The following is a 288,358-nucleotide window of genomic DNA, read 5'->3' as shown; positions in this document are numbered from 1 at the left end:
GAGTCAGTGGCATCATTGTTTTCCTTACCACTCAGCGACAGCAGCTATTTGGTCCAATTCTTGATTTCTGCCTTGGCCAAACTGGTTCTGTTCTTAGTACAGCTGGTTGAATAACTTAAAAAAAAAAAGAAATGAATCCATGAATTATTATTCACTGAAACAATGCCAATATTCAGTACACATTTTCAAATTATTGAATAGTTCTAGCACACATTGGGTCAAGACCAAGCCTATCTCTGACAATGAGCTGCTGTGTGACCTTGGGCAAGTCATTTCATCTCTCTGTGTCTCAGCTCCTCATCAGTAAAATGGGGATAATAAGACATCCTTTCTCCCACCCTTTGTCTTGTCTATATGCGTTGTAAGAGCAGGGATTATATCAATGTGTATATGTGCAGCTCCTAGAATGCAATGAGGTCGCTATCTCGGTCGGGGCCTCTAGGCTCTATTGTAATAGAAACGTGTCTTTGGCACACATGCAATGCCAGGCAGAATGTGTGTTTACCACAGAGCCCTTAGGCGTGGCTCCCCTCACACCAGCATGAAGCAGGAGCAATTCCCCTGAAGTCAATAGGGTTACACCAGTGTAGAATCATAGAATATCAGGGTTGGAAGGGACCTCAGCAGGTCATCTAGTCCAACCCTCTGCTCAAAGCAGGACCAATCCCCAATTTTTGCCCCAGATTCCTAAATGGCCCCCTCAAGGATTGAACTCACAACCCTGGGTTTAGCAGGCCAATGCTCCAACCACCGAGCCATCCCTCCCCCCAACATAGGCGAGAGGAGATCCAGGCACACGCTCCTATGACAGGTTTCAGAGTAGCAGCCGTGTTAGTCTGTATTCGCAAAAAGAACAGGAGGACTTGTGACACCTGAGAGACTAACCAATTTATTTGAGCATGAGCTTTCGTGAGCTACAGCTCACTGCATCGGATGCATCAAAGCTCATGCTCAAATAAACTGGTTAGTCTCTAAGGTGCCACAAGTCCTCCTGTTCTTTTTACTCCTGTGACAACAGCTTTCGTAGGGAGCAGCCACAGGAAGGACTGCACTCCCTTGGAGAGTTGGTGGAACTCCGCCGCCAGGAATCAGGCATCCACAGAAGAAACACGGTTTTCATTCCTAAAGCACGACTCACCTGCCATGGACACTGACTTGAAAGAGACCCTGCTGAGCAGTATCGCACACTCATTGGGATCACTATGTCCAGGGCACCTTTTTACAATACCTCGGCATAAAGAGAATCCAGTTGCCATAATAGATTTCAAGTAGTACTGAGAGGGTGGGGGTGGGGAAATCTATAAAACATGTGTTTTTCAGTAGGACATCTTACCTCAGACTAATTCATCATTTTCCATCTACCCTGCTGGGCCTGGGCAGTGGGTCATCAGCAGAGGCCTCCCTTCTACCATATTTTCACAAGTGATCAAAGGACTGGGGTCTGGAGCTTTATAAGCTTTCCCGGCTGGAATTATCAGCCAGCCAGAACATATGACACTGTCTGTTTGAAAACTCTTGTTTTCCATCCCTTTGCAGCATGTTCATATAACTCCCAGTGCAGAACAACACAAAACAGGAAGATTACAAGTGAGGTGAGCAGTTTTTAAAGTGAAAGGAGGACATCAATCTTCTTGGAAAACAGGCAGGAAACATTAGGAAAGGGATACATAAAAAGACAGAAAATATCATAATGTCACTATATAAATCCATGGTACGCCCACTCCTTGAATACTGCCTGCTGTTCTGGTTGCCTCTTCTCAAAAAAGATATATTAGAATTGGCATAAGTACTGAGAAGGGCACCAAAAACGATTAGGGGTATTGAACAGCTTCCATATGAGGAGAGATTAAAAAGACTGGGACTGTTCAGCTTAGAAAAGAGATGACAAAGGGGGGATACAGTAGAGGTCTATAAAATCATGAAAGGTGTGGAGAAAGTGAATCAGGAAGTGTTATTTACCACTTCACAAACCACTAGAAACAGGGGACACCCAATGAAATTAATAGCCAGCCGGTTTAAAACAAACATAAGGAAGTACTTCTTCACACAACGGACAGTCAACCTGTGGAATTCCTTGCCAGAGGATGTTGTAAAGGCCAATAGTATAACTGGGTTCAAAAACGAATTTGGTAAGTTCGTGGAGGGTAGGTCCATCAACGGCTATTAGTCAAGATTCTGAGGGATACAACTCCATGCCCTGAGTGTCCCTAAGTCTTGGACTGCTAGAAGCTGGGACTGGATGACAGGGGATGGATCGCTCAATAATTGCCTTGTTCTGCCATTCTCTCTGAAGCATCTGACACCAGCCACTGTTGGAAGACGAGTCTGGGCTACATGAGCCATTGGTCTGACCAGTATGGCTGTTCTTATGTTCACAGTCCTTATTTAAAGAGATATTTACAATCATGGCCCAAAAAAGCGTGTAGTAACATGGTTGGATTATGAGTGTAGAAATTGATTTATATGACCCCTAGCCTGCAACAGAGTCAGTGTGGATTGAACCTTAACTTGCATGGATTTTTGTGTGGGCACAAGGGTCTGCCCATGAAGATCTGATTGCAGGATTGTGGCCTAAAGGATCTTGGTATCTAGTGCAGCTATGTTGCATTTTACTAACGGATCTTGCTTTGACTAGCCACTCCTCTGCAGATGTGCAACTGCCCTCGGTCATTTTTAGTCACTACTCCTACTTGTCAAATGTCAACTGTGAGAAAAAAACAGTTTCCTGCCTTTTTGTTCCTGTTGTTCTTCGAGATGTGTTGTATGTGTCCATTCCATTCTCAGCGTGTGCTTGCCTCGTGCACGGTTACGAGAGATCTTTTCTCCACTCAGCGGTACCTGTCGGGGCAGCTCGAGTCACCTCTGCTGTGTGACGCCACTGCATGCTGGTATGAGAGTGTGGAGCTGCCCTGACCCTCCTCAGTTCCTTCATATTGGATGGGTTGATAAAGAGGAGAAGGAGAGTGGGTCATGGAATGGACATGTGCAACACATCTCCAAGAACAACAGTGTAGTGAGGCGCTGTGGCTCCCCCCCACCCCGGAGAGATTCGAGCCCCTACAGACACCAGAGTGGGCGGAGCCAGGAAGCTCTGAGCCCGCCCCTCAGAGGGACAGGCGGCGACCCGGAAGTAGAAAGGCGCGACCTGGAAGTATAAAGGGGGGCCCTCAGAGCTCACTAGAGGACCAGCCGCTGGGGAGGCCAGACATAGCCGACCTAGCCCGCGACCGGGAAAACCCCACGGCCCCAGGTCCATGCCAAGACTGGCTGGCCCTGGCCCGCGCCCGCTCTCCGGGGGGAGCGGCCGGCCCTGCCCCGCGCCCGCTCTCTGGGGCGAGTGGCCGGCCCCTGGTGCTGGACCCCCCAGAGAACACCGCCGGGACCCAGGTACCAGAAGGAGGGGAGTCAGGAAGTAGCCCGGGGGCAGCCGACCCTAGCCGGGCTGTAACTCTGCCAGAGCCCATGTCAGTGTCTGGCGGCCAGGATCCCCACTGACCCAGCAGCGGGTCGTTGGCCGTTGCTAGGGCCCCGGGCCGGGACACACTGGAGTGGGTGGGCCTGCGTCCCCCCTGCCACCCAACTAATGGGTGACCATCTCCCCCTTTTCCAGGTCCTTCGAGGCCTGGGCTAATTCACACATGCTGTGCTGCTCTGCCCCTGCCTGTGGGCCTGAGCTATTGACTGTTTGTTCCCCCTGCCCTGACCCAGGGCCTGGCCTGCTAACATTGGGCTATATGCTCAGCCCTGCCTGAGGGCCTGAGCTACTGACTATTTTGTGCCCTGCCCTGACTCAGGGTTCAAGCCTACGGTGCTCCGTCCAGTTACCGCAAGGGCTGCCAAGGGAGATTCCGGTGGCTGGACAAATTCCCCAAAGTTAACTGTGTGTAGCGAGCCGGTGTGGCTCCCCACTGCCCCGGAGAGGGTCGAGCCCCAGCATAGCCCCTTTACAAACAGTTACAGAAAGGAAGGTAACTGTTTTTTTCTCTTCGAGTGCTTGCTCATGTCCATTCCACTGCAGGTGACTCACCCGTGGACAAACATGAATGTGAGCTTGGAGTCTACCTGAATAGTGATTGAAGGACAACCTGTCTGAAACTGGCACCATCCCTGAACTGATGGGAAATGGCATAATGCAGACTGATGACCACATCACTGCTCTGCAGTGATCTAAGACTGACACTGAGGTTGCCTGTGCTCTGGTAGAAAGCGCCAATACTCTAGCTGGTGGCTAACTGGAAGCACAAGTAAATGCACAGTTAGATCCAGGATGAGATCCTCTAAGTGGAGACCCTGTCAGCAACCTTAGTGGACAACTGTGTGAAGGATCTAAAAGACTTAGTATGGTCCAAGTAGAAAGCTAAAGCCTTTCTCACCATCCAGCGAGTGAAGCCTCTCCTCATCCCCATGCTCATGTACTTAAGGGTTCTCAACTTGCCCACACTTCCGGCTGAGGCAATTGCCACTAAGAATGCTACCTGCATAGAGAGAGAGAGCAAGTTACAAGGGATTCAAACAGCAGTCCCATTAGCTTTGCTGGGACCAAACTCAGATCCCAAGGGGGAGAGGATCTTGCACCTGTGGATACAGTCTGATGAAGCCCTTCATGAACCTGGTAATGACTGGGTTGGAGAAAAGGGACCTACTATCCACTGGGGTGTGAAAAAGCCGAGATGGCAGCCAGGTGCACCTTTCCAGAGCTAATCGGTAAACTGATGTTTCAGGTGAAGAAGATAGTCCAGTGCAAGGCTCAGGGATGCGTTGTCTGGGGATACATCTTTCTCCTGGGACCAAATGGAGAAATGCTTCCACTTAGCCAGGTAAGTGCCTCTAGTTGAGGGTTTTCTACTATTGGGGAGTATTTCCAGGAAATCCTTACAACAAGATCTTTTGTCTAGCATCAACCATGAAGCATCCAATTTGTCAGGTGATGGTCTTGTAGGCTGGGGTGGTCCAGACAACAGTGGACTTGAGAAATTAGGTCTGGATCCAGCAGGAGAGACAGCAGAGGTTTGATTGACAAGGATAGTAGAGTTGAGTACCAGTGTTGTTGAGGCCATGCCAGTGTTATAATGATGAAATGAGCCTTGTCTTGCTTGCCTGTGCACAAGATCGTGGGCAGCAAGAGAATCAGAGGGAAGGCATACAGGAGGGGGCCTTTCCAGGGCAGCAGGAATAGATCTGTCAAGGAGATTGGGCTGAGACCTCTCTGGGATCAAAACCGACAGCATTTTCTCTTGGACTTTGATGTAAACGGATCCAACTGGGGACCTCCCCAGTGCAGGAAGATGGATCTGGCGATGTCCAGCTGTAGTGGAAAAGGTCCCGCTCCGTCGATCTGCCAGCGTGTTCTGCTTCCCTGGGAGGAAAGCTGCTTGATAGGAATTAATTTGGCTATGCAAAAGTTCCAGACGCAGATTGTCTCCCAGCATAGCTGGGACAACTATAGCCCTCCCTGCCTCTTTATGTAAAACACAGTTGCAGAATTGCCTGTTAGCATTAATAAGCTCTTCCATACTATACGTTGGAGGAAGGCTGAACAGGCTAGTCACACAGTTCTTAACTCTGCCATTTATATGAGTCATTATCTCCTGAGATGTCAAGAGACCTTCAGTCTGCACGGAACCCATGTGACCTCCTCACTCCAGATCTGAAGTGTCCATGACTAAAGTCAGGGTTGGTGGGAGAGGGGGGAAGTAGAGGGACCCTCCCAAAGTTTCAGAGGGTCTATGCACCAATCCAGGGATGACTAAACTAATATAGGCACCCAAGCAATCTTGTACAGATGGTGTCATCTTCGGGATACTCAGACGCTAGCCAAGGGAAACTTAGTCCAAAGACCTAAGGCTAAACTACCAGTATAACTAGCTAGTTAACTAACTAACTAAAAATGAAGAGGCTATATATACAAAGGACTGAGGGAAGAATGTATTATAAGCATTTTAAGATCGTTCTGACAACCATCACTGGTGGTTTGAAGGAACTGACAGGGGTCAGGGTGGCTCTGCCCTCTCATACCAGCATGCAGTGGCATCAGACAGCAGAGGGGGAGCCAGCTGCCCCAACGGTTACCACTGAGGGAAAGAAAGTTCTCCGATAATTGTGCACGAGGCAAGCACACACCGACAGTGGAATGGACAAGTGCGAGCACTTGAAGTGTTTGCATTTTTGCCTCTGCAATGAGGCTCCTTCACTGGTTAAAAATGACCATCATTCAACAGCCCCTCTGCCTCTTGCTTTACAGAGAAGGCCTGGGACTTGTATCCTTCCAAATGCATTAAATTTTCCATTTCTGGCCTCAGCGAGGGAGCTGGGAAAAGCAACCTGACATGTCAGACATCCATAGCAATTGTCAATTGTTGTATCCCTCTGTAAGTTACATAGTTACTTCCACAAAGTCTTTGCTTTTAATACCCATGCGGGTGCTTTGCAATGCAGCCTTGTTGTTTCCAATTACCCTGACATGCTACTGATGCACAGAGAAAGACCCATTTCTCATCTCAGGAGGCTCACCGGAAACCACCCTCACCCCTTAGTCTTTCCCAGCCTCTTTGCTGAGTTACAGTAAAAAAAAAAAAAAAAATCTTGAGTCTCCCTCAGCCATCTGTCTCGATGAGCAACAGGAACCTCACGCGTAAGGAAGCCATATGTGCACATTAAGACAGAACATGTCGGATTGTTTAGATGTGAGAGGCAAGCAACAATGTGGGACGTGGCATGAATCACCACTGTGGCTGGGTTACTTCTTGTGGGCGCCCCATAATGCTCAGCTATTGCTGATTATCTGGTGGAAGATTTTCACTTTTCCCATTCTCCCCTTTTTATAGAATCCGGTATTGCATCTTCAGCACAGTGTGTCTGTTCCCCACAGAATACCCCCAGTGTTACGATAGTGCACCAGCAACCGCATTGAAGAAGATAGTGAGTCATTTTCTGTCTCAGGTCACATGTGACCTTACTGAAATCAGTGTAGCTTCACAGGCATAAATGGATGAAGAATGTGGCCCAGTATGTTTAAGAGCTCTCCAAGTGATGTGTTCCTCAGAATTACTGTTTCTAGATAGGAAATATTTAAAGATGGACAGATTGACAAGTAGACAGACAGGGTGGGTGGAAGACCCATGATCCTACTGCCGTAGAAGGAAACATCTCATAAGATGGCAACCAGTACAATATTATAAATCACATTAAAGAAGATTACCCATCTGGCACTAAACTGCAACAGGCCTTTCCTCAGCGGTGAATAACAGAGTACCTTACATATATATATCATCGTTCCTTCTGAAGGTTATTAATGAGCTTTATTAAAGGATGTACAGACAGACACCCACCACTGAAATGCCTCCACCTCTGGAATGAAACACAGCATCTGTTTAACACCACCCAGCCTGGCTACCTAGCTGTTTAAGACAGGAACTGAAACACATTGTATACAAATTGCAATTGCAAGGGGGATGTAGGTGAGCAGCATCATGCTGAGTGGTTGTATTTTACTAAATAAAGTGGATGGTACCCTGGCTTTCAAAGCACTCCCTAACACAACTTATTTTGAGGTTACAAACTTTGGCCAAGAGTTTTGAAAGTCACTGGTGATTTTGGAGGCCCAACTTGAGATACCGTAAAGGGGCCTCGTTTTCAGAAAGTGCTGTGCACTCCCTCCTCTTCCGAAAATTAGGTCTCTTTAAAGTGTCTCAAGATGGGAACCAAAAATGGCTGGTCACTTTTGAAAATCTTGGCCTTCATTCTCTACTTCCATAAGGGAAATTGAAACAGAAGCATGGAACCTACACAGGTTTATAGATTCATAGATATTTAGGTCAGAAGGGACCATTATGATCATCTAGTCTGACCTCCTGCACAATGCAGGCCACAGAATTTCACCCACCCCTCCTGCAAAAAACCTCTCACCTATGTCTGTGCTATTGAAGTCCTCAAATCGTGGTTTAAAGACTTCAAGGAGCAGAGAATCCTCCAGCAAGTGACCTGTGCCCCATGCTACAGAGGAAGGCGAAAAACCTCCAAGGCCTCTTCCAATCTGCCATGGAGGAAAATTCCTTCCCGACCCCACATATGGCGATCAGCTAAACCCTGAGCATATGGGTAAGATTCATCAGCCAGATACTACAGAAAACTCTCTCCTGGGTAACTCAGATCCCACCCCATCTAATATCCAGAGTAGCCTATCTTCAGTCATGATATTTCCTCTAGTTACAATACTTAACTCTGGGATAAAATCAGACAAACACACAAGAGGAAAAGGAAAGAAAACAGGCTCAATCAGAGAAACTTTGCCTCTGGCTGTTGATCACATTCCTTTGTTTTCCACCATCCTCCGCCTTCTCTTCTTGGTCATTCATCTAGGCAGCAGCTCTCACAGGTGTTGACAAAGCTGCCAAATGCAGCTACAGTAGCTTTTAAGGTTCACCAAAGTCCACTAATTCTTCGGCAACCATGCCATGCTGTTAGAAACGACTGCAGAGTTCTGTAGTTCATAAAAATTCCAGGAATATTAGTTTAATAATAAGTCTGTCAGTGTCAGTCCATTCCAGACCCCCAGCCAGGCATTCTAAATCCAGGACAATGAGAGAATATTGTAAAGTCTCCAGGCCGCAAGCCTGGTTTTCTTTGAGAAAGAGGAAAATTAATAAGACAGGCCAGAGAATGGGAAGAAGTCCAGGAGACAAAGGAAAAGTATGAGAAAAGATGGAAGGAAGCCAGGCAGGGAAGGAGAGAGATTGATAAACTGCTCTGTAGAAAGGCACATTGCTAACTTTGTTTACCATCTCATGGTACGAAAGCATGCAGCATTCATAGCCTTCGACACCTTGTAAACTCAGCAAAACTAATTTTGCAGCGGAGAAGTGCTTTCCCAGAAGTCTCCTCTTTCTTGCTTAACATGCATTTTCTATGGCTGACACATCCCCTTTCATCACAACAGCAGAATGTGAGCTGGAATTTTTTTTTGGCCAGGCCAGGACGCCTGGGCTAATGCCTTTAACTCTTGCAAAGAAAATCTTTGTGAGTTCGTTAATGACCCCAAGTGCCCTGTAACAGCGTGCCCTGTTTTACAGCTAGAGACACTGAGATGGAGAGGAGTTAAGTGAGTCACACAGCAACCCAGTGGCAAAGCTGGGGATAGAATAAAGGAGTCTTGGTAAGCAGATCCCTGGTCTAACCCCTAGACAACCCTCCCTCCTTTTACCCTCCCTTCACTTCATGGTAAGCTAAGGTGGTGCCATCCAAATGTTACAGCATATATCCCATAGGAATGGAACCCATTCCATCCATTCCTACCGATGTACAATGTCAGTAAGTGACCCCATCATAAGGAGCACAGGGACAGCCCATGAAGGGCCTAATTCAAAGCCAGTAACACCAACAAGAGTCTTTTCATTGACTTCAGCAGGTGCTGGACTGGGCACTAAATGCTGCCACAAATAAATACCTGGCTTGCATAGGGAACTGATGGCTTTCCATGAATGAAATATTCCCCCACCCACCCACCCACATATATGTTATCATCATTACTTGCAATAATTCCTTCTTGTCTTAGACACCAGAGAGCCCTGAGGAATACATGACTAATGCAGATATTAAAAACAAATCCTCGTCTCCCCACCTTGTCAGTGTAATAGTATCATGATTATTGATTAGCAGTAGCCAGGAGTAGACCAGGCTTGTAACAATGATTATTTATTGATATTACAGTAGCACCCGGAAGCCCCAACACAGACCAGGGCCCCACTGTGCTAGGGATTGTGCAAACACACAGTAATTGATCATCTCTGCTCCACAGAGCTTAGTGTTTAAATAGACAAGACAGACGGGGAAACAGAGGCCCAGCAAGGGGAAAGTGACTTGCCCAAGCTCTCACAGTAGGTCAGTGGCAGAGCCGGGAATAGAAGCCAGATCTCCTGAAGCCCAGCCTGGTGCCCTGGTGCCTCTCAGACAGTGCAGATCAAAAGACACAGTCCCTGCCCCTAAGATTCTTTTAACAGTTGAATTTTGGACAATGGCCAAACCACAGACCCGACCTGGCTGGAGTCTCTTCTCCCCTGGAATCTCAAGGCCTTCCTGCAGGAGCTTCTCCAGTCCTCTGCTGAAGTCTCTCCTCACTCATTGACCAGGCCCTTATCTATGCCAGAGGCCTGACTGAGTCACACGACCCATTTCCCTCACTTGGGGAGACAAGATGGCTGGTGTTACCGGTCGGCCTGAGACCCATCTCCCTTTAAAGGTCCAGCCATTGTGTGATAACCCCCCACATTTTCTTATAAAAAAATGTGTTTTCAGGCAACAAAAAAATTTAAAAACAACTTTGGTTTAAAAAACATTGTGGAAAAGTGTGAGGAAAACAGAAACGGGTCCATTTCGAACTCTGCAGAACAGAAACACCTTCACAAATGTTTTTGTGAAATCATTTTCCTCTTCTTCAACCAGTGCTAGGACTTGGAAATCTAACAGCTGTCAGTGCTGAGCCCCCTCAAGTCCCTCGGGAGGTGCTCATTACCTAGCAGATTGAGGCCATGGGGGGGGAGGGGGAAGAATCGTGAAGGCCACTGCTTTAGTGAAAGAATTGCTGTAAGCTGTCATGCTGGCCAGTTTAAGGGGCCACTGTCAGCCTCCAGTTTTAGTTTATCCTCATCTCCTGCTGCTAAGTGAGTAACATGGTCCAGTGCTCTTCAAAGAAGAAAGATTAGCAGACACCATAAATGTCAGTTTCAGAGCATAACCTGGTCATGCGACCTCTGCCATGTACGCCTTCCCCACAGGCTCTGTCACCCGGCTCTCCTTGGTGAATCTCACATGGCTGATATATGTTTCAGAAGTAGCCAGTTTTCTGCTCTCCAGCTAGGTTCAGCTGCTGACTTCCTGACCCTTTTTTGTGGCAAGGTGAGAATCAAGACCGAGATCAACCCCCAGCCTCTCCAATGAAAACAAGACAAAGCAAGCCCTTGATTCCTGAGTCCCGGTCAATGAGGTCCATATGCAGTCTCGCAATGCTTAGCCATCCCCCTTCCACCATCAAGAGATCAGCAGCTGTGTGACAGAGGTACCAATTCAACGTCTGAAGGATTCTTACACAAATAGAATCAAGTCAGACCTGAAGTGCTTTTCTCACTGGAAAGATGATTACAAGGGCTGGGTGACTATTCAGGTATTAAAACAAAAACAAAAAACCAACCCATGAACCTTGACCTCAGCTGGTGTAATCAGCAAAGATCCCCTGACTTCAGTGCCATTGATGGCAATGGAGCTACGCCAATCTGTGGATGATTTGACCCATAGTTTACAGCAATCAGTGCAGGCTTTTGATATTGTCACCATTCTTGTTACATACAGACGTGCATTGAAAAGATCCAGCTATCACATAAAGGATACTGCCCAGCAAGCAAACTAAGGTCTCTTGCCAGTTCTTGGAACCTAGGGAGATTAGGACAAGTTACAGACTCATTCAACAATGGCTCCAAATGGCACATCGGCCCTACAGTAGCAGCGAAAGCTCCCAGCAATATAGAGGACCGATAAAAGTGCCGCAAGGGGCCAAAAGAGATAATTCTCCCAGTACAGGTGCAGCATAGAGCCAGTACAATTGGCCCTTACAAGCCCTAAGAGAGGCAGGACAGAGCATGGAAGAGGGTATATCCAAGGCTTCCCCTTAGCACAGCTCACTATGGGGATTCTGGACTCTGGTATAGCCCATAGGCAGCTGGAAATTAGAACCCTTGGCGTGACTCTATTTTACACTAGGCAGCACAAAGATGGTTTAAAGCCATTTTAGCCTCCTGTTCCTTTAGGCTGGAGGCACAGCACAGAATCTGACCCCCTGCATTTAAAAATGGTGCAACTTGCAACAGAAAGCATAAAAGTCTATAAAGAAGCAAGGTAATCTAAGACGTTCCCAGTAACCATGTAAACATGTGCCTATAAATATATATTAACAGTCCACATGTTTCTGATGTGCAGCATTGAGGCTGGCATACTTTTTTTTTTAAAGACTATAAGTCAAAATACAAATTTCCAGCCTTCCCAGAACTGACCTGATGAATCTGGGAAAGCATCCAAAAGCATCTGCCGCGTCAACAGAGGGCGAGGAAGGCAGCTTATGGGGAGCCTTTGGCATTTGGAACTGATTGGGCAGGATTTCTGCAACACTGCTGGAATAGCTGGGGGCAGGGCCACGTGATCAAGGCTTATCCTGCTGGGGTGAGAACCTGGAATCAAGAGTGGCATGGTGGGGTTGGGGGAAAACGATCTCATGAAGGGCTCTAAAATAATACACGCCGGGGTTGCGATTTAATGAGACAGTTGTTAAATGTTACTGGAATATGAATTGATTAGAAACACATTGGTGTCTAACCCTGTAACAGAGACAGATCTGTTGCCATTGTTAAGTTCAATAACAAAGGGTTTAAATAAATAATCAGCACATGGCCCCAAACTCCCATCCAGAAAACAGCACAAGCAGTCACCCCGTACACTGGGGATATCCTGATGGCCAGAAGGAAAGCAAGTCTTCCACCTAGGCCATGGAGGGGCAAAGGGCAGTCATAGGGCCTGGGCCATCTGCACTCATCCTCAGCATGGGGAGAAAATGGCTGACTGCTGATGGCTCTACCACCCTCGCCCCTCCCATGCCTGCTCCAATGACCCTGCTGAAAGTTGGGGTGCTTGCACAGGCTTCTCAAATGCCAAATTCTGCTGCTATTAGGCTTTCTGTGGCCATGGGGTAGGGACAGCATTTGCCACCTTAGCACATATTTGGGAAACCATGATTCTGGTCTCCCACCCAATGCTGCAATAAAAGGAATGACTCCAGTGAATGTCCTAACTGATAGACACCAACTAATACCCCATCTTATGCTTTGCTACAGACCACCAAATCACACTAGGGAACAGGGTGATTGGCTCCTTACTGCACCTATCTATAATATGTAGGGAAAAAAAGCTGTGTACTTCATTTGAGTGACACATGCTGGACGTCTCACGCTGCAGTGCTAAAACATCCTTGGGATTTCTAAACCTTACAGATGAGAATTTCCTAACTCAAAAAGTGTTGCAGCCAACACAAAGGAGTTCTTTATTAGACCTTGTCCTAAGAGATACAGAAGAACTGCTCACAGAACAAAAAATTAATGGTAGCTTAGGTACAAGTGATCATGACTTGACCAGATGTATAACGTGCAAGCAGAATAAAGTGCAGACCAGTAATATATATACTTGGTGCTTTAATGGGTCCATTTTCACAAAGTTGAAAACAATTATGAGCCAAATCAGCTGTTAGGAAGAATTTCATCCAAAAAAAAATATGAATGATAATTGGGAACCATTTAAGAACATCTTATTAGCTTCCCAAAAAAGGCACAAGCGAGAAAGAAGGCCGTGCTGGATAAAAAACTGACATGATTTAGAGCAGAAGTGAAGGCAGCTATAAAATATTTAACAAATGGAAGAAAGGGGAAGTTGATAGTAATGAATATAAATCAGAAGTTAGGAATTGTAGAAAATTGGATAGGGATGAAAAGGGACACAAGGAGAAATCTGTGGCCAGCAGCGTAAAAAACTATAAGAAGGAGTTTTTAAAATATATTCAAAACATAAAGAATCCTGATAATGATTAAGAACTGATAGGTCTCAAAATGTATTGTATATGGGGAATCATCATTGGCGGGTCTGTTTCCAGTGAGGTCCTGCAGGGATCGGTTAGTGGCCCTACACTATTTAACATTTTTATCAATGACCTGAAAGAAAACATAAAATTATCATTTGAGAAAGTCTGAAGATGACACAAAAATTGGGGTGGGGTGGGGAGGAGAGTGGTAAATTAAGAAGAGAAAAGGTCACAGATTCAGAGTGATCTGGATCGCTCGGTAAACCAGCACAAGCAAACTATATGCATTTTAATATGTCTAAATGTAAACGTGTACTCTTAGTAACATAGAATATAGGCCATACTTACTGGATGTGGGACTCTATCCTGGGAAGCAATGACTCTGAAAAGGATTTGAGGGTCATGGTGGATAATCAGCAGAACTTGAGCTCCCAGTGTGACTCTTGGGGCCAAAAGGGCTAATACGATCCTCGGATGCATAAACGGAGGAATCTCAAATAGGAGCAGAGTGGTCATTTTACATCTGGGTTTGGCACTGGTGCAACCACTGATGGAATCCTGTGTCCAGTTCTGGTGCTCACAATTCAAGAAGGATGTTGATAAATTGGAGAGGGTTTCAAGAAGGGATGAGAGAATGATTAAAGGATTAGAAAACCTGCCTTAGAGTGACAGACTCAAGGAGTTCAATCTATTTAGTGTAACAAAAAGAAGGTTAAGGGGTGACTTGATTACAGTCTATAAGTACCTACTAGTGGAACAACTATTGAATAATGGGCTCTTCAGTCTAGCAGAGAAAGGTCTAACACAATCCAATGGCTGGAAGCTGAAGCTAGACAAATTCAGATTGGAAATAAGATGCAAATTTTTGAAACTGAAAGTAACTAGCCATTGGGACAACTTACCCAGGGTGGTGGTGGATTCTCCATCACTGACCATTTTTAAATCAAGATTGGATGTTGTTCTAAAAGGAATTGTTTTGGGGAAGTTCTATGGGCAAAGAAGGTCAGACTGGATGATCACAATGGTCTCTTTTGGTCTTGGAATCTATGAAGCCAATAGAGTTACAGCAGGGTAGAGCCAGCATAATGGACCAATCCGATAGCCACTGAAAACAATATAAGTCCTTCTACTGAGGGAGGCCTTATGTGAGGGGAGAAACAGGCCCTTAAAGTTTTACTCTCTGTAGTTACTGTAAAAATTAAAATCTATATGAAGTCAGGCCTGGTTCTTTTCCCCCTTCCTCACTTTGGGCCTGACCCATAGCCTGTTTAATCAATGGACTTCCAGTCCATTAGTCTATGCAACGTAGTTGTAGCCATGTCAGTCCCGGGATATTAGAGAGACAAGATGGGTGAGGTAATATCTTTTATTAGACCAACTTCTGCTGACGAGAGAGACAAGTTTACAAGCCACATAGAGCTCTTTTTAATCTCCTCTTTTTTGTCCCATGACTGCAGAAGTGTTAACGGGCCACTCTCCCTTGAATAGTCCCTGAGAATATGTGCTGACTACATATATTAAACAATTTGTTCCACCCGGCATTTAGCTGGGACACTAGGAGTACTTTTTCCATACCAGAAGATGAGCTCTGTGTGGCTTGAAAGCGCAGCTCTCTCACCAACAGAAGCAGGTCCAACAAAAGATATTAGCTCACCCACCTTGCCTTTCCAGTCTATTAGACAGTCCACAGCCTTAACCACAGGACCAGGTTCTCCTGACCTCATCTTGTTTTCAACTTAAACTTAACAAGCCAAAACTGAATTCATGATATTTCTTCTGCAAACTTCTCCAGTGGTCCCATTTGTGTCAGAGTCTGTCAATCAGGCCTTTCACTTGCAGGTCATATTTGATTCCTCTCTGTCTCGCTTCCTCTTCCCACGTATCCTGGCAATGTCCAAATTTTGATCTTTCTTCCTACCCATCATGTTAAGGTCTGTCCTTGTCTCTCTATCCATACAATTAAAACTCTCCTACAAGGTCTCATCACATGCCACATTGATTTAACCACTTCCTCAATGGTTTCCCTGGCACTCACATCACCTGCTTCTGCTTTAAATCAATCCCACTACTAAGGTCATCTTCTTTGCCTATCTCACTGACCCCATGACCCCCACTGAGTCCCTCCTACTGACCAACCCCCTTCTCCACCGCATTTTCAAGATTCTTATGGTTGTCTTCAACCCCTACATCACTAGGCCCCTCTTCCCTTAATTGCCTTTGTCTCTTATCAACCTTCCTACGTGACTTCTCCCAGTTATGCCAGCCTCAACACACCACTAACCTCCTTCTCCCAGTGTCTCCCGACGTTCTTCCACACTAGCCTCTAAATATAGAATAAATTAATAAAAATCCCTTTACCACAACCACCTGCCCCTCAGCCTGTTGTTTATATAGTGCCTCCAGCATGCTGGGTGCAGTAAACAAGCTATCAGTCCATAGAGCAGTCACCCGTTTATTATATGTTTTTACAGTGCTCAGCACAAAGGGGCCCAACCTGCTTGTGGCCTTTAGGTGCTACCAAAATACAGACAATGAATAGTGGCTAATGATATGGCTACACTATTGCCTTAGGAGACCGACAAACAAATGTCATTTCCAAACCTTACACTAAATCTTGACCAATCTTGCCAAGGGTCAAATGGGGGACATACCATTGGGCCAAACCCTACAATGACAAAAAGTGTTAGAGACAACTTAAAATGATATAGTATTATTTACTGATATTACAGTAGCGCCTAGCTGAGACCAGGGCCCCCTTGCGCTATGCATTGTACAGACATGTAATAACAGACATTCCCTGCTCCAGAGCAAGTGTCAAGGTTCTTTCCCCACTCTGAACTCTAGGGTACAGATGTGGGGACCTGCATGAAAGACCCCCTAAGCTTATTCTTACCAGCTTAGGTTAAAAACTTCCTCAAGGTGCAAACTTTGCCTTGTCATTGAACCCTATGCTGCCACCACCAAGCGTGTTAAACAAAGAACAGGGAAAGAGCCCACTTGGAGACATCTTCTCCCCAAAATATCCCCCCAAGTACTACACCCCCTTTCCTGGGGAAGGCTTGATAAAAATCCTCACCAATTTGCATAGGTGAACACAGACCCAAACCCTTGGATCTTAAGAACAATAAAAAAGCAGTCAGTATCTTAAAAGAAGAATTTTAATTAAAGAAAAAGTAAAAGAATCACCTCTGTAAAATCAGGATGGTAAATACCTTACAGGGTAATCAGATTCAAAACATAGATTTCAGAGTAACAGCCGTGTTAGTCTGTATTCGCAAAAAGAAAAGGAGTACTTGTGGCACCTTAGAGACTAACCAATTTATTTGAGCATGAGCTTTCGTGAGCTACAGCTCACTTCATCAGATGTATGCCGTGGAAACTGCAGCAGACTTTATATATACACAGAGAATATGAAAAAATACCTCCTCCCACCCCATTGTCCAGCTGGTAATAGCTTATCTAAAGTGATCATCAGGTGGGCCATTTCCAGCACAAATCCAGGTTTTCTCACCCTCCACCCCCACACACAAATTCACTCTCCTGCTGGTGATAGCCCATTCAAAGTGAATTTTGAATTCACTTTGAATGGGCTATCACCAGCAGGAGAGTGAATTGAATTCACTTTGAATGGGCTATCACCAGCAGGAGAGTGAATTTGTGTGGGGGGGTGGAGGGTGAGAAAACCTGGATTTGTGCTGGAAATGGCCCACCTGATGGTCCCTTTAGATAAGCTATTACCAGCTGGACAATGGGGTGGGAGGAGGTATTTTTTCATATTCTCTGTGTATATATAAAGTCTGCTGCAGTTTCCACGGCATACATCTGATGAAGTGAGCTGTAGCTCACGAAAGCTCATGCTCAGATAAATTGGTTAGTCTCTAAGGTGGCACAAGTACTCCTTTTCTTTTTTCAAAACATAGAGAATCCCTTCGGCAAAACCTTAAGTTACAAAAAGACACAAAAACAGGAATATACATTCCATTCAGCACAGCTTATTTACCAGCAATTTAAACAAAAGGAAATCTAACGTATTTCCAGCTAGATTATTTACTAACTTAACAAAAGTTCTGAAGAGCATTCCTGACCTGGTCCGAGCAAAAGCATCACACAGACAGACAGACCCTTTGTCGCCCCGCCCTCCAGCTTTGAAAGTATCTTGTCTCCTCATTGGTCATTTTGGTCAGGTGCCAGCGAGATTATCTTAGCTTCTTAACCTTTTACAGGTGAAGGAGGTTTGCCTCTGGCCAGGAGGGATTTTATAGTTCTGTATACAGAAAGGTGGTTACCCTTCCCTTTATGACAGCAAGTATAGTCTAAAGACAAGAAAGAGCAGGAGATGAGGAGCTGAGACATGGAGAGATTGAGTCAGGAATTAACCCCAGATCTCCTTGAGTCCCAGTATGGTGCCTTAGCCACCAGGCCATCCTTCCTCTCAGGGTATTGACTTATATACCATGACTGATATTTAATATGACTTCAATTTCAGTGTTCAGCATTTCCAATAGATTTAATTTTTTAGATTAAAAAAAAAGCAGATTTGAGCTATGCAGAGAATAGTCATTCTATTTTATGGGTGGGGGAAAACAAAATTTCAAAATTCTCTGTGAAAGGAAAAGCCCTGGTATCCCTGACTTGGGGACAGTGCACCTGGCTGGCTGCCTGCCTGCCTCAGAGTTATGGACCTCGAAAACCCCGGCTGCCTGGGAGCCATAGGCGCAGGACGTAGAGGTGCGGGGGTTTTGTGCCAAGCATCCCAGCTGCCGGCCCCGCACCCTTGCTGCCCGGGGTCCTGACCGCAGGCCCCGCTGCTGCCTGGGGTCTCCGCTGCCGACCCTGGGTCCCACTTGGCCATGGGTTCCGCTCAGCCACCGGACCCATGCCCAGGGGCTCTGCTGATGGCCCAGGGTCCCACTCGACAACCGGCCTCAGGAGCTCCGCTGCCAAATTCGGGTCCCGCTCAGCCGCCGGCCCTCACCCGCACCCGGGAGCTCTGCTGCTGGCCCCAGGGTCCCGGCCCTGCATGCGCGATCCCAGCCACAGCCCCAAACCTGGGGCTCTGCACCCGCCCCTAGCTGTGGCCCCAGCCTCTGCTACCTTACCCCTTCCACATCCCACCCCCTCCCGGAGCCATGGCCCTGCTCCCAGCCCCAGCTCTAGGGGGCAGTGAGGGGCGCAGACAGGTGTAAGAGGGGTACAGCTCAGTCAGCACCTCCCACTCCAAAAACTGTTCGAGTGCTGCTGCTTGGAGCTGGGAGCCTGGAATCTGGTGCTCCCCGACTTGTGTGTCCTTATCAGCTCTCCAGGAGAGCTGCAGATGAGCCAGGAGCCTGGGACCCTGCCAAGGAGCTGGGACGGCAAGCTGGCAGGAAGCCAGACAGGTTCTGACTGGGTTTTATTGGAACACTGTCTACATTCCATCAGACCTTCGCTGAAATCAAACTGTCTGCCAAACGTTTCTATTTTGATGTATCAGCATCCTTCAATGGAAAACATTCGATCAGATTTCCACTCAGCTCTAAAACAGGTATTGCCAAGTTTAGTAGGACCGATGAGTATGAGCCTAGAAGAAAGATCCTTTCCAAACATAGAATAGTCGGACTGAGGATTTAAAGATATAGAATTAGAGCTGGGCCCACATTAGAACATGTATCCTGGCTCTCACAAACCTTGGAGACTGAGATCAAATGGGGCTTAGCATGAAACAAACCATAGCTTTGGTTTCACAAAACTAAAGCCTCACAAAGATTCACAATACTAAACAGTCTGGCTGATGTTGTCTGGACCGGTTTTTGGACCTGCGTCTCTAACGTTAATCAACCAATAGAAAAAAATAACAACATTCAAAGCTCCCCGAACTCAACTCACAGTGCTGTTGTTTCTTTTAAGTTACTAGTTTTGTTTCTGTAAGGCCACAACCCAGCAAAGAAATTAATGTGTAACTTTAAGCACATGACTAGTTTCCTTGACTACTCATGTGGTTAATGTTATACACGTACTTTGCTTAGCTGATTCGGGGTCTAGTGTATTAACTTACTGCTAACACATTCGAAGTGCTGCCACTCTACAGTTTCAGGGAAAATAGCATAGTTACAAAAAAGTTTATTAGGCTAATTGAAACCGGATCTCATCTAGGCTATCACACAACCATTGAATCTATTGCTTGCCACCTCCATAACTGGTGGGAACATATCATGTGGCATGGATTTTTGCAAACCCCCTTCCATCTGGAGGTCATTATCCCTAAATTGAGTTTATCTGAAGGAATTGTATTAAATTATTGCATGTTATTTTTACCTCGTTACTCAATAAGCAGGGGAGAAACAATAACAGAAACTGTGGAAATGGCAGAAGTGCTACATGACTTTTTTGTTTCGGTTTTCACCAAAAAGATTAGTAGCGATTGGACATCTAACATAGGGAATGCCAGTGACAATGAGGTAGGATCAAAGGCTAAAATAGGGAAAAAACAAGTTAAAAATTATTTAGACAAGTTAGATGTCTTCAAGTCACCAAGACCTGATCAAATGCATCCTAGAATAGTCAAGGAGCTGACTGAGGAGATATCTGAGCCATTAGTGATTAACTTTGAAAAGTCCTGGAAGACAGGAGATATTCCAGAGGACTGGAAAATCTAAAATATAGTGCCCATCTATAAAAAGAGAAATAAGAACAACCCGGGGAATTACAGACCAGTCAGCTTAATATAGGTACCCGGAAAGATAATGGAGCAAATAATTAAGCAATCAATTTGCAAATGCCTAGAAGATAATAAGGTGATAAGTAACAGTCAGCATGGATTTGTCAAGAACAAATCATGTCAAACCAACCTAATAGCTTTCTCTGGTAGGGTAACAAGCTTTGTTGATAGGGGGAAGTGGTAGATGTGGAATATCTTGACTTTAGTAAGGGTTTTGAAACTGTCTTGCATGACCTTCTCATAAACAAACTAGGGAAATACAACCTAGATGGAGCTATTATAAGGTGGGTGCATAACTGGTTGGAAAACTGTTCCCAGAGAGTAATGATCAGTGGTTCACAGTCAAGCTGAAAGGGCATATCGAGTGGGGTCCTGCTGGGATCGGTTCTGGGTCCGGTTCTGTTCAACATCTTCATCAATTATTTAGATCAGTGGGTCTCAACCTTTCCAGACTACTGTACCCCTTTCAGGAGTCCGATTTGTCTTGAATAGCCCCAAGTTTCACCTCACTTAAAAACTACTTACAAAATCAGACATAAAATACAAAAGTGTCACAGCACACTATTACTGAAAAATTGCTTACATTCTCATTTTTACCACACAATTATAAAATAAATCAATTGGAATATAAATATTGTACTTACATTTCAGTGTATAGTATATAGAGCAGTATAAACAGGTCATTGTCTGTATGAAATTTTAGTTTGTACTGACTTTGCTAGTGCTTTTTATGTAGCTTGTTGAAAAGTAGGCAAATATGTAGATGATTTGATGTACCCCCTGGAAGACCTCTAGTTGAGAACCACTGACTTAGATAATGACCTAGAGAGTACACTTATAAAGTCTGCAGATGATACCAAGCTGGGAAGGGTAGCAAATGCTTTGGAGGATAGGATTAAAATTAAAAATGATCTCGACAAACTGGAGAAATGGTCTAAAGTAAAAAGAAAAGGAGTACTTGTGGCACCTTAGAGACTAACCAATTTATTTGAGTATAAGCTTTCGTGAGCTACAGCTCACTTCAGGGAAAGATTAAGAATGAGCTCTCAAAAATGGATACTCTCATAAAAAACCAACCTTCCACACAAACTTCCTTGTGGCTGGACTTTACTAAAATTAGACAAGCCATTTACAACACACACTTTGCTTCTCTACAAAAGAAAAAGGACACTAAACTTTCTAAACTACTACATGCCACAAGGGGCCACAGCAATGGTTCCCTCAACCCACCCAGCAATATTGTTAACCTATCCAACTATACTCTCAGCCCAGCAGAAGCAGCTGTCCTATCTCGAGGCCTCTCCTTCTGCCCCTCCACCCCCACGAACATGATACAGTTCTGTGGTGACCTAGAATCCTATTTTTGACATCTCCGACTCAAGGAATATTTCCAACATACCTCTGAACAACATACTAATCCACAGAGACCTCCCTACCAACACTACAAAAAGAAGGATTCTAGGTGGACTCCTCCTGAAGGTCAAAACAGCAGACTGGACCTCTACATAGAGTGCTTCCGCCGACGTGCACGGGCTGAAATTGTGGAAAAGCAGCATCACTTGCCCCACAACCTCAGCCGTGCAGAACACAATGCCATCCACAGCCTCAGAAACAACTCTGACATCATAATCAAAAAGGCTGACAAAGGAGGTGCTGTTGTCCCGTCCACCCCTCCCCCAGTTCTTCTTACGTTACACCCAGGCTTGGCCAGCCTTGGGTAATGCAGATGTGAGTATGAAAGTGGGTTAGGGCTTGGGGCAGTAACGCTTTCTTCCTTCCTTTGAGTGAAGTGGGGAACCCCCCCGCCCCCGCAGCACTCTCCGCTGTTATTTTATTATTTTATCAATAAAGCTTTAAAAACTCAGTTACTTGGTGTGCTCCGTCATCTCCTCCCCAAATAATCCTGTGGCCTCAGCCTGATCACCTGATGCCTCAGGCAGATTGGTAACAGAAATCTGTCACACTCTCTGTGTAGTCACTAGAGCTGATGATCAAGTTGCCTCATAACCTTCTCTTCAATAAACTAAATTGATTGAGCTCCTCAAGTCTCTCACGAAAGGCATGCTCTCCAGGCTTTAAATCATGAATAGGTCATCATGAAAAGGTCGGAATATGAACAAGAGGCTGCTCGGCAGCTCTCCAACACCACTTTCTACAAACCATTACCCTCTGATCCCACTGAGAGTTACCAAAAGAAACTACAGGATTTGCTCAAGAAACTCCCTGAAAAAGCACAAGATCAAATCTGCACAGACACACCCCTGGAACCCTGACCTGGGATATTCTATCTACTACCCAAGATCCATAAACCTGGAAATCCTGGGCGCCCCATCATCTCAGGCATTGGCACCCTGACAGCAGGATTGTCTGGCTATGTAGACTCCCTCCTCAGGCCCTACGCTACCAGCACTCCCAGCTACTTTCGAGACACCACTGACTTCCTGAGGAAACTACAATCCATCGGTGATCTTCCTGATAACACCATCCTGGCCACTATGGATGTAGAAGCCCTCTACACCGACACTCTTGTTAAACCCTGGATTTGTGCTGGAAATGGCCCACCTTGATTATCATGCACATTGTAAGGAGAGTGATCACTTTAGATAAGCTATTACCAGCAGGAGAGTGGGGTGGGGGGAGGTATTTTTTCATGTTTTGTGTGTATAAAAAGATCTTCTACACTTTCCACAGTATGCATCCGATGAAGTGAGCTGTAGCTCACGAAAGCTTATGCTCAAATAAATTGGTTAGTCTCTAAGGTGCCACAAGTCCTCCTTTTCTTTTTGCGAATACAGACTAACACGGCTGTTACTCTGAAACCGGTCTAAAGTAAATAGGATGAAATTCAATAAGGACAAATGGAAAGTACTTCACTTAGGAAGGAATAATCAGTTGCACATGTACAAAATGGAAAATGACTGCCTAGGAAGGAGTACTGCAGAACGGGATCTGGGGATCATAGTGGATCACAAGCTAAATATAAATCAACAGTGTAACTGTTGCAAAAAAAGCAAACATCATTCTGGGATGTATTAGCAGGAGTGCTGTAAGCAAGACACGAGAAGTAATTTTTCCGCTCTGCTCTGCACTGATTAGTCCTCAACTGGAGTATTGTGTCCAGTTCTGGGCACCACATTTCAGGAGAGACGTGCATGAATTATAGAAAGTCCAGCAAAAAAAATGATGACAAGTCTAGAAAACATGATCTATGAGGGAAGATTGAAAACATTAGGTTTGTTTAGTCTGAGAAGAGAAGACTGAGAGGGGACATGATAACAGTTTTAAAGTACATAAAAATGTTGTTACAAGGAGGAGGGAGAAAAAATATTCTCCTTAACCTCTGAGGATAGAACAAGAAGCAATGGGCTTAAATTGCAGCAAGGGAAATTTAGGTTGGACAATAGGAAAAACTTCATACCTGTCAGAGTGGTTAAGCACTGGAATAAATTGCCTAGGGAGGTAGCAGAATCTCTATCACTGGAGATTTTTAAGAACAGGTTAGACAAAAACCAGTCAGGGAGGGTCTAAATAATACTTAGTCCTGCCATGAGTGCAGGGGACTGGACGAGATGACTACTCGAGGTCCCTTCCAGTCTTACGAGTCTATGATTCTATGAAAGGATAATGTTATACCATTGCTGAGAACCTCTCTCTGGGTAAAATATTAAAACAAATCCCAACCAGACATGGCAGCTAATTTTGTCTGCCTTGCTACGATGTGTGGAGTTTGGACGTAATTTATTAAGCGTTTGACTCTCTATTTAGAGTCATTTGTTACTGGTTCTCTTTTCTATCCTCAGTTAGTTCTGTACATCACCCCTCCAAATTGTCTCTAACTGCAGGGCAGATGTGAGCCACATATGAAAGCTCAAACCAAGAGATCAAGATTGCTTTAATAAAAACAAAGCAAAAGCAAAAAAACAGCAAGGTTGCCAAATATTGCCCCATGTATTGTACACTGGTAAAAAGCTGGACTAGACTATTGATGGAAAAAGTCCATGGACGCAGAAGCAGTCCTTTCGATTGTAATAGACTCATAGATTTTTAAGTCCAGAAGTCATCATTATGATAATTTAGTCTGACCACTTGCATCACCAGGCCCTAGAATTTCACCCAGTAATTCCTGTATCTAGCCCAATAACTCATGGTTGAACTAGAGCATATCTTTTAGAAAGACATCCAGTCCTTATCTAAACATTTCACTGATGGAGGTTCCACCACATCGGTCAATTACATTCACTTAAAAATCTGTCTTGTTTCCCGTTACAATTTATCCAACTTTAGTTTCCAGGCATTGGATCTTGTTATGCCTTTGTCCGGTAGATTAAAGAGCTCTCTACTATCAGATATCCTCTTGTCACACCCCCATGCCCCTCCCCCTCAGGGGGTTCCCAGATCAGCACTGCATGTTGCTAATGCTGTTGCAAGCATTGCAAAGCATTTTGGGGAGGGTCAAAGGTGTGAGTGTGGAGCAGAAGATTCCTTTGCAGGCTGCGAGAGGCCAAAGGGGTAGGGAGGAAGAGAGCAGAGAACAGGTTAACTCAATACTTCAGCTGGCTCTGTCAGAAGATAAGACACTGGCCCCAGTCCAAGGTCACGGAGCCCGATGAGAAGTCTGCAGCTGTATTCATATCTTAGCCAACCCCAGCCAGCCATAAGAAAAGGAGAACTAAGCTGAGCAGGACTGCAGAGATTGCAAAAACGAACTAGATGGCGAAGGCCAGCAGAAGGGGGGGAACAAAGTTTTGCGTTCCTGGAGCCGGTGTCTTTTGGGAAAGCTGAGGAGGCCACAGAGACCTGGTTTGGACTGGTACAAAGAGCACGGGGAACAGAAGTCGCTGAACGAAACGCCCCTAAAAGAACCCAGGACTTAAAAACCCTTCTGAGAGCCAAAGCAAGTTGGAGATCAACAGCGGATCCTGGACGACCCGTGCACGGGACAAGAACTCCCGTCCATCCCTCCCCCTCTTCTTCTTATGTTACACCCAGGCTTGGCCAGCCTTGGGTAGTGCAGATGTGAGTATGAAAGTGGGTTAGGGCTTGGGGCACTAACGCTTTCTTCCTTCCTTTGAGTGAAGTGGGGAACCCCCCCGCCCCCGCAGCACTCTCCGCTGTTATTTTATTATTTTATCAATAAAGCTTTAAAAACTCAGTTACTTGGTGTGCTCCGTCATCTCCTCCCCAAATAATCCTGTGGCCTCAGCCTGATCACCTGATGCCTCAGGCAGATTGGTAACAGAAATCTGTCACACTCTCTGTGTAGTCACTAGAGCTGATGATCAAGTTGCCTCATAACCTTCTCTTCAATAAGCTAAATAGATTGAGCTCCTCAAGTCTCTCACGAAAGGCATGCTCTCCAGTCTTTAAATCATCCTTATAATTCTTCCCAGTGTGCATTGTTAAGCAAAAACTCTACAGCTTAGTTAATCTGAGTTCACCCCAGCAGTCACATACACTACATTTTACAGCAGTGTTTCAACAGCAGTGATGATCACACCCTGTAGGTAGGATTCCTCCGTTAAAGCACTGGAAACCAGGACATCCTAATGTGCTGCATTGGCCAGGCCTTCACAGCTACGAGAATTGAAAGTTGTTGATCAATTGGTGAGGATTCGGAGAAGAGCCATGAGAACAATTAAAGGATTAGAAAACCTGCCTCATAGTGATAGACTCAAAGAGCTCAATCTATTTAGTATAACAAAGGGAAGGTTAAGGGGTGACTTGATTACAGTATATAAATACCTATTTGGTGAACAAATATTTTATAATGGGCTCTTCAATCTAGCAGAGAAAGGTGTAAGATGATCCAATGGCAGGAAGATGAAGCTAGACAAATTCAGATGGGAAAATAAGAGGTAAATATTTATCAGTGAGAGTAATTAACCACTGGGACAATTTACCACAGGTGGTGGTGGCTTCTCCATTACTGACAATTTTGAAATCAAGATTGGATGATGTTCTAAAAGATCTGCTCTAGGAGTTATTTTGGGGAAGTTCTATGACCTGTGTTACACAAGAGGTCAGCCTATATTATCATAATGCTCCCTTCTGGCCTTGGCATCTATGTTGTGCTAATGTCAACTCCTCAGTCCTCAGAAACTCCAGGATGCTATAAGAAGCAATTTCACTTGCACTTTTTATACTGTTCATGAGGGCCTCGATTCAACAAAGCACATAAGCGTGTGCTTAAATCCCAACAAACTCAAATGCTTAAGTTATTAGCTGAGGCGACTAAAATATTACATCTCAAAGCAATAGGATCAGCCAGGGCTTAAAGTACACTGGGTCTCAAGGGGGTCAAAAAACAAATAAACAAAGGTCTGTGGGGCTGTCGGGTTGCTAGTAAAGGGGCATCATAAATGAATGTGAACAGGGTGTCCCAGCCCTAAAATTCTGTAACAAAATAATGAAATTCCCTTATTGACTGACCTAACAATGAACAGAGACTGCTTCGAGCTCTGAGTGATCTCACTTATCTCCTTTCCCATGCAGCATGGCTCCCTACAGACCATTTCCCCACTGCTTTGTCCACACTAGTTCTTTTCTTGACTACATTGTTTTTCCAAAGCTGGAAGATTAGGTTTTTCCAATCTAAACTTTCCCATTTCACTCCTGTTGCAAGGACCACTCTTCTTTCTTTTTGAATGATCAACACCACATTCAGGTTGCACTGTTTAGGGCAAGGACAGTTTTTTTGTGCCCCCCTAGCACAATGGGGTTCTGGTTCATGACTGAGGCTCCTAGATGCCACTGTAATACAGATCATAAGTAATAATAATTTGCTTTTATGTAGCCTGCTAATACATCCAACACTTGCAAAAAAATAGTTCTTTGTGATTCAGTGAGTTCATTCGTTAATGCCCTTAATATGCTAAGAGAAATGTCAGCCAGACCCACTGAAATGGTCAAAGCCCAGTGCAATTTGAGAAATAGAAAATACGGTCTAGACAATGTTTTTGTTCTGTGTTTGTGCGGCACATAGGACCAGGACAAGAGCTCCTAGGCACTACTGCAATACAAATACATAATACAATTATAATAATAAATACTAATAATAAATAGAGCTGGTTTTAAAATGGGAAAACAATTTCACAAAAAGAGTCTACGTTGTTTCCATTTTTCAGGGTCCAAAATGGGCCCCTTTCTGTGATATTTACCGATTTTTCTTTTTAACTGAAAACCTGGTTGTCAGTAAGAAAATGTGGGTTTGGGTAAAAAAATAAAAAAGCTACTGATATCAGAAATGATTTCAAGAAAATGTTGGCTATAAATAGCCCAGAAAGTTTTGGGAAAAACAATTGAAAGTTTAGATAATGTCAGCCCTACCTCCGATCAGCCTACATCAGGGAACCTTTTAAAACCATATGATTGCCAGCAGGATAGCAGCTCTACCTCCCTTTTTCATAACACCAAGAAGAAATTCCGCTCCTGGATGAAGCAGATCACCATCTATCTGATGTATCCAACCCAATCTACCTCCCCAAGCCAGCAAAGCACTTAAGCATGTGCTCACCATTAAGCTCAAGCCTAGGCTTAAATACTTTGGTGGATCAAGGGCAATGTGTTTATGCTACATCTGTCTCTATGTGCTATCTAAGCACCTTACAAAATGATGTAAATCCAAATGGGCCCCTATATAAGATGAGGGACAGTTCATCAGTGCGATATGAATTAATTGTCCTTCTCTGTAAACTAGCAAAGTGCCCAAACCAAACCTCCAGGTCCAAGCCCTCCTGAACTCTGGGAGCAGAGCTTTGAAATCCAGATCCAGATCTTGTGTCTTAGATTCCATGGCAGAAGGAACCATTGTGATTATCTAGTCTGACCTCCTGTATAGCACAGGCCATAGAACTTCCCCAAAATAATTCCTAGCACATACCTTGGGTCCGTCTCCCCTGAAAATAGTTTTATTTCCTTTAAACAGGAACAAAACAAATGTAATTATGGAGGAGGGGCAATATCTCAGCTATTCGAGCCTGCACAAGGCTTTGGATTTCCCTCCCTTCTCTTTGGGAAGAGGGAAACCTGGTGTTCCTTAGGGTGTCATTCTCCTGTTGGGTTTCAGAGTAGCAGCCGTGTTAGTCTGTATCCGCAAAAAGAAAAGGAGTACTAGTGGCACCTTAAAGACTAACCAATTTATTTGAGCATAAGCTTTTGTGAGCTACAGCTCACTTCATTGGATGCATCCGATGAAGTGAGCTGTAGCTCACGAAAGCTTGTGCTCAAATAAATTAGTTAGTCTCTAAGGTGCCACTAGTACGCCCATTCTCCTGTTGCTGACTTCAAACTTGGAGGAGGAAAATAGTCCCACCAAACCTGTCCTAGCTTTCTCTGTGTATTACCCACCTCCACACACACACCAAAAAAAAAAAAAACCCCATGCCTTGGCTTATAGCGTCTTCCTTAGACTCTTGCCTTGATTTATGGTATTTTGGCACTTCTGAGCACCTGGAAAGTGTTTTTATCCCATTAATTTCAACTTGGAAGTTTCAATGTGCCCCAGAAGAAAAATAAATCACTCAGGCCGGGAAGACGTGACCTGCACAACTGCCTCCCTTGTCTGAGATTCCCCTGACCTGCACACTAGCATTCCCTTCCCTCTCCTCCAGGAGGGACGGGGAGGGGGGTGGAGTGATAAACGCGCCACACAAGGAATGAACTTTTCCTACTAAGATTAACATTGCAGGTCTTTCTGTCTAGACTCCACTTGTCTGAGCACCTAAATAAAACTCCCTGCCACCAATGCACTTGCTGCTGCTGTGATTCAACTAGGCTGCCCTAGTTCAGTGCAACACAGCTTTACTGGATATGGCCTCTTTCACATGAACTGCACAGAGAGAGCTGCTAAAATCCCAGCTCCAGGCAGTTCCTTTTGCCACCCTCCTCCAAACCAAGACTTCTTGTCTCCTAGAAGTTTGATAACATTATGCCCAAAAGCTGCTTGTGCTCAGTATTTCCTGAAAATCAAGCCCCTGTAAGAAGCCCCAAATTGGACTCCAAAAACGGAGGCACCCAAATCAATCTTGGCCAATGTTCTGTTGTCCTCATGGATTGGTTTTGGGGTGTGATATCCTTCTTCCTCCTTGATCTGACAAATACAGACCTGGACAAATCCCTCAGAACATTAAGGTTCCAGTCCTCAGGGAAAATTGGATCCTCACCCAAATACTACAGCATGACCGGATCTCTGTCACTGTCATTTATCAAAACATCTTCCTGCTCTGTATTGGGGCCTTTCTGCTTAAGGTGCTCACTGATGATTTGATGGTTAGGAGTTTGTGAAAAATGAGATCCTCATGTTTCCCACAACCACAATGACTTGCTCAAACTTATACAAGTGGTGAGCACAGAATGGCTAAATTAGATTAACTTTTCATTAAATTAATATTTTTGAAAGTTCTGAAAAGGTTAGCTAATCTATTTTTTAAAGTAATCTTCATCTTAGCAATAGCCTCAAGTCACAAAATGCAGATCTGGATTTTCAACAATACCCTTCTCCTTCCTTCCCTCTGGAAATTTAATTGTGGGTCCGTCTCTGGTTTACTGCATGATTTCATCTTTGCCATTCTCTGTGCCTCTTGGTTCTGTCTGGGGCTGGAAATGCTGAAATAGTTCAACGAAGGCTGTACCTTCTGATATTTCCAACCTAACTATGAGCAGCAGGCACTGGAAAACTTGCAAGAAGCATGTTCTCATGTGATTTCCAGCCAAATTGTGCAATGTCTGGGTTCAGATTGTTTGAACAAACTGAATAATCATCTTGTTTATCTGCAGTATATTAGCCACTAGATACCTTGGCAAGCTGTGGCGTTCCCGACTGGATGTGGTCTCTGGTTAAACAAGGGAGACAAAAATGGAACTCAAGCTCTGTGGATGCTGCTTGATTGTCTGAGGGTGTAGCTGTTTTCCTTAAGCAGGGAAGAGGTCTCGGGGCTTCAGCCCTGTGGGAGGTGGTGGGGCTAGGGGCTTCTGCCCTGTGGGAAGCAGTGTCTTGGGGCTTCAACCCCATGGGAAGTACTTGCTGGGGCTTGTGGCTTCAGCAGGAGCGGGGCTGAAGCCCTGAGCCTGGCAGGTGCACCCCGCTGGCCTGAAGCCATGAGACACCCCCCGCCCACTGGGCAGAAGCCAGAGATGATGCATGGGGGGGCACCTGGGGGTCACATTTGCCCCTAGATTTTTCCAGGGTTTGCTGGCCCCATTTGGTCACATGGTACCGCTGGGCCCCCTCCCTGGAGGGCAGCTGCAGGAGCCAGCAAGCTGGGAGCTGCAGCTGTGGGGAGAGGCTGCAGCACACAGCTGGGAGCTGCAGGGAGAGTCGCAGCTGCCTCTTCCCATGGAACTAAAACTGCAGCCCCTCCCTGCAGCTTGCCACTGCCTCTCCCAGTGGGAGCTGCAGGGATGGGCTGCTGAAGATAACGAGGGGGGCGTGCCTGGGGGGGGCGTGACTCAAGCTGTTGTGGGGGCAGGACCTTTAAATTATGCCCCCCCACCCCTAACAGGCACCAGTCATCTCTGGCAGAAGCCTCTAGCCCTACCATCCTGCCGCAGGGCAGAAGCTCTGAGCTTCCCCCTCCCGAGTCTGGAAGGTAGAGTATGAGGGGGGCGGTGCCATGAGCCACAATTTAACTGTAAAAGAGCCGTATGTGGCTCACAAGCCGTGGTTTGGCCACCCCTGGTCTAGAGGTTCAGATTGTTTGAACAACCTGAATAATCACCTTGTTTATCTGCAGTATATTATTCAGACACCAGACACCTGGACGAGTTGTGGAGTTCCAGACTGGATGTGGTCTCTGGTTAAACAAGGGAGACAAAAATGGAACTCAAGCTGTGTGGAAGCTGCTTGATTGTCTGAGGGTGTAGCTATTTTCCTTAAATAACGTCTCCTGTTTAAGATAGACTGTGATTCCATATATGATAATATTTGGAAAGAAAAGCTCCCTGCTGTTGTAATAATTGGGCCTACAAATTTACCCTAATTGTGAGTACAACTGTAAGGCATGTGTGTAAGTTCATAAGATGTTGCAGTGAACTATAATAACAAATCTTGATGGGAAAAAGGTACAACAGAGAGAGAGAAAGATTGTGTCAGTCCAGACAAAAAGGCCTCCTGATGTAACTCAAGGACTGTGTTAAGACCGTGCCTGATAAACAAGAGCAGTGTGGAACCAGAAATCAGTAAACCAGAACTGGTGTGTTGTAAACCAGGCCTAATTGGTGCACAAAATAGTGAGGGGACAGGCCACTCTGCCCATCACTCCCTTAAAGAGAGAGACTTTGGGGATAAAAATTGGCTATGGGAGCAAGCTCTACCATCATGGCTGCCACGCCCACCATCTCCTGGGAGCCCAAACCTTTGTGAGTCTGTTCCTGAGAGATGTCCTGGCCCGACCAAACCTGAGAGAGGTACCAGATGGCATCGCCACCACTTCCAGCTGAATCCCAGCTACCAGCAGGGATGAAATAGCATTGGACTTCAGCAAGAACAGCTCCAGCCCATCTCAACTAACTTCTTCTCCTGTTCTCCAAAAGGACAATTCTTGCCATATTTGGTACCGTCTAAGAGACTGCCAGACAAGGGCTTTTTCCATTCTAAAAACTCCCTCCTGCCAAAGGGAAAGGAAACAAGGGCTGGTGTTAAAATGGAAGCCTTAGTCCATACTTTATATTTCAAATGCTTTACCTGTTTTTTCTTCTTTCCTTTATCTTTAATAAAGGGTTTACATGATTTTTAATGGTGCATTTCCCAAGGTACTAAGCAGGCTGAGCTCTCTGTCTACTAAACCCTGAACTTTGTTTAACACCATTTAATGTTGGACAGCAACAGGGTTACGTTAACACCTTTAGTCCATATATTCCACCTAATACAACTCTGCCTGAATTTGACAACAAGGTGCCTAAATGAACCTGACCTTTAATGGATAGTGCTTCACTCAGCCCTGTTGATGGTGCAGCACCTTGAACTCAGAAGTCTCATCTATCTTGGAATTTGGCAGAGTAAGAGGGGTCAACCAGCAGAAAGGTACAGCCCTGAGTATCTGGCACAGTAAACAGACAGATTTAAGGCACAAGCCTGGGAATCAGGGGTTCCGCATCTCACTTGGTCTCAATCTGACTTTGAATGAGTCGCCTAACTGCCTTGTGCCTCATTTTACCCATCTATAAAATGGAGATAATACTTGCCATTTAAGGTGTCATGAAGGTAAATTCATTGCTCTGCGATTGTTGGTTGGAAGAGGCTATTCATGTATAAATATTAGCATTTCATGGCAATGAGCTGCACATCACGGTGATGAGGATTTCAGGGCAATTTCAAAGACAACTGTTGCAAAGCCCAAGTGTTAGCTGCATATGCTTCTCTCACGTGTGAAGAATCGGCGATGATCATCTGCAGAAATTCTAATACAGCTCAGAAAACCATTTATCTTAATAAAGAATCTGCACTATCCCAACTCTAAACGAATAATATATAGGGGAGAACACAAGAGGAAGTGCCTGGCTGGCTTAGAGGCTCAGTAGTAGGCTCTACAGCCTCTCATCCTAAGGTTGCTGGTTTGACTCTAGCCCTTGCACTTGGTCCTAAAAGTTGCTGGTGGCTGTTTGGTGGTCTGTATGAAATGAACTGGTTGAGTCACACAGTGACTAGGTATCCACACCACTGATGAATTTTTCAGCAATCTCAGCCCAGAAACCAAAGACTGAATTAGCCGAGGAGATTAAACTACTGTCTCTCCCCAGAGCTGGTCCCTTTGGAAAAGGGATGATGCGTATTGGTGAATGCGGCCTGCTCTACCACTTTGTACTGTCCCTGTTCTGCAAACACAGGACTTTGGTCTCCAGCGCTGTCAACCTCTTTGTGGCGTCCAGTGACTCCTTCCTGTATATAGACTACCTACAGACTCAATCAGAGGCTGTAACGCACCTCTCCCCAAAGGGTGACAGGGTGTATCAGCCCCGCAACAATGTTTTACTTCGAAGTTCCAGAAACTGTCCATTATTAATGCTATGCCAACAAAGAGGGAAAAGAAAAACTTCTACGAACAGCTACAGAGCATAGAAGACAAGGTCCTGAAAAGAGATGTGCTCTGAGTAATTGGAGACATGAATGCTAAACTGGGGAGCAACAATACTGGCAGGGAAGCAATTATGGGGAAACAAGGCCTCAGTGAAATGAACACAAATGATGAAATGTTTGCTAATTTTGGTGGAGTAAATTACCCCCTCATTTTCCTTCACCATACTATTAACAAGACAACTTGGAGGTCACCAGGCCACGGAACAGGGAATTAAACTGATTGCATTACAATTTGGTCCAAATGGAGAAGAACTTCACATGATGTACAAAGCAGGAATGGGGCAGATGTGGGAACAGACCATGCATTAGTGGTAGCTAAACTTAGAATAAAAATTAGAACCGTACAACAGAGATGCCCACATTAGAACATCTTGTAGTTAAAACAGACACCACCACAAGAGTTTTAGAACTGCACCAGCAAACAGGTGACTTCTGGGTATTCTTCTGGCTCTGTCAATCTGTTTTTTTCACTTCAGCAGGTGGGTATTGTAGTTACCTACTACAGGACAGGCCCAACAAAGAAAATAACAGAACGCGACTAGCTGTCACCATCAGCCCCCAACTAAAACCTCTCCAGTGCATCATCAAAGATTTACAACCTATCCTGAAAAATGATCCCTTGCTCTCACAGATCTTGGGAGACAGACCAGTCCTCGCTTACAGACAGCCCCCCAACCTGAAGCAAATACTCTCCAGCAACCACACACCACACAACAAAAACACTAACCCAGGAACCTATCCTTGCAACAAAGCCAGATGCCAACTCTGGCCACATATTTATTCAAGTGACACCATCATAGGACCTAATCTCATTAGCCACGCCATCAGGGGCTCATTCACCTGCACATCTATCAATGTGCCAGCAATGTCCCTCTGCCATGTACATTGGCCAAACCGGACAGTCTCTACGCAAAAGAATAAATGGACACAAATCTGACATCAGGAATCCTAACATTCAAAAACTGGTAGGAGAACACTTCAACCTCTCTGGCCGCTCAGTAAAAGATTTAAAGGTGGCAATTTTGCAACAGAAAAGCTTCAAAAACAGACTCCAAGGAGAAACTGCTGAGCTTGAATTAATATGCAAAGTAGATACCATTAACTTGTGTTTGAATAGGGACTGTGAGTGACTGGGTCATTACACATATTGAATCTATTTCCCTATGTTAAGTATCCTCACACCTTCTTGTCAACTGTCTAAATGGGCCATCTTGATTATGACTACAAAAAAATTTTTCTCCTGCTGATAATTGCTCATCTTAACTAATTAGCCTCTCACAGTTTGTATGGCAACTTCCAACTTATCTGTATGTATATATATTTTTCCTGGACACTACAGTGCTAATAAACAATGGTCACATAAACACCACCCTATACCAGAAACCTACTGACCGCTATTCCTACCTACATGCCTCCGGCTTTCACCCTGACCACACCACACGATCCATCGTCTACAGCCAAGCTCTGCGATACAACCGCATTTGCTCCAACCCCTCAGACAGAGACAAACACCTACAAGATCTCTATCAAGCATTCTTACAACTACAATACCCACCTGCGGAAGTGAAGAAACAGATTGATAGAGCCAGAAGAGTTCCCAGAAGTCACCTACTACAGGACAGGCCTAACAAAGAAAATAACAGAACGCCACTAGCCGTCACCTTCAGCCCCCAACTAAAACCCCTCCAACGAATTATTAAGGATCTACAACCTATCCTGAAGGATGACCCAACACTCTCACAAATCTTGGGAGACAGGCCAGTCCTTGCCTACAGACAGCCCCCCAACCTGAAGCAAATACTCACCAACAACCACATACCACACAACAGAACCACTAACCCAGGAACCTATCCTTGCAACAAAGCCCGTTGCCAACTGTGCCCATATATCTATTCAGGGGACACCATCAAAGGGCCTAATAACATCAGCCACACTATCAGAGGCTCATTCACCTGCACATCCACCAATGTGATATATGCCATCATGTGCCAGCAATGCCCCTCTGCCATGTACATTGGTCAAACTGGACAGTCTCTACGTAAAAGAATAAATGGACACAAATCAGATGTCAAGAATTATAACATTCAGAAACCAGTCGGAGAACACTTCAATCTCTCTGGTCACACAATCACAGACATGAAGGTCGCTATCCTATAACAAAAAAACTTCAAATCCAGACTCCAGGGAGAAACTGTTGAATTGGAATTCATTTGCAAATTGGATACTATTAATTTAGGCTTAAATAGAGACTGGGAGTGGCTAAGTCATTATGCAAGGTAGCCTATTTCCCCTTGCTTTTTTCTACCCCCTCCCCCCGACATTCTGGTTAAACTTGGATTTATGCTGGAAATGGCCCACCTTGATTATCATGCACATTGTAAGGAGAGTGGTCAGTTTGGATGAGCTATTGCCAGCAGGAGAGTGAGTTTGGGGGGGGGGGGGGCGGAGGGTGAGAAAACCTGGATTTGTGCTGGAAATGGCCCAACTTGATGATCACTTTAGATAAGCTATTACCAGCAGGAGAGTGGGGCGGGAGGAGGTATTGTTTCATGGTCTCTGTGTATATATAATGTCTTCTGCAGTTTCCACAGTATGCATCCGATGAAGTGAGCTGTAGCTCACGAAAGCTCATGCTCAAATAAATTGGTTAGTCTCTAAGGTGCCACAAGTACTCCTTTTCTTTTTGCGAATACAGACTAACATGGCTGTTACTCTGAAACCTATTTTTTCTTACTATATGTTCCATTCTATGCATCCAATGAAATGGGCTGTAGCCCACGAAAGCTTATGCTCTAATAAATTTGTTAGTCTCTAAGGTGCCACAAGTACTCCTGTTCTTTTTATGAATTTAGTAGATTACCAAAAAGCCTTTGACAAAGTGGACAATCTTATAGAAGTTGCTACGGCACTATAGAATTCCCTAGAAATGCCTGAATATTATTCAGAGCTTCTATGAAAATATGACATGTCAAGTAATGCATAACAACGAACTGACAAAGTCATTCAAGGTAACTACTGGCATCAGACAAGAATGTCTTATGTTGCCTATGACCTTCCTACTCATAACTGATTAGGCAAAGAGAAAGATGCCAGAACAACCAAGGAGCATACAATGGACTTTCACAAAGAAGCTAGAAGACTTTCCCTTTGCAGAAGACATATACCAAAGAGATATAGGTGCTGAAACAAACTATCTCCAAACCAATGCATAGTTAATAGGGCTGAAAATCAACACAGAGAAAACTAAAACCATGAAAATCAACACATAAAAAACACCAATAATGCTTTCTGGGAGTGACACAGAAGAGGTCTAATACTTCACATATTGTGATAGCATTGTAAGCAAAACAGGTGGAACAGACAGAGACATTAAAGCCAGATTAGCAAAAGCCAGACATGTCTTTACAATCCCAAAACCGATTTGGAGAAACAGTAACCTTGCCCTCTGAACTAACCTTAGACTATTTAACACCATTGTAAAGTCTGTCTTACTATACAGCACTGAAACTTGGAGACTTCTCAAGAGCTTACGCTTAACACTCCAAGTTTTTATAAACAGCTGCCTGAGACAAATCCTCAATATCAGATGGCCAGAAAAAAATCCCAAACAAAGAGCTTTCAAGGACAACGAAACAAACTGATGGGACAGGAAATTATGGAACAAAAATGGGGATGGCTAGGACACACATGACAGAAAGAACCAAACAAGACAGGACAGATGTTGTACTAGAATCCCCAGGGCAAGAGGTAGCAGAGTATATCAAGGACAACTTGGAAACAAATGACAGAAGCAGAACTGAAAGCCATCAAAGCTATCAAAGTGACCTGGGAAGAAGCAAGAGACTGCCAAAGATGGAAGGGAGTGGTGAAGGCCCTATGTTATGCATGTAATAAAGAGGCATAGTCAAGTCAAGTGTGAACAATTCCCCTTCCCTAGAATGTCATTGACAATAATATATATTATTATATCTTTAATATGAACAGTAGGCACATTACATGGGTTAGGATATTGTGACCCGGTGTCACAGATACACACTGTGGAGGGGCTAATAATAATAATAAAAGTTCTGTAATCCCTTCTATCCAAATATCTCAAAACATCTCACAAACAGTAATTAGAACCCTCACTAAACTTTATGCCAAGTGGCTAAGCCTTATCTGTCTGACAGATAAGGGAATTGAGAATTAAGTGATTTGTTGGGAGGAGTCAGTGACAGACCTTGGTGTAGAAGCCAGGAGTAGAAGCCTTGGTGTAGAAGCCCCCCCCCCGTCTCACAAGGAGGAAGAAGATTAAAATGAAAGGTGTCAATCAGTTAAAAGACAGAGCACAGGAAAAATGGAAGAAGGAAAGAGATAAAGTGACAAAATGATACCAAGGAAGTGTAATAGGCTCAACTGAGCCGCAGTGGAACCAGGGACCATTTTGGCATTACTGAAGGATTAGCTGGTGCACCCTGTGTAAAATAAATTGTTAAATAAAATGAGTAATGATAATATGTCATACTTACACGGCATCCTTCATCAGAGGATCACAAAGCATTTATCAACACAGGGCCAAATTCAATCCTAGGTTACACCTGAAAGGCTTCTGGTAGCTGTGCTATCCGGCTCCATTCGCTAATCTATTCTCCCACCACAAGGCGAATGAGGGAGAGAGAAGCAATATTGTCCCCATTTTACAAATGGAGAAACTGAATCCATACAGCATGTCAGTGACAGAGCCAGGTTGGAATTCAGGAATGCCTGCCCCCCAGCTCCATCTTTGCTCCACTCAACAACCCTTCATACGTGCGCTGGGCAATTAACCCAGCAGTGTAGGACAGGAGGTGGAAAGCAATAGCATGTGCAGTTGAAACTGCAGGAGATATTGAGGGAGGCAGATTGCTAGAATGTGGCCAACAGTAAAATGGTGGGGTTAACCTGTCTAATTAGATGTCGGAGAGCTCACATCATCACCGTGTGAAGTGCCATTGTTAGCCACACGGTATAGTAACACCCTTACTCTTCTGAGAAACCCCAGGAGATTCTTGCTGACCACAAGTAGGAAGTACTTTGGTTTTATGTCTCATCCAAAGATGCAAAAAGGATAGCCAAGAATGCACATCTTTACAGTTATGGGGTCTCATCCAAAGCCTATTCACCTGAATGGAGAGCCATAAGAACATCAGAACGGTCATACTGGATCAGACCAACGGTCCATCTAGCTCAGTATCCTGTCTTCCAACAGTGGCCAGAGCCAGTCCCATTGGCTTTGATGGGCTGTGAATCAAGCCTTTAGTTGCTAAATAATTCTAAAGGGACTGATGCTGGAAACCCAATGGTAATTCCAATATACACTAGACATGGCAGTCCTGAGGGTAACCGACAGCAGGTAGGGCCGGGGAATATTTTTTAAGGGTGGAATTTTCAAAAGATCTCACGGTTAACCTACCTCTGCGCCTACAGATGTCAATAGAAAAACTCCCATCAGCCTCAATGAGTGGAGAATCAGGGCCTAAGTGAACAGACCAGAGTGCATTATTTAAGCAGTTAGAAAACGAGGAGCATCTGTTTTCCAAACTAGATGACGGTCTCTTGAAAATATGACTGATGGATTCTTCACTATCATTCCCAGAACTATTTAAGCCGTACCCTTTGGCATTCTTTTAAGGTAGGGAGTTGGAAGCTACTTCTACATGCAATCGAGTTAGGCTCAGCCTGTGTAGGACCCACGCTCTTTATTCAGGATGTGTGGAAAATGGATTTCTTCACATAAAAGCAGGGGTTCTCATATTGCCATAGTTCAGATCACAGTTTAATTGGAGAGTTTGTCTCTTGGACACCTCCACATCCCAATTCCCCTCCCCTCCCACTGCTGATTGAATAATAATAGCCCAGCAGAAACCATAGCAATTGCTCACACAGAAAAGCAACATTAGGAATGCATTGAGTATACTTGTGAGCTATGTCTTATAATGTGACCTACCAGCTGGAAACAAAGGGGGGGACTAGAACCACGTGACTCACTAGCTTTCCCATCGACTACCAGCAAGTGCTCTGTGGCTCAACAGTGCTCCCTGGGCCACAATTTGAGACCCACTGATATATAGTATTACAGGTCAGCTACTGCTCCTCAGTGTGATGCAGTCATCTAACAGTTCAATTATGTGACGTTACCTGAAGGATTCGCTCCACAAATGGTATTTACTAGGGCTGTCAAGCGATTAAAAACATTAAGAGCGATTAATCGCACAATTAAAAAAATTTATCGCGATTAATCTCACTGTTAAACAATAATAGAATATCATTTATTTAAATATTTTTGAATGTTTTCTACATTTTCAAATATATTGATTTCAATTACAACACAGAACACAAAGTGTACAGTGCTCACTTTATAATTATTTTTGATTACAAGTATTTGCACAAAAAACAAAAGAAATAGTATTCAATTCACCTAATACAAGTACTGTAATGTAATCTCTTTATCATGAAAGTTGAACTTACAACTGCAGAATTATGTACAAAAATAACTGCATTCAAAAATAAAACAATGTAAAACTTTAGAGCCTACAAGTCCACTCAGTCCCTTTTCTTGTTCAGCCAATCATTCAAACAAACAAGTTTGTTTACATTTGCAGGAGATAATGCTGCCTACTTCTTGTTTACAATGTCACCTGAAAGTGAGAGCAGGTGTTCTCATGGCATGGTTGCAGCTGGTGTCGCAAGATATTTACATGCCAGATGTGCTAAAGACTCATATGTCCCTTCATGCTTCATCCACTATTCCAGCGGACATACATCCATGCTGATGACAGGTTCTGCTCAATAACAATCCAAAACAGTGAGGACCGACACATGTTCATTTTCATCAGCTGAGTCAGATGCCACCAGCAGAAGGTTGATTTTCTTTTTTAGTAGTTTGGGTTCTGTAGTTTCTGCATTGGAGTGTTGCTCTTTTAAGACTTCTGAAAGCATGCTCCACACCTCATCCCTCTCAGATTATGGAAGGCACTTCAGATTCTTAAACCTTGGGTTGAGAGCAGTAGCTATCTTCAGAAATCTCACCTTGGTACCTTCTTTGCATTTTGTCAAATCTGTGGCGAAAGTGTTCTTAAAATGAACAACATGTGCTGAGTCATCATCCCAGCTTGCTATAACATGAAATATATGGCAGAATGCAGGTAAAACAGAGCCAAAGACATACAATTCTCCCCCAAGTAGTTCAGTCACAAATTTAATTAGTGCATTATTTTTTTAATGAGCATCATCAGCATGGAAGCATGTCCTCTGGAATGGTGGCCAAAGCATGAAGGGGCATACGAATGTTTAGCATATCTGTCACGTAAATACCTTGCAATGTTGGCTACAAAAGTCCCATGCGAATGCCTGTTCTCACTTTCTGGTGACATTGTAAAGAAGAAGTGGGCATTATCTCCCGTAAATGTAAACAATTTTGTTTATCTTAGCAATTGGCTGAACAAGAAGTACGACTGAGTGGACTTGTGGGCTCTAAAGTTTTGGATTGTTTTGTTTTTGAGTGCAGTTATGTAACAAACAAAAAAATCTACATTTGTAAGTTGCATTTTCACCATAAAGAGATTGTAAAAAGATACTATTTTTTTGTTTATCATTTTACAGTGCAAGTATTTGTAATAAAAATAATAATATAAAGTGAGCAGTGTACACTTTGTATTCTGTGTTGTAATTGAAATCAATGTATTTGAAAATGTAGTAAAACATTGTCGATTAATTTGTTTGAGTTGATCACGTGAGTGAACTGTGATTAATCAACAGCCCTAGTATTTACCTGTACACATAAGTAGGTAGGGAGGATGGTACATTGGCCTGGGATCCAGGAAACTTGGGATCAATTACTGGCTTCGCCATAGATGCCCTGTTTCACTTGGGCAAGTCCCTTGATCTCCCCTCAGTGCCTCAGTTCCCATGGAATAATACCCTTACTACCTGGGGCATTGTGAGGGTAAGATCCATAAAGGATTGTGAGCCACTCAGATATTATGGTGAGGAGAACCACATAAGTAGGCATGGAAGGATTTGATTTATTATTGCTAAATGTCAATTTCACCATACACACGCAAACCGACGGAATATTCCCATCAGTAATAATCACAATTTATAGTGAGGCAAAGTATGAAAAAATGCTGCTTGAGAACGTATTAGAGTTTGATTTAAGGCTATTTACTTTGCATATCTGGACATGTGATATGGACAATTTGTGCTTTAACAGTTACCAAGCTTTCGCTGTTTGAATCTCAACCTTTATTGTCATTGAATAATTATTGACTGAGCTCACCCCCCTGCACAATATCCCACCACTGTGAAAATTAAAATCAATAAAAAATACTTAAACCCCATAATTTTGCACATCTGCAAACACTGAAATTGATAAAAATAAAAAAGGCTTAAAAACAAACACCAATATTGTCCACCAAAATTGTAAAAATAAAAAATAAAAAAAAAATACAAATCAAATTCTGTCCAGCCAATATATAAGTACCTAGACACAGTGATAACAACTACCTTTGTAGGCAGGACCTAAGGGCTCAGTTCTGAAAGGTGCTGAGCAACCTTAGCTTCCACTGAAATCAACAGGAGTCGACGGGGGGGCTCTCCCAACCTCTTACGGGATGAGGTCCATTAGCCAGGAATGGCCTTCTAAGACTAATAAGCCTTAGCCATTGTGTAATAACATCAAGACCTCAGTGAGCAGACTCCAGGCAGCGCCAGTCCATCTGTTTCAAGGCAGTAGTATTTCTCCCCTCCAAAGCCCTCACTGTAATGAAACAGTCTGTTCACCATACGTTGTTATGTTTTAATGAAAAAAAGGAATTCAGATTGTTATGTTTTGTGACCTATAGCTAGCAACACATAACCCCAGCACTCCCATTGCAACTGTAAAGCGTTGATGTTAGTGTAACATAAGATGCCGAGGAAGCGATTCCTCACAAATATTATGATGGGGTTGTCATGTTGCAGTCCATGTGGAGTGATATACTGACTGATCAACAAACTGCCCTGCCGGGCCCCAGCACTGTAAGACGACTCTCCCTCTCTCTGTGCAGTCTGAGCCAAGCCATTCTGCACATGCCAGCGGGCTTCTTCAAAGGTCTTCGAGGGGGTGTCGGGATGGATGTGTGAGAACAACAGACGGTTCTGTTCCAAGGATGTAATGATCCGTTGCCTCCCGCTCTAAATCAGGCACTGAAAGAAAGTTATTTGGATCTGCCCTGGCCTGATGTGAAGCTGATATACTTCTGCCTAAGGAGAAGAATAAGGAAATGGGGTGAGGGGCTGCAAAAGAGGGGGCAGCGGTCAAATGGCAGAGAGACATCCCAGCCAACAATTCTGAGCTGATATCGGGTACAAAGGAAACTTCACTGCTCTTGCCCCTCCAGAGCTGAGACACCTGCTCTGAAGATATTCCTAGTCCAGTCCTGCAAGAGCTTCGTGTACAGATCTCCCATTGAGGGACTAACACTAACAATAAATAAACAACTCTTCCAGGATTGGGCCATAAATTTGCAGGAGCCGTCAGATGTTTTTTACTGCTACAGAATTTAGTGAAGGAAAAGACCTCTGAGGTCCTCTAGTCCTCTCCACCCCACATCCTCCCAGTTCAAGATTTTCCTTTATGGTGTATGATCTACTTCTGTTATTTATGATCATTATGATTTGTGTTTCAGCAGCGCCAAGAAGCCCCAGTCAGGATCAGGTGCCTCCAAATCAGAGACTCCAGTTACCAAGCAAATCTTTCTACCTTTTCCTTCAGCTTGTAGTTCAGCCCTATGTACCCAGCATGGCATGCCTCTGCTGGCTTGGGCATGTGTGCCGAATGAATGATGCGCACATCCCAAAGGAGATTCTCTACAGCGAACTGGCGTCTGGAAAAAGACCCAAAGAACACTCAAAATTGTGTTTCAAGGATGTGTGCAAGCGAGACCTCAAAGAAATGGACCTGGACGTGGATAACTGGGATGATCACGCTCAGGACCGCAGCCTTTGGAAACAAGAGCTTAACAAAAGGTCTCCGGAGTTCCGAGAGGAAGCCGTCCAGCCTAGCAGAGGAGAAAAGAGCTCGCAGAAGGCAGAGCCCGAAGGGTTGAGGCACCACCTTTGAGTGTGACAGATGCGGCAGAATCAGAGATTCTCTCTTGAATGGGTCTCTTTAACCATAGCTCGGCTGCCATAAAACCAATAGAGTAAATTCTTTACCTCTCAGGGGCGCATATCCATGGTCTCTTGAGACTGAAGGATGCCTACTCTACCTAGCATGCTCTTCATTCATAAACAGGAACATTACACATACTCCATGTTGAGATACCTCGGGTTCCTCAGTAGCCATATTTAAAGGTGGCTGTTGCTTCTAACTTCAAGGTGCATTGCTGCTCACTGGAACTGCTAGATACTACATCAAGGCATGCAAAGACACAGCCCTCATCCCCTAGAGCTAACCATCTAACATATTCTCATTGTTCGTGCTGCCTGGATCTGTGCCTTCACCATCGTACTGTGCTGTTTTGTCAAGGCAGTGTTGTTAAACCGGACCAAGCATACATCAGCTGTCAAGGCACCTAGCTTCTCTTTGTGAACACCCACCTTTCTAGGTTCCACCACTGCGGGGAAGAACAAGGGAAAATGTACCTGAGCCTTCAGACTCGCTGTAGCCAATGGGCCCTCAAGAGGAGTTTTCTCTGTGTGAGTACAGAGTGCTATGGAACAAAAAAAGGGAAGAGCCCCCTCCAGTTGTAAACAGCAGACCAATGCCAAACCTATGACAATCCTAGCCGAGAATCTGGTTCACAAGTCACCTCCAGTGTAACAGAACAACTCTAGCTACGCTATCAGGAATCTGCACCATATGCACAAAATATCTGCCAGGAAACTAATTACGCACTGACATGAAGGCAGCCCTGTGGGGAGCATTCACATTCTTAGCAGAGAAAGTATATGTGTGAACATCCAAGAGTAGAAGAGGAGATTGGCCCTTGTTCCCCAGCTGGGAAAAAGCTGCCATTTTTAATGCACTCCTAGCCCTTAACAAGAAGCCTCCGGAAATCTGCTGTTCCAAGACATGGACACTCCAGCTGTCACGTTACATTAGTATTGTTTTATGGTAAGGTCTAGAGACCACAACTGAGATCAGGGCCCCATTGGGCTAGGCAATGTACAAGTACATAGTAAGAGACAATTCCTGCTCTGAAGAGCTTACAGTCTAAGTAGACAGGACAATAGGGCGGTAAGAAAAAAAATAAGAGATGGTGAGAGATTAAGTGACTTCATGCAGAGCTTGGGGATGGGACCCACGTCTTTATTTCTCAGTGTCTAATGCACTGACTATACTGATTTCACTTCTATTACACTGACAACTCTGTCCTCTCCCTGCCCCAGCCTTATTCAAGGCCTGATCCAGCTCCCACTGAAGATAACAAGAAGACTGTTACTGACTTCTGTGAGAACTGAAATGGAGACAAAGTCTTTGTTTCCTTGAGTTGGAGTCTAAAATGCCAATAAATGCCTTCCTGTTCATTAAAGACTAGAAATAAAAGAAAAACCATTTCTGTGAAATAAAAACAGAAAGGAAAATCAGATGAATGAAATATTTTATTCTTAAATTTGAGATCAGTCGATTGATCTAAGATGAAATCCCAGGGCAGAACTTTGAGGAATGTAGATTCACATCTGAGTTTTGCAGCTAGTTCCTATTTGGATCTCTCTCCATTTTCACTGGAAGTGAAGGGAATATATTCACACTGCATAGTACAGAAAATCAGCATTATTTCTCCAGGAAAAGTTCAGGCTGGTGTCTTCCTCTTTGATTCCTGCCCATCAGCTCAAAATAAGGTGTAAATTTTTAACGGTGAGAGCAATTAATCACTGGAACAATTTACCAAGGATTATGATAGATTCTCCATCACTGGCAATTTTTAAATCAAGATTGCCTGCTTTTCAAAAAAATCTGCTCTAGGAATTATTTGGGGGAAGTTCTCCAGCCTGTGTTATAGAATCATAGACTCATAGGATTGGAAGGGACCTCAAGAGGTCATCTAGTCCAATCCCCTGCACTCGTGTTATCATATTATCTAGACAGGCTGGGTCCAATAGAAATTCGATGCTAGCCACACTGCTAGTCACACTTGTGGTTTTGAATTTTTTTTATTAGCCACATTATAAAAAAGCCACATGCATTAGCCACAATTCAATAGCCTATTAGCCTTTGGACACCGCTGATCTAGACCATCCCTGACAGGTGTTTGTCTAACCTGGTCTTAAAAATCTCCAGTGACAGATTCCACAACCTCCCTGGGCAATTATACAGGAGGCCAGACTAGATGACCACAGTGATCCCTTCTGGCCTTAGAATCTATGAACCTATAAGCTCAGCAGCAACAATGGGGCTGAATGAAGTCTTTCCACCACTTTCTGTCCTGTATCAGCTTCATGGCTTCACTCATCTTCAGATCTTTTTGTCTATGCCATTTTTCACTGTATCTACCCATAAGTCTTCCTCTGTTTCTGGTTCTTTGCACTCTGTATGTATTGCCATGTATGGGATCCTTTCTGGGTCCATTCTTGACATATGTCCCAGCCATTGCAGTCATTTGTCATGAATCTTCAGTGACAGCGATTTCTTGCCTTAGCCATTTTTTATCACTTCATTTCTTATGTTCTGTAGTCTTCAAATTCTCAGTATTCTCCTCAGCCAGCTCATTTCTGCAGTCGATACCTTTTGGTCACCAACTTTCCTAATATACCCACATAGCAGTACCGGCATGACAGTTGTCTTACCCATGCTGATTTACAATTTTATCAAAATCTCATTTGCCTTCCAAATTTTTCTGAACACAGTAACAGCTCGTCTGATTCTTCTTTTTATGTCATCTTCACATTTCCCATTCTTCAACACTTGTCCTCCAGAATACACAAATTGTTTAAGTTATTTGTCTCCAGCTTTGATCTTTACCTCTTCCTCTTGTCTTCCAATTACCAGAATTTTTGCCTTCTCCATGCTGATCTTCAGTCTGAATTTTCTGCTTTCCCAGTCTACCTTGTCAGTTATTCTCTGTAGATCCTCCTTGGTCAGTGTCATCAGGTCAATATTCTCTGGGAATTTAAGGTTCTTTACTGTCCTTCCACATATCAGGACTCCTCCCATTTCATCTCTCAGTGCTACAGCCTTAAATGCTTCCAGTACCAAGATGAACAAAGCTGGTGATAGCATGCATCCTTGTCTCCCTTCTACAGTCATCCTGAACCATTCCATCAGCTTTCTGTCTACCCTCACCACACTCATTGATTCGCTATAGATCTTTTCTAGCAGTTTGAGCAATTTCTCAGGGATACCATACATTCTCCAAACTTGCTACAGCCCTTTCTGCCAGATGCTATCCAAAGCCTGTAAAATTGTTGTAGTAGGTTCAATTGTATTCTATGTACTTCTCCAATTACTAGAAAAGTGATAGATAGAATAAGTGGAAAAGAGAAGACTGAGAGGGGACATGATAACAGTTTTCAAGTACATAAAAGGTTGTTACAAGGAGGAGGGAGAAGATTTCTTCTTAATCTCTGAGGCTAGGACAAGAAGCAATGGGCTTAAATTGCAGCAAGGGAGGTTTAGGTTGGACAATAAGAAAGACTTCCTAACTGTCAGGGTGGTTAAGCACTGGAATAAATTGCCTAGGGAGGCTGTGGAATCTCCCTCATTGGAGATTTTTAAGAGCAGGTTAGACAAACAGGGATGGTCTAGATAATACTTAGTCCTGCCATGAGTGCAAGGGACTGGACTAGATGACCTCTCGAGGTCCCTTCCAGTCCTATGATTCTATAATAGCTGTCTTATCACAAATAGCTGATCTATTGTACTTTGTCCTGGTCTAAATCCAGCCTGTTCCTCTGCACGTACTGCTTCCATATACCTCTTCATTCTCCTCTGCATATCTTGGCGAATGCTTTTCCCAGCACGCTCAATAAGCTGATACCTCTGTGGTTCTTGCACTCACTCATTTCTCCTTTTTTATCGATGGGTACTCATCATTTCCCCCAATTTGCTCGGCACTTGTGCATGTTTGTTAATCTTCTTGAAGAGCTTGTGTATCACCATTACCACGTGTTCCTCACCTGCTTGCAGCAGCTCTGTGGTTTGGTTGTCACTTCCTGGCACCTTTTTCTTTTTCCAACTTTCTATCGAGATCTTGACTTCTACTAAGAACCCTGCCATCTGCTCACCCTCATTTCTACTAGAAAGCTTCTCCAGGACCATTTCAACCCAGCCTAGTGTAAGTGGGTGCAACTCCCCCAGAACTCTCTAGACCAAATCCAGTGATGTCATCAATGGTGAGGTAAGCTGCTCATGACATGGGGAACAAATGGTATTTTAGTAGGGTAATAGTAGTGTAAGCTACATCTATTTGGTGAGTGTGAATAACAATGGCCTCAAAAACCCGGTGACAGAAGGTGAGTGTGCAACAGAAAAATAATATAACAGACCATGTAAGATATAGTAGGCTCCCTGGCCCAGATCCACACAGGTATTTAGGCTCCTAACTTCCACTGATTTCAGTGGAAGTTTGGAGCCTACATACCTTTACAGCTCTAGGCCCTTTACTGTAACCTGTGGGCTGCTCTTTAAACAAACTGGAGTGGAGATAACTAAAAAGGGTGTAATTTGCTCCTTTAATTATTTTAGTGCAGGTCTGTGCATGCACATTCCTATTTTGGAATCCGCGTGCCCAATACTGATATTACTTAAGATGATTTTTTATCAACGTGTGATCAATCAAAACAGGACACTTTTATTCTGAAATAGGAGTGTCCCCACAAAGACATTCACAGCAATAACAAAAGATGTCAATTAAAACTGATTGTTGTTGGTTCCAGTTTGTGTGTAGACAAACCCTAGGTTTGCACCATCCCAAACAGGTCGAAGGCTCAGCTCATCCCTGTTGTAAGCAGGGGCAACTCCCATTGACTTAAAGAGCAAATTTGGTCTCTACAGAATTCAGCTCAGTGTAAAGTACACTCATTTTGATTGCACAGATCAATGCCAGTAACAGTGCATTGTCATTTACATCAGTTCACTGACCAAATCACACTCTATTCTCTTTCTTACACCAGTGTAAATCAGGACCATCTCACCTGAAGTCAGTACTATCGTGTAGAATCATTGTAAGTGAGAGACGATTCAGGCCCAGGTGTAATTTACACCAGCCCTTGTGTCATTGTTGCATTTAACCCTTTAAATCTACACTGTTTTTCCTGACTAGTAACATTCAACCATAACTTTAATTTGACCCTCTAGGGCCCCTGAGACTTCTCTACCACTTCTGGCCCAGTGAACACAAGGTGGGACGTCCAAAAGTGCTTAAGGCCCATTTCCTCAATGGAAATTAGCCACCGAACCTTGGATTGAAATCAGGAACCTGGAAATACCTTTGAGTACATGGGTTTGAGGGAACATCTACATGGCAAAACAACCCCACAGCCCCATTAATCGTCTTGGTGGACGTTGCCAGTCAGGCTGGAACCTGGGCTCTGACACCTGGCACGGGACAGGGGAGGGAGGCAGGGTGTCTCAGAACCCAGGGTCCAGCCCAAGTGGGAATATCTGCACTGCTATTTTTATCCTTGCAGCACAAGTCAAAGTCAGTTGACCAGGGCTCTGAGACTGGCTGCTGCAGGTTTTTTGTTTTGCAGGGCAGACGTACCCTAAGTGACTTGGGGAACTGTGAAAAGCCCCCTAGATGCAAGGCTTTGCTTGCAAGAGATGTGAGACAATGAGTCTTTGACAATGTGGTTCTCCCATCTGCCTGGAGTTCCTTCCTGTGGACATTGCAAATAAACCTGGTTTCATAGTTGCTTTGACACTGCAAGGTCAGGTGATAATATCACCTGATACAAAATACCACCTTGGACACTGCTGCTCCTTTTCCTCTGCAGGGAGATGGGGATCAAACAAAGATTTACCGTCTGGGGTTAATCCTTTTTAAGGCTGGGGAGGGGGTTAATCTGGACTCTCCCCTATTACCTACCCAAGAAGAAAGACTGCTGAAAGTACCTGAAGGGACAAAGGAACTAACCTGAGGGGAAAGGCAGGGGTGAGTCCAGACTGAGGCAGAAGTCCAGTCTGTAAGAAGAAATAACTGGAACTCTGAGCTACAGAAACTCTGCAACTTGCCTAAAATAACATTTAAGGTGAGAAATTACTACTTGAAACCAGTCTCTTTAAGATCTTAAGATTAGTATGTGTGTTTTCTTTTCTTTGCTCAGTAATCTGCTTTGTTCTGTTTGCTATCCCTCATAATCATTTAAAATCTGCCTTTTATATTTAATAAATTTGTTTTGTTTATTATTAAACCCAGTTTGTGCAATTTCTAACTGGGGGGCAAGAAGTTATGCATCTCTCTCTTCACATTGAGGGAGAGGGTGAATTTCGATTCACTTGCCCTGTGCAGATCTTTCTATACAGCACAAGAAGTATTATTTTGGGTTTATTCCCCAAAGGGGGTGTGCACATGAGTACTGGGTGAATTCTCTCACACAGAGCTGACTTCACCTGTGTATGTGTGCTACAAGAGTCCAGAGAGCCTAATTCAGCAAGACAGGGAGAGGGAATCCAGGCTGGTGGAGCAGGAGGGACTCAGTGAAACCCCCGTACAACAAGTGGCATCCCAAAAGGGGGTCCAACCTGTCACAGGTGCAATGGATTATTATTTATCTTTTGTACCACAGTAGTGGATAGGAAGACTGGACCAGTGGTTAAGGTACTGACCTGAGACCTGGGTTCAAGTCTCCACTTTGTCACAGACTACCTGTGTGACCTTGGGCAAGTTGCTTAGACTCTCTGTCCCTCAGTTCTCATCTGTAAAATGGGCCTACACTTGAGGTGGCTAGCAGTATAGGTACCAAAGCCTAGAAGTCACCCCTACCCAGGAAACAGGAAATGCTGATGATTACGCTAGAGGTTTAACTGTGATCAGGGTACCATTGTGTTGGACACTGTGTATTCACCGAGACAGCCCCAGCGTCAAAGAGTTGACAATTTAAACAGAGAAAACAAATTATCCCAAGGACCTCTTGCCCTTGTATTATGGGAAAGGGTACACGACGCATCCATCTGTCAGGCATGGTTTCATACAGCTTTATCATAACCTGTCTTACTCGTCTCTTTCCAAAGAGACACAGACATTTTAATCTTTCCTTGTCCAACCTCCCTCCCCATAACCCCACTGCCTCTAATCATTTTCATTACCCTTCTCTGGACGTTTGCTTTATCACTGAAGTCTGGCAGGATGAAGCTGTAGTGAACTCATCCTTGTATCTCTTGCTGTTTGTTATGGTGACCTGGCATACTCTGTCTGCTGTACATTTATTTTAAATTCTTACTGCTCCAGCCAAGGCTTTGTAAATGAGCAAATCTATGCATTTCGCTCTTTCCCCGTGTTGGCTCTACAAGCTGTTCCTTTGTTCTTCATTTCCCTCACTCCCACAATATCCCATTTGTTCCCAGATGGTGGAGGAGGCAGGTGAGATTTGTGCTGTGTGTCTGCAAGATCCAATTCTCAAACCAGACCCAGTGGCCTGAGTGGTTAGCCAATATTCAGGGCCTGGCAGGGTTGTTTCCATTAGGAGGAGAAATCAGTGACGTGAGTCAGGTATTTCTTTGTGGGTAATCTTGTTTATTTACAAAGAACATACACTAAATCTTAGAGGGGTAGCCGTGTTAGTCTGGATCTGTAAAAGCGGCAAAGAGTCCTGTGGCATCTTATATCCAATACGTCTGTTAGTCTATAAGGAGCCACAGGACTCTTTGCCACTTTTACACACCAAATCTTGCTTCCCTGAACAGTGTAAAAACAACACCAGGCAGTTTCCTTGCTCAGAAATCCCCAAGTTTGCCCCTCTAGTAACCTCTGTGCCCAAGAACCTCCGTCTCTCTGCTTCCTCTCAGGGTCCCACTCACTAGAGCCCTGCGCGGGACTATTTTTTTAATCCAGCTCCCATCCTGCTCTGCAATACCCACTCCCACCCGCTCCCACATTGTTTCTAGCATTTTGACCCCGCTCCCACCCACAAAAACCTTAGATCCCGCAAGAGAGACAGATTCCCCCATGTTATTACAAAAATAAATAAATAAGACCCACAATGGTCAGTTAATATTTTATATATATATAAACAGAATTTAGACACAATTTTGACCACTAAAAGAAAAAAACAACTCTTGCTTAAAGCATGTAAAAAATACTTTTACTCTTGTTATAATAGACATCAAAGTTCTTTCCATTGGTCGCTTAAAGTTAAGTATTACAAAAAAGAAAAACTTGCTTTACACATTGCTGAAATTCTATTTATGACAAACTGATGAGAGATTTTGTATTTTCCTGCAAATTACCGCAGTCTGCTTTTTTTGACCACCCAATCCTGCCCTCAGAAAAGGACATTTTATCTGCTTCCACTATTCTGGCAGTGGGTCCTGCAGGATCCCAGTCCTGCAGCAGGGCTCTACCACTCACATCTGCTTCTCTGGGCTTTCTGCCTCTAACGACACATAGGTTGCAAACCCAAACTCCTGCTCCCTGACTTGCCAAGTGGTGGTGCTAGGCACATGCAACCCGTGCAACTTCAGGGGCCCCAAGGCAGTGAGGGGAGCCCCTGACATGGGTACTTGACCCTAGTGACAAACACAGCTGTAATGGAGCCGGAACGCATCGTACCTGTATGGATCCCCGAGCAAAATGGCTTCCTCCATGCGGTACATGTGAGGTCATGGTGTGCAGAGGACGCCATTTTGTAGAGCAAAATGGCATCATGCATACAGGTAGGAGCCCCCACAGGATAAATGCTGTCACTGCAATGGCAAACCCCTGTTAATCTACCTGGCATATCTTCGCTCAGGCCTTGTCATGCAGCCTAGTGACTTGGGCAGTAGTCTCCGTTGTTTCCAGCTGTCTCTACCACAACTGAGGGGCTTGTTTGCTCCTTCACTGAGCCTGTAAGAAGGGTGCGTGGTACTCGCATGGGCTTTGACCAGCTCCGTGATCAAAGACTCACTTGATGGCAGCCATTCGCACCTTTCAGGATAACAAGGCTAACTGACAGGTTTCAGAGTAGCAGCCATGTTAGTCTGTATCCTCAAAAAGAACAGGAGTACCAGTGGCACCTTAGAGACTAACAAATTTATTTGAGCATAAGCTTTCGTGAGCTACAGATGAAGTGAGCTGTAGCTCACAAAAGCTTATGCTCAAATAAATTTGTTAGTCTCTAAGGTGCCACAGGTACTCCTGTTCTTTTTAAGGCTAACCTACTACAAACTACAGGCCCATTTCTTACTCACAAAGGGTGAAATTCACCCTCTGTGCAAAGGCCCAGCCAGGCCTATTCACAATTAATACACAAAAGCCTGTGCCCCAGTCAGCATGTGACATGCAAGTGAGGCCTAGCCTGTGCTCTTGGCACAGGGGTTAAATGAATCCAGATTCAGCTTCTCACACAGCTCCATTGGATTCAGTGGGACTAGCCACAAGAGGGGAGATTATATATGATCAATCCTTTTATTGATCCAATCAAAGATATTACCTGACCCACCTTGTCTCTCTATGAAAATTAAAGAAATGCAGAATGCACATGGAAAATATGGAAAGCTTCCTCTGTATTGACACCAGGCCCTCGCTAAGCCCAATTGTATGATAGGATTCTCTGTCCTGGGGAAGCTGCCATTAATCAGTCTAATTAAACTACAGCCCTTGGGAAATTCCTTTGTGGTAGAATCCATTAGGCCCTGAAACACTCATGCTGCAACCCAAGGAATGAGCAACATATCTTTTATGTCTGGAATGGCAGCCAGCCTTTCTAATAATAATAAAAAATCTGCTCAGTGACTTCACACCAGCCCTCCCAGAGATAAGGTATATACAGAAAATTCTATTCACATTCGGACTGTTTACCCTTTAAATGCCCATATCCTACCTCAGTTTACTTAAACATCATTTGGTCCTCTCTCTAAGATGCTGTGATATATTTACACAATGAGTCACATAAACTCTGCCATGTAAATAATAGCAAATTGTTTAATTCTTCCATGTACAATCTGCTCTGCAAACTATAGGGGAGATCTCTGTAGGGGGGGAATTGAAGGGGCCCAGGAAAAATTGGGATGGGAGGGGAGTTTTAACCAAAGCTTCTGAGCCAAATTTGACCATGTGTAAGTTCGGTTAACGTAAGCGGCTGTAAGGGTGGCAGAATGTCAGACAAAGGGATTTGCATGTTAGCATCGAGAGTAGACTTTTTTCCCCATAGGAATAAAATTGCTATCTGTATTTCAGGGGAAATAATTTGGGTAAATTTGCTCTGCAGCTTTGGAAACCCAAATCGTAATAAATTAATACCAGACTTGGAAAAATGAAACTGACTATAACCAGGATTCGAAACTGACCAGCCTGGCTTCACAAAGTGAAATGCACACAGCAAACAAACAGTATAAATGGTGAAAACTAGATTGGATTGTTAAAGTCATTTCAGGTTCAAATATCAAAGGTCTGATTAGTATGAGAGGTAAGGGAGTCATGGTGCTACTTTCATGGAGAGATTGTCCCTTTGAAAATTCACAAACGTGGAACCAGTATTAAATATTTCATAGTGGATACTAAATACTCAATAAATGGCTCTTTAGTATCAATAAAAATAATTTTATGGAACGATAAATGTACATAGTGCTGTACATACATAGCCCCAAAGAGCTTACATTTTAACACGGACAAGATAAACACGGGGTAAGGCATGAGACAAGACATGGGACAGCAGCACATGGAAAAGAGTGAGGTGTGAGTGGTCCCCAAACTTTTTATGTCGCCCCACACCTCCTTACCCGTAATGGAATCTGTCTGTGCCCCCTCAGGAGCCGTGGTTAGGAGCCGGGGCTGGGAGCGGGGCCGGAGCTGCAGCAGGGGCCGGGAGCGGAGCTCAGCCATGGTCGGGGCAGGGGGGCTGAGGCCAGGAGAAGAAGTGCAGCTGGGGGCAGAGTGGGGCTGGGTGGCGCTCCTTCCCTGCCCCCATGAGGGCTGACCCAGGCCCCACTGTGCCCCCCAAAACGTTCCTCCACAACCCCAAGTGGGGCATGTCCCTACAGTTTGGGGAACCACTGCTGTAGAGTGCAAAGAAGTTATTCAGACAGGGCCTTACCCAAAGCCCATCGAAGTCAGTGGGAGTCTCACCCTTGATTTCAGTGGGCTTCGGATCAGGCATATTTCTGGCTGCCCTAGAATTAAGTCACGATGACAAACAAAACCAGCTTTGTTTACATTGGGAGGGATTTTTGAAAACGCCACTCGTTAATCGTTTGGCTTGGTTTCAGGCATGGCTCCACAGTGATTGCCATGCACTCTGATGGAGAAATACACCTCTGTGCAGAGAGCCACAAAAAGACACCATTTAAGTCCCACTTAAGCCCTATAGTGAATGCTTAACATGGATTTAAGAGGCACATGGACTTTTTGCTGCACAGGGGTGAATTTCACCCTTCATCTAGAAAGAGAAGGACGGCGATGAGCGCTATTTATGTGAGCAAAGAAATGCTGCAGGAATGGACAGCACCCTGAGGGGAAACTTTGAACTAAGGGGGATGGGGGAAGCATTAACAATATTTCAGCTTGACAAGGGCTCAGCTGGAAGCCCTTGACATATTGAAAAGGGATTTGTAGCTGAAGGTGGAGCCAAGGGTAGATCTTCCCTTGGAGAGCAGTTGGGGAATGGACGTAATTGCCGCAAACGTTTAAAAAATATAGATCTATCTTTTCATTCACAAGCAAAAGGGACCAGCTAGGGGAGGGGCAAGTGTTAGGAAGCAGAAGAATAAACACTGGGGTGTTGCAAAGCAGAGATAAATCCACCTCCAATGAGAAAGGGAAACAAGACTGGAAACTTTCTAAATCCCGAATGCGTTGATGGAATGCTTCTTATTACAAGGGGAGGTGCTGGCGAGTGGATCAATGGGAAAACACTGGAAACCGTAGTATTAATCTCTCCTAATTATGCCTGTTCGGAATTTCCTGTAACCTGATTTTGCATGGCGCGGGGGAGAAAAATGCATTGAAATTGTAATTATAATCTCTTCAGTGGAGTTTTCCTGGTAAATTAGACTCCAGGCACTTTGTTATGATTGATCATTTGTAGAACAGTAGCAGCTAGAGGCCCCAACTGAGATGAGAGCCTCCCTTGTCCTGGGTAGTGTACAAAGACACTCCCTGCCCCGAAGAGCTTACAGCCGAAATAGACAAAGAGCAGAAGGGGAAATAGAGGCACAGAGAGGCCTGTGACTTGTACAAGGTCACGTGGCCAGTCAGTGGCGTTGCCAACCTCAAAGATTCAGAAATCAGGAGTCAGCCACGAACAAATTGTGAGATTAAAAAAAAACAACCCTAATGATTTTCAGGACAAAGATTATATTACGGTTTTTGGTCTGTACTGATATATTTTTTTAACTCCCCTGCCCATCCCCAGTGTGTGCGTGTGAGAGTCTGTCCCCTGAGTTACCCAGTGTCCATGGACACAAACACAATGAGCTCCCAGCTGCCCACACTGGGATTTCCACTAGATATGAGGATAGGTAGGGGATGAACTGATGAGGTGCGATTCCCTATGCGTTTCTCTTGGGCATGCCTCAGGAAAATCCAGCTTTGCCTTAGTAAGCGGGTTAGTTCATGGTAATCTCTCAGTTCAAACCATTTGGACCTGTTCTTCTTCCTCTCCTAGGGATTTTAACAGGGGATTCTCAAAGGCACAAATGGTACACGCACACACCCACACCCCTATCTCCCTTTGATTTTTCAGTGGGAAGCATCTAGAAGCCCCAGTACAGACAAGGACCCCACTGCACTAGGGATTGTGCAAACACACAGTAATTGACCATCTCTGCTCCGCAGAACTCACCGTTTAAACAGACAAGACAGAAGGGGAAACAGAGGCCCAGCGAGGGGAAGTGACTTGCCCCAGGTCTCACAGCAGGTCAGTGGCAGAGCCGGGAATAGAAGCCAGGTCTCCTGAAGCCCAGCCTGGTGCCCTATTGGCTGGCTCAGCCTGCCTCTTAGACAGTGCAGATCAAAAGACTCAGTCCCTGCCCTGTAGCGAGGCGGTGCAGCTCCCCGCCGCCCCGGAGAGGGTCGAGCCCCTCCGGACACCAGAGTGGGCGGAGCCAGGAAGCTCTGAGCCCGCCCCTCAGAGGGACAGGCGGCGACTCGGAAGTAGAAAGGCGCGACCTGGAAGTATAAAGGGGAGGGGGCTTCAGAGCTCACTAGAGGACCAGTCGCCGGGGAGGCCAGATGTAGCCAGCCTAGCCCACGACCGGGAAAACCCCACGGCCCCAGGTCCACGCCAGGACTGGCCGGCCCCGGCCCGCGCCCGCTCTCCGGGGGGAGCGGCCGGCCCTGCCGCTTGTCCACTGCCCCGAGGAACCCCTGGTGCTGGACCCCCCGGAGAGCACCGCCGGGACCCAGGTACCAGAAGGAGGGGAGTCAGGAAGTAGCCCGGGGGCAGCCGACCCTAGCCCGGCTGTAACTCTGCCAGAGCCCATGTCAGTGTCTGGCGGCCAGGATCCCCACTGACCCAGCAGCGGGTCGTTGGCCGCTGCTAGGGCCCCGGGCCGGGACGCAGTGGAGTGGGTGGGCCTGCGTCCCCCCTGCCACCCAACTCGTGAGTGGCCGTCTCCCCCTTTTCCAGGTCCTTCGAGGCCTGGGCTAACTCACACATGCGGTGCTGCTCAGCCCCTGCCTGAGGGCCTGAGCTATTGACTGTTTGTTCCCCCTGCCCTGACCCAGGGCCTGGCCTGCTAACATTGGGCTATTTGCTCAGTCCCTGCCCGAGGGCCTGAGCTACTGACTATTTGGTGCCCCACCCCGACTCAGGGTTCGGGCCTACGGTGCTCCGTCCAGTTACTGCAAGGGCTGCCGAGGGAGACTCCAGTGGCCAGACAAATTCCCCAAAGTTAACTGTGTGTAGCGAGCCAGTGTGGTTCCCCGCCGCCCAGGAGAGGGTCGAGCCCCAGCATAGCCCCTTTACATGCCCCTAAGATTCTTTTAACAGTTGAATTTTGGACAATGGCCAAATCACAGGGTGGGGACTGGGGAGGCAAGGCAGGGGTTCGAACAATAAGATGCTGCTGCTACTCAGCTAAGGTAGTGCACAGCAAGGTGTAGCAGGGTTATTTTTATTTAATGACATGAAAAGACATCAATGACTGGGCCTGAATCCCTGCTCACTTTCACCAGGGTGAATCAGAAGTAGTTCCACTGGAATCAGGTGTACACAAGTGGAGAACCATGAGCCAGCCCCTCAGCTGGTGTGTGAATCAACATAACGCCACTGATGTCAACAGAGCCTGGCTAATTTTCACCAGCTGATGTCTTCATCGACTCGTTCCCTGTGGTATGCCTTTGAAAATCCACCTCATAGCACCTAGGTCCATATCTCCCTCGTTATAAAGGGCGCCATTGTTCTCCTCTAACAATAGGCATTTATTAGGGAGAACAACAACAAGCAACAACTAAAACAAAATGGTCAGATGATGCATTTAGACTAGGACTCAGGAGACCTGGGTTCTAGCCCCAGCTCTGCTGAGTGCCTCTGGGCAAATCACTTCGCTTCTCTGTGCCTCTATTTCCCCTCTCACCCTTTGTCTTGTCTGTTTAGATCAGTGATCTTGGAAATATAAAATTTGTTTTTATGACACACTTATTACACACTATTTATTATTATCATTACAGTCTTTTTATTACATTATGAAAATGGCAACACTCTTCCACAATCTGACTTTCGTAGCTTGTATCACTTTGAATACGCCTGTTATATGACAAGGCTCCTATGTTTCATCAAGGAGTATCAGATGTGAAACCGCATGAAGGTATTTAAGAAGCCAACTCCAAGAGTTCCTCCTAAACAAGCATTCAGGTCTTGAATAGTCCAGGCAAACAGTGCATGTTACAACAAAGCTTAAACTTGTTCTTCGTAATAATTTTAAGAACAAAACTAGCTGTCTATATAATTTTAAAAACAGAAAAAAATATCCACCTTCCTTTTTCCATTTCTTATGAGTCTTGAAGTTTAAAGCTCCTCAGTGTGATAGATACGCTTGCTTTGATCTGCTTAGCTCTTGGAGGTCCAGGGGCTCCGGGCTGGTGGCCCCGTGCTGCCCAGGGACCCTAGGGACAGTTCTGTCCACCATTAGGGAATTTTTTCCCGAGAAGCCCCTGTAACATTTCACAAACCCCAGTTTGGGAACCATTGATTTAGATTATAAGCTCTTCAGAGCAGGGACAGGTCACAATATAAATACTAGACTCTACGCACAGTTCTAGTGCTAGCACGGACAGGAATCTATCTTCTTTGGGACAGAGAAGGCTTGGGGGAGGGAGGAAATTGTTGGTGCTTAATAATAAATAATAAGTAGGTGTAAAAATTCACAAAAAAACCCCCAACCCCCTGCTTCAAAATAAAGAAATACAATAAAAAACCTCCATAAAATTCCCCCTTCCCCAGCAGGGCACATGGGAGTCGCACATGACAGAGACACAGCACTGTTCAGACTGCTGATTAATGAGGTACTTACTGGGTGACTGCTTCGTACAATGTGCAGGAACAGCTAATAGAGTGAGCAGCCCCGACCCACAGGCCTGAGACCAGGCAGAACAAAAAACACACAGGTTGCTTTATTAAATTATCGTGATTGAAACTCCTCTGCCGCATCGGGTTCTTGTTTTAAACAGACCCCCGGCTTTAAGGATTAAGGGGGAAGTGGTCTCTCTTTCCCAGGCCTGGTTTCTGCTTTTCAGCTGCAACCAGTTTGTTCCCCATCCATTCCCAGGAACTCAACCTACAGCAGAGGGAACTACAGCCATTGAGAGATATGTTTCAGAGTAACAGCCGTGTTAGTCTGTATTCGCAAAAAGAAAAGGAGTACTTGTGGCACCTTAGAGACTAACCAATTTATTTGAGAATAAGCTTTCGTGAGCTACAGCTCACTGCATCCGATGAAGTGAGCTGTAGCTCATGAAAGCTTATGCTCAAATAAATTGGTTAGTCTCTAAGGTGCCACAAGTACTCCTTTTCTTTTTATTGAGGGATATGCGTTGTTTAGGTTGCAGTCAAGGACCGTAACTTTGAATTGTCAGCCCTCTGGTGCAGGGACTCTTTTCATTCTGTGTTTGTACAGTGCCTGGCACAATGGGGTCCTGGCCCAGGACTGGGGCTCCCCAGTGCTACGGCAATACCAATAATATGAACAACAGAGTGGAACTGAGCAAAAGGGAAATTAAGATTGAATATTAGGAAGAACGAAAGGCTGTGTGAGCATGTGGCCAGAACTATTAAGCTTATGAACAATGTTACCTATCCTTATGCGCCAATAGATGGCGCTCTTTGTAATAACGAACTCCCCCACGGACACAGTTACATAAGTCCAACACCGTGGTTCTAAACCCGGGGTACAGAAAGGTCTTCCAGTGGGTACATCAACTCATCTACATATTTGCCTAATTTTACAACAGGCTACACAAAAAGCACTAGCAAAGTCAGTAGAAACTAAAAGTTCATACAATGACTTGTTTATCCTGCTCTACATAATATATCAGTGTTTCTCAACCTGGCGCTGGCGACCCCCAGGGGTGGGTTGCGGGTTGGGTTTACGGGGGTTACAAATGCAGGGCCGGCATTAGGGGATGGCAAGTAGGGGCCCTGCAAAGCTAGATACATGCTGAAGCCAAAACCCAAGCCCAGCCACCCAGAGCTCAAACAAACCGAAGCCCGAGCCCCACCGCCCGGGTCTGAAATCAGACTCCTGAAAGGGGGACACTATGTTGGAAAGGTTGAGAGCCACTGTTATAACACCTTTCTTATCTAGAGTGGGTTTCCACAGAACAGGGTTAAATCACACAGGGCCTGATCCAAAGCCCACTGAAGTCAGTGGGAGTCTTTACACAGCAGGGATAGTACACTCAGCTCAGAAATTTATTCTTACATTATGGGAGAGCTGGCAACATTGTGATTAACATGGACTTCAGTGGTGCTAGGATCATGAGTTCACTAGTCTTATGACAGGGAAAAGTTATAGCAAAGAGTTCATTGCAGGGGTGACCCATGCAAATAGTGTTTACACAGAGGAAGTGGTGTTATAAGGAGGATCACGCAAAATGTCATATTTCTTTGAAATAGGTTTAAGCTGTCTGGGGCCCAATTCAGGCAAAGAAACATCTGCATCTCGACCCAGTGGAAGGTCCCTATAAATCAATGTGCGTGGAGGTGAAACCGGGCAGCACTTAATGTTTGTTTGCAGACACGAGTCCTTCATTTGCAAACACCTCATCAGCTGGAATCCGCCGGATAAAATATAGGCCTCTGGCTTGGAGCTGATTGGAAACATTCTCTCCCCACGCCAGCCCCCCGTAGAAGACATGGAAAAAGGCAAACCTAAGAGCATGCATAGCTACAAAATTACCGCCATCCATCATGTCCAATCGGCTCCGGGAGAAATCCCAACTGGATGAGGAATTCTGCAGCATAACAATGGGCGATTAGATCTTTCTCAAAGCCATGCTGTCATGAGGGCCCTCCTGTCCCTTCAGGGCTGCCATGTGATACTTTCATTCCGCTTTGCAGAAAGCTAGAGGGGCCAAAAGGATCCAAGTGACACGACAGAGCATAACACGCAAGTCATAAAGGGACCTCTTGTATGTATAAATGTGTGATGCAGCCCTTGTGCAGCTGGCAACAGCCACAGCCACCGAGCTGTATCTACAGGCACAAACAAGCCAACCAGGCCTTCCTATTTAACTTCAATTACTTTAATTGGGATCAGAACAACTTGAAGGAAAGTAACGGCAAATATGAATCAAGTTAGCATGGTGTGAGGGTCCCTTATTTGCAAACTACAGTGAGTCCTAGTTCATCTTTGGGTTCCCGCTTCCAGCCCATCTGCAACAGACAAGAATTGTAAACTCCACCCTATGGAATTTTCCAAAGCTTAAAGGTCCAGTATGCACACTCAGTCCCTACAGCTCTTAAAGGGCTAAGTACTACATTATATACCTCTCACGCACCATCCTAGGGAGCCAGGCAGGGCCAGATTTAGAGGCAGGCAACCCAGGCGACCGCATCTCAGTTATTCTTAAAATTAAGAAGTTTCTATAAGCTTAGAGGAAATGATTTTTTTAAAATTTGATTTGCTTATATATGGCATGAATAAATAAAGATTTGCAGATCCTAGCGTGCACATTTATCATCTTATATGACAGGCATAAATCATGCATGCAAATAATGCATCAAAGTTGTGAAATGGGCTACAAATGCAATAAAAAATAAGGTATTCAAAAGTTTAATAAATGGAGGGTGGGGTACCGAAGATGTTCCTCACCTTGGGCACCATTTGGTCTAGGGCCAGCCCTGGAGCCAGATCCAGACTAACTGAGCTAAAGAAGCTGCTAGCAGCTGTTTAACAGTCTTTTAACAGGGAAATCTTTTTTAAAATTGTGCTCCGAACCTGGAAAAAAACCCCAGAATCCATTAAATCTTCCACAGATGGCCTCTACTGAGCCTGGCTGCAGCAAAAAAGAAACACAACCCCTGTAAAACACACTTCCAGGCAGCATCCACCACATTCTTCCCCACCCATGAAGTCTCTGCACTCAACATCCCCCCACACCATATTATTTCAAATATTTACATTAGGGGACACACCATACTGGCAGAGCATTAAGGGAATACTATATAGTTCACTAACCTACAGCCCCCGCACGAGAGATCATAGACTCATAGGGTTAAGCAGGGACCACAAGGTTCATCTAGTCCAGTGGTTCTCAACTTTTCCAGACTACTGCACCTCTTTCAGGAGTCTGATTTGTCTCGCATACCCCCAAGTTTCACCTCACTTAAAAACTACTTGCTTACAAAATCAGACATAAAAATACAACAGTGTCACAGACACGCGGTTACTAAAAAATTGCCGACTTTCTCATTTGTACCATTTCTTTATAAAAGAAATCAATTGGAATATAAATATTGTACTTACATTGCCGTGTATAGTATATAAAACAGTATAGACAAGTCATTATCTGTATGAAATTTCAGTGTGTGCTGAATTCACTAGTGCTTTTTACGGAGCCTGTTGTAAAACTAGGCAAATATCTAGAGGAGTTGCTGTACCCCTGGAAGACCTCTGTGTACCCCCAGGGGTTTGCGTATCTTTGGTTGAGAACCACTGATCTAGTCTAACTCACTGCCAAGATGCAGGATTTGTTGTGTCTAAACCATCCAGGACAGATGGCTCTCCAGCCTCCTTTTAGAAACCTTCAGTGAAGGAGCTTCCACGACCTCCTTAGGCGTCTGTTCCATTGTCCTCCTGTTCTTACAGTTAGGAAGTTTTTCCTGAGTTTTAATCTAAATCTGCTGTGCTCTAGTTAGAACCCAGTGCCTCTTGTCCTGCCCTCTGTGGCAAGAGAGAACAACTTTACTCCATCTTTTTTATGGCAGCCTTTCAAGTATTTGAACACCGCTATCATGTCCCCCGTTAATCTCTTCTTTTCCAAACTAAACACACCCAGTTCCTTCAGCCTTTGCTCATATAGCTTGCATTCCATCCCTTTGATCTTCTTTGTCGCTTGCCTCTGGATCCCTTCCAGTTTCCCGCACCCTTCCTGTACATTGGGGACAAAATTGGACACAGTGCCCCAGCTGAGGCCTAACCAGCACTGAAAAGAGCAGTATTGCCATCTCCAGTGATTGAGGACGGGGAAGATTAAACAGCTGATAGCAGAGCAAAATGCAGCCCAAGATCCATTCTGAGATTCTTTGTCAGGATATAGCCTGACCCCTGACCCTTGCCGCTAGAGCGACAAACAGTCTAGGAGACTTCCTGATAGGTTTTGTTGCCTGCAGATAAAAGGATAAGACTCGCTGAGTATCAACGGAATAGAGCCTCCTTTCTTCCAAGGAGGCGTGTGGTTTTGGGAAGAACAAAGATTAATGAATTGACTGGTTCAGGTGAAACTCAGAGGCTACTTTGGGGGTGACTTTAAGGTCCAAATATAATGAAATCTTGTCCTTATAGAATATACTGTAAGGAGGATCCACCATTAACGCCCCAAGCTCACCAACCTTCCTGGCTGAGGTGATGGCAACCAAGAATGCAATCTTCATGGATAAGAGAGACATGGAGCAAGAAGCTAATAGTTCAAAAGGAGCCTTAGTGAGTACTGAGAGAATAAGGTTCAAGTCCCATTGAGGAGTTGGCTTTTTTATAGGCAGAAAAGGTTCTGATTAGGCCTTTCCAGAATCTGGTATTCAGTGGGTCTGTGAAGATCAGGTACCCTGTGAAGGTGGATTGTATGCACTGATTGCTGCCCAGCGGATCCATACGGAGATGATGGACAAACCTGCTGTCTATAAGGAAAGAATATAGCCAAGAATGAAAGGAATGTCTGCAGCTTCGGTGGATATACATCTTTGATGCAACCAGATAAAAAAATGCTTCCACTTGACTAGGTAACATTTTCAAGTGGCGCCCTTCCTACTATTAGAAAGGATGCTCTGTACAGCTTCAGAACATGATCACTCAAAGGATGATCCAAAAACCTGGCCCTGAGATTAAGCAACCATTGGTTGGGATGCCTGACTTTGCAATTCCCCTGGGACAGGAGATCAGGAACTGTTGGAATAATGATCTGTGCCTGAGACAACATAAGTAGGAGATACGGGAACCAAAATTGTTTGGGCCAATGAGAATGACTCGAGCCCTGTCCTGCCAAATCTTGCACAAACCTCAAGGCAGGAGCGGCACTGGAGGGAAGGCATAGCTCAGATGGTCTGACCGTGGAAGGAGTAGAGTGTTGCCCTGTAAGTGGTGATCTAGGGCTCCTCAGGAACAGGATACTTTGCATTGTGTGGCAGGCAAACAGGTCCTTCGTTGCAGTTCCCCATCAAGCGAAAATATTGTTCACTACTGAGTCGCTCCCACTGACGATGGACAGCAAAGTGTCTCCTGAGAGAGTGTGCTAGCACATTCTGGTTTCCTGGCAAGTGGACTGCCGATCTGATTACCAATACACCAGTTCCACAGACTAACCGCTTCTGCACGCAGGGGGGCGGATCTTGTTCCTCCCTGTTTGTTGATGTAAAAGACGGTTGTGATGTTGTCTGACGTTAAGAGGGCATGGTGCCCTTGAACGAGTGGGGGAAAGGCTTCACAAGCCCTTTGCGCCACTTGCAGCTCTACAACTCTGATGTGCATCCTGGACTCTCGAGATGTCCAGGTGCCTTGTGCTATACGGTTGTCCAAGTGAGCTTCCCAACCCAACAAGGATGTGTGGGTGATGATGGTTCTGTCCGGTGCAGAAGCTCGGAAGGGAACGCCAACACATACCTGGAGGGGGGTTTTCCATCATAACAGGGACAACATCATTTTGGCGGGAACAGTCCCTATGGTGCTCATGGACTGTTGCTTTGGCAAGTACACAGTTTGGAGCCACGCTTGTAGGCAATGAAGATGGAGTCTTGCCAATGGCATTACATAAGTGCATGAGGCCATATGGCTTAGGAGAAGGAGACAGCTCTTGACAGGCACTCAGGGGTTGCTTATGACCTGATCTATAATAGCCTGAAACCTGTCCTTCAGCAGGTAAGTTCTTACCATGACTGAATTTAAGGGCACTCTGAAGAAGTCCAACATCTGTGTAGGGATGAGGATGGATTTTTCAGTGTTTACACACAAACAGGAGAGGAGATGCAGCATTGTCAAAGTTGATGGGCCTCTTGGCATGACTTGGTGACAAGGAGCCAATCATCAAGGTAGGGGAAGATGGTGAAATCACAGCCTCCAATGCAAGCTGCTACCACAAAGAACACGCTGGTGAAGGCCCTGGGCATGGCAGCAATTCTGAAAGGGAGTACTCTGTATTGAAAGTGCTCAGAACCCACCATGAATCTGAGAAAACGTCTGAAAGCAGGGTGGATGTCCAAGTAAAAGCAGGCACCCTTTATGTCAAGAGCTGTACACCACATGTCTTTTTCCAGGAATGGAATTAGGGATGCCAACATGACCACATGAAACTTGAGTTTGCAAATAAAGCAGTTGAGGTGGCGGAGGTGGTAAATGTGTCTCCAACCACCCTTCTTTTTGAGTACGAAGTATGTTGAATAAAAACTCCTCCCTTGTTACTCCAGAGGAACATACTCTATCAAGTGGGGTTCCACAGGGATCTGTTCTGGGTCCAGTGTTGTTTAACATCTTTATTAATGACCTTTATTAATGAATGTAGGACTAAACAGCAAATGGATCCAACTTGCAAATGACACAAAGCTGGGGAGTGGGAATTGACAACACTTTGGAGGATAGAGCTAAAATTCAGAGATAAACTGGAGAACTCGATAAATCTCGATAAACTGGAGAACTGGGCTAGAGACAACAAAATGAAATACAACAAAGACAAATGGAAGGTGTTACACTTAGAGAAGAAAAAACAAATGCACAAATATAGAATGGGGGGTAACTGGCTTGGCAGTACCACTGCTGAGAAGGCTCTCCATCTGTTTTGATGGTTTTAGACACAGCAAATCCTGCATCTTGGCAGGGGGTTAGACCCTTGCAGTCCTGTCTAACCCTATGATTCTATCACTCCTCGTTATACTCCACTTCTTACCCAAAAACATTCTCACAAGAGCGCTCTCTGCGCCCCCCAAGAGAGGGTGTAGAAAGGGATTTTGGAGGAGGTAGGGACTTAACTCTATCATATAGCCAGAATGGTTGATGGTTAGCACCCATTTGTCTGTTATTACATTCAAAGTGTTGAAAAAGAGTTCTGTACGACCCCCAAAGGGTGCATGGGAGTCGGGAGGTGTTGGACTTAGGTTTTTTTGCAGCTCTCAAGCTCCTGTCCAAAATAACATTTAGCCAAGGGCTGGGATTAGGATGAGGAACCTGCTGTGGAAGGTGTTAACAGGGAGCGCTATTCGACTGGAACCAGAGGAGTGGAGGATGTCCTGGAGCTTGTGTTAAGGATCCTGAACCTCCTCAAGAGAAATCTGCAGTTCTCCTGCAATTCTGTGAAGGAGTTTCCTGGAATTGCTTTAGTCATGAACGGGGAAGGACACATTGGAGTCACCACCTCATCTGGAGACAATCTTGTCGGTTCTGGTGGAACCGCCAGATCCGATGCTTACTCCTCCTCTCCAGTAGGATCCAAGGCAGCTCTGGTTGTTCTCTCAGAGAGGAGGGAAGGGGAGACTCCCAAACAGACCAAAACTGATTCTGGGGGATGGAACTTGTCCCACAGCCCCCCAGTACAGCCAATAAGATGGGTTGAATGGGGGTTGTGAAGGTCCCCATGACCTGGTGTACCAATGACTCTGAGGCAAACAAAGAGGTGGAGGTTGGTCCTAAGCTGATCCAGGTCTTCTGACCAAGAAGGTGGGTCTTGAGGAGGGAATAATGGTTCATTGGTCTGTTTAGAATATCTCCCAATGAAGAGAAAGCCAATTCCAGTTCCAACGGTGGTACCAAAGTTGCCACTGGAGGGAAATCATAGCCCACAGATGGAATAGGAGACAGCCTCCTTCCAAAGGCCAGCTTCCCTGGTGGAGTTATAACCTCTCTCGTGAGGGAGAGACTCAGTGGAGTGGGAGACTTGGCATCTGGGAAAGCGAAGATGTGCTCATGAGGAGCATAGGTCTCAGCTCTTCCCAAGATGAGAGGGGTCCTGTCCACTTGTATCACTGGCATTGCAGTAGAGACACAGCTGTTGAAGGCAAAGATGGTACCACAGGTAACTGATGCTCTTGGCGATTGGTCTTTGTCAGTGCTAATTGTTCCTGGGTTCTGTGTTGGGAAGGTACCGGAGGCATCAGTGCCACTGGATCGCAAACCAGTGCCTATGGAGCCCTAGACTCATGAGCTTTCTTGTCATGCCTTTGAGATTTAGGATGTCCTAAGTTCTCTTGGGCTGAGAATGCTCAGTTTAAGCAGGGCTGAATCCACAGCTTCCAAGTGGATTTGGAGGAAGCCTTAGCGTCATGATTCAAAGAATGCTTCCTGCTCTCCCGACAAGACCCTGCCAAGGGATCTATGGGGGTAGATGCCTTCACTCCTGATTTGGACCTCAGGGAAGGAGGCAAAGTCCCTTGCTGAGTCAGGCTGATGTACAGGGGTGGGGGAGGTCCCCTAGCCTGTGTCCAACCATGGCCTCATTCCCACTCTTCCTGGCTACAGATGACAAACAAATGGCGCATACTGCACCTTGCCGCAATATGGGCTTCCCTTGGGCAGTACAGGCAGTGGTGGTGGTCATCACTGACTGAGAAGGGTCATGGGCAGGAAGTACAAATTTAGAAACCCAAAGTCCTGGGCATAAAGGGGAAGGGGTGCTCCCCAGATCAGGCAGACTAACTACCCAATTTACTAAAAAACACTAAAACTGTCAGATAAAAATGTTAAAACTCTAGAACTATAAAAACTATTTACGCATATCTAAGTATATTCACAGATAAAGGAGAAAGCCAAATCTTCAGATACTTCATGCGGCGCTGAGAAGGAACTGGCAAGGCAGTCACCTCTCCCTTTACCTCCTTGGTCGGAGGCACCATAGGTGCCAACTCCGTGGGTGCTGTGGGGCTAGAGCACCCACAGGGAAAAATTAGCGGGTGCTCTGCACCCACTGGCAGCCAAGTGGAATATTTTCCAATTTGGGTGTCTTAAGTTAGAGGCCCAAATCCATATTTAGGTGCCTACGTAAGTAGCCTGATTTTCAGAGGAGATGAGAACACATAGCTCCAGTTAAAGTCAGTTTGACCCTTTGAATTTGCTAGCATTCCATGCTCCCCTTGCTTGGCTGGCAAATGGTATAATGTGGAGAACCAGGCTCAACAGCTTCATAATGCATCTGGAAGTTTTACAAGAGCTGGTTTCCTAATGACATTTCTCTGCTTTCATTTCTCCAGTCTGGTACCTCGGAATGCAGTGAGATCCCAAAACTAAAAATAACCAGGGAAGAGTTAATGGGACTTTTTTAAACTTCAGAACAAAAAATGGTTCATATATTGGGCAAAAGTTTGACTGGTTCATTAGGAAATATATATATTACATCCCTCCTCATCTGACTTTCCTTCTGCAGTCATTTCTCTACAAATTTACTGTTGTCTTTGAAAAGAACTACTAAAATGTATTACGTAGCACAATATTTGTAGGGATCTCTGCAAATATATTTGCGTTATCACTATTGTCTCATTATCTGGCAGCAGTAAAGAACCCTACAGTAGATGATAACTAATGTCTGGTTTTGAGTCAATATCTGTAACATACTGTCCGAGAAATCAAGAGGCAACTGATTCACAGCTAATAGTATGAACAGTGCCCACTCTAGATGTGGGTGGTCCAGTGCTGGTAGGGCGAGTTAAGGTTTCTATCTATTTTCTCTATGTGTTTATACCACATTCATCAGCACAGTACCTCAGCAGTACCTGGGGTTCAGGTTTGGATTTAACAGCGCCAAAAACTGATGAGCTATTTTTGCAAGATTTCAGCTCCAAATGCTGGACATCTCACTAGATCAGTTATTCTTATGGGATTCCCGCTGCCTTGAAGCAAAGTTACAGGAAAACAGCTGTACTCATGAGATTTTCACTGCGTCCGAACCAGAAAAGGTCACCCTTTCAGTTCTGGATCCAACCTGGAGTTTAGAATCTATGGACAGATTTAGATCTGGGGTTTCCAAATGAAACCCCTGTACAAGTCACAGCAGTAGGGACTTCCGGGCCCGGTTGCAGATCCGAGTTTCGAGTGTGTGTTATGGTTAGACAAAGGGAACATTTGCAGAAATGCAGCCTTATTTTGCTGGGAGCCAGATGTGCCAGCAAAACACATGCCCATGTTGTTGCACCTGAGACTGGCTCACAGGTACCAGTCTGAGTCCTGGCCTCCTGAGTGCAGGTACAAAACAAGCAGTTAGAGGCACAAGATTTTCACCCACCGTTCATTTGGCAGGCACAAGCTGCCCTCCACAAACAGAAATATCGGGCCTCTACTGGGCTGGAATAATATTACCAGCACAAAACAAGAATTGAAAATCTAAGAACGATCAGGAAAGAGTATGTTTAAAATCCAGGTAAAATTCTGTGAGGTTGCAATCAGGATGATTCTGATGGAGGGTGACCAGATGTCCTAATTTTATAGGGACAATCCCGCTATTTGGGGCTTTGTCTTATATGGGTGCCTATTACCCTCCACCCCCTGTCCCGATTTTTCACACTTGCTATCTAGTCACCCTATTCAGATGCAGAAGGTGAGAGAAGCCACTGAATGGATAAGTCCTAAGTGTTGTTATTAGTATAACAGCATCATTAAGCTATGACTGGCATTGTAATAAGCCTTACCCATTGCTATATACTAAGGACAATTAACACAGCTAATATTCTGCTATGTATTGAAGCCTCTATGCAGGTCAACTTTTAAGTTTAAAATCTAATGACTGAAGGAAATGACTCATGGATGCACCTCTGATTCAGAAACACTATACACTTGTTAGACTCCAGGAATTCCAGTTACCTCCATCCTCCCTTCAGGAAAATTCCCATTTGCAAAGCTACCCTGTATAGGGTTTCCCAATGACACCTAGTGGCCACAGCCGGTACTGCACCAACTAATGATACAGAAAAACACAATCAGAGCTATTAGCGGGGAAGATTAATTACTAGAATAATAATATCCAGGCCTTCTGATGAAATATTTTGCAGTATAGTGCCCCCAGGAGAGTAACTCTTTTACTGATTTATTTTAACCTTCACCTTATGCAGATACATTATAGACTTCGTCAGAGATGCCATAGCTTTATTTACCCCTTGACAGGAAATAATAAACTTGTTCTCAGCTATATAATAGAACATTTCCAAGGAAGCAGTTGACGTGACTAGAAAAATATCAAGGAAAATTAAGTCAAATGGAGCTATAATCCTTGTGGGAAAGTACTTTAGCTCCACTTCAGAACACAGCTTGCATGAGAACCCCTGGTTCAAATGGAGTAGCAAGGGCCCAAGGTGGTAGCAATTATTAAAGATCCTTTTGGGCCTCCATATATTTTCATGATGGATCTAGTCAAGCTTCACTGCTTCCAAAGTGAAAAGTAAGATGAATGCAGTAGGGAAAGCCGAAAGCTCCCATAGCAAGGGACCTATAGACCAGTGGGTTTAAGGCCTGAAAACTATTAATCTAAGGTGAAAGATGTACTGATTAAATAACCTCATGTGTTCAAGTTTTTCATAAATCTTGTTCTCTCACTCAATATTCTGCCTTTATTCTCATTAGCTAGCACAGGGTAATGTCACAGCTAGTGATGGGAAGACATCGTAATAGTCTTCTGGTTAAAGCACTGGCTCTGCTACAGACGTCCAGCGTCATCTTGGACCAGTCACTTAATCTTTCTGTGCCTCAGTTCCCCAGCTGTGGAATGGGAATAATAATACTCCCTTTTCTCGCACCTTCAAGCTGTCTTGCCCATTTAGATTGTAAGCTCATCAGAGCAGGGATGGTCTCTCCGTGTGTGCATGTACAGCGCCCAGCACAATAGGACCCTGACCTTATGGGGCCTCTAGCTGTTACCATGCTGAGCATAAATGAGTGACTTTGAGGCAGTTAGAGGAATAGCCACAAAATGGGGAGAAACTGTAACATGCCCTGGGCTGGGCTCTGATAAAGGGGGAAGAGAGATTCTGATTCTCCATGGGGCCCCTGGCAGCTCATGAAGCATGAGCAACAAACACTGCAGGGACTGGCTTTTTGTTGTGTGTTTGTACAGTGCCCAGCACAATGGGGTCCTGGTCCATGATTAAATAACTCACTAATAATAGTAATGCCGGTAGCATTCTAGCCTGTCCCTACTGCCATTCTCCTCACCCCCCCCCCCCACCCACCTGGATGCGGCTGCAGGTTTATCAGCTCTGTCTCACTGCAGAGCATTTGTTAGCTGGATGGGAGCGGTTAGGTCGGACAGAGAAACTCCTGCCCACCAACCCCTTAGGGAGTTTGGATTCAGAGCCAGACACCCCGACTCCAGCCCATCACTGCTTATTTATAATGCACACCGGAAAGCAAAAGGGTAATATTTTTCATGTTTCTCCTTCTGTATTTCAAAGACCTAAAGGTGACATTCCTATATGGCCACTATGAGCTTGGGCCTGGGGTTCCGCCCCCGCAAGCCCAACCCCCTACAGGCTTAGGTGACATTTGTTCTAAATATTTATGATTGTGGCTGAGGAACATCAAAGATTTGACTAAAACCAACTGGAACCAGAGACAGGGAAATGGCTCATGGCAGGGAGGCTGAGAAAGATTTACTGTGACGTACCTATGAGTGGATGAGTTATTTGCAATGATATCCCCCTGCAAAATCCCTCCTAAGGCCCTCTATAGTCATAAACTGCCTTCATCAGATGTCAGGTTTCCAGTCTGGATGGTGAACGACACCGGAGAGCCAATGGCTCTAATGACTATTATTGTTACTATGGTGTCCCAAGGGTGACTTGCCTGCCTATCAAAAGCCTTCGGAGTAAATCTTCAGAGGCAATTCATTATCAGCTGATATAGGGCAAGGTTTGTGAACTAACAATTCATACCCAGGACGCTCCACTGTTTAATTCTTAATATCAACTCTCACTATTTTTTCCCCTGCCACAAAATTCCTCAGTAGATACAGAGCCCGTTGGGTAGAAGTGGGTTATGAAAGCACAGGCTCCTTTACTACAGGTTGGATCATCATAAACAATGTTACGGCATCATTGTTCTCATAGCGGGAGCTTTGGATTGGAGGTGTCCCAGACAGGGAGCCCAGGGCTTTGGGCCAGTGAGGGAAACAGTGTCTCTAGGTGGCTGAAGACCAAGAGGAAATGGGTCAAAGGTCATCAGGGCGGTGGCAACAGAGCATTAGTTTTGGCAGAGAGCATTGCCTCTGGGCAGACCAGTCCACCTCTGATTTGAGAGAAGCCATAATATATGTATGTAGCATAAACAAGGGGGTTACACTCTACCTAAGTTCATGTCATGGGTTTCTCGGACAATGGAAATTTAACCTGCTGCAAGGGGCCCCAAAATCAACCAACCAAGGGGTTACAACACATTCTTATATTGTCATAATGTTGTGGTGTAAGGTGCTAATGACTTGTACATTAGGGTCGCTGACGTATACTCACTCCAGCTGAAACTCCCCACCGAACGAGCCAAAGGTGTGACCCAGTAATTGCACTTAGAGTCAGTGAGGATGGTGTGGCCTAAAGCACACGAAGTTCAAGCTTCTTGTGCTGATCTTCAAGGCCCTGTATAATGGTGCCTCAGTCTGCATTCCTGCCCTAGACTCTTAGCATGTTAGCCCTTGTATCCTGTTAATGCTGTATTCTATGCCCTGTTAGTCTCCTTCTCCCATGCTGCCTCTAAAGACTCACAGACTTTAAGGCCAGAAGGGGCCATCATGATCACCTAGTCTGGCCTCCTGCACCTCGCAAGGCCACAGACCCTCATTCCTGCAGTAGCTCTATACCCTCTGGCTGAATTACTGAAGTCCTCAGATCATGATTTAAAAACTTGATGTCACAGAGAATCCACCATTTACTCAAGTTCAAACCAGCAAGTGACCAGTGCCCCATGCTGCAGGGGAAGGCGAACCCCACACCCCAAGGTATCCGCCAATCTGACCTGAGGGAAAATTCCTTCCCGACCCCAGATACAGCGATCAGTTAGACTCTGAGCATGGGCACAAGACCCACCAGCCAAACCCCTGGCAAAGAATTCTCTGTAGTAATTCGGAGCCCTCCCCATCTAGTGCCCCACCTCCCCTATGCATGAAATCCCCTTCTTGAGATGGAATTCCAGGCTAATGTCTTCTCTGAACTCTAATCCCCCATCCAGACCTACTTTTGCTACGGTGCCTACAAGAAATTAGCCATCTAATAGTGGGCAGTGGGGGGTACTTTTATATTTTTACATCACATTAAAAACAAACCAACCAAACACACCCTTCAAAGATGTGGCCACCCTCACTTGTGTTGTGCCCCTTCTCTATCCACCCTCATCTATTTGTTTGGCTTTTAGCTTGTAACCTCATTGGGGCAGGGACTGTGACTCCCTGTCCCAGCACAACTGGAAGGCTGCTGCCATCTACAGAATGCATAATATTAATAATAAAGTCTCAAAGAGACTGGGTGGCTCAGAGGATTGCTAACAGTAGGGTGACCAGATGTCCTATTTTTAAAGGGACAGTCTCATATTTAAGCTCGCCTGCAGGTGTCCCAACTTTTTTCTTAAAAACGGGCAAACTGTCCCGTATTTTCTGTCTCCCCCCTATCAGTACTGGCGGGTCCTGCTGGTGGCCAGATTTCTGCTCACCAGCCACCCACCCACCAGCAGTGAGTGGGGGTTCCAGTGGCCAACGGTGAGGGTGGGTGTGTAAGGCTGGTGGCGGGGTGAAGATGCAGCTCCTGAATTCATAACCTGGCTCTGCCACTAAGTAGCCTGGTGGCCTTGGATCAGCCACATTCAAACGAAAGTTGGGTATGTAACTCCATATTCAGGCACCTAAATAAAAGTGACCTGAGATGTTGAGTATTTGCAGCTTCCGCTGACACAAGTGGGATGACTAACCTGGGTAAATATTTGCAGGAGAAAGCCCCAAGGCCATGTGCTAAGATTAAAAACTTGGAATGAAAGAAAGTTTGCACAGGATTTAGTTGCTCTTTCGCTCACCCAGCACTGAGTTCCAGGGCCTGTTATTCTGCAGCAGATGCTTGTAAAACCACTGGCTAGGTGCCGTCCTCAGGTCAATTTTAAAGATTGCAACATTTTGCAAAGTGTTCTTGCTAGCGGTTGTACAGTGACAGAACCATTACTCAGGAAACTCTCCAAGAACATTATAGTGAATGTGGGTCAGCTCTTTCCACCCAAGAAAGTTCTCCAGCAGAAAAAGAAATTGCTGAACCCAAGCTGGAGGTGGCCGTGATATATAGGTAGAACATTGGACTAGGTCTCAGAAGACCTGAATTCCATTCTATAGCTGGCTCTGCCACTGGCCTGCTAGATTACCTTGGGCAAGTCACTTTTCACCAGATCCCTCAGTTTCCTTATGTGAAAAATTAGGATATTACTACTTTCTTCCTTGGTACAGTGCAGATTCCCAGATGAAAAGTACTAGTTAAGAAATAGTTATTAATATTAATTATTTCAATTAACACATGGACAAAGTACTTGGCACTTCATGGGTGAAATCACTGAAGGGACTTAACCAATTAGTAAAGATTCCTCGCTTTCAGAAGAGATACAACACTGAGGTCCTGACACTTTTGCTCATTATTACTGCAAAAGTTGTACCGGAATTAGCCCTGACTCCATTCCAGCTTGGATAATTACACTCCATCTTTCTAAATAACTCCTGCAAGCTTTAACTGGGTACTTTAAAAAACTGTATATTTAAAACTGGTCAGCATTTTTAAAATTAAACAATTTTCATGGGAAAATGTGGCCTTTTATAAAAAACAATTCCCCCCCCCTTCAAAAAATTGTCAACTTTTTTTTTTGTTAAAGATTGCTCAGAACTATTATCAAGAATGTTATCCGATTTTTATGGCAAATTAGTATTTTTGATAATAATTTAAAGAAAAACTGATTTTAAAAAACACCCTAAACATGACATTTCATTTCCCCCCTCCACACACAGAGTTTCCATTTTTCACCCAGCTCTACTGAATAACAGCAGCGCCTAGAAACCTCAGCTGAGATCAAGATCCCAGTATGCCAGTCAAAATAATAGCGTGGCTTCTTTTCTGTGGTGACTGCTGTGTACAGAAACACTGCCCAAGAGGTTAGGACAGGTAGTGGAAGGAGTGGTAGGATGGTTCAGTGGTTAGGACACTCATGTAGGACTTAGGAGACCTGAACCTAGATTGCCTGTTCTGTTCAGATACTATGGTGCCATCTCCAAATAAGGCCATATAAGTACCTTAGTCAATAGAAAAAGAATATTGTTTCCTGGGACACAAGAAGGGTCTTGTGGTTAAAGAACTGGGCTGGGACTAAGTTCCCGCCTCTGCCACAGACTCCCTGTGTGACAATGGGCAGATGACTTCCTCTCTCAGGGCCTCAGTTCCCCATCTGTAAACTGGGGATAATAATCTTTCCTTTCCCCCAGCCCTTATTCAGATTGTCAGCTTTTGTCCTAAACTGGGCATGGAAACACAGCCCAACAGTTATTGCAATTTGGCCTCCATGGACTATATGACTTGATTCCATTGGAGTCAATGGAGTTACTCTCCATTGCATCAGAACAGACCCTGGTCCAGTATTTTTAAACAGAAAGTTTTTCTAAGTTTTCCATGAAGCTTCAGCAACTCCTTTCATTTGATCTCCCTCCTCAGATGAGGGGCTCTGTTGCCTTTAATGAATTTCCAGGGCCTGCAACCTCATAAAACTCCATGGAGGAATGGTTCTCCTGACTTGGCATGTGCAGGAAATTAGTCATTTTTCACTCCTCCAGCCCCAAAAGCTGCTCACTGAGCCCATCATTCAGACACCGCAGATGGGCTCATCACAGAGCTCTTTCCAGAAGTGTCTCTGAGCCAGCGGCCACCCCAGAAAAGCAGCCAAGCGATTAATTTGACTGGCACTCAGCAGGCATCCTGGGCATTTCAGTGACTCCATACAAACCGCACACCATCTCTGTGGCCAAGGTAAATCTGATAAACACCATGGCCTCCTGTGAGGTAAGCAGCAAGCCAGAGACACATGCTCACCCCAGCATCAGCCATAATGCACCCTGTCCTGTACCTATCTTAGGTGCGTCTATTGCCCCATCATCAGAGTATCCGAGCACCTCACAATCTTCAATGTAGTTACCCTTACAACCACCCCTCTGAAGCAGGGCAGTGCTGTTATCCTCATTGTACAGAGGGGGAACTGAGGCACAGGGAGGCTAAGTGACTTGCCCAAGGTCACACAGGAGGGCTGTGCAACAGTTGGGACTTGAACGCATGTCTTCCAAATCCCAAGCTAGCACCCTACAGACCATCCTTCTTTTCCTACTGACTTCAACAGGAGTAAGAGCAGTACAAGGGGAAATGTACTAGTTTGATATTTTCTTCTCCTCCTTTCCTGGAATGTCATTATATTGTTTGGGAGATAAAAAGGCAAGATATGGAAGATCTTGTCATTGTACAAGGCCCAGCGCCCCACTGTATCACATGCTAGAGATGGAAAAAGTCCCATTAGACCTTCCAGTCCAGCTCTTCCACTACCACGGGATTCTTCTTAGTGTTTTGTCCAGTCAAGTTTTCAAAGTCCCAAGTGACGGGGATTCCATCACTTCTGATGGAGGTTATTCCAGAGCCAGGTACATCTGAGATACTGTGGTGCTCAGTTTCCATAGCCCTGGGATTAGATACATAGAATAGATACTCTCGGGAGGTGGTTCCTGATAGTCACGTTACATTTTCCCTCTGTTCATTTAATCCCATTATAACAGTTAGAATCATAGAAGATTAGGGTTGGAATAGACCTAAGGAGATCATCTAGTCCAACCCCTTTGGCAAACATTGGCAAGCCATGTATTTTTCTGGCCTCAATGGAGCTTGCAGTTTTCCCCAAGAGCATCAGCCCTTCCCATCTGTTTGCTCAACCGGTCTGAAGCAGTGACTGTGTCTTTCTATCTGTGTGGACAGCACCTAGCACATGGTGGGTGTTTCCATAATATAAGCAGTAAGTATGCTAAGGCAGCCACTAGTGCTTGCAGGTGGGGGTGACAGCTTAATTGGGTGAGGTTGGGGTACTTGAGGACTAGCCAGTTGGGAGAATGGTTCGGGACTGGACATTAGGGACTGTAGGAGGCAGGATGGAGAGCAGTTTGTGGACAAGCCTGTGGTGTTGATTATTAAGGTCACATAGCAACAATGCCTGCCTTGAAACTGCTTTTCCTATGGGTTTGTACAGCGCCTAGCACAAATGAGGCTGTGATCTCAGCTGTGGCCTCTAGGCACTTCCTTAAAATAAATATGTTAATTCATCACAATTTTCTAGAGATTAAATCCTTACTTAACATACTCAATCTGGACAGCAGCTGTGAGCTTCCAGGTTGTTCGGTAACTTTATCCTCTAATTCCTAAATTCTCTCTGCATACGCACCTGAAATAACAACATGCAAAGGTTACAGGATTTCCAGTGTATGGTTTTAATGTAGTAATAATCCGTTAAACCTGACAGATTGACAGTGCAGGAGATACAGGGCCTTACAGGGAATATAGATGTGCAAGGGAAGACCATGGAATTCACCTGGCTTGTCCAGGCAGGGAGAATTCAACAGCATGGAACTTATTGGCAAAACCAGCCTGTGGCTCATTCATTTCTCTACCCTCGACTTAGAAGTTCAATTGGCAGTACTGCCAGCTCCACACATTCAACAGTCATGAGTCAGACCCCCCAAAATCAGGAAATTGCCTTGAAAATCATGAGATTTTTCTAAAATAGTAAATGGGAAGGATATTTGCTTTCTGGCTCTTGAAGCTTTTGGAGAAAGCTACCTCAGATACACATGCAAAAATGGGTCCCTCCCACTGGCTGATGGGAAGGAATTCTTCTTACACTCCACTGCCCCCAGGGTTGGGGAGCTGTCATCCCATCCCTTCCATCTCTTACCCCATCACTATCCTCTGCACCCCGCTCAGTCTCCCTTCTGCTCTTCACATTACCCTGTTCCCCTAAGTAGTCTCCCACGCCCCTCCCTCAATTCATCTGAAGCCCCTCACTCTGCCTCCTACTCTCCCCAGCCTTCCCATGCACCTTGCACAGCACTTCTGCTGCTCCTCACAGTCCCGAAGTCCCAAAAGCATTCTCTCGAGCCTCCTGTCCCATAGATGGACAGCCATTTTGCTTGTGGGCATGGCTTGAGTCTCACTGAAAACAGTGGGAGGTAGAAGCCATCTTTATTAAGGGAAACTTCACTTCCACGTTTAGATAAGCAGTCATGGGATTGGAAGGAAGTTCCTCCTATGGATCAGTAACTGGTTAAAAATAATAAACAAAGGGTAGGAATGAAAGGTCAGTTTTCACAGTGGAGAGGGGTAAATAGCAGGGTCGCCCAAGGATCTGTACTGGGGCCACTGTTGTTCAACATATTCACAAATGATCTGGAAAAAGGGTAAACAGTGATGTGCCAAAGTTTGCAGAGGATACAAAACTACACAAGATATTAAATCCAAAGCTGACTGTGAAGAGTTACAAAGTGATCTCACTAAACATGGTGACTGGACAAGAAAATGGCAGACAAAATTCAACGTTGATAAGTGCAAAGTAATGCACACTGGAGAACATAATCCCAGCTACATGTGCAAAATGATGGGATCTACATTAGTTGTTCCCACTCAAGGAAGATCTTGGAGTCATCATGAATAGTTCTCTGCAGACATCTGCTCAATGTGCAGCAGCAGTCAAGAAAGCTAATAGAATGTTAAAAAAGCATAAGGAAAGGGATAGATAATCAGGAAAAAAAACATAATGCCACTATATAAATCCATGGTGTACTCAAACCTTGAATACTGCATGCGATTCTGGTTGGCACATATCCAAAAAGATATATTAGAAATGTAAAAAATACAGAGAAGGGCAACAAAAATGATGAGGTGTATGGAACACCTTCCATATAAGGAGAGATTAAAAAGACTGGAACTTGGAAGAGAAACAACTGAGGGGGGATATGACAGAGATCTATAAAATCATGAATGATGTGGAGAAAGTGAAAGTGTTATTTACCTCTGTCCTTTCACATAACACATGAACCAGGGGTCACCAGTGAAATTAATAGGCAGCAGGTTTAAAACAAACATAAGGAAGTACTTTTTCAGATAACGCACAGTGCCGGCAGATGCTGTGAAGGCCAAAAGTATAACTGGGTTAAAAAAAGAATGAGTTAAGCTCATGGAGGATAGGTCCATCAATGGCTATTAGCCAAGATGGTCAGGGATGCAACCCCATGCTCTGGGTGTCCCTAAACATCTGACTGCTAGAAGCTGGGACTGGATGACAGGGAATGGATCACTTGATAAGTTACCATGTTCTGTTCACTCCCTCTGAAGCATCTTGCACCAGCCACTCTCGGAAAACAGGAAACTGGGCTAGATGGACCACTGGTCTAACCCCATATGGCTGTTCTTATGTTGGCCTCCATTTCCCTACAGTCTATCTTGCTGGCTTCAGCCCCATTGCCAATAATGTAAGTTAACAACCTTTTATCATGCTTTCATCGGTGAAAAAACACCCCAGAATTGCTAGACTCATGATAAAAATCTCAACAACAATGGCAACACTGGGTCAATCACACGGTGGTCTGAGGACTGTGCTGGAATTGCAAGCTACCACTTTCAGAGTGGGAGGCAGGGGCCACCTGGTCCTGCCTGCAGGCTAAGGGACTCTGCAGTGAAGCCTGTTATTCTGGGTCTCAGCAGTCAGGCTGCAAACAGACAGCCCAGGGTAATGTGTGGGGAGTTGTGCCCCTCTGTTTTAGGGAGCAGCCTGCTTTTTCTCACTCTGTTTTTAGAGTAGCAGCCATGTTAGTCTGTATTCACAAAAAGAAAAGGAATACTGGTGGCACCTTAGAGACTAACCAATTTATTTGAACTAAATTGGTTAGTCTCTAAGGTGCCACTAGTACTCCTTTTCTTTTCACTCTGTTTTATCATTCCAAATTGTAAGGAATCAAGTAATGTAATTATGCAGCCTTCCGACAAGTGTGCTTTGTTTTCAGCTAACTTCTCTGTTTGTGCGATGTGAAAAATAAGCCACCACGTAGGAAGATTTTACAACATGGGAGAGCAAACCCAGAGAATCCACCATGACCCTTGGTAAATTGTTCCAATGGCTAAAGATTCTCACTGTTAAAAAGTATTTTGAGCTGCTCAGGGAAATGGCACTATAAAAACCCAAAGCCTGATTTTCAAAGGCACTGAGCATCTGCAGTTCCCATCGACTTCCGTAAGATGTGTCTGTGCTCAGCACCACCGAAAAATCAGACCATATCACTTTGGTACACTTGCACATCTATGGTGTCCAGCATTGCCATCAGAGATGAGCTCCAAGAATCTAACTCAGCTCCCGCTGAAAGTAATGTGAGTCTTGCTACTTACTTTAACAGGAGTTGGATCAGGCCCTAACTGCAAACTTTAGATCCATCTTTCAACCTTCACCACCCCATACCTCAAAAGTTTGGGGCTGTCTGTGTCCAGGGATTGGTTTGGAGCCATCACTAATTGTGACAACACAGATTTGTTTATTTTTTCAAATTTTGGGAAGGGCATTTCAGATTCCCTTGACCTCAAGATACCGTCCTTTCCACTGTGCAACCCTTGTGATGACCATTGGTCAAAAGACTGTTGCCTTCATGTTGGGAATTTCAACTGAACCTCATTGACTGGGTTGATTAATAACAGTAAATTATATGATTGGGTCATATCCTGCATGTCATAACGGCTTCTCAACATCCCTTTCCTGGGCAACACGGAAGGAACTGCCAAGTCTGGTTGTCAAATTGTGTTTGATACAGGAGATATTTTGACTACTGAAACATATGCAATATACAAGAACAAAGCCACACATTGTGTATCCTGTCCATAGCCCCACTGAAGAATGGGTCTCATCCTCTACCTCACTCTCACAGTCTAATCTAATGACTAGACGTGGATCAAGACTGTTTAGCTTGGTCCTTTGAACTTTTAGGGTTCAGGTAAAATACAACTGTGATCCAATCACTCCTGGTGTTTGTCCTGGTTCAGCAAAAACAACTCTGTTTTTTTACTTATCACAGTTACAAAGAAACCAGGTTTTGGGAAGACTTGGATTCTGCTAGGAAAAAAAAATCCAGCCAACACTAATTCAAGTAATATAGAAATCTGAATGAAATCCAGCACCTCCATCCTGCAGAAATGACATCATCTACAGTAATTTATAGAGAGGACACTTATGAAATTAGACGTCCAAATACATTCCAGGTTGCATGGTCACTTATACACATAATGCCAGTTTGCACTTGGAACAAAGATTGATCCATGCACAAGTTAGCATTATAAATAAACCAAGATTAGAAAATGGTTCCAATCACTTCTCCATTTTGTGCATTGCAGATGGAGAAATTATTCATTATTTTCATTACAGTAGTACCAAGAGGCCCCATCTGAGATCTGGGACCTATGGGTTGGCACTATAGATACACGTTGTAAGAGACAGTCACTGATCCAAAGAGCTTTCAGTCTAAATAGATCAGGCTAAGGGTGGGAGCAAAAACAGAGGTACCTAGAGGGTGACACAGCAGGTAAGTGGCAGAGCCCACTTCTACCACTTATTCCATGTATTTGGAGAATGATACACGTGTAACAAGAGGAAGGCATTTTCAGGGGAACTGTTGCACTTCAGCTTTATCTTGAGAGATGAGGAATGACAGTCCTGTGAATAATGAATGGGGCTTGGAATCCAGAGATCAGAGTTTGGTGCCCAGCTCTGCCTCTCACCTCCTGTGTAACCACAGATAAGTCACTGAATCTCTCCTGAGCCCAATTTCCTCACCTGTAAAAACATGAGGGGGTTGTTGCAAGGCCAATTCCATTAATATTTGTAAAGAGTGCTGAGATCCCGGGATGGAAGTCGCTCTAAAAGGGCAAAGTGCCACCCCCGGGGCCAGTCAATCTCCAGTCGTCATTATTGCTGTTAGCGGTGACTGACGCACCATAAACCAATCAGCGCCCTCTGTTACCCTCAACATTCCAAAGTCCATTCTCTGCTTGTCAGGGGTGCCTCTCGGAAAGCAAATGGCGCCCCGGCCACTGCTCAGCCACTCTACGATATAGATCAAAGCCCTTTAGCGCACAGCGGCAACATCTGAGAAAGGAATGTGAAGATCATAAATTTTCGGAGTAGGGTGATGGCCATCCAGCCCAACATGCTTGCCCTTCTCAGGGTTATCCTAATCCTATCTTCCTGCTTTGTCACCAGGCTCCTTAATCCCTTCCTTCTTCAGACAGAAACCTAGAGCTCTCATCAGCTCATTTATATGCTTTGCTTCAATTGCTTTGCAAGTAATTTGTTCCATATGTTTAATTACCCTTTGCGTGAACCACTTCTGCCCGAATTCCTGGTTTGCTCCCTAGATTCCAGAGAGTTTGGTTAGGGCCCTTTGGGGTCTGAAAGCATCTCCCATCCTTTCTCACGTTTAGGGTCCAGCCCTATATGAGATATTGAGCATGCTTAACTCCCATTGTCTTTAATGGGCTCCCAACATCTCCAGTACCGTGCCCTAGAACCGAAAACGTCCCTGGTTTGCAGCACGATCACAGTGACTCAAGTACCAGCAACTTGGCCAAGGTTTGCTGAAGGACCCTTCAGCCAGGCCAAGAGGGGGCTGCTTCTGGGACACTGAAGAGACAGCAAATGAAGGCGCTTTTAAGGGTTAAGCCCTGCACCCCTTCAGTCTAAAGTAACAGTTATGGAGATAGAGGAACCAGCCCAGGCATGTCTTAAAATTGGTTATAAGTGAGAGAGGTGCCCAAACCAAAACTCCTGTCTCCAATCCATACCCTACCCCACTTTCAACAAAACAACAGGGATGTGCAGAACCAGACCTTCCTGGACAGACTCTGCAATGCCCTGATGGGAATCCACACAAGCCAAGGGGCACGCCTCTACCGATTCAATGGCAAGACCGGGGATGTAGTAATTCAGTTGTTGTTTCTTTAAGCCAGTAAATGGCCCTTTCCTGCAAAGAGATCTGCATATACAACACATTGGTGAGGTCCCCCTCTATGGCTGATCCACAGAGGAGGACATGAGTCTGTTATAGCCCCAGCTAAGGAACTTCGGCTCTTTAGCTCAAGCTGTAGCAGCTCATGCATTTAGCTCTGGAGGGGAGATCTAGGGGAAAAGAGCCACATACATCAAACCAATGGAACTCCCTGCGGGAGAAAAGGGCCACATGTATGGACTGGTTTGCAAAATAGGCCCTAAGGCATTAGAACTAATTATGGTGATTTTCTTTTAGTCTAGACTGAGAGTATAGGGAAGGGGGCGAGTCACACCAGCACGAGTGGAAAACCCAAAGTAAGTGGGGCAGCTTGGGATACACGGAGATGCAGCCAGGACACAGGCAATTTACTAAACTATCTTTCAGTGGCAAGAATTCAGAAGGTAGGTCCTTGCTGGTCTCTAGTCCTTCCTTTAGGGCTTTTGCAAAAAACAGCCTCTTGAAGGCTATCTTCCCTCCTGAATCACCTCTCCCTGCTGACCTCACAAGTCTTTCTGTGACCTTGTTGGCCCCAGTCCTGCAAAGACTTACACACACAATTAACTTTACACAGTGTGAGGAATCCTGTTGACTTCCATGAAGCTATTCACAGTGCAAACACAATTGCCTAGCGCAACGGGGGCCCCAGTCTCAGTTGCAACATCACAGCAATAATATAACACAAATTAAAAATAAACCTTAAAGATCTTGTTTATATGCAAATATCCTTGAGGAAGGTTGTGAAGGCCTTACCTGGGCCTTCGTGTTTTCACCATTTATGAACAACAACAAAAACCAAGGGAAGAAAACTACAGACAATACAACACAGTAGAGAAATTGTTCCTAGCACAACGGTTTTCAGAGTTTTTCCATGAGCCATATGTACCTGGGTCTTTTTAACAGAGCCCCAGATTTCCAGAGGGAGGAATTACCACTTCCATTCCTGTGCCATTCCACCGCTTATACAAGTGATAATCCCACTTTTATCATGCGAGTCTCTCACCAGAACCAGAGAGGATGCTGCCTTTCCAGTGAGAAATGAACAAGATGGTGTTTAAGATGTGCAAAGTTTAAAAACACAAGTGGAGAAATGAATGGCAACTTTTTTCCAAGCTTTTTATTGAATTCCTACAGTAATAACATATTTTCATGACCCAGAGATGAATGAAATAATGACTTAAGCGCAACCGCGCATTCATATTACGAATTCACTAGGGTGCAAGAATTATTTTATACAGGGAAAGCTTTGAAAGGAAAGCACAGAGGCTGGGATTTTCAGCAGGGCTTCAGGGAGACAGATATCCAGCTGCCAGGGCTAGGGCATGGGCAGCCTTGCATAGAAGTTAGTGTTGGGCACAGGTTGAGGGTCCAGGACCAGGACCAGGACTGGGAGCCACCTACTAGGAATCAGGCCAGGTTGGGACACCAGGAGATCAGAATCAAAACACAAAGCAGACGGCAGGGATCAAGAGTCAGTTACCAGGACTCAGGCTGAATTAGGGTATCAGGAGATCCAGATCAGGTGACAGAACCAGAGGTCAGATATTGGGAGGCAGTTATCAAAAGTCAGGCCAAGTCAGGATAGCAGGAGGTCAGGATCAAAGGGCTGGAACCAGTAAACCCCAGACCAGTAGTCCATGGCAAGGTAGTTGTATGGTCAACTTCCTGCTTCCTCCCTTGGCTTATATAGGGGTTGAGGCCCAGTTAGGAGCCTCGAAACTCTCCCAATCAGAGTGTAGGGGTGGTGTTTGTGCCCCAGTTGGGCTTTAGAGACCCCAATCCCAGTTGCTATCTGTGAGCTGCCAAGTGGAAGATTGGAGTGTGATGACTTCCAGAAACCCAGGTTCAAGACCCACAGGGCCAGACATGAATTCCCTGTGAAATGGGAGCTCGGCACCTAGTTGGCCCTCGAGGTTTTTCGCCTTCCTCTGTAGCATGGGGCACGGGTCACTTGCTGGAGGATTCTCTGCTCCTTGAGGTCTTCAAACTACAATTTGAGGACTTCAATAGCACAGATATAGGTGTGAGGTCTTTTTTAGGAGTGGTGGGTGAAATTCTGTGGCCTGCATTGTGCAGGAGGTCAGACTAGATGATCATAATGGTCCCTTCTGACCTAAATATCTATGAATCTATGAATCTATGGTGTAGGTGCTTTGAAAATCTGAGCCTAAGCCAACAGCACAAAGTGAGGCTCCAATATCCTCACTCCTATTGAGTTGGCCCCACTGACTTCAATGCAGGAAGGTGCTGTTCGGCATCCCTACGGGTATCAGAACCCGGCCCAGGGCACGCAGGAGAGCCAGGCAGCAACGTACCCCATCACAGGAACATTATCTTGTGGGCCGAGAGGTAGGACAGCATCTAGGGCCCCATAGGGATTCCTTTACTCACACTGAGCGGCACCGTACTCCTGTTGACTCCAGGGCTGTGGGGCACCAGCTGCTCTCTGATCGCTCAGAGACTGTGTGAAATTGGCCCCGCTCAGACTCTGTCTGTGATGGGCCCCACCGGACACACTGGGGTCACTCGGGCTCTGTGCTGGATGCATTCCTGTGTACACTCCAGGCTTTACCTGTGTGTTGCCACCTTCCCCTGAAGCATGGGTGTGGGTCGCCTGCCAGGGGCATCTCTCCCCTCACCAATTTCCTGCTGTTGCAGGGGCCTTGGCATTTCTGGCACCTCGGTATCTCCTGTTCTCTGCCTGTGGCACACAACAGTTTAGTCTCATCTAGACCGGGGTGGGCAAACTACAGCCCGCGGGCTGCATCTGGCCTGTCAGCTGTTTTAATCCAGCCCTTAAGCTCCCACTGGGGAGCGGGGTCTGGGGCTTGTCCTGCTCCGGCGCTCCAGCTGGGGAGCAGGGTCGGGGGCCGTTCCGCACAGGTCCCAGAAGCAGCAGTGTGTCCCCCCTCTGGCTCTTACGCATGGGGGCAGCCAGGGGGCTCCATTCCACACACTGCCCTCACCCCAAGTGCTGCCCCTGCAACTCCCATTGGCCTGGAACCGCAGCCAATGGGAGCTGCAGGGGAGGCGCCTGCAGATGGGGCAGCGTGCAGCAGAGCCGCCTGGCCATGCCTCCATGTAGGAGCTGGAGAGGGGACATGCTGCTGCTTCCGGGAGTTGCTTAAGGTAAACGCCACCGGGAGCCTGCGCCCCCAACCCCCTGCCCCAGCCCTGATCTCCTCCCGCATTCCGAACCCCTCAGTCCCAGCCTACAGCACCTTTCTGCACTGCAAACCCCTCATCCTCAGCCCCACCCCAGAGCCTGCACCCCCAGCTGGAGCCCTCACCCCACCTCCTCTGCTCCAGCCTGGAGCCCCCTCCTGCACCCTGAACTCCTCATTTCTGGCCCCACCCTAGAGCCCATACCCCCAGCCAGAGCCCTCACCACCTCCCGAACCCCAACCCCAATTTTGTTAGCGTTCATGGCCCGCCATACAATTTCTATACCCATATGGAGCCCTCGGGCCAAAACGTTTGCCCACCCCTGATCTAGACTGACCTGTACCTTATGACCTTTAACACTATTAAATTGATCACCACTGCCCATAGCTGCCTTGACAATAGGACATTTAATTCACCTCATGCTCTTAGGAGAGAGGGGCTGAGGGACAACAATTTTAGACCTTGAGTCAGCAAAATACACAAAAACTGGGGGAGTGGTAAATAATGAGGACGACAGATCACTGAGTCAGAGCGATCTGGATTGCTTGGCAAACTGGGTGGAGGCAAACAATCTTCATTTTAATTTGGCTAAATGTATTAATCTAGGAACAAAGAATGTAACCATACTTACAGGATGGGGGACTCTATCCTGGGAAGCAGTGATTCTGAAAACATTTGGGGGGTAGGGGTTGATAATCAGCTGAATGTGAGTTTGCAGTGTGTCCAAAATGGCTAATGCAATCCTTGGATGACAAAACAGGGGAATCTCAAGTAGGACCAGAGAGGTTATTTTACCTCTGTATTTGACACTGCTGGAATCCTGTGTCCAGTTCTGGCGTCTTCAATTCAAGGAGGATGTTGATAAATGGGTGAAGTTTAGAAAACATGTCCTATACTGATAGACTCAAAGAGCTCAGTCTATTTAGCTTGACAAAGAGAAACTTAAGGGGTGATTTGATTACAATCTATAAGTACCTTTTTGGGGAACAAATATTTAACAATGGGCTCTTCAGTCTAGCAGAGAAAGGTCTAACATGATCCAATGGCTAGAAGTTGAAGCTAGACAAATTCAGACGAAGTAAGGTGTACAATTTTAACAGTGAGGATAATTAACCATTGGAACAATTTACCAAGGGTGGTGGTGGATTCTCTATCACTGACCATTTTAAAATCAAGTTTGGATGTTTTTCTAAAAGATTTGCCCAAAGAATTGTTTTGGGGAAGTTTGCTGGCCTGTGCCTATACCTGAGATCAGACTAGATGATCACAATGGTCCTTTCTGACCTTGGTATATGTGAATTATGTTCATGGTTAACTTTAAGTTCACAAATATTTCCATTGACTTGAATAGAATTACCTATAAGCCTAGAGTTAAGCATGCGCTTTGCTGCATTAGGATCTTAGTCTCCAGGCCAGGGCAATAGGAGGAGATAATCTAAGTCTGCCCCAGTCAGTAAAATATAGCTCCAGTTAGGACCTAAGAAGATTCTGACAAAAAAAAAACTTGATTTTTATCTGCAGACGTTTTCAATCCAATGCCACAGGGAATCCTGATTTACCAACAGGAAACCCCAGAGCCAGAAGGTTTAGCTGTAATGATTTTATTGTATATTCAAGCATTGAATGTCAATTTGGATTACAATGTCAAAATAAGTTCCAAGAGCATGCAGTTATACGCCTGGGTCACCTGGCAGGAACTCCAAAATGAAATTAAGATCGAGGATAGTGCACTCCCAATTCCTCCATGCAAATCCACAAAAGCTAGGGCTAAATGCTGCTGCTGCAGGCTATCAGTGCACCATGCCTTCTCATTCACTGCACAGAGTCCTTACCTAGACACGCGTCAACAAGAGATTGGCCAAACCCGTTCACAACTAATCAAATGCAGTTGTAGACTTTTCCAGTCTCTACTAGTGCAGATCTGAATCATTGTAATTCATGTAAATAGAGGATCACGGTCAGGATCATGGACCAAGCACTTTACACATAGGTGAAAAGACCATGCCTGCCCCAGGGAGTTAGCAATAAAAGAGACACAGGAATAGACACAGGGTGTGGGATGTAAGATAGAAGTAAATGATCACAATGAAGATTTATACTGTCTTCCAAGCCAAGGATTTGTAGGAGACTCCCCCCCTCCCCAGAAGCTACACTTTGTTTATTGCTGCCCCTCAGTCTCCTTTCCACAGGCCTGTAATCAGCCAAAGGTGAGGTATTGGTCTGGGACTCAGGAGATCTCAGTGTGTTTTCCAGCTTTGTCACAGGCTCCCTAAGTGATCTTGGGCAAATAACTTCATCTCTCTGATCCTCAGTTCCCCATCTGTAAAATGGGGACAATAACCCTTCTTTTCTCCCACCCTTTGGCTGCCCTGTCAATTTTGACTACATTTTTCCAGGCAGGGGCTCTCTCTCACTATGTGTATGTACAGCACCCAGCACGAGGCCTCATTCTCAGCTGAAGCTATCACAGTATAAATATCTTTTTTTATAAAGGGGTGAGAGGAAGATATATCAGAAAAATTTGAAAGTCCGGGTGCCATTCCCTGTATAGATAATTTTAAAGCCCTTTCAAAGAAGGGCTTTTTGCAAAGAAATCTGTAAACCCCAGCCTGGGATTTCCTGAAATTCAATACAAGGAGGAGTTTGCTAGTGGGAAATTCCATGCACAGTTCCCTGCCCTCCTTGAAGCCCAATACCCTCGTGGATCAACCTCTCTCTCCATGCACACAGCACCCTAATTAAAGTACACCATGGCAGATTATCCCACTGTGGTCCCATACTCATCTTTCATTCAACTTGGTCTCCTCAGCCTCTCTCATTCTATGGAAACATGATCCCTTGGATATAAAAATCACACAGAGAGAGAGAGAGAAAGAAATAAAGGAACTTTTCTATCAAACTTTCCATAAACCAATGAAAACCCGAACATCCTGCATCCCACCCCTCCACCCCCTGCTGCCCATCTCTCTGATATCCTTTCTCCGGCTTAGTTTTACCTTCCATTAGCTCTTATTTCCTGCTCTTCACCCCATTGAGGTGCCGTTGACATCAGATGGAGACAAGCTTAGCAGGCTGGGGAAGCAACTTGGAAAGGCAGTAGAAGCTACACAGACCCCGTCATGTGAGGGAGTTTGTGGTACTGGCTTCCTCAGAGGGGTTTGGCCCACAATCCAGAAACCACAGACACACAGCTACACCACGCTCTGGCTGAGAAGCTGAGAGTCATTTCAGATCCCCACCTGCTTCAAGGCAACCACAGCAGCAGTAGCCAACAGCACTTTCCCCCACCTGCCTTTGGCTGGAAGCTTGTAACCATCACTTCCAGCTGTGGACCTCACCACACACTTACTGATGGAGTTACTGACTCCAGCCTGGATCGCTGCATTGCATTCCACTCGGGGCTACACTTGAAGGCCACTGGGAGACCAAAGAAGGTGTCATGCTGTTGCCCCACTGATGGGGCACATTGCACCTGCACTCTAAAGATCACGCTGTCGGTGGGAGAAATTCAAGGGTTGGCACTGACTTTTGAATGATTTGATTCATGCTATTTTAGAGACTCTCTCATTCTTACCTGTCAGTTGAGATTCAGCATGACTGCTCCAGAGAGGGCATTCACCAGGGGGTTTGCAGAGAGACGTTCTTGTATTCACTCAACTCTTGCTAAGCCACCCAGCACCCAAATTCCATTATGGGCTCTCAGATCATGTTGCAAAAACCATCTGTTTACCCTGGCTTTCCCCAAACAGTACAGGGGGTTGAATGGGTAGGGCTCCTTCGCTTTGGTACACAGCAGCTTAGACATTTTTATGGCTTGGGATATATTTTAGTGCTTTTCTGTGTGTTTTAAAATGTTATTGTAGCTGAGGATTGTGAAAGATACAGACTTAAAATAAAAAAAAAGGGGGGGGGGGAATTCCAGTCTATTACATTTTTGCACAATCAGACGAATATTGAGAGACAAAGATAATAATTCACTGGCAAATGCACAAGGGGGCAGAGTTAAGGCTAAGTGGTCAACTTTAAGTTGTGGAATTTCCTGACTTTCTGAGAGTCTGATTTCTCCACTGGAACATTTCAGTAATGCTGGAACATTTTTGTTGAATGGAGTCAGTGCACGCTACATATAACATCTTTCTGAGAATTTATTTCCCTGAAAGTCTGGACAATGTCAGTGTAATAAGAGTTAAGGCTCTCCTCTTAGCCCATATACAGCTTCCAGCAAAGCTGACAGCATCTTGTATTTGTCACCCAGAAGAAATCTTATCCTGATTTGAGAAATCCATCTGGGCCAGTGGTAGCTAAACAACACTTTTGCATTGTCACAGTATATACTGCTGACAAAAGCATCATTTTATAAACAACCCAGAGCCAACACAGGCATAGCTCTGTTAGCACAAATGGGGGCGAGGGGGGGATGGGGGGAGAGGGGAGATATTCACAAAACACATTACCATAGCGCTAAAGAAAGTTGTGTACTGGCTATCTTGTTTCTCTTTTAATGTAACTACAGTGTATAAATGTGCATGCTAAATGCATAAATCAGTTTCAATGGATGCCATTTTCCATATACAAGTGCTCAATGATCTAAGCAACTACTGTGCGGAGATCTGATACTCGAGGGCTCATTAATATACCACGCAATGCGCACCTAGTTAATCTACCATGTAGCTGAAAGATGAAGCTAGACACATTCGAACTTTAAATAAAGCACAAATTTAACAATGAGGGTGATTAATTAGTAAACAGCTTACCAAGAAACGTGGTAGATTCTTCATTGCTTGAGTCAAGATTGGCTGTCCTTTTAAAGAGACACTCTGTGGTTCAGCCAGGAATTATTGAACTAGATGCAGGAATTGCTGGGTGAATTTCTTTAGCCAGCCTAATGCAGGAGGTCACCAACTAGATGATCATAATGCTCCCTTCCGGCCTTAAAGATCTGTGGAAGCGACTGGGTCAGCTTTAAGGTTTCCAGACCTATTACTGAAATACTGTGTCCACAGCTACCAAAAAACAGGCTGTAGCCCAAGCAGAAACGATGGACCTGATGCAGGAATTACTGGGTGAAATTCAATAGCCTGTGTTATGCAGGTGATCAGACCTGATGAGTGTAATAGTCCCTTTTAGCCTTAAAACCTATTACTTTAGAGGTGGGAGGAAACGTGTGGGGGGTTGTGGCGGTGGCAATCTTACAACCCCATACTTTTATTTCTTTGTCTGAAGTGGAGCAGAGTCAGCTCAGTGGAGACAGAGCAATGTTTCAATGCCTCTTGGCCTTTCCTCAGAGTCAGGTGGCTTTGAAACAGGCTTGTAAAGTGCGTGTCATGTCTCCTTCTACCAGCTGGTCAACACTGAGGTTAATAGCCAAGCATTGCTGCTGTCTAATGAATTACTCCTTTAGCTTCCGTGATAGAAGCCTGTGCTTTTACGTGGCAGGTGCAGAGCTCAAGTCTTGGTGAGGGTTTTCTGCACCTTCCCAGAAATTTGAGAGGGAATTTCAGAATAGTTTGTTTTTGCTGGTTAAAGTCCGTGCTCAGTGAAAGAGTGTGTTGTTACAAAGGCAGGCTGCAAACCACCATCCAGAGAATGCATTTTCTGGAAATCTCTCTCTTTGGTTCTGGGAAACCAGCATGAGGCACACTGATAGTAAGGCAAAGTAGTTCAAGTACTGGAACTCGAAGGATGGTGGGGTGAAGACCTCCTGTGGGATCTGTTGGAAGCGTTCCCTGAGAAAATGGGTGGAAAAAAATACCTACCCGCTGCAAGCTGGTTCATTCTAAAAGCAAGATAATTGCTCTTCTGAAGTCTTTGTCGCAAACTCCATGGACAGCTCTCCTATGATGGGGAAGGCTGTGCAGCACGCAGCAAGAAGATCTCCTCCACCTTCCCTTTAATTTGGTGACAGCATTTCAACAAGAGACTTCCAAAAGCCTCGACTCCAGCACATCATTGTTTTTGACCCCTTCGTACAGAGGGTACAGACATGGAGACATACATATCTCTCAACCTGCCACGGCCCAGATGCAGAACATAATACATGACAAACATTCCAAGTGAAGGACAGAAAATGATTCACACCGGAGACTTACATTGTAGCAGGACCCCTTCCTTCAGCACAAACAGCTCTTTATAATTTCACTGACACAATTCTGCCTTTCTGATGAAAACAAATTCCAGTAATGACAGAGAAGGGGCACCAGCTTTGTGCGGAATGTGGGTGACTTTAGAAAGGAGGGACGTTTGAGAAATATGCTTGAACTGTGTATGTTTGTGGTGTGGAGAATTCCCAAGGGAGTTTTCACCGTACAATCAGCAATTAGAAAATGAGAGAAGTCTCCTGCTTGGTTCGTCAGGGGAGTGGAGATCCTTTTCTATTTAACAAATCATGGGGAAAGGGAAGACTGGGGAACCAGTGCATTGAAAGCACAATCCAGCTCCTTCCAAATCAGAATGCCAAGAGAGGTAATCAGCGTCCTGGGAAACAGAGACTGTGTGAAATGAACAAGAGCTACTGTCCTTCCTCTCCACCTTTAAATCTGTGCAATATTTTCACACACACACTCAGATGCAAGTTTGCTTCCAGAACGACATGTAATTCCAGCACCACAGCGGAGATTTGATTCCATTACTAAGCCATCTCATCACACCTTTTCCTCCCACATAACACCAACCCTAGACAATCACAGCCAGACCATAAAACGAGTCCTAGAGCTCTTCAGGGGAAGGATCAGCTCAGCATTCGTTGCCGCAATTTGTCCGTAGTGAGAATGTGAAAAAATATTAAAGCAGCACATCAGCGATTAATTTTAGAGGTGAAGTAACAGAACACTGAAGCTGTACAGCTGCTAGGAAATACAGCAGAAGACGTGGGGATGTCTTTCCATGCAGTGTCTTATTTCACAATTCAGCGTTATGGAAGGGCATAAATGAAATGGTGGTGCTGGGTTCTAAAAAAAGGAGCTGGATGATTTTGATCACTAACATCTGTCACTATACAAGCTCAGGCCTCATTACCTTGGCCCGAAAGCCATGGTTACATGAACCATTTTCAAAAACAGTTTGTGCTAATTTGGTTTCAACGCCGGAAAGCTAAGCCGTTGGCACCCTTTTAAGCACTCTGTAAAGGGTGGATGAAATAAGAGGAATTCTGAAAAATTAGTGCAAGAGCTGCAATGGGAAGTCCTCAGGGCATTTGTAACATGCTAGGAACATTCTCCATTCCACACATAGGTACACAAGCGCACCATGAGCCTGACTCTGGAAATTTTTAGTAAGCACTGTCCGTTGGTGTGCATATGCGCAGTGGAACTCCTTGAGCTCTGAACAGAGGGCATAAAGCATAGTGCAGAGCCAACATCTCTCCAGTTCCTTTTCTGACCACCAATGCAGAGATGATCTGCAGCAGAGGGGATGGAGGACGAACAGTAGAATACAGATAGGGACCACACATCTTGAAGAACCTCCATGTACAGGTAAGTAACCTCCATTTCTTCTTCGAGTGATTGGCCCTATGTGTATTCCACATGTGTGAGATTAGCAAGGTGGGTGGGTGTGAGAAGGTGGGTGTGAAGATGCAGATGTTACGGCCATCTGTTAAGACTGCTGTCCCCGTGGCTCTATCTGTAGTAGAAGACTGGACCAAAGCACAGTGTCTTTTCAAGGTATGTAAGTGGCTCCAGGTAGCTGCCCCTTATCTCCAGTAAAGGTCCCTCTCGCAAAGATGCCACACAGGTCGCTTGAGTTCTGGTGGAATGGGCTCTCACCGTCTCAGATGTGTCAGGGGATTATGAGCTAATTGGTAGCAACGGATGACGCAGCCCGCGATCCACTTACCGAGTCCACGACGGCAATAAAAAAATCTGGGTGTTTTTCTAATTGCTTTTGTTCTCTGCAGATAAAAAGCCAGTGCCCATCAGACGTCCAGGGAGTGAAGCCTTCTCTTGTCATCAGAGGCATGTGGTTTTGGATAAAACACCAGTAAGGGGATGGTTTGATTTACATAAAACTCTGAAATTACCTTAGAAGTGAATTTCGAGTGGAGGTGAAAGGAGATCTTCTCTTTATGAAAGGTGGTATATGATGGATCTGCCATGCTCCAAGCTTGTTTATCCTTTTGGGTGATGTGATGGTGATTAGAAAGGCAACTTTCATCAAGAGATGGGACATAGAGCAAGTGGCTAATGGTTCAAAAGGCGGTTTGGTGAAAACTGAAAGAATGAGGTTGAGATCCCATTGGGCTGGTGGCTTCCCCATTGGTGGAAAAGATCTAATAAGTCCTTTGAGAAATCTAGTCAGTGTAGGATGAGTGAAGATAATATGGTCCTTAATAGGAGGATGAAAAGCACTGACTGCTGCCAGATACATCCATAGGGAACTGATAGTGTTGTGTAAACAGATCAGGAAATGCTCAGATGTCGATGGGTTGACATTTTCAGGAGGCGTGAGAACCAGAACTATCTTGGCCAAGGGGCATGATGAGGAAGACCCAAGCTCTGTCATGATGAGGGTCTTGTGGTACCAATGGGATGGGTGGAAAGACATTATGTCTGTTCAGGGCAACAGAAGGGTATAGTCCCCTGAGCCCCGGCTCAGAGCTGCTCTGGAGCAGTACAGGGGGAGTTTTCTGTTCCCTTGTAAAGCAAAGAAATCCTAGGGTGGTATTCCCCATTGGTTGAAGATCTCACTGAGAACAGAATCGTGAATCTCCCATTTGTGGTCTGTTGAAAAATGCCTGCTGAGAGTGTCTGCTAGGGAGTTCTGAGCGCCTAGTAGGTATACTGCTGAGAGAGTGAGGTGATATCTGATACACCAATTCCAGAGTTCAATTTCCTCTACACACAAGGAGAGGGATCTTGTTGCCCCCTGCTTTTTTTTAATGAAGAAGATAGTTGTCATATTGCCTGACATTACTTGGATATGTTGGGATTGGATGAGTGGGAGGAATGTGTTTCAGGCCCGACAGACCACCCTTAATTCCAGTAAATTGATGTGCATGCTTGAGGGGTCCAGGTGCCTTGTGTGGTGTGATTGTTCATATGAGCTCCTCAACCTAATAGGTAGGTGTCCATGACTATAGTCACTTGGGTCTAGGGGTTAGGAAAGGAGTTCCCACCCAGACTGTCTCCGGCTTTGTCCACCAGGCGAAAGAGGCCAAAACCTTGTCTGGAATTGATACTTGGGCTTAAAGTGTTGTCCTTTTCTGGTGAGTAAATGGACTGAAGCCAGGTCCATAGGCAGTGGAGATGGAGCCTGGCAAATGGCTTAACGTAAGTGCATGAAGCCATGTGGCCAAGAAGAGAAAAGCAAGTCCTGACTGTGGCCTGAGGTTTGAGGGCAACCTGTTTTAGTCATATCATGATGTCCTGGAATCTCTTGATGGGGAGAGAAGCTCTCACTGCAGTCAAATCCAAAGTTGCTCTTCTGAAGTCTATGGACCTCATGGGGTCAGAGTAGACTTTCTGTGGTTGACACAGATTCCCAGGGAAGATAGAAGACAGAGTAGGAATGTTGTTGCCAACTGGACTTCCATGCTGGATGTGCCCATCAGAAGCTGGTTGTTGAGATATAGCAAGACAGTACAACCATTTTGTCTCATCCAATGGCCACTACTGAAAAGACATTTGTGAACACCCTGGGTGCTATAGCCAGTCTGACTAGGAAGAATTCTGAATTGGAAGTGGTCCTGCCCAATGAAGAACCAAAGGAACATTCTGTGGGATGGGTGAATATATGAAAATAAGCATCTAGTGTCAAGGGCCGTGAACCAAGTCCCCTCTTCCTGAGAGGGGATTATCGATGCCAATGTAACCATGCAGAATTTTAATTTTTGGATCAATACATTCAGTTAGCATCCACCACTGGATTTCTTCCTTCCCTGATATTGAGGGGGCACCCATTCTATGTCCCCTTTCCGGAGAAGAGAATTTACCTTGACACAGAATGTCTTTGTGAGAGTGGGTCCTGAAAAGGGGCCAGAAAGGGGGTTTGAGGTGGGGAGGTGAGATAAACTCAATTATATACCCATGGTGGATGATGTCTAGTACTCACTTTCCTGTAGTTATTGCTGTCCAGTTGAGAGCAAAGTGGGTAAGGTGGCCACCAAAGGTGTGGGAGTAAGAAGTAGGAAGTAATGCGGCTCTCAACTGTGCCATCAAAATGACCCCTTGGATGGTGGGTGGGGTTAGGTGACAGTTCATAGAATCGTAGAATATCAGGGTTGGAAGGGACCTCAGGAGGTCATCCAGTCCAACCCCCTGCTCAAAGCAGGACCAATCCCCAACTAAATCATCCCAGCCAAGGCTTTGTCAAGCCTGACCTTAAAAACCTCTAAGGAAGGAGATTCCACCACCTCCCTAGGTAACCCATTCCAGTGCTTCACCACCCTCCTAGTGAAAAAGTTTTTCCTAATATCCAACCTAAACCTCCCCCACTGCAACTTGAGACCATTACTCCTTGTTCTGTCCTCTTCTACCACTGAGAATAGTCTAGAACCATCCTCTCTGGAACCACCTCTCAGGTAGTTGAAAGCAGCTATCAAATCCCCCCTCATTCTTCTCTTCCGCAGACTAAACAATCCCAGTTCCCTCAGCCTCTCCTCATAAGTCATGTGCTCCAGCCCCCTAATCATTTTTGTTGCCCTCCGCTGGACTCTTCCGAATTTTTCCACATCCTTCATGTAGGGTGGGGCCCAAAAATGGGCACATTACTCCAGATGAGGCCTCAGTACTCCAGACTCCACTCAAGGATCCAAACATACAGCTTCTCCTCCCTTAGTTGTAGAGGTAGGAGAAGCTGTATGTCTGGGTCCTTGAGTCTTTTGCTTCTTACATGGGGGTTCATATGAGCGGTGATGATAGAATGCCTGGAGCTGGTCAGGGTCTAAAGGGTTGCTTATGACGTTTCCTCTTTGGGGCTGGGGAGTAAATGCCCACTGATCATAAGGTTGTTCTAGAGTCTTTTAGAGTGTGCAAAGACTGATGAGTCTTGAAGTGACACTTTGGCCACTAGCCTGCCTTCATCAATCAGGGCTTGGCACTGAGCCCTGTCCTCCTGAGAAAGTCTGTCTTTAAAATCTTAAATTTGGCATAATTAAGGAAATAATATTTTGCTAACAATGCCTGGTAGTTAGAGACTCTGAATTGCAGACTAAACTATGAGAAGACTTTCCTAACCAAGAGATTGAGTCATTTAATGCCCTTATCAGTTGGGGGTAGTCTTAAGAGTACCTTTCTGTAGCCACTCGCACCACTGGGGCATCTGGCATTGGCCACTGTCGGAAGACAGGATAGTGGGCTAGATGGACCTTTGGTCTGACCCAATATGGCCGTTCTTACGTTCACTAAGAAGTTGAGTGCTGGATGGAGGAATAGAAATTCTGCCCCTTTAGCTGGTATGAAATATCATTTCTCCACTCTCTTTGAAGTAGGAGGGCCCAAGAGGCAGAGGTTCCAGGATAGCTTGGTTAACTGGAAGGCCAGAGGAGATTGTCCCAAAGGCCCTGTTGTCTTGGACCTCTTTGAGGTATCTACAGCCCACTTTCCGCCCTCCACAACAAATCCTAGTACTGCTTGTGATCATCAGGAGGATGGTGGGATGAAGGAGCAACCGCTGCACCCCTGAAGGGGACCACGTACCAGTCAGAACCAGCTTGATCTCTTTCTCCTCTGCAAATTCTGATGAAGCTGGTTGGTATCAGCTGAGAGAGGAGGGACGGTATGATTCCCACATAGATCACAGGCATCTGCTGTATGGATCCCATGGACCCCAGTAAGACCAGCAGGAATTGACCAGACAGAGGCATCAGGCACCAGTGATCCCCTGCATAGGAGTATTTGGAAGGAGGCAGGCTGTTCCAATACCTTCCTTGGTCTCCGACCAGACCTGTTTCCCTTGGGTGCGGGAGGAACCTCACCACATGCATCAGACACACTTGACGAAACAATAGGCTCCTGTTCTACTGGCGGCACCGACGGAACTGGTAGGAGGATGTTAGATGTAGATGTAGTAGGAGGTGATATTGTTCCCCTGAAGGTGGTTTCCCTGGATGTAGGGTTGTCTCTAGGAGGAGCCTGACTTGATAACAAGGGAGATGTGAGTAAGACAAAATGAAGGTATCTGCCATTGATGTAAAGGTTTGGGTCCCCCCTGGTGTTTGGGGGGTTCATAGAAGGGTATCGGTGGATCCAACTCACCCAAAGGCTAGTGTTCAGGGGATGCCACACGTAGAATGTTGAAGCCATCAGATGGGATCCCAGCACTGAACTCCAAGATGGAACTACTGGGTACCACTCCTTAGGTTTGAAGGGCAGAGCCAGAGCCAGTACCACTGTATCCTTCTTTTGTGCCTTTCCTTCTTGGACAGGTTTATGCTGGCTTACTTTTTTAGGACCCACACAAGAGAGCCCAACTGACTTTGACTCAGCTAGGGAGGGATCCTTTCCCTTAGGGGCAGATCTGGACAGAGATCTGTCCTTATGACTATGTTCACGTCTCCTACTCTCATAAGAGAGTTTCTTAGGCTTGAGAGTTTTTTTTCCTTGACTGAAGATCTCGTGTTTGGAGGGGGCACTGCTCACAGTCTGAGGATGATGTACGGGGGCAGGGGGCCTCCCCATCCTGAATCTGAAAGGGGTCTCATAGTCTGCTCCGTCTGGTGCTTCTGCAAATAGAACTCTTGTTTCTCACAAGCTCAGGGAGGGAAGGAGTGGCAGATACGAGCTTCCACAAGGAAACAGAGGCAGCACTGGTGGCTGCCACTAACAGAAAAGGAACTGGAGCAGGGGAGAGAGTACTTGAACCCCAGAACCCTTGGCATAGCCCCTCTTTGGAGGCCAGGGAGTAACTAAACTAATATGCTGACCATAAAACAATACAAACACTAAAATACTAAGCTATTAAGTTATTTACAAATTGCATTCACAGGTTTAAAGAAGAGGAAGATCAAATGGACACAAGATTCTGACTCTACCATGTGGTGGTAAGAAGGAACTGGAGAGGCATTGGTCCACACTTCCCTTTATGCCCTAGGTTCAGAGCATGAGGAGTTCCTCTGTGTATGTGCGGATCAATGGACACTGCTTACTAAAAATTTCGGAACTCAGATGCATGGTGCACATGCGTACCCTCATGTGGAATATACACAGGGACCATCACTCGAAGAACATTTGCTTCCTATGAAATTGGAAATCAGGTGCAGAGTTTTGTGGACAATGTTTATGTTTTGAAAGACCTCACACTCCATTTTACCTCAGGCTCTATTCCCACATGCAGGTCAACATGTTCTCCATGCTGATGACAGGATTACTTATTGCCCGCCATCCCTATTGACTGCACATTCAAAATACACTGCTCCTCTCCAACATGTGATCCAATTAGCTGGATTACTTTAGAACCTGAATTGGTTTGTTATTAGATATAGTATTTTCAGATAGAAGTTCTCTCTTGGCCTTGAAGTCCACATTTGTAGAGGTCTGTTCATCCCAGCATCAAGTGCCATGATAGTTGAGAATGAGCCTAGAAAAATGAGTTATAATAATTCATGGTTTACACATAATTTCACTTTGACATTCAGATTTGAGCAGGTAATTTGATCTGTAGTCGCTTTTAATGGACACATGAAATAAAACACCATGCAAGACAACTGAAAACATTGACTTAAACAGTTATGGATTTTGCTTTCCTTTCTGGTGACATCATGGAAAGATATTACCGCCTTCAGTGACATTTATTGATGGGTATTACTGCTCTCCCTGAGCTCCGGGAAAGGGTATTATTGGCACAATCAACACCATACTTAACAGCAAAAAAACACCCCTTCTGACAGGTATGTTATGGGACTATAATGGCTAGCTACTCTAATTGCACAATCCTTTTGGTGCCCAGAGCGAGCACATGTCCCATTGCTGGCAGGTGGCTGTATGATGAAAATCCTGAATGCTGTTGCCAAGAGTCTAAAATCCAAAGTTAGAGCAAGTGTTACATTTACTCCCAATCCACCCCAGCCAAGGAAATTAAAGCAATAGCCTGAAATTGTTTCAATTACAGTCGGCAATCAATACAGTTGTTCAGTGTCAGCTCAAAACCCGCCGCTACAGCCATCAGCTCCTCACAAAATACCTTCCCCTGCTAGGAGTCTAGCTGCTCAGCGTCCAAGGCTAATGAGAACATGGAGATGGCTATGTTAAATATTCCCCTTCACTAAGATGCTAGATTAAATCTTGTGAGAACATTTCATAGAATCATAGAATCATAGAATATCAGGGTTGGAAGGGACCTCAGGAGGTCATCTAGTCCAACCCCCTGCTCAAAGCAGGACCAATCCCCAACTAAATCATCGCAGCCAGGGCTTTGTCAAGCCTGACCTTAAAAACTTCTAAGGAAGGAGATTCCACCACCTCCCTAGGTAACACATTCCAGTGTTTCACCACCCTCCTAGTGAAAAAGTTTTTCCTAATATCCAACCTAAATCTCCCACACTGCAACTTGAGACCATTACTCCTTGTTCTGTCATCTGCTACCACTGAGAACAGTCTAGAGCCATCCTCTTTGGAACCCCCTTTCAGGTAGTTGAAAGCAGCTATCAAATCCCACCTCATTCTTCTCTTCTGTAGACTAAACATCCCCAGTTCCCTCAGCCTCTCCTCATAACTCGTGTGTTCCAGTTCCTAATCATTTTTGTTGCCCTCTGCTGGACTCTTTCCAATTTTTCCACATCCTTCTTGTAGTGTGGGGCCCAAAACTGGACTCAGTACTCCAGATGAGGCCTCACCAGTGTCGAATAGAGGGGAACGATCACATCCCTCCATCTGCTGGCAATGCCCCTACTTATACATCCCAAAATGCCATTGGCCTTCTTGGCAACAAGGGCACACTGCTGATTCATATCCAGCTTCTCGTCCACTGTAACCCCTAGGTCTTGTTCTGCAGAACTGCTGCCAAGCCATTCAGTCCCTAGTCTGTAGCGGTGCATTGGATTCTTCCGTCCTTAGTGCAGGACTTTGCACTTGCCCTTGTTGAACCTCATCAGATTTCTTTTGGCCCAATCCTCCAATTTGTCTAGGTCCCTCTGTATCCTATCCCTACCCTCCAGCATATCTACCTCTCCTCCCAGTTTAGTGTCATCTGCAAACTTGCTGAGGGTGCAATCCACACCATTCTCCAGATCATTTATGAAGATATTGAACAAAATCGGCCCCAGGACCGACCCTTGGGGCACTCCGCTTGATACCGGCTGCCAACTAGACATGGAGCCATTGATCACTACCCGTTGAGCCTGACAATCTAGCCAGCTTTCTATCCACCTTATAGTCCATTCATCCAGCCCATACTTCTTTAACTTGCTGGCAAGAATACTGTGGGAGACACTGTCAAAAACTTTGCTAAAGTCAAGGAACAACCCGTCCACTGCTTTCCCTTCATCCACAGAACCATTTCTGCCTTGGAAGAATGGAAAACCTCTGTGTTGTGCACTTAGGGAAACCTGTGCCAGTTCAAAGAAAAGGAGGACTTGAGGCACCTTAGAGACTAACAAATTTATTAGAGCATAAGCATTCGTGAGCTACAGCTCACTTCATCGGACACATACATTGGAAAATATAGTGGGGAGATTTTATATAAACAGAGAACATGAAACAATGGTGTTACCATACAGACGGTAACAAGAGTGATCAGGAACGGTGAGCTATTACTAGCAGGAGGGCGGGGGGACCTTTTGTAGTGATAATCAAGGTGGGCCATTTCCAGCAGTTGACAAGAACAGTAGGAGGGGAAATAAACAAGGGGAAATAGTTTTACTTTGTGTAATGACCCATCCACTCCCAGTCTCTATTCAAGACTAAGTTAATTGTATCCAGTTTGCAAATTAATTCCAATTCAGCAGTCTCTCCTTGGAGTCTGTTTTTGAAGTGTTTTTTATTGAAGAATTGCCACTTTTAGGTCTGTAATCGAGTGACCAGAGAGATTGAAGTGTTCTCCGACTGGTTTTTCAATGTTATAATTCTTGACGTCTGATTTGTGTCTATTTATTCTTTTATGTAGAGACTGTCCAGTTTGGCCAATGTACATGGCAGAGGGGCATTGCGGGCACATGATGGCATATATCACACTGGTAGATGTGCAGGTGAACGAGCCTCTGATAGTGTGGCTGATGTGATTAGGCCCTATGATGGTGTCTCCTGAATAGATATGTGCCAGTTCAGGAGGGTTATAGATCCTTGCTCCCCTTCATTATGAACTGACTTAAGACTGACTGAATTTATTTCTGATGCCCCTTTGCAAGTCAGACTACTAGAAATTAGTTTCATTTGCTCTAGATTTTATTTTATTTTTTTAAAGCAAAGGAAGGCTGTGTAAGGGGAAGGAAATGTTTACCTGTTAAGTTATCTGAGACTTAATTCAGACTGGATAGGTATTCTTATTCAATACCTGTCAATCAAGCAAAAAGAAGCCAATGAAAGTGACTTTGAATAGAATATTACTAGAAATGGTCAGTCGAATATCTAAAACACACACCTGGAATCAAGACAAGAAGAAAACTGGACTGAAAATTAACAGGCAAATTCATCCCTAATACTACTGTTTTAGTCAATGGAGTACACAGAGGATGAGTTTCACCCACAATATGTAGGTTGACATATTGCATCTAAAGACCAGTTATTTACAAGTGGAGGGAATTGTCTTTACTTAAAAAGTCTCTGTTTTATCAAACAAGATTGGTCACTTTTTACTATATGCATAGTCCTCTAGGTACCAAGAGAATCAGAAATCTTCTCCCAATCACACGCAGTGGTTTCCAATCTTATTTCACCAGAACCAAATTAGCAATATGAAAGTGCCTCTTTTATCCATTTTAGCAGTTTTAAACAGGAAGCCATCACCATTCTATCTAAGGAGTAAAACAGATCAAGTTTCAAGAGTTCATGGAGTCTTTGGATTTTTCTTTTTTCTTTGGCAAAAGCTGTTTGGAGTATTTGTTGTTGTTTGGTTGATTTGCTTATTTCAGGTGTTTAACATGGGGGGGGGGGTGAGGGGACAAGGTAGAGTTTAGGTAGATGTTGTCAGTGTTGAGTGTCATTCTTTCTATGGTGGAAAAGCTTTTTCAAATAGGAATGTTGTGCAGTTTCCTACAGATAGTTGGCCCCTGGATTTGCCTAGTCTCCTTGGAAAACTATTCCATACCCTTAACCGAGAATGTTTTGTTCCCAGTTCCCATGTGCTTTGTGATCTACCTTGTCTCAGAGGAGCACAACTGCTGACGCAGTTCATAGATCAAAATTCAGTGTAATGCAGATGGGACTTGATCCATTAAATGTATTGAACATTAGGACCTAGAATTTAAATTGCCATGTGAAGTCAGCTGGGAGCCAGTAGAGTATGGGTTTGATGTCCTCATAGTGGCCTAGAGGGCCCTGCTAAGATCTGTTCTTCGTTGTGCTAGCTTACTATATGCATGTAGTGCCTATGAGTAGCTGCCCAAGAAAGTTTATAATTTACATGGACAAAGGAAGTTATTTTACATATTTTACAGATTAGGAACTGTGATAATCCCAGATCTGCCATTGGCCTGATCTGTGACCACAAGTGAGTCACTTGACCTCATAGGGACCTCTACCGACTATAAAACAATACAAACTATATTTGTCATTGTGGCAGGGTGGTCACCCCCTCATGCCTCGAAGGGCTTAAAACAGCCCTAAGAGAGGGCTGTAGCCAGAGGAAAACTAGACTGATTGGGGGAAATAGCCTCAGTGGGCCCTATAAGAGCGCTGTTAGCCAGGAGCTGAGAGACTCAGACATGGAGAGAGGAGGACCTGGCTGTCTGGGAAGCTAAGGAGGGTACCTAGGGAAGAGTAGTGCTGGGGAAGGGCAGAGGGAGCTGGGGAGCTCCAGCCTAGCAGAGCCCCAGGCTGCAGGCCGAGGTAAAGGCCCACGAAAGGGTACTAAAGCTGCAGAGGAGCAGCCCAGACCGAGACAGAGGCAGCTGGTCTGACCCCTCTTGCCGATGTGTGGTACAGACTGCAGTCTGCCCCAGGGAGCGGGGGCTAGACTATGACTGACAGTAGCCACTGAGGTTAAGGGGATGGGGGTTCCACCTGGGAGGGGGGACCCAGACTGAGGGGGCACTGCCAGGGGACAGAACCCTAATCTAGAAGAGCACCAGCATCCAGGAGGGGCACGGGGCCAGTGGCAGGCAAGATACCGACCAGCAGAGGGTGCTCCTGGCTGAAAAGAGCTAATTCCCTGGACAACCAGCAGGAGGCGCCGCAGTGGTGAGTCACTGCCACGCAAGTCATATGGTATATACCTATCACTTCTTTACCAAAGTGCGGGAGCTGTTTAACTGGGCACAGCAATGTTACACAACACTTTAAGACAGTTAGTGAAGAATACTATTGAGTTGTAACCCTCTGGAATCTCCCTATCCCAGCTCTGCTTGTGGTTTAGGGCTGTATATTACTGGGTTTCCGATTCAGAAGCCATTTTTCCCCTCACACTCCAGATTCCCTCAAGCCCACCCTTGCCTGGGGTCTTGGCGTTTTACCTTCTGCTTGGACAAGGGAGGAAATGTCTTTTGCATCACTGTTGAAGCATAGAGGGTCCCTTTGGTTATTCATATTACACTGCCTCCCACCCAGTGTCCCCTGTCACAGTCACTCCCTTTTAGGGGTTGCAGTGGTGGTGTCTTGTTTGACTGGAAGATAAACTCCTTCAACAGACATATGTTGCTTATTAGCTTGGATCACAGAAGGCGCCAGAAGACTAGTAACACCTCCCTTATGAATGAACATGACATTTCCACAATCCATGAAGCTCTGCGTGTCCAGCTGCCCGAGAGCAGCACAATGGGATGTGGCTCTGTTATTCCAGCTGCGTACCATCTCTTTGCGAGGAGTGTGAAAAAGTGATGCAGTGCCATCTCATGTGAAATAAAATTCAGATCAAATTAGACAAGGTGATGTTTTCTTAAACTAAACCTGCTTTCATATTATTCATATTCAATATGAATATTATTCATATGTGGGGCTGAGGAATTGAAAGCCAAGAAACTTTATTGAGCAAGAACATTGGACTCAAAGGTCACCACGACATGCAATTTGAAGCAATGTACAGATTAAAATAGTCCTCTAGTAAAGAAACCACACACTTAACTCTTCAGATAAATACTAACCAATTTTATTTTATAAATACAGATGCCGAGATTTCTTGCAATTACCAATGGAACTTTAACATGCCATTTATTATGGGATATTTAATTTTGTTTTAGTTATTTAGAATACCTGGCTAGGCAAGGATAAGCCAACACACTCATGCTTGCTATAAAAATATAGCTAGATGCAACCTTCCAAAACTAATATTCTGAGAATCTTAGGAATTTCTAGCGGGGGAAGAAAATGCAATGGAACATTTTCACTCGAAAACGCTTGCAGACTTCTACAGTGTGTCAGCTGTGCAGAAACTAAAAGGCTCTTGGCAACTAAAATGCAGTGATCTATCATCCCACTTTACAGCTTGCCTCCATTCTCCCTCACCAAGATTTTTTTTAAATTCAGTAATTTACAAGGCAAACTGTAAAAAGGCCCCAAGGTGGTAGTTTGTGCAATATTTTTGCCTTATAATGGCAAAAATTTGTCAATGCTTTGATTAGCCCCAAGACACTGTTTTAGGTAGAACATTATAAAAACGCTGCCAAGAAACTTGGTGGCAATTTAAGGTGTGGGTGCGCTGAAAGGATTCATTATTGAAGAAAGTAGGTAAAGCAAACTTGTGCAACAAACATGCAGACTCAAGAATTGCTGTACTGTGATATAAGCATAATAATTACAGGGGGTCACTAGTGGTTCATTAGAAGAGTTTTTATAAACTCTAGAAACACTGGGTTAAAGAGCAACACAACATATGGGAAGACAACTATTGGGCTTTGTTTGGTTGTGTGGAACCTGAGAATCAATTTGAAACTAATGCAAAAGATATTTAACGTCACACTTTTGTTCTCTGAACCCTGTTTCATACATTGTTCAATTGCTTTGAGTCAACTGTGTAAGGGACATAATTTTACAACTCTTCTTTGGGTAGATTTAGAGACACCACAGCACAGGCTACATTACACTCCCAAATAGAATGACTTGCCTCATGCATGTATGTATCAGTAGAAGTGCTCCGCTTTATAAAAGAAAAAATCAAATTCCACCCTCCCATGTGCATGAGTGACCCCTATTGCCACCGGTGCTCAGACTGGAGGTTGTAGGAGGTTCTGCTACATTTCTCGGCTAGCAAAGAGGAGGAAGAATGTAAGATGAAGTCATTAGCATGGAGCATCCCACCACTTTGTTCTCATCTGAAGCAGAGAGACTTCAATGGGAATTCTGTGCATTCATATTTGGCTCTCATTCTGCTGTCCATAGGGTTTAATAAAAAATATTTTCTAAGTTTTCCCCACGCATAGTAATAGTGCTTTAAAACAGCTGTTACCTATGGAAATACAGACAATTTATTTAGAATGCAAAGGAATTTTTCATGAGATTAGAACTGAAGCCCCATCTTCTAGGGCAGATGGGGCCCAATTCCACAAGGTACTTAAGCATGTGCCCAACTTTAGGCATTTGAGCAGTCCCACTGAGTTAAATGGAATATGTTTGTGCTTGACATTAGACACGTGCTTAATACCTTGGCCTTAATTTCTGAATGCCTGTCTTTAAATGTTTCTTGCAATATCCTAAAAGTAGGTGAAATGCTGTAGAAAGGCTAGGTTGACTAATGCAGTTAGAAACAAACTTTTGAAACTTTTAATGAAAATATAAATAGGGTTTCAATATACCTCATTAAGGGGTTACACAGAAAATGCAGCTTCTAGACTGCAACTGTGTCTACTGTATCTCGCACTCAATGTGTTGCTTTGTCAACCTACACATATCCACAGTTTAAATTAATGTGGGTTAACCTTATGGTGAAGTTAGAAAGTAACAGACTAGCTTATCGGTCCAAGAGAAAGGTTAAAGTGGGAAAGAAAAATCAGGCATGAGGAAGTAAATTAAACTTTTATTCTGCTATACAGATTTATATTTGAGAGCTCACAACTGAGCCCAAATTCTTGGGTATACAATATAGAAAGCAAGAGCAATGAAATCGAACTCAGACAAATACCAGGAAATCACGAACAGGCTGCAAAATCTGTTTTTCCATTAGTGAAGTTGTAAACACGTGTGCCAGTGGTAAACTACCTATCTACAATCAAATGGCATAACAGTTCCCATGTACTGACTGCACATAGTCTGGATTACTTGAGAGTGTCCATGAAATCCATCACAGCACCTTGATGTCTGAAAGCCAGACATCTCATACTACAGATGACAGGTGGAACCTGCTCATATAATGCATCTTTTAGGCTTTTGCCTCTGGTGAAGTAGCTCTATTTTAATCCTAAACCAGGAGTGGGGCAATTTCCATTGGTTAAATTAACAGATGACTGTTGAATAGTTAAGTTATCAATGTCTCCACCCAGAAATTTTGCCTGCTGGTAGTAGCAGTGAGTGTAGGAGGGGAGGGAATTGGTGTGAGTATCATTTACGTGGGGAGAGAAACTGTGTGAATCTTGTTTAGATGCTTATAAAAGATGCATGTTTCCACCAGGCTTTAAAGAACAGAAAACCCATCAGTGCAATCTTAAAATTTTAAGGATTGCAAAACTCAATAAGACGTTCAAAAGTAGCAAATTCATGGTATTTCTGTAATACTGACTACATTGCTCAAGAGAAACTGTATATTGGAGAAGGTAAAAATATAATGACTGCTGGTCTTACCATAGATATATTTTTAAATTAACTTTTTTCCCCTCAAAAGATGAAAATAAAATATAACTAAATAACGTAAGCAGACAGATTCATACAAGGGCCTGATTGGCACTAAAATCTCTTTCAAAGAAAGTATTTAGAATGGACTCTGGTACCTGAAAAACAGCTTATAAATACCAGACAAAGAAAGGACTGGAAACAGAGTCAAAGTTTACCTGGACTGTGAATATACCATGATCCTGTGTTATCACTCTCAGTTACAAAGTTAATTTTCCAACACCAAAGGAACAGCTTTAATCATTTTTCCATAATTAAAACAAAGGATTATAAGTGCAACTTCATCTTCATTTCAGATCGCGGAGATCACCGTGGTACCGTCCACTACAGAATTCCTGTTGAAGCTTACTTGTCCGAACTTTTGCGCGGCCTGCGAAAGCTGGACATGTTTTCATTCAGTGCATAGATCCTTCGGGAGAACTCCTCAAACTCCCCTAGAACTTGATCATCACATTCCACTGCCACAGCATGGTCCACCGGGATGCAGTTAAAGGCTTCTAACTGATCGCCAGTGCTGAATCCTGTTGCTTCCATCCCAATTATTTCCTCTGCCTGCTCGACAGTGCAACAAAGATCAGTGCTGAGGGGCGGATGGAACTCGCATGGCTGCTCACTGCTTGCGCTGCCAGTGCATTCACTAGGCAGAAATGTTCCATTTATTGCACTAATACGTCCCAGGAAAGACTCCTGCTGGTCTTGGACATTATTCAGACTCCCATTTTCTGCATTTAAACTGTCACACAAATCCTCTCTTTTTTTGTTGGTTTCTTTTGAGAAGTCCAAGGAGGTATCTAAGGATGAGGCTGGAGATCCAGATTTTTTATCTGACTCTTCTACAGGGGCTGCAATGGCAACAGGCTGTGCTAATGCAGAGTTATAACTAGGAGGGGGGGTTTTGTACTGTAGTCTTTCATTTTCCGAGCTGGCTCGTTTCCGGTGTCCCTTATCTGGAGAAGGGGGCCCAGTAGATAAACTAACATCCAAGCCCCCGAAGGTAGAACTTTGTCTCTTTGGAACTGGAATTGCACTAGAAATATGATGCCGATCGCTATAAGATAAAAAATGACAAAATCATAGTCAGTGTGTGATCACAGCACAAGAGGTTATAACCAGAAGAGCATCATTTCAGGGCTATGACAAATGAATTACTACTGAGCTCAGACAACCTATTACTTGAGGACTTCTAGAGCAAGACCAGCAAGTTTGGCCCTAGAGTGTTGGCACCCAAAATGTATCACTTAACGCTGTACACTGCAGAAGACATCCCAAGTTACAACTTCACTGACAAAACTAAAGCTCAGCTGGGGTGTATGTAGAAAACTCCCACTGTCTAAATGTCAACCAACCAAGAAACTATCATGTTACACTGATTCATATAATTACCTTAAAGTTTTCATTATCATGAAATCCTTCAATAAGCAATCACTGCAGTTGGAAGCACTATTTCGAGTAGAAGTTCCCAAAAGCATAGCCTATTGTGAGATTTCAGGAGGTATTGCACAGGATCTTGACTGTTATAAAATTAACTTGTGCTAGCAGTATAAGGGCTTGTAAACACTACAGAGAAACTATGGCCATCAGAACTCTAAGTATTGTTGTTGTTAGCAAAAAGCCAGCATTAGCTCCTGACCAGCAAAGACAGAAATGAGTAGTGGTGAGCCACACTATCGATTAAAATCAGTTTACATGTTACTCTACTCCACAATAAGTTTCTGAAAAGTGATTTGTAAAATACTTCAAATGCTCCAATTATCTGTATTTATTTTTTACATTAAATGAACATTAGCAACACAGCCTTCGCAAGCAAATTTATGATAGCAATAAGCAAATATGGCAGTGGTTAATAGTGGGAACGCTGCCCATGAGGAAACTGAAGTCAGCGACTCAGTTCATATTTGTTGGCAAAAAGACATTCTTTGGTAAACTGTTTGATTACTAAAGCTCTTGGGATATAGAGAACACATTTCACCTCCAAGTAACCAATTCCAATACAGCCATTACCAATCCCCTGAACAACTCAATCCCCTAACACTGTTGGCACATGTGACCTCCAAAAATCAGTCAAGTTTGAACAATACTCCCCTTTCCATTCAAGGGCTGATGCGCTTTGTTACTTCCATGCTTACTGTGGAGAGTACACAGCACTTTTCACTTGAACTCAAGTCGCTTTACAAAAAAAAGTAAGAATCCCAACTTGGGGAAAATGTGGCACGGAGAGAAAAATTACTTGTCCAAAGCTATAAAGAGAGTCAGTGACAGAGCTGGGAACAAAACCCATGTTTCCCAATTCCCAGGCCAGTGCCTTATCTTCCGGACCTCAGTGCTGCTTCGGGCCTCCCTTACAGCAAGCTTTTTTTGAACACACCTTTCATTAAGTTTCCATTTATAAACTTTTTACAAACAGTTAATAAATGAATAGATGTTATAAATATCTTACAGAGTAACATGTGTTCTAGAGGGTTTCAGCACACCAGGGGATGGCGTTATAGATGATCATAAGCAATCCCTACTGACCTGGTGGACTCCAACCATTAGCCATTTGTTAAAACGCCAACCATTTAACAACCCTTTATATTATCGATTTGTAAATAGAACCTTCATACCAAGTGCAATCCCCTTTTTTAAAAAAAACTGATGAAGACTGCAAGCAGGCTGTATATTTTAGTCAAGTATACCAGGGGTAGTCTATTTCACCTTTTTTTGTTACTCCTTTTAGCTTTGGATTCAGTAAACCACCACCAAATACTCAGCACTAAGTATAAGATATTAGGTTCCTCAAATCCTAGTAAGTTTTCCTTTCCTTCATTTCCTCTGGGTTTGCTGAGCCTTCCCTGTGAGATGGGAGCCTTAGTCTGAGAAACAAAGGAACAGAGGGGAAGAACGGACTGCTGTGTTTTCAGGAAGTTTCACGCCGCCCATTTAAAAAATATAGTCAAATAGGTTTTATATAAAGCATTTTGCTCCGCATGAAGCTGTAACATGTTTATGGCTATGTTACATATCTTAGAGATTTACTCTGAGCCCTGAGGGTTTATGAAGACTCAAGGCCAGACCACATTTCTTAAAGCATTCCTTGGCAAACTGTTTGGAGCTGACGGAAAGGGGCATGTCATTCTGAAGTTGTTTATGTGAAGTAATATTCTCATCTAATAAATAAATAGCTATAAAAGACAGTCACATCTGACTGCTCATTCACTGTTTAACTGCAAGGGTCTGTCTGGTCATTTAAGAAATAGCAGCTAGTTTTTAGTATAAAATGAAAGCTTACGTATTGATAAATGAGAATACTATCTTCTGCCTATTTCTAGATATACTGGATAACTACATGGTAGAAAAAATTATTTCCTTCATGCATCTAGTGAATGGTCCCTTCTTGCATCCTTTTCCCAACAGATCTAGTAGCACATGCCACTTGACCTGACGGAGGTGGGGGGGGGGGTGTTGAACTCTGAATGTTGGCTGCCCAGTGAGGGGCTGAGCAGAAGAGAGCCAACGCCCCACTTGAAGTGCAGAGCACAGGGGAATAGACTTTCCTAGTCTGATGCCACTGCCATGAGCGTTGCTGGAAGAGGCCCATCTGTCGGTTGGGAGGAAGAGGTAGACAGAGCCTGGCCTTTTCCCATCAGTCTTGGTGGTGAACAAGAGCTTCACAATTGCAGCACCATTTGCTTAGTGAAGCAGGAATTTGGGTACAGCTACACTTGTGACACTGTCATCTGCCTGCCCTACAAGGAGTGTATAGCATCTGTCTTCAGCAGAATCAGAAGTTGAACAGAAGAAAATGGAGGAGCCAGTCTGTACAGGGAACTCACTCAGCTGCGTGGGGAGAAGAGACATGGAAGGCAGTGATTTGTCACTAACCGTTCAAACTGCAGAAAGAAACCCACTAGTCCAGACCATCAAAAGCATTGGAGCAGGACCAAGAACATGTGCACCATTATTTACACAGCCCAAGAGTATGCCATGTGACTCAAAGCACAAACTGCACATGGCTTACAATCTCACTTCACAAAGGGGCACCCCAGGAACAATGTTCCAAAATTATTTTGTGTAGTCTGGATGAAGACAGAGTGACCACTGTTTAGAATGGGCTTTTCATGTCTTGATCTATTTGATAAGTCTGCCTTCTCCATCACTAAATATATACACAATCTATTTTAAATGGTAATGTTTAAAAAAAACTATGCCAGAGGAGGGGGGGGAAAATCATTTATATGCAGCCCAGCACTAATCCTTTCAATCTCCAGTGCAACTCTTATTTCCCCTCCCTTCAAAAAGGTAGGCCACTCCATCAATTGATTCCAACATTAATTTATTCTGTAAAATTCAAAGATGAAATCATGCTCCTTGGGTTCTATAACAATGTCAGGGTCAATAGTCAAACAAGAATCTCTTCCTGCTAGTTGGAACCCCAGGAGAACCACATTGTCCAAAGAAGGGAAAGAAAATACTGCTTCAGACCAAAAAGAGCTAGACCAGCAATTGTGGAACTAAGCCAAAATATTCAAACAAAATAAGGCATGCCTCTTACAGCAGAAGGAAAAAACACGGCAAGATAGGGCATATATTTTAGAAAACTTGTTCGTGCTAGGACACAATGGCAGCTGCATAAACAGACATACCACATTAACTATATTGCAGACATTTAGTGAATAAAGGGTCAAAAACAAGTTTAATAAAACCAGAGAAAGTTTTCTGGGTTTGTTCTTTTTTAAAACGATGGAACACATTTATAAGACCAGACTTTTTCACTGACACGTGATGGGTCGATGCGATAAAAGAGGTTGTTCATCGGCAAAAATAAGTAACTTCCTTTCCTTGCAAGTAGATCAAGTGTGCAGACAGAGATGTACACTAAATGATCCTAACAGTCTAATGCAGCAGCAATGCAAAATTAATTTCTAATGATTACGAAGTTACTTCTCATTTTTTTAGAATTTGAGTATGCACAGGCTGCTGTAGCTTCTCTAGGTCTACAGGAAAGTCATGTCTGGCCATATTTCTTGAACAGTAAACAGAAGAACGAATGCACTGCATCGGAACACTTTTACAATGCTCAAAATTATGGGAGGGGCCACAGTACATAAGATACAGTCCCTCCTCCTCAACAGTTTACAATTTAAGGCCCTGATCCTGCAATCAGATTAATCAAGGCAGAATCTTAAGCCACTCTGCTGAAGCCAATGGGAATCTACCCATATGAATCTGATGGTAGGAGCAGGTCTAACTTCAGATATGACAAAAATCAGAGCTGGGAAGTTGGGAGAGGGGTTACAGAGAGAATTGCTAAGTTATTTGGCATTTGCTACTGTTCACCACACTAACACATAGTTCATGTAAATAAAACAGGGCTTACATTTAGAAGAGTTTACAGATATTAAATTGCTCTAAGCAGGAAATCAACTTGATCATTCTGCCGCAGGACATTCATCCCATCTGGAGTCAGCAGAACAATGAAAAAAGGGCTAAGTGTACTGCTGTTCTAGGAACATGATGTGCATCAAGGAGGGTGGTGGGAGAATGATCAATGAACTGTATTCACAAAATGATGGTCAGACTGGAGACTGGGGGCAAACAGTATAATAAACTGCAGCCACAAGCCAGGTGTTTCAATTGTAAGCTCCCTGGGGGCAGGGCTGTGTCCCTATACTTCTGGTTCAATAATTAAAATAAAGGTACTATACTTCCCTATTCTGCACTGGATTCAGACTGGCCATAGGCTAAATGAAATATACAAATTTAGGGAACATACAGGAGCAAATAGCTAAATAAAACAAATAGGACAATTAAGGGCCAAAAATCCACAACTAGAATAATTAAAATTACAAAAAAGTGCTGGAAAAATATCATGTGAGTATTCTCACTGCAACAAATTTAGGACAAATTGGTGTAATTCCACTGAAGTCAGGGATTAATTTGTCCCCACCCCCTCCCCTTTTTTTTTTTAAATAAAGGCCCATCAGAGCCCACATACTTATATTTTCCTTTGTCTCCAGTTTTCTATTATATTACCCCAGTCACACCAATGGCTTAGCATTTTGTTTTACTTTGCAATGGTTAGAACTTATGTTTAAGAGTATTTATAGTATTCTACAATCATAACCTAAGAGAAAGCACAAGAACTTGAAGGTTGATTCTTTTCTACAACCTTAAATATGTACTGGCATCTAGAGAGGAGTATATACAAGTTACTTCCTACAAAATCAGTACAAATGAAGTGCAAAAGTGAGGGATTGTACAGAATATGCCTTCCCTTAACTGGATGGTGTGACTTATGGTCTTCCATTCTAAGCCTTCAAATATCTCCCCATGGATGGCAAACAATATTTGACTAGATTGTGGATTTTAGACAAACAGCAGGTTACTTAGTTTTGCAACCGATTAAATAATGTACTCCGTTAGCAAGCTAAAGCTAATTGGCAGAGGATTTTTTTAAAAAGTTACTTCAGAAGATGTGAAATTCGTTTGTCTAGCAGCTATAGAGACGGACGTCTATCTACCCAATTGGTGGCAATGCAAGACTTCCCAGGCTGCCCTGCTAAGGTACAACCCTGACAAAAACTGTTTCTAAGGACAAGTTAGTTCAGCTTCCAATCCCAGTTACTTGGCTCATCTTCTGAGACTGTAAACAGATGTGGACCCCTGTCCACTAGGAATGGTCTGAGACCAGAGAAGTATATGAAATGATTTGGTAAATTGCCATCAGACTTTCAGTCATCAACTTGGACCAGACTGGAGTCAGTGACATATGGGGCAAAATGAAATGCTATTATGAAGTGTAATTTATAAATAAAAATTGGGAAAACTGACATTTACTGAGCATTATAGATAAGCATATTACATCAATGACAGAATCTGAATGTTCCAATTGTGTCTGGATTTCAAAAAGCCATATCATAATGAGGTTGTAAGCCTTACAACATACATAAAGTTACTTCACTAGCAGCCCAAAATAAAGCAGTTTCCTTTAAAGTCTGTTTAGAGTGTTCTCTCTTCACTGATTGCTAGTAACACCTTTCGACACCCTCAGAAGCACCTATTGTGCAAGAGACAGGAATTCTGCTGTGCAGCAACCTGGGAGTTCAGAGAGATTTTTTTAAAATCTACAATATTTCAAAGTATTTTTTTTCCAGTCAAGAGATGCGAATTGTGATCTGTTCACAGCTTTATTGTTCAAAAAGTTCTTTCAATCAGATTCACTTCTGATTATTTATTCTATCTATAACAGTCTCTCAAACAATAATGTATTATGGAAGACAGAATACAATTCACAGTCTCAAGTATGTATCTTTCCCTCCCTACAAAATGTTTCCTCCGAGGAACATTACTAGATCACAGCTGGTCAAAATACTAAATCCTGATTGTCTGGCCAGAAGCCAAAATCCACAGCTATGCTCTATGGTATGAGAATACTTTAAAAAAATAACTTAAACACCATTTGATTTTTTTTTGGTTGCAAACTATGACCTCATGGTAATAAGAACGCTAACTGAAGGTGTTTAAGTTGGTTTATAGCCATTTGAAATATTTGAACTCCAGGCACAGCTCTAAGCCAATATCATGTCAACTGTGCTAAACAGCAATAATAGTTTCTCACCTTCTTAAAGATTACTGCTTAAATAATGCACAATAATGACAGGGCTGCAAAAGGTGCCAAAAGAAGGCTGCCAATATGAAGTTAAGGTGAAATTGTGTCTTTTTTGGCAGCTAAGAAATTGACAATTTTTTTAAAACTTCATAAATTAAGCTACCAGAGTTTTCTAAGCTCAGTAACTTCAGTTTTACTTTTCTCCTTGCATCAGGCAGTATGAAAGAAAAAGCAATATTTAAGAAGAAATGGTTACCAATTGGTTCTGTAACTGCCGTTCTTTGAGATGTGTTGCAGACATCCATTTCACTTCAGGTGCATAAGTGCCTGGGGCCCAGTTAGAGATTTTTCCCTCAATGGTACCTGTTGGGACGATGCAGGAGTCTTCTGCTGCATCATGCTACTAGGTGACAATATAAAGGGCAGAGCTGCCACCACCCTTCTTCAGTTCCTTTGCACCAGACAGACTCTGATAAAGAGGCAAAAGAGAATGGGTTTTGAAATGGACATGTGCAACACACCTTGAAGAACCAGAGTTATGGAACAGATTAGTAACGGTCTTCAAGTGATTGCACATGTCCATTCCACTTCAGATGACTCAAAAACAGCTTGATCTGCTGGTGGAATTGGAGCCTACCTAAATAAAGACTGAAGGACCACAAGTCCTCCTTGGCATCATCTCTAAACTGTTGAGAGATGACATAATGTGAGGCAAAGGTATGCACTGAGGACCAAGTTTCTACTTTGCAAATGTCCAGAATGGGTACTTGGGCCAGAAAGGCTGTAGAGGCTGCATGTGCCCTCACTGAATATGCTAAGACACTGATCGGAGGGGTTACATTGACCAAGTTGTAGTACAAACTGATATAACAGGAGATCCAGGACAAGATTCTTTGAGCAGAGACTCAACAGCACTTCAGTGTGTGGCAATTGCAGACTGTATAAAGATGACCCAAATGGTTTAGTCCTGTTCAGGTAAAATGCCAATGGTCTCCTAATACCATTCTAGAATGTGTGAAGTTCCTCATCCTTATGAGCATGAGGCTTAGTGAAGAAAGTTGGTTAATAGATAGCCTGATTAATACGGAAGTGAGACACCAATTTGGAAAGGAACTTTGGATGAAGGTGTAGGTACACCTCGTCCTTGAAGAAGGCAGTATACAGAGGTTTAGACACTGGAGCTCATAATTCACCTACTCTCCTGGCTGATATAATGGTCATCAAAAAAGCTACATTCACTGAGAGGTGGAGTAATGAACAAGTGGCTAAACATTCAAAAGGAGAACCCACTAATTTTGTTAACACCAGGTTTAAGTCTCAAGTGGGGATGGGGATCCTCCACTTGGGGATACAACCGGCCCAAACCCTTTAGAAATCTGATTGTCATAGGATTGGAGAAAAGTGATCGACAGGTGAAAAGCCGAGATAAGTGCTACATGGACTTCAATGAAACAAATGGCAAGACCGGCCTGTTTCAGATATAACAAATAGTCCAACACATGATGGACTAGAGCCCAGAGTAGAGAAACACCTTTTTCCTGGAACCAGACAGGGAACCTTTTCCCCTTAGATCATAGAATATCAGGGTTGGAAGGGACCTCAGGAGGTCATCTAGTCCAACCCCCTGCTCAAAGCAGGACCGATCCCCAATTTTTGCCCCAGATCCCTAAATGGCCCCCTCAAGGATTGAACTCACAACCCTGGGTTTAGTAGGCCAATGCGCAAACCACTGAGCTATCCCTCCCCCCTACAACTAAGTATATTTAGAAGGTTTTCTACTATTTAAAAGTATGTCCTGAACCACCTTTGAATAGATCTCTTCCTGAGGAATCAGCGGTGGCGTATCCAGGCTCTCAGATAGACGGCCTGCAGATTGGAGTAGAGGAGGTGACTGTGGTCCTGAGAGATCAGCTCCGGATCCAGTAGTAGTGTCAATGGAACTCTGACTGAAAGGGTCAGCAGAGTGGAAAACCAATATTGCTGAGGCCACGCTGGAACTATGAGCATGACTTGAACATGGTACTGCCTGATTTTCAACACTAGGGAGGAATGGGACTGGAGGAAATGAGTACAAGAGCTTGACTATCAGGGTAATAGGAAAGCATCCATCACAGACCCTGGGCTGTGATCTGCTCAGGAACAAATGTGAGGACACTTCTCACATAGACTTGTTCACAGCAAAAATCAACAGGGAGTCCCCCACTGCTAAAAATGAATCTGGGAACATCTGGTTAGAGCAACCATTTGTGGTGACTGGTGAAGGATTTGCTTAACTCGTCTGCCAGACTGTTCTGCACACTCTGAAGGTGAGAAGCTTTGTAGTGGATTGACCTGGCGATGAAAAACAGCCTCATTACCTCCTGGCACAGCAGAGCTGACCAGGCCCCACCTTGTCTGTTCAGAGAACATGTCTGTTGTCTTGTCTGTAAGCGCAACCAAATTTCTTGCCTTGATATAGAGAAGGAAAGCTTGACAAGGTAGCCAGATGGCTCTGTTCTTGGACATTTACATTAAGAGTCACAGCGTGGCCAGACCATAAACTTGGTGCTTGCAGGGATTCCTTGTGTGCCACCCCCTCTACCCCAACCAAGGGTACAAGCATCTGTGACTAGAATGAAAGTTGGCTGACCAGGAGCAAATGGAAAACCCACTGGAAAGTTCTGTCCACCAACCCAGAGAGGCCAAGATTTGTGCTCGTAATCAAACTAACATGCCTAAAGGATGAGTAATTGTTGTGTACATCACTAGCCACCCTTGCAGTTTTCTGACATGGAGACTGGCATGTCGAACTATTAAGTGAGAGGGGTCATATGCCCTAGAAGCCTGAGGCAATTATGAACTATTGTGGTAGTTCAATTGGCCCTGAGGCTCAGTCAAAACAGAAAGAATACTTCTGATAGATGTAGATATGCTTGGTACCTGTTCCGAATGGGAAGGTCCAAGGGTGGCAACAGGGCTGCCTTCATCAGCAGAAAGTTAAGCCTAGCCTCCCTGTCATTTTTGGTTTTAGGCTTAAAGTCTTTGCAAATTAGACATCAATTGCGGATGTGAGTCTCTCCAAGAAACTTCAGGCAACTGGAGTATGAGTCATTCACTGGCATCAGTGTCTTGCAGAAGTGGCAAACCTTGAATACTGACGTCTGAGCTGTGCCCCGGTACCTAGTAACTGGAACCAAGGTTTTCGAAAAAACACTTAAAAGAAAACTTCTCTAACATTTTAACTACTAAGCCAGTACAAGCAGGTATGAACTATATACCAATAGAAGGAAACTTGTGATAGCAAGACAAGATGCTCCACAACGGTCTTGGGTGAAAAGAAGTAAATGAGGTTGGCGGTGGTTCCACCCTTTATATCAGGGGCTCTCAACCTTTTTCTTTCTGATGCCCCCCACCAACATGCTATAAAAGCTCCATGGACCAGCTATGCCACAACCATGTTTTTTCTGCATATAAAAGCCAGGGCCGGTGTTAGGAGGTAGCAAGGAGGGCAATTGCCCGGGGTCCCACGCCACAGGGGGCAGCACAATGCTAAGTTGCTCAGGCTTCGGCTTCAGCCCCGGTGCTGGGGCTCAGGGCCCCAGACTGCAGTACCACGCAGTGGGGCTTTGTCTTTCTGCCCTGAGCCCTAGTGAGTCTGACACCAGCCACACTTGGCAGACCCCCTGAAAGCTGCTTGCAGCCCCCCAGGGAGCCCCAGACCCCTGGTTGAGAACCGCTGCTTTATATCATTGCGCAGCAGCATGAAGCTTCCTGGGGCGTATGTGCTGCCCCAATGGGTACTGGTGAGGGAAAAATCTCCGACAACTGTGCACTGGATGTGCACACACCTGAAGTAGAATGGACATGCTATCGCTCAAAGAAGAACCTGATTTAACAAATAGACTATCCCTGAATGATATCTTGAGATAAAGCTTTCAAATATGTGGTCTAAAAACAAGATCTGCCTGATCAGACAAAGTCAAAAGGGTTGTCATGTTTACCGCAGATGTGTAAGCATATCATCTACACTCTATTAACAAAGAAGAAATACCCATGTTTGCTGAAGTGCATTCTTCACTTGGTGCTAAAGTCACTTTCCCTTTGACATTTTATGCTGTTCCTGGAATACACAAAATTTGACTAAAATTAAATTGTTGAATAGATTAGAAAATAGTGAAACTAAAAAAATCCTTAGATTTGATTTAAATTTAGTTCAAGTGCCTAACTTTTGAAAGAGAGCTCCATAAATGAAGTGGAATATAAACACGTATCCTGGCCACAAATTATACAGTCTAAAAACATGAGAAAGTGTCAATCCTCAGAAGCTGAAGCAAAAGGCATGCCAAAGGAGAACAGGAGTTTTAAAATATGTGAATAGGATTTCAGGGCCCTCGACATCAGCAAAAACTATGCTTTTCTGAAAGCCAATGAAGCTCCAAGACTAAACAAATTTCAAAACAGGGAAGGAAACAAAAATATTTAAGAGAACTGCAAGTGGGACAGGATAATTAACAACTTAGCCTCAATCTTTCACCTTAAGAAAGAGCCAATGTCCAGCCTCTATATCAGAAAGGCAAGTCTTGCCACTCAGAGCCATAAAAGAGTGCACAGAAACGGACAAATCTGTCTTGATGTTGTCTTCACATAGCACAAGAAATATTTTGCAGGAAAATATGTAAACAGCAGAATATAGGTGTCAGGAGAGATGCTGAGAGAGTTTGGAGACACGAGTTTGAAGCAATAAATCACTCATGCGGCGATGTGAAAATATGTATGTATCATAGAATCGCAGGACTGGAAGAGACCATGAGAGGTCATCTAGTCCAGCCCCCTGTACTCATGGAAGGGCTCTGTATTATCAAGACCATTCCTAACAGTTGTTTGTCTAACCTGCTCTTAAAAATCTCTAATGATGGAGATTCCACAACTTCTCTAGGCAATTTATTCCAGTGCTTAAGTACCCTGACAGTTAAGAAGCTTTTCCTAATGTCCTACCTAAACTGCCTTTGCTACAATTTGAACCCAGTTACTTCTTGTCCTATTCTCAGAGGTTAAGGAGAACAATTTTTTAAAATGTACTTGAAAACTGTTATGTTCCCCCGGCGTCTTCTCTTCTGCAGACTAAACAAACCGAATGTTTTCCATTTTCCCTCATAGGTCATTTTTTTTAGACCTTTAATCATTTTTGTTGCTCTTCTCTGGACATTCTCCAATTTGTCCACATCTTTCCTGATATGTGGCGCCCAAAACTGGACACAATACTCCAGTTGAGGCCGTATCAGCACAGAGGAGAGACGAACTACTTCTCATGTCTTGTTTACAAAACTCCTGTTAATACATCCCAGAATGTTTCCTTTTTTTGAAGCAGTTACAATGCTGACTCATATATAGCTTGTGATTCACTATAACCCCCAGATCCCTTTCTGCAGTCATTTACCATTTTTTGTGCGCGCAATGGATTGTTCCTTCCCAAGTGGAGTACCTTGCATTGGTCCTTATTGAATTTCATCCTATTTCCTTCAGATCATTTCTCCAGTTTGTCCAGATCATTTTGAATTTTAATCCTGTCCTCCAAAACACTTGCAACCTCTCCCAGCTTGGTATCATTTTAAGAAACCAAAACAATACAGATCTCACCAGGCAAAGAGATCCAGCAGAAACACAACAGGAAAATCAAACCCTGATGCAAAGACACATTTCTAATAGGGCCGAAGGGAGTCTCAGGGCTCCGAGCTGAAGAATGGATTCTGTGAAACAGAGTGTGACGTGGTGCCAGCCCGGCATTGGCCCTGAGAGGGTTAAAACCAGCCTGGAGAGGCTCAGCAGCAGGCAGCCAAAGGAGTGGCTGCAGGGGAAACAGTCAATCAGGGCAGAGGCTGGACCAGCCAATCAGGGCCCAGCTGGCCCATATAAAAGGAAGCCGCAGACCAGAGCAAGTTAGTCTGCTGCAGGGAGCCCTAGGGAGATGACCGGCTTCCTAGAGAGCTACAGAGGGGCCAGCACCCTGGGAAGAGCAGATGCTAGCAGGGACCGGGGACTAAGGAGAGCTCCTGACCGGCTGCCAGGGCTTGCAGGCTCAAGGCCCTGGGAAAAGGACAAAGGAGCTGGAGCCAGAGGTAGGAGCAGAAGGAACTGAGGCTGCAGGAAAGTGGGCCAGGAAATAGAGACAGTGAGCTGGAAGGAAGAGGCAGCAGGAAGATGCTGTTTGCAGGGTCTCTATGCTGGGGCCTGGAGTAGTGGGCAGGCCTGCCCCCTCCCCCGCACTAGCAGCTGAAGGAGCGGCCCGACTGGGGACTGCTAAGATGCTGCGAGGAGTGGCTGGACTCTTGCTCGAGGAGTCCCCGGAAGGGGGGGGGAGAAAGCAGATGGTGATATGGCCGGAGGGCTGTTCCATGGAGCAGGTGCTGAGAGAAAGGAGCTGTAACGGGTCTGCAGGCGGAGGTGGGGACAGGAAAGCCACCACCACCTGAGGGCACACCCACTGGGACTGAGCTAATTCTCGAAACGCCCAACAGGAGGTGCCAGTGTGGTGAGTGACCCCGTGACGCAGAGTATCAGAAAGGTACTTGAAGCAGGTACTCTCAATAAGCGATTGCCAAACTAATTTGGATACAAAGCTGAAATGGGGAGACTCTTCCACAGCCTAGTTCAAATTTTTTTTTTAAGGGACAGCAGGTTATTTTCAAATCCAAACTGAGCAACTTCATTTCACAAGATAAATATCAATTATTTCAATAGTGTCATTTAAACTATCCCAACATTTCTATGGCACCAAGGTGATTCAGTGAGGTTGGCAGCTGAGTGCATGCTGCCAACACAAGCAGCATTGAGAAAGTTCATATCACACCCATGACTAAAAGGAGCAGCAGGAGAGCCCATAAAATTAGGAGTGGATGTAACAAACTATCCATAAAGTGGTTAAAGAAGCTCACAGAAAGGCAAGGGGTAGGGAGACAAGCAAACAGCACACAGTACCTGGATCTTAACAAGGAGGACAATGTTCAAGCCAAAAGGTGCAAATCTACCCTAGTGGTCATTTAAGGGTATGTCAACACTTAAAACGCTACAGCAGCACAGCTGCATTGCTGTAATACTTCAGAGTAGACCCTCACTACAGTGACGGGTCCGGTTTACCCATCACTGCAGTTAATCCACCTCCCCAAGAGGTGTCAGCTAGGTTGACAGAAGAATTCTTCTTTAGACCTAGTGAGGTCTACACCTGGGATTAGGCTGGCTTAACTGCATATCTCAGGGGGGTGGACTTTTTCCAATGTACATTTTCAGTGTTGACCAGCCCTAAGGTTGATTTAACAAAAATGTATAAAATATGCAGGACTGCGTTGAAATGTGGAAGACAGATGCTGTAAGGTGACAGGAGGACTCAGTGTAATTTATGAATCAGATTAATCACAAAACATTATTCTAAATGTTAAGAAATTCCCAGGCTGAAGAGCGCCCAAAGAATGCAGATTTTTAGCAGCACTGGCTGCCCAGTAAAAATCCTATAAAAATATGGAAGTGGGCTATTGTGCTAAACTCATCCCACTGGTACAACTATCTTAATAAACTGAATGGAGTTTATGATGTATGTGAATCATATACTGTAAATATTAATGTTAATTATTTAGACTGTCAGCTGTTTGGGGCAGAGACATCTTATGGGTTTGGACAGCACCCAGTACAACAGGGCCCTGATAAATGACTTCGGTTCCTAGGTATTACCTCAACACCACCACCATTTATACCCTAAATAGCTTGTCAGTGATTCATGTTAATTTGCATTCCCAGACTGTGCCACACAGAGTGTGTAGTTTTGCTAGGAAAGCCATCACCACCAGCTTTTATTTTTCTTTTGAATATAACTATGTATAATGTGGATGTGTCTAGTGGTTAGATCATGACCTCTGGGCAAGGCAGGCCTCGCAGACAATTATAGTTGGCAACTTCCAGGGGCACCAAAACCACATCCAGGGGGTGCCACATTGCCCAGCTATCTTTGGCTGGTTTTCTTTTTCCCTTTGCTACAACTTTGCCTTTTTACTTGTTTTTTGTCTTGGTTGCTCCATGGCAGGGGGCAGGGCAGCACTAAAAGTGTTTTTCCAGCAGATTACCCTCCCCTCTGGGTTATTCCACTGGCTCATCATGGACTTCTCAGGCTAATCAACTTATCAGTGACCCAGGGATAATGTCTACCTCAGAAGAGCGAGGAAGTCTGATTGCTGTCTAAAGCAGTTTGACCTTCAGATGAAAGGCATCATAAGTGCCAAATACATATATATTTAAAAAGTAGTCAAAATAGTAACACACACACACACACTTCTACTTATAAAACCAATTAAAATGCAAAGATAAATCATTGAATTTCAAGAACATTTCAACATCATTTTGTTTTATAAAGGTTAAACTTGTTTTAAATGAGCAAGATTGTTATAAGTATTCATTTTAAAACAGAACAATTCAATTTTGCTTTTTACTTAGAGTACCCCTCAGGCTAGCAGCACTAGTATTAGTTATCCTTTACATCACTGCAGCACATCTACACTAAGAGTTCGCACAGGTGGTGCGACTAGCTCTAATCTGTGCACAAAAAACCTCAGTGTAGACAAACCCCAAGGATCTCAACCTTGAAAGAGTAATTCATGACTGAAGTTCTCAATACAGAGTTGATGGCAATGGACTCAGAAAACAATGGTTACTCACCTTCTTGTAAGTGTTGTTCTTTTGAGATGGGTTGTTCACATCCATTCCAATCAGGTGTGCGCACGCTGCGTGCACGGTGGTCTTTTCCCCTTAGCAGCTCCTGTCAGGAGCCCCCTGGAGTGGCACCCTCATGGCGCTCAATATATGACCCTGCCAACCCAACCCCACTTTGGTTCCTTCTTTTCGGCTACTCCGACAGAGGGTATTGGAATGGATGTGAACACCACATCTCTAAGAACAACAGTTACAAGAAGGTAACAGTCTTTTCTTCTTCGAGTGATTGTTCACGTCGATTCCAACTGAGTAACTCCCAAGCTTTCCTACAGGGGTGGGGTCGGAGTTAAGGAATCACTGACTGGAGCACTGCTCTACAGAGAGCTGCATCATCTCTAGCATGCTGGGTGATGGCACAGTGGGTGGCAAATGTATGCACCGAGGACCAGGTCGCCTCTCTGCAGATCTCCTGCATGGGCACCTGGGCCAGGAAAGCGGTGGATGAGGCCTGAGCCCTTGTCGAGTGGGCCATACCAGCCAGGGCTGCGACCTTGGCGAGGTCATAGCTGGTACTGATGCAGTCTGTAATCCAGGAAGAGATGCGTTGTGAGGAAACCGGAAGCCCTTTCATCCGGTCTGCCACCACTACAAACAGCTGGTTTCACTTCCTAAAAGGCTTTGTGCACTCAAATGTAGAATGCTAGCACTCTCCCCACATCTAATGAGTGAAACCTCTACTCCTGTACATTGGCATATGCCTTGGGATAGGAAACTGGTAGAAAAATGTCCTGGCTGAGGTGGAATTGGGATACCACCTTGGGCAGGAAAGCTGGGTGTGGTCTTAGCTGTACCTTATCCTTGTGGAAGACAGAGTGGGAGGGTTGGGGGTTAGTGCTTTTAACTCTGACATCCTCCTGGCCGATGTGATACCAACCGGAAAGGCCACCTTCCACAAGAGATACAGAAGGGAACATATAGCCAGTGGCTCGAATGGGGCTACCATTAGTCTAGCTAGGACCAGGTTGTGACAGGGGAACACCCTACACCCCCATCTTCATCCTTGTAAAATGATTGTGTAGTATCCAATGCAAAGTGTGTCATGTCGGGTGTCATGATGCACTGAGCATTGTTGTTACATTAGTGATATAGTAATGTTATAGGTCATAATATGTATGTAGTTATGAGGCTGAAAATGTATCCTCATGGCTTAAAATAAGCCCAGGCAAAAACTCCCCAAGAGCAGAGAGGCAGTTCACACCTGATCAGGGCAGGTATGGGACAAACCCAGCCCAGTCTCACAGGAACGAAGGACACTTGCCTAGGCACAGCAACAAAAGGATCTGTTGGACTCTCGAGTGAGTCACCCCCAGTTTGGGACTGCGATGAGGTAATGCTTACTTGACTCGTAGTAGGAAGCTACGTAGGAAGGTGCTTACCTGACTCGTATTAGGAAGGTGATATGGAAGGGGGGGGCTCAGCTGTTGTGACCTGCACTGGCTGTGCCATGTTTGTCTTTCTTCCACAGGACAGAAGCAACTTTGTCTGTACAAAGTGCAAGCTGGTCTCCATATTGGAAGAGAAGATTGAAGGTCTGGAGCAACAGATAACAACCCTGTGTTGCATACGGGAAACTGAGGATTTCCTGGACAAAACTCAGGATAGGCTTCTAGGGGCACAAAGCTCTACAGATATAGAGCAGGTTGCACAGAGGAGCCAAGAGGCCAGTGAAGAAGCTTGGCAACATGTGACCTCCAGAAGAGGTAAGCGGAATGTCCGGGTTCCAGTAACACAGACACAGGTAACTAACCGCTTTCATGTTCTCTCCACAGGTATCGTTGCGGAGAGTGGACCAGATGGTATGTCTGGGGCGAGAAAGCAGAAGGAGACTCCGCTGGTTGGAAGGCATGAGATACGATGTCCTGAGGTTGGGAGTTCCACGACCACCACTCCCAAGAGGAGAAGGTGGGTGGTGGTGGTCGGGGACTCTCTCCTCCGGGGGACTGAGTCATCTATCTGCCGCCCTGACCGGGAAAACCGAGAAGTCTGCTGCTTGCCAGGGGCTAAGATTCGCGATGAGACGGAGAGACTGCCAAGACTCATCAAGCCCTCGGATCGCTACCCCTTCCTGCTTCTCCACGTGGGCACCAATGATACTGCCAAGAATGACGTTGAGCAGATCACTGCGGACTATGTGGCTCTAGGAAGAAGGATAAAGGAGTTGGAGGCGCAAGTGGTGTTCTCGTCCATCCTCCCTGTGGAAGGAAAAGGCCTAGGTAGGGAGCGTCGAATCATGGAAGTCAACGAATGGCTACGCAGGTGGTGTCGGAGAGAAGGCTTTGGTTTCTTTGACCATGGGATGGTGTTCCATGAAGGAGGAGTGCTGGGCAGAGACGGGCTCCATCTTACGAAGAGAGGGAAGAGCATCTTTGCCAGCAGGCTGGTTAACCTAGTGAGGACGGCTTTAAACTAGGTTCACTGGGGGAAGGAGACCAAAGCCCTGAGGTAAGTGGGAAAGCGGGATACCGGGAGGAAGCACAGGCAGGAATGTCTGTGAGGGGAGGGCTCCTGCCTCATACTGGGAATGAGGGGCGATCAACAGGTTATCTCAAGTGCTTATATACAAATGCACAAAGCCTTGGAAACAAGCAGGGAGAACTGGAGGTCCTGGTGATGTCAAGGAACTATGACATGATCGGAATAACAGAGACTTGGTCATAACTCACATGACTGGAGTACTGTCATGGATGGTTATAAACTGTTCAGGAAGGACAGGCAGGGCAGAAAAGGTTGGGGAGTAGCACTGTATGTAAGGGAGCAGTATGACTGCTCAGAGCTCCGGTACGAAACTGCAGAAAAACCTGAGTGTCTCTGGATTAAGTTTAGAAGTGTGTGCAACAAGAGTGATGTAGTGGTGGGAGTCTGCTATAGACCACCGGACCAGGGGGATGAGGTAGATGAGGCTTTCTTCCGGCAGCTCACGGAAGCTACTAGATCGCATGCCCTGATTCTCATGGGTGACTTTAATTTTCCTGATATCTGCTGGGAGAGCAATACAGCGGTGCATAGACAATCCAGGAAGTTTTTGGAAAGCGTAGGGGACAATTTCCTGGCACAAGTGCTAGAGGAGCCAACTAGGGGTGGGCGCTTTTCTTGACCTGCTGCTCACAAACCGGGTAGAATTAGTGGGGGAAGCAAAAGTGGATGGGAATCTGGGAGGCAGTGACCATGAGTTGGTTGAGTTCAGGATCCTGACGCAGGGAAGAAAGGTAAGCAGCAGGATACGGACCCTGGACTTCAGGAAAGCAGACTTCGACTCCCTCAGGGAACGGATGGCCAGGATCCCCTGGGGGACTAACTTGAAGGGGAAAGGAGTCTAGGAGAGCTGGCTGTATTTCAAGGAATCCCTGTTGAGGTTACAGGGACAAACCATCCCAATGAGTCGAAAGAATAGTAAATATGGCAGGCGACCAGCTTGGCTTAATGGTGAAATCCTAGCGGATCTTAAACATAAAAAAGAAGCTTACAAGAAGTGGAAGGTTGGACATATGACCAGAGAAGAGTATAAAAATATTGCTCGGGCATGTAGGAATGTTATCAGAAGGGCCAAATCGCACCTGGAGCTGCAGCTAGCCAGAGATGTCAAGAGTAAAAAGAAGGGTTTCTTCAGGTATGTTGGCAACAAGAAGAAAGCCAAGGAATGTGTGGGCCCCTTACTGAATGAGGGAGGCAACCTAGTGACAGAGGATGTGGAAAAAGCTACTGTACTCAATGCTTTTTTTGCCTCTGTCTTCACTAACAAGGTCAGCTCCCAGACTGCTGCGCTGGGCATCACAAAATGGGGAAGAGATGGCCAGCCCTCTGTGGAGATAGAGGTGGTTAGGGACTATTTAGAAAAGCTGGACGTGCACAAGTCCATGGGGCCGGACGAGTTGCATCCGAGAGTGCTGAAGGAATTGGCGGCTGTGATTGCAGAGCCATTGGCCATTATCTTTGAAAACTCGTGGCGAACCGGGGAAGTCCCGGATGACTGGAAAAAGGCTAATGTAGTGCCAATCTTTAAAAAAGGGAAGAAGGAGGATCCTGGGAACTACAGGCAAGTCAGCCTCACTTCAGTCCCTGGAAAAACCATGGAGCAGGTCCTCAAAGAATCAATCCTGAAGCACTTGCATGAGAGGAAAGTGATCAGGAACAGCCAGCATGGATTCACCAAGGGAAGGTCATGCCTGACTAATCTAATCGCCTTTTATGATGAGATTACTGATTCTGTGGATGAAGGGAAAGCAGTGGATGTATTGTTTCTTGACTTTAGCAAAGCTTTTGACACGGTCTCCCACAGTATTCTTGTCAGCAAGTTAAAGAAGTATGGGCTGGATGAATGCACTACAAGGTGGGTAGAAAGCTGGCTAGATTGTCGGGCTCAACAGGTAGTGATCAATGGCTCCATATTTAGTTGGCAGCCGGTATCAAGTGGAGTACCCCAAGGGTCGGTCCTGGGGCCGGTTTTGTTCAATATCTTCATAAATGATCTGGAGGATGGTGTGGATTGCACTCTCAGCAAATTTGCGGATGATACTAAACTGGGAGGAGTGGTAGATATGCTGGAGGGGAGGGATAGGATACAGAAGGACCTAGACAAATTGGAGGATTGGGCCAAAAGAAATCTGATGAGGTTCAATAAGGATAAGTGCAGGGTCCTGCACTTAGGACGGAAGAACCCAATGCACCGCTACAGACTAGGGACCGAATGGCTAGGCAGCAGTTCTGCGGAAAAGGACCTAGGGGTGACAGTGGACGAGAAGCTGGATATGAGTCAGCAGTGTGCCCTTGTTGCCAAGAAGGCCAATGGCATTTTGGGCTGTATAAGTAGGGGCATAGCGAGCAGATCGAGGGACGTGATCGTTCCCCTCTATTCGACATTGGTGAGGCCTCATCTGGAGTACTGTGTCCAGTTTTGGGCCCCACACTTCAAGAAGGATGTGGAAAAATTGGAGACAGTCCAGCGAAGGGCAACAAAAATTATTAGGGGACTGGAACACATGACTTTTGAGGAGAGGCTGAGGGAGCTGGGATTGTTTAGTCTGCAGAAGAGAAGAATGAGGGGGGATTTGATAGCTGCTTTCAACTACCTGAAAGGGGGTTCCAAAGAGGATGGCTCTAGACTGTTCTCAATGGTAGCAGATGACAGAACGAGGAGTAATGGTCTCAAGTTGCAGTGTGGGAGGTTTAGATTGGATATTAGGAAAAACTTTTTCACTAAGAGGGTGGTGAAACACTGGAATGCGTTACCTAGGGAGGTGGTAGAATCTCCTTCCTTAGAGGTTTTTAAGGTCAGGCTTGACAAAGCCCTGGCTGGGATGATTTAACTGGGAATTGGTCCTGCTTTGAGCAGGGGGTTGGACTAGATGACCTTCTGGGGTCCCTTCCAACCCTGATATTCTATGATTCTATGACTCTGAAGGGGGGGGGGGCAAAGCCAAGAGGGAGGAAAGAACATGATCAAAGGGAGAAACATTTGCCATGCTCTCTCTTCCACCTCCATCTACAGACACCACACCAAGACTGAAGTGCTGATCAAAGGGGAGAGCCTGGCTGAAGAGCAACCAGCTAGCCTGTGGTGAGAAGCATCTAAGTTTGTAAGGACACTGATAGTGTTAAGATCAGCTTTGACTGCATTTTGCTTTTACTTCATTTGTCCAAATCCGACTTGTTATGCTTTGACTTATAATCACTTAAAATCTATCTTTATAATGTTAATAAGTTAATAAATTTGTTTGCTTATTCTACCTGAAGCAGTGTGTTTGGTTTGAAGCATATCAGAGACTCCCCTTGGGGCAACAAGCCTGGTACATATCAATTTCTTTGTTAAATTGATGAATTGATATAAGCTTGCAGCGTCTTGCGGGCATAACTCGACACTGCAAGACGGAAGTTCCTAGGGTTGTGTTTGGGACAGGAGATATTGGCTAGCGTCATTCGGTTGCAGAATCCAAGGAGCAGCTTACATGCCAGAGGCTATGCGTGAACAGCCCAGGAGTGGGGGTTCTCACAGCAGAACAGGGTAAGGCTGGCTCCCAGAGTCAAGGATTGGCGTGACCTAGAAGATCACTGGTTCGGATACCACCAGAGGGGAACACCACACAGGTTGAGGTCCCAAGTTGGTACCTGTGGGCGGGACTGTGGGTGTAGCTGTTCCATGCCCTTAAGGAAACTGCTAACCCTATGGTGGGCCAAGACTGAACGCCCCAACTCTCCCGGTTGGAACGCTGAGATGGCCACGAGGTGTACCCTGATGGATGATCCAGCCAGGCCTTGCCGCTTCAGGTGCTGTAGACAGTCCAAGATGAATGGTATAGATGCCTGAAATAGGGATATGTGACTGCGATCGCACCAGCACAAGAACTTTTTCCATTTGGCCAGGTAGGTGGCGCTGGTGGAAGGTTTCCTGTTCCCAAGTAGCACCTCCCTCACTCATTCCATGCATTGGAGCTCCCTTGCATTTAACCATGAAGCTTCCAGGCCTTCAGAGGGAGGTCTGGGTGAAGCAGGAGGCCGGGGTCCTGTGTAATCAGATCAGGGAGGAGCGACAGCACGATCGGGGCGCCCACTGACAGCTCCAGAAGCGTGGTGTACCAATGTTGGCGTGGCCACACAGGAGCCAGCAGAATTACCTCTGCCTTGTCCCTGCGGATCTTGAGGAGAACCTTGTGGACGAGTGGTATCGGAGGGAAGGCATACAGTAGTCTGTTCCCCCAGTGCTTCGTGAATGCGTCCAAGATAGATCCCAGACTGTGCTTTTGGAAGAAAAAAATTTTGGAAACTTCTTCTTGCTCCCAGTGGTGAACAGGTCTACCTGGGGAAACCCCCACCTTTGGAAGATGGAATGTATGACCTCCATCCAGATGGACCACTCGTGACTGCGGAATGACCTTGTGAGGTGGTCTACAAGCTCGTTGTATGCTCCCAGGAGATAAGATTCCTCCAGGTGAATGGAGTGGGCTATACAACGGTGCCAGTCTGGTGAGAAACAGGGCCTCATTGCAGGTTTGCCTCTAGATGGCACCCGTCTAGGCGGTGCTGGAGGCTTCTCTCTAACAGAAAGAGGCTTAGGTGCAGTACTTTCTATCAGCTCTTTTGCAGCCTCAAAAGTATCTGGGGTGGAGGGGGGTTCCGACTCCTTCACCAAGCAGTGCCGCATCAGAGAGTCGCTGAGTGCTAGACTCAACAGTGTCAACTGGGTCACCGGAGTTGATGGCACGAGATCTCGTTGTTTGGAAGTTGAGTCCTTCCTCTGAGGCAGCAAAGTCTCCCTGGATGGTCTCGCTCTCTGAGGAGAGCGCCCTCTGTCCGCCGCCTTTGGCATTTATGGGGCACCAGGGATGTTGACCGGTGCCAGGGTGCTGTGGTGCCGGGGATCTTCAGTACTGAGGGTCTCTAACACCAGAGTCCTTCCTCTTCTGGTTCGCAGACTGATGCCAGGACGCTCTGAACCGAGCTCAGGCCCAGGACTTGGTGGTCGGGTGCTGCTGGACGGGGTGCGGGTTCTATTAATAGCTGCTTCAAACGGAAGTCACGTTCCTTCCTAGTCCTGGATTTGAAAGCCTTACAGATCTTACAGCACTCGGACTGATGCGCCTCCCCCTAGACACCTCAAGCACAAGTCGTGAGGGTGGCTATTAGGCATAGGCTTCTTGCATACACCACAAGATTTAAATACTTGGGCTTAAGGCATGCCCCAGAGCCCAAGGCGGGGTGAGGGGAGAACAACCCACTCACCAAGACTACCCTAACTACTGAACAATAAACTAACTACAAAACAAAAAAATGTGTAGAACTAAGTAATAGCTAAGGGAACACTTGCAAGCAAGCAAAATGCAATTCCAACGCCGCCATGGATAGTAAGAAGGAACTGAAGGGGGGTCAGGTCGGCAGGGACATATATTGAGTGCCAGGAGGGCGCCACTCCAAGAGGCTCCCTGGCCAACCCGACAGGAGCTGCTAAGGGAAAAAGTTTCTGACTGCACACCTAGTGCATGCACAACTAATTGGAATCAACGTGATCACTCAAAAAGAATTAATTTACAAAATGAATTAGCTGAACTGATATGTCACCTTAAAAGTGGCATTTTAAAAATGAACCTGATCCATACTAAAATTCAATTCTTTTTTAGTTGTGATTTTTTTCCCCACTGGTCCTGGGCCTTCTTTCCATAGGAAAGAACTGGAAAGAGCACTAAAGAGGAGTCATTGATGCCACATTATCAGAAAAACACTGCCATTAATGCAGGTCACTATTGCATCAGTTAACCGTTGTGTAAATTCAACCAAAAGAATAAGATCCTTGAAAAATTATCCTATTAAAAGAGAAACTGTAAAATCAACACGAATACTGAAGAAGTTTATAAGAATAAGTTTGTGGTATAGATGAAAGTCTAAAATTCAGTAAGACTTATAACTAAGAAAACCAAGAAAGACCATCTCAGCTGCTCCCAATCTCATGTTGGGAGACACCTGGAAAAGCCTTGACAGTTACCCTATGTCTGTTGCATAGGGTATGTCTATCAAGTCAGCCTATCGAGTGACTTAACAGCATTTTAACAGCTGGTGTTGTATGTGGGCTTTATATCAAGAGCTAGATATTTTCCAAACACACTGAGTATTTGCCGTCATGTGACTAAGTGCACAACAGCAAGTGCTTGACTTTGAAAATCTAGTCCATAATTTCCCCCTTGAGCTATGCTTCCTGAAAAGAACCATTTCCATTTATTTTATAAGGAAGTACTAAGAAGTATTGTTTAGAATCATTAGCCCTAAAAAAGAATGACTATGCATGCAAGTCTTAGAGGTGAGAAGGAAATGAGGCATAGATATTCACTGGGGTAATTTGATACCCCCCGAGAACCATGCCTAACATTCATACATGTTTTGAAATATCACCTAGCCAAAAAATGTATTTTGTCTTGCTAATGACCGTACATCACTAAGGAAATACCTGCCTGTGTAACGACAATGTCCCTAAAGGATAATGAAGGTTTCCACAACTAGTACTTCAAAAGCCTACTATGTATAAAAAGGGGGAAAAGGGTATCTAGTACTATGTCTATACGAGTAAATTTACTCCTGTTTAATAGTCCCAAACACATTACCTCTGCTCAGCTAAGATTGAAAATTTTGATCCTGTATACACTATTACTAAATGGATTCAAACCTTACAGAAATCATGCCAGACCCCTCTCTCTTTCCACAGGTCTAGCGTGCCCAGTGGTAGACAACTGTGGATCATGTTAGCACTGACATAAGAGATACATACTATATAAATAACCAAGATATGTTTTCCTCCTTTCTGTGACTTGTTAGGAGGTCAGAGCTAGCAAATGGAGAAAGCTTTAGGCTGTGAGCCAATTTCACAGCTGATCTAACACTGCTGAAATCAACTGAGTTACACCAGGGATTAATTTGGACCTGAAAGATACTAAAGTAGAATTTCAATATTCTGTAGATTGTTTAGTACCACCATAGAAATGCTTTTGATTGCATTAATCTAGATGCTTATTCCCATCTATGAAGTTTATTATGGCTTTTCTATTTTTGTATTTTTCTTCCCTATTGCCAACATTCTCTTTCAACCCTAAGTAAAATTACATTTGGAGACTAATCTGGGTCCATTACTGATAAGTGTTTTCGAAGAATTAACGAAGTATAATACTCTGGTCAGTTAAGGGAGACAAAGAGGGTGGTAATGATCTAATCACTGGCCTGGAAGAGACTGATCTTTCTTTCTACAAAATGGCATATCAGGGCTGCCAGGGGGCCATTGTGGGCAGAGAGAACTAATGACTTACAAGGTATCAGGTGCTTGGTCTTTTTTTTTTTTTTTTTTAAAAAGGTTCTGGTTGCTATATTGTCTATTTTATTCTGGAAGGCTCCTGAAATGTAACCGAGATCAAGATACACCATAAGGCTGAGAAACTAGAAGAATCTGTATACCTAAGTACCAAAATAGCCTCTCCACTGCCAGAACCAGCTTTCAGACTCAAGCCTCTCACCATCCGTCTCCCTCATTCCCATATTCCACCTGTAGTTTGACTCTTAACACAACATCTCATGCCTTTTTTTTTTTTTTTTTAAAAACACCAGTGTAGACAGTGGACTAGACTGTTCTATACTTCCACTAGGGTTTTTACTATTGTATTTCATTTGATGTGGAAGGTGCTCAGATACTACAGTGATGGGCAGCAACACAGATCTCCTGATACATCCAGGTTATTAAAATCAAAAGAAAATCAATATATCAGTAAGCGGTACCACTTTACATCCAATGCAAAGAAAAAAGGATGCTTTTAAATAGCACCTGCTCTGAATGGTCTGTTTAGAGCCATGCAACAGACCCAGAAATGTTAAGAAGGTTATGACAATCACAGTGCTAATGGGTTAGTGTTCCTATGAAAACACTGGCTTCCTTTAGAAAAGACTGGAATGAAGAACTCATATATACACTACTAGTTTTACTTTGCTGAAATGGAAACTTTCAGAGTAAGGTAACTTGTTGGGTTCACTGGAGCAGTAAAGGAGCCTGCATTTAATCAACTCAGAGCACCACCATGTGTCCCTACAGCAAAAGAAAAGTCAGAGAGGGTAAGAAGTGATTTATGAAAGTGACAATGCATGGAAAAACCTGCTTAATGTAAGAGGCTTGTATAACATATGTACTTTATACTCCTGATGCCTCTGTACGATCTTTAAATCGATCGAGAAAAGTAATTAAATTAATACAACATGGCTGACCACTTAGCAACATGAACTATGTGGAGCACAATTCACCGGCTCTCCATGGACTGCGCTGGCTTCTGATTTGCTTTATAATTCTGTTCAAGGTGGTGACCAATCTAAAGCCATATCATTTGGGTCTTTGGTTCTTTAAAGTATACCTCTCTCTTCTTAGACACTAAGAACATAAGAGTGGCCATACTGGGTCAGACCAAAGGTCCATCTAGCCCAGTATCCTATCTTCCGACAGCGGCCAATGCCAAGTGCCCGAGGGGGAATGAACAGAACAGGTAATCGCGTGATCCATCCCGTCGCGCATTCCCAGCTTCTGGCAAACAGACGGTAGGGACATCATCTCTGCCCATCCTGCCTAACAGCCATTGATGGACCTAGCCTCAATGAATTTATCTAGTTTATTTTTTTTTAACCCTGTTATGGTCTTGACCTTCACATCCCCTGGCAAGGAGTTCCATAGGTTGACTGTGCATTGCCTGACAAAGTAAAGAAGTTACAAAGTACATAAACAAATTTTAAATTCCTGTGGAGATTTTATTATCCACCTACTTTCTTCTTCTTCGCCTTGTCCCATCAGTCAGGGTCAGCAGCTCTTATTAGTCTCCTAGCACACTTGTCAAATGTGTCTTCAAAGACAACCTTCATCATGTCAAACCACCTTTTTCTAGGTCTTCCTTGTGTTCTTTGGCCCATGACTACTAGCTCTTTACTATAGCCAACATATCCCACATTTCATCATTTCACATGACCCAGACATCATAAGAATGGCTATACTGGGTCAGACCAATGGTCTATCTAGCCTAGGAACCTGTCTTCCAACAGTGGCCAGTGCCAGATGCTTCAGAGGGAATGAACAGAACAGAGCAATTATTGAGTGATCCATCTAGTTGTCCAGCCCCAGCTTCTGAACCATCTAGTCAGAGGTTGAGACAAACCCAGAGCAAAGGGTTGCACTCCTGACCATCCTGCCTAATAGCCATCTCAGGTGATACTCCCTCAGCTTTTCCATAATAGGGGTTACTTGCATCATGGCTCATACCAGTTCATTGCATAGTCTATCAGCTCTAGTCTTACCCAGTATCCATCTATGCATTCTCATTTTGGCAGTGTGAAGTAGTAGTTCTCTCTATTCCTCACTGGTTGGCATTCTGACCCTTACTTCATGACTGGTCTAATCATGATCATACACATTTTGCTCTTTAATTTATTTGGTATATTCTTATGGCAGAAAATTCCCATCAACTCTCTCCATTTATGTTAAGTGCTCTTTCTGTGGCTCCTAAACCTGCATCCACATTCCCATCACTACTCAACAATGAAGCAAGATATTTAAATTGTTGCACAGACTACCCCATAAACCATCTTGTTTTACTGGATTCTCATTGCCTCCTCAACGAAGCATGACATGTATTCCATCTTTTGCCAGTTGATTCATAAGCCATTTTCTTCAATTATACCCTGTGATGCTGTTTAAGAAAGGTGACCATTTATATCATTGTTAGGCATAAGGCAGGCTCTGTCCCGAGGCAGAAATGTAACAGCCTGCCTGCCTATATTCGTTCATTGCAACGAAGCAAGCAGCTGTTTTGCCAGGGTTGGAAATGCAATCAGCCAGTGCTATCCCTTAAATTTCCTGGAGGCTCATTTTATAGCCGATAACAGGAATTGGATTGAAATAAAATTCAGTTTTTGCTTGAGAGAGGATACGGTATGGAAGAATAAAGTGTCTGCTCTGTGAATTCCTACAAAACTGTTTCAATGTTTGAAATAAAACACTTCTTGATGTGAAAAAAACATCGTTAATGGTGCTATAGATAGTTAATTGATCTCATTTTCTGAGGCAGAAATGTAGCAGCCTGCCTACATAGTAACATTGTTAATGTTCCTATTAGTTAACTGTTCCCATTCTCAGTCAATTCCCCCAGGAGCATAAAAACCTGTAAAAGTTTTAAGGCTTCTTTACATTGCCAGAGTAATGTAGAAGAGCCTTATTATAAATGACAGTAAGGAAATCCTCAGCTAAGATGATTATGTGCTCTCTCACTTTTTTCCTGTGCCAAAAGTGGCGCAATGGGGTTAGATTACAGGTCAGAATTTATTTTACTTACCCATTAAAAATAAAAGACTTTGAGGGCAAATAAAACATTTATCAAGCAGTCAATATAATGTTAGGACAATCACAACCAAGCACTTTCTGAAGTACCTAGCCAAGTCCTTTTGAAGTTACCAAAGGGCAAAGGGATGTTCGTCCTTTCGCACGACATGAACGGCCTTCACATCATGCATCAAAAACAGCTACACCAGCTGCTCAAGCTAGAGAATTCCCTACAAAACTGCATGCGGATAGGGACAAATTATTTTGCACATTCTGCAATGTTGTTCTCAATCATGACTGACTGACTGTAATTGTGTTTAATTTTCCATAATACACATTTGGAAAAATAAAATATGCAGAATTTTCAAATGTTGTGTACAGAATTTTTTTTTTTTATGTAGAATTTTTATTTTTTTGGAGCAGAATTCTCCGAGGAGTAAACCAGTCACAGAGCCCTCCATGGTTCTAGGTTCTTTTCTAGTTCATAACATGTCATCAGTGAAAACCATGCTCCATGGAGCCTCTTCCCCTAATTTCTTAGGTCAAGGAGTCCATTACAATCAAATGGAAATGGGTTTAAGGCTGATCCTTGATGCAAACATACCCTCACAGCAAATGACTCCCTGTAGCCACAGCTGCTTCTCACTATTGTTGTGCTACCCTCATGTGTGTCCATGATAGTCTGAACACGTTTCCAGCAGAGAGCATGAGTGCAGGCACCACAATAACAATTCTCTAGGAACTCTGTCATAAGTCTGCTCTAAATCCAAAACCACTAAGTGCAATTCCTTGAGTTTCTCCCTATACTTCTCCTACGATATTCAGGTGCAAACACTGCATCCACTGACAACATTCCTGGCATAAACCCAAACTGGTTGTCAGTTCGTCGATGCTCCAGTTCCTCATGAAATCTTTCCTCGATAATTCTTTCCAGCCATTTCCATTGTGCGACTCGTTAACTTGATGGGTCAGTAATTGCTACATTCTTGCACATTTCCTTTACGCTTGAAGGTAGATATCAATGTGCTTTTCCCCTACTCAGGCATTTTTCCAGTTGAGAATGAAGCTGAAAAAGTTAACCACCACTCCCTCACGGACTAATACTTTAATGCCTCAAATGGCGAACTGTCAGGTCTTGCTGCTTTCCCACATTTCATCATCTTTAGCACTTCAGCATCATCTCCACCATGGTAATAGGTCTTATGAGGCTGGTGCTTGCTCATACTTCCCCTCAATGGTTTCTTCGCATTTTCTTCACTGAGCAGTTTCTCATAAAAGCATTGCCATGTCCTAATGATCCCACCTTCCTACACCAGTACTTCTCCATTTTCATCTTTGACCCACTTCACAGCTCAAGTGCTCTGTGCTTCTTTACCTAATCTATATATTTATTTTACCCCTTCCTTCTTTAGTAGTCTTGCATATAAAAGGCTTCAAATGCCTGACCCTTACTTTCCACAGCCACTCTTTTTACTATTTTCTTTACTAGCTTGTATTCTTCGTAACTTTCCACTGTTCTTTCGGTCATTACGTAAACCCTTTTTCCTCCTTCATTACTGCCTCCATTACATAGTTGGCACCAGCACCACATTTCAATGCCATGAAATTACCCTCCTTCTGCTGGCAACAAGCAGCTTGTGCCCTTTCTGTAACATGTTTGGATATTTCTCCCCAAGCCTAGGTGGTATCATCATGGTCAGTCATTGTCCAATCTCCATGGCACCTCTTCCTTAAATCTCAGACTGACTTTCCTATCCACAAGCCTCCACCACTTCAGCCTTTGTTCCGCAGCTCTTTTGTTTCCCCACTAGCCTTTCACCCAAAAGTCCATTACAAGCAATCTATGCTGCTCCACAATCTTAGCTCCTAGTATCACTTTACAGTCCGACATTTTTTAGATCTCTTCTTCTTGTCAGAAAATAATTGATCTGGAACCTCTTGGCATTGCTCTTGTATGTAATTAAATGTTCCTCCCTCTTTACAATGTATATATTGGCAACAATCAGGCCATGGGGCTCTGGCTGACTAAGATATCCTCACCAGCTTCATTTTTGGTTCCAAAGCCTCATTCTCTGTGACAATCGCCGTAGCCCTCACTGTGTTCTCCCTACTTTTGTATTACTTACATTAATTGGTGAAACAGAGGCACTTACCATCTGACCATTAGCCCATGCTCCATGAAGTTTTTCAGGTTAGGAAGAGTTTGCCTTAGGTCTGGAGTACCCAATCCATGTTGATATCTAAGCTACAAAGAAAGAATTGTTAGAATTAGTAGGGCTTGCTGAGCACTAAACTGTATTTCAAAGGTGGGAGAATAAAAAGCTGCATAGTAAATTTATTAGCTTTGCAAATTAGAACTGAAGGATAACCAATCAATTCAAAATGGGGAAAAGGGAGAATAATAAATATGCTCTCCTTTAGTTAGGAATATTTTAAATGTAAACTGAATCCCCACAATATTGGATAAAATAATCAGTTCATCTGATCATTAATCCTTGTTACATACTCGAACTACTTTGTTTTCTGCATACAGCATGAATGTGCTCTCCATGTAAAATAGACTGATAAAACATGGGCTGGGGCTTATATTTCAGTAGTGCATTCCTACCTTCGTAGCTTTAAAAAAGCAGATAGTTTGAGAATACCCATGTGTAAACAATGAAAATAATTCTATGCTAAATAGTATGAGATATAATTTTGGTATAGCGTATTAGAAATTACCCCAGCATCAACAGTTTTTGATAGTTAACCCTGTCGGTAATTCCCCCACACGTGCCACTTAAATGACTCCTTGTGATCTATTTATAATCAACAAAATTAGGTAAGGCTATATTGTGTCTATTTCACTGCAGACGCACTACCTACTAGTTCTGTCAAACCTGGCATCACAAATAGAGATACAACGTAGTTTAAAGTAATAAAAAAGGGGGAAAAGCGTGTTTCCTGACAGCTCAACTAAAGATTACTTGATCAAAGTATAACTCACATGTGTGTGTCAACTGATCAAAGAGGCTCACACGGTTACGTGCACTATTTCTTATCAAATTGTGAAATGCTTCAATCCTCTCTCTCTGATAAATGAGAAACTGAAGCATAAACTTAATTTAGCTAGCATAATGTCAGTGACTAGAAAATACTAACTATCCACTTGGAAAATTATTAGTCATCCTGAAACTAAAAATCAGGTTCTTTTAAGATTAGTGCCTTTGGATTATGAAAGACCATTAGGGTCTTAATCAAGTTTGCATTTGTAGAAACTACCTTCAGTTATACAAATTAAGTTGAGTAGTTCATTTGTTAACACAACAGTGGGGAATTGGGGGAGAGGGAAGGGGAGTTTGAGAGGCTGCAAGAATATTTTAGACAATGAACTCTGAGTGGACAATGCTGGGTAAATCTAAATATGTAACCTACATGCCATAATCCAATTAATCTACTACCTGGGTATCTGGTCTTGAACAGCCTCTATCAGAAGAAAAAATCTGTCACTTCATAACACACTAAATGCCTTATTACACAATAGATACAATATTTTTAAAATTACACTGTTAAGTATTTGTGCTTATTAAACTGTTAAACACTACTCTGCACAGCATTTTGCTATAGCAGTTTCCTAGAAGTTCATACCCAAAATTTGTTCCTACATTCTAAACCTTCAGGGAGGCTTCTGGAGTCAAATTTATCCTCCTGCCCTGGATTATACTAGGAAAGACATCTCTAAAATTAAACTTTTAGAACACAATCTGTTGGAATAAGCCAGTCTCAGTCTGATAAATGATGTTTACATTTAATGAACATTGCCATAAGTGGGATTCAAAGTCATTAAAAAAACCCTGCATTTCTGAGAAATAACTGCTTTACACCTGCACATAGGCACTGATTCAGTAAGGTATTTAAGCATGCAAGTAAGCCTCACTGAAGTCAAAGACATTCCTCACATATTTAAAGTTACACACCTGCTTAAATATCTTGTTGAACTGGGGCGTAAATGAATATACCTTGGGAAACCATGGAGATTGAGTATGCTCAAATCAGCAAATAATTCTTATTTGATAGTTTTCTTTTTTTAAAATACAATTTTTGTTCTTAAAAAAAATCTTGGCACTGAGAATTATTTCTATTGTCATCTGCGCTTAAGAAGGAAAAAATTGCTTTGGAAAAAATAAATTCCAAATACTGGATTGCGTGACAGGAGGCCACTTAATGCAGAGTTTATTATTTCCATATGGACATGAAATTATATACTATGGTGGGCTGTGACGCATACCTTCCACTCCAGTGACAGAACCTGGATTAAAACAACCATACAATGTAAATTACCAAATGATCCACACTCTCCTGGTAGGATTACACTGGATTTGGCTAAACAAAGAACTAGCTTGGAGCAAAAGAAAACATTAAACTAAAAAAAAAAATGCTAATGTCATTACATTTGGACCTTACTATCACAGCCAAATGTTTGCAAAATACCCAAATTTTTAAGTCACTCTTAAATTCTAAGGTTTCATAACATAAAAAGGACAGGATTAAGGGATTTTTTCCCTTTAAGGCAGGCATGCACCCATTTTGAATAGTCAGGATCAGAAGACTGTAGATAAAAAAGACTCTCCAAAATTAAATATGGACAACAGCACTCTTTCTAACTCAATTTTATATCAGGTTAATTCATAAATGCCACGGAACAGTCTTCCAGTTGGACCCATGTTAAAAATTTGGCCTTTTCTTATGCAGATATGCTGTACTGCAAACTCCATGCGGGATTAATATCTGCCATACTACAGTACAGAGCCTTAGCAAGACATCTGATGGAGCAAATTTCATTATTTCTAGTGTAGTTCAATATGTAGACTCTTTTACCCTTAGATATTTATGGTCAATATTGCAGAAGATTAACTGAAGTTACATCTGGCAAGTGTCACTATACTTGTGGACTTTCAATCCTACTTAAATTTCTTTAGTTAGGAATACCATCAGAAGTATAGCTTGCATAATTGCTTTTACCATCTTGCAGAAGGTATGCAATGACCACATGGCTGCTTTGAAATTATGGTATCTATTAGAATCATGTTATTTCTTTGTATCTACATATATAACTTCTGTCAGTGGTTTAGGAGTATTAAAAATATAAATTAAATATTTGTGACCTATAAGAATAACTATAGGAATCATTTGCTGATTTTAAAACCAATTTGAACTTGTGGGACCCTATACATTGTAACAAAATTTGACACAGTCAGCTCTTTATCTTTAGGAAGTGGTACACTGCTTGAAATAAGCATGCAGCAGAAAACAGGTCTTGCTAGAACAAGTCTTCCTTTCTAGTCCATCTGAATAATTCATGGTCTTTGAAATGTGTTAAGGTAAATATGAAGTATAGCTGTTAAATATTATTTTGGCTACTTTAGGTTTTGTGATAACTCAAGCATTAACTCCTGGCAAGAATTCTTCTAGATGTCATTATTTAAAAAGTTGGCCTCAGTGAAGGATTCAGTGCGTCCTTTTACATTCCAAGATATACCAGAACAATTTTTTCATCTTTTATATATCTCCCTTCCTGTAGATTTCCTCTTGCAGTTTTTACAACCTCATAATTTGCATGTGGCCCAGTATGCAAACAGGCCTACATTGTGAGGCATACACAAATGGCCAGACAGGGATAGGGGTCTTTCCTCCTGCCTGAATGGAACATTTCCAAGGAATGTCACCTTCTGGTGACCTGCCCTAACTCCAACACCTAATTTTCAGTATAGATATGTAACTATTTCAATGCAAGGACAAAGGACATACAAAAGGGAATAAAAAGGAAAAATCTAACAAACATCTTAGATTTCGGTATACTACAGCAAGTAGTATTGGGAATAAATGGGAAGAACTAGAAATGGTCTGAAATAAAACAGGATGCAATTCAATAAAGGACTAATGCACAGTACCACACTTATGAAGGAATAATCAACTGCATAAATACAAAATGGGAAATTACTTCCTAGGAGGATTTACTGCAGAAAAAAGATCGGCGGGGGGAGGGGGGGTTTAGGGATGGGAGGGGCGGTTTATAGAGGATTAAAAACAAAGCATCAGTCAACAATGTAACACTGATGCAAAAAAAGCGAACTTCATTCTGGGATGTATTCACAGCAGCATTCTGAACAAGACATACGTAGAAATTCCTCCACTCTACTCAGAACTGATTAGGCCTCAGCTGAAGGGGTTGTGTCCAGTTCTAGGCACCACACTTCGGGAAAGATGTGGACAAACTGGAGAAAGTCCAGAGGAGAGCAACTAAAATGATTAAAGAGCTAGAAAACATGACCTCTGAGGAAAAATTGAAAAACTGGGTTTGTTTATTCTGGATAAAAGACTGAGGGGGGACAACAGTCTTCAAGAACATAAAAGGTTGTTCCAAAGGGGAGGATGATAAATTGTTCCCCTTAACCACTGAAAACAAGAGAAGTAGTAATGGTCTTTAATTGCTGCAAGGGTGATTTAGGTTAGACATTAGAAAAGCTTCCCAATTGTCAGGGTATTTAAGCACTAGAAAAAGTTACCTGGGGAGGCTGTGGAATCTCCATCACTAGAGGTTTGAAAGAACAGGTTAGCTAAACACCTATAAATCAAGATAATACTTAGTCCTGCCTCCATGCAGGGGACTGCACTAGGTGGCCTACTGAGGTCCTTTCTAGTCCTACATTTCTATGATTTAAGATTATCTGTACATATATCTGATTATGAGGACCAGTGGGTTACTGGCTCTTGATAGCAACCTTACATGCCACCCTTTGTTGAACTATTATGCATATATCTGACACAAAGGATCCTTGTATAACCCTGTGCCCTCTGTCAGTTGGGACCAAGGAGTCCATGGGCCACACCAACTTACGTATAAACTCCATAAAATCCATCTCCTGTACTCTTGTCTAGATTGCAAGAACAGAGCAAGGGGTAATATTTGTTTTTACTAAAGGAAAGGAATCAAGTTAGTAAGGAAAGGAACTAAATTTCAGTTGTGAACCAACAACCCAGCATGATGCAGAGAGGTAGTGATGAGGTACTGTTTTTTCCAGAGGAGATATAAAAAAAATGTAGTCCTAATCACTTGTGGCAATTTAAGATCCACAATCCTTTCATAAGAGGAGGAGTGATATTCAGAGCATCCTAGGAATTACCAATCTGGCTAAATTCCTTTTATAGTTTGTGACTTAATGGAGGAAGGTTCTTTCTGAAAGTTAAGGAAAGTTCTAGTGTTGTGTGACAAGTCACGTGACAAGTGTATGAATATTTTAATGTAAGTAAACCTAAAGAATTTATAAATACAGAATAAAATTAATAAAAATAGGTAAACAAGTATATAGTATTTTACAGCTCCAGAGAAATGTACAACCATTAACTAATCAAACTTCAAGCAGAGAGCAAGGAAAGTGATGATAAAATCCACAGAAGTAGGGTACATTTTCATGCAATTTATCGAAGCAATAAAAAGAAATGCAAAAGTATAACATGTCAATCAGTATTTAGTTTTCCTGGGTCCTGGAGATCTTATACCAAAATTTTTACTCTTAGCATTTTCCTAACAAAATCAAGAATCAAAGTGACCGATTAAAAATACACGCTTGTGAATGCCCCATGTTTTTGTAAAGAAATGAGCTTTCTACTATACCTGCTATGTCAGTAAATTAGGGCTTTGCCTGACCAGCAGGGGAAGAGAACTTGCTACTAAAGGACTCACCATTAGTAACACTGAAATGTTTAAATCTAGAAATCCAAGTGCCTTAGGCCTTGTCTATACTAGAAAAGGTTTGCCAGCACAGCTATACCAGCAAACTACTTTTGTTGGCATAGCTTAGACCAGTTCCCCAAACAAAGTAAGCAATACCAACACATTTTTGCCAATATAACTACATCTACAGTAGAAAATTTGCCAGTACATTAATGTCACTTAGGGATCTGATTATTTTTATGAATTTACTAAACCACCAAGTTTCTCGAGTAGAACAGTCCTTAGTTTCTTGGTCTCTCCCAAATAATCAGGATCTAAGCCATCTAAGGTTTTGTGAGGTGTTGGCAGGTCTTTACGGCCCTTGAATCCTGAGGATTTTGTTTTCATTTTAATCTTAAATATTCACAGGTATGCAAGCAGTGAGGCTGATGACTGCCTGTTTCTGGGGTCAGATTTACTACAGTGTACAGGACCAGTACGAGGGGCCTAGACCCTTAATTCCTATTTAAGTGCTTTTTGCAATGGGATGAATTCCACCCGCTGATCTTCCTCTCTTATGGTATTTGCTGACTCTTAGCTTTGAACTTAAAATCTTCTCAGCCGAAGTATAAATTTAAGGGTGTTCATTTGGTAAACAAACAAAAAGACCACTAATCTTTCCTGAAGCTTGATCAATTCCCTCTAAACCATGGGTGGACAAACTATGGCCCATGGGCCACATCTGGCCTGTTGGACCTTTTAAGCCAGACCTTGAGCTACCACCAGGGGCTTGCCCCGCTCTGCGCTCCAGCCGGCGAGCGGGGTCCGGGCCTTTCCGTGCACGTGCCAGAAGTACCAGAATGTTCTCCCTCCGGCTCCTATGGGTAAGGGCAGCCAGGACAAGGCGGCTCCGCACACAGCCCCCCCCCCCCCAAGTGACGCCCCCCCCCAAGTGATCACTGGCTGGGAACCGTGCCCAATGGGAGCTGCAGGGACGGTGGCTGTGGATGGGGTGGCACGCAGAGCCACTTGGCACCGTGCCTCCACGTAGGAGCCAGAGGGGGGACATGCCACTGCTTCCAGTAATTGCTGCCGGGAGCCTGCACCTCTGAACCCCACTCACCCATGCCCTAACCCCCTGCCCCAGCCCTGATCTGTACTCCAAACCCCTTGGTCCCAGCCCGGAGCACCCTCCTGCACCGCAAACCCCTCATCCACAGCCCCAATCCAGAGCCTGCACCCCCAGCCGGAACCCTCACCCCACCCCCCGCACCCCAATCCCCTGACCCAGTCTGAAGCCTCCTGCCACACCCTGAACTCATTTTTGGCCCCACCACAGAGCGCTCACCCCCTCCTGCACCCCAATCGCCAATCTCATGAGCATTCGTGGGCTGCCGTACAATTTCTGCCGTACAGAATTGGCCTGCCGTACAATTTCTGTACACAGATGTGGCCCTCAGGCCAAAAAGTTTGCCCACCCCTGCTCTAAACTCTTTAATTCTAAATTAAACACCACTACCATACTTATTTGACTAAGTACTTGTGAATGGTGTAGCAAGCTGAAATGGACAGAAGTGTCCTATGTCATAAACCATACTGACTACATTGACCCAGAAGTATTCTTTGTTGCTATGCAACGCACAAAGAAAAATAGCAATACAATTAATACGCGATTGTTTTGCTGCACTTCAGACCAAGACGAAATGGATCTTTGGTATTGAACCTGATCCACAGAAACACAACTACACCATAGCAGAGAGTTCCAGATGAAGATACTTGCTAAGCCATTTCCATAGAGACACTACTGCTTGCTCTTGATATTCTTTATTGTAGTACCAACTTCCGTTATGGTACAGTTTAACAGAAGAAATTAAGAGTGCATAGAAGGGTTTTTGTACATGCAATGGGTTTAAGACTGAATGGGGCGTGGATCCAATCCAACCAAAGGGTCAGCAGCAAAATAAAATCCTTCCCCACCTCCCAAATTTTGGGAGATCTGTCAAATTAAATCCAGGACAGTTTTTAGGTATGTCTTATTGTATCAAAGGGCTGTTTTCTATTCCCCATGGAAAACTACATGATCTATTTCTGTATGGACATCTTTAGGCAATTACACAGAAAAGTGCTTTAAATGTTGCAACTAGTACTAGATGATAATTACATGAACATAAAACAAGACTACAGCTAGTCACAGGGATCATCAGAAAAAAAGGCTCTTCAATTATTTGAATTTTTCTTTGTTGCTGTTATTAAATTCTCACCCCTTCAGCTGAAGTAGTAAAGCCATTAGTTATGTCACTACATATTTAGTCCTATTTCCCAACTTGGTCTTCCCTTTATTAAGGCAATTTAATGAGGTTCTTCCTTACAACATGCCATAACCCAGCCTCAAATACTGAAAAATAAAATCCCAATGTAAAAACCTCAGTGAAAATAAAAACAACACAGCACTGCCATTTGAAAAAACCCAAATAGAGGTTAAATGCTTTCAGAAAGTAAGTTATTGAGACCCTGTAATACAAGCAGGCTATGCCACTGGAGTTTTAAAGAGAGATACATATGGAGATAGTGACTGGTAGGTCCAAAGAAAGCATCAAGGAAGGCAAAAAGATAGAGCAGGAGCACGCAGGAAGGGGCACAATGAAGTGTGAGGCATGGGTGAAGCGAAGGAAGGAAAGAGACAGAAGTAACAGTAGGGATGAGTGAATTTGTGCAGTCCTGACAGCTGTATTGAACTTCCAGCTATCAAAGACTTCATTGCTACCACCAAAAGTTGCCCATTCCAACAGGGTTTCCCTCTTCCCGTTATATTTGGACAAGAATGAGTAGAAACTGGCCATTTGTTTTAGGATGCGAGGTAAATTTGTCCCCACTGTGACCTCCTGGGGGTGGGGGGGCGTGCCCCACAATTTGGAGACCACTGCAGCAAAATGTCCCACTGATAATGAAAGAGCATTACTGAATTGTGAAGTCTCCATCTCCTAAATTCTACCACTTAAAATTTATAAACAACTATAACCCTAGCCAAGATGGGGGCCCACTGTGCTAGGTACTACGTGTACACAGTGAAACAGCCCCTTCCACTATCTGTCAAATCCCTCCTTAAAACTCCCCTTTACAATGAGGCCCTAAACAAAACACAGAACAGGTAGTTACTGAGACCACTACATGTCATGGTGATCAATACTGTCCCATTGTTTCCTTGTACTTCCCTGTCCCTTAGGCCAATCTGTTGCCTTATATTTAGATTGTAAACTCTCTGGAGCAAGGACCGTCTTTGTTCTGTTTATGCAACGGGTAGCACAATGGGCCCTGGTCTATGACTGGGTTGCCTAGATAATACTGCAATGCAAACAAATCATCTAAATAGACAAAACAAAGGATGATAGGGGAACAGGCAAGGAGATTAATTTACTTGCTCAAGGTCACACAGTAGGTCAGTGGCAGAACTCATTCCAATTCAATGCCCAATCCACCAATCATACCTCCCCCCACATGGTTTTTAACTACTAAAATATATATTAACTCTTTAAGGTAACAGCAGAGTCATTCCCTGAACCAAGAAAGTACATTTAGAAGAGAACTGGGATTTGTACAGAACCTTTCAATTCCAGAGTATTCCGAAGTATCTAACTCTGGCAAGTAACTAACTCTGGTTAACAAGTATAAATTGTAAACTTATGAAAATTAGAGGTTTTTGCCATTTTATTTTCTAATTATTTTGCTTTCTCTTCACTTCCTCAAATTGCATCAGTTGTTTTTGGCCCAGTGATGTTTAAACATCTCAGCACTAGATGACAGAGTTTCAACAAAATAATCTTGAGGAAATAAGGAAAAAATACATTAGTTGTATAGGCAGAAAATCAGTACAGGGCAAACTGAAGTCTCAGGGGAAAAAACAGACTACTAAACAAGATAGTCTAACTTTACAAAATATTTTCATCCCAGAGCATCTTTGCAGACAGAAGGAGCAATATTGCATCACCATTTTGTTCCTGTCCATGGCTTGTTCCTCCACTAAGCCCAGTCTGGTCATGTCCCTGCATACAATGTTCTGCCATTTGGGTACAAATGACCTTGGTTGTGTTTGCATCTTCTCTTGCACTTTATCGTGCTTGTCTTCTGCAGTGTCCCCACCGTCATAACGTTTGCAATAGTACCCTAATTTCACATCGCATTCTCCTTAGTCTTAAAATCATTCCATTTTACACCTTCCATCTTTTGAAGAGCTCATTTATACTGTCTCTAGCTTTCAGATGTCTGTTCCTTTTAGTGCAGCTACTTCCAGACTACTGAGTAAGACTGTTGGAACACTAGTGTGATTAATTTTCATTTTGGTATCAAACAATGTTTTTAATCAGTCCACAATTTTGTCAATTTCTGTGCAGCTCTTGTGGCTAAGGCACATCTCCTTTTAAACTTGCTTTGATGGCACCATTAACACGGATCAAGATTCCAAAATATACAACAGATTCTACTTGTTCTACACTGCTGCTGCATTTCAACATTATCTGTTGTCCCTTTTCCAGGATGCAACCACTTCATCTTCTTGGCATTTCACTATCCATCCAAGTTGGCCACACCAATTTTCTAAGGTAGCAAAGAGTATCATTAATTCAGCCATATCTACCAGTTGTACTATGTTATCTACATAAGCAAAGCCATGCTCTCCAACTTGCCTAATATTTTTAATGTCCAGTTTAAGAACACGATGAAAAGCAATGATTCCATGTCCCTTGTCTTACACCAAACTGACCTGACCAGTCACTTAAATTTTCCACCAATTCTTATGGCACTGAAGGGGTCTTTATACAAAGCTTTTATAATTGCAATTATCTTACCCGGCTGACAACTCTTTAGAACTCTGATGGGTAAATGGTTTACCCGAGTACAACAGCAAGACAGTAAATGTGACTCATTGCAGGCTTACACTTCTATAATTATCCACTACATATTACATCGTTTTCCTCTTTTATATTCTGAATTTACTTTACTTTGTATTAGCTTACGTAAAGACTCAATCTTGGTATTTCTGTTTCTTTATGGAGACCTTCTGTGGATTCCAAGACTGGCTGGCTAGAAGAATTAGACTTTTGAACGGTCCTCTGTACTTCTGGGAAATATGTTGTTGTCACACTTGAAAGAATAGCTTGTATTATACGGAGGACACTGCCACTTTTGAAAAACGGGTACACAGAATGAATGACAATTTAAGTGCACAGGAAGCTGAGACAGTTTCAACATAGAACATCAGAATGGTAAACACTGGGATGATTAATAGGATATTATAGAAAACATTAATTAAGTTCAGCAAGAAGTATGTCGTGGCTGGGTTAGTACATACTTAGCTGAGAGTTCAGTTGATTGCTGCCACTCTGTATTTATCTGTTTGTTGTTTCTTCAAAATTTATTTATTGTTTTAGGTCCCCCTGCAGTATACTAATTTGTTCTCTTTATTCTAGGATGTGTAGAAACATTTTTCCAAACACAGACAGGACAGCTAGATTCACATTACCACATGGCTTAAATTTCTTAAAGCCATAATTTAGACTGAAAACTTGCAACTTTTTTTCCTAATCTGTAAGAAGAGTAGACATTTTTAGATACTAAACAAATGTCAGAGTTAAAGTTTAACAATTAACATATGCAGCACTTTCCCCTATAACAGTATTTATCTCGATTTTAAAGAGCGTTGTTCATTCTCTGGGCATGTTAATGTAAGTATTAATAGACTTATACCAGCAATTGCAACTGCATAGCTCAATTGTAGTTCTCAAGTATGTTCAGATAAATGATCATCTGAATCTCTTGTTGGTACACACGAATTGGAGAAAATAAACATGTTCCACAAATTTAAAAATGTGAAAGCTGAGAAAGAGAGGCAGAAAATGTTCTCTGAATGAATTCTACAGAGTTGGTAAGAAGCCAGCCATTTATAAGGGTTTCTGATATAATAAATACTGGGATACCAAAAAAAAATAAAATAAAAAAAATTAAAATGGCAGAGTTAGGTGTTTTACAAGATCCTGGTTCTCTTTTCTTAGTATGAAAGAGTGTTGGTCACGATTTGGATGACTAAGCAACGCAATAATCAAAATAGAAAGTGGTGTTATAACGCCTGCTGCTATATAAACAACCTTGGGGAATCAGTGAAATTACGCCTGTTGCTATATAAACAATCCTCTGTGTTTATATCTTTTGTGGGGAAATTATAAAACTTCAGATTATTTGCTCACTAGCATGTTGCCTGCCTATATTTTATTAAAGAGAGACAAGGTGAGTGAGGTAATATCTTTTATTGGACCAACTTCTGCTGGTAAAAAGTTTTCAAGCTACAGAGAGATCTTCAAGTCTGTTCTGAGAAAAATACAAGTTTGAGTAAAAAAAACCCACCATGAAAACCCATCCCTGGTATGCTTTTAGAAAGGACATAACCAGAAAGACAAGAGCTGAATGAAGAGTTGTGGAAACAAATCAAGGATTGCCTCCATTTCTGTGGCAGTTCCTTGAACACTGAATAAACTACATGTACATAAAACCATTTCCCCTCTTTATAAAAAAAAACTTGTTAGCTTGGATCTTAAGGTGACAGCCCTACCTCCCCATATCCACTGGATCTGACTACTATGAATCTCTCTGAAAGCCACCTTGAAGTGCAGGTTTTTGATCTGCAATTTAGTTGTGAATTTAGAGCTCATAAAACAGGCACTTGATTGACAGCCCTGGAGACTAAAGCCCTCCATTGAGCCACAGAGCGAGGTACTAGCCTAGCGCAGGGTGCCTCATGCTGAGCTGCTGGCGTTCTGACCGCTGACCTGCAACAACCACCCAAAAGCGTTCCATCAGAACTCTGAAAGGACAGTAATGCATACAGCATACAACAATCAAAGCAGCCACCTTTGATACTGTTTTACTCACAGAACAGTTCACTGCTGTAATTGACCTAATTCAGTTTCTCTAACAATGAAGCTTAGATTCTTTGTTTTCTTTAGAATGCACTGATAGCCTGTGAAAGGTGCCCAGCTGTGAGCTCTAGAAACTGATGTTTTTGAAGTGTACAGAAAGGGAAATAGATACTGCAAATTTCCCCATATTGCCTCACCTGGTATGTAACAAATAGAGGCCAAGAGATAGTTCAATAACTGGTCTCTTCACTGAGATTGTCAGGGTTCGAATTGGGGACAACTGTGGCTGGTGGTTTCTGTATCTCCTCCTCCCATTTAGAATTCAGTTCATGGTGCATCTGAATGTCAGGGGAGATCAATGTATAAAATTGATCTGACTGAGAAACCAACCTACAATATCCTTACTGGTATATTTGGACGAACTGAGATGCCTTTTGCTTTGTTTGACTTGCTTCAAATTTTGTTCAACCCTTCAATGTGTGCTTTACAATTTTATTTCACTGCTTTTGTACAGTCTATGTGGATGCAGCTTAAGTGACCAATAACCTTTTAAACTGTTTTTCTTGGTATCCTTTTTACCTAAGAGGTTATGATTTTACTATTCACTTGTAGCAGCAATAAAAATTTTTTTGGGGGAAAAAGTACTCTGCATAGAAAGGGGAAAGTTTGGCTTTATCTTCCAAGAACAGCAAAACTACACGAACCTACTGACTATAATCCACAAACATAACTGATTTTTCTTCCCCATCTTTCAATCTTTAACGCTAGAGCACTGCGGAAGTCTCATATTACTAGGCATTTGCATTTTGTAAAAATAATTAAAAGTACATTTTCTGATCCATTATGATAAGTCAGCAAATTAAAACCACAATTGTCAAAGTAACTGAACAAAGCTGATCGTGACGCACCACCCTCGATTGTTTGCTTAATCTCTAATTTGTAAATTTCAGTGATCTGCAACCGTTTCCCAGATAGTAACAGAACTATGGTTCTATAATTCTTAAAACTGAAATTGAGAAAAGCCGATATTTAATACTGGATTTTCCTTTCACTGCAATTTGGTTTAGTGGAGACTGCCCATAGGTATTAAGTAAAGAAAGTTATGGGAAATAAGAGTGTGTGTTTGCATGCATGCACAACACACTGTATACTTAATCATTTAGATGAGCCAAAAATTGCATTTCCTCTTGGACCCACAGACTTAGACACTAGTGAAATCTTCCACGAAAGTAAACACAATACCCCTCCAGAGAGGTAGCCTATATTAGTGTTCACAGTTTGAATTTATTTGGTATTCTAATAAGGACATGGGAAACAATTGTGAATGAAAGATTGGGGGGGGGGGAAGGCCACTTATGTAAGTGAAGTATTCCTATAAACCTTGCTGCTTAGTAGATTTCTTATAAAAAGAGTGATGAAGTACAGAGTCAGGGGCCTCACGGAGGTGTCTCATACGCCATGATTATTTTTCACAGCATAAATTTAAAAAAGCAATTAGATAGTGCAGTTACCAGCTTAAAAAAATGCCAAAAAACCCCAAATGCAAAGAATTTAACTGAAGCTATTTTTTTATTGTTATCCCACAGTTTTGCTTAAGTTATAACTTCAAAGTTGATGCCTTAGTACTTTTTAAACTCCTCAGTATCATGAAGTTATTTTACTGGATTCCAAGACATGGGCACATTCATTTCCTATGATCTCATTCATTGTGAACTTTTACATTACAGTAACCATTACATCAAGGATTGAAAGAGGGTCAAAAGCCCAAGGAGAAACTTAAGTCATTACAAGTTAAACAAGATTTTTGTTTGGATACATAATCTAATTTCCTTTACGTGATCAGCTTTACATTAATAATTTAACACTGAAAAAGGAAATTTTGGAGAACATGACCACCACCAAACATCACCCTCTTTACAATTTTGTGCTAAGCTAAACCACAGGCCTCATTCACTTGCTTTCTTTGCTAACTACTATAGATTATAAGTCATTGCTTGGTTCAACATGTTGATCCACAGGTGGCAGTGTGCAAACACTTCTACCCACTTTACACATGCTTCTACTCACTCTTCCCACTTTTATCAATTACCAAAGAAATTTGTGTTTAAACAAGTATTTGTCAACGTATAAACTATAATGGGTAATGTCCCCTTGGTTGATATTCAATTAATTTGTATTTGATGGTCCAATATAAATAAAGTTTGTTATTTCAGTAACTACTGCATGATCACAGGTTCTAGTTATTTAGCTCATTTTCTTCCAAGTACAATGGGAACTGTCATGCTGAATAAGAACAGCAATATTGGGTCTACCTGCTCTTATAATGAAAAGTTCTATTGCATATACAGACATACAGCCAAGTTATGTCTTCACTGACTTTTCTTTAGCTGTTTCACACACCAGTTATTTCATCAACCTCAACAGAAGAGACCTGTAACTCTAGGAACAGGGAACACTTTAAAATGAGACCTCCATTCACATTCACAGAGATTTATGAAGAAGAGTCATTGGGAGTATTGGAAGACTGAACAGGACTACTATTTTAGTGGACCACAAACTTCTTCATTTAAGTGCAGGTACGACAATAGTACTTTCATAAATCAAAACTTATACGGGTTATTTAGGAAGCAAAATATATTAAATAAAATTTACATAGCAAAAAAAACAAAGGGTAAGAAACCAGTACAAGGACATGACTTCTTAATGAGTTTAAATTATTTAACAGATAAGCATAGGTATTAGCAACAAATATTAACACAGATTAGGATAAAACACAATCAAGAAGCGGGGAGAGAGAAAACTGGTTAGGGTTGTACTGCGGGAAAAGCTCAAGAGTGAAAAATAAAGTTAAGGATAGGAATAAGATAAATAGATCTTCTGGAGCACATATGGTCTCTTCTCAGACTAATAATGTAAACATTTTTACAGTTTTTGTAGGACCACATCAAAAGTACAGTGTTCAGTTAAAGGTTGCATGATTTGAAAAAACAGAACTTCTCGTTGCATACGAGAAACGGAGGATTTTCTGGACAAAAGTCAGGATATGCTTCTACGGGCACAAAGCTCTAAAGATTTAGAGCAGATTGCACAGCGGAGCCAAGAGGCCAGTGAAGAAGCTTGGCAACATGTGACCTCCAGGAGAAGAAGGGGGAATGTCCGGGTTCCAGCAACGCGGACACAGGTAACTAACCGCTTTCATGTTCTCTCCACAGGTATCGTTGCAGAGAGTGGACCAGATGATATGTCTGTGGGGAGAAAGCAGAAGGAGACTCCACTGGTTGGAAGGCATGAGATGCACTGTCCTGAGATGGGGGGGTTCCACGACCACCACTCCCAAGAGAAGGAGGCGGGTGGTGGTGGTCAGGGACTCTCTCCTCCGAGGAACTGAGTCATCTATCTGCCGCCCTGACCGGGAAAACCGAGAAGTCTGCTGCTTGCCGGGGGCTAAGATTCGCGATGTGACGGAGAGACTGCCAAGACTCATCAAGCCCTCGGATCACTACCCCTTCCTGCTTCTCCACATGGGCACCAATGATACTGCCAAGAATGACCTTGAGCGGATCACTGCAGACTACGTGGCTCTGGGAAGAAGGATAAAAGGAGTTTGAGGCACAAGTGGTGTTCTCGTCCATCCTACCCGTGGAAGGAAAAGGCCTGGGTAGGGACCGTTGAATCGTGGAAGTCAACGAATGGCTATGCAGGTGGTGTCGGAAAGAAGGCTTTGGATTCTTTGACCATGGGATGGTGTTCCATGAAGGAGGACTGCTGGGCAGAGACGGGCTCCACCTTACGAAGAGAGGGAAGAGCATCTTTGCGAGCAGGCTGGCTAACCTAGTGAGGAGGGCTTTAAACTAGGTTCACCGGGGGAAGGAGACCAAAGCCCTGAGGTAAGTGGGAAAGCGGGATACCGGGAGGAAGCACCGGCAGGAATGTCTGTGAGGGGAGGGCTCCTGCCTCATACTGAGAATGAGGGGCGATCAGCAGGTTCTCTCAAGTGCTTATATACGAATGCACAAAGCCTTGGAAACAAGCAGGGAGAACTGGAGGTCCTGGTGATGTCAAGGAATTATGACGTGATTGGAATAACAGAGACTTGGTGGGATAACTCACATGACTGAAGTACTGTCATGGATGGTTATAAACTGTTCAGGAAGGACAGGCAGGGCAGAAAAGGTGGGGGAGTACCACTGTATGTAAGGGAGCAGTATGACTGCTCAGAGCTCCGGTACGAAACTGCAGAAAAACCTGAGTGTCTCTGGATGAAGTTTAGAAGTGTGAGCAACAGTCTCCCACAGTATTCTTGTCAGCAAGTTAAAGAAGTATGGGCTGGATGAATGCACTATAAGGTGGGTAGAAAGTTGGCTAGATTGTCGGGCTCAACGGGTAGTGATCAATGGCTCCATGTCTAGTTGGCAGCCGGTGTCAAGTGGAGTGCCCCAGGGGTCGGTCCTGGGGCCGGTTTTGTTCAATATCTTCATAAATGATCTGGAGGATGGTGTGGATTGCACTCTCAGCAAATTTGCGGATGATACTAAACTGGGAGGAGTGGTAGATACGCTGGAGGGCAGGGATAGGATACAGAGGGACCTAGACAAATTGGAGGATTGGGCCAAAAGAAATCTGATGAGGTTCAATAAGGATAAGTGCAGAGTCCTGCACTTAGGACGGAAGAACCCAATGCACAGCTACAGACTAGGGACCGAATGGCTAGGCAGCAGTTCTGCGGAAAAGGACCTAGAGGTGACAGTGGACGAGAAGCTGGATATGAGTCAGCTGTGTGCCCTTGTTGCCAAGAAGGCCAATGGCATTTTGGGATGTATAAGTAGGGGCATATCGAGCAGATCGAGGGACGTGATCGTCCCCCTCTATTCAACATTGGTGAGGCCTCATCTGGAGTACTGTGTTCAGTTTTGGGCCCCACACTACAAGAAGGATGTGGATAAATTGGAAAGAGTCCAGCAAAGGGCAACAAAAATGATTAGGGGTCTGGAACACATGACTTATGAGGAGAGGCTGAGGGAACTGGGATTGTTTAGTCTGCAGAAGAGAAGAATGAGGGGGGATTTGATAGCTGCTTTCAACTACCTGAGAGGTGGTTCCAGAGAGGATGGTTCTAGACTATTCTCAGTGGTAGAAGAGGACAGGACAAAGAGTAATGGTCTCAAGTTGCAGTGGGGGAGGTTTAGGTTGGATATTAGGAAAAACTTTTTCACTAGGAGGGTGGTGAAACACTAGAATGCGTTACCTAGGGAGGTGGTAGAATCTCCTTCCTTAGAAGTTTTTAAGGTCAGGCTTGACAAAGCCCTGGCTGGGACCATTTAATTGGGGATTGGTCCTGCTTTGAGCAGGGAGTTGGACTAGATGACCTCCTGAGGTCCCTTCCAACCCTGATATTCTATGATTCTAACTTGTGAGCCTTTTTTGGGCTTTGCACTATCGTCAGTATACAAAACAGGTGTAATATAATCAAATCAATGGGTTTTTTGTTTAGCATACAATTTAAGGGCCATATACAGCACCATATAAGTGGGGTCTTGCACAGTTCAAGGGCCAGAGTCCATGGATGCTCATTATGTCCAGCTGCATCGAACTCACGATGGGCCTCTTGCAGCAGCTCATGTTAGATGCAAAAAACGCTTGGCAAAAATGAGATGCACTCATTTAATACAGGCCACTGTGCAGACATCACATGGTAGAATGTCTCTCTAGGAATTTACCACGTCTTTCTGTAACAAATCTCAAAATTTACCAACCTGTGCTATATTTTTGTTGAGAAGATAAACTCCATAATCAAACTGAAGTCTCTCTCCTCCCTTTGGATACAGTGGAAACCTGATGAGGAAGGGTCAAAAGAAAGTCAGATTTAGAAAGTACATATTCAATATTTTACCTTTAAAATTAGCCTGATTTAAGCAGAACCATTTGCTGAGATACCAGCAAGAACACTTCTGAGTGCAAGTAAATCCATAGCCTTGTTTCTGCAGACTTCCAATCCCAATGAATGCACAATTTGCACACCAACTGCTCACCAATCCCACTTACACTTCATGCACTTTCTTCCATGAGATATTCTATATCTGGAAACCCTTCCTTGGCTTGGGCTGCAATGTCTCTATTGTCTCCTTTTTCAAGTCCCCCCTGGGAGCAAATGTCTTCTAAATAAGACCTTGAGGGTACAGCTTTGGAACACCTAGTGCAATAGTGACTCTATATAGAGCCCACAACTATCATATTTCAAGGGGTTATTTCTGTTGTACAGTATGTAATAAGGGAAGCACATTCTATATGATCTCTAAATGTATACTGAGATTTAGGTAATGGGAAAGTACATTGCACGCAGGAATACTTTTGTATTAGAATCATCATGAGTAGTTGCTGGTTCTCAGCTGCTGCTTGTTATAAGGACCATCATTTTAGCCCCAATGTAACTGAAGCTTATTCAAGTTTAATCTTCACTATTACTGTACGGTATTATCAGATATGCAAATTCTTAATAGAGATTTAAATGATTGTTCACGATTAAGCCATTAATTTCACAATTTAATCTTCTACTGCACTCTTTCCTGAGGTTCCTCATTTTGACTTCCTCATATTGTGTCTTGCCAGTTGGGACTTTTACAGGCTGAGCTCACGGTGGTTAACATGTCAGTTTTAGAATCTATCTAAACTACCATATACAGGTTTTTGTCTTTAAACTCAGTATCTTATAAGCTATCTGCAACACATTCTAGACATGTTATTACAAAACATCTATTTTGTTTTGACTTCAAAGGACTTCTTTACTGCAGCACAGCCACTATTATTATTTGCCACATTTAAAAAGAATTTTAAAGAGCCATTAGAGCTAAATGTTAATAGGTCAGTATTACGGGCAGATGAAATATTAAGACATCAACTCCAAATTTTATGATACTTTCAAACTCTTAATGGGTCACTTCAAGTTGAGCAGTATAAAGACCACCATAACTAGTATATCTAGCTCACCTTGCTTAATACATCTATAAATCCAAGCTGTCTGCAGCATAGGAAAATAGAAGTGCTTTCAAACTGAAGATGTATGCTGCAAAAAAAACCTACCACTCAATATACTAAGTGCAAGATACAAATCAAAATGAGTTCATTTCAATACCTACAGTTACACTACTCAACTGTCGCAGAATTTAGATTATAAAGGCTACAATTACAATTAACAGTATAAAACTCATTCAGTCTTGACAATAATACTGCTGTTAAAACACAAAGCATGCTTCATTACATGATAGTATTTCGTTAAGTCACTGAAAATGAGAGCTATATATTTTCTGTTAGAAATGGAAACCTCAATTAAAGGGACATGGAAAAAGACAATATCAAGCACTTAAAGGTTTCTCTCCTGCACAATCAATTTCTTGTAATGAACCCTTTAAAGTCATTAAGTTTAAAGTTCTCTCCCTACCAGTTTTTTCCTTCTGACATTTGGCTAACATTCAAGATCCATAAATCAGTGAAATGAGCTAGGGAAACATGAAGTTAATAAGATCTCTTCCTATATACTCATGTAATTACTATAATACTGAATTCCTTGAATTTTAAACTAAGTCAGGGAATGTCTTAGCCTATGTAAAGTGGCACGCACATTTTGGCACTACCCAATGAAAAATGCGCTACCTGATTTCTATGTCATCTTAGTTTTGTTCACCTAATCCTACCTCTACCCTTCCCTCTGTCTGTCACACTCATTTGTTAAACCTGGTCAAACATGCAGCACGAACCATGTCCTCTTATGTTTTTAAGCACTTCTTAGTGTAACGTAGCTGCAAATAATGACTATTGATGGCTGTCTGGTGGCCTATGTGAAGTGAATTTGTACTCCTAGCTCATAGTAAGCAATGCTGCTAAGCTCATGCTCTCAATTTGCCATGCAGCCCAGAGTTAGTCTGTAGTTCATTACGTTTTCAGTTAAGTCTGTTCATCAATTCAATTGCCATCCACCCAGAGACTAATATCTCTAAAGCCTGAAACATTAAGCATTGTGGGCTTACTAAAGCTCTTCCTATCAATTAATCATGTTTTCCTTCCAGACCTGCCTTCCCTAATCTCTGTTCTTTACAGACTGACTACTTGTTTGCATTTAGCATCTTTAAAATAGAAAGCAAAACCTAGAAAATTGACTGAGTACTCACTCTGGAAAGAATTCCAATGTTATAGGCAAAAGCATCATACAATAGCCACATTAGAAGCAAGAAGGTTGTTAGTCAAAACTTGTTTTAACACCTGAATGCAGTACTGGTTTATGTTCAAATCATCTTTTTTTGGGAGTAATGTGATGTTAATTTCACACAGAAGAGTCTTTATACAGGATTAGACTCTGTTAAATTTGGAGTTGCCCACCCAGAGTCATTCTTTGGTGTGGTGAGATCTCAGTGTTTCCTAGTTCCCACATCAGGCATCAAAAGCAGGGCTACCAAACTATGAGATGGGACCAAGTCAATTTGTTTATATTTGTATAGCTCAAATGTATCCTTCTGCATGATATCGGTATAACCAAAAAAAATTATAATAAAAAAGTAACTGATTAACCAGTAGTAGTACTGCAGAAAACTATCTGAGGAGTATAATGGATCACAAATTGAGTATGAGTCAGCAATGTGATGCAGTCACGAAAAAGCTAATATTCTGGGGTGTATTAACAGGAATGTTATAAAATACAGGCAATAATTGTTCAGATCTACTCGGACTGGTGGAGACTAAACTGGATTACTGTGTCCAGTTTTAGGCATCACACTTCAGACAGGTTTGGATAAAACTGGAGAGCAACAAAAATGATAAAGAGCAGGGCTGTCAAGAGATTAAAAAAAATCACAATTAATTGCACTGTTAAACAATAGAATACCATTTACTTAAATATTTTTTGGATGTTTTACACATTTTCAAATATATTGATTTCAATTATTACAGAATACAAAGTGTACAGTCCTCACTTTATATTTATTTTTATTACAAATATTTGCACTGTAAAAAACAGAGAAATAGTATGTTTCAGTTCAATACAAGTACTGAAAGTTGAATTTACAAATGTAGAATTATGTACAAAAAATAACTACATTCAAAAATAAAACGTAAAACTTTAGAGCCTACAAGTCCACTTAGTCCCATTTCTCGTTCAGCCAATCCCTCGAACAAGGTTGTTTATATTTGCAGGCGATAATGCTGCCCGCTTCTTGTTCACGTCACCTGAAAGTGAGAACAGGTGTTCGCATGGCACTGTCATAGCCAGCGTCATAAGATATTTACATGCCAGATGAGCTAAAGATTCATATGTCCCTTCATGCTTCAACCACCATTCCAGGGGACATGTGTCCATACTTATGATGGGTTCTGCTCGATAACAATCCAAAGCAGTGCTGACCGACACGTTCATTTTCATCATCTGAATCAAATGCCACCAGCAGAAGGTTGATTTTCTTTTTTGGTGGTTCGGGTTCTGTAGTTTCCTCATTGGAGCTTTGCTCTTTTAAAGCATCTGAAAACATGCTCCACACCCCGTCCCTTTCAGTTTTGGAAGGCACTTCAGATTCTTAAACCCTGGGTTGAGTGCTGTAACTATCTTTGGAAATCTCACATTGGTACCTTCTTTGTCAAATCTGCAGTGAAAGTGTTCTTCAAATGAACAACATGTGCCGAGTCATCATCCGAGACTACTATAACACGAAATATATGGCAGAATGCAGGTACAATAAAGCCGGAGACATACAATTCTCCCCTTGTGTAGTTCAGTCACAAATATAATTAATGCATTATTTTTTAACACGCATCTTCAGCATAGAAGCATGTCCTTGGGAATGGTGGCCGAAGCATGAAGGGGAATACGAATGTTTAGCATATCTGGCACATAGATAACTTGCCATGCTAGCTACTAAAGTCCCATGAGAATGCCTGTTCTCAATTTCTGGTGACACTGGAAATAAGAAGTGGGCAGCATTATCTCCCATAAATGTATACAAACTTGTCTGCCTTAGAGATTGGCTGAACGAAAAGTAGGCTCTAAAGTTTTGCATTGTTGTTTTTGAGTGCAGTTATGTAACAAAAAAAATTTACATTTGTAAGTTGCACTTTCAAGATAAAGAGATTGCATTATGGTACTTGTATGAAGTGAATTAAACAAAAGAAAGTATTTTTCATCATTTTTACAGTGCAAATATTTGTAATAAAAATAATATAAAGTGAGCAGCGTACACTGTATTCTGTGTTGTAATTGAAATCAGTGTATTTGAAAAGTACAAAAACATCCAAAAATAAATAAATTTCAATTGGTATTCTATTGTTTAACAGTGCAATTAAAACTGATTAATCGCAATTTAATTTTTTTGAGTTAATTGCATGAGGTAAATGCAATTAATCGACAACCCTAATAAAAAGTTTAGGAAAAGGTGACTTATGAGTAAAGGATAAACCGGGCATGTTTAGTCTTGAGCAAAGATGACGGGGCAGGAGAGGGGATATGATAGTCTTCACCTATGTTAAGGGCTGTTATAAAAAGAGGACAGGGATCAACTATTCATGTCAACTGAAGGTAGGACAAGAAGTAATGGACTTTATCTGCAGCAAAGGAGATTTATGTTCGATATTAGGAAAAACACTTTTTAAACTATGCAGGTAGTTAAGCTCTGGAACAGACTTCCAAGGGGTGTTGTGGATGACCTAGGTATACTTGGTCCTGCCTCAGCATGGGGGAATGACTATGACCTTTTGAGGTCTCTTCCAGCCCTGCATTTCTATGATTTTATGTTTAATTTCAGAAAGTATTCCACAGACTTCAGAATCAAGAAGCAGGGCTGATTACAATTAAAACAAACGGCAGACACCCTGTTTCTTTTAAGAGTGTGTTAGTCAAGACTACAACAGTCCATGCTTCTAATTGCTTAATGTTTTGGTTCACAGGAAGTTAACTTCTTAAATATAGTAGCAAACAAATCCCTAAAATCTCAAGGCATGTTTGCCTGGATGGGAATTGAACTCTCCACCTCTGTTAAGTTACAACTGCACTAACAGCTGCCCCCACAGTAGTGTTATTCCTGGTCCATCAGAGCCCCTTATTTGGGCTATAAGTGTGATATCGGCTCTAGCATCACCACGGACAAGCATGTGGAGTGCTGGCGATGGAGGGGACAGGAAGTCGGACTGCTGTAATTTTAAGTAGCACCACACGTGACAAGTCTGCCCTTGCCGGTCAACTGCCAATACTGTGGTGCTCACACTGAAAACACTTTAAATTTTGGGTGGAACAACTATCTGGAAAAAAAGTAGTCTAAATTGTGTTATACTCAAATTAATATACAAAACAGATGCACTTTTTAATACTACTAAGTATCAACAATTATTTCTCCACACAGGAAATAAATGACTAAGTTGTGGGGATCAAAGCAGAGTTCAAATTAAAACTATTTGGCCTGAATTTAGATGACAGCATGGCAAAAGACCAGACTAGAGACACTTTCTATGACCCAGGTCTAACAACTAGAATGTATTTGAGTTTGAAATAAAAGTTTATATAGTCTCAGTTCTCACTCTCACAGAAGTCAGACACACTGAAAATGAGACTGAGTATCCTTGGTATGGCAGTCCAAACACACACACACTTAACAGGAACAATACCTCTTCATTTTAATTTATTTGCAAGACAGATTGTGGGATAGCCAAGAGATAAGAAATCCTTCCCCCTCCTTCAATCTAGAAGAGGCAGGGGAATTGGAGACAGATACCAACATTAGCAAATACTACTTATACTTGAATAGTACTGAGTGTCTCCAATTTAAACACTGAGGGTATGTCTATACTGCAGTGAAAAACCAAGGGCTGGCCCGTGCCAGTTGACTCAGGCTCACGGGGCTGAGGCTGTGGGACCATTTCATTGCAGTGTAGATGTCTGGGCTCAGGCTGGAGCCTGGGCTCAAGGACTCTCCCACCTCACAAGGTCCTAGAGCCTGGGCTGCAGCATGAGCCGTGAAGTCTACACTGAAATGAAACAGCCCCATACCCCAAGCCCCACAAGCCAGAGTCAGCTGTTATGGGCTGGCCACAGGTGTTTAGCTGCAGTGTAGACACAACCTGAGTTCAGCTCCACTACACTCATGTCAAAGGTAAGAATCCCTACTTTTAAAAGATGGGGAAACTCAGGCTGAGGTCATGTGACTTGTTCAAGGTCACCTGAGCTGGGAATGACCTAGTTCTAACACCCAAGACTGTTATTTACCCACAAGATTGTCCCTTCCATAAATTAGAATTGGCAAAAGTGCCTGGCTATATTAGCACCACATAATATTTTGTTAAGTTTTAACTGTGAAGACCTCTTGTAACATGGATAGCACAATGCTTCAAACTTGAAAGTTTAAACAGCATGCACAGAATATTTGAAAAGCTTTCCAATCTTCACAAAGCAACATACTTGCCATTTTCATTGGTTTGATAATTTTTAGGTCCACACCTACTCTGCCAAGTGAAATCTTAGGAAGCCATTTCTTAAAAATTAGTCTTCACTTTTAGCAAGCATTTGTCAAATGAATACATCTGACAATGCAGTGTAAGCGTTAGGTATGCAGCTGCATGCTAACTATGTCAGATGCTAACCGTTTAAAAGGATAGTTTTATATAGTAAGCCATATTTTTAATTGACAGTGGCATTTTCAGAATTTAGGGCAAGACCTTACATTGTCAACTTAGGTTTAAAAGCCCTTCTACAAAATACAAAGTAGAGAAATTCAATATATGCAATACAAATCACAACTTGGAAAGCTAAAAGAGGCTGATACGGTCACTTCAATTCCAGTTGAATAGTTAAGATGTAATCAGTGAAACAGAAGTAGCCTAGCTAAGCCAAGGTAGATATTTGAATATTTACTTTCTAGTTCTTAAGGCACCCTTTCCTGTCTGTGGGAATAAGCACAAAACCTAAAAAGCTTTCGTGATTTGGTGGTTATGTTACATTTCCAGCTGCTGTTGGATGATCAGAAAGCAGCAGTGTGCAGAAATACTTTTTACCATCTGCAGCTGGCCATTGCAATTGTTTCTTCCTGATGCAGGCCTTACTACTGTGATACTGCTACACCTCAAGAATAGATTACTGCAATGTGCTCCACAGGGGACTACAGTTCAGGATAATATGGGCATTTAAACTAGCTCCGAATACAGCAGCCTGCTTATTAAGTGATGCTTCTGAGTTGCAGGAAGTCACTGGTGTTCCATATTCTTCACCATCTACCTACGGGTGTCCAGATTGGGTATACGGCACTTTTGATCTCTACAAGGCCTAAATGGCTTCAAACTATTTGGGATACCGCCTCTCTCCTTGTGCCAGATCAAGATCAAAGGCACCTGAACTGGATCCCTCTCAGGTTCCACAGTGCTCTTTGAGGGGGGCCCTCCAGTTCTGGAACAAGTTTCTTCCCCTCAGTTTAAAAACAGCACAAGTCTACTGACCTTCATGGCAAGCTATAAGGCACAACTATTTAAGTTGGCTGCTATGAAGTCAATTTTTGGGGGAGCAGCTAGGGGGAAGGTTTGGTATTCTGCAGGTAATTTACTTTTGCGTAAAGTGGGTGGGGTGCTTACAGTTTTGGATTAGGGACCTTTTCCTTTTTGGTATGAATATAAAAAAACATGCCTCTCTTCAAATAAATTCTCCAGAGGAAGTAATCACCCCATGCCCCTCCAGAAGACACCTGTCAGAATGTCTTGTGTCACACTGTAAAATGGTCAGACACTCGTTATGGTGGGTGAGTGAGGGGAGAAAAATTCCAAAGCAGAAGGTCTTCCATCAAAATGGCCTGTCACCAGCCCTCTGACATTTAAATCAAAGGACTGAATGTCCCCTTGGTACACAGAGGAACTGCGGACATGCAGACAGACTGAGGTAGCCAGGAACCAGAGCACATAGTTTTATAGATCAAACATTAGCGTCTTGAATTGCAATCCAAACACAATGAAGTTGAACTTAGAGTAACATGCTCTATTAATAAAGTAACAGAAGAAAAAGGGAGAAGCAAATACCCACACTGAGGTAAGTTAGGAGTCAAAGGTTTTGGTAGCAACATAAAAATCTCTCCCACAAAGATTTCCCAAAATAAATCTTAAAAACCAACCATCTGCAAAGGCTGCATACTATATTAACAAATTACTGCACATATTGCAGAATACTTATTCAAATATGATTGCTGGAATTTTTCCATGAGTTCATGAAACAAACTAGTTTTTAAGCCAATCTTCTAATTGCATATTTTCGTTAAGAAGCAGCTAAGTATTTTGTACAATAGCAAAGACTGCTAGGCTCTCAAAGTATTCAAAATAGGAAGAGTAAGATCTTCTGATGCAGATGTGCTTCACCCATGGAATATCTGTCCTGGGAAATCAGTAGTTTTATTGGTGTCATGTGCTTTCAGATCTCAAGTTTGTAAAAAAAAAGTTGACATGTCCATACTAATTTGTGTTTTAAGCACTGTTCTAAGACCACCGTTGTTAGTCTAATTGTGTTCATTAACTGTGTCATAATCAATCAGAACTACCAACTTATTCTCATCTCTGAGCTCTCTTTTTGGGCTGCCCTAGACAAGTACTTACCAGTCACTGAAACCTCATTTATTTTACAGCCTCATATCTGTTATTGGGCTAATCTGTACCTGTTCAACATCACACAGCAGCTTAAATATTTGAGTAACCTGCAGTAAATCTCCACAGGACTGTTTGGTCAGTCAGATGTTAAACTCTTAAGTAAACCTAAAAGGATCTATACTCCATAAATTTATTTCAGACACTAAGGTTGTTTTTATGAGTTCTCAAGTCCAAACATCTTTATAGCTAGATTTTCTGATTTATGAACTCCTCATTTTGTATCCAAAAAGATCACAAATGTGCCAATATACTGGTGACTGATTTTTACTATATATAAAACCACCTGTCTTTAATACAAACGGTTTTAAAAGTTTAAGCAATTGCTTGATTTTTAACTGCCTTCATGTGTTTCCAATTTGGCATTAAAACACATGGTTTGGATTTTTTTTTATTCTCTTCTAATCAGTCCTTTTCCCATGTCCCAAACTGCACTGAACCTATGCAAGGAACTTGAAATCTCAAAATTTAATCTCCACCAAAAAAGGTCTTTGGACAAGCCTGAAGTGAAATAGTGACATTCTGTTCATTTCTAAAAGCTAGTTTACTACAGACTGACATGTGGCACATTTAAAGAAGGTCTGTATTAAATCCCAATGAGATTTCAAGTGAGTTAACTCAGAATAAATGGTTGTGGGAATGTATAATCAGTCTGTGGAATTCACTACTGCTAAAAGTCAAACACGGAGACTGAATTTTCTAGTGGCTGGAAAGTTGCAGGTACTCTAATATCTATAGCTATGCTAGTGATGGTTAATAACTGCAGACATCTGCCTACCTGCTATAGCATTGAACAGATGCCTGGTTATAAAGGTTGCCTCCCTATTTCCTTTAAGACACCGGGTACAGGCCACTGTCAAAAGCAGGCTGTATCGACTCAAATGAACTATTGTGCAACTGCAGTATGGGAAACTCTACATGAGTCTTTGGGCATGTCTACACTGCACCACAGTGTGGATTAAAGGGGTGTAAATTGCAGAGTGCACCAAAAAGTTGGGCTCCAACTGCAGACCCTGATGGTGTAAACTAAAAAGGTACACGGTTCATGTTAATGTCGTCCTCTTTCAAAGAGGATGTGAAGGTGAACGGAGTAACTTTGAGTTTGCACCAGCAGTGTCTATACAGAGCAGTTAAGAGCGCAACTCTTTGGTGTGCTCTGCAATTCACACTCCTGTGCTCTGCACTGCAGCCTTTGAAAGAGAGTAGTGAATTTAGTGCCATGAAGCGTTAGATATCCAACTCTAAAATTTTGGCCCGAGTGTCAGACACTGAAAGTAAGCGGATTGTCAGAGGTGCTGAGCCTGCCACTGATAGCGGGAAAAGTAATACTTTTCTACCTATACACCAACATTCCACACAAAGATGGACTACAAGCCGTCAGGAACACTATCCCCGATAATGTCACGGCAACATGGTGGCTGAACTTTGTGACTTTGTCCTCACCCATAACTATTTCACATTTGGGGACAATGTATACCTTCAAATCAGCGGCACTGCCATGGGTACCCGCATGGCCCCGCAGCATGCCAACATTTTTATGGCTGATTTAGAACAACGCTTCCTCAGCTCTCATCCCCTAATGCCCCTACTCTACTTGCGCTACATGGATGACATCATCATCATCTGGACCCATGGAAAAGAAGCCCTTGAGGAATTCCACCATGATTTCAACAATTTCCATCCCACCACCAACCTCAGCCTGGACCAGTCCATACAAGAGATCCACTTCCTGGACACTACGGTGCTAATAAGCCATGGTCACATAACCACCCCTCCATACCGGAAACCTGCTGAGCACTATGCCTACCTACATGCCTCCAGCTTTCATCCAGACCACACCACACGATCCATTGTCTACAGCCAAGCTCTTTGATACAACCGCATTTGCTCCAACCCCTCAGACAGAGACAAACACCTACAAGATCTCTATCAAGCATTCTTACAACTACAATACCCACCTGCTGAAGTGAAGAAACAGACTGACAGAACCAGAAGAGTACCCAGAAGTCACCTACTACAGGACAGGCCCAACAAAGAAAATAACAAAACACCACTAGCTGTCACCTTGAGCCTCCAACTAAAACCTCTCCAGCGCATAATCACAGATTTACAGCCTATCCTGAAAAATGATCCCTCACTCTCACAGATCTTGGGAGACAGACCAGTCCTCGCTTACAGACAGCCCCCCAACCTCGTTCACCTTCAGCCCCCAACTAAAACCTCTCCAACGCATCATCAAGGATCTACATCCTATCCTGAAAGACGACCCATCACTCTCACAGATCTTGGGAGACAGGCCAGTCCTTGCTTACAGGCAGCCCCCCAACCTGAAGCAAATACTTACGAGCAACCACACAACAGAACCACTAACCCAGGAACCTATCCTTGCAACAAAGCCCGTTGCCAACTGTGTCCACATATCTATTCAGGGGACCACCATCATAGGGCCTAATCACATCAGCCACACTATCAGAGGCTCGTTCACCTGCACATCTACCACCACCGTGATATATGCCATCATGTGCCAGCAATGCCCCTCTGCCATGTACACTGGCAAAAATGGACAGTCGCTACGTAAAAGTATAAATGGACACAAATCAGACGTCAAGAATTATAACTTTCAAAAGCCAGTCGGAGAACACTTCAATCTCTTTGGTCATTCGATTACAGACCTAAAAGTGGCAATTCTTCAACAAAAACACTTCAGAAACAGACTCCAACGAGAGACGGCTGAACTGGAAATAATTTGCAAACTGGATACAATTAACTTAGGCTTGAATGAAGACTGGGAGTGGATGGGTCATTACACAAAGTAAAACTATTTCCCCATGTTTATTCCGCTCCCCCCACTGTTCCTCAGACATTCTTGTCAACTGCTGGCCCACCTTGATTATCGCTACAAAAGGTTTTTTCCGCCCCGCTTTCCTGCTGGTAATAGCTCACCTTACCTGATCACTCTCCTTTCAGTGTGTATGGTAACACCTATTGTTTCATGTTCTCTGTGTATATAAATCTCCCCACTGTATTTTCCACTGCATGCATCCGATGAAGTGAGCTGTAGCTCAAGAAAGCTTATGCTCAAATTTGTTGGTTTCTAAGGTGCCACAAGTCCTCCTTTTCTGTTTGCTTTCTACCTATGTGGCCACTCAAAATTAACCAACATATGCTGAATGCTCATCAACAAGATGAGACCAAGAATTCACAGAAGTTAATTGATAAAAATAGTGCGCTAGTAGCTGTCAAGTGAACAGGCTATATTAACTGATGTACTGCATGGAATCACTCACTCACCTAGCTCTAGCTACCTGTGTCAAGGTTCCTCCCCCACTCTGAACTCTAGGGTACAGATGTGGAGACCTGCATGAAAAACCTCCTAAGCTTATCTTTACCAGCTTAGGTCAAAACTTCCCCAAGGTACAAAATATTCCACCCTTTGTCCTTGGATTGGCTGCTACCACCACCAAACAAATACTGGTTACTGGGGAAGAGCTGTTTGGACGCGTCCTTCCCCACAAAATACTTCCCAAAACCTTGCACCCCACTTTCTGGACAAGGTTTGGTAAAAAGCCTCACCAATTTGTCTAGGTGACTACAGACCCAAACCCTTGGATCTGAGAACAATGAAAAAGCATTCAGTTTTCGTACAAGACGACTTTTAATAGAAATAGAAGTAAATAGAAATCACCTCTGTAAAATCAGGATAGTAGATACCTTACAGGGTAATTAGAGTCAAAACATAGAGAACCCCTCTAGGCAAAACCTTAAGTTACAAAAGAGATACACAGACAGAAATAGTTATTCTATTCAGCACAATGCTTTTCTCAGCCATTTAAAGAAATCATAATCTAACACATACCTAGCTAGATTACTTACTAAAAGTTCTAAGACTCCATTCCTGGTCTATCCCCGGCAGAAACAGCATATAGACAGACAGACAGACCAGACCCTTTGTTTCTCTCCCTCCTCCCAGCTTTTGAAAGTATCTTGTCTCCTCATTGGTCATTTTGGTCAGGTGCCAGTGAGGTTACCTTTAGCTTCTTAACCTTTTACAGGTGAGAGGATTTTTTTTTTTCTGGCCAGGAGGGATTTTAAAGGGGTTTACCCTTCCCTTTATATTTATGACAACCTGCCTCACAAAAGTAGAGTCCACTAAAAATAAAAAATGAACCCCACATCACTATGCTTTTTGCAATTACAAAATCTGTATCTGTCCCCTAGATTTTGACCTCACCCTCCAATCCACCCATTTAGACTTGTGTTCTGTTGTAAACTAACAGCTTTGCTCCATTACTGAACTCTTTTCAGAAAGATTTGACTATATGGCAGGCTACGTAGAACAAAAATATTGGGCTTGATTCTCCACTCTGTTGCAAGACATGAAATTGGTTTAATTCCATTGATTCCAGTGGAATCAATGGCATAACTGAATGAAGAGTCAGTCATCTAGAGTCGCCCTTCTTAAAAAAAAAAAAAAAACTTGCATGGAAACTGTGCCTCACACATGCCTATCAAATTATGTTCAATTACAATGAGGGCGAATTCTGGGCTTAAACCAACTAACCTAATGTCCTCCCACGGCCAGGGAAATAGTCTGCCCAATCCTGTTAAAGACAGACAATCTATAAATATTCAGCAATGCCAGATCCTCAAGTTGAGTAGTTTAAATCCAAAATTTGAGTAGTTTAAAATTGCTATAATCTTTGCTTATTTGTTCTGAGCCTGAAAATCTGATTGCTTTGATTATGGTATAATTTAAGAATTATATTTAAGTGGGTCATAGCAATTCTTATTTAAATGTGTGATTTCATAGATCCACTTTTGGGAAAGATTGCTATTTTTCCCTCTCTTTTAAATGTTTTATGAAGGAATACTATGCCTATAGCTGGGTGGAAAATGGCAATTCTGTTCTGGAGGATTTGGAATGCTGGTTGCATTCCAATTTGGAAACATTTAGAAATCCTCCACAAAATGGATTTACTGTCCACTGCCCAGCTCTACTGTGAGCCCTGCCCCTGGGAGCTCAGGCTGCCAAGAAGCCAGGAGGCAGGGGCTCTCATCTTCCCACCAGCCCATGAAGAGGGATGCTGAGGAGCCAGGTGAGTGAGCTGGTAGGTAACCAGCTTGGGGGGCGGGGGAGGAAGGGGAGGGTTCCATCAGAAACACACCTGCTTTCCGGTGGAATTTCATCAAAACCTGTCTCCACACAACGTTTTGACTTTGATGAATTGGCAAATTCTAATGAAAAATGCTTTAATTTTTTTCCCAACTAGCTCCATTTATGTCATTTTCTGCACTTTCACTCCAACTTTCACAATTACTGCAGAGTATTTCCACTAACAAGGCTAACAATTAGAATGGCTTTATAGAAATTTAAAAATTAATAAAAAGGTATAGAATAGTACAACTGCTCAAAAAGTCATCTACCTCAGCGCCCTGGGCTGAGACAGAACCAAGGAACCATTGACCATCCCTGATGTTTGTCTACCCAGGGGTTCTCAAACTGGGGGTCAGGACCCCCTAGGGGGTCACCAGGTTATTACATGGAGTGGGGGTGACAAGCTGTCAGCCTCCACCTCAAACCCCACTTTGCCTCCAGCATTTAGAATGGTGTTAAATATATTAAAGTGATTTTAATTTATAGGGGGAGTCTGACTCAGAGGCTTGCTATGTGAAAGGGGTCACTGATGTTGCACCCCATAATGCTGGATAGAAATATGCTCATTCCAGTTATGTCCTATTTACATACATATGTTTTATGCTAGATATGCCATGTAACATATCTCTGCAAAGGTTATGATTGACTGAATATATTCATCCTATTTCTATGCATGTATAATTTTTGTATTCAAAGTTATGAATATTGGCTATGTACTTGTTTGATTTTAAGTAGACTCAGTGAAGCAGTTGGTCAGCTTTTTGAGAAAAGACTATTCTCAGTAAGTGCCCAATCAAGAAACATTTAAGCTAACAATGAACTTTGAGATACACCAGTCCACATCTGAGCTTTCCTGGAAATGTGGCATCGGCTTGTAAGGAACTGAGTCATGCATGGACCTGTGACTCGCCCATGTGACTCCAAAACTCCATCTTGGAGCTGGATTCTGCATAGGAGAGGGGAAGGGGTTTCCACCCACAAGAGAAAGTCTATTTAAGCCTCTGGAAACCCCTCCATTTTGTCTTCAGCTGGCTCAAGAGATAGCCTCTCGACCCCAAAGGATATCTGAAAGGAACTGGAACAAAGGACAGTAAGTACAGGGGTGTGAGTGATTGCTGGACCCAGACTACAAGGAGGCTAGTCTATCAAAGAAGCTTATTGGAACATCTAAGGGTGAGATTTACCTGAATTTAGTTTCCTATTGTATTAGGCATAGACTTGCGTGTTATTTTATTTTGTTTGGTTATTTATTTTGTTCTATTACTTGGAACCACGTAAATCCTACTTTTTACTTATTAATTAACCCAGAGCAAGTATTAATACCTGGGGGAGCAAACAGCGGCGCGCATCTCTCTATCAGTGTTAGAGGGCGAACAATTTATGAGTTTACCCTGTAAAAGCTTTATACAGGGAAAACAGATTTATTTGGGGTTTGGACCCCATTGGGAGCTGGGTATTCGAGTGCTGGAGACAAGAACACTTCTTAAGCTGTTTTCAGTTAAGCCTGCAGCTTGTGGGGGACGTGGTTCAGACTTGGTTCTGTGTTTGCAGCAGGCAAGCATGTCTGGCTCAAACAAGGCAAGCTACTGAAGTCCCAAGCTGGCAAGGAAAATGGTCTCAGAGGTACTCTAGGCACATCAGGTGGCAGTCCCAAAGGGCTTTCTGTGATCCAACCCGTCACAGTCACCAGTACAAAAATTTGAGAACCACTGATCTAACCCATCTTTAAAAACCTCCAACGATGGAGGTTTCACAACCTCCCTTGGAAACCTATTCCACTGCTTAACTATCGTTCTAGTTAGAAAGGTTTTCCTACTATCACCTAAATCTCCCTTCCTGCAGATTAAGCCCATTACTACTTGGACACAAGGAGACAACTAATCACCATCCTGTTTATAACAGCCCTTAATGTATTTGAAGGTTTATCAGGTTCCCCCTCACTCTTCTTTTCTCAAAACTAAACATGCCTAGTTTTTGTTTGTTTGTTTGTTTAAACCTTTCCTCATAGTTCAGAGAAGAGTAACAAAAATGATAAAAAGTTTGGAAAACCTAAACTCTCCAATTTATCCATATCTTTCTTAAAGTGTGGCACCTAGAACTGGACACAATAGGCCAGTAGCCCTGTTAACAGAGCAAGTTAGGTTGGTTTGGAATGATTTTATCTTAAAAATCCATGTTGGCTATTACTTATAACCATATTATCTTCTAGGTGCTTACAATCTGGTTATTTAATAATGCGTTCCAATATTTTTCCAAGTATCGAAGTTAGGACGACTGGTCTATAATTCCCTAGGTCCTCTGTTTCTCCTTTTAGATAGGTATTATGTTCGCTCTGCTCCAATCCTCTGGGACCTCCCCTGTTCATCGGTTCTCAAAGATAACTGGTAATGATTTCAAGATTGCTTCAGCTAGTTCTTTAAGTACTATTTCATCAGGCCCTGCAGGCTTGAGTATATCTAAAGAAGGTTAGTGGCGACTGGGTGTCTAACATAGTGAATGCTAGTGAAAATGAGGTAGGAGCAGGGTGTAAAAGAGGGGAAGAACAAGTCAAAAACTACTTAGACAAGTTAGATGTCTTCAGATCACCAGGTCCTGATGAAATGCATCCTAGAATACTCAAGGAGCTGACTAAGGAGATATCTGAGCCATTAGCAATTATATCTGTCATGGAAGACATTCCAGAAGACTGGAAAAGGGCAAATACAGTGCCATCTATAAAAAGGGAAATAAAGACAATCTAGGGAATTACAGACCAGTCGGCTTAACTTCTGTACCCAGAAGATAATGGAACAAATAATTAAGCAACCAATTTGCAAACACCGAGAAGATAATAAGGTGATGAGTAGCAGTCAGGATGGATTTATCGGGAACAAATAGTGTCAAACCAATCTGATAGCTTTCTTTGACAGGGTAACAAGCCTTGTGGATAGGCGGGGAAGCGGTAGATGTGGTATATCTTGACTTTAGTAAGACTTTTGATACTGTCTCGCATGACATTCTCAAACGAACTAGGGAAATACAACCTAGATGGAGCTACAACAAGGTGGGTGCATAACTGGCTGGAAGATCATTCCCAGAGAGTAGTTATCAGTGGTTCACAGTCATGCTGGAAGGGCAAAATGAGTGGGGTCCTGCAGGTTCTGGGTCTGGTTCTTTCAAATCTTCATCTTTGATTTAGATAATGGAATAGAGAGTAAACTTAAAGTTTGCGGATGATACCAAGCTGGGAGGGGTTGCAAGTGCTTTGGAGGATAGGATTAAAATTCAAAATGATCTGGACAAAACTGGAGAAATTGTCTGAAGTAAATAGGTTGAAATTCAATAAGGACAAATGCAATGTACTCCACTTAGGAAGGAACAATCAGTTGCACACATTTACAAAATAGGAAATGACTGCCTAGGAATGAGTTCTACAGAAAGGGATCCAGGGTCACAGTGAATCACAAACTAAATAGGAGTCAGTGTAACACTGTTGCAAAAAAAAAAAAAAAAAAAAAAAAAAAAAAAAAAAGCAAACAGCATTCTGGGATGTATTAGCAGCAGTATTGTAAGCAAGACACAAGAAGTAATTCTTCCGCTCTACTCCACGCTGATTAGGCCTCAACTGGAGTACTGTGTCCAGTTCTGGGCGCCACATTTCAAGAAAGATGTGGACAAATTGGACAAAATCCAGAGAAGAGCAACAAAAATGATTAAAGGTCTAGAAAACATGACCTATGAGGGAAGATGGAAAAAATTGGGTTTGTTTGGTCTGCAGAAGAGAAGACCAAAAGGGGACATAACAGTCTTCAAGTACATAAAAGGTTGTTACAAGGAGGAAGGAGAAAAATTGTTGCTCGTAACTTCTGAGGATAGGACAAGAAGCAATGGGCTTAAATTGCAGCAAGGGTGGTTTAGGTTGGACATTAGGAAAAACTTCCTGTCAGAGTGGTTAAGCACTGGAATAAACTGCCTAGGGAGGTTGTGGAATTTCCATCACTGGGGATTTTTAAGAGCAGGTTGGACAAACACCTGTCAGGGATGGTCTAGATAATATTTAGTCCTGCCTTGAGTGCGGTGGACTGGACTAGATGACCTCTCGAGGTCCCTTCCAGATCTATGATAAATGTATCTAAACATTCTTTAAATTCTTCTTTTCCTAGAGGGTCGGCTTGTGTTCCTTCTCCCTTCTTGTTAATATTAATTGTGTTAAGAATCTGGTCACCATTAACCTTTTTAGTCAAGGCTGAAGCAAAATAGGCATTAAACACCTCCTCCATCTTGATGTTGTCTATCATTAGTTCTCCTCCCCCTACACCTTCCTTTGTCATTCTCTTGGCTCAACATATTTAAAGAATCCTCATCTTATCACCTTTTCTGTCCCTTGCTAGGTATAACTCATTTAATGCATTAGCCCTTCTGATTTTGTCCCTACATGCTTGTGCTAGTTTTTTGTACTCATCCTTTGCAATCTGTCCATGTTTCCACTTTTTATAGGATCCCTTTTTGATTATCAGGTCATTAAAGAGCTGATGGAATGATACTTGCCTCTTACTACTTGTACCATCATCTTTCCTTATCAGCCTAGGGTTTCTGTCACTCCATACTAAAGGCAGGACTGGCTGCAGACCATCTGATTGCCCTTGGGCCAATCACTTGGCAGAGGGCTAGAGAGAACAGGCTGAGGCTTCAGCACATGTTGCTGTTTGTTGCTAGTGGAAGCAGTTGTCCCAAACAGTCTGAACTTGCAGCTAAGGGAATCAGCCCAGTAAGCAGGCCGAGGCATGACTACGACCAGGGTAAGACAGCAGCCTAGACCCAGAAGGGTCCTGATCAGCACAGTAACCACAGGGATGGATCTGCCTGGCATTGCAGCAGAGGTCTGAACTCAGCACTCCAAGCTTGCACTGTGCCCAAGCACCAGCAACTGCCACGACGGCTGGAAGGGACCATGTTTAGGACTTAGACTGGGAAGTTTTGGACTCAATCAGCTTAGAGAGCTTTAACCTGTTTATGCAGATGTTGGAGAGTGGAGGTGTATGTGTGATTTCTTATAGGGCCCCCCCAATACTCACTGAGGGTTTGTCTGTGCTCAGATGTGTTTATTGCTGAGCACGTTTGTTTCTGAGGTTACTTCCTGCCTCCCTCAAGATCATGGAAGGAAACCAAGGGATTTAGGTCTAGTCAGAGGTGAATGGGGTTCTTTTGGCACATGGCTTTGGATCTGAGAACTATTCAATCAACCCAACGGTGCCCTCACCACATAACTATAAAGCAGCGTTCCCAGTGACCTCAGTTGCAAGTTATCAACATTTCTGTAAATCAGGCCCCAAGGATGTCCATTTAGATTCACTGTGCTCCTCATTTTCAGTGTATGAACTTGTCCAGTGTCACACAAAACTCTATGGCCGAGGCAGGGACAGAATCCAGTTCTTCAGGGTAGCATTCAGCTGCCTTATCCAAGAGACCATTCTTTCCTACCATTCCTTGTCTCATTCACCACACAGCATCCAGCTTCTGCAACAAATGAGACTGGGGTCCTACAAATAGCTTCATTAACTACACAACCCTGGTTCTCTCCAGAGCACTGTCCATCTTGTGAATGAGGCACTATACACTATAACAACATGTAAAATCATGAAGAGGGGGAGAACTGAACTGAGGTATCTTCCTTGAAATCTATGGGCTCCTAGCTAGCAAAGGTAGCTATTAGGCTAAAATTGTGGTCAGATGAACTACCATCCATACGATGATACATTTTATTTAAAAAAAAGTCTGAGACACCTAGATGTTATTGCAATCATGACATAATTATAGAAATGAAATCTAGATCCAGGAGCTATTACAAAGAAAAAGCACAAAAAAAACTCCTGTACTTTTCAGCAAGTCAGGTGCTACTATAAAATCCAGAAGCAGGCTAATGGAAGTGTTACATGCAAGTATTAGAATATGTGACAAATATTAAAGCTATGGATTAAAAGCACACCTACAAGTAGAGGAGAGAAAGTGTTGTGCTGCTATTTCTCATAGTAATGCCAAGAAGTTTAAATTGGTTATTTATTCAGCACCATCAGCATGGCGGACACTGGAGAGAAGAACACACATACTGTCCCTAGAAGCTTAAAATCTTAGACAGTCCAATCCAAATAAACAAAGGATACATAATTTGAGTCCAAACTTCAAGCAGCCTGGGGCTCTTTATTTTTAAAATAACTTTCTGTACTTTCAAGATGATTGTTGAAAGACACTATTGAAGAAATGTGTTTTAAGGAGGTATTTAATGAAAACTGCATTCTTTTCTAAAACCATTGAGGTAAGACAGTTTTATAAACTGAGACTGAGAAATTTCTGTGAGGGAACTTATCTGCTGACACAATATTACAAGACTATATGTAATATACGAAGGAGGGAGCAGTTAGAATACATCACGGAAACACCATAGCTTTAACACTTCTGTTTCCGATTTCAAAAGTTGGCTCTTCGTTGAAGACCAGTGGCTGACATTTTCATACTTCATCTCTAGTAGTTGGGGAGGTATGCAAGTGTTAGGACAACCCTGTAGCCTCCTGCTTATTTTAGAGACTCATACTTTCCTAAGACCATAAGTGGCCTGGATCATCCACTTTAAGAAATAAAGTACTTTATTTGCAATTGCCAAGATGCTTGCTATATTAAACAGTGGGTACACATTTTAGAATGCATATTTTACCCAAGAGAAACAGGTTTATCATGTAAGTGTTTAGGCACTATTTAAAAAGTTTATTTTAGGAACTTGTAATAAGTATTACTTCCATCCATTAGGTTGCTGTTATAGTATTAAGTTTTAAATAGACTAAATCCAAACCACCCGAATTTTTTAAATTAATGTAACAAAAACATCTCCCCTATCCTTGAAACAGAACCTTTTAAAAACTCTTCATTTTGATACTACAGGCAAAGTTTCAGCCCTAAGTAAAATGAGATTCTAAATTAGAACCTCTTCAAGCTAAACATTTAATGAGTCACCCTAAATGTGATGCCAACAAAGGGTGCTGTGTATTACATCTGCCAAGTATGAAGAAAGCCATACCACAATTACTCGATAGTACACCTTGCACTGAAGTTGAACAAATGTCTTAATAAAAGCCTAAACACACACTAAGTGTTGGATTCTGTTGCACATTTAATCACCATGTATTTCAACTAGACGTGTATGAAAAGGAAGCAGCTAGGGCAGAGGGAAAGCAACTGCAAGTTAAGATACTAAAACTAAGTACAGTGGTGCCAGCTACCAAGACTGCAGTGCCCAGAAAGATGGCAGGACAGAGAGGTCTCATCTATTCTTAATCTGCCCCTTCAGTATTGGAGGCTGACTCTTAGGACCTCGGACAGTGCCAGCTGAGGAAGAATAGAGCTTACTGAATATCTTGGGAGAAGGGTCAACACCAGAGGGTGTTTTTGGAGTACTGTAAGCTAAATCTCTCCCTCTTTGGGAACATATTGTGGAACGTAAGTGTTGAATTCATGAGAGCTAGGGGGAAAATAATCATTTATATAAATAATCTGAGTATAACTGGCTCAAATTCAAAACACCATGACCTGAAGAACTTTAAGTCCTATTGGCAGATATTTGAAGGATGGAAGGAAAACACGGCTGTTACTCTGAAACTTTAAACATATTTCTCCCCACTTGCATGAGAAATCTGTTGAAAGCCAGCTACAGTATTTGCTTCTCTACCTTAATTAAAATCTGGATAAAGGACAGTTGTGTGGTTAAAGAACTAGAGTAGGACTCAGGAGATCTGAATTCACATCAGGCTTTGTCAGACTTTCCAGATGACCACGGGCAAGTTACTACACTTGTATCACCTCCCTTAACTGTAAGATGGGGATAATTATTCTTCTCCCACCCTTTGTTTAAATAGTAAGATCTTTGAAGCAGGGTCTGTCTTTACTATGTGTAGTCACTGAATTTCAATGGGACGTGTGCTCCTACATCACTTAAGCAATTTTGAGAAATCAGATACACAGTGCCTTAGCACTGTAGGGCCCATCCATCTTGGATGGAGTCTGCAGCTCACCCGTACTACTAACGTTTACATATGAATTCTGTTTAATGTGTAATCCACACACTAAACTATGGCTTGTTAAAAAATTACAACTCCAATGAGTTTAATGTCAATTTGGATACATTCCTTGTCCCCTTTCTCTCCTCCCCTGTGCCAATGCAGACAGTTTGTCTAGACAATGTTTCCTAAGTGCAAGCACAGCAGCAACCCCCATAGCCTTTTCTTCAATCTTGCCTAAGTGCTGCAACTCCACTGTTATCCGTACGTGCTGACTACAGAATGAAGAGCACCAGAGCCGGTAATACTGTAAGCTTGACTTTGCAGCTCACGGTACACAGAGAAAGAGCAGACCGTTTTATTACCCTTAAAGTTTATGTGCTCAAATATAAAGTAATTATGTGAAAATTCACCTGACATGTCTCGTGTATATATTGTGGGTCAACAGTATGGCTATAATGAAATGTATTATATATTCTACGTCGTACAAGGTAGACTTGTATTAGTGATGTGTATGTTGAGAAGTTTCATATATACACCCTGTGGGTCAAAGATAATGTTGCTGTTTGTGCAAGGTGAATTTTCACATCAGTGTCATTCATTACCTGCAGGCATCCCAGGTCAGAGAATTCAAGTAGGTGAATTCTTTAACTGGCCATTTTCTGTCATTAGTGCTTAGGTTTTCTAATGGTAATACTGTAGTTACCTATTTCACTAAGTTATGTTACCTAGCAACCTTGACTAAGAGTGTGTGAAAGAATTGCAGGAATTAAGATTCTGATGGCACAGGATAGTGAACAGACACTAATATTAAACCAACAGACATTTGTTGTATTGAATCCATTGCTGGTTACAGAACACTGAGTATGGATCAGACTAAGAAATGCAAAAATATTCTAAAACTTAAAATTCATTGTAGTCTGTCTGGTCTACATGTGTAACAATGAAGTTTCACCACACAAAACTGAAATTTAATTAAAAAGTAAAGAAAGTACCCCATTGCACCCCTAAACTAATAAAACTAAAATGAAGTTACATAAACTAGTCTAATCTGCTACAAATTTCAACCTAATCCTATTCACATGGGATTCACACACCGCAATGGAAACTGCACCCTTGACTTGGGCACTAAAAATAACCTATTTCAATATCAACTACTGCAACTCCATCAACCTTCTTGCCTAGTTAAGATGCTGCTTCTTTCTTAGAAAGTACATAGGAAGACTACATACTTACTCTCGCTCTTTCTCGGTCAGTTTGTCGTTGATATTATCTTTGATTGCAGATCTGGAACCTTTGTGAATTATGGGATACCTGAGTGGCACTTGTAGAAAGAAGGAGATCATTGAGACCAAGTGTGCAGTGTAGCCCAGGGCAACAGCAATGCTTCCATCATCTTTTGCTGTTAATGAAAAAGCAACTTCTTTACCCAACTGAATTCTACTGATATGGTAAATATTTTAAGAGTATTAATGAAAATTTAGCATGAGAAGGGTGTCCATATTACACAAACAGTAAAGACTTACACATGATGAAAATAATATTTATTAAATGATTTAACAGCTGCTTTAATGAAAAAGATTAAGACTGCAAGCATCTTACAGAAATCTTAGTGGTATTATTAAGCTTATTCTATCACACATTACAATGCATGGTTCTGACATGCTTACAATGCGATAGCAGCACATTTAAACAGTCAATAATAGAAAGGGGTACTGCGTTTCCAATATAGTGTTTAAACATTTTTTAAAATAGTGGTTGAGGTGCTATTTTCTGATGCGAATGGTAACCCCTCCTGGTTTTAAATCTGCTTATCTCTCGTCTATTACTTGTATCTTGTGTTGAAAGGTGACATCAGAGAGGTGACGGGTTTCAGAGTAACAGCCGTGTTAGTCTGTATTCGCAAAAAGAAAAGGAGTACTTGTGGCACCTTAGAGACTAACCAATTTATTTGAGCATAAGCTTTTAACTTAGGCTTGAATGGAGACTGGAAGTGGCTAAGTCATTATGCAAGGTAACCTATTTCCCCTTGTTTTTTCCTACTCCTCCCCCGCAGACGTTCTTGTTAAACCCTGGATTTGTGCTGGAAATGGCCCACCTTGATCATCATACACATTGTAAGGAGAGTGATCACTTTAGATAAGCTATTACCAGCAGGAGAGTGGGGTGAGGGAAGGTATTTTTTCATGCTTTGTATGTATAAAAAGATCTACACTTTCCACAGTATGCATCCAATGAAGTGAGCTGTAGCTCACGAAAGCTTATGCTCAAATAAATTGGTTAGTCTCTAAGGTGCCACAAGTACTCCTTTTCTTTTTATCAGAGAGGTGATGGTTTGAGCCTGCAGTTTAAGACCTACTCCTATACTTTCAAACTGCAAGGGAAATCGTTTTCAGCGTAAGGTTTTGTTTTTAAAAAAAGGCTCCCTAGGCCAGAGTTCAAGTCTTCAGTGGTCTGCAATTCTCTGGCTGCAGCTGATGACCTCACTAACACCTACAGCAGAGAAAGAAGGTGCATTCTTACATTGCTTTAGGCATTAGTGAGATCACCAACTGTTAGGCAGGGACACTGAATCTAGGGTCTGAACTCTAGTATTGGCCAGTAATTGGAGGAACTGATTTTTAACCATTGTTTTAGAAGGTTAAAGTTTCACATTTATTCAGCAGATGACGGGGAGATCTGAAATTGTGTATTTAAAAATTAATTTACCTCCAGTGAAGATCTATTTACGGCTTTTCTGCCCCACCCTCTAACTCCTTTTCTGCAAAAAGTTATTAATCTTTTGAAGACTTCCATGCTATACCTTCATCCTATTTTCTAGCTTATTAGAAAAAACACATATGAATCTATGAATAGCTGGAAAGAAGATATAGCCAGCCCAAATCCCTTCCAATGACAACAGAAATTCTAGTGACCCTAACTGAAATACACGAGGACCTGAACAAGGAAGGAAAAACACTAATTTTATGTTCTCTGTGACATCTATGAAATCATACCTTGCTCTCAGTAAGGCAATTCATGACATACAGATTTAAAAACACCACCCATTCCAAGGAATTATTCTGTACAAAGGGATTCAACTCTGCAGCAAACATGGGTCTCATTACAGTAGAACTCTAATGTCATGGACTTCAGACTTTATTTTTAACCTAGCTGTCCACTAACACATTATGTTAACATGCAAGAAATTAGATAAACAATATTTCCCAAGTTAAAAATATCAATATTTCATTTTTTCCATTCACACAGTCTGTAGTATGCCGCAGGGCAGGCTGACTAATTCCTTGTGACAAACTTGAAAGGACTCAGTCTCTCAGGATAGCACCAATAAGTTATGACTAAGGCTACGATTTTATCATGGATATTTGTCATGGACAAGTGACAACATAACAACCATAATGGAATTGAATTTAACATCCCTGTGAGGGGGAAGAATACCAAAGAAGCCAAGAGCACTATAATAGAAGCTCAAATTAAATGTATACCCCACATAAAAATAGTAAGAGGATCAAAAATTGCCACCATGGCTAAACAGAGTAAAAGAGGCCATTAGAGCAAAATGTCATCCTTTAAAAATTGCAAGTCAAGGAAAATAAAAAGGAGCATAAACTCAGGCAGGTGTAAAAGTATAATTAAGCAGGGCAAATTAAGAATTTGAAGAGCAACTACCAAAAGAGGCCAAAAAAAAATTAAGTACATCAGAAGCAGGAAGCCTGCCAAACAACCAGTGGGGCACTGGACAATCAAGGTGCTAAAAGGAGCACTCAAGGAAGTCAAGGCCACTATGGAGAAGTTAAATTAATACTTTGCACCCAACTACACTGCAGAAGATGTGAGGGAGGTTCCCACACCTGAGCCATTCTTTTTAGGAGGCAAATGTGAGGAATTGTCCCCCACCGAGGTGTCAATGGAGTTCTGAAGGAACTCAGATATGAAATTGCAGAACTGCCACCTGTGGTATGTAACCTATTACTTAAATTAGCCTCTGTACCAAATGACTGGATTCCAGTTTTTAAAGAAGACTCTAGAGGTGATCCTGGCAATTACAGACTAGTCAGCCTAACTTCAATACTAGGTCAATTGGTTGAAACTATATTAAAGAACAGAATTATAAGACGTATGTAGTGTAGTTGTAGCCAAGTCAGTCCCAGGATATTAGAGAGATACGGTGGGTGAACTACTGTTGGTGAGAAAGACACGCTTTCGAGCCACACAGAGCTCTCTTTCAGGTCTGGGAAAGGTACTCTGAAGATCACAGCTAAATGCAAGGTAGAACAGATTGTTTAGCATAAGTAGTTAGGGACCATATTCTAAGGGACCATTCAAAGTAGAGTGGCCCATTAACACCTCTGCAGTCACAGGACTTCAAGAGGGGGTTAGCAGGTAACAGATTGTTGTAATAAGCCATAAATCCAGAATCTCTGTTCAGTCCATGATTTTTAGTGTCTAGCAGAGAGTTATGAATTTAAGCTCCCATGCTCATCTTTTGAGAGCATTGTGAAGGTTTCCTTTGAGGATGAGGACTGATCGATCACTCTACATCTGACCTCTTTGTGAAAGTGTTCACCCACAAGTGATACAGGAAAATGATTTAAAGACAAACTCTCTGACAGTTCGAAAGTGGAGTGATTGTCTGGTTTCACCCACATAGTTGTTATTGTGGCATTTAGTGCACTGGATGAGATTTACCACATGTTGTGATAGGCCTGTGTAGGGTCCATGGATCTTGAAAGGTGCGTTGTTGGAGGGTGTCGATCATTGCAGCAGAGATACAAACGAAAAGGAAGAAACAGTTACTCATTCTGTACAGTAACTGTGGTTTCAGTTGTTTCCCCCTTATGGGTGCGCCACTCTAGGTTTGCTACCACGCCTTTAGCCTCGTTCTCTGCTATGGAGCTTTGCAGTAAAGAAGGAACTGAGGGTGGCTTGCCCATGCAATGTTATAACACGATGGCATGGGGCACAAGACTGACTAACATGCATGCACCCATAGAGACTACTTGAGGAAGTAGTTTTTCCACACAACATACAGTCAATTTGTGAACTCGTTGCCAGAGGATGTAGCGAAGGCCAAAAGCATGACTAGATTATGAGAATAATTAGATAAGTTCGTGGAGGATACGTCCATCAATGGCTATTAGCCAGGATGGATAGGGATGCAAAACCATGCCCTGAGTGTCCCTAAATTGTGGGCTGCCAGATGCTGGGACTGGACAAGAGGGGATGGATCACTCTATGAATTGCCCTATTCTGCTCACTCCCTCTGAAGCATCTGGCACTGGCTGCTGTCAGAAGACAGAATACTGGGCTAGATGGACCACTGGTCTGACCCACTATGGCCAAGCTTATGTTTATTACTTGAATTCATGTTTTTATTTTCCTGAGGCAACACCCCTACCAGACTGAACAAAAGGCTGAGAGGCAAGAGTTCCTAGTGAGCTGTAGCTCACGAAAGCTCTTGCTCGAATAAATTGGTTAGTCTCTAAGGTGCCACAAGTACTCCTTTTCTTTTTGCAATAAATTAATTTAGTCATTCTAATTTTCAAATACTTGTACAGATAACTGCACAAAATTTGTTTACAGGTGTTAGACGCAGGCATACAAAGACAAAAAACACATGCCATACAGAACATCTGCAGATGCACTTACGATATATTATAAATATTGTTATAAAGGCAACCGAAATAGCATTGCCGTAACAAAATAGGAACATATGCATTTGATGAAGCCTATTTGGTGTAATATTGTTTATATGAATAGATACACAGCAAGCTAGAATTTTTTTTTTAATAGATAAACATATTGAAATCTAGAGCTAAAATATTTGTGTAGGTATGCACAAAGAGGTTAGTCAGTATATAAGGATTAACCAGAACATATGGTGTCATGTAATTTAGCTCAGAATCCAATTTTTTGTACATGTCCCCATCACAGTAGTATTTCAGCACCTCCCATGAGCCAAAAATAACATTTCCTTCTAGGTTTATCTGTTTATTGCATGTTGTGAGTAACCCAAGTTAGCTATTTTTGCCTGATTAAAAGTGTGATTTGCTCTGTTTTGTGCCTCACAGGGGGTTGGGTTTTAATCACTCAAGGTCTGAAGCATTTCCTGGCACGTATTAAATACCACAACTAGATATTGTTCTGTTTAAAATATTTTTTCAGAATGTGGAGGCCTGGAGAGAAGCAGCTCACAGCAATGGATTGGTCTTTACCCAATAATGTCCAAAGTTTTCTGCAAGACTGGGGTTGTGGTGACATTTGAGTCTGCGGGAAGTCCCAGAAGGACTGTTGTGCACTGTGTGTCTCCCGCAGAAATCAGAGGTGGAGTTAGTTTTATAGGAGATTACCGGGGTGTAAAAGCATAAAAAGCAGACATAACAAACCCATGGGGAAAAAAACCCCAGAAATTGGGCTTGTTTTTGGCTTAAGAGTTGCTTGTTGGCTAGTTTTTGGCTTGTTGTAGCTTGTTACTTCTTTTTATTCTTTGATTGGCTCCCAGCAAGCAAGGTCAAGGCAGGGGGAGAGTCAGGGTGCACTGCGGGCCCTCCAAAGTCCCAGACTGCACACCAGGGGGATCTTGTCAGAATGTTGGGGTTCTTAGGAATTGGCTTGTTTTGGCCTTGTTTCAAAATGGGATTAGCTTGATTTTTGGTTTATTGTGAAAGTCAGGGTGCTTATTTACCACATGAAAGTTGGCAACTGTGATAAAAAGATAATCTTCAAAATGATGTCACCATTCAGTCTTCATCATGAATAGAATTTCAGTGGAAAGTTGTTTATCTAGTACAAAACCTCAAATTTTGGCAAAATAGATTATATTTTGATCAGACTGATTTTTCATTTTGAGATTTTGAAACATTTAGATGTCACCCTTTATTGTTTTTAGTTTTTAAAAATACAGTTTTGAAATTTAACTAAAAAGTTGTTTTGAACCAAAAACCCCAAAAAACCCCACCCACAACTTTATTTAGAAAATGATGAAATGGTATGTTTGACAATTCTGAAGGTTTTTCAACATTTGTTCTAAGTCAAGAAATTCACTCGAATCAGCCCTTTCCCACAAAAACAGTTTGGTTGTAACAATTCAGCTTTTTCAGTGACAAATGTTTAATCAAAGTCCCAGCTAGTTCAACTCGGAGGTGAACAAGGATTGAAAATTAGATCAGAACTGTCTGCTTGTCTAAATATTTTTCAATCAGTCTCCAAAAGTGGACTGTGGCTCCTAAAATGGTAAGTCTGCCCTATAAGATGTTAAAGTAACATCACAACTCTAGGTACTAAATGAAAGAAACAGCCAGCTACCTTGAAAGTCTTCAGAATTAGGCAGCTTGACTCCGCAGACAAAGTAATCCTTTTGATCATTCTATGGATTTGAACAGCAGAAAATGAGAATGGGTACATTTAAAAATAAGACAGAAGTTGCAAATTCCAAGCAAAAAACTTAGAGGCATGTTAAAATCAGACCACAGACTTTGTAAAGCATCAGTTAATATAGATGAAAAATTCAAAATTAAATAAAATTCACTCAATAAAAATCTCACTCAACATTAAATTTAAAATATTTTGAGAAGACTAACTCTCAAACAGGAATGGATTCACTTTCATCCAACAGAACTTCCAAAATCTGAAACTTATGTTGAGCAAAGAATGTTGGACCTCAATCTTCTGATGAGCATTTTTTTTTTTGCCTCGTATGCTAAAAGTTTAACTAAGTTAGTGAAGTCTGGTAAGATGATTATTAGCTACTCTATTGTGCTCTCACTATCCATTTTACTTGCCATTTCATATGCCACCACAAGAGGTTCAAGTTTAAGTTACAATGTGGTGGCAGCAGTATCCTGTTACAGTGCAGCACAATAGGGTCCTTTCCTTGTGTCATTTACAATCTAAGTTAGACAAATAATTCAGTGTGAATGACGACACAGTGACAGTCCAAGCATGCCCCAGGCCTTCTTTGGACTCATTTGCCTGACTACAGTGGTGGCAACAATTCCCAAACAAATTGCTGCAGCAAGACAAGGGAAGAGAGGGAGAGCAGGGGCAGGCTGGGATGTGTGAGGAGAATAGGGAGAAGTTCTGTGGCAAACATTACCAAATCGGAAACCCAGTGACTGAAAGAGAGAGGAGCAGGAACACCAGAGTAGATGAAGTCCCTGCCAGACAAGCTCACTGTCAGATTCAAAGTAAGAAACATCAGAAAAGAAACAGGAGAGAAATTTACATGAGCATGGAGCTCAGTGTGGAAGAGAGAAGCATTTTACTCTGAAGGCAGCTAGAGCGCACATCTGGCAGACAAAGTTCATTCTAATTCAGCAGGTTTCTTAAGGAGTTAGAAACTTACCAAATCAATAGAGTAAATATAGGAAAGCTCTGACAACAACTGCCTGCATCGAATGGTCAGCTGTGCATTGGTCTTCAAGAACAGTTCTCTTTAGGGAGAGAAAAACCAAGATCATTAGTGACCTCAAAGTCTTCGCACTATCAACCCCCACCATTCCCAGGAATCACATCCCCCTACCCGCTTGTCAAAAAAGCAAGCCCCAGATAACTTTGCAGTTGGGAAGATAATGACAGAAAGCAATACTGGCCTGTAATTTTCAGTCATGCTGACGTATTGCTTGCACCCTTTTCAATTTTGAGACACCAGTTTTAAGTGTTATAAAGCAATTATTTATATTACAATTGCACCAAAAGGCCCCATCATCTTATGCTCTGTATACACACACAATCCCCGTCCCAGAGCATTTAAAAGCTAAACAAGACAGGAGAAGGGAGCATAGTTACATATTTTACAGATGAGGAAACTGACGCAGAGATACAGTGACTTGCCCAAGATCACACAAGAACTGAGGGAGATGATTTTGTGATTCTAGTCCAAATACCTTAAATCACAAGAGCCTCTTTCCAATTACGGATTAAAAAGATGAATGGAATCACGGTGCCTTTACCTCTTAGCAGTGCATTCTTTTCTCAACTCATGCAGGGATTCTTTATGCATTTGAAGCCTCTGGTATTCAGTCTCAAATGCATTTCCTAGAGAAGAGAAATGATTAAAAACCATTTAACAGCATTGTATATCCAGTGAACTGACTCAAGCTTCAATACTGGAACACTTCTGAAAATTAGATACAAGCTTGGGTACACAAATTTCTTCAATTACCATTAGGCATGTTCTCCACAGTATGCAGCCATATGAGGGAATAGAGTGAATAGCTGTAAAAACCACACCTCCCTCCCAGTAAAGGGAGAAATTCAGTCCACACACACTGTACACCAACCAAATACAGCCAATGGCAAATCCTAGTTCTCCTTTGACACCTGCCCACCCCAATCTCTATAGTTACAGAGGTATGCAGACAAAGTAGCTCAATTATTTCTACCGTTAGAGTTAAGGATAAAAAAGAGTAGAGTTAAGGATAAGAGTTACCACGACACACCCCTCTATTTTTAGAGTATCAATATTCTTTGAATGTCCTATTTTTCAATCTACTATAAAGTCCCATGCTCAAATCAAAACTATTTTATTTGTGGTGCTCAGTCCATAGATCTTTAAAAAAGAGATCAGCACTTAGTGTTAACAGAGTATATTAACAATATGCTTTATTCTGTACCAACAGACTGAGGGTTAAAGCATTTACTTAGATAGTAAGCTTCTTGGGGTAGGGACTGTTTTTGTACTGTGCCTAGTAGAATGGGGTCTGGCTCTATAATGTGAAACCTAGGCATTATTGCAATGTTAGTAATAATCCCTCATCCTTGACTAATTTAATTTGAGGTGTGTTATTATTACACCATCACTTACTGTGTTGTGACGTTGCTTTAGTACATGTCGGATATTGCTAACTGCTTGGATTAAGCATGGAGCTAAGGACAGGGTAGCCCTGTTACTCAGTGGGGGGGAGGAGGGGAATAAGAACAGAAAATGTGGAAATGGCAGAGGTGCTTAATGACTTTTGTTTCAGTTTTCACCAAGAAAGTTGGTAGTGATTGGATGTCCAGCATAGTGAATGCCAGTGAAATAAGGTAGGATCAGAAGAGGCTAAAATAAGGAAAGAACAAGTTAAAAGTAAGTTGGACAAATTAGATGTCTTCAAGTCACCAGGGCCTGATGAAATGCATCCCAGAATAGTCAAGGAGCTGACTGAGGAGATATCTGAGCCATTAGAAATTATATCTGAAAAGTCATGGAAGATGGGAGAGATTCCAGAAGACTGGAAAAGGGTAAATATGGTGCCCATCTATAAAAAGGGAAATAAGGACAACTCAGGGAATTACAGACCAGTCAGCTTAACTTCTGTACCTGAAAAGATAATGGAGCAAATAATTAAGCAATCAGTTTGCAAACATCTAAAAGATAATAAGGTGATAAGTAACAGTCAGCATGGATTTGTCAAAAACAAATCATGTCAAACCAACCTGACAGCTTTTTTAGACAAGGTAACAAGCCTTGTGGATAGAGGGGAAAGCAGTAGATGTGCTATATCTTGACTTTAGTAAAGCTTTTGATACGGTCTTGCATGACCTTCTCAAAAATAAATTAGGGAAATGCAACCTAAATGGAGCTACTATAAGGTGGGTGCAAAAGTGGTTGGAAAACTGTTCCCAGAGAGAGTATTTATCAGTGGTTCAGTCATGCTGTTCTGTTCAATATCTTCATCAAAGATTTAAGATAATGGCATACAGAGTAAAAAGTCTGCAGACAATTCCAAGCTGGGAGGAGTTGCAAGTGCTTTGGAGGATAGGATTAAAATTCAAAATGATCTCGACAAACTGGAGAAATGGTCTGAGGTAAACAGGATGAAATTCAATAAGGACAAATGTAAAGTACTCCATTAAGGAAGGAACAAATCAGTTGCACACACATAAAATGGGAAATTACTGCCTAGGAAGGAGTACTGTGGAAAGGGATCTGAGGGGTCATAGTGGACGACAAGCTAAATATGAGTCAACAGTGTAAAGCTGTTGCAAAAAAAAGCAAATATTCTGGGATGTATTAGAAGGAGTGTTGAAAGCAAGACATGAGAAGTAATTCTTCTGCTCTACTCAGGCCTCAACAGGAGTAGTGTGTCCAGTTCTGGGCCCCACATTTCAGGAAGGATGTGGACAAATTGGAGAGAGTCCAGAGAAGAGCAACAAAAATGATTAAAGATCTAGAAAACGACCTATGAGGGAAACTTGAAAAAAATTGGGTTTGTTTAGTCTGGAAAAAAGAGACTATTGAGAGGGGACATAACAGTTTAAGTATGTAAAGGTTGTTACAAGTAGGAGGAAGAAAAAAAATTTTTTTCTTAATCTCTCAGGATAGGACAAGAAGTAACAGGCTTAAATTGCAGCAAGGGAGGTTTAGGTTGGACATTAGGAAAAAACTTCCTAACTGTAGAGTGGTTAAGCACTGGAATAAATTGCCTAGGGAGGTTGTGGAATCTCCATCATTGGAGACTTTTAAGAGCAGGTTAGGCAACCACTTATCAGGAATGGTCTAGATCATTAGTCATGCCACGAGTGCAGGGGACTGGACTAGATGACCTCTCGAGGTCCCTTCCAGTTCTTTGACTTTCTTGGTGTGATCTCCACATACAGCAATCTTATGTGTTTTTAGCTGTTAGGCCTGATTGATATCAGACAAGTATTTTTGATGTCACTTCACTTGCATATTCTAATATCACTCTGGTATGCTGTGACTTGATAATTCTTTTAATACAGAGCTTGCACAGGCTAAGTGCAAGCCTTTTGGACTCAAGATGTCACATATGGCTGCAAACTTTAAAGTGGGAATCCAACTACGTATACAAGATGAGCAGAGGAGCAGCAGCGTTAGTCTGTATCCGCAAAAAGAACAGGAATACTTGCGGCACCTTAGAGACTAACAATTTTATTAGAGCATAAGCTTTCGTGGGCTACAGCCCACTTCATTGGATGCATAGAATGGAACATATAGTAAGAAGAAATATATATATACATACAGATAAGTTGGAAGTTGCCATACAAACTCTGAGAGGCTAATTAAGATGAGCTATTATCAGCAGGAGAAAAAAAAACTTTTGCAGTGATAATCAGGATGGCCCATTTAGACGGCTGACAAGAAGGTATGAGGATACTTAACTTAGGGAAATAGATTCAATATGTGTAATGACCCAGCCACTCCCAGTCTCTATTCAAACCCAAGTTAATGGTATCTAGTTTGCATATTAATTCAAGCTCAGCAGTTTCCTGTTGGAGTCTGTTTTTGAAGCTTTTCTGTTGCAAAAATCGCCACCCTTAAATCTTTTAGTGAGTGGCCAGAGAGGCTGAAGTGTTCTCCTACCTGTTTTTGAATGTTATGATTCTTGATGTCAGATTTGTGTCCATTTATTCTTTTGCGTAGAGACTGTCCGGTTTGGCCAATGTACATGGCAGAGGGGCATTGCTGGCACATGATGGCATAGATCACATTGGTAGATGTGCAGGTGAACGAGCCCCTGATGGCGTGGCTAATGTAATCAGGTCCTATGATGGTGTCACTTGAATAAATATGTGGACAGAGTTGGCATCAGGCTTTGTTGCAAGGATAGGTTCCTGGGTTAGTGTTTTTGGTGTGTGGTTGCTGGAGAGTATTTGCTTCAGGTTGGGGGGCTGTCTGTCTCCCAAGATCTGTGAGTGAAGGATCATTTTTCAGGATAGGCTGTAAATCTGTGATGATGCGCTGGAGAGGTTTTAGCTGGGGGCTCAAGGTGACAGCTAGTGGCGTTTTGTTATTTTTTTTGTTGGGCCTGTCCTGTAGTAGGTGACTTCTGGCTACTCTTCTGGCTCTGTCAATCTGTTTCTTCAGCAGGTGGGTATTGTAGTTTTAAGAATGCTTAATAGAGATCTTGTAAGTGTTTGTCTCTGTCTGAGGGATTAGAGCAAATGTGGTTGTATCTTAGAGCTTGGCTGTAGACAATGGATCGTGTGGTGTGTCCTGGATGGAAGCTGGAGGCATATAGGTAGGTATAGTGGTCAGCAGGTTTCCGGTATAGGGTGGTGTTTATGTAAACATCGCTTATTAGCACAGTAGTGTCCAGGAAATGGACCGCTTGTGTGGATTGGTCTAGGTTGAGGTTGAGGATGGGATGGAAATTGTTGAAATCATGGTGGAATTCCTCAAGGGTTTCTTTTCCATGGGTCCAGATGATGAAGATGTCATCAATGTAGCGCAAGTAGAGTAGGAGTGTTAGCGGACGAGAGCTAAGGAAGCGATGTTCTAAGTCAGCCATAAAAATGTTAGCATACTGTGGGGCCATGCAGCTACCCATAGCAGTGCTGCTGACTTGAAGCTATATCACTTTTGTAGTAGTTTTCATGCTCTCAAAGCAGGCTACTTGGCCTTTTGGATAGGGAGTTGTGAATATTGGCACTGGAAAATTCCTTTCATTCTGCACTCACCTTTGTCAAGTAACATATTTTGTTTCTTATGCAATAAGGCCACCTCTCGACCCAGTGCCTTCTTCTGCCTCTCCAGCTCATGCCGAAGCACCAAAATCTTCAACTGTAAACACTCACTCTTTTTTTTCTATAAAAAAAAAAAAGAAGAAGATTATCAATAAATATACCGAAAAGATTACCTGAATTAAACACAGTAACCGATTCAATTATGTGCATTCCCTGGCAGCAGCACCAAAGGTTGGGCTAACCAGTTGCCAAGAAACCATGCCTAAATTATAGTTACCAATAGGATTTTCAGTTACTGATTTTTTTTTTTTTTTTAAACGGGAACATGCACACAATAATATGCTTCGAGGGCAGCAGAGGAAAAGGTATCAATGGAGACAGCATCATTTCCCAGAAACTAGCCTATCAAGTCTGGCTTTGTCTGATGTAACACGCAAGTCTGTTGGGAAGCTACAGCATTTTGACTGGGTCTAGTATATATATTTTATATACTACTTTGCACAGTAGCATCTGTACCTGTAGGGAAATATATCTGTACATACGGCATATGGAAAGATAGCTAGAAACACTGCACACCTGAAGCTGAGCCCTGATTTAGGGGGCGGGGCTTCTCTCACTAGGGGTCCTAAAAGGTAGCAGCCAGTCAGGCAGTGGCACAGACAGCTGCAGCGGCACAGGAGCTAGCAAACAGAGCTGTAAACAGGGGAGTTTGAGTGGGAGTTTGTCTTGTGGTGCTTGTTGTTTGTTGTGGGTGGTGGTGTTTTGGTGTGGTGTGTGTTTCCCAGCTTAACAGGATTTAGGTGGAAAGGCAATGACAGACACAGAAGCAGCAGTGGGAGTGACCCATGTAGCGGAAGACACAATGAAGATGACTGGATGTGGAAGCTGTGGTATGTACGTGATCCTGGAGGGGGCACCTGGTAAGAGTTTTGTCTGCATGAAATGCCGTCTGATAGAGCTGATGGAGGAAAAGATCCAAGGTTTGAAGATGCAGGTGGAAAGTCTGGTAGAGTTTAGGAAGGGGTTTGAGCAGATTATGAAGCAAAGACATGAGGTATCTGAAGGGAAAAGCTCAGACTTGCAGATGGAAGCAGGACTGGGGAATTCTGAGGGGAGACTGGGTGAGGAAAGTGGTCAGTGGAAGCATGTGACTAAAAGAAACAGGCAGAGGAAGAGACGGGCTAGTGAAGGAGAAATAGAGCTTAAGAATAGGTATGCAGAGTTGGAAAATGAAGAAGGGGCTCAGCAGGTAGTCACTGAAGGTGGAAGGGCAAGGAAGAAGAGAAGAGCGGCTAGTCCTATAGGAAAAGGGGAAGAGTTAATGGAGATTACACCAAATATGAGCCCCAGGAGGATACAGGATGGGTTAAAGAGGATTACAAGGGAGAACAGGAATGGAAAGAACTTGCAGCCAGAGGGAACCGGGGATAGACTGGAGAATAGCACCCTCACTAGGAAAAGACAGGTCTATGTGATTGGGGACTCTTTACTGAGAAGAATAGATAGGCCTGTAACCAGAGCTGATCCAGAGAATAGGAGGGTGTACTGTCTTCCAGGTGCTAAGATACGGGATATAGATCTGAGGTTGAAAAGGATTCTAAAGGAAGCGGGAAAGAATCCCCTAATTATCCTTCATGTGGGAACAAATGATACGGCTAGATTCTCGCTGGAAAGTATTAAGGGAGACTATGCTAGGCTGGGGAAGACGCTTAAGGAAATTGAGGCTCAGGTGATCTCTAGGAACAGGCAGAATCCCACTACAGAAGGGCAACAAAGGTGTGACAAGATTATGACTATCAACAGATGGCTTAGGCAGTGGTGCCATAAGGAGGGCTTTGGGATGTATGGCCACTGGGAGGCATTCATGGATAGAGGACAGTTCTCTTGGGATGGACTTCATCTGAGTAGGGAAGGAAATGGACTTCTAGGATGGAGGCTGGCACAACTGATTAAGAGAACTTTAAACTAGGAATTAGGGGGAGATGGTTGGGAGATGTCCAGGTAATCTCCACGCTAGAATTTAGCATTGAGAGGAAAGAAAATTAAGTAAGAGTAGATACAGCCATGGGTAGGAGGAAGGGCAGTATAGATACAAGTCTAATAGGTTATACTGGTAGTAAAATAACCATGCCTAATAGGGTACAGAATGTGAGTGAGGCCAAACAGCAAAAATTAAGATGTTTGTACACTAATGCGAGGAGCCTAGGTAACAAAATGGAGGAACTAGAGCTATGGTGCAGGAAGTGAAACCAGATATTATAGGGATAACAGAAACATGGTGGAATAGTAGTCATGACTGGACTACAGGTATTGAAGGGTATGTGCTGTTTAGGAAAGACTGAAATAAAGGTAAAGGTGGTGGAGTAGCACTGTATATCAATGGTGAGATAGAATGTAAAGAAATAAGAAGCGATGAAATGGATATGACTGAGTCTGTCTGGGCAAAAATTAAATTGGGGAAGAAAACTATTAGAGCCTCCCCTGGGATAGTGCTTGGGGTGTGCTATAGACTGCCGGGATCTAATTTGGATATGGATAGAGCCCTTTTTAATGTTTTTAATAAAGTAAATACTAATGGAAACTGTGTGATCACGAGAGACTTTAACTTCCCAGATATAGACTGGAGGACGAGTGCTAGTAATAATAATAGGGCTCAGATTTTCCTAGATGCGATAGCTGATGGATTCCTTCAGCAAGTAGTTGCTGAACCGACTAGAGGGGATGCCATTTTAGATTTGGTTTTGGTGAGTAGTGAGGACCTCATAGAAGAAATGGTTGTAGGGGATAATCTTGGCTCAAGTGATCATGAGCTAATTCAGTTCAAACTGAACGGAAGGATTAACAAAAATAAATCTGCAACTAGGGTTTTTGATTTCAAAAGGGCTGACTTTCAAAAATTAAGGAAATTAGTTAGGGAAGTGGATTGGACTGAAGAATTTATGGATCTAAAGGTAGAGGAGGCCTGGGATTATTTTAAATCAAAGCTGCAGAAGCTATAGGAAGCCTGCATCCCAAGTAAGGGGAAAAAATTCCTAGGCAGGAGTTGTAGACCAAGCTGGATGAGCAAGCATCTCAGAAAGGTGATTAAGAAAAAGCAGAAAGCATATAGGGAGTGGAAGAAGGGAGGGATCCACAAGGAAAGCTACATTATTGAGGTCAGAACATGTAGGGATAAAGTGAGACAGGCTAAAAGTCAAGTAGAGTTGGACCTTGCAAAGGGAATGAAAACCAATAGTAAAAGGTTCTATAGTCATATCAATAAGAAGAAAACAAAAAGAAGTGGGACCACTAAACACTGAGGATGGAGTGGAGGTCAAGGATAATCTAGGCATGGCCCAATATCTAAACAAATACTTTGCCTCAGTCTTTAATAAGACTAAAGAGGATCTTAGGGATAATGGTAGCATGACAAACGGGAATGAGGATATGGAGGTAGACATTACCATATTTGAGGTAGAAGCGAAACTCAGACAGCTTAATGGGACTAAATTGGGGGGCCCAGATAATCTTCATCCAAGAATATTAAAGGAATTGGCAGAAGAAATTGCAAGCCCATTAGCAAGATTTTTTTTAATGAATCTGTAAACTCAGGGGTTGTACTGTATGATTGGAGAATTGCTAACATAGTTCCTATTTTTATGAAAGGGAAAAAAAGTGATCCGGGTAATTATAGGCCTGTTAGTTTCACATCTGTAGCATGCAAGGTCTTGGAAAAAATTTTGAAGGAGAAGGTAGTTAAGGACAGTGAAGTCAATGGTAAATGGAACAAAATACAATATGGTTTTACAAAAGGTAGATCGTGCCAAACCAACCTGATCGCCTTCTTTGAGAAAGTAACAGATTTTTTAGACAAAGGAAACGCAGTGGATCTAATTTACCTAGATTTTAGTAAGACATTTGATACTGTGCCACATGGGGAATATTAAATTGGATAAGATGGGGATCAATAGGCAAACTGAAAGGTGGATAAGGAATTGGTTAAAGGGGAGACTACAACGGGTCCTACTGAAAGGTGAACTGTCAGGCTGGAGGGAGGTTATCAGTGGAGTTCCTCAAGGATTGGTTTTGGGACCAATCTTTTTATTACTGACCTTGGCACAAAAAGTGGGAATGTGCTAATAAAGTTTGCAGATGATACAAAGCTGGGAGGTACCGCCAATTTAGAGAAGGACAAGGATACCCTACAGGAGGATCTGGATGACCTTGTAAACTGGAGTAATAGTAATAGGATGAAATTTAATAGTGAGAAGTGTAAGGTCATGCATTTAGGGATTAATAACGAGAATTTTAGTTATAAGCTAGGGATGCATCAATTAGAAGTAACGGAGGAGGAAAAGGACCTTGGAGTATTGGTTGATCATAGGATGACTATGAGCCGCCAATGTGATATGGCTGTGAAAAAGCTAATGCAGTCTTGGGATGCATCAGGAGAAGTATTTCCAATAGGGATAAGGTGGTTTTAGTACCGTTATACAAGGCACTGGTGAGACCTCACCTGGAATACTGTTTGCAGTTCTGGTCTCCCATGTTCAAGAAGGATGAATTCAAACTGGAACAGGTACAGAGAAGGGCTACTAGGATGATCCGAGGAATGGAAAACTTGTCTTATGAAAGGAGACTCAGGGAGCTTAGCTTGTTTAGCCTAACTAAAAGAAGGCTGAGGGGAGATATGCTTGCTCTCTATAAATATATCAGAGGGATAAATACCAGAGAGGGAGAGGAATTATTTAAGCTCAGTACCAATGTGGACACAAGAACAAATGGATATAAACTGGCCACTAGGAAATTTAGACTAGAAATTAGACGAAGGTTTTTAACCATCAGAGGAGTGAAGTTTTCGAATAGCCTTCCGAGGGAAGCAGTGGGGGCAAAAGATCTATCTGGCTTTAAGATTAAACTTGATAAGTTTATGGAGGAGATCGTATGATGGGATAACATGGTTTTGGTAATTAAATATTCATGGTAAATAGGCCCAATGGCCTGTGATGGGATATTAGATGGGGTGAGATCCGAGTTACCCAGGAAAGAATTTTCTGTAGTATCTGGCTGATGAATCTTGCCCATATGCTCAGGGTTTAGCTCATCGCCATATCTGGGGTCGGGAAGGAATTTTCCTCCAGGGCAGATTGGAAGAGGCCCTGGAGGTTTTTTGCCTTCCTCTGTAGCATGGGGCACAGGTCACTTGCTGGAGGATTCTCTGCTCCTTGAAGTCTTTAAACTACAATTTGAGGACTTCAATAGCACATATAGGTGTGAGGGTTTTTTTTGTAGGAGTGGTGGGTGAAATTCTGTGGCCTGCGTTGTGCAGGAGGTCAGACTAGACGATCATAATGGTCCCTTCTGACCTAAATATCTATGAATCTATGAATCAGTACTAAAGACAATGAACCAAATTTTGAAAGAGCCACTCATCAAAATATACACCAAATCTTTGGATCTAAAGGTTTGTCACGTGAGTAAAATGAATAATTACTTTTCACCCACTCTATAGTTAACAGGATTAAACATGGATATTCCATATTTTGTCAAAACCTTTGCCTAGTTTGAGACACTTACTGAAATTAGTTCAGTATTCTCAGTCCAGGACCTAGCACATCACAAAATGATTGGCTTTTTTTTTTTCAAATGGATACAAGGCGCCAGAAGCCTGCCAATGGATGCCAATATAAATTTCTAAATGAAGTCACCATGAACAGTTTTGGCTATATTAGCTCACAGCACTGAACTGAGCTCAGCTCTTCTGTGAGAGAAACTAGTGCTAATATGTTGCTTCTCTCTAAAAGCCAGTGAGGACAAGAATACAAAGCTATAACTAAATCACAGTAAATATTTATAATGGCTGTGTCATTTGTGTGTTTGAGAAGTTGTTACACGCATTGTGCTGAGCCCAAAAGACTGGGCTGCAAAGTAGTACAATTATTAGACTCAACCCAAACAACTAGAAACCACCACACTTTTTCCACTGGTAGATCATTAATCCCAATCTCTAAAATTTTATTTTTGCTGGCAAATGTTGTGTGTTCATTATACAGTTGATGTTTACGCATTAGCAATGTAAAATATAAAGTGACCTATTAATCCCCCCCCCCACCTTCTCTGTTATGTAGATGTAATCCAAAATCCAATACATTGCACTTTCCAGATAAGTTTCCATTCAAAATAGCTGATATTAAATGTAAAGGGTGTTTTATACTGAAGTTTTAAAAGATGCTTGTGTCCATTGGGCATCATTTAACTGCATTCTTTTAAGGAAGAGTAAGATTTCAAAGTTGAATGTCAAAGCCTACCAGTCCATTGCTTGTGGATGTAAGTCTCAGTTTTTCTTCAATCTCCCTTCCTATTTTCTGAACAGTTACCTGAGTCTGTTTAATTGCACACTGGGCTCTATGAAGCCTGAAAATAAAACACAAGTTATAGAAGGAATGAAATATTTTTTATATAATGTGCCCTTGTAATGAATATACTGGTTACTCCAAACAGCAGAAACAATATGAACCCAAAACTACTGACTCCCATTTTAAAAGGGGAAGAATACCAATGGTCTCTTTAGATACTGAGGTTTTGTAATTAGATGTCCAAAATGTACCCCTACGGTCTTAACTCTGCCATGTGTGTCAAATGTCCTCCCCATTAGCTAGGTTGAGACTCGCATCACAGAACTTCATAGTGCGTCTACAGGAGATTAGGTAAGTGGGATATGATGGGCTGTCACAGGGGAGCCCCCACTGTGCCACAACTAACTGGAAGTTGCGAGACCTAAGCGGATGAAGATCTGGATATTATGGGGTGGTTATTACATTTTCAGCACCCCTCAATCTAGCTAACAGGAGCAGGAGAGGAGATGGGCACTCACCACATACTGCTGAATCTATTTTTAACTAGAAATTAAAAGAACTGTGAAGGAATGTAATGGCAAAACAAGCTTAAAAAGCTTTAAAAAAAAGCTTAAAACTCCTTCCCAGAGCACTAGAAAGTACCATAGGGGAATCTAGCACTTCCAATACTATTCGGGAGAAGAGGAGCGGACTCTGAAAAGATAAACATGTCAAATACTTCCCATAAGGCACATAATTTAGCTTTAATTAACTCACCAATACTATAAAGCAACTGGTAAAACAACGGGGCCATACTTATGACTATAAGAAAACGTTTGCTTTACAAGATAGTTCATCTTATCAATTTGGCTCAGAAAGGACCCTACAGAATAGCAGCATTTTATATTCACTTTGCACAGGTGTAAGCATCTACATGGGGTGTAAAGTGATTGAGAATAAGGCATATTAGCTTTAATCTGTCAAGGGAACAGAACATGGGAAATTTCCAATACTCCATGCTCTCATAAAGCATAGGAGGAGTTTTCAAAGGATTCAAAGGGGAGTTCAGTGCTCAGTTCCCTTTAGAAATCCCAAACCATGAGTCCAGAAACAAAAACAGCAACTCAGGAGCCCCATCAGAGATTTTTTCTATTTAAGACAAAACAATCGGTCAGGGATGGTGTAGGTATACTTGGTCCTCCCTCAGTGCAAGGGGATGGAATAGATTACTCTAGAGGTCCCTTCCAAACCTACGCTTCCATGATTATATGAAGCCACATTGTTCCTCAGCCAGTTAAAACATATTCAGAATAGAGATACAAAACAGAATCCACCTAAACAAGGTTTCAAGGTGAGACTATGCTTACAGTAAGGATCTCAATTTACTCCAAAACTTGAATTTTTTTAAAATCAAAGTCAGTATTGCCAAAAACACAAAGCAGCCTGAAACAATGGTAGTATGTGAATGCTCATGAGTTCCGAAATACAAGGGATTCATGGCCATTATGCATGACGAGTTTGTACCATAGATTGGTTTTAGACAGGCCATGCCAATGGTGTAGATTGTTATCCCAAAGGAAGTACAGCTAGAGATTCTAGTTTGAATTTGCTTCTGAACTGGCAGTGCACTCCGCTCCTGTGGCATGACATGTATACAGAACAGCAGTGAAAACGCAGCTGCACAAGTGCTATTGACTGGAACTTGAGAGAGAACTATCTTAATTCTTGACCAGAGGACAGGTCCTGGGATGTGAAGCCTTCGAGAGACTATCATCTGAAATCCAGTGTAGGTGAACTCAACTGTCTTCATGTCTGGATGCAGTGCCGAGCTGTTGGCCAATTTGTTCCCATGTAATAATTGTAATTTAATAGCTTAGATACCTGAATATTTTGTTTCCTTATTTTCAGGTGATGATAATTTCATATGGAAAGGTACTACCCTGTAGTGAGACAAACATGCCACTGCCATAGTGCCTTTTAGCTAAGTCGTCCTATTATGAAATGACTGACATTGATCAAAATAAAAATATCACGAGTCCCACACATGAAGTGCATTGCTCGTGCACGGAGGTGAGGGAATGAACCTCTGAAGGGTATTTGTATTCATTTTAAACTAAAACAGGTCAACAGTATTAGTAATCTCCACTACAGTATTGTAACTGCCATTGCACTGTAAGGGTATGTCTACACTACAGAATAAGGTCGAATTTATAGAAGTCGGTTTTTTAGAAATCGGTTTTATATATTCGAGTGTGTGTGTCCCCACAGAAAATGCTCTAAGTGCATTAAGTGCATTAACTCGGAGTGCTTCCACAGTACCGAGGCTAGAGTCGACTTCCGGAGCGTTGCACTGTGGATAGCTATCCCACAGTTCCCGCAGTCTCCGCTGCCCATTGGAATTCTGGGTTGAGATCCCAATGCCTGATGGGGCTAAAACATTGTCACGGGTGGTTCTGGGTACATATCGGCAGGCCCCCCTTCCCTCCCTCCCTCCATGAAAGCAAGGGCAGACAATCGTTTCGCGCCTTTTTTCCTGAGGTTACCTGTGCAGATGCCATACCACGGCAAGCATGGAGCCCGCTCAGGTAACCGTCACCCTATGACTCCTGGGTGCTGGCAGACACGGTACGGCATTGCTACACAGTAGCAGCAACCCACTGCCTTCTGGCAGCAGATGGTGCAATACGACTGGTAGCCGTCCTCGTTGTGTCCAAGGTGCTCCTGGCCACATCGGCTGGGAGCGCCTGGGCAGACATGGGCGCAGGGACTAAATTTGGAGTGACTTGACCAGGTCATTCTCTTTAGTCCTGCAGTCAGTCCTATTGAACCGTCTTATGGTGAGCGGGCAGGCGATACGGATTGCTAGCAGTCGTACTGTACCATCTTCTGTCGGGCAGCCATGAGATGTGGATGGCATGCAGTCCTTCTGCACCGTCTGCTGCCAGCCAAAGATGTAAAAGATAGATGGAGTGGATCAAAACAAGAAATAGACCAGATTTGTTTTGTACTCATTTGCCTCCTCCCCCGTCTAGGGGACTCATTCCTCTAGGTCACACTGCAGTCACCCACAGAGAAGGTGCAGCGAGGTAAATCTAGCCATGTATCAATCACAGGCCAGGCTAACCTCCTTGTTCCAATAAGAACAATAACTTAGGTGCACCATTTCTTATTGGAACCCTCCGTGAAGTCCTGCCTGAAATACTCCTTGATGTAAAGCCACCCCCTTTGTTGATTTTAGCTCCCTGAAGCCAACCCTGTAAGCTGTGTCGTCAGTCGCCCCTCCCTCCGTCAGAGCAACGGCAGACAATTGTTTCGCGCCTTTTTTCTGTGCGGACGCCATACCAAGGCAAGCATGGAGGCCACTCAGCTCACTTTGGCAATTAGGAGCACGTTAAACACCACACGCATTATCCAGCAGTATATGCAGCACCAGAACCTGGCAAAGCGATACCGGGCGAGGAGGCGACGCCAGCGCGGTCACGTGAGTGATCAGGACATGGACACAGATTTCTCTGAAAGCATGGGCCCTGCCAATGCATGCATCATGGTGCTAATGGGGCAGGTTCATGCTCTGGAATGCCGATTCTGGGCTCGGGAAACAAGCACAGACTGGTGGGACCGCATAGTGTTGCGGGTCTGGGACGATTCCCAGTGGCTGAGAAACTTTTGCATGCGGAAGGGCACTTTCATGGAACTTTGTGACTTGCTTTCCCCTGTCCTGAGGCGCATGAATACCAAGATGAGAGCAGCCCTCACAGTTGAGAAGCGAGTGGCGATAGCCCTGTGGAAGCTTGCAACGCCAGACAGCTACCGGTCAGTTGGGAATCAATTTGGAGTGGGCAAATCTACTGTGGGGGCTGCTGTGATGCAAGTAGCCCATGCAATCAAAGATCTGCTGCTATCAAGGGTAGTGACCCTGGGAAATGTGCAGGTCATAGTGGATGGCTTTGCTGCAATGGGATTCCCTAACTGTGGTGGGGCCATAGACAGAACCCATATCCTTATCTTGGCACTGGAGCACCAAGCCGCCGAGTACATAAACCGCAAGGGGTACTTTTCAATAGTGCTGCAAGCTCTGGTGGATCACAAGGGACGTTTCACCAACATCAACATGGGATGGCCGGGAAAGGTACATGACGCTCGCATCTTCAGGAACTCTGGTCTGTTTCAAAAGCTGCAGGAAGGGACTTTATTCCCAGACCAGAAAATAACTGTTGGGGATATTGAAATGCCTATATGTATCCTTGGGGACCCAGCCTACCCCTTAATGCCATGGCTCATGAAGCCGTACACAGGCAGCCTGGTCAGTAGTCAGGAGCTGTTCAACTACAGGCTGAGCAAGTGCAGAATGGTGGTAGAATGTGCATTTGGACGTTTAAAAGCGTGCTGGCGCAGTTTACTGACTCGCTTAGACCTCAGCGAAACCAATATTCCCACTGTTATTACTGCTTGCTGTGTGCTCCACAATATCTGTGAGAGTAAGGGGGAGACATTTATGGCGCGGTGGGAGGTTGAGGCAAATCGCCTGGCTGCTGGTTATGCGCAGCCAGACACCAGGGCGGTTAGAAGAGCACAGAAGGGCGCGGTACGCATCAGAGAAGCTTTGAAAACCAGTTTCATGACTGGCCAGGCTACAGTGTGAAAGTTCTGTTTGTTTCTCCTTGATGAAACCCCCCACCCCTTGGTTCACTCTACTTCCCTGTAAGCTAACCACCCTCCCCTCCTCCCTTCGATCACTGCTTGCAGAGGCAATAAAGTCATTGTTGCTTCACATTCATGCATTCTTTATTCATTCATCACACAAATAGGTAGCCCAGGAGGGGTGGTGGAGGAGGGAAGGAAAATGCCACACAGCACTTTAAAAGTTTACAACTTTAAAATTTATTGAATGCCAGCCTTCTTTTTTTGGGCAATCCTCTGTGGCGGAGTGGCTGGTTGGCCGGTGGCCCCGCCACCGCGTTCTTGGGCGTCTGGGTGTGGAGGCTATGGAACCTGGGGAGGAGGGCGGTTGGTTACACAGGGGCTGTAGTGGCAGTCTGTGCTCCAGCTGCCTTTGCTGCAGCTCAACCATACACTGGAGCATACTGGTTTGGTCCTCCAGCGGCCTCAGCATTGAATCCTGCCTCCTCTCATCACACTGCTGCCACATTTGAGCTTCAGCCCTCTCTTCAGCCCACCACCTCTCCTCCCAGTCATTTTGTGCTTTCCTGCACTCTGACATTATTTGCCTCCATGCATTCGTCTGTGCTCTGTCAGTGTGGGAGGACAGCATGAGCTCGGAGAACATTTCATCTCGAGTGCGTTTTTTTTTTCTTTCTAAGCTTCACTAGCCTCTGGGAAGGAGAAGATCCTGTGATCATTGAAACACATGCAGCTGGTGTAGAGAAAAAAAGGACAGCGGTATTTAAAAAGACACATTTTATAAAACAGTCGCTACACTCTTTCAGGGTAAACCTTGCTGTTAACATTACATACATAGCATATGTGCTTTTGTTACAAGGTCGCATTTTGCCTCCCCCCACCACGTGGCTACCCCCTCAACCCTGCCCCCTCCCTGTGGCTATTTCTGTTTAGCCACAGGCAAACAGCCCAGTGGGAATGGGCTCCTCTGAGTGTCCCCTGAAGAAAAGCACTCTATTTCAACCAGGTGACCATGAATTATATCTCACTCTCCTGAGGATAACACAGAGAGATAAAGAACGGATGTTGTTTGAACGCCAGCAAACATACACTGCAATGCTTTGTTGTACAATGATTCCCGAGTATGTGTTACTGGCCTGGAGTGGTAAAGTGTCCTACCATGAAGGATGCAATAAGGCTGCCCTCCCCAGAAACCTTTTGCAAAGGCTTTGGGAGTACATCCAGGAGAGCCGCGAATGCCAGGGCAAAGTAATCCTTTCACATGCTTGCTCTTAAACCATGTATAGTATTTTAAAAAGGTACACTCACCGGAGGTCCCTTCTCTGCCTGCTGGGTCCAGGAGGCAGCCTTGGGTGGGTTCGGGGGGTACCGGCTACAGGTCCAGGGTGAGAAACAGTTCCTGGCTGTCGGGAAAACCGGTTTCTCCACTTGCTTGCTGTGAGCTATCTACAACCTCATCATCGTCTTTGTCCCCAAAACCTGCTTCCGTATTGCCTCCATCTCCATTGAAGGAGTCAAACAACACGGCTGGGGTAGTGGTGGCTGAACCCCCTAAAATGGCATGCAGCTCATCATAGAAGTAGCATGTTTGGGGCTCTGACCTGGAGCGGCCGTTCGCCTCTCTGGTTTTCTGGTAGGCTTGCCTCAGCTCCTTCAGTTTCACGCGGCACTGCTTCGGGTCCCTGTTATGGCCTCTGTCCTTCATGCCCTGGGAGATTTTCACAAAGGTTTTGGCATTTCAAAAACTGGAACGGAGTTCTGATGCACGGATTCCTCTCCCCATACAGCGATCAGATCCCGTACCTCCCGTTCGGTCCATGCTGGAGCTCTTTTGCGATTCTGGGACTCCATCATGGTCACCTCTGCTGATGAGATCTGCATGGTCACCTGCAGCTTGCCACGCTGGCCAAACAGGAAATGAGATTCAAAAGTTCGTGGTTCTTTTCCTGTCCACCTGGCCAGTGCATCTGAGTTGAGAGCGCTGTCCAGAGTGGGCACAATGGAGCACTCTGGGATAGCTCCCGGAGGCCAATACTGTCGAATTGTGTCCACAGTACCCCAATTTCGAGCCGGCAACGTCGATTTAGGCGCTAATCCACTTGTCAGGGGTGGAGTAAGGAAATCGATTTTAAGAGCCCTTTAAGTCGAAATAAAGGGCTTCATCGTGTGGACAGGTGCAGGTTTACATTGATTTAATGCTGCTAAATTCGACCTAAAGTCCTAGTGTAGACCAGGGCTAAGTATGGGATAGCTCCATATAGAACAAATTTTCCATAACTTAGTTTAGAGAGGTTTTCTTAAATTTTTGCATTAATGGGTAATTGCTTGAACTACATTCTTAGAGATTTTTAGGAACAGGATTTAGTGCTGCATTTGTAAAGCCAATCTTTCTTACATTTTTTGCTGTCAGTCACCTCAGTACTGCTCTCTACTTACTCATAAGTAGTAAACCCAGTTGGTCAGCATTTTGAAGTCAGGATTTCCTGACACGTTCACACTAATTACAGTAGCTCCACCTGCTCCAAGAATCTGCAGTTTTACACTTGCAATTCAGACAGAATACTTAGAGATGGAGAAGTGGCAGCAGCAGAATTTCAGTGGCATTTTAGAGACCGTCCACTACGTCAATGTGGGCAGCCACAAACCAGGACGCACATTGTTGAGGACTGCAAAATGACAGCTTCCCGGAGGTGTTTATGCTCTGAACATTGCTGATAAGAACGCTTGATCGGTTTGGCTTGATCCGATTGCATATACCAAATAAATAATAAATGACCATCTACAGTTCTTGATCCAAAGAGCCAACTCCCATACACCTGTTTATACCAAGGACTTTACATATTAAAACTAAGTAAGTTTATCTATATTGGACTACAATGCATCTTGAAGATAATGCGTTAGTCTGCACCAGTAATTCCTCCATGAATTTTAGAAGACTTGTCCTAATAAAGACACACAGATTGAAGTTTGTTACCCTGTAACTTTCCCCCACTTTTATCTCCATTCTAAACAATTGGGAATTATTCCTTTTAGAAATTTGCGGAGACTGATGAAAGGATCCACTTCCAGTTTTCATAATATTTTAATAAGGCTAAAATACTAGTTTTCTTTTTCAAATATCCATAGTTATTAGCATTCTTCAAAACAGTTTGGCTCCCCACAATGGAAGCAGATGTTAAATTTCAACATGCACAATATAGTTTTGTGTTCAAAGCTTTATATACCAGCATACCCATAGCTAGCTCAGAATTCAACTGCCCTAAGCAGCTAAAGGGATACTTATGGAGAAAGGTTGCAAATACACACCACTAGAACAGGAAGCCAGGTTCCCAGCAAGCTGAGGAACTCCATGGGGTAATGAGAGCAGACAGGAAAACCAAACATGCCTGCTTCCCAGAGTCATGGACTCTCTAGGACACAGATAACTTCCTGACCCACATGGAATTCTGTACAGTTAAGATGAGTTCTCAATTAGAGTTCAGACTGTTCACATTTCTGTCATGCAAAGTTCCTACACAAAAAAAGACTTCTCAGTTCTGTCTTCAGTGCACAGGAACTGATTTAATTCAACAAGCTCACTAGCATTTGCTTTTGATCTTGATCTATGTCCTTTCCCTTCTATCTTCAGTGGTATGAATCCTCATTTCAATCTTATGCTAAATAATTCCTTTGAAATTCTTTTGTTTATTCTTCAAAGTGTTTGCAGATTCTGCTGTCCAACCCTTTCAGTCAAGCTACACATTTCATTCCTTTAAAATCCCCCCCAAGAAACAATTCCTCCAGAACCCTGTTTTCTATAGGGTTTCTCTGAATTCAGTGCAATTTATCCATGTATGTCTAGGATTAAGATGCCCAGAAATGAACACCATTTTCCAGTTATGTCGCATAGGCATGTAGAGACGTTCCAGTGTTGGGATAAATATACAGTTCAAACGTGCATTGGCTTATTTTGCTGCCATATCATAGGGCAGACTTCTGTTTAATTTGCTGTCCTATTGCCTGTGCTGTCTCAGCTTCATTGGTTTCCAGGATACTCCTTTTCAAAGGTCTGGATCATTTCCCCCCGCCCCCACACATTACCTACAGACGGAGGCGGCCTGGGTCTATGCTAGGGAATTAGTTGAGTATAACTGAAATCCACACCCCAAGCGATGCAGTTCAGCCCACCGAACACCCAGTGTAGACAGCGGTACATCAATGTGAGAATTCTCCCTTCGCCCTAACGACTGGCTTTCAGGGAGGTGGTTTATCTACTCTAACAGGAGAGCCCCTCCTGTCAGCACAAGTAGTGTCTTCACTGAAGCAGTGCAACTGCACCACTGCAGCATTTTAAGTGTACATAAGCCCACAGGAAAAAACAGAATATTGCGTTTTGCCCCTGGCTTCAACCCCCTTTAGTTCTTTTATGCTTAACTTCAAATCATTCTGGGCCCCTTTGTATTTTCTTCTTTCAAAACTTTGCTGGCATTTGCTGCTCATCACAAATTGGTATCAGTACTAAGAGTGGGCCGTTTTACTCAGTTTTCTACATCAGCAAAGGTACTGAGTAAAATTTTCAAAAGTGCCTAAGTGACTTAGGAGCCAGAATCCAATTTATGTCCCATTTTTCAAAAGCAGAAAATGAAAACAAGACTTAGGCACTTTTGAAAATAATATGCATTGACAGAGCTCTGGCTAATATTTTTTATTTTATTTTAATTTTTTTTAAAGCGAAGTATTTTTATAAAGCCACAGCTCTCAGGCACATTGTGCAATATTTCAACTAGTACCCGCCAGGAATCTCTCTACTTTCAGAATTTCTCATGTTGAGAAGTTTTAGTCGTCTCATGCTCACAGTAAGGTCGATAAACATTGCAGATATTCATACAGGCTTCCTTAAGCCAGTACATACTTTAGCAGGATATTTTTTCAAGGTGGTGAATTTATATGCAAGTTATTCCAGACCTATTCAACCTGCCCACACGATAATTTTATATGACAATTCAGTCCCACAATCAAATCCTCTTCTATTAAATGAGAGACTTTAAAATTTAAACCAAATATCAGGCAGACATATTCCAGTCATTTCCTTGTGGTAAGAAACAAAAATTGCTTAACTGTTATATTTGATTGCCCAGATTCCTCCACAACAGTACCATTTGAAGTAAGGTATCAGTGTGTAAGTCTGTACACACACACACTAAATGAATGGAGAGGATGTGTGTTAAGTGTTGCCTTATTTTTTTAAAAAGGCTGGACAGTAAGGTTCTGTCCACAGCTAAAGTTAAACTTTCCAAAATTAAACTTCTAAGGGATTTCCCTGTCAGTAACATGCCAACTGAATGCCCATAAAATAAACTATTGGCGTTGAGGTGTGCACTATTCACAGTAATATTATTGGGGAAGTTACGTGCACATCTTCCCCATGCCAAGGGAGAAGGGAACTATCCATTTAGATAGAAGTGTCAAACTGTTGGGAATGGACTCATGACTGGGAGTGCCTACCTCAGGGCAGACTATCAAAAACAGGGCAGACACCCCAAACTAATAGTATGTTCTATAATTCGATTTCACCAAACAGTAACATGTGAATTCCTGGATCTCTGTACCAGTCTTACCATGGAGTACACAGACAATCCCCTTAGGCTCTCCAGTCTACCTTGCCACCCTGGCAAGATGAACTAATGATAAATGGTCTCACACACACAAGTTGTTTCCAGTCCCATGAGACCAATCATTTACCCCAGATCAAATGGTACCCTAGATCTTGGATCAGTAACTGGTTAAAAAGATAGGAAACAAAGGATAGGAACAAACAGTCAGTTTTCAGAATGGACAGAGGTAAATAGTGATGTCTGTACTGGGACCAGTACTGTTCAACATTTTCATAAATGATCTGGAAAAGAGGTTAAACAATGAGGTGGCAACGTTTGCAGATGATACAAGACTATTCAAGATAGTCAAGTCCAAAGCAGACTGTGAAGAGTTACAAAGGGACTTCACAAAACTGGGTGGACGGACAACAAAATGGCAGATGAAATTCAGTGTTGATAAATGACAGAATATCAGGGTTGGAAGGGACCTCAGGAGGTCATCTAGTCCAACCCCCTGCTCAAAGCAGGGCCAATCCCCAACTAAATCATCCCAGCCAGGGCTTTGTCAAGCCTGACCTTAAAAACTTCTAAGGAAGGAGATTCCACCACCTCCCTAGGTAACGCATTCCTGTGTTTCACCACCCTCCTAATGAAAAAGTTTTTCCTAATATCCAACCTAAATGTGAAGTAATGCACTTTGAAAAACGTAATTCCAACTATACATATAAAATAATGGCATCTAAATTAACTATTACCACTCAAGAAAGATCTTGGAATCACTGGATAGTTTTCTGAAAACATCCACTCAATGTGCAGCGGCTGTCAAAAAAGCTAACAAAGTTGGGAATCATTAGGAAAGGGATAGATAAAAGAAAATATCATATTGCCTCTATATAAATCCATGGTACTCCCACATCTTGAATACTGCATGCAGATCTGGTCACCCCATATCAAAAAAGATATTGGCATTGGAAAAAGTACAGAAAATGACAACAAAAATAATTAGGAATATAGAACAGCTTCCATATGGAGATTAATAAGACTGGGACTCTTCAGCTTGGAAAGGAGACAACTCAGGATATGATAAAGGTCTATAAAATCATGACTGGTGTGGAGAAAGTAAATAAGGAAGTGTTATTTACTCCGTCTCATAACACACGAACTAGGGGCCATCAAATGAAATTAATAGGCAGCAGGTTTAAAAACAAAAAGTATTTCTTCACACAATCCACAGTCAACCTATGGAACTCTTTGCCAGAGGATGTTGTGAAGGCTAATACTATAAAAGGGTTAAAAAAGGAACTAGGTATGTTCATGGAGGATAGGCCCATCAATGGCTATTAGCCAGGATGGGCAGGGATTGTATTCCTAGTTTTTGTTTGCCAGAAGCTGGGAATGGGAGATAGGGGATGGATCACTTGATGATTACCTGTTCTGTTAATTCCCTCTGAAGCACCTGGCATTGGCCACGGGTGGATGGGGCAATTAATGTTTTTGTCTTATAATGGCCCACTTAATTTTTGACAGTCCTCTGGAGGTGGGGGGGGGGGGAGAACAATTCCTGTGCCTAGGTTCACAAATTCAGAGCAAACATTTTCAAAGCTGTAAATCAAAGCTTACATATTTCCTTATAGCTTGGAACACAGACGTTACAAGTGAGTTAATATATGCAACATTTCATAGAGTCTTAACACTAAACACAGTCTTGTAAGAAAAGGAGGACTTGTGGCACCTTAGAGACTAACATTTATTTGAGCATAAGCTTTCGTGAGCTACAGCTCACTTCATCAGATGCATGAGCTTATGTTCAAATAAATTTGTTAGTCTCTAAGGTGCCACAAGTCCTCCTTTTCTTTTTGCAGATACAGACTAACACGGCTGCTACTCTGAAACCAGTCTTAAGACAATACCTATTTTGAACAAAACTAACATACAAATGAGCTGATTTGGTTTCCAGCTGTGAGTTTGTTAGTTCTTAGCTAATCTACAACCTTGGCTAGAGCTAGCACTTAGTTTACCAGCACAATAACTCAATTTTCTGTAAAGACAATTCCTAGAACATGAATCAGACCTCTTATGAAGTGTCTAGCATAACAATGAGACTCAATTCCGTGCAGAGAAGAGTCTATCATTACAGAAAAGTAGTGGAACTGCCATCATCTCTGTCCTACATCACACAGACCATGATCCTGATTCTCATTTAAACAACCATTATAACACCTATGACTTCAATGAGTTACTTATGATATACCCCACTGCAAAAGAGATCAGACTCTAACCCACACATTTGAATGCTACCTCCCCATTAAAACTGGATTAGAAATCTAGGAGTACTTTTCTGCTCAGTTTCATTGTCATCTTGAATCTAAGATCATCCCCTACAGTTCTCATCCTAAAATTAGCAAGATCTGTGCTTCACTACAATCTGCTTCATTTATAGTAATGACAACTATGAGCATGCTGATAGCATAACAAATATTTAGTCATCAACCAGTGCGGGATTCGTCCTAGGTAGTTCTGGATTTTATTAGAATTAGCACTTTAAAAAACTAAATTCAAGGTTTCAAAAGTCCACTGGACAGACTTTCCTTTGGAAGCAAGGGGATCTGGGCCAATTTTCACAGGATGTAGAGACTTCTTAAAAAAAAACGGTTTAGCCAGTGTTGTGTTCTCGTTCAGTGTCTGCAGACTGCTCTCCAGTGTCTCTGCAGCAACTCAGCTTCGTCAAGCAGCAGTAGAGTGACATTAACAAAAAATGTGACCATTTTACTATTACTCTAGGCCCTGTGAGCTGCAGTACAATTCTCCAAAATCATGTAAATTTCATGCATTTTGGCAAAGCTACATTCAGGGGGAGGACCACCCAAAAGTAGTTTGGTGAGGTAAAATAGTTGAATCCTTATTCCTCCTCCCAAGCCCTTATCACAGCAATAAGGATGTTTCAGAGAGAGGAAGAGGAAACAGCTCTTTCTTCCTTCCAAAAGGAAAGTGAAAAGGGAATGGGGTGAGTACACAAAATCAAAACTTGAGACCTTTACTAGTTAGAAACTAGTATCAAAGACTGATTCCCTAAACCGGATACCAGCATGCTGGTAGAAATCCAAACTATTTCTATTTGTCTCAGCAACAGCGTTAACTAGACTGGTCAGCAAACCATTATTGCTGACTAATAAAAATCACAGTAGTCTGAATTTTTTCAAGCCTGAGCTAGTTTGTTTTCTTGAACTGGTTTCTAGATTAGCCACAAGGCTTCATACTGGAAGCGTGAACAAGGTATGGCCAGTCAAAGGGTAAGACTAAATTTCATCTCTTTTGCATGTATTGTGAACTCTGGGCCTAATACGGGAGATCCACTAATATCAGTGGTCAGGTTTCAGAGTAGCAGCAGTATTAGTCTGCATTCACAAAAAGAAAAGGAGTACTTGTGGCACCTTAGAGACTAACAAATTTATATGAGCATAAGCTTTCATGAGCTACAGCTCACTTCATCGGATGCATTATCAGTGGGAGTACTGATGTGAATTGAGGATTGCAGAATACGTCCCTCAATCTGGAAAGTCTTTGGACTCCTTTCACCATGCTATGGATATCTTAAGACCAAAGCACTTGTGCTAATTAGTTGAAAGATCACAAGACTTTGGAAGAGTGAACGATCTTTGTTTATTTGACAGTCCATACAATGTCAATGACACCATGGGGTCACTGCTGATACAAATTTGTGGTCATCAAGTTCTATTTTCTTAAGAAAGTTGTCATTTGTCACAGATAGAAATCTGTGATTCACTTTCTTCTCTGTGTGTTTGGAGGCTATTTAGGGTAGTCACAATTGTTAGACCATAGCTTTTATTTTGTAGACTGGTAATCTTTTCTTTTATACTTCTATGGATTTGCATTCAGCATCGATTTCTGATTTTATTAGACATTTATTTCTTTGATGCATAGATGTGGTTAATTGTTTGAAAGATTATCCAACTTTTTGGATTGTTTCAATTTTTTGTTCTCTTCCTTCTATCTCTGTTGTATCTGAACTTTCATGTACAGTATTTGAATTCTTGGTTGTCAGCCATGACTACCCAGACTAAATACAACAGTCACACATGCTACAGCTATCTCTCACAAGAGAAATAAATATACTGAAGGTCAGATTTGCCAAAACAACCTTAGTTTACACTAAATTTATTTAAACAGTATTGACACTGGGGATTTAGAAAATAGAACAAAGCTTTTTTGGCAACAAGAGAGATATGGGATATCCAAATTGCAAACACCCAACCCCATTATTAAAAATAAGGCTTCTATTAAACAGATATTAAATAAAAATACAAAGCCTGTATAAACATTGCTTTACATTTGTCCAGAGATTAGATTCTAGGAAGCTCCTGCCAGACTCCAGCCAATTTAAAAAAATATATTTTGAGAAAGCCCCGTTAAAATGTCATTTACTTTTTCTTCATTTCCTTTCCCACCTACGATATCCAACAGATTTTTCTGCTTTATAATTAACCTCACCATCACCCAATTCCTTTAGAAATGTGCCAATGACCTTGCAATTTGACCTGGGCCAAGAAGCAGAAAGTAGTGGTGATGGAAAGAGGAAGTATGGAGTCTGAAGACCTACATTCTATTCCTGGCACTGACATTGACTTCCTGTGTGACCTTAAGAAAGGTACTTTACAGAAGAAGTTGCTGGGCACAGAGGAGAAGTGTAGGCTGCTGAAACACGCTGGACTCTTGGATGAAATGTGCTATGAAAATGCAAAATGTTCAGGGTGACAATCCATAATGTAAGTTTATTTCCTGTTGGGTGGAAAAAGCTCCTGTCTTGAGGTGAGGTGGGTATGCACTCACTCCTAGGATTCAAATCAACAGTAGCCAGAGTCAAAAATCATAATAGGACAAATGTATCTGTGCTTACCTGAAAAATCTCCTTTCTTCAAGTAAGATTTTTTTGGTCAAAAGAAAGGAAATGGCATTTAGAGGAGATAAAAATCTTTTAAAATTAGGTTTTATTTAAATTATAAGTTTTTTAAAAATAAGCCTATTTAAAATGAAATCTGAATTTAATACAACATATGTTAAGGCCTAACTTTACTGTAATCTCAACACATTTGATAAAAAATATGCTGTATCCATGAGCCTCAATCAAAAAACTGAGTTAAAGGCTGCTTTTCTCCATCAAGAAAGAATCAAGGGAAAAACATCCTGTCTTCTGAGATCAAGCTTTATAAGGCTAGCACAATAGGTCATGTATTATATTAAGGACTTGATCCTGTAGAGGATCCAGGGATTGTGCTACTAGGTGCAAGAGACTGGCAAAGTCATCACAGGCATTGGGATTGGGCCTCTGGACTCCAGGAGACACCATAATGTATCTCATCAGGCTCATCCACTGAGCCCACCTGGGTGGTCTTACACTCGTTACATGGCTTCTTCCTTGAAACTCCGTCCATGATAGCAACTTACTCTCCAGCTCATGCTAGAACACTGATCTGCCCAGTAACTACCAGCCCTTGCTTCTGGATGGTTCTGGGCACTTCACACAAACAGCCTTGCTCTGTCTTCTTGCACATGTACATAGGCAGAGATACAAACAAGCAGAAATCCATTAATTTCTCAACTGCCTCACTGTCTCTAAACAAATAAAATACTGCAGTGCAAAAAAGGCATGTGGGTTACACAAGCAGAAGTCTTGGATAGTTCTTTTGTTTGTTTTTTTTGGAGGGGGGGGAAGGAATGGGGCAGGGGAGTTCTGTAACAAAAGGAAAAGGAGCAGAGTGTGCAACCAGAAAGGAGCAACACTTGTGTCAAAGCAAGGCACTGCAGGAAGAAAGGACAGCTTTTTTAGAGCAGAGCAGAGCGAGTGCTGATTTCAACACCTGGGAACTGGAGGGGGGAAAAAATGCCATGGCTACAGATTGTAAAAGTCACCCTATGTGGGAATATTTTCAAGGAGTTCCTGTACCTCTGGGTGAGAAAGGAATACTTGCCAAATGTAAACAGTGCAACAAAAATGAAAGGCCTAGTTTTCAGAATGAAACATTATGAAAGACAGACACTCATCAAAAGGCAGTGGCTTTAAAGACGATGTGGACGTCTTAACAGTCTTGATCAACCATTAGTAAAAACTTATTTTTGCACCTTTTTGTGTCCTTCCTACCATGTCTTACTACTCTAGTAAATAACAGACTGTCAAAAATTTGTGTTCTGGGTAGGTTACTTACAAATTTCAAAATATAATTGGTATATTACTTTGTTGAAGTAGTTACATTTTTACTGGTTTCTGAGTAACAGCCCTGTTAGTCTGTATTCGCAAAAAGAAAAGGAGTACTTGTGGCACCTTAGAGACTAACCAATTTATTTGAGCATAAGCTTTCGTGAGCTGCATCCGATGAAGTGAGCTGTAGCTCACGAAAGCTTATGCTCAAATAAATTGGTTAGTCTCTAAGGTGCCATAAGTACTCCTTTTCTTTTTACATTTTTACTGTTACTGCTGGACTTCTGAAATTATTTTTATTGCTCAATATAAACAAACATCCAAGTTGAAATTTCCTGTTTAAAGTTTAGACATTTATGAATTTTAATATTTTTTAGAAGTCTTCAAACTGTTTGGTTTGTTGCTAGAGGTAAGGGGTTAAATAGATTTAGAATCTTCAGTGGTTCTCAAACTTTTGTACTGGTGACCCCTTTAACATAGCAAGCCTCTTGTGTGCAACCTCCCTTTTAAATTTAAAACCTTTTTACATATTTAACACCCTTATAAATGCTGGAGGCAAAGTGGGGTTTGGGGTGCAGGATGACAGCTCGCGACTCCCTATGTAATAACCTCATGATCTTCTGAGGGGTCCCGACCCCCAGTTTGAGAAATCAGGATTTATTTTTTCCCTATAAAACTGGATTTAGACTAAATAAATAGTAATAAACAGTTTCAGGAGGAGGAATCTCATTTACAATCTTATTTTTCAAAATGAGAGCACTGAGTAATACTCAGTGACGGACTTTTCTTTACTCCATTGTGTTTCAGGGTCCAGCTTTGACATAAGGGGTTATGAATGTCCACCAACAGCAATGTCAACAAACTTCAGAGTAATCTGCTAGTACAACCAGCAGCGATGCAACTAAACATACATCAGACAGTAAAATGACCCGTGTACATTTAAAAACAAAACAAAACAAAACAAAAAACTTCATCGTCCAGTAAAGCCCATGGATGTGTTCATAATCAGGACCAGTAAATTCCAGCAAGACTCCACAGATGAAAAGATTGCTCAGTTCAAATTCTTCCTTTCATCTTGTTCAGATGAAACATTTCATGGACACGGTTCAATCACTATGACCAGGCTACTCTCCACCTGGCAGAGCACACATTGCTGGAAAGAGGAAATTGAACACTGTGCAAAAAACATTGAAGGGAAACTCATTAATCTGAGTCTTGACGGGTGGAGCAATGTATACAATGATCCACTAACATATGCTTGTGAGACAACAGAAAATACGGTTGTCTATCTTACAGCAACAGCTGAAACAGGAAATGCCCATACAGCAGTATACTTAAAAGTAGCAGTAAAAGCTGTAACAAATTTAAAAATTCATATGTCAAGTGCACAGCTTTATCAGACAATGCTGCAAATGTAGCAAAGATGAGAAGAAATCCAGGAGACTATAATGAAAGGAACCTGAAACTTATAGCACATGGGTGCAGTCTTCATCTGTTGCATCTTTTAGCCAAAGATTTAAGTACAACTCCAGGAAAAGGAAAAATATTGTTGAAATTGCAAAATATTGCCATAACCACTTTGATTCAACTTCATTGAAGAAAGAATAAGTATTGTTTAATTTTCTTTTGGGATCCATAAGAACTTTATCCAAGTATTCATTTTAAACCAGTCTGGTTTTCCAGTAGCAGACCTCCTATCCACCCAAAGATCCAGGGTTAGGTCAATCAGTCCCCAGAGTCATAGCCTCTTCAGTCAGAAAGGCATAAGCAGCAGTATCAGTATTGCTCTCTCATTCCAATTTTTTGTATCGTCCTAGGGAGCAGCAGAAAAGATTGGAAGCTATAGCAAGGACCAGGCCCAGTTTTGCAAGAGGTCACTCACCACCTCACATCCCAGGATCGCACACACAGGACCCAGGGTACTTTATTTACTGTTTCCAGATGCAAAAAGGTTGATCGCCAGCCCATCTTGATAAGCAAGATTTCTGGAGCCACTATATTAGTCAGACTTCTGCCACGTAAATCTTGGTGATCATCTCCACCTTGACTGGCCGCGTACATAGAAATAAAACTTTGGTCCAGCCAGGACAGAAGCATCTCTCTCTATGTTATAGGGCTAACTGTGTTCTTCCAAATTACGAAAACAGACATGTTGACAGTTGTGACTAAAACAGGCCTGTTTTCCATGGAAGGAGCAGTGCTCCGAGACCTCAATGAATTGGTGTGTTCCAGCTGGTGGATACTGTACACTTTCGGGTACCAATTCCCTGAAGTGAACCAGGAATTTCTCTTCAAAAAAAAATATCCAAATCTCTGCATTTACCACTCGTGGAAGTGAAGAATATATAATTGGAACTAGATTTGACAGAAAATAAGATGAAATGCAGAGGGGATAGATAGATTACTATATAGATATGATGAACTCTATCACTGAAGCATGCACATGTGTGAGATCACAATCCCCAACAGACTCCACTAAATTGTTATTTTTTGTTAGGTTGGTTCTGGGGCAACACTTGTTTTCCCATTACATCCATCTTCATCTCTATCAACATTCTTCAGAGATGTAACCTTATACCCAACATCCTCAACCCAGGCCTATGACTCACTTGCCTGGCACAATGAATGTGTGTCTCCTTATCACAGTTTGCTTCAGTTTCCTATACAGAACCTTTAACAGAGCGAAGGGAGCAGGGGGAAAAAGGTCCAGGGAGAGAAGTGAATTTCATAGATACATAGATTGACCTCCTGTATAACAGGCCACAGAACTTTCCTAAAAATTCCTAGAGCAGATTTTAGAAAAACATCCAATGATGAAGAATCCACCACAACCTTTGTTCCAGTGGTTATTACCTTCACTTAAGAATTTACACCTCATTTCCAGGCCAAAAAGTGACCCCACCCAGCCTGGGCTGCATCTTTTTAAATTATTTAAGCCACTGAGTGGTAAGCTACAATGTCAGAAGTTATTACTGTGAGAAGGAATGAATTGGAGGGAGGAAGCAGTTTATTACTTTTGCTATTCAGTATAAGAACCTAGCAGCTAAAAACCATGGCCCACCTGTTCACGAAAGCACAGTAATCAGGTTGGTCTTCTTGGCTTTGAAGCTTAGGGAGAACTAATACACATCCTTAAGTAAACAAGGCTTTACCCTCTGGAGTTTTAGTTTCCTCAGCACTGCTACCCTGCCACAGCTTCAGCAGTTTTAGAAGCAATGGGAATGTACTGGCAACCCCTGACATTTTAGCCACAATGCCATCTAGACCTGCTTTGAGAGGAGTTAGAGGACATTATGGTTAGCGCCTTAGCAGCTATCTGGAGCTCTGCTTACATTAGTTTTTCCATTGGTAACAATAGTGCTACATTTTAGAAAAAAAATCTAGTGCAGAAACAAGCGTTTTCTATATTTACATATAGCGATAAATACAGCATGGCTGAAATACCTCAACAACTGTAGTGAAAGTTGCCAAAGTGTATTCACACCTACAGAGTTCAACAATACAGGGATCAGGAGGAACAGCAAATCTTGGAGGACAAGAACTACATAGCACTAGATGTGCTAAAGAAAAGCCCACTTCATAAGGAGCATGTTCTCATTATTTCCTTGTACTCAGCCTGTATCCACCCATCTGTTGTCTTTACTATGGGCTAAATCGGTGCTGCTGCAATCGATGTAGCGGGTATAGATTTAGTGGGTCTAGTGAAGAAGCAGTAAGTTGATGGGAGAGCACTCTATCCATTTCAGTATTCCACTTCAACAAGAGGTGGAAGATATGTTGATGGGGAGCATCTCCCATCGACATACAGCAGTGTCTACACCACGCTAAGTCAATGTAAATTACGTCGACTTAAGTTACATAACTTATATCTACTTACAGGGTTAGTGTAGACAAGGCCTTAGACCGTAAGCTGTTTGGGGCAGCAACTGTCTTTGTTTGTACAATGCCTGACACAATGGAGTCCTGACCCATGACTGTGGCTCCTAGGCACTATGATAATGCAAATAACTAGCTTGTTGTGTCGAACATTTTCTTAAAAAAATGATAAGACAGAAAAAAAAAAAACACTAAATGGTTTATGAAGTTTCCTACATTAAGACTAAGTGTTACACACCAATCAGGAGATGCCCAAATTTAAAGTTACACAGGTTACTTAACTGTCCCGTTGTGTATCTGCATTACTAGTCTTTAGTTACAGGATAGCATACTATCTCAAGTACAGTGTGTCTTCTCCATTTCCACACTCTCCAACAGACACCTTTGTATACAAGGCGCACACATTACAAATGACTCGTGCACAATAGCATACAAGTTGCTAGACACATTTAAAGTTATAGAAAAAATAAATTTCTTAAATATACAATATCCGTGATCAATACATATGCACAATGGGAAGTTAAGGTTGTATGCAACTGGAGACTAATACTTACCCCACTATCATTTTTAATTCCGTTTTTGCATGGATTCCATACATCTACATATATTTAGGCACACAAATACTATAAGCAGAATATAATAAACTGAATGTCATTATACAGGACATTCAATTTATTATAAACACACTAGTCCACAATGCCAACTAATGAAAGATGTGTTTAGTAGGGCTGTCAAGTGATTAATCGCACAATTAAACAATAGAATACCATTTATTTTAAATATTTTTGAATGTTTACTACATTTTCAAATATATTAATTTCAATTACAGAATACAAAGTGTACAGTGCTCGCTTTATATTTATTAAAATATTTGCACTGTAAAAAAAATTTTCAATTCACCTCATACAAGTACTGTAATGCAATCTCTATCATGAAAGTTGAACTTACAAATGTAGAATTATGTACAAACCCCCCCAGCATTCAAAAATAAAACAATGTAAAACTCAGTCCTACTTCTTGGTCAGCCAATCACTCAGACAAACAAGATTGGTTACAATTTGCAGGAGATAATGCTGCCTGCTTCTTGTTTACGTCACCTGAAAGTGAGAACAGGCATTCGCATGGCACTTTTGTAGCTGGCATTGCAAGGTATTACATGCCAGATGTGCTAAAGATTCATATGTCCCTTCCATGCTTCAACCATTATTCCAGAGGACATGCTTCCACACTGATGATGGGTTCTGCTTGATAACGATCCAAAGCAGTGTGGACTGACGCATGTTCATTTTCGTCATCTGAGTTAGATACCACCAGCAGAAGGTGGATTTTCTTTCTTGGTGGTTTCGGTTCTGTAGTTTCCGCATCAGAGAGTGTTGCTTTTTTAAGACTTCTAAAAGCATGCTTCACACCTCATCCCTCTCAGATTTAGGACAGCATTTCAGATTCTTAAACCTTGGGTCGAGTGCTGTAGCTATTTTTAGAAATCTAACGTCAGTACCTTCTTTGCGTTTTGTCAAATCTGCTGTGAAAGCGTTCTTAAAACGAAGATGTGCTGGGCCATCATCCGAGACTGCTATGACACGAAATATATGCAGAATGCAGGTAAAAGAGCAGGAGACATACAATTCTCCCTTCAAGTACAGTCACAAATGTAATTGACGCTTTTTTTTTTTTTTAAAACAAGCATCATCAGCATGGAAGCATGTCCTGTGGAATGGTGGCCGAAGCATGGAAGGGGAATACAAATGTTTAGCATATCTGGCATGTAAATACCTTGCAACACTGGCTACAAGAGTGCCAAGCGAACGCCTGTTCTCACTTTCAGGTGACATTGTAAGTAAGAAGCAGGCAGTAGTATCTCCCGTCAATGTAAACAAATTTGTTTGTCTTAGCGATTGGCAGAATAAGAAATAGGACTGAGTACTTGTAGGCTCTAAAGTTTTTACACTTGTTTTTGAGTGCAGGTATGTAACCAAAAAAAATCTGCATTTGTAAGGTACACTTTCTCAAGAAAGAGAATGCACTATTTCTTTTATAATTTTAACAGTGCATATATTTGTAATAAAAATATAAAGTAAGCACTGTGCCCTTTGTATTGTGTTGTAACTGAAATCAATATTGAAAATGTAGAAAAACATTCAAAATTATAATAAATTTCAATTGGTTAGAAACAAATTTCTATTGTTATAAGTGCAATTAATCACAATTAATTTTTTTAAATTAATCACATGAGTTAACTGATTGACAGCCCTAGTTTTTAGACTTAATCACTTATCACTACACCTGATCTTCCTGGTAAGGTTTTTCTGTAGATACAGCAATCATGAAAAGTTTGTTGTTTGTCCAGTCCCTTTTATCCCTTAATACTACTTTTAAAATGAAAAGGAGGACTTGTGGCACTTTAGAGACTAACTAATTTATTTGAGCATAAGCTTTCGTGAGCTGCAGCTCACTTCATCAGATTCATTCAGTGGAAAATACAGTGGGGAGATTTATATACACAGAGAACATGAAACAATGGGTGTTACCATACACACTGTAAGGAGAGTGATCAGGTAAGGTGAGCTATTACCAGCACGAGGGGGGATGGGGACCTTTTGTAGTGATAATCAAAGTGGGCCATTTCCAGCAGCTGACAAGAAGGTCTGGGGGGGGCGGGGGGAATAAACATGGAATAAACCTCTCCAACGCATCATCAAGGATCTACAACCTAACCTGAAGGATGACCCATCACTCACAGATCTTGGGAGACAGGCCAGTCCTTGCTTACAGACAGCCCCCCAACCTGAAGCAAATACTCACCAGCAACCACACACCACACAACAGAACCACTAACCCAGGAACCTATCCTTGCAACAAAGCCCGTTGCCAACTGTGTCCACATATCTATTCAGGGGACACCATCATAGGGCTTAATCACATCAGCCACACTATCAGAGGCTTGTTCACCTGCACATCTACCACCAATGTGCCAGCAATGCCCCTCTGCCATGTACATTGGCCAAACTGGACAGTCTCTACGTAAAAGAATAAATGGACACAAATCAGACGTCAAGAATTGTAACATTCAGAAACCAGTCGGAGAACACTTCAATCTCTTTGGTCACTCAATTACAGACCTAAAAGTGACAATTCTTCAATAAAAAACACTTCAAAAACCAGACTCCAACGAGAGACTGCTGAATTGGAATTAACTTGCAAACTGGATACAATTAATTTAGGCTTGAATAAAGACTGGGAGTGGATGGGTCATTACACAAAGTAAAACTATTTCCCCATGTTTATTCCCCACCCCCCAGCTGTTCCTCAGACTGTTCTTGTCAACTGCTGGAAATGGCCCACCTTGGTTATCACTACAAAAGGTCCCTCCACTCTCCTGCTGGTAATAGCTCACCTTACCTGATCACTGTTGTTACAGTGTGTATGGTAACACCCATTGTTTCATGTTCTCTGTATATATAAATCTCCCCACTATATTTTCCACTGAACGCATCCAATGAAGTGAGCTGTAGCTCACGAAAGCTTATGCTCAAATAAATTGGTTAGTCTAAGGTGCCACAAGTCCTCCTTTTCTTTTTGCAGATACAGACTAACAGCTGCTACTCTGAAACCTACTTTTAAAGTGTAACTCAATATCAAAACATTAACCTTACAATAAGGTTACAATATATGGTACTCAGGTCAAGAGATGCCAGAAGTTGCTGCCTTAATGTTAGCTCAGTCATACTGCTAATTCAGTGTGTCAGGGTATACAATAATGCACTTTACCTCTCGTTTTCTGTAGCACACCAACTAAAAATGAGGTACATACTGAAGATTTTAAGACTCATGAAACCTTACCAATAACAATTAAAAGAATAGCCAATACTACATATGTGCACAGTGTGGCAGAATTAATATTCCAGGGAAAAATTTTCCCTATTGGGTGTTTAATTTCATGTCTTTTAAAGATTTTTTGCTCATTGTTTTAAAAAAGGAGAAAACACCCCCAGTAACTATTTGGCTTGAACAGCTTATTAGCTCTGCAATGTTTGCCTCTGGATCTTACCCTTTTGCCCTCAAAGCAAGATTTCTTATGAAGTTACAAAAGGTGCTGGAAACATCTTACTCTAGAGCAGGGGTCAGCAACCTTTCAGAAGTGGTGTGCCAAGTCTTCATTTATTCACTCTAATTTAAGGTTTCACGTGTCAGTACAACATTTTAACGTTTTTAGAAGGTCTCTCTAAGCCTATATTATATAACTAAACTATTGTATGTAAAAGTAAACAAGGTTTTTAAAATGTTTAAGAAGCTTCATTTAAAATTAAATTAAAATGCTGATCTTATCAGTTTAGCGCAGTGGTTCTTAACCTGGGGTGCACACACCCCCTGGGAGTGCGAGATGCCCTTTCTGGGGGTGCAAGACATGCGAGATTTTTTTTTTTAGAAGGTAAATAATCGAAAACACAAATTAAGCCCAGGCACATGAAACAAAGTAGTTGTACTTACCAAACCTATGTATTTATTAACATTATACATTTAATGATTACTGTAATACACAAAGTTTTTAAGCTAATTTTACACTAAAAATTAAAGTATAATTTTTTATAAGGGCTGCAGAGTGCTAGGCCCAGACCAGGAGCAGAGCCCTGGCCCACCCGCCGGTCTGAGCAGGTCCTGGCTGCTGGCCCCACTCAGCCCGCTGCCGGCCTGGGGTTCTGTTCACACAGGGAGGCAGCGGGCTGAGCGGGGCCGACAGCTGGGACCCCGGCTAGCAGCAGAGTGCCAGTAAAAATTAGCTCATGTGCCACAGGTTGCCAACCCCTGCTCTAGAGCTGAGCTGTCTGTCCACTTAAAAGCCCTTTCACCTGCTTCAGTAGCTGGAACTTGTAAATATCTGGAATTAAGTATCTGGACACACCTGCTGCAGCTCCACCTTAAACATTCAGCTAACACTTTAAATGAGTTTTCTACAGTTCACAAACACTAATTAGTTTAAAAAAACCCACAAATGTAGCCAAGCACATGCTTTTCATTAGGGCTTATTTACATACCAAGCTTGAAGTTTTAGAGCTCAGCTGTTTAAATTACTTGCTTTAAAAAAAGTGCAACCCCTAAACTGCAAGAAGTTCTGCACACTTTCCAGAAAAAGTATTTCAACAGCAGGCAAAGACCAAGCACAAAAAACATCACTTCCAGGAGGTTTTGAAAGGCATGCTTGAAGAAAGTGAATGAAAGCTGCTTTGCAATTATCGATAGCATGCACCACCACCTGCAGCCACCATGTAGGAAACTTTTAGGGGCAGTAGAAGGCACGAAACAGCAAACACCACCACCACCCCAAAGACAGGAAAAAGAGTCAGAATTCCTTCAACAATAAAATGAAGCAATTCAGTTCAAGTTCTCACTCTGTACTTGTGATTGACCAACCAACAGCTTAGAGGGTCCTGAAAAAAAAACCCTGAATGCCCTAATCTTAAAGGGAGTTTTGAGTCATGTGCATTCAGACAATCAGGCCCACACCTAGAGACTAGCCAGGATAGAACAAGACTTCAGGCCATTCATGTACCTTACTGAGTAATTTATACTATGATAAACACCCCAAAACCTCTATGCACTGCAATTACAATTTATATTATGGAATAGAATGGGGAAAATGGGTACCACACATACGCAGAGTGATCAGGGTGACTATCACATACTGTCTTAGTTCCTTTTAAATATGTAGTTTTATTTTAGTAAAGGTGCTATAAAAGTACTTTTTCTATTAGTCTCTAATAGCGTCTCAAAGTAGGTTGGAGCTGCACAGTATGCACCCTGCACATTTTCTACTACAAGTAGAGAATTTCAGAATGCAGCTTTTGCTTTCATATACTGTTTTACAGAATCAAGGAACAGCAAGTTTAATTTCAAAGACTGCTCATAGTTTCGCTTCTGAATAAGTGAACTAGAGTCAGCTAAACTCCTATCATCTCTTTTGCACTATAAGAAATGTCAATAATATATTCTCCTAAAGGCAACAGTGACACCTCCTGGTAAGATTACCAAATGGATTAGATGTCTACAACTAAAGAAATTAACAAATTTAGTTTTCAAGTTTTTTAAATGTATAGCTCTTTATCAAGGGTTTCCCCTGTAACACAGATATTATGATTACTCTAGATCTGAAGTTCAACACATTCCTAGATAAGAATTACAGAAAGGTTATAACTAGACTTTCTATATAAGCATCTCAAATTCAGGCTACACTCAATATTTAAGTGATAGTATTGTAGAGGAGTCTAACCTAACACACCAAAAAGTTCTCAAAATATTGTATCCGAGTCAGCCCAACAACTTGCAGCTCCCAGTTGACCTGAACTTTTTCCAGGTTGGAATTAAAGCATACAATGGTAAATTAAGTCACAACCCTGCATTGTGATTTGCATAGGCAGATTGTTGTGCCTGTACAGAGTCCCCTGCAGTCAATGGGGCACTTCCACGAGCAGTGTGTTCTGTCCACACAGATCATAATGAAGGACAGGGCCTTAGCTGGCCCAAGGTAGCCACAACTCAGTGGTTGATTAGAAGAATTCAAAAACTACACTGCTAGTTTTGTTCTGACTACTGGATCATCCAAGCCCTTCTTACTTTACCTCCCCCCCCCCCCCCCCCCCCCCCCCCCACCAAATACCATAGTAGAGAAACACGTGCCTTGCTGACACTAGCACTCCTGCATTGCTGCCAGTGGTTAAGTTTCACCATTTAGAAGTTTCCGAAAATGAACGATCAGCAATCTAGAAACAGTTCTCGTTTTAAGACATACTTTTCCTCATGCACTGAGGAAGTTAAAAACACATACAGCAATATTCTAAAAGGTCTTACCTAAGCAACGAGAAGACATCATATGAGTTACGGACACAGTTCTGATCCACCTGGAGAAGACTACTCTTCTGGGTGCCTGAGTGATCCTTAAGGCAAAGAAAGGAAATCACTTTTTAAAAAAAAAAAAAGGTCAGAGTAAATTTTCTGATAAGACTAATGTGTGCCTGGGACCACACAACTTTGCCTGTGCATTTGAAGAACACTGTATATCACAATTTAAAAACTCAAAAGCACCAAAAAAAAGCAATTTAGTTCTTAGGAAGGTGGTGACGGCAGCATGAGACAAGTTATGTCCCTGCTGTAAATCTAACAGCAGAGCATTTATGCATTAAGTTATTAGCAGAGTTTAGTATTCCATTTTATTTTCTTTAGCACATCTTTAACCCCATTTAGCATGAGCTGCCTAATATTGTCTACTCAGACTCAAGGATTCAAAAATTAACTCTCCTGAAACTCCCCAGCTTCAACCAGTTTTGAACACAGACTTTCTGCAAGGCACAATGCATTCAAGAATCTGCCCTCAGACATGCAACACTAATAGGCTCTCAGTAAGTGGTAATTAGAAAGTTATTGTTTATCCACTCCATAAACACCCTTCAGAGATTCATATATTCCTTGGGATGAGCAAGGTATCCCTGGAGGAGCTTCCTACAAGTTTTGACCAGAACACAAAAGACTATGGCCAAGGTCTGCACCAGGGATGGCAGGAAGGAGCTGTCGCATTATCTTGTGCTGCAATTTTGTCATATCTCAAACTAGTCTGTGTCAGGCAGGTGCCATACTTTGACAGACACACCCCTAGGAAGTGTAAGAACTCTGGAACTCTTCCTTCCCAGTCAGCACTAATACAATGTCCCAGCACTGTGCTGCTAGAGATAAAAAGTCAGACAAGACGTAAGACAAGAGGCCTAGACATGTGTGGTCACTAAAGATTTGATGGCTCTTTAGGCTGGAGAAGAGAAGACTGAGAGGGGACATAATAGTTTTCAAGTACTAAAAGGTGCTTGAAGTAGGACAGAGAAAAACTGTTCTTAACCTCTGAGGATAAAAAAAGAAGCAATGTGATTAAATTGCAGCAAGGGAGGTTTTAGGCTGAACATTAGGAAAAAACTTCCTAACTGTTGGGGTAGTTAAGCACTGGAATAAATTACCTATAGAAGTTGTGGAATCTCTGTCATTATCTAACCTGCTCTTAAAAACCTCCAAACACATGTCAGGGATGGTCTAGATAACACTTCGTTCTGCCATGAATGCAGGGGACTGAAATAGAAGACTTCTCAAGGTCCTCTCCAGTCCTACAATTCTATGAAAAAAGAGAGGCATTTACCTTTATGTATTTACCAGTGTTAAAATTTCACCAGGTCCCTGGAAGAGTTTCAGCAGGATATAGTGATTTTCTTCACTTTAATCACACACCATAAATTTAAACAAACAGCTATTGCTTTCCACCACAGACATAACTGCACTTTAATGTGAGTGAAGTAATCCTACCTAAACATCCTTTACCTGCCCGAAAGGGCTGTTGTGGGGCTTAGCTAATACTAAAGCATTTGGAGGTCTTTTGCTATACAGTTAGATCTCCCATGGGCAATTCAGTAGCAAGTTTTCCCCCTTTCCCATTTAAACTATGTTTTTCTTGCATACATTATGGAACTGCTTACTCTTGATCATGACAATATAGCAAATATGCCATTCTAATACTAGAAAACCAATACCATGCATTATCTGGCCACTTCTCAAAGGGAGAAACCATTTCTTTCGGATGTTAGGAGTTTGATTTGTAGGACCCATCTTCTGGAAAGATACTAAAGCAAGACACCACCACCTGAATCTTACTGCAAGATTAAGAAAATTTGCAAGGCATTGCAGCTGGATCATCAGCATCTCATGCTGAGCAATGGGCCTGGTTTGGTCTCACACATGCAGGGTCTAAAAGTAGGGCATGGAAAAACAAAGTTGTTCTTTAGAAGAATGAAGCAGATTAGGGCAAACAGTCCTGTCTCTCCCCCAAGACAGTGGAAGGGGGTGAAGTAGTAATTTCAGAAAGGGAAAGATAATCAGTATGTCAGTCCCTTCTCTTCTCCCATCCTGCTACAGGACGGTAGCCTCATTATGGTGCCACCTGCCAGAAAGTAACTGCCAAAGAAAGAATGAGAGGGTATATGAAGGCTAACTTCACCTTCCCACCTCTCAAGCTGTTTGCATAAAGAACTAAGAACGTCCATATCAGCTCAGACCAAAGGTCCATCAGCCCAGTATCCGGTCTTCCAACAGTGGCCAATGCCAGGTATCCCAGAGGGAATGAACAGAACAGGTAATCAAGTGATCCATCCTCTGTCGCCCATTCCCAGCTTCTGGCAAACAGCTGTATGCAAAAAACAGATTTCACGTTTTGCACTGTACTTTAATTTCTGTTTAATGTCCTCATTTTTGCATAGTCCCCCTTTCTGAAAGTAAATGCTACAGTGCTGGGCTGCTGTGGTGTTTTCCCCGCCACAGAGATGTTAAATTTAATTATATTATGGTCACTATTACCAAGCGGTCCAGCTATACTCACCTCTTGGACCACATCCTGTGCTCCACTTAGGACTAAATCAAGAATTGCCTCTCCTCTTGTGGGTTCCAGGACTAGCTACTCCAAAAAGCAGTCATTTAAGGTGTCAAGAAACTTTATCTCTGCATCCCATTCTGAGGTGACATGTACCCAGTCAATATGGGGATAGCTGAAATCCCTCATTATTATTAAGTTTTTTATTTTAACAGCCTCTCTAATCTCCCTGAGCATTTCACAGTCACTATCACCATCCTGGTCAGGTGGTTGGTAATATATCGCTACTACTATCTTATTATTAGAGCATGGAATCATATGAAATTACTATCCATAGAGATTCTATGGTACGGTTCGATTCATTTAAAATTACTTCATTTGAGTCTATGCTTTTTCACATATAGTGCCACTCCCCCACCAGCACGACCTGTTCTGTCCTTCCGATATATTTTGTACACTCATACTACTGTGCAAACTATGCAGAGAAAACTATGAAGCAAACTATGGAGAGAAAAGGAGGGATGCACACTGGAAATAAGGAGGAACTCCAACCTCAGTTGTCAGAGAGTAGTTTTCCCATTGTTGAGGGTCTCCCCTCTTCCATCCTACTGCAATATTTGATACTGGCACTCGGCACAGAAAGTCATGCTGTTAGATCAGGGACAACTGATTTTCTGGAGTGGCAGTCTGGAACACATTTTGATAGATTTACCTTCCCAGAGCAGTCAAGGTCCACCTGATAATGGTCGATGAACAAGCAGGGAAAGAAACAAGCGATCACCTTACACATCTGTGAAGTTGTGGCTTCAGTCCCTCTCCTTGCAGGGGGGAGAGAGTGGTCTGACCCTTCAATAGGGAATGTGGTGTCCTGTCTGCCTGCTTGTGTCATGGGACTGAAAGCCTATCACTGCACAGAACATGTCTGAGAAGACAGGGTGACCTTTGGGCCACAGTAAAAGGGTTTCCAGTTACCAAGTGGAATACAAAACCTGTCTGTCTTCTTCCCTTCAGAGACACCAGCAAGTCAATAAAATGGCCACTAAAAAGGCTGTTCTTACAACTGGTAGATGCAGAAAGGCTTCTCAAAAGGTGTTCCTGCAGGACACAAGACTGTCTTGTCGACAAGACGCAACTGTAAACAATTTAAAGGGAAAGGATCTGGAAAAGCAGGCAAGTGGAACCCAAGACTCCCGCTCCCTTCATCTTCCCACTAACTGGTCCCTAGAGGGCTGATATGGCCTGCATCTGTAATTTCTGAACCAGGACAAGACAAACTGGCTACAAATGAACAACAACTAGGAAGTGTTAAATATCTACATGCACATAGGAAGAGAGGGTCAAGTAAATGCACAGTAAACACTGTTCAAAGTTTTGCAGATACTATAACCAGAAGTTTTAACAGCATCAAGAGGGAAACCCTTCTAAGAACCTACTCCAATCAACTTCCTGGCCATGAGGCTCAGATCTTTGTCTCCTACGACGACACTGGGTAAGCCCAAGGGAGAGCAGAGGAGAAGCTACTGCAGGAGGCGCAGAATCTACAGGGATCCCAGCCAGCCTGGAGAAGTGAGAAGGGAAAATCTAATAAGCACTTGACTGTGGAGGCTAAGGGTATGTCTTCGCTAACATTAAAGTGTTGCCATGGCAACGCTTTAACGTGGCAGCATAGTCGCGGCTGTACAGTCGCTGTAAAAACAAAAAACAAAAACCACCCCCCTACGAGGGGAGTAGCTCCCAGTGCTCGTGCACTGTCTACACCACCACTTTACACCACTGAAACTTGCAACGCTGGGGGGGTGTTTTTTCACACCCCTGAGTGAGAAAGTCGAAGCGCTGAAAAGTGGCAGTCTAGCCCACAAGACCTTGGTGGTTTTAGCAAGGAGGGAGCAAAAACCCACTCAGAGCACATAAGGCTCCTTTGCTGAGTGGCTGAGAGGGTTGCTGCAGAGGCAGAGAAATAAAATCTGTACTCCAAACACCACAAGAAGAGGGGGACCACAGAATTCTAGGGGTTCTTATGTCCTGAGGATGAGTGAGAAAGCTGCATGGTGGTCTCAGGCAGAACAGCAGTGTTGGAGGCACATGGTTTTGAATTCACACCTCCAGTAGTGACTGGGCTGCTAGGATCAACAGCTAAAAGAATATCCCTCAGGCACGGAATTAAGGGGGACCAGAGAGGAGCTTTTTAAGTTTTCCCCAAAACCTTTTTCTTCCATCAACCTAGTGCCCATTGTCACAAAACAGAAGAAACTGGAGATTAAGGGAAAAAACAAACAAAGCTTAACAAAGCTTCTTTGTCTCCAAAAAGGGAAATGAACCAAATACTTCCCTGAGAAGTCAAGTCAAAAGGTACAGATTAGTAAGACTCCCATGAAAGAAATGTCAACTGTCAAACCAAGTTGATAAGGTCAGTTATTAGCCTACTGGATGTTAATGAAAACAGAGCCTTTGGACATTAGTAAGAAATGGATGCACAATCACTGGCACGAGGATGACTGCTTGGGACCAGCCAATCGTCCCAGATAAACTACCAAGATTAGTCCGTGTAGTGCACGTCCTTTAACGTCACTCCTTTACAGGAGAGGTGGCAGCTAAGAATTAAGTATGCAGAACACAGATGGAATTTTGCAAGACTATTCTTCTGTCTTAAAGATGCAAGGGCTTGGAAGCTCCAAATCAGCAACTGCAATGCTTTACCCAGTCATGCAGGAAGTATGGTTCCAAATGAGTGCATGCTCATTTGGAACTTTTTTCCAAGTTAGTGGACTTTAATTTATAACCACCTGGGCACCATATACTCAGGAACTGCTATATCGTGTTCGCTGTTTAGTCAGTGTTAGCTTTGTATAGCTATGTAAGCTTTTTTCCATGTTATGCTTTCAAAGAGCTATTCCATTAAAAAAAGGGGGGGGGAGGGGCATGATGGTATGAACGCCTCTGGCTGGCTAGAGATCAGTAATGTGTCAAGTCCCAGCCACATCAAGGCAGCCTTCCTGACAATGGAAACGAAACAACAAGTCACCACAGGAAAACCAATACTTAGTTTGGATATGCTGTGGTATCACCACTGTATCTGTAACCCAGTAAATTTACCAGAATTAATTTCTTTCTACGAATTTACTCGATATAGCAGGAAACTCCATTTGAGACCAGGATGTGTACTTTAGTTTTTGAATCTGAAGTGGGTTAAGATGTTTATTTGGAGTAGCAACAAATACACAAAACTATTTCTGGCTATTAAATCAGAATATAAGAACTGCCATGCTGGGTCAGAGCATTGTCCAGCTTGCCCAGTATCCTGACTCTGGCAGTGGTCTGTACAAGAGCTTCAGGGCAAACTAACAAAACAGGACAATGACGGAGTGATCTGCCAGTCTTCCACTCCTGGCTTCTGGTAGTCAGAGGTTTAGGGTTGCCCCAAGCATAGGGTTGTTCCCCTGACCATCTCAGCTAATTACCAATGATGAACCTCCATATACTTATCCAGTTCTTTTTTGATCCCAGCTATACTTTGGGGCATCACAACTGTGACACTGCACCCATATTCTTTGCAGTGATATTAGGATATGATTATGACAATTATAATATATGTTATGCAAGATAAGTCATGTGAGGTGTCATTGGAAAAGTTATGATTTTCTGAATATGATTATTCTATTTGTATGCAGGTATTTTTGCACAGGAAGTTAGGAATATTGACTATGTATCTCCATGTCAAATGTAGTTACACCTGGGTAACACCCACTAGACAAGATGCTTTCAGTCTAGATAGTGCGTAAGGAAGGCAATGGGCCATTAGGAAAAAGCAGTAGGCCTTAGGAAAAGCTTATCTCCCACCTAGGGAGCCTTTCTGAGAACACTATAGAGTAATGGCTGCTATGACTCTACAAGGACATGTGATGAGACCACATGTCTCTAGAATCCATCTTGGGATGTCAGTGTTTTTCCACTGACCGGCATGGGAACCAAGCTTTGGGAACAAAGGGTTCCCATCATATGCAAAAGCTATACAGGGCAAGGAGTGACAATCTGGGGTTCTTCACTCCCCACACAAGACAACTCCTGGAAACACCTGAGAAACAAAGACTGAACTGGAGGAAACTGCTGGATCCAGGCTAAAGGAATTTTAGCCTGTGAAACGAAACACCTGGGGATTCCAAGCTGCAAAGCAAGTGCAGCTTGCCCCTTAAGAATCTGCAGCCTGCTTGTATCATTTCTTAGGGTGAGAATCTGCTATTCATATCCAATCTAGTTAGTATATTAAGTTTAGTTTGCGGTTTTTGTTTATTTGCTACGTAATTTGCTTTGATCCATTTGCTATCGCTTATAATCACTTAAAATGTATTGTTCGTAGTTAATAATCTTGTTTTTGCTTTATCTAAACCAGTGAGTTGGAGTGAAGTGTGTGGGAATAACAACTCAGGGGCAAAAGGCTGTTGCATATTCCTCTCCACATTGAGGGAGGGCGTGAATTTTATGAGCTGAGACTGTACAGTTCCCTGTGCAGCGCAAGACAGTATAATTTTGGGTTTATACTCCAGAAGGGGGTGCATGACTGAGGAGCTGGGAGTAGCCTTCCCATGCACGGGCTGGTCAGAGACCCTGCTTGTAACTGCAGCTGGGTGTGCCCTTACCTGTATGTATGCTGGTAACAGTGCAGGCTGGAGGGCTTTGTAGTTTGGTCACAGCAGTACAGTGTAAGGGAGACCAGGCTGGTGGGTCAGAGGGCTCAGTGGTACTCCAGTTCCAGGTGGCACCCTGGGGGGAACCCATCACAACATTCCATAGAAACAAGTTCCACAAGTTAGACGTGCCTATGTGAGAAAGCACTTCTTGTTTGTAGTCAGCCTGCTGCTTATTAATTTCCTCAGGTGATCCCAGGTTTTTGTACTGTAGGAAAGGGTAAACAGAACTTCTCCATTCTCTTTTTCCACCCCGTTCATGATTTTTTAGACCTATCAAACATTCCCCCCCCCTTAGTCATCTCTTGTCTAAGCTGACCAGCTCTATTCTTTTTAGTCTCTCCTGGTATGAAAGATGTTCTATACCCTTGATCATCTTTGTTGTTCTTCTCTGAACCTCTCAGTTCCACTATATTCATTTTGAGATTTGGTGACCAGAACTGGACACAGGATTTAATGTGGGCTCACCATGGTTTTATATACTGGCATTATGATATTTTCAGTCTTATTTTCTATCCCTTTCCTAATGGTTCTTAACATACTTGTGTCTACTGCTGCACGGTGAATGGAAGTTTTCACCAATCTATCCACAGTGACTCCAAGTTCTTTCTTGGACGGTAACAGCTAATTTAGAACCTATCATTGTATACATATATTTGGTATTATCTTTTTCCCCCCAAGATGCATTTCTTTGCATTTATCAATGCTGAATTTTATCTGCCATTTTGTTGCCCAGTCACCTAGCTTTGGGAGATCGCTGTAACTCCTTGGAGTCTGCTTTGGACTTATCTCGAATAATTCTGTATCATCAGCAAACTTTGCAGTTCACCCTGTTCAAGATCATTAATGAATATGTTAAACAGGACAGGTCCTTGAGAGAGAACGCTGTTCTTCTCTGTGAAAACTGACCATTTATTTTTACCCTTTGTTACCTATCTTTCAGTTAGTTACAGTAGAACCCAGTTTATCCGACCCTCTATTATCCCTAGTAACCAAACAACCAGCAGGTCCAGAAGCAGGCGATCTGTCCTTTGGCCACTAGATGGTGCTATAGCCTCGCACTTTCCCATTGTCCAGATTATCCAAATTTTTGATTAGCCATCTGACCCCAGCCCAATTAGATCAGATAAACGGGGTTCTACTGTACTGGACCATGAGAGGATGTTCCCTATTATCCTACGGCTACTTAGTTTTCTTAAGAGCCTTTGGTGAGGGACCTTATCAAAGGCTTTCGGAAAATCCAAGTACACTGTATCAACTATCACCTTTTTGTTCCAAACCTCTTCTATTGAGGCATCAGTTTGGGACAGCAATTCGGATCTGTTGTTCAAAAGAACAGCTCTGATGTGCTTACCTCCCCACATCCCCGGCAGTGAAAACCAAATGCAAAGAATTCGGGTATGTTTGCACTACAAACTTAAGTCAACCTATGTTAGGTCAAATTACAACCACTGCAGTAATTACAGACTTTTTCATGTCCACACTACCCTCCTTCTGTCAGCAGCGCACATCCTCAACAGGAGCGCCTGGCTCAGAGCAGGGAGCCTCCGCGGCCGCCCTTGTCATTTTCATGGCTCCAGCAGTTTATCTGATCTAACTGTGAAATTGACAAGAATGACAGCCAACAGCTGAAGTAAGTAGTGCAGCATCTACACGGACACTGCGTCACCCTAACTACACCAACGTAAGTCCTACGCCTCTCATGGAGGTGGAGTTCTGTCCGTGTAGTAGGGCATGTACATCAGCGGAAGCAAGCCTGTAGTATAGACACTGACAGACAGACACAATGAGGTCGACATAAGATGACTTATGTCAACCTAACTCCATAATTTACCGTCTCTGCAACGGTCTTGTCTTCTTCCTTGAGTGCTCCTTTAACACCTTCATTGTTTAGGGGTCCTACTGCCTGTTCCGCAGATATCCTGCCACTTAGTGTTTGTATCTTTTAGCAAGTTGCTTCTCCATTTCTTCCTTGGCCTGTCTTATACTTTTACATTTCACTTGCCAGAGTTTGTGCTTCTTCCTATTTTCCTCATTAGGATAAGACTTTCAAATTTTAAAAAAAAGATGGCTTTTTGCCTCTAATGACCTCCATTACTCTGCTTTTTAGCCATGGTGGCATTCTTTTGGTATTCCTACAGTCTTTTCTGATACATTTGGTCTGAGCCTTTATTATGGTGTTTAGTACTCTCCATGCTGGTTGCAGGCATTTTACCCTTGTGACTGCTCTTTTTAACTTCCATCTAACTAGCATCCTCATTCCTGGGTAGCTTCCCTTTTTAAGAGTTAAGAGTTTTAAGAGTTTAAGGGGGGGGGGGGGGAGAAGAGTATTATTATTGAAACCTGCATTACCAGCAGGACAGTGGGCTGGGAGGAGGTATTGTTTCATATTCTCTGTGTGTATATAAAGTCTGCTGCAGTTTCCACGGCATGCATCTGATGAAGTGAGCTGTAGCTCACGAAAGCTCATGCTCAAATAAATTGATTAGTCTCTAAGGTGCCACAAGTCCTCCTTTTCTTTTTGCGAATACAGACTAACACGGCTGTTACTCTGAAAAGTGACCATATAGTTACTTCTTAGACAAGATCTTGTGCTCCATTGAGGACTAAATCAAGAATTGCCTCTCCAGGCAATTGTGGGTTCTAGGATGACTGCTCCAAAAAGAAGTTATTTATGGTATCTAGACATTGTATCTCTGCATCTAGCCCTAAGGGGACATTTACCCAGTCAATATGAGGATAGTTGAAATCACCCATTATTGCATTTTCTGGTTTTGAAGCCTCTCTCAGCATTTCATAGTCACTGTTACCATGCTGGTCAGGTGGTTGTCAGTATATGTGTATTGCTAATACTATTATTCAAGCATGTAATTTCTATCCACAGAGACTCTATAGTACAGTTTGATTCATTTAAGATTTTCACCTTGACTATGCTTTTATAGCCTAGTACCACTCCCCCACCAGTGAGACCTAAACTGTCATTCCTATGTCTTTTGTACCCTGCTATTACCATGTCCCATTGATTAACCTCATTCCACCAAATTTCTAAGATGATTATATCAATTTCCTCATTTAATGCCTGGCATTTACCCATCTTAGCATTTAGACTTCTAGCATTTGTATATAAGCACTTGTACATTTTGTCAATATTTAGTTGCTGGCTTTCATGTGTTATGCTTGCATTGGACTCTTACATTTGATCGTTCATCACTAGCTCCTACCTGTACTTCACCAACTTCTTTCCTATCTTCTATACTAGGACATAGAGTTGCCCCTTTAATAAATTCATCCCTAATGGATGCGTCTGCCCAAATCATGTGCTCCTCTACAGCTGTTGCCTTTTTCCCAGGCTTTAGTTTAAAAAAATCCTCTACCACCTTATTTTCTGTGCCAGCAGCCTGGTTCCATTTTGATGGTTGTCATATAACAACCACCAACTTCTCATTACTGTCATGATAGCAGACAATGGTGAGGGGATGGCAAAGATCCTCAGAATTTTTTTTTTTTTTAGTTAGCATTCAGTGCTGTGTCAGTAGTGCATATATTAGTTTATGGCCAGCATCTCAGAACAAGATTAATTTAAAATAGGAAACTAGAGTTATATTGAGATGTGTTGTATTTTGTTCTAGGACTCCAAGAATCTCGTTCAGTAAGGAAGAAATCAAATTGAGAATTAGAGAAACTGATTCTGTCAACGAACTACAACATTTATGTCCAAGCACCTCAAATTACAATATGCAAGCTCCTCAACAGGATTTGATTATTACTGAGCCATATTGCATTTTACTGTTGCTAGAGGTCCCAGTTACAGATAGAGACTAAGGATCTCCTCTAACACAAACATTACAAATCCCCCAATCTGTGTCCTCCTCGTTAGGCCTTGAAAAAATTTTGCCAGTAGGTCCCAGCCGGGACTCAGCCTTATTAAAACTTGTATTCTCTTCTTTTAGATTGTTTAAGCCTAAATTTTCTAATTCAGTTTCAATTTATAAAGATATCAACAGAGGTGCATCTATGCTTTATGCACCCTTATAAAATGTTACATGGTATATTGCTCATCCTTCCATGATACTGTAAGACTGAAGTGCCAAACCCAAATAAAATTCCAACACTTCAGACACTCTCCTTGCCAGGAGCAAAAGATGAGTCTTGCATCATGTCCAGAAGAGTTAAATTCAGGTTCTGGTAGACCACTGAGTTCAGTCAAGTTGACTTCAGTCAGTGACTGGTGGCAGCTAAAAGGAAGGATAGCATGAGAGGCAGCCTCACAACTAGCCTATTACCAAACCCTTTAGGGCTCTTTTAAAAGAGACAAACAAACAAAAAACAAACTAAAACCAGAGTCCTGAATTCCATCTGGAAACTTACAGATATCCAGCATAACTGAGGGATACTGGCATTATGCTTGTAGTGCACTGTAACAGTCATCAGGGGGGAAAAAAAAAAAACACATGTCCACATTGCTCAGTGAAACCACCACCATGTTTGCAAATGCACATTAGGCCCCTCTAACAGCCTGTATGCCCCACTTGTTTGCTTCTCAGAGTCATCTCTATGCCATTTTTGAGGCTTCGCCAAAGCATGGAATAGTCAGCCAGATTCTAGACCTTAAAGACACTAGCCTTTATTCATATTCCTCACGAAGTCTCATCTCTGAAATAATCACAAGCAGCAAGTCAATAGCCGTATTTCGAAAAGCCATTTACTTCTGTTGGCTTCCCAGAGCCACCTGCATACAATGATGTGTTTTGGTTGCAAGCTCTTTGGGGCAAGCTGTGTTTCATTTGCAAGGTATGGCTCTTGTACCCCGTCAGTGCTTAGAAAATGCAATAGTCACATTCATACATGTCTTTTGCTAACACAGCTTCAACTATAGTGTGGTCAGAGTCAAAATGCTATCTATTCTGCTTGCCTTGTATTAGCTAGAAAAAAAATTAGAGGATTAAAATTAGGAGACATGAAAGAGAGGAAATCATTCAAAGAAGGGGGTGAAAGAGCTACAGCGCTTAATGTAAATGACTGGAAGATGGGGGATTTAATTTTAGCATTAGTGTGTCTGGTCATTAAGTGTTTTGAAATATACAACCACTCAAGGTATTTTAAATCTAAAGTAATCCTTCATGATTACTGGCCACTTGAAGCAGATTTCATTTTCAAGCTTTTTACAAAGTTTGTTTCTCACATGTGTGCACCGTTGGTGCTGACTGATTGGTCAGTCAGTGGTCACGAGTGCTGACTGATTAAAAACCATAGTATTCAAAGATGAAAACAAGCATTTTTGGGCAGCTAAATAACACATTACAGAGACTCTGGAAAAAAAAATTTTTAAATATGTAGATCAAATGCTGGGCCTACCAATTTTAAAAGTAAGCATTTAACATTGTGTAACTGCATGAAATCTCATTAAATCTAGCATTTGTGCTCTGCACAGCCATTAAGATAACCAAAGTTCAGTTTTAAAAATTTGATTTTAAACATTAACTTTAATAAAATTTACACAAGTTAAGAGGGAAGGTACTGTACATCTGGGGTTGGGCTTGGGTCATGGGGGATTGCAAGTATCAGTTACAAGGTTCACGAGGTTACTACTCCTCCGGTTATCCAAGATGGCAAGAATTAGGAGTGCGCTATCTGCAGCACTCTGCTTTTGTAGAGAGAAAGAGGTAACTTGTTTCATTGAACAGTGACCCTTCTAGTCATTGACTAGCCAGTGACTGGCTACAACTAGTTCCATTAAACTTACTGGGAAAGCAAAGATGGAAACTGCAACATGGAGCCTCAGAGACAGAGGTTAAATGAAGAGGACAGTAAGAACTGCCTAAAATTTGGAAGCTTGGGTGCCTAAAGTTAGACACCTAGACAAAAGTGGGACAGGTTCAGCACCCTTGAAAGTGAGGCCATTTAAGTGGCCCAATTTTTTAAGAGATGCTGAGCACCCACAACATCCAGTTATTTAGGTGCTTACAGTAGGCATCCAACCTTGAAAATGCTGGTCTATGCCAACAGAATTTAAATTACAGCCTGTGACTATCATTACTACATAATTTGCATAAATATTAGGTATTCGTACCTTCTGTTCAAATGAAGCTCCATAATAGCCATCATTCAACCCAAAAATTATTTCATTTGGGTTTCGAGCATGTATCTGTAAAAAACACACACCAATGACATTAGGGTCAACTTAGTTTATGTGAAATCAAGCTTAATATTAATTGCTAATTTTATGACTCACCTTTTCAGATCTTCCCTCTAGTGCTAAAGCATGTGAACCTTGTCAATGAGGAACTGAACTATTACTGTAGAGAAAACACTTGACTCTCACACCTTTAAACAGGAAATGGCCGATATGCTCAGTGATATATGTCCATCTTCCAAGATGCAAAATAAAAATTTAATATTTGCCTTAACCACTACATAGCACCTACAACTACTTACAGTATCAGATAAACAAGTCTTCCTCTTTCCTAGAGCCAGAAGTAGAGCAATAGTAGGAAGATCAAAAATAATAAAAAACAAACAAGGAAATAGCTCATTCAGACAGCTCAGTTATAAAGGAGCCAATTTTCAGCAGATAATGCACAGTTAGATCTTTTTTTTGTTTATGTCTGAACACAAAACTGGTCCTACATTAAGTGCGTTAGCTGAGGGGACAAGGTTACTTCTAAATGAAAAAGATAGTGTTAGAGAATAGTCTCTAGGGGCCTATTTCCTTGGTGCAATAAAATGAAACAGAACACTGCAATTCATGTTCTGCACAGCAAGTATTGGATCCAACAAATGCTTTTTCATTACAAGCCTATTTTATAAATAATTGACATTTCAAAGCATTTCCATCTTTTAAAGCTGTGGATTCATTTTAGAACAGTGAACTCAAACAGCAAGAGAGACCAGGGCAGGACACTTGTCTAAGAAACTTTATTTAAAACAAAGCGTGTCAACCTACTGTAATTACGACAAACAGACACCTTGCATTTGTTTCATGAGTTACGGCTCTCTACGTATCTCCCTTTTACTTCAGTTAGAAGTTTAAAGAAAATATGTTAAAACTAATGTTAATGACTCGCATTTATGTAAAATCATAACCAAAGATTCCACTTGTTCCATAAGACCCATAAATACTAACCAGGGGTTCTCAAACTTCATTGCAGCGTGACCCCCTTCTGACAAGAAAAATTACTAAATGACCCCAGGAGGGGGGCCAAAGCCCGAGCCCCACCGCCCTGCGTCAGGGGGCCAAAGCCCGAGCCCAAGAGCTTAAGTCCCAGGCGGGGGGGCCTGTAACCTGAGCCCCAGCACCTGGGGCTCTTCAGATCCGGGCGGTGGGGCTTGGGTTTGGGGCCAGCCCCCAGCAAGTGTAATGCCAGCCCTGGCAACCCCATTAAAATGGGGTCCTGACCCACCTTTGGGATCCCGACCCATAGTTTGAGAACTGCTGTACTAAACCCATGTCAGACAAGTGATTTCCCAGGACTAGAGAAGAATGGGGGAAAGGTTCCAAGGTTAACACTATCCTCTTGGTTTCTTAATCTGTAATTGGATTGAAGACTGTTTTATGCCAAGGGCACTGTTGGCATTCTAGTAGCATTAGCACAGTCCAATTAGAAAAGCTAAAGAAAATAAACTGTGATCACATACAGAGTAATGACGTGATACACTGTTTCTCACTTGGGGCTACAATTGTGATTAAAAAGCTCAAGTAGCTAAAGCAACTTTAATCCAAGAAATTTCAGAACATAACTTTAATATATCATCATGCCCATCCAGATTATTTAAAGATCTTTGCAATGGGTAGAGCTACCCATATTAGCAGTCCCTTTTTAATTAGTTTAATTCCATAATTAAGATGTTTATTACATTTTATCATTTTCCTACTTTCAGTCTGTTTGTAGCCTTGATCTTACAACTCTAAGAAAAAGACTTAGCTACTTAATCCACAAATTGAGGAAATATGCTTTTATTTTACCTGCTGACCCAAGTATTTTAGTCCATCTAGATTGACTTTCCATTCGATCAACAGCTGATAGAGCTCTTTCTTGCCACCCCAGATCCTCACCAAAAAACATGACACAGATGTATCGAGGCGATCAGGCATTATTCCAAAATCAAGACTCCTCCATGTTGGATTCTGTTGATAAGTACAATAAAGATGTAGGAACAACAACATTCTTTGGTGTTATTTCAGTTTAACATACAGTGTGTTTAAATTTAAAGAGGCCAAGTATTTATGTCAAACTTCCAGACTGCAAGAACTGAAGTAACACCCTGCAACGTTCTACAAAGTTACACATGAGAAGGCTCAAGCCATCCGAGACTCTGTTCCTTCATTATTCACAATTTTCCAGATCAAGATTCCTAGTTTGGCTCCCATTTCCATCTGCTGCTGCAAAAGCCTGCAGGCTTTCAGACCAACTACTACTTCCTTCCATTATGAGACGCCAGGAAATTACTTCATTAATTGCCTTTTGCCACAACAGGCGCTTTTTCAAGAAATACAGATACTAGTATTTTTAGAAAATGGGAGTAGCGTGAAGATCATATTCCACACTGTTTTAACATTTGGCTTCTAAAAAAGAGCTGTAGTTTATATTAACACCAATTTACTTCTCATTAACTGAATTTGGTTTAACTATTAATGGGGGTTTGTTCCTATTCCTCTTCACCCCTCAAGTTCTGCATTGCTGACACCAAGCCCTGAGTGCTCCTACCTTCTGAGGAGCTCTCTTCATTCTAGAGATTTGGAGAGCCAGCCAGAAAAGTCCAGACCTTAGCATTTGACAAAAAACAGACTTAAAATCCTGCTGGACTAATTTCTCTAAATCTAGAGAAGGTTTCAAGTGTCAAGAATTTTGAATAAATCATAGTACCACTATAGTTAAGAAATTATGAAAAATAGTCATAACATGCTGCAAGCTTAAACATGCATACTAGCGATTAATAGGTCAGAGTGAGAAGACTCCAAAGGGTATCTATTTCCTTCTGTAAGTTTTACAGAAGTCCCTGTCCCCTTACTCACCTCTTGAATTTTTCCTAGCAAGAAAGAGCTATTTATATAGCTATTGCTGGCTACCATCATAACAGGAAATTAAATACTGGTAGAGTACTTGGCAGTTATACGGAAACTTACTAAAATGTGCTACTTTAAGATTTGCAGCACTGTTAGTAGGGATTGCATCATTTAACCTTGTTTCTCTTTGGATAGATCCCCACTTCATAATTAAGTTTCCATTTCAGACTAAATACAGCAGAATTCTAGTTATAAAAAAGGTCCCAGGGAAAACTCAACAGGTTTGGACAATTGGGGGAGGTGGGTCAAATCAGCAGATCTTCAAATATGTGCTCAAGGTCTCCTGACTTCAGAAGGTCTTCAAACCCTGCTAGATAGCTCCCCCAGTTTGCTACCAAACCCTCATATGCTAAAGTCCAACTTCAGCACACAGATTGAATTTAAACTTCCAGGAAGGTAACAGATCTTTGGACTTAGCAGCGAAGTGGTGCACAGATAAGAAATCTGACTTATGCTACTTCAACACCTATGTTTTCCCTAATACTCTATAAGAGAGACTTACATCTCTTTGGAAAATATCTGAAACTTGTCTAACCACCAGCATTTTCAGCCTCTGAGGGCTGAGTCCTGTAGCCCATAGGTAAGTACCACTGAAATCAACAGAAGTACTCATTGAGTACAGAATATTTGCAAGAGGAAGGATTGCAGGATCAGATACTTGTTTGTAAGCTTTAGGCTACACTGAAGCCATCTACAGACTGTTAGCACATAACACAATTTTAATTCTCAGTTTCTAGGACCTAAGTTTTTTAAACTGTAAGTTCTTGAAAGTAGGGACCATATTTCCACACAACACAGATATTCCCTAATTACCACCTATACAACAAGAATGTTATATAAAAATTTGCAACAGCTCTAGTCCTTCCAATACAGTTTGCCAGCAGTACTAGGAAACTCCATTCAGAAGCTTTATAGCTCAGATTTTTAGAATTTATTGGTTTTTTTCCATCAACGTCAAGATAACTAGGTTTTCAAAGTTATTTTGAACTCAGTTAAAGCCTAACTGGAATTTATTAACCTACATTCTTCCCTCCTATTCATATTGGCATCTGTGGCATTAGTTGTAAGTATTAGGCTGCTGGTTTTTATATGTAAGTTGGCTTTAAAGGCAAGGGAGGAAGGAGAATAATAATTAAACTTGTGTGTTTTGTGACATCTAGAAGAGGGGAAAACAATAGTTTATGGACTGTGCTGACAGCTGTCTGAAAAAGGAGGTCACGTTTTGAGTCTAGACATCATGACAGTTTCCCATTAAAAACATTTGATTGTAGGGTTCATGCAATACGAACAATACCTACCACTGTATGTACCACCACTGCAAATAGCTCTTCCAGAAAGTGAGAACTGAGTCAGGCTAGTACTGTAGCCATCTGCTAAATAATTTACAGAGTCAGATTTACCCTTTTCAGCTTTTAAACAGAATAAATTTTGCAAAGCTTTTAACATGGGAACAGAGTGAAAAAAGATGTACACATGAAAGTGAATTAGCCTAGAGTGTTTTGTTTAGTTCTATCAATTAATATTTTTGAGCAATGTTTTATATTGGTAATTTGTTGAATTGTTACTGCTATTCAGTAACTCAGCTTCGAGAGATTGCCACACATTTGAAGAGGACTTGGAATGAGCACAAGAATTTGATATTTTCTTTCCCAAAGCTATTGAAGTGTGACATGCTTTCCTTTACGAGACTCATTCTGGGAAATCATAACCAAGATACCCCAAACAGAGGGAGAGTGGGACAATCACTTGTCCAAGAGAAGCCAGTTCTAAACATTGCATAGAATTGTGACCTGCTGATAAGTGGGAATAAGTTTATTTCCTCCCCTTCTCCTTGTACCTCATGCTTAGTACAAGGAAGAACAGACAAGTATTCAAGGAAGCCCTCCTAACAGAGGAAGCAATACTTCACAGCATTACTCCTCACCAACCTTTGGGTCAAGGATCATCTTTTGAGGGAGAGGGGAAGGATGAAGAGAAGAATCTCCTTCATATTCTGAGATACAGCTACCAGAAGTGCATCTGAGGCCTCTAGCTCACACACTTGGACGCTGATTAGTAGGACTGGACACATCACACTTAAAGTTGATACTCCATAGCTGCATAGACTAGATAGGCAGCACCATGCTTATCCACACAGTTACATTTCAGGTGCACTATTTTCTTAGAGCTTTAACACTTTAGTAGTAGTCAGATAGCAATACCAGCGTGACCAAAGGATATAATTAGCAAGACCCACAAGAACCATCTATATTTGGAAGCAATAAGAAAATAGGTGCCAAGCCACCAGCCGCATCTATCTGGTTTTTATCTCCACTCTCTAACCAGTGCAGTTATGTTGTTGCTAGCACCAGTAGAAGTGTTAGTAGAGTACACACAGAGCACCTTCTTTGCTACTGTGACGTGATAGGGCAGTCTAGTGTTGGTCTTTTTAATGTTGCCAGCATTACTAGTAATGGTAGAGCTATCTCAGTGCTAGAGTATAACAAAACCTTCAGTACTAAGGACTTCAGGACTCGAACTGCAAAAAACCCCACACTACTCTGAGGCTGATATGAGAGATGTCCCCATTACCCAGGTACCAGGGCTAGAAACAATTTTCTTGTGAGAAGCTCTCCTTCTCTCCATTGATGCTGGGAAGGGTAGTGTTGGGGTGTGGAATAGGCTGGATCGATTTAGATTAAAATTAATGATTTAGATTAAGGCTCCCTGCCTGCTGATTTAATCGTGATTAAAATGGTGATTTATATCACTTTTTTAATCATGTTTTGCATTTGTACTTGTTATTTTCTTAAGAAATGTTGATTCTCATTTGTTAGTAGCCATTAAAACATGTTGTTTTGCAACTAAATATAACCTTTACACTAAATTTGGTGGGTTTTGCTATCCAGGAGGATACATCTCAACATAATTTTCAAAAATTATATCGCATAACTTAGATTTCTTAACATAACAAATGTTAAAAAATAAATAAATGCATCAGTCACCATTTTCTATTTACTAGATTGGTAATTTTTTGCTTGCAATGATATCAAGCTCTGTTTGGATGGAAATTCAATTAAAAATGCACAAACATTTTTTATTTAATTAAAACTACCTTTTTTTAAATTAAAACTACCTTAAATAAAATGTAATTTTATTTAATTAAAACTACATAAGAAAAAAGTTTACCCAAAACATGTTATTGAGAGCAGCAAAGCGCCAAATCAAATGGAAAGGCAAAAAAAGTTCTTTGCCTAGATTCACAAGCAGCAAGATTTCCTTGACTCCCTCCCTCTACCATAACCACAACTCCTGTTTGAGGTTCAAGTTGTGTCTTCAAAGATGACCTCACCCTTCTCCAGTCTGTTTTGTTCAGCTGCTAGGTTTCTCCCACCCAAGAGTGTCAGCTGCAATATTAGACCTTAAAGGTACAACTTGAAACAGTTTTAAGAAGTGAGTTAGTAGTAGTTTTATATACTACACCTGCCCCAAATCCCTTTTATCAGTTTCTGTGGATTTACAAATGCATTTGTCATGTTCTGGGGTTTTGTTGTTTTGAAATGTTGCTTTCCTCTGTTGCCAACACATGCAATGATTAAACTGACTATACACGATATTGTTAAATGCACAACGAACAAAAGAGACCTTCCAGTTAGTAACTGTAGGTGATACTTTGAACAGTAGTTACAACAGTAGTTGGAGAATTCAGATTTACATGACATTAAGTTGATAACCTCTCCCTCAAGGAGACTCAGATTGTCATTAATCCAAAACATTGCCACTTTTACCCCATAAGGACATGAACCTTCGGGAGTGGACAATAAGATCCAGCTATACTAGTTTAGTCATCGAGTCTGGAAAATGGAAGAAAAGACGGTTTCAGATGTTTTACTACGAGCTAAGTGCAATATTTCAGTATTAACAAAAAGAAAAGGAGTACTTGTGGCACCTTAGAGACTAACCAATTTATTTGAGCATAAGCTTTCGTGAGCTGTACAAATAAACTGGTTAGTCTCTAAGGTGCCACAAGTACTCCTTTTCTTTTTGCGAATACAGACTAACACGGCTGTTACTCTGAAACATTTCAGTATTAAGTAAGCCTACACATTAAGAGATAAAAGTGAAGCACGAGGGTTTCTATACAAGATCACCAATATTAAATCAACTTACCAGGGAGTTCTTGATAACTTCACTCCTATAAAATTCTAGGAGGGAAAAGAATTAAGTGAGTAGAGAAATTCAGCCCATATCAATATTTTATGCTACAGTACAAATACTTATTTTTTAAATGGGAACTGTTTTGTAAAACAAGTCCTAGAAGTATATTCTATGCAAAGGTAACTGATGCATTAGTTCTCGTAAAAACTGAATCAAACTCTACCTCAAGAGATCAAAGACAGCTTGCCAATGTTCAAGATCTAAAGACCAGTTTTTTCCCCTCACTAATGACACTGTCATCCAATCTCTCCACCTGTAGCTTGAAGTAGAAGGCAAGGACCAACAGATGGGAGAAAAAACCCAACACCCAAACATGCTCACCAAAAACAGGCAAGACTAAGCATACATTGCCATTTAGGGACTCAGTATTCCACAATACTGTTGTCTAGAGCTTAGTTACCATGGTGATAAGCATCTTAGAAGAATTTAAGATAGATTGTGCCTGTTCCTGGGATGCAGTAGCTGCTAGGTCAGATGTAGGAGAAATGGAATGTTTGTTCAAGAACTTGTTCAGCTTGACTGAGTCAGGCAGCTGAAAGATCAGCAGCAGGCAATCAATGCACGAGGCAAATAGTGCGGGGCACATCAGCTGCACAGAGTCATTAGAAAAGACCAACCCTTGAAGCCCTAATCTGAACAAATTTAGAGAGGCAGTGCTCCATTGTGCAGGTACGAGCTGCTTTATATATAAGAGTACCTATTTTGCTAGCAGCCCAACTAGTGGTACTGGTGTAATCTAAGCATACAACTCACTCAGCTTGACAGCTGCAAGACTGATAGTTGGGTCTATCTGCTGGTGAAAAATGAAGAAAACGCAAAAGCTTTCATTGTTTATCTTTAGCTCATCTGAAAACACAAATGAATTTTAATGGTGCCACGTCACCAGGAAACAAAACAAATTCAAGACAGAATGAACTTCAAAAAAATTGAACAAGGCCATCAGTGTAGTTTGTATAGGAAGATGGAATTACGTGACAAATGTTGACAATAGGCCCTTACCTTTACATATCTTAGTGTTATCACACAAGTGAAGAGTGAAGTAGGTATCCAGAAGGCGATAACCATTTCTATTAACAATGTTACGTGCAGCAATATTCCGAAGGTGACGAAGCCGCCGCTAAAAATATAAAAAAAGGACATTGAGGAGCAGGAGTTAAAACTGTACATTCAATTTACGATTTTTTGTTTGTGGATAGCTGCTTTATTCTAGGAGAAAGCTGATAATATGGGCCTGTTTAGACATCAAAAAAAGTATTCTAAAAAAAAAGGACTCCATTTTGCTAGAAAAACCAGTTCAACTAGCTATGAAGACAAATGTACAAAATAGCAGGTATAGATTGGCTAGATGGAACGAACAGTAACTAGCAGCCTCTAAATGCTCAGAGTAAACAAGCACCATGACTGCCTGAGAAGTCAATCTGTTCTTAGTTCTGCTCTGGTGCACCACCTCTATTCTAAATAGGTTTTTCTACCAAGTTCATTGCCAAACTAGAGACAAGTGGTTGGTTAAAAAAGCTGCCCAATTCATAAAAACATAAGAACAGCCATACTGGGTCAGACCAAAGGTCCATCTATCCCAACATCCTGTCTTCCAACAGTGGCTGGTGCCAAATGCCTCAGGGGGAATGAACAGAGCATGGCAATTATTGAGTGATCCATCCTGCCATCCAGTCCCAGCTTATGACAATCAGTGGTTTAGGGACACCCAGAGCATGGGGTTGCTGACCCTGACAGACTTGGCTAATAGCCATTGATGGACCTATCCTCCATGAATTTACCTAATTCTTTTTTGAATTTAGTTATACTTTTGGCCTTCAGCACATCCCCAATGAGTTCCACAGATTGACTGCATTGTGGGAAGAAGTACTTCCTTATGTTTTAGACCTGCTATCTACTAATTTAATTGGATGACACCTGGTTCTTGTGTTATGTGAAGGGGTAAACAACACTTCCTTATTCACTTTCTCCACACCATTCATGACATTTTAGACCTTAGCCATCTCCCCTCAGTCATCTTTTTCAGTGTGAACATTCCCAGTCTTTGTGTCTCTCATATGGAAGCTGTTCTATATCCCTAAATATCTTTGTTGCCCATCTCTGTACTTCGTCCAATTCTAATATTCCTTTTTTGAGATGAGGAAACCAGAACTGCACTGTGAAAGCTATATTGCCATATTCTTTAACAAAAGACATTAATCCCATTCTAGGAAGACAGATTTCCCTGTAATGATGAATTAGTGTAATTAGTGAAACAGGCTCAAGAAATCTCTCATTGGATTGGCTAAACTTTTTATATGAAAAATAAAGTTTACTTTTCAGCATTTGTTGATTTTGTCCAAGCTAAGAGGAAATGACTAACCATTGTCCATACTGAATGAAATGACAGATTGCATCACTTATGGTCATTTTCAGTGTGTTTCTCTGACTAGCACAATATGTTGTTTGTGGTTCAAGTACTCCAGAAAATGTTACCTCCAAGCTAAAGTAAACACACTTGATTTTTTTTTTAAATGATTTCATTGAACTATTTCAATACTGTACTATATCGGGTTCCAACAAAATTTGTGTCTTAATCCTAGATTTTGGGCCAAGGTTATCCGATAGTTTCCTTTCAAGTCTGAGCATGGTTCACAGTTGTGACCAAGCTTCTCAGTTTCACAACACGCTAAGCTCACAAAGGTCAGACTTTTAGCACAGCCATTTTTATCACAATGTACAAAATTTTACACAGTCTCCAGTCACACTCAAGTCAAAAAACCTTTTCCCCAGAAGCAGTCATTTTAACCAAGTAGATAAATTTTTGTTTGTAAAAAAAACACATACGTCACGTAGTTAAACACTTCATGGCCCGATTTTAAGTGTACAGCTCTAAGCAGCTGCTGCTTGATCCTTAACCCTTGTAAAAGTTTTCACTGGATCCCTTCTATATTTCAAAAAAGTCTGTTTACTGGTAGTTCATTATTTAGATACAAATATTCCTCTTGACTGGATTTACGTTGTGGTTCCTCTTCCGCTCAACCTATTTCATATACCCCTATGCCCTGTCCGAGACACAGATTGAGAGCTTATTAACACCATTTAACAGGAACAACTCTTCAGTTTATTTTAGTTTCTCAGGAACAAAAGAGATTTAATACAAAATATTTAGAATCAGGAAAACATTCTTAATTAGTTTTAAGGCCAGCCATATCGTGAATCTGAACCAGAGGACAGTGGTCTTTAGCTCTTAATATTAATATTGTAGAATATATGGAAAACCATCACTTTGAGTCTCATGCAAAAAAAATACAAGCTTAGAAGGACAAATTAAGGGGAAAAAAAGCAAGGAAGTTCTCCCTCAATACTTGTATGGCCTCCCATCACTGTTACACTGTAGTGTGTCAATTTTGATATATTTTTTCATATCTTTTAATACCTCACCTACACTAATAAAGTGATCAGTCATCCTATACTTATGAACTACTACTCCAAAAACAAAAGTTAGGACAGTTCATGCAGTATATGAAACAGAAACTACTGGTAGTATTACAAGCAGGCTGAGCTTCTGATTTTAAACAAACTGTAGTGATTCACAAGCAACCATAATACAAAGTTAAGAGTTTTTCATTTCATGCCAAACCGATACTTTGGCTCTCTAAAGCTAGCACTTTTTATACAATAAAAAGGTATACAAACATGCATATTTAAGATCAGGTTTGAGCCCTTGGCACACCATATTTCAGAAGCCTTCTCTAGCCCCATGGTATAGCTTTGATTCTAGATTTCTCATTGTGCCTTCCAAAAGACTGTCCTAATTCTTCCAACATATACCTCCCACCAGAGCAGTTTAAACAAATAACCTACAAGTCCTTGACTGCACAGACATTGGAGAATGTGACATCTAATAGAAAAATGGTGATGGCTAAAAGTTGGTCTTCCCCACAGTCAATAAGACCCACAGTAGGCCCCAACTGTCACATGGAGATACTAAGAAGAATTAACAAGAAATAATCCATGGAGCAATATCAGGCAACTCAGAGTTTGCCTGCACTGTAAACACAGATCTGTAGGACCTGTGCTTGTGGATTTGATGTTTCCAAGCCTGCGCTTCAGTGTCCAAACTGCATTGTAAACCTGGGTTTTCAATTGTTGAACCTGCTTCTCCTAACTGTGCTGCTATGCACATACTGCACTATGCAGATCCGAGTCAGACCTTCTGCTTTTGGGATCATATACAAGGGTTCTTATCACTCGTCAGCTATACCTGCTCTAGGCCATCATTTAGAGTGTACCGTGGCACTTGCCTTAGATCACGAACACATCTAGCAGGGTCATTTCTGGGTCCTCACACTCCCAGAATCAGAATTAGCAAGAACCTAATGGAAGAACCTGTGGAGCTCACGTTTCAATGCTATTTCAGGAGTCAGGCACAGCATCCTTAAGACACTGGTGCACGTGTTAGCAATGGTTTTTGTACGGTCGAAGACACCTCTCACAAGGTTGTAGAGACCTGGCAGATGCCATCCGTTTGATGCTCCTCCTGCCTGTTGCCGTAGCTGCAGATACCCCATAGATATACCAGTGCTTTTGGATGAGGGTCATGAGCATAAACTGGTGGGATCACATCATGCAGACTTGGGATATGCAACTGTGGCTCCAGAACTTTTGCACAAAGCAGCAGATGTTCCTGGAGCTTTGAGTAGCTTGTCCAAATCCTCCAGCATCACGACATATGCATGAGGGAGGGTGTATCGATCCAGAAGCAAATTGCCACAGCCACACAGAAGCTGTCTACCCCAGACTATTACAAGTCTGTAACGAACCAATTTGGTGTTGTAAGTCCACTGTTGAGATTGTGGTAATAAGGTTTTTAAATCTCAGTCCTGATTTCTTCACCCAAAAGGTGGTGTGCATTAATCATGGCCCTGAAATAACTGCTAGTTTTAAGAATACAGGCTGTCCAAACTGCACCAGGGCCATCGATGGGACTCATGTGCTCCTTGTGGTGGGTAAAATATGGGCACATACACCGAAAAGGTCACTACTCCATCATTATGCAGGCCCTAGTCAACCAGAGAGACAGGTTTATGGACGCTAACAGCCATGGGATGTGCTCGCATGGTACATGGAGTTTTCCAAAACAGCAGGACTTTATCTTCATGTTTAAATTGGGACATTATTTCCACCAACTGATCATTTTATAAATGGAGTCACTGTCCCCACTGTTAATCTAAGGCAGTGGTTCTCAACCTGTGGTCTGCGGACCCATAGGGGTCCACGGACTATGTCTAAGAGGTCCGCGAAAGACAAACTGAAAACTGAACAGAATTCAACTATATATACACAGACAAATAGATTTCCAAAGGGATCTGCACTTCCATTTGAAATTTCCAAAGGGGTCCACAAATGAAAAAAAGCTTGAGAACCACCTTTTCTAGGGGACCCTGCTTAGAGACATCCAAAGAAAAAAGGGTCCACTTGCAGGAGAATAAGCAATATTTAGAGGATGACCACTTGTTAGCTCAGACAGACTTTTTTTTGCAAGCTTTGTTAACTATTTACAGAGTTTATTTCTAATCTTCTCCTAAAAAAACTGAACATGTGTAAGAGTCACACAAGCAATTCTTCACGCATGAATAGTTTTACTGTAACTAAGCATTGTGCTTTCACATTTAAAAGAACAACTTTTTTAAACACAGAATCCCTCTGAAGTCTAAAAACAGTTGAAAACAATAGTTTAAATACTATGAAAAAGAGCTGACAGGACCTTTAAGTCAAACAAAATGAGCAAAGAGGAATGAATAATCCTATTTTTCATCTTGGCTTTAAAATTTTTATTTAATATTTTCCTGAGTAATCATTTTTACATGATTAAGTTGGATAATGGTTTCTCAACCTGAAGTCTATGTCAAAGACAAGTCAATATTGCTAGCAAAAAGGGACTGCGGGAGCATCAACAGGATATTTATAAAAACGTATCATTCCCTCCAACACGACAATGTATTAAAAAAAATCTGGGTGAATATAAACTTATTCTGGCATCTAGTCCCTTCTGTTTTACACTCATATCTAAAAGCCCGTCAGAACTACAGTCCAATTGAACTATACAGAGAAAGACAAAACAGTCCCTATTCCAGAGAGCTCACAATTTAAGATGACAATGAGTATGGAAAGAAGGCTATGGAAGTAGCAGTCACATGATAAACATAGGCCAACTATGTTTACAACCAGATCAATTGTGTTTTTATATAAATTAGATAAAAACAGATGCATATACAGAGTTCCTAGAGGCTATGCACGCCACCATTATCAACTGACAGATTACTGCCAGAACCATAGGGAGGGGACAGGATTTGAAACACAAGGCATGAGTCATCCCAATAACAGTTCTCATAAGAAGTTACTCTGGTTTACATTGAATTTTTTTTGGAATGTCACCGCTATTGTTTTCTACATATCAAAACATTATTCCAATTGATTTGCTCCTTTAATAAGTGACAAGAGGCACATTTCTTAGCCTCCACAGCATATTGAGGATGATGGTATAGGTAGCAGATCCCTGATTATTAGAATTTTAGCACAATGGGCTGAAGTACAAATTTTAGTAGCCTACCTCCAGGCTTTCATGACCAACATAATACATGGAAAAATTATTTTGAGTACCATATTTGTCCTAGTCCACTGCACTTTGCAGGGAATTAGTTGAGTAGGGGGAATTAAAAATGAGACATGGACTTTCAATCATTTGTTTCAATTCTAGCTCCGGTTGGCAGTAAGTGGATAGATCACCAAAGCTACCATATGGTAATCAATCAATCTGAAGCAAGTTAGCGCTCTATTTCCTTCAGAACAAGTGGCCACATCACACAAAACCCACTATTGAGAAAAACAAATCCTGAACGGTGTATAAGAAATCCTTAATTAAAGGATTATGTCCTATCTTTCATACTTTAAGTATTCCAAAGAGCTTTACAGAATCTTGAAGTTCTGAAAGCCATCAAAAATGAGCAAAAAAAAAAAAAAAAAGAAAAAATCATGCCACCAAGTTTTGTCACCTAGTTCTGCAGTTACAATGTTGTTACTGGAATTTAAAGCTAGTGTGTCTACACAAAACTTTTTTAGAAGTTTTACAGCACATCCAAGGGTGCAGTACTGATGAGATTCTTTATAAACAAAAATAAATCTGATTTTTTTTGAAAGTGCTTGATTGTCCTTCAAATTCTGATGAGTTATTCGTTAATAATACTACCATTAAAAGTCTTTCCAGAACTATCATGGAAGCCATAAACAAGGAAGCTTAACACAAGGCACAGAAAAATATTTTCATCAATGTTCCTGTTGATATTTTGCACTTTAATCAGATGATCTCAAATGACTTGGCAATACCCCTACCACACAAGAACATTCTGAACCTTAAATGTAAAGCGGAAGAAGTCTAGCTCCAAACTGCAGGCAGGTGAATTCAGGTAACAGTAGGCATAATGATCTGCCCAGGATCAGACAAAGTGTGGCAGAACTTGGACCAGAAGTCAGCAGTCACAATTCCTACTCCGTTTTAACCACTGAACTCTATCCCCTTTAATGATATACTATTCCAGAACAAAATAAATATTCATAAGTCACTGCTGGAATACTGCCAAGGTAAAAAAAGTTCTGCCTTCTCTATGGCTCTAATTCAGAGACCCAACCTGCAGGCAGCTGGCATACCTCAATCTTCCTGAGGTATGAATCAAGGAACCCATGCAACTAACATGGCTAATGTCCAGCAGCCAAGCTTGTCCTGTCACTTCTCATGTGGAGAGGAGCAAGCCTTTGCTATGCTGATCCCGCTTCAAGTTTTAGATTAAGCTCAGTTAGATGTTTTATCTTGTCAGATCATGCAGCAACTGATCATCATGGATTGTTTATTCAGCAAAATATTTATATCACAGTAGTAGTAAGACCTCCAAATTCATGCCCCTTGTGCTGGATGCTCTCTTCTTTGGCTATCCCTCGACGTGAGGCTGATGTCTGCCAAGGGGGTTCATTGATGGGTTTTTAGGTGGCTGAGGAGCCCAATTTGTGCCCTGCAGACATAGTTGTTGGCTGGAGTGTTGTGCCCTTTCTTTCCTCCTGTCACTTCTCTGTCACATCTGAGCACATCTGTTCTCTTCAAAGTGGGTTGTGGGTTGGTGTACAGTGTGGCGCCACTGTGTTCTGTTCCCCTCAGTTTGTTGAGTTGATGCCGCCCTTTTTAAGGGGTACTTTCAGTATGTCTTTGCCCTCTGCAAGCCCTTCCTTTCCTGATTTAACTGAGAAAAGAGACACCAGTGCGAATGATGAATGGTTATACACATATTGCTCTTGCTTCAAGGAGTTTAAAATCTAAGAAGACAATTTTCAGAGTAATAGCCGTGTTAGTCTGTATTCGCAAAAAGAAAAGGAGTACTTGTGGCACCTTAGAGACTAACCAATTTATTTGAGCATGAGCTTTCGTGAGCTACAGCTCACTTCATCAGATGCATGCCGTGGAAACTGCAGCAGACTTTATATACACACAGAGAATATGAAAAGATACCTCCTCCCACCCCATTGTCCAGCTGGTAATAGCTTATCTAAAGTGATCATCAGGTGGGCCATTTCCAGCACAAATCCAGGTTTTCTCACCCTCCACACAAATTCACTCTCCTGCTGGTGATAGCCCATCCAAAGTGACAACTCTTTACACAATGTGCATGATAATAAAGTTGGGCCATTTCCTGCACAAATCCAGGTTCTCTCACCCCCTCACCCCCCTCCCAAAAACCACACACACAAACTCACTATCCTGCTGGTAATAGCTCATCCAAAGTGACCATTCTCCCTACAATGTGCATAATTAAGGTGGGCCATTTCCAGCACAAATCCAGGTTCTCTCACATCCCCCCACCCCCATACACACACAAACTCACTCTCCTGCTGGTAATAGCTCATCCAAACTGACCACTCTCCAAGTTTAAATCCAAGTTAAACCAGAACATCTGGGGGGTAGGAAAAAACCAAGAGGAAATAGGCTACCTTGCATAATGACTTAGCCACTCCCAGTCTCTATTTAAGCCTAAATTAATAGTATCCAATTTGCAAATGAATTCCAATTCAGCAGTTTCTCGCTGGAGTCTGGATTTGAAGTTTTTTTGTTTTAAGATAGCGACCTTCATGTCTGTGATTGCGTGACCAGAGAGATTGAAGTGTTCTCCGACTGGTTTATGAATGTTATAATTCTTGACATCTGATTTGTGTCCATTTATTCTTTTACGTAGAGACTGTCCAGTTTGACCAATGTACATGGCAGAGGGGCATTGCTGGCACATGATGGCATATATCACATTGGTGGATGTGCAGGTATACGAGCCTCTGATAGTGTGGCTGATGTTATTAGGCCCTGTGATGGTGTCCCCTGAATAGATATGTGGGCACAATTGGCAACGGGCTTTGTTGCAAGGATAAGTTCCTGGGTTAGTGGTTCTGTTGTGTGGTATGTGGTTGTTGGCGAGTATTTGCTTCAGGTTGCGGGGCTGTCTGTAGGCAAGGACTGGCCTGTCTCCCAAGATTTGTGAGAGTGTTGGGTCATCCTTTAGGATAGGTTGTAGATCCTTAATAATGCGTTGGAGGGGTTTTAGTTGGGGGCTGAAGGTGACGGCTAGTGGCGTTCTGTTATTTTCTTTGTTAGGCCTGTCCTGTAGTAGGTGACTTCTGGGAACTCTTCTGGCTCTATCAATCTGTTTCTTTACTTCAGTAGGTGGGTATTGTAGTTATAAGAATGCTTGATAGAGATCTTGTAGGTGTTTGTCTCTGTCTGAGGGGTTGGAGCAAATGCGGTTGTATCGCAGAGCTTGGCTGTAGACGATGGATCGTGTGGTGTGGTCAGGGTGAAAGCTGGAGGCATGCAGGTAGGAATAGCGGTCAGTAGGTTTCCGGTATAGGGTGGTGTTTATGTGACCATTGTTTATTAGCACTGTAGTGTCCAGGAAGTGGATCTCTTGTGTGGACTGGACCAGGCTGAGGTTGGTGGTGGGATGGAAATTGTTGAAAATCATGGTGGAATTCCTCAAGGGCTTCTTTTCCATGGGTCCAGATGATGAAGATGTCATCAATATAGCGCAAGTAGAGTAGGGGCTTTAGGGGACGAGAGCTGAGAAAGCGTTGTTCTAAATCAGCCATAAAAATGTTGGCATACTGTGGGGCCATACGGGTACCCATAGCAGTGCCACTGATCTGAAGGTATACATTGTCCCCAAATGTGAAATAGTTATGGGTAAGGACAAAGTCACAAAGTTCAGCCACCAGGTTAGCCGTGACATTATCGGGGATAGTGTTCCTGACGGCTTGTAGTCCATCTTTGTGTGGAATATTGGTGAAGAGGGCTTCTACATCCATAGTGGCCAGGATGGTGTTATCAGGAAGATCACCGATGGATTGAAGTTTCCTTAGGAAGTCAGTGGTGTCTCGAAGGTAGCTGGGAGTGCTGGTAGCGTAGGGCCTGAGGAGGGAGTCTACATAGCCAGACAATCCTGCTGTCAGGGTGCCAATGCCTGAGATGATGGGGCACCCAGGATTTCCAGGTTTATGGATCTTGGGTAGTAGATAGAATATCCCAGGTCAGGGTTCCAGGGGTGTGTCTGTGTGGATTTGATCTTGTGCTTTTTCAGGAAGTTTCTTGAGCAAATGCTGTAGTTGCTTTTGGTAACTCTCAGTGGGATCATAGGGTAATGGCTTGTAGAAACTCGTGTTGGAGAGCTGCTGAGCAGCCTCTTGTTCATATTCCGACCTATTCATGATAACAACAGCACCTCCTTTGTCAGCCTTTTTGATTATGATGTCAGAGTTGTTTCTGAGGCTGTGGATGGCATTGTGTTCTGCACGGCTGAGGTTATGGGGCAAGTGATGCTGCTTTTCCACAATTTCAGCCCATGCACGTCGGCGGAAGCACTCTATGTAGAAGTCCAGTCTGCTGTTTCGACCTTCAGGAGGAGTCCACCTAGAATCCCTCTTTCTGTAGTGTTGGTAGGGAGGTCTCTGTGGATTAGTATGTTGTTCAGAGGTATTTTGGAAATATTCCTTGAGTCGGAGACGTCGAAAACAGGATTCTAGGTCACCACAGAACTGTATCATGTTCGTGGGGGTGGAGGGGCAGAAGGAAAGGCCCCGAGATAGAACAGCTGCTTCTGCTGGGCTGAGAGTATAGTTGGATAGGTTAACAATATTGCTAGGTGGGTTGAGGGAACCATTGCTGTGGCCCCTTGTGGCATGTAGTAGTTTAGAAAGTTTAGTGTCCTTTTTCTTTTGTAGAGAAGCAAAGTGTGCGTTGTAAATGGCTTGTCTAGTTTTAGTAAAATCCAGCCACGAGGAAGTTTGTGTGGAAGGTTGTTTTTTTATGAGAGTATCCATTTTTAAATGGGCTATCACCAGCAGGAGAGTGAATTTGTGTGGGGGGGTGGAGGGTGAGAAAACCTGGATTTGTGCTGGAAATGGCCCACCTGATGATCACTTTAGATAAGCTATTACCAGCTGGACAATGGGGTGGGAGGAGGTATTTTTTCATATTCTCTGTGTATATATAAAGTCTGCTGCAGTTTCTACGGCATGCATCTGATGAAGTGAGCTGTAGCTCACGAAAGCTCATGCTCAAATAAATTGGTTAGTCTCTAAGGTGCCACAAGTACTCCTTTTCTTTTTAAGACAACAATGTGAATGAGGATAAGAGGATAGAAGTTCTAAGTGTGTGTTTTATTATGCAGTTGCAATTTTAAAATTGTGTGCGTCAACTAATCCTGTCTGCCCTCTCAAGCTGCCATTAATTGGCTTATAGTTGATCCAGCAGAGGCTAGCTGCCTTATAGATCAGTACAGGGAAGGTACTGGAGGTATGTCTGCAACAGCCCTCAAAACATTAACACATGATCAACTAAGGGGCTACTCCCACAACTGCATTTGCATGGGCAGATTCCTGAACTTCACTGATTAATGGAGCGGAAATTCAACCGACACAGAGCCAACTGAAAGATTCAGAAGAGTTTTATTCACAATAGCTTATGCTGTGAAATGAAACCAATAGTTATATTGGGGAAGGAGGTGGTTATGTGCCTAAGTGCCTTTTCTCAGTTTACCGCATGTCACTTGGGAAGGAGTTTAAACTAAACCAAAAAAAAAAAAAAAAAACCCAAAAAACCATTCTTACCAAAATAAGTGTCCACACAGAGATTATACCCTTATAATATTCCTATATAAAGGCTTTTGAACGAATGCTGCTAACTTAAATGTATAAACCCGGGACTCATCCTTGAGTTTTACCCCATTACCTAATACAATCCATCATTTAGGGTTCTCACAACTACCTGATGATTTGAAGCAGTCATACTTGCTGGGGTGAGACCTACTGGGTTGAATTTACTCATTCCTGACCACTCTCTCAGTTCCATCTCTCCTCACTTTCAAGAGACACCTTGAGATTTTATTTCATAATTATCTTTTGATTCCTGTGCCCTATGTTTTTTAAACCTCCTCTGACCTCATCTTTTTTGAGCCAAAACCCCACCACCACCTTTGTCTTTATCTGTAAATTTTGAGAATGTTCCTATCAGTCCACTTTGGTTACGATGTTTTACTAACAGGGGATGCTTTACAATTCCTTTAAAATTATGAGCGCTGACCATGCATGCTATGGTTTAGTGTGTGAAACTGTTTCCATTATAACCCTGTTTGTCCATAGTTTTCCAGGACTTCCATATTTTGGGCTAAACATTTTCATGTTTAGGCCATGCCCAAAAGGGACTGTGTGGAAAAAATGAGCAAAATCCTTCTAACTGTTTTGGAGTTGAGGGAGAGGGCAAACAGTTAACTAATGTGCATACTAATATATTAAACTGCTATAGTAAGTGTGGCTGAAGTTTCAAACTTCACAAACTAACCCTGCAACAAGAACATTTAGCTAGTTAATCAGATCACTTAATACTTGTCATAATTTGGCCCATGTTTTCCAAAGCCATAGAATGTGTCTCAAATTATTGCAGCCCTTAGGATGCCAAAGAAAGCCTTTTAAATCTGAACTGAATGCAACCAGTGCAATGTCTTCACATTTGCAGACAGCCTTAAGTAGGTGAGAGGTACGCACTGACCCTATTCATGACAATGAGGAAAGTAATGACTACATTGTTAACTAGGTCACTTAACCATTTTACCAGAAACAGCCAGTTAATAAGCTTATTCCACAGTCCCAAGTGGCCTCCCACAATTTCCTGTGTGTCAAGAGCACTAACCGTCCCTTATCCAGATGTCAAAACCCCCACCTTCCCCACAATCCCTTCAATGCACTTGTATTGTATGTTGTCAAAATATTTGCAGCCTTCTGAAGATTGAAAATGTAGCAGAGTCCAATAAGTTGATTAATATTTAACTTTTAATATTGTACTGATTCCCCAGCTTGCCACTATGTACACAAGGCCTTAATTATAATCAGCGTCTAGTTTAAATAGAGCAAACTGGGAGCACAGATGTTACTCACATTTTTAGTTACTTGAATCCAATGACACAGCTGATCATGAAATTTTAAACACAACTGTGGACTGCTCAAGAGCAGAACCATTTGAGCAGAGATCCTGAAGGACATACTGGTTAACTGGTCATGTACCAAAGGTGTTCTTGTGGGGTTTTGTCGCCCCCTTCTCTCCAACGTGCAATTGAAACCACTGGAGAAGACAGCAAAACTGATGGCACTACAGCCCCACCAGCATGCTACATCTCCTTTCCAGTTGAACCCAGATAGCATGGTGTCTTGACTTTCCCAAGCGGAGGATCAAAAATGGATCTGAGATCAATTTGGCCAAGGCTTTACCCTGGGTAAGGTGAAAATAATGCAGGGGTCAGCAACCTTCAGCACGCGGCCCATCAGGGTAACCTGCTGGTGGGCCGCAAGACATTCTGTTTACGTTGACCGTCCGCAGGCCCCCCATGGCCATGGTTCGCCGTTCCCAGCCAATGGGAGCTGCGGGAAACAGCAGAGGGCCATGCCTGCGGACAGTCAATGTAAACAAAATGTCTCACGGCCCGCCAGCGGATTACCCTGATGGGCCACGTGCCGAAGGTTGCTGACCCCCATAATAATGGATGGCTAAAGGGAAGAAAGACTGTATTACAAGGATGGTGCCAGTAACAATGAGAAAACCCTAAAAGTTCTTTCCAGTTTTACAGGTATTACTGGTTCAAACAGTATTTTCAGTTGTGTGTACGAAATATCACTAGAATAGATACTTTCAAAATTCATTACAGTTTTTAAATAGATCCACCACAGCACATAAAGGGTCTGCTAACTCTTTTTACAGGTATACAGTCTCAGTATAATGTGGCACATACCCTTAACCTTGCATATGCTACAGAGCAACCTTAACTCTACAATTCCTAAATTGATCCTTTAGCCATGCAACTTCAATGTTTTTATTTAAAGATGGAAGCAACTTCAGTGTCCAAGACTTGCAAATTCTTTTGCAACCAGGAGAATTCTCAATAATGCATATGAATTCCATAACTTGGAGCTATGAGTCTAGACACCACTGAAAGACCTGGACTCGCACACTTTAAGGAGGTAAATGGAATGAAGGCCCTCTTCTGCAAGACCTATGAGTAAGGCTCCATGTTTGTCACGGATTCTGTGACTTTCTGTAACCTCCGTGACTTCTGGAGCAGCCTGTGCAGCTGGCCCAGGAACTGCCTGAGCAGCTCGGGCAGCCCCGGGGCCAGTCGCTGGGACAGTCTTGACCCCTCTCTGCCCCCCAGCAGCAGGAGTTTGGGTATGGGCGGGCTGAGGATTGGGGTGTGGGGCACTACTTACCTGTGGGGGTGCTCCCCAGAAGGGCAACAGGAACTCCCCTCCCTCAGCTCCTAGCTCTACTTGCTGCCTCTGATAGGAGCTGCAGAACCGGGACTTAGGGCGGAGTGGAGGCAGCATGTGGAGCTAGGAACTGGAGGTCGCTGCTTTCCAAGAGCCAAGTAGGGAAGCTGCCCCAGCCCGCCAACCTCCCCCTCCCCCGAATACCCGCATGCCCACCCCCAAGTACCCATGGTGCCCCAGGGCTGCCCCTCCCCACCAGCACCCATAGCACTCCCAGGGCCACCCACCCCCACCCCTAAGTTTTAGTCAGGGATATATAATAAAAGTTATGGAACAGTCACAGACCATGAATTTTTGTTAACTGCCTGATCAGTCCATGACTTTTATTAAAAATACCCATGACTAAAATGTAGCCTTATGAGCTGCAAAACACCCAAGATACATCAGTGGCACTCCCTCCTGTAAGTCTTAAAGGGCTTAAAGCAGCATTCCCTAAGTTCCATGCATCTTAAGAGCCCTTGCCTTTCACCCCGTCCACTTTTTACTACATTTTTCTCTATGCAGCCACATACACTGTGTATGCATGTACCACTAAGCTTTTTAAGCTTGTGCCCTCTAGGAATTGAGCAAGACAAGAGAAGATTTACTTCACATGTATCATTTGCACAGAGTCAACTGTTAAATCAAGAACTATTTTCACTAGCACAAACTAATTGTCAGTGAAAGATATTTCACTAACAAAATTTCAGCTTTCAATCCCCAGCTGTTCAGCTGCAGAACTGTTTAAAAGTAGGATGCAATTTTTAAATAAGAAAATCATGTTTCCCCTCTCCTGGTACTTAAAGGCCACTGAAAAGTTTTTGTTTCGCTTTCAGAGATGTTGAACTTTGAGCAGAAACCAAGCTTGAAAAATCTGAACTGAAACATAGGGCTAGAATTAAGACAGTTATGCAGCCTTTAACTATAGCTGTCACTGACATTCCTGCTGTAATAAAAAAACTTATTGCAGAGTTGCCACAAGGTGAAAGGTAAGGGTTACTGTTAGTTTGGGAAAAATCAGCTAAGAGGTCTACCCAATTAATGTGTCAAGAGGTTTGCTTAAGATAACATCTAACAAAACTCAGATAAGGGGAAGGAGAAATGAACTCCCCTTGGGTAAGAAGGACCTCAGTATTTGAGATGGCCCATTTGGAAGTGGGTTCTTCGAGAAGAATTGTGTATGTTTGGGATCTGGAAGAATGCTTCATTAGCTAAAACTGGGATTTGTGAAGAGGCAAATAAAGTCTATTTGTTAACGTCAGAACCACCAACCATCTTGGTCTATAGCAGATGATGTAAATCCTAATGGAGAACTGCAACACTGATTTTCAAAGCCAAACAGGACTAGTTGCCTCCTCACAGGCAGTCATTACAACACTTTTTTTTTTTTTTTGCGCTTTGGCCTTTTTAATATACCATCCTCCCTTCCCCTCAAAAGGTACCCAAACTCTGTTGTCCCCCAGGGTCTTTCCTTGGGAAATACTTTAATTCACAATTTCAGTTTTATGCTTGGAAAAAAAGTGACAGTTTTCTGTCTCAAAACTCTGATCACTGCAGTTGGTAATTGCTCACCAATAGCAAATAATTATGTGAAACAAAGAAGAAATTATGACTTACAAATCCACACACTACCTTTTAACAGAGTGCAGAACCAGTGAGTCAGACAAGACCAAAACTAAAATTCACATCTAGCTGTTGATATGATCCCAGACCATATATTTGCATTTCCCTCTACCCCATCAGTTTACATACACCATCCACATTATTAATACTTATATCAATCCAGTAAATCTGACTGACCCATAGAAATTCCATTCACATAGAATAGGCTAAATTTTGTGCAAATAGTAGCATGTGAACAGTTAAAATGAAATAGGGAGATCTTCAGATATCATGGGCAGTGAATACCATTGACTTTATTATCCTAAAGACCCAAATTAATGGGTTAGATGTAACAAGTTAGAGGCTCAAAATATAAAACATTACATTCTCTACATGAGCTGGGAGTGGAAAGGAAAAGAGCAAATGCTCAGAAAACTACTAACAAGAAATTAAAGAAACTTAAAGCAAACAATTGACTTCCTTCCTCATATCACTCCAACAGTTATATTTATCATGTAGTCACTGCAATGATAAGGACCCAAAACAATTCTACATGAGAAGTTATAGATAAGAAACTGACCAACATACAACAGATATCTGAAGAATGCAACCATAAGTTAAATAGTATCTGCCCCCAACCCTGCTCTCAGCCAGATCAATTTTGCCCTCCATATCTTATGAAAATAGGAAAGATATGCATACTTATCTCTCTAGTTCCACAACAAGGAAAACTTAAAAGTATTTTAAACAAGCTCTCTAAAGAATTTCCTTTTATTTTACCTATATAAAAGGCTTACCTTTTACAAGATGAAGTCCCAAAGAAGGAACTTGGTTCAATGCTACAATGGGGCAAGGAGGAACTTGGTTCAATGCTACAATGGGGCAAGGATACTAGTGGTTAGGAAATGGGACCAAACTGAAGACCCTTGGTTCCAGTCCCTACTCTGCCACAAGCTTGAGAAAGTCAGTTCATCTCTGTGTGTAAGTTTGTCTCCTCCACAGCCAACCTGTAATATTCCTTTACCTCACAGCGTGGTGTTGACAGGTTTATGAATGCCTGTAAAGCACTTTAAGATCCTCAGATGGAAGACTTTTAAAGTGTAAATAGATGCACTTAATTGTGATACCAAGCTTGCATCACCAGCTCAAAACAAGGCAGTTTCAGTCTTAGTAAGAGCCACCTGATTTCACACAAACAGACTGCATGCACTACATTATATATGCTTTTAAAGGGTGCGCATGCCTAGTTATTACTAATAAAATTTGTAAATAAAGATAAAATGCTGTCATGACACAAAGCAAGGGTAGAGCAGACAAAGACGACCCGACAGGAGTTTATCACCTAGTTTTGTCCTTAGTAGCGAATATATGGACTATAATTAGCTTGTAATTTAAAAAAGCTTGCGTGCAACTCTATGAAAGCATCAAGATATCAAACAACTTGTATCATTAGAAGATACTAGCAGTTAGCACTAAGCTACGTATCATATTTCAATGCTAAGCATACAATCTATACCCTCCTTAGGAATAGACTGGGGGAGTAGAAGAATAACAAAGTTGAAAACTGCACTGTGTATACAGCAAGAATCTAGTCCCAAATTGTAACAGTTTTAAAGCCTTGTCTATATATGAAGTTGTACTGCTTTAGCTATAATTAGAGATATACGTCCTAGTGTGGATGCAGTTCTACTGTTATAAAGGTGCCTTATACTAGTATGGCTCTTCCCAACAGGAAGGGAAGTACCAACATAAGGCACCTTTAATGGTACAACTGTGTCCATACTAGGGATTTTACCACTACAACTATTGGGGGAGGAAGGGAAAAATCAAACCCCTTACTGAAATAATTATTCCAAGCCCAAAAAAGGTGAAAACCCCAATTAAATGCTAAATTTCCTGTCTCCTTTCAGCCATTCATTTTTCTCCTCTAGTGTTGTTTAACACTTCACTTCCTCTTTTATACAAAAGCTATCAGTGTCCTATAACTAGTAGGAAAGTTTAAAAAAATTACTCCATTTTTTACTACAGATTAATAAAATTATATACCATAACAGAAAGTCTCTTTGCCATTCCTTTGTAGTTAATAAAACTAGTGGCTCACACAAACTTGTTCTCAAATTTGGACAAAAGTTGCTTCCACTCCCATCTCCAGATTGTGTTTTTGTTTCAAGCAGAAGGGACATACACCAAGCCAGCAACATCTCTTCATATCCATGCTAAAAATCTCAATTCTGTCACACTGCTTACAAGAAGAGAAAAGTTATGTATATGCCTTAAGAGACAGTGGGGAATTAACCCTTGCTAAAACATTATTTGTTCTTATATCCATTTAAGTCATGTCTGACTTCAGACTGTATGCCCTTCAGGTGAGGGATTGCATTTTAGTATTTTATTATTAGAGTCCAGAAATCTAGCCAAGTATTTGGATTTATGGGGCCGCTAAGGGAACCCACAGCTCAGCAAAATAGACTCAATGGACTGGAATTCCAGCCATAACTTTATAAAAGTTATGTTAATTTGTTAAGGTTTGTTTGAACCCAAGATCCAGGGGAATGGTTTAGTAATATAAACTTCAAATTTAATATACTCAGACACCTTGGAATGAGAGCTGAATCCCAAAAGGATCAATTCATCCCTCATTCCTAAGAGGCAGATTACATAATATGTAGCTTACTGTGTTGGGGTCTTTCACATAAAACTTCAGAGCAGACAAGAGCCGTGCTTTTATGGACATTAAGATTTTTTGTAAAACAGCAGAAGGATTCAGATCTCCTACTCACCAGAAATTCACTATTCAAAGAGGAGACAGAGAGCCCCAATCCCCGGCAAGAACTTCAGGATACTGCTTAATATGTATGTTGTAATCTAAGAATATACTCTTTACCCCAACCCTCCTGAAGATCATTTATTGTGGTTGGTTTCAGAGTTCAATGCAAGTCTCTAAAAATGATCATGGGACAACTATAGAATTAGAGGGACATCAATCTTTAATCAATGGTCCCCAGAACAAGCTAGAGTAACTCTATGCACTAACCTAAGTTACATCTATCTGACTGGAGCTTCTAAGTAGTACAAACAAACAAAAACAAAAGTTCTCAAGTCCCCCTGCCAATTTCTGTGGTTTTACAGTCACATTTTCCTCCTCTCTCATAGATGGGGCAGAGAAAATTTTTAGAAAGACTCACACAAACAGAAAATGAACTACAGTGAATACATCAATGCATAATGTAAAGATGAAAAACTAGAGGAAATTACAGTAAGCGGTTACTCAAAATTCAAAAAAAGTGTGATATTTAAGTTGACTGCATCTCACATATATATATTAATGAGACATTTATTACAAGCTGAGTGTTAATGCAGTGGTTTACATAACAAGAAAATTGATTAGACACAAAACTTGAGGGCCTTCAATCATCATCCCCACCACAGTTCATTAAGATCTCCAAACCACCTCATACTGAAATCAATAGCAGAATTCTTAGCAATTTCAACACAAGCAGAAATGGGCCACAGGCTACATGAAACCATGAAAAGGGGCATTCCTCTCTCTAAATAACTACACATTACTTTCCATTTGATCAAGAATCAGTAATTAGTACAGCAACTTTCAACAAATCACTTTACTGAAGCATGACTGGCTCCCAATGTTAAGACTGCATTTTTGTTCAGATCCTTCCGTAACTGCAAGCCTAGAAGTCTGTCATAGGCTGTCTGAAGGAAGGAATAAGGACTAGAAAACTTGTTTTATGTGGTTACATACCAAGGCTAGAAAGATACCTTATGGTCCTCTTGACCCCGGTTAGCTGCTCCATGCATGATGAAGCATTCAGCCACTAGAATGAAGACAACTCAATGGACTATTTTATTTCAAAAAGTAATTTTTCAGATGAGGAAGTATGTCAGTTTCAACAGTTTTTAGGTTCATTGATCCTGTTCTTTAGCCAAAGAAGAGACGCTAACATTTTGACAGAATTGTAGGCTAATTACATCCTCAAACAGTGCAAACACTACACATGCATATACAATATTTGGTATATGCTACAATTTAAGCATTTTTTTTCTTTCCTGGGATAAATAGCTTTGAACTCAGGTCACCATTTCTCGTTTGCACAGTTCCAGGGTGGCCCCGACTGTTCTAATAAGGCACCAAGTACTGGTACATGAATCAGTAAGTGTACATATGTGCTCTGTGCTAGCAGTAGAAAATCAGCCTGAGTCATGTGGGATTGCACTCAGATTTTTAAAGTTATACAAACATTAGAATAAGATACAGCTATTAAGTCAGAATGACTTTCATATTATTTCTCATTAATAGAGAAATGAAAAGCATTTAAAAATGTAAGTATCTATTTGTATTTTTGCCTAGATTTAAATTTCAGCTATAACAAAATTGACTGCTCCTTCACCTATGTGCCAAAAACCCAGTACAGGCTCAAAAGTTTCACCATTGTTGCCTACTATGATTATTAGCATTTTTTAAGGAGGAAAGGAAGTAGACATTTGCAGGGTGTTATTGCCCTGAAGGCGTAAAATGAAAAACATTTTACACCTCAGTCTAAACCATGGGCATCAAGGCCAGATACTATGGTGGAGATGGAAGTCTGGTCTTAAGGTTAAGACACTGGACTAGTATTCAAGAGCCTTGGCTTCAATTCCAAGCTCTGTCACAGAATTCCTGTGTGTTTAGAATGTAGGCTCTTCAGACCATGGCTTTTATGCGTTTGTATAATGCCTAGCACAACAGGCCCGCAGGCTCATAGATGCTACTTTAACCCTTCTAATATTAACCACCATCACACAAGTGGACCCTCCAAAAATGTGAGCATCAATCTCTTTTTATTAGGTCTCTTCCAGATCTTTTGGCAGGGAGCGGTTTTACAATGGAGCTAGTTTTCTCTTCAGCTGATTTTGATGTCTATTGATGTTCTCCGAATCATGCTTAGGTACTTATCTACAGGCACATAGAACTAAGAAATGCAGCTTCCTTCTGTTCTTTAGCTGTCAGTTACAACTGGAGCAAAAAGTAACAAACCCATTTCTGAGGATGCAGATTAAAGTCTTATTTGATAGGGCTTCAAAGAAAAAAAAAAACAGAAAAGGATAATCTCAGTCACGAATTATACACACTGATAAAGGTAAGAGTTTTGAAGTTTGACTTCTAACATTATACTACTCCAATTCACATTCTGAGCCACTGGGTATGTCCACAGTACAGCCACTGCAGCTATGTCACTGTAGCATAAACACTTCCTCAGGCAACAGAAGGGGTTTTCCCCATTGTTGTTGTTAATCTACCTCTCTGGGGGCAGGTCTACACTATGGGGTTAAGTAGACCTAAATCAGGCAACTCCAGCTATGTGAATAACATAGCTGGAGCCAATGTAGCTTAGAACAACTTACTGCGGTGTCTACACCGTGCTGGGTCGATGGGAAAAATTCTCCTGTCGACTTACCTTACACTTCTCGTTCCGGTGGCATGCTGGAGTTGACAGGAGAGAGCGCTGTGGCCGATTTAGCGGGTCTTCACTAGACTCACTAAATCTACCCCGGTAAGTGCAGACATGCCCTAAGAGGCACTAGTTAGGTCAACAGAAGACTTCTTCCTTCAGCCTAGCTACATCTAAACCAGGGGTTATGCTGACTTAACTACAGTGCTCAGCACGTGAAGCTTTTCACAGCCCTGAATGACGTATCTAGGTGGATCTAATTTTTTTAAGTGTGGACCAGGCCTTGAGTTATTCTTAAATAAATGAGCTACAAGAATCTGTATTCATGAGAGAAAAGCACGAGCTTTGTTAAATACACACTGCTAAACCTTTATACGATTATAACAGAAGAAATTGGGTTACTTACTTAACCTTGTTTTAAACACACTCTCCAAGATTAAAAGGCTCACCCAGTGAGCCAACAGCCAAAACAAACAAGAAAGATGGGGTAATCAGAAAGAGAGAGTAGGAGGTGGGCAGAGTCTCATCAGTTTTTTAAACAGCAATAATGGAACCATTTTTACTGACAGACACTCCAGAAAGATTTTTTTTCTTTCCCTGATTCCATTAAAACAATAATATTTGTCCAATCACTGCAAAAAAGCGTAAAACAACTTAACTTGGGGGTCTAGGAAACAGAAAAGATTGCTAGATACTGCAATGCCACACACGCCTTCAAAAAAAACAACTGTTTCCATGTTGCCACCTATGAAGCCCAATGAATCTGCCCCGCTCCTCTCAATGCTCCACAGATTCCCCTTTTCTTCCCCCACCCCACATATCCCAAGGACTTTCCCCCATAGCTGCCTCTCCAGCATTTATCCTGCTTACCAATACTTTGGCGAATGCCCACCCTAGCGCCCCCCCCGGCGCAGTCCCCGCCCCCCCCACCTACCCCTAGCGCCCCCCCCCGGCGCAGTCCCCGCCCCCCCCACCTACCCCTAGCGCCCCCCCCCGGCGCAGTCCCCGCCCCCCCCACCTACCCCTAGCGCCCCCCCCCGGCGCAGTCCCCGCCCCCCCCACCTACCCCTAGCGCCCCCCCCGGCGCAGTCCCCGCCCCCCCCACCTACCCCTAGCGCCCCCCCGGCGCAGTCCCCGCCCCCCCCAACAACAGTCCCCGCCCCCCCACCTACCCCTAGCGCCCCCCCCGGCGCAGTCCCCGCCCCCCCCACCTACCCCTAGCGCCCCCCCCGGCGCAGTCCCCGCCCCCCCACCTACCCCTAGCGCCCCCCCCGGCGCAGTCCCCGCCCCCCCCACCTACCCCTAGCGCCCCCCCGGCGCAGTCCCCGCCCCCCCCAACAACAGTCCCCTCTCTTCTCCAACCGCTCGCCCCAGAGACCCTCCTACCACCACCACCCCCGTTACCACTCCCAGGCCCTTCCCGGAGGCCCCGCGCCCACCCCGCCCCCGGCTACCTGCTGCGAGGGCAGCTCCACATGCAGGGCCCGGCTGCTGGAGCCCGCGGGTAGCGCGGCGGGGCCGACGGCCGAGCTCATCCTCACGGGAGGGCGGCGGCCCGGGAGCGCGGGAGGCGCCTGCGCATCGGCCCCGCGGCCCCTCCACCGCAAACGAGCACCAAGGGGTTAATGGCGGTAGCAGCACCGAGCCGGGACCGCTCACTCAGGAGCCATATTACCGCAGTGCTGGGAGAGATCCGACCGCTGATTGGCCCGTGGATATAAGCGGTGGGACTCCGAGCTGCCTGACCGGACAACGATTGGTAGCTGCAGGAGTCAATCAACGGTGCTTTCAGATAAGCCCCCTCGCTGTCAAACCGCGGAAAGGTATATGCCTCCACCAGCCTCCTGATTGGGTGAAGTACTTCGAAGGCGAGGCGGGACGACAACAGAGGATGGCGATGCTGATTGGACAACTTGGTTGTAATTGACAGATAGCTGTACCCCATCACGTGGGGACGTGTTTTTATCACGTGAGATGAGAAAAATGTTTTTCAGGGTAACGTCCAGGGAGGGAGCCAGTCACCATGGCAACAGAGGAGCCCGTTAGGCTGGCCTGGCCCTGCTTCGGACTGCCCTGGCGGTGACAGGCCAGGAGCCTCTCCCAGGGTGCAGCCATGCTGTGCACCCGCCTCCCTGTCCCCGGAGCCCAGCAGGCAGCGCAGCCCGCCCACAGTGCCTCCTGAGGCCTCCTTTGAAAAGTCTTGATCCCTTGCACGTTAATCTGCTGTGGGATTGCACCTACTTCCCTTGTCTGTGGAGGAATTGCCATCTGAGTGAGGGAAATATCTTGTGGGGTTGGGGGACGCCCACCACCAGCCTCTCAGCTGCAAAAAGGGACCAGCCAACTATGCTGGTGGCCCATTAAAAGGGAATCCCCTCTCCCAATGGGGGGAGGGAGGGATGGCTCAGTGGTTTGCCCAGTGGCCTGCTAAACCCAGGGGTTGTGAGTTCAATCCTTGAGGGGGCCATTTAGGGATCCAGGGCAAAAATTGGGGATTGGGCCTGCTTTGAGCAGGGTGCTGGACTAGATGATCTCCTGAGGTCCCTTCCAACCCTGATATTCTATGATTCTGTCTCAAAGACTTCTCACAGGGAGCATATAGGCAAATGGAGACTGCCTGCCCAACAGGGGCTGCCTGACCCGCATGTCAGAGCAGCAGCGAGAAGGTATCAAAAGAGAGACCGTGACATCATTGCTTGGCCTCACACCCCCACAACTCAATACTTGGAAACACATCTGGAGTCCAAAGAGTTGGAACTGGGGGAGGGTGGTCCCAGGCCAAGAGAGAGTTCTAGCCTGTGTGTTGAGGATCTGATCTGTTTGTACCATCTGTCAGGGTGAGACACTGCTTGATTCAAATCCTGTTTAGTTTATAGAACTCAGACTGTGAATTTATTTTTATTTCGTACGTAACCAACTTTGATCTCTACTCTTGCTACTTATAATCACTTAAAATCTATCTTTCTATAGTTAATAAATCTGCTTTATATTTTATCTAAAACAGTGCTGGTAGGGTGACCACCTTTTCAAAAGGCAAATCGGGAAACATGCAGGAGCACTCCCCTCAAGGGCCCCACCCCTGCAGCTCCTCTTCCCCAGAGGCCCCACCCCTGCTCCTCCTCTTCCCCCTGAGGCCCTGCCCTCTTGCCAAACCAGGCCAAAGCTGGACTGTGATAAGAGCCCGCAGAGGGTCTGAGACTTCGGGGATCCCCACAGTGGCTTGGGATCCCTGAGCAGCTCTTACCATGGCCTGGACTGACCAGTCAACCATGCACCTCATTTGGAACTGGAAGTACGCAATCAGGCAGCAGCAGAGATACACACACAAAAAAAGCAAATGCAGGATATAGAGCAGTACTGTGTTAAACATAAACTACTAAAAAATAAAGGGAAAGTTTAAAAAAAAAAAGATTTGACAAGGGAAGGAAGCTGTTTCTGTGCTTGTTTCATTTAAATTAAGATGGTTAAAAGCAGTATTTTTTTCCTGCATGGTAAAGTTTCAAAGCTATATTAAGTCAATGTTCAGCGGTAAACTTTTGAAAGAACCACCATAATGTTTTGTTCAGAGTTATGAACATTTCAGAGTTACAGACAACCTTCATTCCCAAAGTGTTTGGAACTCTGAAGTTCTACTGTATATCTCAACATTTTCAGCCAGTATGGCCAACCTCATGCATTAAAACATCATTAATCCAGGCACAAAAAATCATGAGATTTTTAAAAATAATACATTTTGGGTTCATTTTGTTTGTGTTCTGCTTTCTTTGCCCTTAGGTTGCATTCTAAAGCTTTTCTCCTTAACAATGAGGGCTAGAAACTTTTTTTTTTTTTTAATGAAAGCTGAGATTCTTTTGCCATCTCTTTATTCCAGAAGTTGGGGCCTTAAAAATAAACCCAAAATCAAAAGACTCGTGTTAAAATTATGGGAGTTAGTTGTCAACACAGTATACTCTTAAAACCAATTCTGCTTATTAGTGTAAGCAGTGTCAGGATGAGCTCCACCCTGACATCTGGTGGTGAGGTGTGGCAAGTTGTGGAAAAGAACTTCAGGGGCCGATCTCATTTGCATAGGCACACCCACCATGCCTAGAATGAGACCATAGCTGCCCAAATGGTCACTTTGGCTGCTGTGGGATCCCCAGTGTCTCTGTTATTGGGGCAGGAAGAATAAATTGTTATTACCCTGATTATGGGAACTGTGCTTGGAACTGTATGTGGCCTTTTGTTATGATGGAGGGATTCACCATCATCTAAGTAGCACTCGCTAGGCAAGGGTCATGGGTTCCAAAACTGTGTGAATGGAGAGCGGCTGGGGACAAGTATTAATACTTGGTGGTATGGGCCCCTTGGTGAGGGCCTTACATGCTGATTGCACTTCCTCCTCTCTCCACTGTGGAATATCAGAGCTAATTTTGATTTCATTAGAAGTCTAGTTATAGGCTGCTGAGCTCACTTTGGGCTGACAGTGCACCAGCACTGGGGCTCCCCTACTATAAGCTGAATTCACCTAAGAGCTGCAATCACTGAGTGTTGTGTTAAGTAGTGGGGGAGCCTGAAGATATATTGTGGAGCAGTTTGCGGGACGGCTGGTGAAGCAGTTCGACGCGGAGCAGTGTGTGGATGGCAGGAGCTGCTTGTGGGCCGTGGAGCTGAGTGAAGGAGTTCGTGGGGCGGCTGGCGGAGCGGAGCGCAGCTGAGCGAAGGAGTTTTGTGGGGCGGCTGGCGGAGCGGAGCGCCGCTATGGAGCTATGGGGCGGTCAGCTTCAGATCACGTAAGGTGCCTCTTACCCCCGTCCCATTTCCACCCAGGTTGGGAGGTAAAGCTCCGCCGATAAACTTTCGAACTCTGGGGCTGCCCTGACCAGAGACAGAGACTTTTGGGGCATTGGACTTTTGGGACTTTGGGTGATTTGGGGTTGCTGGACTCAAGAACCAAAGGGAAAAGGGCATGCCCCAATTTGCCTGGGGTGGGGTTGTTTTTGCTCATGGGTTGTGTTATGAATCCTGTTGGTGGTGTTTCCCCAACATAATGCCACATTGTTTCTCTCTGTAATTAAAAGACTTTTGCTACACTCAGACTATGTGCTTGCGAGAGGGGAAGTATTGCCTCTTGGAGGCGCCCAGCGGGGGTGGTATATATTTGTCCCAGGTCACTGGGTGGGGGCTCGAGCCGGTTTGCATTGTGTTATTGGAATGGAACCCCTAGATATTGAACCCGGCCCTTGTTGCTGCCAACTCTGACGGGCAGAAGGGTTACATTAGCTAAAGGAGAGAAGTGCACATTCCAGTTTGTAGGTATAGTTGTTTATTGAACTTCTGCTTTTTTTGCATTATTACTGATAATTCTACCCTTTCCATCTGGTAATGGACCAGTACCATTGTCAGAAATATATTTGTTTCTGGTATATTTTTAAATATCCTTCTTATTGTCCTGAAGTCTGCTTGCCCTAGATTTCTCCTTGTGTCCCTTGTCTTCCATTATTAATTTTCTACAATTCTTACCTTCTGATTTATATCCATTACTATCAGCTTCCTCTTTCTTCCGTTTGTTGTGTTATTTATTTATTTATTTTTTTACAGCTGCCTTCACTTCCCCTATAAACAAGTTTTGGTTTTGGTTTTTTAACCAGCACAGTCTTCTTCCTCAGATATGGGATTGTGACATTTTAGACATCTAGTAAGGTGTTCCTTTCTGATTAAGTTCTTCCTCCCAGCTGATTGGTTTTATAATTGTTTTCAGCTTTGTGAAATTGAATCTATTAAAGTACAAGTATATATATTACTGGTCTGGACTTTATTCTGCTTGCAGATTATAAATCTGATCAAGGCATGATCACTTGTACCTAAACTAGCATTAACTTTTAATTCTGTCATCGGTTCCTCTTTATCTGTTAGGACAAGGTCTAACATCGAATTCCTGTGTTGGCTGCAACACTGTTTGAGTTAGGAAATTGTCATCTGTAATGTTTAGAAATTCCAAGGATATTTTAGTACGGGCAACATGAGACCTCCAGCATGTCACTCAAACTGAAATCCCCTATTTGTTTCTTTCACATCATAGGTAGGTGTGTAAAGAGATGATCATCCTATTCCTGGTGTAATCTGGTGGTCTGTAGCAGACATCAACTAGTACCCTCATGCAGTACATGCAATTTCAGGTTGAATGTTTTGATGAAGTTCTGAAAATTGAGTTTATAATGAGAAGCTAGAACCTCTCAATAATAACTTAATCCACAAGAGCAATATAAAAGCTGTCATGGCATAGTCCCAGAAGATTTGATTAAAGCACTGAAAAAGCATTGGAGTTACTAATCCTCGGGCAAATCCTGTTTGCACATAAATCTATGGGAGTTTTGCCATTGACATCAGTGAGAGAAGCATTTCTTTATACCTTTTCTTTGTATAACATAGCTCTCACTTCACTGTTTGTGTGATTTTCCTCTGTATTTTATTATAGTGTTTCATCAATGAAAAGTCCAAGACTAGTGTACTGTAGGTAGCAGCCTATGGCAAAACCAGGCTGGCATGATGTAATGACGGTGCAGTCTGCTTTTGATTTTTTGTTATTTAACAAAACAAGTTTTTTCACTGTATGTCAAGATATGAGAATCTCAAAATACTCTTGAATTACTTGTGTTGTTTGGAAAGGTTCAGGTACAAGGTGTTTTCTTACAGCCTCTAACACAATACGTAGCTGGAGAAGGAGTTTGGTTACAGCTAAACAGAGACTGGGAGAACTATTCAACAATTTAACCATTAAAAACTAAAATTCTCCCTCTGAAAGAAAATTAAGACACAGCCAACAACAACAAATCCTCTGTCCACATAATAAAGAAAATGGACCAGATCCTCAGCTAAAGTAAATCAAAATAACTCCACTGAAGTTCATGGAGTTATACAATTTATATCAGTTGAAGAGCTGACCCTATCCTAATTCATAGTTCAGATTAGAATTTTGCCCTTTTCCAACTCATTGTGAGAAGGAATTTATTGCCAGAGGCGCCAAAACAGTCAGTACCTACAGTTCCGTATGTGTTGTAATACCAAGGTATTTATTACAAGATGATAGGATGGGATTTCTTTGCTTTTGATAGCTTAAGTGTGAACTTTACATAGTTTAATATGGATCTGTAGATTGTATGTGGCCTGCGAATAATAATAGCATATTCTGAATATATTTCATCGTAGAATTTATAAACTCTTTTGGGCAGAGACTGTGACTTCCTTTATGTTTTATATAGTACCAACCACTCTGAAGGCACTTAAATTATTAATAATAACAGTAATACAGTGCTGAAAATCTCAGCTGTGCACTGGGAATTACATCAGATCCTTTGTAATTGGCTAAAGACTTAGCAAATTGTAATTTGAAATTTTCTACCAATAATGATGTCTATTTGTGCACATTTGATGATTCTAGAGTTACCTAAATTAAGGAGTGAGACAATACCAAGAGAAGGAATAGTCCTTGATCTGTTTTTATCATGAAGGGACTCTTCAGGTAACATTTCTGTAGCTGCAGCAAATATACAGATATGTAGTACTCATAACTCCATCAACAAATCCTCAGTTCTGCTCATGTGAATCCAATATACTGCTACAGCAACAATGTTTTCAGAATAATCAACTTGCTTTCAGGCAGGGAATGTAAATATTTAACAAGCTTATGAGTCTTGTGTTCATGTAAGAACTAAGCTCACAAAATCCCCGTGATAAGAGGGCTATTCATTTCAATACTAAGGCTGGCCAGAAACTATTTCTTCCAGTCACTTTTTGGAAAATAAGGCCAAGAAAAAATTAGAATGATTATTAGGAGAATTTTAAGAAGCATTTTTAATGGAATAGAACAAACCATCCTTTAGAAAAAATATATTTCATGTCTCAAAAAACTGCTCAAGGAAATTGGATGGGGGGCCACTAAGAAGTAGGCAGGCATTGATAGAAGTGGTTGTTAATTTATTATGTATTTTTCTTCTGAATCATTAGTATATCAATGCCCTTTCAGTTAGGTGGCATTGAATCAAATGCAATGCTGTTAGGGGATGGTTTGCTGTACAGGCTGCTATCTTTCAGATGAAATGTAGAACAGGAGCTCTGACCACTGATTGTATCAAGATTCCATGGCATTTTTTGCAAGATTAGATGTGTTAATGACAGTGCTTTTGCCAAATTCCAAATCAGGTGATTGCATTCAGTCTAATTCCCACCCTAGCCATTTGTGCATGCAGTTCCCTCAAATGTATGTGCAGTCACTGCAATTGCATGCACAATTTAGGCACACAAATAAATACACGTTTGCTCATGGCAAAGTACGTGCAGAGTTCTGAAAGTCTGTCCCTATATGTTCTCCTGTGTATTCATTTGCCTGGAAATCTGGAAAATCCCTAAATTTCTATGAGATAATGTACTGGTAATTTATAAGGATATTTTCTAATTCCTTTGTCACACATACTATCCTCAGGTTTCAGAGTAGCAGCCGTGTTAGTCTGTATTCGCAAAAAGAAAAGGAGGACTTGTGGCACAGTCTCTAAGGTGCCACAAATACTCCTTTTCTTTATACTATCCTCAGAATCACTTCTAATCTTATCATTTTCTGGTAACAGTATAAATTCCCAAAGTAAAGATGTCTTATTTGGTTAAGACATGTTTGCTTTGTTGATCTGGAATGGCAATCCTATATGATGAAAGGACTGCTTTTTTTAGAGGTGCTGATCACCCATGACTCCAGTTCAAATCCAGGGGACTGTTCCTCTGATAATCCAGCCCAAACTATTCTACAGCGTAAGCAACGTTGACATCTCTCTTGATTTGATCACAAGATTATTATTAAATACTTCTGATTTTTAAGCAGTTGTCATGATTTTCGAGTCCTGACTCATGAATTTTCAATGCTTGGGGTTGGCAGTACTGCATAAATACAGTCAGTACAGGCAATGGCTTCATGCCTGACTTGTATGGACCACCTCGAAGGGTAAGAGAATAGTTCAGTCTCCACTCCCATTCAGATTCTGGCTTCTCTGGTGCAACTACCAACCAAGGTGACAATTGTGGTAGTATTATTTATGTGATGTCAACACGTGGCCACCAGGAACTAGACAGAGACCACCAATTCATATCACATAAGCTGTTAAACAGCTATGAGCTAGTATAATTTTCAGTCACAGACCTGAAGGTGAAAATAGGCCCTTTTCAGTTTTAGATGCAATCTGGAACCAAAACCATAGGCACAGGTTCTGATCCTGGAAATGAAGTCCCAAGCCCCCTGAAAATCCCAAACATTTCAGATTTGAGGTTCTGGATTTTGTCTTATCTGGATTGCGTTTAGATTAACAGCTGTAGCTTAATGAAAATATTTGGCTATTGAAATTAGAGCCCTAAAGGGAAATGGCCCATTAGTCTTTGTTTACTCTCTTAGCATTCTTGAGCTTATGTCTTTGTATCAATTCTTGCAACTTCCAGAGCAATGACCTGAATTAGGAACATTAAGAAAAAGCATCAGTCTGGCTTTTAGAAGCGTTGGCGTAGGGCGAATTTATGAGACCTGACAAGATCACAGCACAAGGTTCCTGGTTTGATTTTAAAATGTTGTAACAAACCTCAGACCACCGAGGACTCCGTAGTTGTCATTAATCTGCACACCACACACACTCAAAACTTCACAGTGAGATTAGAAAGATAGGTCAGATCATCCTGCTCCAGAAACATAGGTCCCTGTCATTGAACTAAAAGAGGAGTCTCCTTTAGATCTGCATCTGCTAACAGCTACCTGACCAGTTCAGCAATGATGATAAGTGCTATAGAAAACTCTAAGGTGGATGGATGGGTAGAGATAGCATTATACCTGGCACAGAGTTGAGACATTCCAATTCCAACCAGTAGAGGGCAGTGGTACACATGCACACCAGCCATCACATTACAATACATAAAATAACAATACTACACGGCTATCTAGCAAGTTTCCAGGGGATTGGTGTACAAGATTTTTGAGTGCTTTAGAACATAAAGTATCTGTTATTTTGCATGGAAGAGGTCTCCTTCAGTAGCCCCGGAACAAGCGTATGGGTCTTACAAAATATAAAAGACAAAAATCTGTGGCGAGATGTCCCATTAAACAGAAGAGCAGAATCTCACGAGAGCATGAGCATTGCATCAAAAAGTAAAAATCTGACTTATTCCAAACTTGGATAGGTTGCTCAAGAATATCTTTGATTTTCAGCTCTTTGGTGTAGGGACCATCTTTTTGTTACATGCATGCATGTTGCTTAGCACAATGGGGCATCGGTTCCTGTTGGGATCCTCAAAACATTACTGCAATACAAATAAGAAAACTAAGTGACAGACCACAGAATAAACATTGTATCTGCATGATGTTTATTACTTTTTTAAACAAGATTAATTCTCTGGAGCCCTAAATATGTTAAATCAATGTTTTTACTGGAGTAGCCTGAGAAATTTGTTTGCAGGATAAAGTGATCATATCATGACACACAGCCTTATCCAAAACTCACTGAAGTCAACAGAAAGACCCCTCATGGCTTCTTTGGGTTTTGGATCAGGCCCCCAGGGATGTGAGGCTGCGTAAAAAACATCATCATATTGTGATTCGGTGTCACATAAGGGTTACGTAAAAGATTACGTAAAATCACCATGGCATCACAGCGGCAGTACAGTGCAGTTCAGTTTTTCAGGGCTGATATTTTTAAGGTAGTAAAGTTATTCTGAAGCATTCTTTGTTAATGAAGGGGGGAACCAGCCTCCTAAATTTGGAATGATTCTGCAATATTTCAGAGAGCTGGTCCACGATAGTGGGCAGACCTATCTTACTGGAAAGCTTGGGACATTATGGGTGGTAGATCAGGATTATACTAGTGTTCAGGAATTGTCATCAGAATGTTCTACACGGCGAATGTTGAAAACCCAGGAGCTTTCATGTGCTGGGTCACTCCTCAGTGCTCGGGGCATTAGATTCAGAGATCGTCCAAAGTCGATGGAGCTATGATGCGGGTTGACACCAGTGGGCAATCTGGAACTCAGACTTGTTAAGAGAGACTCACCCGCTTGTTAAATGTAACAGGTACCATCTCGTGTGCTAGCCTGAAAAAGTTCCCTTCGGAAATGTGATTTTAATTTAAAGGTTGAAGAATTGCCAATTATTTTGGATTTTGTTTGTTCCAGTTAGAGAAGACCATTTTATGGTCATGTGAAGGTCTCTGAGGGATTTTTGTTTTAAGAAGTGACAGGAAGTCTATAAGATAGTACTCAGAAGTGTGCTTTTTCTCATAATTGTTAAAACAAAAAAGAACCCACAAAGGAAAGTTTAAAAAAATAATTCTTAAAGAATTCTACAAAACTCCCGCATTTCATACAGAACAAGAAAACTGAAAAATCTTCAGTCTTCTCACAGGGCAAATGACAGCTCCTGCCATCATATACTGGTGTGTTGCAATCTTACCAGATTCCACAAGTGAAACTGAATCAGGACACCCGGGGCTGGATTTAGGGTGTCCTAATTCAGGCGATCATCTGGGGTGCTGGGCTTGGGGGGAGCCAGGCTCCGGGTGTTGTTTTTGTTATTAGCTACAAAAGGGAAAATAGAATGTTGGAAGTAAAATGTTTCAGGTATTCCATATGTGGATTCATTTTTCACTAACCTCCTAAAATGTTCTGGACCTTTGTAGAATCTCATGGGACCTTCCAGACTTTCTGAAAACTACATTTTCCTTGAACCTCCTAGAATGTTGTCAGCCATGCCCTCGCGGGTATATAAGGGGTAGGGTGTCACCAGTCAGTCAATGAGATATAAGAACGAAGTTAAGTGCAGTGAGAGCCCAGCTGCAATATCATGAACCTTGTTTTATTGTGAAATTGTGAAAGTGTACTTGTATTTTAAGACTTGAAGAGTGTAAGTAGCAACTAATAAAGGACATATTTAATGAGATGCCAGAGATATCTATCAAACCCCTATCTATGCAACAATGTAAAAAAAATACTGTTACTTCTTTTGCCATGCTTAACACATAATGTTTGATGACTTTCTAAGACTGCGGAACATAGACTTTTGCTTTCCCTATACTGTCTATTTTACCCTTTAGAAAATAAAAGATGCCCCCAAAGAAGCCTTCGGGAGCTCAGTATAGGAAACAAAAAGCTCAATATGAAGCAAGGCAAATTTGATGGGAAAATATCTGAAACAGAACAACATAGACCAGGCTTTAGGCAGTAGCAATTGTCCCAGTGCAGAAAAAATTGGGAAGCGAAGAGTAAATGATGGAAGTCCTATTACTAAGGAATTAGGTGATATACCTGAAGATAAGGAATGGAAATGTGAGGAAAGTAATGGAGACTCATCCAGTTTTCCTGGTGGCGTACAGGAGGATGATGTTAAAGAAGAATGTGGCTCACATGAAAAGGAAACTAATGACAATGAAAAATCTGGTTTACACGAAAAGGAGAGAAATGATAAAGAAGAATCAGCCTTGCATGATGACAGAAACAGCAGTGAGAAAAATTGCACACCACAAATCGATATATCAGGTCTTGCTTTATGGCTGGTGATCCTAAACTCTGCTGATATTGATCGTACAATTTTGAACAGGCTGGGCAAAATCGAGGATATGACATTTCCACTAAATGAGTAGAAGCAACTCTTCTCAAAGTGACACTGTGAAAGAGTGCTCAAGAATGGTGAGAAACTGAATGGTATTTATAGTAAGATTTGTTGACGACAAGGACGGGTGTATCCAAGTAAAGGAACACTTTATCTGTTTCCTGTCTGTGGATGACTCTACTGGAAAAGGCCTAGCAGAACTGTTTATGAATTCTTTGAATGAGAATAAAATAAAGCTTCAGAACTGCTTCAGCCATGTTTATGACAATGGTGTGAACATGAAGGGAAGAAAGAGTGGCATCCAGGCAAGGATCCTTGCACTGAATCCAAGAGCTTTGCCTTGTGGCTGCCATTCCCTTAACCTGGTTGTGTCAGATGCAGCATCATTATCTTTTGATTCAGTATCTCCCTGTGGAGTACTGCAAAGGATATACGTCCTGTTTTCAGCATCAACTGTCATGTGTCATGTGTCACAGACAATGACTTCAAATTTCTGGTCTCAGTTGTGGTTTGGCATGATATCCTGTTCCAAATACACATTTTCAGGAAGGCATTACAAACTCAGTCGATGGACATCACGACCACTACTACTTTGATGAGAAGCTGCTTGATTTCGTTGTGGCCTACAGAGACAATGTATTTGAAAAGGCCATCACTGCTACTAAAGAAATGGCAGAAAACTTAGAAGTTGAGTCTGTCTTCAAAGAAACTCATATTCATTGGAAGAAGAGACAGTTTGGTTATGAGGGCAGAGATGAGGTGATGGGAAGCTTGGAAATAAAATTCAAGAGGGATTTTTTTTGCTCACTCATTGATACTGCTTGAATGTCCATTGAAGAAAGGTTTAGACAAATTAAGCACCACAAAAAGACCTGGGGCAGGGGCGGGGAATGTAGGACATTAGTAAGCTTCTAGTGGACAGGAAAACACCCTTGAATGATTGTATGGACCTTCATCGGACACTGACACATGGGGAATGTTTGGACATAAATCATAAAGAAAGAAAGACCTCTATGTTGAATTGGACAACATCCATCACATTTTGCATGGGAAGCACTCTCCATTCCAAGTTCTCCAATTAATTCAGGATAGAGAGCTGAAGGACACTTTTCCTAATGTGTGGATAGCTTTGAGGAATCTGCTCACGCTGCCAGCCAGAGTTGCGAGAGGTGAGTGCAGCTTTTCAAAGGTCAGGCTCATTAACACATATCTTCGATCAACGATGGCCGAGAAGAGACTCACATTGCTGGCTATTTTATTCCTTGAAAATGCCATTGGCCAGTCTTTGGATCTCCGATGCTGTGCTTCAGTTTGCGAGGGCAAAGGCAAGAAAAGCGACCTTTTGAACTAAAGGACTAAGGTAAACATTCTAAGGCTGTCACCCACTGTAACATTCTTTAATACTGGTCCACCCAATGTTGGTGCACAGGTCAATTTCTTGATGTTAGTACATTTCAGTTATTCTTCAGATGCAAAAAGTTATTCTTCAGATTAAAAAGTTACTATAAGAAGAAATGATTTTTTTAATTTGCTTCTGTATGGCATAAATAAATACAGATTTATAGATCCTAGTGTGCACATTTAAGGTCTTATATGACAGGGATAAATCATGCATGCAAATCGTGCATCAAAGTCATGAAATGGGCTAAAAATGCAATAAAAATAAGGCATTCAAAAGTTTAACAAATGACTCAGGGCCTGACTAGGTGGCACTCTGCCCCCCTTTCCCCCTGAAACACTGCTACAGCATGGCTTTAGGGGCTGCGTGCTGCGGAAGGCACCATTTTGGATCAGGTGTAAAACTGAGATCCTAACTCTGGATAGTCACTAAAGATGCTCCAGGACAAGTGGTGCTAAATGAATAGCTCATTAGTAAATATACAGGTTTCAGAGTAACAGCCGTGTTAGTCTGTATTCACAAAAAGAAAAGGAGGACTTGTGGCACCTTAGAGACTAACCAATTTATTTGAGCATAAGCTTTCGATGAAGTGAGCTGTAGCTCACAAAAGCTCATGCTCAAATAAATTGGTTAGTCTCTAAGGTGCCACAAGTCCTCCTGTTCTTTTTTAGTAAATATACAGACATCCACTAGATGGTACATACAGCTCAACGTGGTAATTAAGCTTACTGAATAAATTGACAATTAACCATTTCATGATCCAAAGAGAATCCAAAAGAGCAGGAGGGAGGGCGAGATTTGGGGTTGGGAAAGAATTTTTCCTCAAGGTGCCTTCTCACAGTTCCAGTGGTTATAAATTCTTGGTGGGGGGGGGGGGGGCGCTGTGCATGGGAGGACTCAATGAGGTGCATGCCTGAGGGCTTACATGGAACTGAAGAGGTGCTGGCCTTCTACACAGGGCTGAATTCTATCCGATGGGATCCCTCTGCATGCTGTGCAGAGCAAACTGGGTGCGCCCTTCTATAGAACTTCCTGCTGCAACAATGCTCATTTCCATGCTTTTGTCCTCTTGGGTGATGTTGGGCTGGATGACAACCTTTCACTGGCACCTTCCAAGTTCTCCTGAAACAATACATTGCAGAAACTTTCCGGGTAAATAGGAAAATCTATTATACAGACATGCCCTGGGCTTAACTGTTATGCTTGGCTAGTTTCAGCACATGGGATGGGGAAGACATCGTTTAATATTTTCCTTTGGGATCAGCTGTTCATGTAGCTTCGGTGCATCTTATTTAGAGAAGAGCATGATTTAGTGCTCTGGACAAAGGACTAAGAACAAACAATTTCTTCGTTCTGATCCCAGCTCTGACACGGGCTCTTTTTGTGACTTTGTGCCAGTCACTTAGGCGTGGTCTGCACTAGAGAAATTCAATCAGTTAAAGCTCTCAGAATGCTGGCAGAACACTTTGCATCCACACAGAAACATGCTCATCTGACTCCAAAGAGCATTTCATCCACAGAGGAAAATAAATTATACCTCTTATAAGAGCATAAGAACGGCCATATTGGGTCAGACCAAAGGTCCATCTAGCCCAGTACCCTGTCTTCCGACAGTGGCCAATGCCAGGTGCTCCAAAGGGAATGAACAGACCAGGTAACCATCAAGTGATCCATCCCCTGTCTCCCATTCCCAGCTTCTGGCAAACAGAGGCTAGGGACACCATCCCTGCCCAATAGCCATTGATGAACCTATTCTCCATGAATTTATCTAGTTCTTTTTTGAACCCTTCTATAGTCTTGGCCTTCACAACATCTTCTGGCAAGGAGTTCCACAGACTGACTGTGCTTTGTGTGAAGAAATACTTCCTTTTGTTTGTTTTAAACCTGCTGCCCATTATAAGAACCCAAGGGCGACTTTCCCCAAAGAAAGAACCCCAATGCTATAATAAATGATTGTGTTCCCAAGCTATTGCTATGGCAGCTAGTACACTCAGCAAGGGGAGGTTTCAGAGTAGCAGCCGTGTTAGTCTGTATTCACAAAAAGAACAGGAGGACTTGTGGCACCTTAGAGACTAACCAATTTATTTGAGCATCAGCTTTCATGAGCTACAGCTCACTTTCATCGGATGCACCCGATGAAGTGAGCTGTAGCTCACAAAAGCTTATACTCAAATAAATTGGTTAGTCTCTAAGGTGCCACAAGTCCTCCTGTTTTTTCAGCACGGAGAAGAGCACTGGATACCAGCCCACTCCTTGCTGAGGAGAGGTCTACACTTAAATCACTGCAGCTGCATCGCTGTAGCACTCCAGTCGGACACTCACTACAGTGAAGGGAGAGGTTCTGCCATCGCTATAGTTAATCCACCTCCCTGAGAGGCAGTAGCTAAGTTGACTGAAGAATTCTTCTGTCAACCTAGCGCTGCCTATACTAGGGGTTCGGTCTGCTCAGCTCTACCACTCCGGGGTGTGGATCTTTCACAACCCTGAGTGATGTAGTTCAGTCGATCTAACTTTTTAATGTAGACCTGGCCTGAGACTCTGCAAAGATGTCAGACCCCAAGAAGTTGGTGAGACAAGGATAGGAATTTGAGGCAGGTGCCCAGGAAGGCTGAGTGACTGAGTTTTTGGGAGGCCATACAAATGGAATTTGAGATCTGGCACCTGAGTTTCTGAAGTTCCTACATCAGCCTGGGGCTGAAGAAGACTCAAGGCCTGTCCTACCCTGTGTCTGCTAAGAGTCAAAGGGAAGTAGGAAGAAGGGACGAGTCCAGTAACTTTCTCTGGAAAATGTCTCAGTGTGTGAACTGACAGAAATAATGGAGTAGATTAGCTACAGGCCAAGACCACCAGTTAGCCAAGTCAACACAGCTGGAAGTCCAGTTAACCAGCAACTGCCTCTTTCATAACAAACAGAATGAAGTAACAAGCTTTGTTATTCTGTAGACCCACAAAGTGGAGTAATGTGAGCTCTGTGTCGGCCTCTTGTTCTGCTTCCCCTGATAAGGTAAACCATGCTGCTCAGTGGTGTCCCTCTGACAGGTCTCCATTTTGCCTATGACAGGTCTCCATTTCAATCCTGTGTTTAAAGTAGCCTTCGTGCTGCCAACTCTTGTGCTACTCAGTAGCTCTTGCAGTCACATGACTAGACCCGAATTTCAGCTTTCGTTAAAAAAAAAAAGCAGATATCTAGCTGTCAAGATTGCAGAGAAAAGCTTGAAAACATTAACCCTAAAGTCTTGAAAGCCCAGAAGGAAGGAAGGAATAAATAATTAGAAAACCCCAAATATATTATTTTTGAAAAAATCTAATGATTTTTTCAGTCAACCTCATGGTTTTTTTGAGGTCTGGCTCCTGATTTTTGAATGCTTAGGGTTGGCAGTTCTGTAGCCATAAATCCAACCTTGTGAGTGATTCCTACACATTAGCAGGTGTCAGTTCTGCTGCATGTATGGAATCATAGTCTTTACCAGGCCAGAATCTTATAAAATAGATGATTCATGGAAAAGGAGGAAACTAGAATGGTGGAAACTTTTACTAAAGAAAACAATCCTGGGCATAGACACTGTGTGCTTTGTTTTGGTATGAATAGCTGGAGGTATCTTTTCCGCCTGTTTTCTTGGCGTTTGTGGATCAGTTTCAATTTGTTTTTAAAAGGTATTTGTTACGGCAAGAGTCACCAGATGACGTTGCACATAGCCTTAGAAGTTCTTTTTCTTAGCATGCACGGGATGGTTGGTCTATGCTGACAGTTTTATGATGGATATTCTTCTGAGGGAAGCTGAGGCATTCAGCCTTAATCTAACTAGAGTCAATCCTTGGAGCAAAGTGGGTAACTGGGCTTCAGTTAAGAGTTCTGAGAAATGGGATTGCCTGCCTGCTGTTTGTGACCACCTCTGTTCAGAGACAGGTAAACGTAGTGTAAAGAAAACAAGAGACGCTAAAGATATCCAGCCTTTGTGTCGCTGATTTCTCCGCCAACAAGAAAGTGACCTGCAAGACTCTGACATCAGCCTGCTTGGCAGAGGGGGTTACAATATTTTCAGCTGTAACCTAGTGTGAATTAAATCATGTTTTATAAGACCAGAGAGACTTGGTTTTTAATAGCTTTTATATGATGATCTGTAACTAAAATCTCTCCATCTTGTCCCATGAGTCATCAATTGGAGTAAGAATCTAGGTGCTTGTTTAAATTTCCCCTTCTCACCTCACACCCCTTCAGCTGGAAGAAGTAACCTCTGATGCTCTCTGGGATTCCTGACACGAAATCCACACTAAACTCAGTTCATGAAACAGACTGAGGTCCTGCTGAATATAAGCAGAGGGCCTGATTTTCCAAAGTGCTGAGTGCCCACAAATCCCATTGAACTCAATGAGAGGTGGAGTTGATCAACCCATTTAACAATCAAGACACGCACCCAACCTTCACATGAACCTCTTGCTACACATCAGTAAAACCTATTGGCTTGGAAGAGTGTTTTAAAGTGTCTGGAAGGTATCTCATTAAAATGATAGTCGTGGGTTACTGTGACTCCAGATCAAATTTTCTCAGTCTACAAGTAAAGAAATGGCTTTAGCCAGCCTTGCACATTTACCCTCTAAGACTCTAATTGGAATTTAATGAACAGTTCTGTTAACCATGCGTGAGCCAGGGCAGGTCTACACTTAAAACAATGCAGCTACGCCACTGTAGTGCTTCAGTGAAGATGCTACCACGCTGACAGGAGAGCCTCCCATTGACACAGTGCTGTCTACACGGGGGGTCGGGGGGGGGAGGTCAGCATAACTGCATCGCTCAGGGGGGTGGATTTTTCACACCCCTGAGCCACTTACTTATTCCGATATAGGTCTGGCTGCAAAATCAAAGCCATCGCACTCTCCCAGAGCTGTATTGATACTTTAGGGCTAACAGGACTGAAAGTTAGTTTTTAAAAAATTGCTTAAATGACAAATAAGCAGATATGGCTTGGAATGCAGACATGGGGCATGTCTTCTGGGTAAGAAGGTGCTGTTTTACGGTAACCCCCATAACGCTGTTAAACTGAGGTGTTGGTGACTCACACAAAACAGGCGATTTGAAGGACAGTTTTACTGAGTGAAGATTAGAAGAGTTCTCTTTGTAGAAATTCCTTATTATAGCCCCACTGTTGATGATAAAACGACAACGCATTTTTACACATGAGGCAGGGACTGTCTTTTTGTTGTATTCGTCAGACACCATCCACAATGGGGTCCCCATTTGTGATTGGGGCTCCTAGGTGCTACTGCAATACATGTAATAAACAAAAACAACACCTTCCCGGTACTTCCCACTCTCAGTACCAAAAACATACACAAAACCAG

The 288,358-nt window shown here is 42.7% G+C and overlaps 1 protein-coding gene across 5 annotated transcripts; it reads right to left on the bottom strand.

Annotated features, from left to right (window-relative positions):
• Positions 1 to 107,361: 107,361 nt before the first annotated feature.
• Positions 107,362 to 270,721, bottom strand: UVRAG (UV radiation resistance associated). Of its 5 annotated transcripts, XM_073335049.1 has the most exons (16): positions 270,467 to 270,721; positions 248,104 to 248,221; positions 247,057 to 247,091; positions 241,807 to 241,968; positions 239,914 to 239,988; positions 226,614 to 226,699; positions 199,440 to 199,545; positions 193,147 to 193,273; positions 188,694 to 188,778; positions 188,087 to 188,174; positions 187,056 to 187,108; positions 184,432 to 184,475; positions 180,979 to 181,144; positions 157,677 to 157,755; positions 139,479 to 139,570; positions 107,362 to 109,238 (listed from the first exon to the last, which is right to left on the bottom strand). In XM_073335049.1, exons 1-16 carry the CDS (start codon positions 270,545 to 270,547, stop codon positions 108,536 to 108,538), a joined length of 2,100 nt encoding a protein of 699 aa, XP_073191150.1. In that variant the 5' UTR covers positions 270,548 to 270,721; the 3' UTR covers positions 107,362 to 108,535. The 5 variants fall into 5 exon arrangements, with proteins under 5 accessions (XP_073191150.1, XP_073191157.1, XP_073191156.1 ...); XM_073335056.2 differs by lacking the exon at positions 239,914 to 239,988; XM_073335055.2 differs by lacking the exon at positions 184,432 to 184,475 and having other exon boundaries at positions 187,048 to 187,108; positions 270,467 to 270,720.
• Positions 270,722 to 288,358: the final 17,637 nt, after the last annotated feature.

Source organism: Lepidochelys kempii, chromosome 1 (genome assembly GCF_965140285.1).
Source record: "Lepidochelys kempii isolate rLepKem1 chromosome 1, rLepKem1.hap1, whole genome shotgun sequence".
Lineage (NCBI taxonomy): Eukaryota > Metazoa > Chordata > Testudines > Cheloniidae > Lepidochelys > Lepidochelys kempii.
This window is presented reverse-complemented; position numbering and strand designations above follow the sequence as displayed.

What these genes read in the sequence shown, in the direction of transcription:
- UVRAG (XM_073335049.1), bottom strand. Translation starts at nt 270,547, where the DNA reads ATGAGCTCGGCCGTCGGCCCCGCCGCGCTACCCGCGGGCTCCAGCAGC. An exon ending in AAAGAATGCACTGCTAAGAG is followed by an intron (nt 188,175 to 188,693) that starts GTAAAGGCACCG and finishes CTCTCCCTAAAG; the next exon opens with AGAACTGTTCTTGAAGACCA. An exon ending in CAGGCCTATCACAACATGTG is followed by an intron (nt 181,145 to 184,431) that starts GTAAATCTCATC and finishes TTTCATTAACAG; the next exon opens with CAAAAGATGATGGAAGCATT.